Raw genomic sequence first — 288,358 nt, forward strand, 5'->3', positions numbered from 1 at the left:
GAAATAAACAGGCACCTGGTCTCTCTGCAAGAAAAACCACACACAGGAGCCGGGGTAATGTTTCTAAACAATTAATTGGATGATTATCGAGCTTTAATGGATTGGTTCAACATATTCACACGAAGTTATCAAGAGACTTGGACTAGCAGTTTCCTTGTAGCTGTCATCAGAATATATGACAGGATGCAGAAGTTCTAAATTATTATTACTTTTTACAGCATTCTGTGTGTATCGTTTACATTATAAATAGGGCCTATTTGAAAGCCACTGACTGGGTCTTTGGCTTTGTTTCAGACAGCAGATATGCTAGACATTGGGGCATACTCAGTTTCCTAAGGGAAATGATAGAGCAATTTAAATGATAAATGAAAACGTTAAAACTGCTCGATTAGTATATGCATGCAAAATGGTTATCATGCAAGGGTTTATGCCAGAGGTATGAGAAAGACCATATAATACACGTGTCAACCTAGCCACTGGGAAAATACAGATATTTTCTTCATGGGGAAGGAAGGAAGGAAGAGGAATATCATAATGTTTGACTTGCCCTCAGGAATGATCTGTCCTATATATGGACCAAAAAAAACATTTGCCAAGTGAAATTTTTCTTTTTACGGGAAGATGCAAACTGATGTAGAGGGAAGACTACAATTCAGTGGAAATTTATTGATTACTCAGTATGTACAGGTATTTCACACACATTGCCTCATTCATCCCCTTGAAGTGGGATATCCCATATGTAGGTTGAGGCAATAGTGTTTAAAGTTCATAGGGGCATACTTAAGGTCATATGACAGTTCACTGGGCAGTGGCATAATCAGAACTTGAGCCTTTTGATTTCAGTCTCTTTTCTTTCATAATCATTGTGTCTATTACTGTGAATCCAACTCATTGTTTGAAAGGGTGATGCAAACTAATGGAAGGAAGCTGTGAAAATAAGAAAATAGGAAACTCATTTTCTTTCAAGGTTAGAGTTTGGGATGTGGGCACTTTCCTTTGTAGTCCCCAAATCCAGGGCTCAAATATCTAAATGCACAGGTTAGCAGGAAGTTCTACTTATCCCCTTTCAAAGCCCCTGTCATCCTTTACATAGCTCCCTGCTCTTACTAGTGCCTTGGGCTGGTGCAGCACCGGCTCACCCTGCTGGTCTGGCATTTAGACACGGACTGCTTGGCCAGTGCTAGTACTATGGACTGGTTGAGGGAAGTACAAAGCAGCAGGATTCTTGGTTGCAAACCAACACCTGCTCTCAGCATTGGGCTAGGTCCAGAGAGAACCACACCCAGGACTTATATAAAATCCCAAGGGCACAGCCCTTTTAATCACCTTTCCTGGGTTTTCAGAGATGTGTTCTGAGTGGGATAGCTTGTCCTCAAGCACATCTCCATGGAGGGGTCCTTTGATGGAGATTGGTCACACTTCTTTTATGTTACACATTGATTTGAAGGTTGCAGCTCATTTAAATCATAGTCACAGGCACATTCCCAAGAAATGTAGGTCTGAACAGGTTCCAATGTCTGCTACATCATAGGGCCAGAATCACTATATCCTTTCTCAGCCTGATTGACTTAGTGAAGGGACCAGACCATTGATCTTTCAGCTCTCATGGTAGTAAGTAATTATGTTGATCTTTTAAGGAATCAAGATATATATTTTGGCATAAGAGAAAAGATATACAAGTAAACTGTAAATTAAATAAACATTCCCTGATATAAACCTTGAAGCAGAACTATCAGATGTTCTCCTGACTGTTTTGTCTTAATAATACCAATTTTTTTAGTCTGTCCCCTACTCTATCTAGATTTACAAAGTTCTAGGATCAATGACAGCAAAATAGTAGTGAACACCCCTAGGATGCAGATTGTGGCAGCTAAGCATTACATACCACTAAATGGAACCAGAACTCCCCAGACGTGGTTGATTTCAGGTCTAGACAGAAAATATACAAAGTAAAGCTTAGCATTTTGTTGTAATAGAAAGCGAAACTGTCAGCTAATCTTAGTTCTTACATTTGTCTGTAATTCTGAGTTAATTTTCACATGTGTCATGAAGTAGGGGAATGACTTTAATTTTTTTGCATAAGGATATCTAGTTGTTGTAGCACCATTTGTTAAAAAGACTATTCTTGCTTCATTGAATTATCTTTGCACCCTTGTTGAAAATCAATTATTATTAATGTAAGGGTCTATTTCTGGATGCTTAGTTCTTTTTTTAAAATTTAATTATTTTTTTGTGTGTGTGTTAGTTTCTGCTTTATACCAAAGTGAATTAGCTATACATATGCATACATCCCCACGTCTCCCCCCTCTTGCGTCTCCCTGGACTCTTAGTTCTATTCAATTGACCTTTATGTCTATTCTTATGTCAGTACCACACTGTCTTGATTACTGCTGCTTTGTGATAAGTTTTGAAATCAGAAAGTGTGAGTCCTACAACTTATTCTTCTTTATCAAGATTGTTTTGTTATTCTGCTTTTCCATATGAAATTTCCATATGCACTGTTTGAACCAGTTTATTACATTATTGAAAATATTATAAATTACATTAGACACACACTTACTGACCATGAATTCATCTAAATGTACTTTTAAATTAAAAAAAGAGGAAGAAGAGAGATTCCCACCAATCTGTTTAGTACCACTGTGTGCTGAGATGAGAGACATGGATTTGAGAACCTAGCAGTTGTTCTGAGTTCCCATGTACTTCTCAAAGTTTGAGCATTTTACCAAGATAGGTGCCTCTAATGTTTAAGGTTGTATGGTATATTTTCAGGATTAATTCTGAAGGTATAAAATTCGCAGCATGTGTTCTTACTTTAGAACCTAACTCCTGCTGTCTAGTAACTCTTACATAAACTTCTTGAGGGCAAAGATTGTATCATCAATGCCATGTATAGCTTCTCATATTACATTAGAGAGTTGTGGGTGCCCAGTTAGTCTTCTGCTTCTACTCTACTGCTATTTATACAGTCTTAGCGCTCCAAGATTGGTCCAGGTTGGTGGCACCCATTGCTCCATAGAGATATCTTAACTGGCCAAGAAGAATCTCATTTGAAGTTCATGAAGTCAGTCAAAGAAATAATGAGAAAAAAATAGACTGATCAGTTATGCTGGTGGGACCCCTCAGGACAACACTGGGAACAAAGGAAGGGGTAGGCATTGGTTCTCTGATAGCCTGGGAGTTCGTTTCATATATAGCTGTTTTTTGGCGTATTCCAGGACACATAATTTTGCTCCAAGCCATGAAGGCACTTGGAATTATGTTATATCTTAGTAAAAACACAAAGTAGATTCAAACATAGATTTTTTGAACGTTTTTAATACTATAACTGATTTTTATCAGAAGATGGAAAGGAGTAGCCACCAAATACTTGCTGCCATATTGAATATTTTCCAAGGAATGTACCAGCAATATTGACATATTGCCAAAGGCAGGTGAAAATAGCAGCTCACTGTTGAACAGGGTTGCAACCTGAAATTTAGGTCTCTATAAAAAGCTAAAGGGTGAGTTTTTAAAAACTCTTTATTTTAACTGCTACATAATTCTCTATGTAAACTTATCATACAAAGAGAAACTTCATTTGCCTTGATCATTATAGGCGAAAAAGTCAATAGTTGAACATAGCCCAATCACAGTCATTAGATCATCTGTTCAGATTTGCCGGCATTCTCTGGTGTATCTGCCCCCTCTCAACAGTAACCTTAGGCTTGTTGCCCAAGCTTGGAATTGTAGACTGGCAACCTGAGAAAGATCTAGCACAAACCTCCTCAACATTAAAAATCTCTTGCAAGATGGCGTCAAGCCTATGCATGACTACTTTTGTTAATGAGGAATTTATTATTTACCCAAGCCATTCATTTCACTTTTGTAGGGCTCTAAACAATGAACAAAAATATACCTCAGTTCAACTTTAAATCATTGGATTATTTTTACACCCTAGACACATTCTTCTAGATATTCAAGATAGCCATCATCTTCCTCCAGGGTCTCGTTTCTATCCTAACTAAATGTCACTATTTTATTCAAGCGTTCGTTAAATTTTTAATTTTTTGAAGCAAAATTTAGCCCCTTTTAACTGAAACCCAAATCACATCTATTCTCATTAAAAATGTAAAAACACCCTAGTCACACAATGATGTTGCTAAAATTTTTATCTAGGAAGGAAGAGTCAGATCTTCCAGACAAGTCATTCTCATCCCTTGTTCATAGGTTGCAGTGCCTTGTTGATTTCATTTTCTGTTGTGATGAAGTATAATCTGCTCATTTTAACTGCACGGAGTGGAGAGAATTAACTGTGCTCCCAGATCTGCAGAACCATGAAGAGGGAATCCTGGCTTCTGGAACTTCATTCCTTACAGGGAGCAGAAAGCTATACTTTCACTTTAGCCATATTCCCAAATGTGGGGTTATTCCTCTAATCCCATTCCAACCTTGCACAGAAAAGTGATGGATCTCAGAGATATGCAATCCTGCATTTATCATCTAGGCAGGTTAGAAGAAAGGCTGGGCCCATAAACTCTATTCTTCATTAGCCACTTCTTTTGTTATGTTTCAGCCCATCTAACCATCTAGCACGTATGCACGTTGTAGTCAAATGATTACAAGAACTAAGGCAACATAACAATTATAGAGCTATACCACGGCAAAGCAACTCAAGAGCTCAGCAACTCCATTAAAATTTTAAAGGAGTTAATCCTCTGGGAAGTGTTCCTATTAATTAAACAGAGGTGAAAGAAAGTAGGTTTTACGTTTATTCTTTGCAAGAAGAAGGTAGGCCATGGCCTGAATGCAAAGGAGCTGTGTGATCACAGGTCAATTCATCACCTCCTCAAGCATGTGAAGAGTGATGATTTCAGGTCATTTATCTGTAAAGCAATGGGGACCAATTTTTGTTCAATCTTCCCAAGGAGTAGAGAGGTCTTTTGGTCAGAGAAGGTTTCCAGAAGTCCATAGGGGTTTAATCCCTACAGATCCACACTGTAGCTTAGGAAACAAAAGGCAAGCCTCATTTGGTATTGAGCTCAGTATCAATGGAATGGATTGGAGAGTGAAGGTTGTCTGGTGGAGCAGATCAACAGTCACAGCAAAATGAGAGACTTTGGGTCTCCTGCTCCCTGCCCCCACTACATCTATCCCATCTAAGAGTACGATGCTATGCATTCAACTTGTTCATTTATGGAGTAATTGAGGGTGTATACAGTGGAGGAATCTGGTTACCTGGTTTCCCATACATACCTGAAAACAGAACGCATTTGCCAAGATGTACCATACACAGATCAGGCCCTTTGTGGACCCCAGAGAGGCACAAAGCAGAGCCACCAGGTAAGAGTGTATCAGAGACTTGAGACCCTGGAGTCTGGGGATTATCTATGCTGGGAGGAGCAAAGATGACTGAGTCCTACAGCAGGCAGATTGTCCTTCCTCTAGTGCTCTCATGAGCAGGGAGCCTTGTGGGTGACCAGTATAAGGTTGATGAGTACAGATTTGAAAAGCAATTTTTGAACTTACATTAGTTATATCAACTATATTGATAGTTAAATTTTCTGTATCTGGATTTGCTGGTCAAGTAGAGATTAACTAGCTTTGTAAAACTGTTACATTTTAGAGGTGTCTAGAAATTGTAGAAATGTTTCAAGAGAGAAAGCTTCAAAAGAGGAACGATCTATTTTTCTGTTTACCACTGGTGTCTGGTGAGAGAAAATGTGTGTTTTACTAGTTTTAATATCAACGATAGAGGACCAAATGAACGGGAAAAGATAATGAGAGAGAAAAATTGATGGAAAGTGTTTCAGTTTAGGTTCCCTAAAAATAACCTGACGTGGGGATTCTTATAAAATTGATTTATTGAGGTAGTAATTTCAGATGAAACTTGTAAGGAAATGAGGGAAGCAGGATATGGCCATGAAGAAGCTAGGCAAAGATGCAGGTATGACTGAAATGTAGCCCAACCTGACCTATGATGAATACCATCAAAGAGGCAAGGATGCCAGCTTTTTGTTCCTCTGCATCAGCCAGCCATTGACTGGTAAGACAAAAACTCTGGGAGAAAGTTCAATACTTGCATGGTCACAAGGAGAGAAGGCAGAATGGCAGTTTGGAAAATAAATGTGTGTGCAATCCTGGAGGGAAGAGGATTCCAGACTGAACTAACATTTACAAAGAGACAGTTATCTGCCAGCTGCTGCTTTCTGCTGCCATCATCGCATTTTAGGGAAGGGAAAATTGAGGCTTGGAGAAGTTGCACAGTGTACTTAGGAAAGTGGTGGAGTACTGGACACTGTTACTCCTGGGAAGCATTATGCAGTAGGAGAGTGGTCTATAAAGTGGGAAGATTCAAGCGCAAAAGGCCAACTGCAAAAAATAAGTTATAGAAGTTCTATCTAAAATCCCTTGCTATCTAGAGTACATAAGAAATAACAAAAGTCTTTCTAATATGTATTTAATGTACAGATTGAGAAAGATGCCTTCATTCAGGCTGTATGTCAGATACCCAGGGCCCTGAGGGGAGCACAAGCCCCTGTGCATTCATTTGCTCTCAGTGTCCTGCAATACTAAGTGGATTCTTAGCTGCTATTTAGTTTAAACCAAACCAACACTCACAAAATAGACAACTGACTTTACAAGATTTCTGCAAAGAAAACTGTAGATTAAAGAGGATTCTCTTTTCAAAAAATTTTTTCTTTCATACCCCTGACCCATTTATTTTGGAACTGGAAATTTGTACTTCTTAATCTCCTTCACTGATTCATTTCCTCCCCAATCCTCCTCCCTTCTAGCAACCACCTGTTTGTTCTCTGGATCTATAACTCTGTTTCTGTTTTGTTATGTTTGTTCATTTGTTTTGTTTTTTAGATTCCACATATAAGTGTAATTATACAGTGTTTGTTTTTCTCTGCCTGACTTATTTCACTTAGCATAGTACCGTCTAGATCCAACTATGTTGTCATAAATGGAAATATTTCATTCCTTTTTTTATGACTGAGTAATATTGTATTGTATGCATATATCATTTCTTCTTTATCCATTCATCTGTTTATGGGCATTTAGTTTGCTTCCGTATCTTGGCTATTGTAAATAATGCTGCAATGAACATAGCAGTGTATATATATTTTCTAATTAGTGTTTTCGTTTTCTTTGGGTAAATACCCAGGAGTGGGATTGCTAGATCATATGGTAGTTCTATTTTTAATTTTTTGACGACTCTCCATACTATTTTCCATAGTGGATTCACCAATTTACATTCCCATCAACAGTGCGTGAGGGTTCCCTTTTTACCATATCCTTGCCAACATTTGTTATTTGTTGTCTTTCTGGTCATAGCTATTCTGATAAGTGTGAGGTGATACCTCATTGTGGTTTTGATTTAGGTCTCTCTGATGATTAGAGATGCTGACCATCTTTTTCATGTGTCTGATGATCATCTGTATGTCTTCCTTGGAAAAATGTCCATTCAGAACCTCTTCCCATTTTTTAAATCCATTGTTTGTTTTTTTGATATTGAGTTGTATAACTTCTTTTTGCATTTTGGGTATTAACCCCTTATCAGGTATATCATATGCAAATATTTTCTTTCATTCTGTAGGTGGCCTTTTCATTTTGTTGATGCTTTCCCTTGCTATGCAAAAGCTTTTCAGTTTGAGTTAGTCCAATTTGTTTATTTTTGCTTTTGTTTCCCTTGCCTGAGGAGATATATAAAAAAAATATTGCTAAGACCAATGTTAGTGTACTGCCTGTGTTTTCTTCTAGAAGCTTTATGGTTTCAGGTCTTACATTTAAGTCTTTAATCCATTTTGAATTTATTTTTGTGCATGGTGTGAGAGAGTAGTTAAGTTTGATTCTTTTGCATGTAGCTGTTCAATTTTCTCAACACCATTTATTGAAGAGGCTGTTTTTTCCCCATTTTGTATTCTTGCCTCCTTTGTCTGAGATTAATTGCCCTTGTATGTGTGGGTTTTTTTCTGGGCTCTCTATTTTGTTCCATTGATCTGTCTGGTTTTGTGCCAGTACCATGCTGCTTTGATTACTGTAGCTTTGTAGTATAATTTGAAATCAGGGAATGTGATACCTCCAGCTTCACTCTTCTTTCTCAAGAGTGTTTTTGCTATTTTGGGGTCTTTTGTGTTTCCATACACATTTTAGAATTATTTATTCTACTTGTGTGAAAAATGCTATTGATAGGGATTTTATTGAATCTGTAGCTTACATTGGGTAGTATGGTCATTTTAATAATATTAATTCTTCCAATCCATGAACATGGTATACATTTCAGTCTACTTTTGTTGTCTTTAATTTCTTTCATCAATATCTTATAATTTTCTGAGTACAGGTCTTTTACATCCTTAGATTTATTCTAAAGTATTTTATTTTTTTGGATGTGATGGTAAAGATTAGATTGTAAAGATTAGATTAAAGAGGATTCTAATCATGCAAAAAGAGTAAGTAAAGTGGCAAGATGATATGGCTTCTACTCCTACTCTGTCACCAATATTATGATATAAAAAATCTATTCATATTCTTAAAATGGCCTAAAATAATTGGAACTTCATATGTTGAGTGTGGAGATTAATTATTATGGGAGTTTTTGACCTAAAACAAATAGACTGCCAATTTTTCTCCAGCAAAAAAAAGGTTTACATGAGATAAGCCAAGAATTGCAGTTCAGGGTCTGCAACTAAGGCAAGCCACTTGGCAACTCCTCTGCAAAAATGAAAAGGAGAACTCTTTTACAGAGGGGAAAAGGAAGTTGGGCGGGCTATAGTAAACAGAATCTATGGTTTTTCACTGATTGATTTGTGAGAGCGTCTCATTGGCTGAGTGCTTGCTAGGAAAGAAGAGGACGTCTTTCTTCTTCCTGTTGGGCTCTTCATTGGTTTTAGGGCATGAGAGATCCCTCTTCTCGTCTCCCAACTCTTTTTAATTGAGGCTTCTGTTTATTAACTTTTTACAGGGTGAACACTCTGAAAAGTTTGGAAATTACTGGCAGATCAGAGAGATCATAGCATATGGAGTTAGATGTGTGTTTACACCAGGCTCTGTATCTTTATTAGATGGATGAGCTAGAACAAGTTAAAGACCTTTGGTGCAACTCAGTTTTCTCATCTGTAAAATAGGGGCAGTAACCTCAGGGGTAAAGGAGAGAGTTTTTAAGGCATCTAGCTTCATTTCTGGCATAATTGGTGTGCAAAAATATACAAGCTCCCTTAATTTTCCTCTTTTCTCAGTCCTATTTTGAACTTTATGAAATTTTGTTTCTCTAATACAGTATCAGGTAGGCAATGACAAATAAATCACAGAAGGATATTTATAATTTCCTTAGTTTAATTTTTTCTTATTTCACTTGAAACTAGAATGGAGGCTAACAGTCATTATGAAATGTATCTTTTGTATTGGACTTGGGCATAGAGAAAAGGGTTTATAAGCTTTTGTCCTTGAAGCTATTTGTAATTGCTAGTAAAGAGTTGCAATCCTTGCTGCATTTTTTTCTTAACATCTTTATTGGGGTATAATTGATTTACAATGGTGTGTTAGTTTTTGCTTTACAACAAGGTGAATCAGCTATACATATACATGTATCCCCATATCTCCTCCCTCTTGCGTCTCCCTCCCACCCTCCCTATCCCACCCGTCTAGGTGGTCACAAAGCACCGAGCTATCTCCCTGTGCTATACGGCTGCTTATGGGTGTTGAATTCTGTTGAAAGCTCTTTCTGCATCTATTGAGATGATCATATGGTTTTTATCCTTTAGTTTGTTAATATGGTGTCTCACATTGATTGATTTGCATATATTGAAGAATCCTTGCATTCCTGGAATAAACCCCATTTATCATGGTGTATGATCATTATAATGTGCTGTTGCATTCTGTTTGCTAGTATTTTGTTGAGGATTTTTGCATGTATGTTCATCAGTGATATTGGCCTGTAGTTTTCTTTCTTTGTGACATCTTTGTCTGGTTTGGGTATCAGGGTGATGGTTGCTTCATAGAATGAGTTTGGGAGTGTTCCTCCCTTGGCTATATTTTGGAAGAGTTTGAGAAGGATGGGTGTTAGCTCTTCTCTAAATATTTGATAGAGTTCGCGTGTGAAGCTATCTGTTCCTGGGCTGTTTGTTGGAAGATTTTTATTCTCAGTCTCAATTTCAGTGCTTGTGATAGGTCTGTTTATATTTTCTATTTCTTCCTGGTTCAGTCTCGGAAGGTTGTTCTTTTCTAAGAATTTGTCCATTTCTTCCAGGTTGTCCATTTTATTGGCATAGAGTTGCTTGTAGTAATCTCTCATGATCCTTTGTATTTCTGCAGTATCAGTTGTTACTTCTCCTTTTTCATTTCTACTTCTATTGAATTGAGTCCTCTCCCTTTTTTTCTTGATGAGTCTGCCTAATGGTTTATCAATTTTGCTTAACTTCTCAAAGAACCAGCTTTTAGTTTTATCGATCTTTGTTTTTTCCTTCATTTCTTTTTCATTTATTTCTGATCTGATCTTTATGATTTCTTTCCTTCTGCTAATTTTGAGGGTTTTTTGTTCTTCTTTCTCTAATTGCTATAGGTGTAAGGTTACGTGTTTTATTTGAGATGTTTCCTGTTTCTTGAGGTAGGATTGTATTGCTATAAAGTTTCCTCTTAGAACTGCTTTTTCTGCATCCCATAGGTTTTGGGTTGTTGTGTTTTCATTGTCATTTGTTTCTAGGTTTTTTTTGATTTCTTCAGTAACCTCAGTAAATGTAGTAATCACTACAGTTATTTAGTAGTGTATTGTTTAGCCTCCACGTGTTTGTATTTTTTACAGATTTTTTTCCTGTAATTGATGTCTACACTCATAGCTTTATGATTGGAAAAGATACTTGGTACGATTTCAGTTTTCTTAAATTTACCAAGGCTTGATCTGTGACCCAAGGTATGATGTATTCTGGAGAATATTCCATGAGCACTTGAGAAGAAAGTGTATTCTGTTGTTTTTGGATGGAATGTCCTATAAATATCAACTAAGTCCCTCTTGTTTAATATATCATTTAAAGCTTGTGTTTCCTTATTTATTTCCATTTTGGATGATCTGTCCTTTGGTGAAAATGGGGTGTTAAAAACTGCTACTATGATTGTGTTACTGTTGATTTCCCCTTTTATGGTGTTAGCATTTGCCTTATGTATTGAGGTGCTCCTATATTGGGTGCATAAATATGTACAATTGTTATATCTTGTTCTTGGATTGATCCCTTGATCATTACGTAGTGTCCTTCTTTGTCTCTTGTAATAGTCTTTATTTTAATGTGTATTTTATCTGATATGAGAATTGCTACCCCAGGTTTCTTTTGATTTCCGTTTGCATGGAATATCTTTTTCCATCTCCTCACTTTTCGTCTATATGTGTCGCTAGGTCTGAAGTGGGTCTCTTCTAGACAGTGTATATACAGGTCTTGTTTTTGTATCCATTCAGCCAGTCTTATGTCTTTTGATTGGAGCATTTTTTACATTTAAGGTAATTATCGATATGTATGTTCCTATTACCATTTTATTAATTGTTTTGGGTTTATTATTGTAGGTCTTTTCCTTCTCTTGTTTTTCCTGCCTAAATAAGTTCCTTTAGCATTTGTTGTAAAGCTAGTTTGGTGGTGCTGAATTCTTTTTGCTTTTGCTTGTTTGTAAAGGTTTTAATTTCTCCGTCAAATCTGCATGACATCCTTGCTGGGTAGAGTAATCTTTCTTGTAGGTTTTTCCCTTTCATCACTTTAAATATGTCCTGCCACTCCCTTCTGGCTTGCAGAGTTTCTGCTGAAAGATCAGCTGTTAACCTTATGGGGATCCCCTTGTATGTTATTTGTTGTATTTCTCTTGCTGCTTTTAATATTTTTTCTTTGTATTTAATTTTTGATAGTTTGATTAATATATGTCTTGGTGTGTTTCTTCTTAGATTTATCCTGGATGGGACTCTCTGCACTTCCTGGACTTGAATGACTATTTCCTTTCCCATGTTAGGGAAATTTTCAACTATAATCTCTTCAAATATTTTCTCAGTCCTTTTCTTTCTCTCTTCTTCTTCTGGGACCCCTATAATTTGAATATTCATGTGTTTAATGTTGTCCCAGAGATCTCTAAGACTGTCCTCAATTCTTTTCATTCTTTTTTCTGCTTTGCAGTTGTTACTTCCACTATTTTATCTTTCAAGTCACTTATCCGTTCTTCTGCCTCAGTTATTCTGCTATTGATTCCTTCTAGAGAATTTTTAATTTCATTTACTGTGTTGTTCATCATTGTTTGTTTGCTCTTTATTTCGTCTAGGTCCTTGTTAAAATGTTTCTTTTATTTTCTGCATTCTATTTCCAAGATTTTGGATTGACATTACCCTGAGTTCTTTTTCAGGAAGACTGCCTATTTCCTCTTCATTTGTTTGGTCTGGTGGGTTTTTACCTTGCTCCTTCATCTGCTGTGTGTTTCTCTGTCTTCTCATTTTGCTTCATTTACTGTGTTTGGGGTCTCCTTTTCACAGGATGCAGGTTTGTAGTTCCCACTGTATGTGGTATCTGCCCCCAGTGGCTAAGGTTGTTTCAGTGGGTTGTGTAGGCGTCCTGGTGGAGGGCATTGGTGCCTGTGTTCTGGTGGGTGAGGCTGGATCTTGTCTTTCTGGTGGGCAAGACCATGTCCAATAGTGTGTTTTCAGGTGTCTCTGACATTATTATGATTTTCGGCAGCCTCTCTGCTAATGGGTGTGTTTGTGTTCCTGTCTTGCTAGTTGTTTCTTGCCACATTTTTATTGGTACTAATACATGCATAACATTTGACCTGTTGAAAGAGATTGTTAAAAGTCTGGGTCTGTGATATTGTGATTTATATATTTCTGTTATATATTTGGTCTTCTTACTAAGTTCCTGGCTCACAGCTCCCTAGACCCTCGGAATTTCCTGTGATAAGATCAATAAAGGTTTCTTTTGTTATGTTAACTAGGTGACTTTGGGAAATCCTTTAGGTAACCAAAGGATGTAGCACTGGTTGTGAAAAGAATGAAGCAAGTGATGAGAGGGATGGAACTTTCAGTCCCCCCCCACTTCACCTCCGGGGAGGGGAGTGGTGCTGGAAGTTGAGTTCAGTTGCCAGTGGCCGGTGAGTTAATCAATTGTGCCTGTGTAAGGAAGCCTCCATTAAAAACCAAAAGAACAATGTTCAGAGAGCTTTTGGTCTGGTGAACATGTTGAGGTACTGAGAGAGTGGTACACCTGGAAAGGGCAGGGAAGTTCTGCACCCCTGCCCCATACCCTCCCTACTGCCCTATACATCTTTTCCAAAACTGACTTTTCCTGAGTTATATCCCTTTATAGTAAACAAGCAATGTGGTAAGTAAAATGTTTCTCTGAGTTCTGTGAGCTGCTCTAGCAAATTAATCAAACCTTAGGAGCTGGCCTTGGGAACTTCTGATTTATAGCCAGCGTATCAGAAGCACAGGTAACAACCTACTCTCCTGACTGGTTGGTGTCTGAAGTCGGGGGTGGGGGTAGTCTAGTGGGACTGAACCCTCAACCTGTGCAATCTAATGCCCTCTCCAGATAGGTAGTGTCAGAATTGAGTTGAATTATAGGACATCCAGCTTGTGTCCCGAGAATTGCTTGTTGGAACCCCCCTCCAGTGTTGGAATTGATATCAGAACCTATTTAGGGTCTCAGGTTGGGCTCTCTAGAAGCAGAGCCTGACACAAGGATTTAGGAGTCTCTGGTTTACTGAGAGTATCTTCACAAATAAACAAAGCAAAAGAAAACAAACCCCAAAGCACCCCCCCCTCAAACCAACCAAACAACTGGGAAAGCTCCCAAAGTAATAAGGAAGAAGGGAGCTGGGTAAGGCAAGGTAAGGGGCCAGGAACGTAGAGTATAACTTGGCTCACTCCAAGGGGGGGCTCTGGGTCATAAACAGCACCACAAACTTGTCTTCCCTCCTGGCAAACAGATCGGGCTTTTTACCACTAAATCCAGCACAGGTCATTGGCTGCTCCTATGTGGGTAGGGAGGTGGGGGAGAGTTGTAGCTTCACTGGCCAGGTGGCTCCTATCAGCCAGGGAGAATTTTCCAGAGAAGGGGACTGCTGTGACCCTACCTACCATGAGGTGGACAAATTCACTCTTACTGGAGAACGCTTTTACTGTCTTACGGCATGTGCCAGCAACAGAATGTCAGGTGTTTGTCTGCCAATAACAAGCATTCTCTTGATAGCCCAGAGCAGCACTGTCAAATAGAAATATGAAATGGACCATGTATGTGATGTAAAATTTTCTAATATCTCCATTAAAAAAGTAAAGCAAAACAGGTAAAATTAGGGTTAATATTATATTTCACTTTACCTCTATGTATCCAAACATTACCATGTTGACAGGCAAGTAATATAAAATTATTTATGATATTTTACATTCTTATTTTTGTAGTAGGTCTTTGAAATATGGGATGATTTTCCATGTGGATAATGGCAACATATTGGACAGCACTAGACCTCAGAGTCTAGATGGGTGGTTGACTTCAAAGGGGCCACCTTGTTGTCAGATCCCAATCAAACCATAAATTGTGTTTATATTTTCCTGTACAGCATACACTTGTGGAAGTAGCATGAAGATATGAGCATATCTTTTAGGAGAAGTGGGGAAATAATGGACTTTGTAGTGAGTAGGCTTGGATTTAAATTCTCATTCTGCCATTTACTGCTTTTGGCTAATGTATTTAACCCCAATTTATTTGAATCTGTTTCCTCAAGTGGGAAATGGGATAATGTTTACATGGTGGGGTTGAGGATTGGAGAGATGCCTGGCCTTGAAGAGGTGTCAGTATGCCAGTAGTTAGTGTAACCTCATTGTAGTAGTGGAGTGTGTGCCCCACGTGGAGAAGACACACAGATATCCATTTTCTCTATCTTCTCTCTGTCTTCTCCATCTCCCATTTTCTCTTCTCTCCTGGTTATTGCATATTCAACTTTTCCACTTTCTTTCCTACGGTGTATCTTTTCATTCACAAATTTGAGTGAAACATTCTTGAAAGTATTGTTTTGAGGCTAGTTTCCTTAAAAACAAAGATTTTCAAAGATTAAAGCTACCTTAGAGGTCCAGTTCAAGTGTCATGTGTGAAGACACTCGTTTGCATGTTTCTTTCCTTCCTTCCCTCCTTCCTTCCTTCATCTACTAGCTCCTCCCAGTAAGCTCACAGTCCTCACTCTGAAATTCTTAGGGTTTGGTGTTTGTTATTTTTGTATGTCAGAATGCTTAAATCCATAGGTTAGCCACAAAAAAGTTCAGCTCTGCTTATACTTTTTACCAAAACAAGCCTTATAAGCATCAGGAAAAAAATAAATAAAAAAGATCAGTCCTATGACTAATACAGTAGAAAGATTTTCTTTTTGCTATTTTTTTTTTCCTGCAGTGTGTCCCACATTGTCACTGCTTAACAGATGGCATTGTGATTGTGTAATTGCTGTAATGAATATAATTAATAATGCAACTGACTATGATCTCAGCCTTATTTCCTTTACTAACATTGAAAGGGTCCTGAAATGTTTCCAGTTGAGTTCACAGACTTCTTTTTAAATTAGCTCATCCACCACATGGCTAAACACCCTGGGGAAGAACAGCAGCCAAATCTCTGAGCGGTGTACAACCGGTAACCATTCTATATAAACAGAAGCCTTTATGTACTTCGCAAATGTGCCCACAGTTCACAGGTGATCTAAAATAATTATTCTCTCAATAGCCCAGAGAAGTACTCTCTCACAGAAATAGAACCTGAACCGCATATGTAATTAAACATTTTCTAGTAGCCACATTAAAAACTAAAAAGAAACGGGCAAAATTAATTTTAATAGTATATTTTACTTAGCCCAATAGAAAACAGCTTTTTTCAATACATCTCTTGCCATCTATAACCATCCTGTCTAAGTTTCCTCAAGAACAAAATGAAAATTGCATGCTAAATGGATTGCAGAAGCAAAGCCCCATGACAGTGAACAACACGTGATAGACAACTTCTCGGACTCTGAACATGAGATGGTCAAAGCCAGATTTGGCCTATGGTAATTAAGGTGATGAGGTTCAGATAAGTCTCACGTCTGGAGTTTGTGTAGGAGGGCAGGAAATCATGCTTGGACAAGGAAAGAGCTAGTTAATGATCATATTTAAAGGTCATTCATTTACTTTTCCAATAGCCTAGTGACACTTATCCTAAGTTACAGTAGACATGTTATAAAATGTCACAGATTTATGGACCATTGCCATATGGAGGGCTTAGATCCTAAGACTGGTTTGTACAGAACTGTGACTCCATATTGTTATTGATAACATAATTAGAGGAAACTGTTTTGGCTAGAACAGGAGGTTGGTATCAACAGTTTGACAGCTCAGCTTTATTCAGTGCTCTCATCTTCTGGAGAACCTATAGATTCCCACGCTGATTCATTAGTAGAATAGGAAAATATTGTTGTGGTCCATTAAAATATGGTGTAAGATAGGGGAGCACGGAGTGGTCCTCTAAGATCTTACAGTAGAGAATGACACAGGTACAAGGCAAAGGATGAATTTTTAGGGGGACAAATTATTGGTGTATTTGCCTTCTTAGTATTTGCCATGACTATAAAATAAAAAGGTGACTTTTCCAGTGTAGTAAATTAGTTATATTTACTTAATAGATAAACTTCCTTAATTACTAGTGATTCTGAAAAATGTTAAGGAAATTAAAGAAGGAGGTCAAACTTGAGAAAGAAAAAATTAATGACCACATGGCCAGTTGGAAAATACAGCTATTAAGATGGAACCAACAAAATATGAGAGATGAACAAAATGGCAGCCCAGTAAATGTGGTGGGCGTTTTTTTGGTGGCCCTTCATTATCCAATTTATCTTCTTTGGCAGTATCACTCTGATTTCCATAGGGGAAATATTTCTTCCTTCACTGCATGTGATCTGATGGGACTATCAGTCCAGGGTTGTTGCACTGCACTCCTCCAGAAAAAAGGAAGACCTATGGCCCAAGCCATGTTGATTGGTCTCTTCACCCTAGCTCTCTGAGTCTTGTGTAAAAAGATTCAGTGGTAGAAAAATAAGTTGGAACAGATTAATTCTGGGGGCATGCCCTGAACAGACCATCCATCATTTTCTTCTTCCTAAAGCTTCAGTTCTTGGACTTCTCAAATCCCAGATTTCTAAGTTTCCCATTGATTAAGAGTTGTGCAGTATCTTTCCAATTAATTCCATTTTGTGGAAGTTAGCTAGAGTTATCTTATTAACTTATCACAGGAGTAGGCTACTTTGGCCCATGGGCAAAATATTACCTACGATTTACTTTTTGTAAATGAAGTTTTATTAGAACACGTCAATGTTCATTCATTTAAGTATTGCCGACAATTGCTTTAATGAGGCAACAGCGGAGTTGAGTAGTTGTGACAGAAACCATATGACCCTTAAGCCTAAAATATTCCTTATCTGGCCTTTTAAGAAAAAGTTTGCTGACTTTAGGCTTATCGAATGTCTTAGATTGAGTCCTTTTGGGAGCAGTCTCTAAAATAAGGATTTTATTGCAAGTAGCTTATTTGTGAGGTGATTCTGAAAAAAGGAGTGGGGAAGTGAAATAGGAGAGGGAAGAAAGCAATAAAGGCTCCTGCTGTGGGTGATGATCTCAACTCCAGTGGCATATACGGGGAGACAGTGTAGAACATGCTGCAGAGTTTCCCCATCTGTAGGTTGACGAAACCAGAGTTGAAACCTGCTTGCGGGATCGGTTACTCTCCTGTACTTCTGGTCTACCTGGTACCTAGCAGGATGGGCTCCAACTGAAAGGGGAAAATCTCTGTGGGTTGCCATTTAATTTTGTTGATGGTTTCTTTTTCTGTTTAGGAGTTTTTTGGTTTGATGTACTCCTACTTATTAATTTTTGCTTCTGTTGCTTGAGCTTTGGGTGTCATACCCAAGAAATCGTTGCCATGACCAATGTTAAGGTTTCCCTATTTTTTCTTCTAGGAGTTTTATAGTTTCAGGTCTTATGTTTAAGTCTTTAATCCACTGTGAGTTAATTTTTGTGAGTGGGAGAAGATACGGTTCCAGTTTCATTCTTCTGCATGTGGCTGTCATGTTTTCCCATCACCATTTATTGGAGAGACTATTCTTTCCCCATTGACTATTTTTGGCTCTCTTGTCAAATATTAATTGAATTGTAGAGTTGAGGATTTATTTCTGGGCTTTCCATTCTGTTTTATTGGTCTATGTGTCTATTTTCATGCCAGTATCATACTGTTAGATCACTATAGCTTCATAGTATAGTTTGAAGTCAAGAAGTGTGATGCCTCCAGCTTTGTTCTGTCTCACAATTGCTTTGGTTATTTGAAACTTCACTTTGTGCTATGTGAAAACTATACTGAAGATGGAGATAAGACTGTAAGCAGAAGACAAGTTGAGAAGTTTCTGAAATGTTCCAAGTAGGGCATGGACTACCCAACGGGTTTTTTGAAATGGGTGGAGGGGAAGAGACAGATTCAACAGATGTCCAGTAGAAAGAATCCACCAGACTTGTGCATGTAGTGGCAGAGCTGGAGGACAGACAGCCATCTCAGGGCTCCTGGCTCAGAGATCATTTACCAAGCAGGGAGTATAAGAATGGGCTTTGTTTTGGTAATGCTCAGTGTGGCATGGGATCCTATGTATTCCGCAAACCTCTTTCTCTACTTGCGCACAGCAAGACCATCTCTCTCATTCTCTCCTGCATTGGGAAGGACTATGGTACTGAATTTAGGTCAGTGGAATTCTGTTAGAAGTGAAATGTGCCATTTCCAGACCCGATCCCCCAGGTACAATCTTCCATGCACTTTCTCCTCATCAGCTTACTAGATGCAATGGATGGAGCGGAAGACTGAGCCCAGGGAATAGTAAAGCTACCACATGGAAGGAATCTGTATCCTTGAATGAGTATAGAACAGAGACCTCTCTCCCCCAGCAGCCCTGCATTGGACTGTGACATGAGCAAGGGGATAAAAAAACCTCATAATCTTAAGCTATTGAGATTTGGAGGTTATTTGCTTTAGCAGTTAGCAGACCATGACTGATAAGCTTGGTTTGAGAGGTTCATGGGAGAACCAAACAGCTAGAAAGTGTGGTTCTGGAGCTAAGACTCAAAGGTCATGAGATAAGAATGGGGATCAACAGCTGTCTTTCTTCTCCACCCCCTACCTGTGGGTTGCATCTGCATCTCTGCTTGAATTACTTTTCTTGGTGAATTATGTAACGTTCTTCTTCATCACTCAGGTCAGAGGCCTGACTGTAGTTCTGTACTTCTCCATTGTCATCCACATTCATGGTGATGAACTGTGCCAGGTTTGCCTCCTTCACATCTCATGTATTTACTTGCCTGTCGTTTCATCCCCATGCTGCTTCACTCATCAATTCTTTGCTTGTCCTGTGTGTTCTAGGATGTTTAGCAGTATCATTTGCCTTGCTAGATGCCTGTAGTACAGCCTCACAAGTTGTAACAACCAGAAATGTCTCCAGATAGTGCCAAACATCTTCTGGGGGGCAAAACTGCTCCCTCAGTTAAGACTTCAAGGACTCAGAACACCTGAGGACTTAAGACTTGGAGGATGAGAATGGGAGATTTTCATTTCTGATGGTATTCAATAGAATTCTCAGGCTCTAGATGGAAACACATGTCAACAACGAAATAAAAGACAAAGTTAGCACAGTTAACAATGCAAACATCATTGGATTAAGTGTAATTTTTTAGTAAACTCTCATGGCAGTTATTTCCTTGGAGTAACACTCATTAGGATCCCTGGGTTCAGATATATCTGTCAAAAATATGTCTCCTTTATACACGTGCTCTCCACATACCCACTTGGGTTTGCTGGCCATCTCAGCTATGGGAAGCACAGAGTGACTCCAATACTGGAATAATTACCCAGTTCAACCTAGGACAGTGGTGGCTGAGGCCTGAAATTGTAATTGTGGTCTCACAAGGTTTGCCCACACGCCTAGTGCTAGATGCCCTATGTCTTTTATGCCTCTGAAAAATCTTGTTTTCTTGTGTTTCTGTTGACTAGTGGGGAGGAGATTACATTTGGATGAAGAAAGAAGCTGAAACTCTGTTGGAGTTAATTAACTGACTCTGAATTCGAAGCTCAGTCTAGAGAAATAATCCTACCCACCTTACATCACCTGGGCTGCCTTCTAATTGCCTTGCCTGTGCTTATAATTTCCTCATTTAATTGAAGCTTGAGTCAATTCTTTGAGGTGTTTCAGTAAGGAAATATTGCCAGGTGGAGCTGAAAGGGATCATCAGTTGAACCAGACGAAATAATTTCTGGAATAAAATCCCAGCAAGTTGGGGGCACTAACTTTCTCATATTTTTAAAATGAGAAATGTAGCTGTTGGTTGTCAAACTCAAGAGTTGAGCACATGGGAAGTGCCTTAAGTAATGCCCTCACTGGGTGCTGAAGGAGGGAACCTCAGCCTAGCCCCTCAGCAGCATCTCCTGGCATCACCCTGCAACTTAGCCATGCCAGATTCCTTACATACCTTGGAATACCCTGAACCTTTTTATCCTGTGCCTTTTCTCCTGCTGTGTTGTCATCCTCCTCCCTTGTCTGTCTGGTGAATTTCACACATCATTAAGAAACTTCCTGTGCTTCCTCCTCACTGAAGTACCACTGATGACCCTATGTGGTTACTTCCTTCTATAGTTCCCATGTCACACAATTTGGAAACTCGCTGTCTTGGAATTACTAATTATCTGTTTTTTCCAACACTGATCAAAACTCTGAAGATGGGTACTGTGCTTTGTTTCCCTTTATACTTCTGTCTAGCATTGTATCCTCAGGTGGTGTATTCATCAACGACAAACTGTATTTCTCCAGAGAAGGCAGGTTTAAGTGACCCAGTAGCAAAGAGCTGGCAAGAGGCTGTATGCCCAGCTTGAATTATCTTATAGAGAAGAATGCTGTTGCTGTTATGCCTCTATCAACCCAACCACCATGTAATGCAATTTTCGGCTGATTTAACTGGCAATTTCCACATATTGGTATCAAAACCAAACCAGTTATACTGTTGACCTAATCCAGCAGGTTGAGTCTACCGTTGAGGCTCTGTCAGTAACTTCAACTGTGCATACTTGCTGGGGAACATGGAAGCATGCAGGAAAAATGAGACATGGGCATATACCTACTTGAGAGGAATGTTGAAGGAGAGATTTTATCTTTTCACTCTTTCCTTTGCTATGAGAATTTTTACGAGGCTGGCTGGTGAAAAAGGCACGTCAGACTTATGGCTGTGCTTGCACGTGCATGAGCGTGACTTTGTACATACCCACCCAAAGTCCCCTTGAATCATTCTGGCGGCTGTTTTCCTCCCCCGGGTTCAGGAGGACTTCTGCCAGCTGTGAAGGAAAACTGCTACTAATAAATGCTACCCTGGACCAGTGACCTTTACCAGGAATTATCTGTTACTAGGACATGAACCAGCACGTGTGGAAAAGCCTGCACAGAAATCTGTTGGGGAGGATGGAACAGAGCAGGAAGAGGAGAGCTGACCAGTCAGGAACGCAGTTGTGGTGGAATGCTCCATGGATCTGGAGTGTTTTCAGTCATGGATTCCCTGGAGCAGGTGGAGGGGGAGGAAAGGATCAGAAGGACCACATACCCACTCCCCACTGCCTGCTCCATCACTGGCCAGCCCCAGTGTTCCCAGCATGCTCCGTGCTTTTTGCTGTAAACAGGCTCTGAATCCTCTGCTGCTGAAGGCAGGAGGAGCAAAAAAAAAAAACCTCAAATTAAAAACAATTCAGTTTGAACTGTTGATAAAAAGCTCACCCCTGAGAACTCCCTGGTGGTCCAGTGGTTAGGACACCACGCTTCCACTACAGGGGGCATGGGTTCCACCCCTGGTTGTGGAACTAAGATCCCACAAACCACATGATGCGGCCAAGAAAAACAAAAAACTCGCCCTTCTGAGCCCAGAGGTGGGTTTAGGTTTTGTAGGGCTGAACGCTTATATAAGTAGTGTGTATGCGTGCACATGTTTGTAGGTCTCTCAAAACAAATAACCTTTAAAATACAAAATTAGGTATAAAAATCATACAAACGATAACGTTAAAGTGCTGAAATACACCACATCACATAAAGCCCAGAAAATATAGATTTTATTGACTACCTGCCAACTTTTATCAGTTAATAATTTTAACTGCTATTATATATTTATTTATACATATCTTTAAGATATATATATTTAAATATGTGTGTAGATAATTCTATAAAATCTACAAAAATATTCTGAAATTAAGGTGTAAATAGTTACAAATAAATACATTAAAATTGTTGCCACATTGTACCGAGATCCATAATTATATAATCAAATAACTCATTATATATCTTGACTTAACAGATAATGTGTAGGTGGTTTGTCGTTGGAACACTTGTTTCTTCAGGTGGATTTGTGGAATCAGAGACCTTCTTGTGTACCTCTTGGCCTGGGATCACCAGACTTTGTCTGATGTATCAGATATGCTAAGATCTGATTTGATTCGTTGGGACACATGTGACGTGCAGCTTGACACAGTGCTGTATCCACTATCTGCTGTACTGCTTCAGGTTTGTACTTGCAAACCCAGGGATTTGGTTTGCTATATTCAATTTTGCATAAAGAATGCAATGAAGAAGGCATTTGTAACTATTTAAGATGCATCATCAAGTATATTCATGGCAGGAGAACAATTTGACTTGGGATTGATTAGAACAAAGTCTTCTGGTTACAAATTTACATGTATGTTAATTAGAACAAGTTTCCACAGACTAGCTTCTGACTCCACACATTTTAAAACATTTTTTTTCTTCATTGCCTGCATACGTCTGATGCCCAGAGCTTTGGGATGTGTTTGTATCACATTTCCACCTCGAGTCCCATGTCATGACGTTCAGCACAGCAAGAGTATTCCTGAAAGTTCTTCCCATCTTCTTACAGCAATAATTTTACATGGAAGGGGCTGAGAGCCACATAACTATGTCCTACTGTACCCAAACAAAATATATGCCTTTCCTTACTGGATTTAAAAGTAAAGATGGTCACCCTAATGTTACCCTGCCTGAGAGAGCAGAGACTGTTTTAAGCAATTGTGGTTTTTTAAAAAAATATTTATTTATATTTTTATTTAAAAATTTTTTATTGGAGTATAGTTGATTTATAATGCTGTGTTAGTTTCAGGTGTATGGCAAAGTGAATCAGTTATACATATACATATATCCACTCTTTTTTAGGTTATTTTCCCATATAGGTCACTACAGAGTGTTGAGTAGAGTTCCCTGTGCTATACAGTAGGTTCTTATTAGTTATCTATTTTATATATAGTAGTGTGTATATGTCAATCTCAATCTCCCAATTTATCCTTCCCCCCTACTATTCCCCCATGGTAACCATAAATTTGTTTTCTACATCTGTGACTCTATTTCTGTTTTGTAAATAAATTCATTTGTATCAATACCATGTTTTTAGATTCCACATATAAGCAATAGCATATGATATTTGTCTCTCTCCGTCTGACTTACCTCACTTAGTATGACAATCTCTAGGTCTATCCATGTTGCTGCAGATGGCATTATTTCATTCTTTTTTATGGCTGAGTAATATTCCATTGTATATATGTACCACATCATCTTTATCTAGCAATTGTGGTTTAAACGTCTTACTTTTGCAAATTTTGCAAAAGTTTAATATCTTGGGAACACATTACTATAGCTCCTCCCAGGGCCTTGGAAGAGCCCTGTGCTAGTGAAGATTTCTGAAGTTTAAGTTTCATTACTGTCATTATAGACCTTCCCTGGTTTTAGCTAGAAGTCTATGGATTATCTGACTTGCTGGTTATAGCTGGTTATAGCTTTGGGAGAGTTTTCATTCATTCATTCATGCATTAATTTTTTCCTTCATATTTCATTTGTTTGATTCTCTAGCATTTATATATTGTTATAGTATATTGCCCACTGTGTGATGGGACAGACAGACAGATAGACAAAAGCCTAACCCAAAGTCCAGAGTCTCAGTCTCCTTCTCCAGGTCCTATCCCCGTGGTTACTTTTGTAAGAAACAGAAACAGTATTTGTTGTTTTCTCTCTGGATTGACAGCTGATTTCAAAGGGGTCACAAGGTACAGGATCCCTTCCAACTCTCCTTGCTGTGTGGTCCAGAGAGCTTTCACTTCATCTTTTTCCCACTGTTAACTCCTGTTGGACCAACCCATCTCTCTCCTCCAACCACCAAGAGAATCAGAAATTCTGATGTGTTGGGCGGACACAGATACTTTGCTAGAAAGAGAAGTAGAACCTTGTGCTTTGAGGATCTCCAAGTAAGAATTCTTAATCCCAAATGGCACTTCTGTCCTACCACTTCATGTCATGGGTGTCTGAGTCTTCCCATGAGGGACTCATTCTATTCTTGAAGACCTGTCATCTCACGAACAGAAGTTTTTTCCTTTCTCTTATGATCTTGGGCCAGTTATTTATCTCAGTGAACCTCAGGCTCTGCATCTATAAACCCAGGTATAATGAGGGGAAAATGATAGAGCATTTGAGGGATGGTTGGTGAGCAGGAAGTTATGAACAAGGGTAATTTCCTTTCCATTAGGAACTGAGTGTTCAGGGCAGGTGCATTTTGAAAGAAGATGCAGAACAAGCTTTACAGTGCTGTGTCCTTGTGTGAGGACATAGAAGCTGCATGTAGAAACCCCCATCTGGCTGGATACTCAGCATGTGACAAACCTCTTAGTGAATGTGTTTATTTAAAACACATTGCTAGATTGCCCAAGGGTGTATTTTACAAAAATATATATATATATTGCTGGAAATTAAAAATTATTTGAAGAAAGTGAAAATTTGGGCAAATTTGTAAAATTTCTTTAGTCCATTTCCTTGCACCCAGCACCAATCCAGGCACATGGGATTGTCCAATCTCAGAAATATAGAAAGGGCATGCAGCTATGTCCCAATTTATATTTTTTATTGTATACCACGTTACCTATCATGTTGCTATTAGAGCAGATAATATTTGGTCCATAATGTACCAAAGGGAGGGATATTAATTTTCATTTGGGTCGGATCTGAAAACTGCTCTGCACACCCTGAGTGACATCTCATTTTTCCTGATAATGATGTTGATATGTCTCTGGAATACCCATATGCTCAGCATTTGCTGCTTCAAACTTGTTCATCATTAATTATGGCTATACAGAAGCTGCCAAAAATCAAGCTCTATGGAAGATTTAAGTTTGAGCTCAGAAGTGGGTGAAATTTGTATGTAGAGGGAGAAACAGACTCAAAGAGGTGAAGTTTGCACAACCAGGGAGTAGCAGAGCTAGGAAGTTAATCCTGTTGGTCTGATCCTAAAGTTTGTTTGGAATTCCCATGACACCCACATGGCTTCCAATCCCAGACGAATTCATGAGTAGGGACAGGTTTCCTGGGCTCTACATGGAGACAAACATAGATACGAATTTTGCAAGTTGCTGCTTCACAAGCAAAAGTGTGATTTCAGCTGCTCCACAGTTTCGTATGGGAGTGTAGAAGGGATTTGCTTTTTTAAAAAATGTGTAAATACCCCATATTTGCATTTCTGTCTGAAATTATGAGCTTTTACTTAGCTTGCCTAACATGTTGGAAAGTGGAAACAGGAAAGGTTTACATGTCCTACACTTTTAGGTATCATTCTTATACACATTATTTTGGTGGCTGATAAACATTTTTCATAAAGGGTCACAAAGTGAGTATTTTATATCAGAATTCTTTTGACAGTGCTCTGATGTAGATGAAAATCTCTTGAAATATATTAAGCACTCGAAATGTATAAGTTTGCCTCCTCCTTCATCTCTTCCTCTTCTTTCTTCTTTTTTTCTTTACTTATAGTGGTTAAGAGCAATGGCTTTAGAGTTAAAAGGCTGAGTTCAATTGGGTGACATTGGGTCCATTACTTAATGTGTCTAAGTCTCAGTGTTTTATCTGAAAAATGGAAATTGTAAACATAGCTCACTCAGAGGGTTGTTATGAGGGTTAAATAAGTTAATGCAGGAAAACCATTTATAGTCATGATTGGTCTTTAGCAGATGCTCAACAAATAGGTCCAGCTCCCTACTCCTCCTCTTTTTCCCCCCTCCCCACCCTCCTTCTCCTTTTTTTCTTCATTACATGAACAGTTCTTCAGGTACAGTTCTAGTTTTTTTTTTTTTTCCCCTAAACCAGAGGCCTTTGCATCCTCAGGGGATTTCTGTAGTGCTTTCCCAAAGGGCAAATTTTCTCAATATCAACTCTGACATAAGTGCTTATGGCCCATAGCATAATGTCATAAGGCTAAGTGCTTATTCAAGGGTAGATGCTCCTTAAGGCTACATCTCTTAGGGCCTTGACACAGTGATCTGGGCAGAGGCTCTCTTGGATGTTATCACTCAGACATCTTTTGATTTATGAGTCAGGCCTTCTGGTGATCCTCTGCTGGACCTATAGCATGCCTACTGTCACCCTGATTCAGTAAGGCTACACGAACAAACACACATAAGATTACTCTATCCCTTTAAGATTGAGAACAGAATTCCTTAGGAGTCCTGCTTTTCCCTTAGACAACACTGATGGTCGTGGTGTGTTAGTGGTACAGTGAACATGCAGTGACAGTCCCAGAAAACCTTGAGTGAGGGATGTCAATTCCTGATCATCAGAACCATTTGTGAAAGCTTCCCCAAGAACTTCCCAGGGGAAGACTTCAAGCTACTGGCCAACCATGCTACTCTCAAGACCAGCCGTGTCTCATCTCTGTCACTGACACATGAAGACAGAAGGGCAAGCAGACGGGAATGTTCACACAAAAATAAGGGCACTGGGGAAGTTGGCAAGCTCATCCTTCCCCTCCTGAAGCTCCTGTTTCTGTCTTTAACACATCGATTGGATCAAGCTCGATTCTTTCTTTGATTCTCCTGACACCCTGCTTACTATTGTTTATTTAGCTCATGATTCTTCTGCCCCCAAGACAAATCTTCATACTGCATGGATCAATAGGCTACAAGGGCCTTAATTAAAGCTGCAGGATAAAATTGATACTGGAAACTAAATTCCTTCAGTATCTGGAAGGAAAGGAAACGCTATTTCTCATAGAGGCTTTTTCATTGTCTAACTCTGTCACTTCTGAAATTTGTTGAAACTTGGATAACCTGTGGTAGATTTCTGAGACACAGATTAGATAGATGGATAGACATGTGAAGAAAGGTGAAGTCCTTTGACAAGGCTTTTGGATAGGTAAGTGTCTCTCTAGAGAATCAATATCTGGTGTATTGGTGGGTCATAATAAAAAGTCAATGCTTATTTGTACTGGAAAAGAAACCACAAATCTGGATTTTAGGTCCTGTGTCAGGGACATAAAGACAGAGTTGCAGATGCATTTGGAAACATAGAATAAAAGTGTTTTGATTTCACTAATTTAACTCTCTCTGGTAGTTTTAATATAAGCCCCTTGAAGGATCCCCTTTATCCTTTGTCTGAGTAATGGGAGCTGTCCCCAGTCATGGTACTGAAATAGACACCATGAAAAGCATTGAGCCATCAAGATCCTGAGAATCCTAGCTGATGATCAAAGATGTGAGGGCAGCTAGGGAAGCTATAAGAGCTACTGGCAGAAATTGCAGTTAGCAGTTGTCATTATTGAGTATAGTGGACTTAAATTCTGATTCTGCCTTTCAATAGCTCTGCAATGAACAAACTATTCAGTTTTTATGAACCATTATTTGCCCATTATTAAATTTGGTTAATATGGGTGTCAAATGAGATTTGTATGTGAGAATTCCTAGCATAGTATTTGTAATGTTTTCCCTTTTTATCAGTTGCTAGCTTCCTCCCCAGACCTTTGGCTATCCAAGCCTAATACTCCCAGGAGCTGTTGCTCTTGCTGATGTCCATGAGGAATCAACCTGATAAGGGTACCTTTTAGACTGCAGAAGAATATCCAGCTCTTTCTGCCATTTTCACATGCCTGTGGTATTCACCATCATTTAGGGGAAAGATACTGTTGATGGATGATCTTTAGACATAATACACAGAGTAGGGAGAGAATAACAGTATTACTCCATGGACCTGATGAAATTAGTATTCTAGAATCCAGAGATGGGGAGATAGAGGTATTAGAAGGGAAATGATAAAAACGGGGGGGACACATAAGCAGGAGAGTAAAAGTTTATGTATCAAAAGTTGAGGTTTTATGCACTTTGAAGTCTTTTTTTCTTTAGGTTTAGTTAAATATTTAAGTTTGCAATCAGGTTATTGGAGAAAAGAGAATATAAAAATGTATTATGGAGCACATTTTAAATCCAGATATACACGTGAGTTCTTGGGGATGTCAAGTAGGATCACAGTGAAACACGTTGACCTCTGTTCTCTGCTGTATAAGATGGTTGATATTCCGTTCTTAAAAGACAAAAATAAAAATATTTGGGAAAGAATGCATAGTCTCCTGGCATGAGTTTCAAATTTGGAAAAAGAGAAATGTCAAGTCCTAGCGGAATTAGTTAGGGTGTAAACATTTATTGCAGAATTTAAAGGCACTTAAGCACACATACAGATGTAAACATTTCTTTCCTTCTGCTAACTTTGGGGGTTTTTTGTTCTTCTTTCTCTAATTGCTTTAGTTGTAAGGTTAGGTTGTTTATTTGAGATGTTTCTTGTTTCTTAAGGTAGGATTGTATTGCTATAAACATTCCTCTTAGAACTGCTTTTGCTGCATCCCATAGGTTTTGGGTCATTGTGTTTTCTTTGTCATTTGTTTCTAGGTGTTTTTTGATTTCCTCTTTGATTTCTTCAGTGATCTCTTAGTTAATACGTAGGGTACTGTTTAGCCTCCATGTGTTTGTATTTTTTACAGACTTTTTTCTGTAATTGATATCTAGTCTCATGGCATTGTGGTCAGAAAGGACACTTGATACGACTTTAATTTTCTTAAATTTACCAAGGGTTGATTTGTGACCCAAGATATGATCTCTCCTGGAGAATGTTGCATGAGAACTTGAGAAAAATGTGTATTCTGTTGTTTTTGGATGGAATGTCCTGTAAATATCAATTAAGGTTGATATTTAAAGGTTGTGTTTTCTTATTTATTTTAATTTTGGATGATCTATCCATTGGTGAAAGTGTGGTGTTAAAGTCCCCTACTATGATTGTGTTACTATCGATTTCCCCTTTTATGGCTGTTAGCATTTGGCATATGTATTGAGGTGCTCCTATGTTGGATGCATAAATATGTACAATTGTTATATCTTCTTCTTGGATCGAACCCTTGATCATTATGTAGTTTCCTTCTTTGTCTCTTGTAACAGTCTTTGTCTTAAAGTATATTTTGTCTGATATGAGAATTGCTACTCCAGCTTTGTTTTGATTTCCGTTTGCATGGAATATCTTTTTCCATCACCTCACTTTCAGTCTGTATGTGTCTCTAGGTCTGATGTGGGTCTCCTGTACACAGCAAATATACAGGTCTGGTTTTTGTATCCATTCAGCCAGTCTATGTCTTTTAGTTGGAGCATTTAATCCATTTACATTTAAGGTAATTATCAATATGTATGTTCCTATTACAATTTCTTAATTGTTTTGGGTTTGTTATTGTAGGTCTTTTCCTTCTCTTGTGTTTCCTGCCTAGAGAAGTTCCTTTAGCATTTGGTGTAGAGCTGGTTTGGTGGTGTTGAATTCTCTTAGCTTTTCCTTGTCTTTAAAGGTTTCAGATTCTCCATTGAATCTGAATGAGATCACTGCTGGGTAGAGTAATCTTGGTTGTAGGTTTTTCCCTTTCATAACTTAACATATGTTTTGCCACTCCCTTCTAGCTTGTAGAGTTTCTGCTGAATGATCAGCTGTTAACCTTATGGTGATACCCTTGTATGGTATTTCTTGTTTTTCCCTTGCTGCTTTTAATATTTCTTCTTAGTATTTAATTTTTGATAGTTTGATTAACATATGTCTTGCTGTGTTTCTCCTTGGATTTATCCTGTATGGGTCTCTCAGTGCTTCCCGGACTTGATTGACTGTTTCCTTTCCCATACTGGGGAAGTTTTCAACTATAATCTCTTCAAATATTTTCTCAGTTCCTTTCTTTTTCTCTTCTTCTTTTGGGACCCCTATAATTCGAATGTTGGTGCATTTAATGTTGTCCCAGACGTCTCTGAGACTGTCCTCAATTCTTTTCATTCTTTTTTCTTTATTCTGCTCTCCAGCAGTTATTTCCACTATTTTATCTTCGAGGTCACTTACCTGCTCTTCTTCCTTAGTTATTCTGCTATTGATCCCTTGTAGAGAATTTTTAATTTCATTTATTTTGTTGTTCACCATTGTTTGTTTGCTCTTTAGTTCTTCTAGGTCCTTGTTAAATGTTTCTTGTATTTTTTCCATTCTATTTCCAAGTTTTCGGGTCACCTTTACTATCATTATTCTGAATCCTTTTCAGGTAGACTGCCTATTTCCTCTTCATTTGTTAGGTCTGGTGGGGTTTTGCCTTGCTGCTTAATGTGCTGTGTGTTTCTCTGTCTTCTCATTTGCTTAACTTACTGTGTTTGATGTCTCCTTTTCACAGGCTTCAGGTTCGCAGTTCCTGTTGTTTTTGGTGTCTGTCCCCAGTGGCTAAAGTTGGTTCAGTGGGTTGTGTAGGCTTCCTGGTGGAGGAGACTAGTGCCTGTGTTCTGGTGGATGAGGCTGGATCTTGTCTTTCTGGTGGGCAGGTCCATGTGTGGTGGTGTGTTTTGGAGTGTCTCTGGCCATATTATGATTTTAGGCAGCCTCTCTGCTAATGGGTGGGGTTGTGTTCCTGTCTTGCTAGCTGTTTGGCATAGTGTGTCCAACACTGTAGCTTGCTGGTCGTTTAGTGGAACTAGGTCTTGGTGTTGAGATAGAGATCTCTGGGAGATTTTCGCCATTTGATATTATGTGGAGCTGAGAGGAGTCTTGTGCACCAGTGTCTTGAACTTGGCTCTCCCACCTCAGAGGCACAGCCCTGATGCCTGACTGGAGCACCAAGAGCCTGTCATCCACACAGCTCAGAATAAAAGAAAGAAGTAAAGAAAGAAGAAGATAAAATAAAATAATATAATATACAATAAAGTAAAAGAAAATAAAATAAAGTTATTAAAATAAAAAATAATTATTTACAAAAATTTCTTTTTTTAATAGTCTCATTCTGCAACTTGTTTTATTTAAAAATTTTCTTTAAAAGTAATAAAAAATAAAGAAAGGAAGAAAGAAGAGAGCAACCAAACGAAAAATCAAATCCACCAATGATAACACGTGCTAAAAACGATACAAAAACAACAATAACAACAATAAAAATGGACAGACGCAACCCTAGGACAAATGGTAAAAGCAAAGCTACACAGACAAAATCACACACAGAATCATACACATACACACTCACAAAAAGAGAAAAAGGGGAAAAAATACATATATCGTTGCTCCAAAAGTCCACCTCCTCAATTTGGGATGATTCGTTGTCTCTTCAGGTATTCCACAGATGCAGGATACATCAAGTTCATTGTTGAGATTTAATCCGCTGCTCCTGAGGCTGCTGGGAGAGATTTCCCTTTCTCTTCTTTGTTCGCACAGCTGCTGGGGTTCAGCTTTGGATTTGGACACGCCTCTGCATGTAGGTTGCCTGAGGGCGTCTGTTCTTCACTCAGACAGGATGGGCTTAAAGGATCAGCTGATTAGGTGGCTCTGGCTCACTCAGACAGGGGGAGGGAGGGGTACGGAGTGAGGGGCGAGCCTGCGGGGGCAGAGGCCAGCGTGACTTTGCACCAGCCTGAGGTGTGCCGTGTGTTCTCCTGGGGAAGTTGTCCCTGGATCTCGGGACCCTGGCAGTCGCAGGCTGCACAGGCTCCCAGAAGGGGAGGTGTGGATAGTGACCAATGCTTGCACACAGGCTTCTTGGTGGCTGCAGCAGCAGCCTTAGCATCTCATGACTGTCTCTGGGGTCTGTGCAGATAGCCACGGCTCGTGCCCGTCTCTGGAGCTCCTTTAAGTGGCACTCTTAAACATCTCTCCTGGCGCACCAGGAAACAAAGAGGCAAGAAAACGTCTTTTGCCTCTTCGGCAGCTCCATACTTTTTCCTGCACTCCCTCTCAGCTAGCTGTGGAGCACTAGCTCCTTTCAGGCTGTGTTCATGCCGCCAACCCCAGTCCTCTCCCTGTGATCTGACTTCTGAAGCCCGAGCCTCTGCTCCCAGCTCCCACTCGCTCCGGTGGGTGTGCAGACAAGCCTCTCGGGCTGGGGAGTGCTGGTCGGCAGTGATCCTCTGTGTGGGAATCTCTCCGCCTTGCCTGCCACACCTCTGTTGCTGTGCTCTCCTTCATGGCTCCGACGATTCCCCCTCTGCCACCTGCAGTCTCCGCCTGCAAAGGGGCTTCTTAGCGTGTGGAAACGTTTCCTCCTTCACAACTCCCTCCCACTGGTGCAGGTCCCCTCCCTATTCTTTGTCTCTATTTTTTTTTTTTTCTTTTGCCCTACCCAGGTACATGTGGAGTTTCTTGCCTTCTGGGAGGTCTGAGGTCTTCTGCCAGCGTTCAGTAGGTGTTATGTAGGAGTTGTTCCACATGTAGCTGTATTTCTGATGTACTTGTGGGGAGGAAAGTGATCTCCACGTCTTACTCTTCCAGCATCTTCCATGTTATTTTAGTATAGGTTTTAGTGCTTCTTACCTTTGTTGGATTTATTTGTTTTTCAGTTTGGTTGCTCTCTTCTTTCTTTCTTTTTTTTCCCTTTTTTAAAATTATTATTACTTTTTAATTTTTTATTTTTTAATAATTTTTTATTTTAATGACTTTAATTAATTAATTTATTTATTTCTCCCTTTTATTCTGAGCCATGTGGCTGACAGGGTCTTCGTGCTCTGGCTGGGTGTCAGGCCTGTGCCTCTGAGGTGGGAGAGCCGAGTTCAGGAAATTGGTCCACCAGAGACCTCCTACCTCCACATAATATCAAACAGCGAAAGATCTCCCAGAGATCTCCATCTCAATGCTAAGCCCCAGCTTCACTCAGTGACCAGCAAGCTATAGTGCTGGACTGCCTATATGAAACAACTAGCAAGACAGGAACACAACCCCACCTGTTAGCAGAGTGGCTGCCTAAAATCATAATAGGTCACAGATACCAGAAAATACACCACCAGACACGGTCCTGTCCACCAGAAAGAAAAGATCCAGTCTCATCCACCAGAACACAGGCACCAGTCCCCTGCACCAGAAAGCCTACACAACCCACTGAACCAACCTTAGCCACTGGGGGAAGACACCAAAAACAACAGGAACTACAAATCTGCAGCCTGCAAAAAGGAGGCCCCATACACAGTAAGTTAAGCAAAATGAGAAGACAGAGAAACACACAGCAGATGAAGGAGCAAGGCAAAAACCCACCAGACCAAACAAATGAAGAGCAAATAGGCAGTTTACCTGAAAAAGAATTCAGATTAATGCTAGTAAAGATGATCCAAAATCTTGGAAATAGAATGGAGTAAATACAAGAAACATGTAACAAGGACCTAGAAGAACCAATGAGCAAGCAAACAATGATGAACAACACAGTAAATGAAATTAAAAATTCTCTGAAAGGAATCAATAGCAGAATAACTGAGGCAGAAGAACGGATAAGTGACCTGGAAAATAAAGTAGTGGAAATATCTACCGCAGAGCAAAATAAAGAAAAAAGAGTGAAAAGAATTGAGGACAGTCTCTGAGACCTCTGGGGCAACAGTAAATGCAGCAACATTTGAATTATAGGGGTCCCAGAAGAAGAAGAGGAAAAGAAAGGGACTGAGAAAGTATTTGAATAGATTTTAGTTGAAAATTTCCCTAATATGGGAAAGGAAATAGTCAAGTCCAGGAAGTGCAGAGAGTCCCATACAGGATAAATCCAAGGGGAAGCACACCAAGACACATATTAATCAAACTATGAAAACTAAGTACAAAGAAAAATATTCAAAGCAGCAAGGGAAAACAACAAATACCGTACAAGGGAATCCCCATAAGGTTAAAAGCTGATCGTTCAACAGGAACTATACAAGCCAGAAGGGAGTGGCAGGATATATTTAAAGTGATGAAAGGGAAAAACCTACTACCAAGATTACTCTACCCAGCAGTGATCTCATTCAGATTCGATGGGGAAATTGAAACGTTTACAGACAAGCAAAAGCTAAGAGAATTCAGCACCACCAGACCAGATTTACAACAAATGCTAAAGGAACTTCTCTAGGCAGGAATACAAGATAAGGAAAAGACCTACAATAAAAAACTCAAAAAAATTAAGAAAATGGTAATAGGAACATACATATCAATAATTCCCTTAAATGTAAATGGATTAAATGCTCCAACCAAAGGACATAGACTAGCTTAATGGATACAAAAACCAGACCTGTATATTTCCTGTGTACAAGAGACCCACATCAGGCCTAGAGGCACATACAGACTGAAAATGAGGGGATGGAAAAAGACATTCCATGAAAATGGAAATAAAAGAAAGCTGGAGTAGCAATTCTCATATCAGACAAAATATACTTTAAAATAAAGACTGTTACAAGAGACACAGAAGGACACTACATAATGATCAAGGGATCAATCCAAGAAGAAGATATAACAATTATACATATTTATGCACCCAACATAGCAGCACCTCAATACATAAGGCAAATGCTAACAACCATAAAAGGGGAAATGGACAGTAACACAATCATAGTAGGGGACTTTAACACCCCATTTTCACCAATGGACAGATCATCCAAAATGAAAATAAATAAGGAAACACAAACTTTAAATGATACATTAAACAAGATGGACTTAATTGATATTTATAGGACATTCTATCCAAAAACAACAGAATACACTTTCTTCACAAGTTCTCATGGAACATTCTCCAGGAGAGATAATATCTTGGGTCACAAATCAAGCCTTGGTAAATTTAGGAAAATTGAAATCGTATCAAGTATCTTTTCCGAACACAATGCTATGAGACTAGATATTAATTACAGGAAAAAATCTGTAAAAAATAGAAACACATGGAGGCTAAACAATACACTACTAAATAACCAAGAGATCACTGGAGAAATCAAAGAGGATATCAAAACATACCTAGAAACAAAGGACAATGAAAACACGATGGCCCAAAACCTATAGGATGCAGAAAAAGCAGTTCTAAGAGGGAAATTTATAGCAATACAATCCTACCTTAAGAAACAGGAAACATCTCAATAAACAACCTAACCTTGCACCTAACGCAATTAGAGAAAGAAGAACAAAAAACCCACAAAGTTAGCAGAAGGAAAGAAATGGTAAAGATCAGATCAGAAATAAATGAAAAAGAAATGAAGGAAACAATAGCAAAGGTCAATAAAACTAAAAGCTGGTTCTTTGAGAAGATAAACAAAATTAATAAACCATTATCCAGACTCATCAAGAAAAAAAGGGAGAAGACACAAATCAATAGAATTAAAAATGAAAAAGGAGAAGTAACAACTGAGACTGCAGAAATACAAAGGATCATGAGAGATTACAACAAGCAACTATGTGCCAGTAAAATGGACAACCTGGAAGAAATGGACAAATTCTTAGAAATGCACAACCTTCCGAGACTGAACCAGGAAGAAATAGAAAATATAAACAGACCAATCCCAAGCACTGAAATTTAGACTGTGTTTAAAAATCTTCAAACAAACAAAAGCCCAGAACCAGATGGCTTCACAGTTGAATTCTACCAAAAATTTGGAGAAGAGCTGACTCCGATCCTTCTCAAACTCTTCCAAAAACTTGCAGAGGGAGCTACATTCCCAAATTCAATCTAAAAAGCCATCATCACCATGATACCAAAACCAGACAAACATGTCACAAGGAAAGAAAAGTACAGGCCACTATCACTGATGTACACAGATGCAAAAATCCTCATCAAAATACTAGCAAACAGAATCCAACAGCACGTTAAAAGGATCATACACCACGATCAACTGGGGTTTATCCCAGGAATGCAAGGATTCTTCAATATACACAAATCCACCAATGTGATACACCATATTAACAAATTGAAGGAGAAAAACCATATGATCATCTCAACAGATGCAGATAAACCTTTTGACAAAATTCAACACACATTTATGGTAAAACCCCTTCAGAAAGTAGGCATAGAGGGAACTTACCTCAACATAATAAAGGCCACGTATGACAAACCCACAGCCAACATAGTTCTCAATGGTGAAAAATTGAAAGCATTTCCTCTAAGATCAGGAAGAAGACAAGGTTGTCCACTCTCACCACTATTATTCAACACAGTTTTGGAAGTTTTAACCGACAGCGATTAGAGTAGAAAAAGAAATAAAAGGAATCCAAATTGGAAAAGAAGTAAAGCTGTCACTGTTTGCAGATAACATGATACTATACACAGAGAATCCAAAGATTCTACCAGAAAACTAGTAGAGCTAATCAATGAATTTGTTAAAGTAGCAGAATACAAAATTAATGCACAGAAATCTCTTGCATTCCTATACACTAATGATAAAAAATCTGAAAGAGAAATTAAGGAAACACTCTCCTTTACCATTGCAGCAAAAAGTAAAATACCTAGGAATCAACCTACCTAAGGAGACAAAAGACCTGTATGCAGAAAACTATGAGACACTGATAAAAGAAATTAAAGATGATACAAACAGATGGAGAGATATACCATGTTCTTAGATTGGAAGAATCAACATTGTGAAAATGATTATACTACCCAAAGCAATCTACAGATTCAATGCAATCCCCTATCAAACTACGAATCGCATCTTTCACAGAAGTAGAACAAAGTATTTCACAATTTGTATGGAAACACAAAAGAACCCGGATAGCCAAAGGAATCTTGAGAAAGAAAAACAGAGCTGGAGGAATCAGGCTCCCTCACTTCCAACTCTATTACAGAGCTACAGTAATCAAGACAGTATGGTACTTGCACAAAACCAGAAATACAGATCAATGGAACAGGATAGAAAGCCCAGAGATAAACCCATGCACATATGGTCACCTTATTTTTGATAATGGAGGCAAGAATATGCAGTGGAGAAAAGACAGCCTCTTCAATAAGTGGTGTGGGAAAACTGGACAGATACATGTAAAAGAATGAAATTAGAACACTCCCTAACACCATACGCAAAAGTAAGCTCAAAATGGATTAAAGACCTAAATGTACGGCCAGACACTATAAAACTCTTAGAGGAAGCATAGTCAGAACACTCTATGACATAAATCACAGAAGATCCTTTTTGACCCACCTCCTAGAGAAATGGAAATAAAAACAAAAATAAATGCGACCTAATGGAATTTAAAAGCTTTTGTACAGCAAAGGAAAGCATAAAGAAGATGAAATGACAGCCCTCAGAATGAGAGAATTTATTTGCAAATGAAGCAACTGACAAAGGATTAATCTCCCAAATTTCCAAGCAGCTCATGCAGCTCAATATGAAAAAAACAAACCAATCCAAAGATGGGCAGAGGACCTAAACAGACATTTCTCCAAAGAAGATATGTAGATTGCCAACAAACCCATGAAAGTATGCTCAACATCACTAATCATTAGAGAAATGCAAACCAAAACTACAATGAGGTGTCACCTCACACCAGGCAGAATGGCCATCATCAAAACACAAACAATAAATGCTGGAGAGGGTGTGGAGAAAAGGGAACTCTCTTGCACTGTTGGCGGGAATGTAAATTGATACAGCCACTGTGGAGAACAGTACGGAGGTTCCTTAAAACACGAAAAGTAGAACTACCATACAACCCAGCAGTCCCAATTCTGGGCATATACCCTGAGAAAACCATAATTTAAAAAGAGTCATGTACCGCAATGTTCATTGCAGTTCTGTTTACAATAGCCAGAACATGGAAGCAATGTAAGTGTCCATCGACAGATGAATAGATAAAGAAGATGTGGCACATATATACAATGGGATATTACTGAGGCATAAAAAGAAACGAAACAGTTTTTTGTAGTGAGGTAGATGGACCTAGAGTCTGTCATACAAAGTGAAGTAAGTCAGAAAGAGAAAAAGAAATACCATATGCTAACACCTATGTATGGAATCTAAAAAAAAAAAAAAAGGTTCTGAAGAACCTAGGGGCAAGACAGGAATAAAGATGCAGACATAGAGAATGGAGTTTTGGACCCTGGGAGGCGGAAGGGTAAGCTGGGACGAAGTTAGAGAGTGGCATGGATATATATACGCTACCAAATATAATGTAGATAGCTAGTGTGAAGCAGCCGCATAGCACAGGGAGGTCAGCTCAGTGCTTTTTGACCGTCTAGAAGGGTGGGATAAGGAGGATGCAACAGGGAGGAGATATGGGGATATATATATATATGTATAGCTGATTCACTTTGTTATAAAGCAGAAACTAAGACAATATTGTAAAGCAATTATATTCCAATAAAAGCGTTAAAAAATGAAATACTCAAAGGTAAAATATTAAAAAATAAATAAATAAAAAATATAAATAAACTGGGGGCAAATAAATGAATCACACATAAGAAAAAAACATTGAGGTATGACCTTATTTGCTGACTTCCTAATTAAAATGAGAAAATGGTGCTTCTTTTTGTTAAGGAAAAAATATGATTACCAGTTAATTAGAATACAGGAGAATATAATAAATGTATAATGAATAGAAGATCTTGCCCATTTGGAGGCATAAATCTTCATTTATGCATTCTTAAACCTCAGTTTCCTCACCTATAAACAGGGATATAAATTCCTGCCACAAAGTAGATGCTCAACAGTTTTTTTGTTATTTAGATAGTAGGCTTCATGTCTGGATGACTAATCAGAAATATCTTTTGCCCTCTGTTTCATGTCCCTAAAAAGCAAGTGTTAAACATGGAAATTTCTAAGGTTTCTTCAAGCTTTAGCTTTAGCTTTATAGAATTGTGCCAGGTCTCACAGCTTACCAGGTCCAGCATCCTCCCTTGACAGATGAGGGGCAATTTGTGAGTGCATCCCCTGACTACTTTTCCATCTTTGTCACTTTAATATGCTTCCTGCAGTAGGGAGGAGAGTGTGGTCAATGAGAAGCAGAAGAGTTTGCTGGGATCCAAGGAATATGGCCTCACTCTTTGGGGAAACAACGATTAGCAGCTACTCTTGGATCATGTGAATTGTTTGAATATTCAGCGTGTGCATTTTGTGCAGTGCTGCAGGAGGGGGCTCACAGGATTCCGGCCCCACTGGCTGAGAGGAAGCAGAACCAGATTGGGAATTGATTCGAAAGTAATGAACTTCTTGTCTCATCAGTCACTTTCGAAAGAGTTTGCAAAGTCAATAGGTGATGGGGACTTTAATTAAAAATAAAAGAGAAATTGAAGCTTGACTATAGCATCTGAAAGGAAAGATGACTGTAGAGATCAGGAGAAATATTGTCAGAATCCCAGGACAGAAAGAGCTGTTTCTATGGAAGTCAAGCAATTTAAACATATAACGTACAACAATACCTGGGAGAAAAGCTGATATATATGCTCACATACCCCCATCCAACCATTCTCTTCCTTCCACCTAGAAGACACGGCCTGGTATGTAAAGACACACTGAGTGGGGATAAAGGTGAGGTTCCACAGGCTTTTATCACTGGTAGTTTGATCACAGTGTGCTGTGTGCATGCCCAGGCTCGGGATTGCTGCTTCTTGAGATGACTTAATTCAAGTCTGGTGTGAGCCCTCCTTGTGAACCAGGGTGAACTTGGGATGAGATGCCTGGGTCTGTTCTGAAGAATAAGAACATGACCGCTTCTCTGTTTACATTCTTTCATTCATTGATTCATTTCACATTTAGTTGGTGCCAGTGATGGAAAGTTTCCTGCTCTGGAAATGCTGGGCTGACGTAGAAATGAACAAAGCAGGGTCTCTTTCCTCTAGGAGGTTATCCTATAGTGGAGGAGAAAGACAGCAAATGACTAATTATGATGTAGGATGGAAGGAAATAAGCAGAGGCATACACAGTATGCTGTGGAAATAGAGAGAAAGGTTATGGAGAAATAAATGATACCCTTTGAGCATTTGCTCTGTGCCTTGAACCCTCTCAGACACTTTCTTTATAGCTTTCACAGTCGTGAACGATTCTGAAAGGGAGATATAATAGTTCTTATTTTACTGTTGAGTTCATCAAGGCTCAGGAGTTTAAGGAAGTTGCTCAAGGTCACACAGTGAAATTTAAAGCTGGAGTTGGAAGCTTTAAAGCTTATATAGCCACGTGTTCTCCACAGCAGCCGTTCTCCAGGGACCACGGTGAAGCAAGGGTTGATCTGAGAGTTGATTTCAGTGAAGAGTGTTATGAAAAGGGTTTATTGATTTCAGTTACAGTAGCTTAGTAGCCTTGAGTGCCTTGATTTGAATCCCAAACTCCTTGAGATCCTAACTATATACACCACCCAATCTTTTGCTATCTTCCACACGATCCTGGAGGTACTCTGAAGTAGAAAGGAGGTGTGGCTGGTAAAAGACGATTGGTTTTCTGGCTTTAGATTCCTGGTCCTCCTAAAGTAGCCTGTCATTTGCACTTGTCAGATTGTATGAAAGTCTGGGAGGACAGGAACCAAGTTCACACTTATTTTTTAAGATGATCTGGACTCACTGATCTAGATAGCAGCCCTCTTCTCAGTCAGTTTTCAGCATCTACATTGACATTCTTCCCTTATTCTCTGTTTGGTGCAAACACTGAATATGCATCAAGGAGAATCTTTAGCTTCTGTTTTCACAGCAATTTAGAAATACATCTCTTTGGCTGCTTTTTTTTTTTAACATCTTTATTGGAGTATAATTGCTTTACAATGATGTGTTAGTTTCTGCTTTATAACAAAGTGAATCAGCCATACATATACATATATCCCCATATCTTTTCCCCCTTGCTGCTTTTTTATTCGTATTACGTCCTCCCTGACACCTCTCTCTGGTTAAACACACGTATTTGTTTTCAACCTTGAGTTTCCATTTTCTGATGCTCTTGACAATAATAATTGTCTTAAAGATCATTTCAAAATTGAAATTATCAGTTTAAAGTCTTCAAGGAAACGTTTATTTCCCAGAATGTGTTTTTAAACTAGTGAGAAAGGGTGGAGAGTGAGGGCTTGGAAAGGGGGTGGTGATGACCTCTTTATTCATTTTTCTACAGTAGGATCTGGAGTTTTGTCCTGCCTAAAGCTGCCTGATATAAACATTCAAGTCCTATTTTACATTTTCCCCGTACTCAGAAGAGTTATTCATTCAAAATCTGTTACTGTTTATTAGGTGTATCTAGTCCTAACCTCTCCCACTCACACTCTGAACTCTAGACTTGTACATCTAAATATTTCCTCACTCAGGTAAAAAATCTAGGGGTCAAACTAGACCCCCTTTTTCCCCCTCACACCCCACATTTGATCTATCAGAAAATTATGTCAACTTTACCTTCAAAATATATCCCTGGTTCTACCCTTCTCACCGTGTCCATCACGTTCCGTCTTAATTCAAAACACCATCATCTCTCACCAGTATTAATTACTATAGCCTCTGCTGAAACTGTGCCCCCTTCATCTCTGGCACACTTAAATTCGTTATCCGGCTGCTAAAGAGATCTCTTATATTTCTCATCATTATTAGGAAAGGACTAAACGTCTTTAACATAACAAAACCCTACTCGATCTGGATTCTGGTTTCTTGAACATCATGTCCTTTGACCTTTTCCTTTTTATGCAACCTTTTAGCCACACTGGCTCTTCTTCTGAATTTCTAACACGTTGAGCTCATTCTTGACCAGAGGTCTTTGTGTTCCCTGTTCCTTTTGCATGGAAAGCTCCTCCTCCATTTTACAATGGCTGACATTCAGTCTTTTTCTAAAGTGCTTCATCTGGAAGTTCTTCCTCGACCATCCAAACAAGAGTGTCACCTTCCTGCCCTCATCACATCCCTGTTTCCCTGCAGCCTGAAATTATCTTATGTATTTATTTGCATGCTTATGTTCTATTTCTTCTGTTAGAATGTAGATTTCTTGAGGGAAGACACAGTGTCATACTAGGTTATCACTGAATTCCCATACCTAGATCCAGTTTGTATGTAATTGGTGGTCAACAAATAGTCTCCTGGTAAGCTGTATGACTTTTATGCATTATATCATTTAAATATAACAGAAATTACTTTGATTAAGCATTTTGAATATGTGAAGCACTGTGCTAAGATCTTCATGTCATCATCCTATTTAATTCTCAAAAAATATACAAGACAGTTTTTATTATTTACACTCTAGGGTTATGGTGCTAAGAGAGTGTTTGCATAACTAGTTCAAGGTGTAATCTAAATACTGAAAAGGTCTAGGGTATGACCAGAGCGGGTACGTGCAGAGGTAGGATGAAGAATAAGTTCACTGGGGGCTTCCCTGGTGGCGCAGTGGTTAAGAATCCGCCTGCCAGTGCAGGGGACATGGGTTCGAGCCCTGGTCCGGGAGGATCCCATATGCCACGGAGCAACTAAGCCCGTGTGCCACAGCTACTGAGCCTGTGTTCTAGAGCCCGTGTGCCACAACTACTGAAGCCCACATGCCTAGAGCCCGTGCTTCACAAGAGAAGCCACCGCAATGAGAAGCCCGTGCACCGCAACCAAGAGTAGCCCCTGCTCGCCACAACTAGAGAAAGCCCGCGCACAGCAACGAAGACCCAACGCAGCCAAAAATAGATAAATAAATAAATAAATTTATTAAGAAAAAGAATAAGTTCATTGGGAGACAGAAGGTCAAGGAACTGAATTTATCTCTGAGAAATAAATGGCTCACCAAGAATTATGACATGAGCTGTGATGGAGCTAAGAGCTAAAATTATCAAGGAATGAGGTATTTGGCATGAGAATCTGTAGGTGACTGTAACAAAGAAGAGTAGTTGGTTATAGTATGATAGCATGAACAGCTCTTTTCATAACTGAATGTAGACTTAACTCCTGTCTCTGGACTTGGTTGTCTCATAGACAACACTGTTTGGAATGCTTTAGGTCTGGCAACTTACAACAAAACTTTACTTTGCTTTGTCCACCTAATATGTCTCCCTAAAGAAAACATAGTAGTTGCAACAAAACCTCCCATTTTGAGAAAAAAGAGGATGGAGAACAAAATCAGTGGGTAGTGGTAAGCAGCAAACACGTCACACTGGCTGGAATAGCCAGGACTCATTGCCTTGGCTATGGAATGAGATCCCTGGTCTTCCTTTCCTTGTTCCCACTTCTGTTCTCTTGGAGATCTTCCTCATCTTTTGTTTTCTATGGCCACATCTGGGAGGGGAATTAGAAGGATTCCCCTTCTGCAGGTAGTATGTCTTTGAAGTTTAGGTGTCTAGGGATTCCTTCCCATTTTGAGCAATACAAACTGTAAAAAAATCTTTGGAAATGAAAAACTCTGAAAATAATGGTTGAATTCCCATTTAATTCTACTCGCTTAGCTTCAAGAGCTGGTAACCAGAGGTAGAGATCCCATTGAACTACCATCTTTAAGTCTAGAATGGGGCTGTGCTCTGCCCACTCCTCTTGCCTTCAGCTCAGTGCTGCATCTTGGCCACTATTTTGGCAAAATTCAAAACAAAAAGATGGGTTGGGAAGGCACTTGAATGTTCTCCTGCTCCCAGGCTGTAGTGATTACCTGTTTTCTACAGTGGGGTTATAGTTTCCTTTTCTCAGACTACACCTGCGTACAGGATATACATGGGAGGGCTCTGGGTGTTTGGCTTCTCTGAGGCTCAATGCTGTTCTTGTTTTCACCTCCTGTAAGCAACCCTAGGCTTAGGTAGAGAATTCATCTTTTCCAAATTTACTGGACTCCAAAGTACTAAACTCACAGCTATGTTGACTTGCATTCACCTAGCCTGAAGGTTCTCTCATAGTAAAGCAGTATCCACCCTCCCCCGGGCACCCCACCGGCCCTTATTCTTTCAGATAGGTCAGTTTCAACTCAAAACCTCTTGATGTGGAGCCAACTTTTCAGGCTAGATTGTGTTGTCTCACTGCCCTCATTTCCTCTGAGACTTCAGCTCAGGTCTCATCCACTCTCCCTCTCACGTTAGTGAGTCTGAACCCCAGCTTAAAAGTTCAGGACCTACAATCCCATAATAGCCTTCTCAGCAATTGAAAGCCCATCAGGATCTTGCCAGTTTTGAGGGTCTTTTTTGCTCCTCTCTGCTTCTCTGTCTGGACAGCTCCATTGAGCAGAGATAAACTCTTGTCCTCCACAGGCACAAGTCTCGACATCACCTCCAGACACTGCTTCTTCCTGCTGCAGTTCACAGTCTGTCTCCACAAGAGATTTCCTTTCCCTGAAGTCATACTTGGACACTTGCCCTGACTTGGCTGCTTTAGAGCATGACAGAAGTCCTCAAGTACCGTTCCCTCCAGCGTTCCCCTTAGGTCCATTCTGGACCTGCCCTCCACAGCCAAGTTCATTTTTTAAAAGCAAAGATTATTTTATGATCCTCGCTGTTCAAGCATTGACACTTGTTTCCCAGCATCTAATTTGATCTGGCTCCATCTATCTCTGTATATTAGGCACGAATATGTTTGGTCCAATCTCATTCCCCACAATTCTGTTTTTCATGGGATGGATTCTTCTTTTCCTCTGTAACCATGAAAGTTTCCATGTGTTTGTGGTTTCTTATGCTGCTCCATCTAATGCCCCCATTCTCTGCCTGCCAAAATTATACTTACCCAGACCTTTCCCAAAGTTTCTTATCTTAACAGGGGCTATTATAAGCACTTCTCCTTTAGGGATATTCCCATATATGCAAGTTCCTTTCTCCTTTAACTGGATTCCTTCCCCTTTTCACATCTGGTCTCAATGATAAAGAATATCATTTCAAGTAGAATTGGATTAAAAAGTCTATATTTAAAAAAATTCTTCATGGATCCAAGAGTTACAATTCTGTTGGTGCCTCTGTCTCCTTGCCAGATAAAAAAGAGCTTAATCTTTATATCATTCCTGTAAATAGTATTCAGAACCAGTGAAATCTGATCCTCAGTTTTTATGCATGTTATCAAATATGCATTAATCTCATGCCCTGGTGTCTAAGTGTTTTGTTTCCCTTGGTAGCTCCCCAATAAAACATCCTAACCAAATATTTAGCTGGAAAAATGAAATTATGGAATAAACCTGGACTCGGCAATTTGGCTCCATCATTACTTAAAATATCTCATAAGACCTAGCTTACTCACAGATAGAAAGAGGGCCCTTTCTTTGCCACAAATGCAGAGAATACACACTGACAGTGCTTCAGTTACTTCCCCCTTATTTCTGTTTTATATATCTCAGCAGAATTCCAAAAGTCACACATAGGAAGCAGCCCCCAGTGTGGAGTTTTATTTTAGCAAACCCTCATGAAGACCTTACTGGTTCCAAATCAATACAGTAGTAAAATACCAGCAGGAAGTATATTAGTGGTATATTTAGAAGCATTACCTGAAGCTGGATAATGAGTTCCTGAACTTACACCTGCCCCCTTAGTTTCACTAGGAAAGCAACACCTCAGCCTTGCTTGTAATTAGGTGTAATTGTTTCCTTGTAAAACACAGAGTAATTTAACCAGTGATCTGTTTTTGTTTTTCATAATTCAGTCGGCTGCCATGCTCACGTAGTGAGTCTGGCCAGGGTAGGGCTGAACAGTTGATGCTATTAGTTTCTTGAAGCTCCTAACTTCGAGTTTCTAGGGATCTCATGCTTTTTTGCTCTTTTAGTTATATAACAATGCCTGCACTGCAATTACTGACAGTGTAAGCACAAAGAAATTGCAAGGAAGTTTTTCTTCTTCAGGAAAAAAAACTATCTGGCTGTGTCTTAGTGGTTCAGCATAGATGAGTGAGTCTAGCAGAGTCTAAACAATCAATTCCTTGACTGGGTGAACTCAACCTAGCATGGCAGTAAAAGATGCTGATGCCGAAGAAGTGGCAGAACATTCTCAGAATGGGCTGCATGCAAAACTAAGCTAATTACCATGTTTGAAATTGCCGTGTATTTAGGTAACAACTAATGCATGAATACTGTAGGTCATGGGAGCAGATTCCAGGATTAGGAGCAAAGAGACCTTGGTTTCTGACTGAGCTCTGACCCTTCTGAGTTGTGTGATCCTCAAGGAAGTTCTTAACCTCTCTGAGCCTTAGATTTCTCACTACTAATAAAGGGATGTGTAATTCTTAATGGAATTAAATAATTTGCTGGCTATGCAGTTAGATCTGCAAATGCAAGTAAGCATTATTAATCAATGAACTCCTTCACCCAGTGGACTTATGCCAGGGCAGACAGTGTAAAGGAGAGCTTTCTCTTAGGGTAACCCAGTTCATCTAGGTGAATTTAGGAATATTTGTCAAATTCTGCTCCCAGAAACATAGCTCCAAAAGGACGTTCCAACGTTTTATAAAATAGATCCCATAACTGTCATTAATCAACTGAGATGTGCTGAAGGGGAATTCAAGTACGGAAGGGAAAAATAAGCTCATATTTACTGATAAGAGTTCTAGGCACCGAGACAGGTGTTTTATATATTTTATATAATACTTATAGCTACTCAGCGAGTTATGTTAAAAATCTCCTTTTAATCTCCTTGTGGATCAGAGCGATAAATCACTTTGCCCAGAGCCACACAGCTAAAACAGAACATAGGCATACATTTACCCAGTTCTGTCTGACTTAAAACATTTTCTTTTCTTTTCACTAAACTACACGGCCATTACCTTCAAGAAATTTAGTATCTTACAAATCGTCAAGTACATATCATAAATAGTTAGTCAATAATAATGGGCAAGAATAATTATATCTTAAGTGATAAATTGTCTCTAATATATACTGTCAGTATCAGAAATAAGAGAAAAAGAGAATCAAAGCTTATATCAACAAGGTGAAGGGGAAATTTAAGTATGGGCTAACTGTAGCTCACTGATTGTTCTGGAAACATGTAGGTATAGAAACCATTTTTTAAACAGGTTGTTGCCAGACATAGCCGAGTTACCAGACAATGCCAAGAAAGCAAAAAGTATTCAGTCTACATTTTGAGTGTTTCCAATATGAAAATCTGATTTAGCATAATAAGTGACTCAGCAATTACACAGACCAAATTGAGTGCTTTGAAACAAATCTCAATCTAAGAACAAGTTATATGTTGATTCTTGCAAATGAGGATCATCCTCCTCTATCCATGACCAGGGATGTTTCTCTACTGCTAACATGTCCTAGTGTTGCTTTCTTTTAATCAAAGTATACAATGGGAGAAGTGATTGGGCTGTGAATTGACATAGTGATGTAACCTGTTGTTTGTTTTTCCATCACGATAGGACAAAATCATGAGAAAGAGAAACAGCATTCACAGCATCATACGGCAGCTGGATGATAAATTAGGGGGAGAGTGAGTATGTATAAATGATCTTCTGTCTCCTTTATGGCAAAACTAATTCAAATCAGTCAAGCACAGAGTTAAGTCTAAAAATAATGGTTTCAAACAGAGTATTCAGTCTGTACGCCAATGTCAAAAATAATGATACTTGGAAGAGATAATGCATAATGTAAACATAATTACATAATAATAATCTATATTCCCAAATTAAATAATAAAACTCCGGAAGCTAGGAGAAGCAGTTAGGAAAGAAACTGTGCGTTAAATTCTTCTTTTTGAATGGGTGAATTCAGTAAATACAAGTTGATTTTTTTATATAGTTATTAGAGAATTATATTCAATTACATTTTATAAACCTTAAAGGTAGTGAGGTGCTGAAACTTGCACTGGCTTTTCAGAGCCAATTGTGTGTATCTCTTCACACTTTGAGTTCAGTGACATTATACTGGTAGCTTAAAATTGGCCACAGTGTTAATATTTATACTATTAAATTGACAAATGCTACAAATCAGGGAGCCTGTTTTAATTCCCAAGAGCCTATTGTTAATGCACTGTTGCTTAAAGGTTACCATTTGGAGAAGCATACCTTCCTAATCGCTAAACAAAATAATTAAAACAGCAAAAGCCTCTGGCAAAAGGCACAAACCAAAGAAAAAGTGAGGACACGTGAGAACGGAGAATAACAGGATAATAGTAGCAAAGCAAATCATATTAATATAATGTGAGTAGAAAAGCAGAAGGAGGGGCAAGTGTTCCAGGCAAAGGAGGTGGCATCCAGAAAGATCTGGAGGCAGAGACTTAGGTGGATTTAAGATACTGAAAGCAGCCTGGCGTTGGGAGGGACAAGAGTTCAGAGAGAGACAGACTGAGTAAGCAACCAGGTTAAGGATGGTCTTTTCTGTCGCACTGAGGAATTCAGGTTACTTCTTAAGAGCAAGTGGAGGTCCCTGAATGCTTTCGGTAGGAGAGAGAAATGATCAGTTTTGCATCAATTGAAGGTTTTCTTGCCCAGTGGATGGAAAACAGAATGAGGGCCGATGTGGAAGAGTGGAGGGAAGGAGACCCCACATAGGAGGCTGATGTGTACTCCCCGAAGAGGTATGGTGAGACAGGCTGGGACCTGGGACCCTCTACCAGAGTGCTTGCACCTGGATGAAGGTCTTCTCAAGCAAGAGAGTATAAGAAACTCTAAGGGAATAAAAATAGCTACACACAGGTACAGTTGGGGCAATAATGAACAATAAGATACAAAGAGGCCACAGACCGACTGCCACTTTTGGAGTGCTGGGAGCAGAAGCAGGGTCCTGCACATGATTCCTGCCCACAACAGCACCAAGGGGGTGGGCAGACCACTTAAGCTATACCTCTTGCCCCATCCAGAGACTGGCCCCAGTTGTTACCCCCTTTTAAAAAACAAATTTTTATTTATTTATTTATTTATTTTTAGTGGTTTTTTTTGGCGGCATTGGGTCTTTTTTTTTTTTTAAACATCTTTCTTGGAGTATAATTGCTTTACAATGGTGTGTCAGTTTCTGCTTTATAACAAAGTGAATCAGTTATACATATACCTGTGTCCCCATATCTCTTCCCTCTTGCATCTCCCTCCCTCTCACCCTCCCTATCCCACCCCTCTGGGTGGTCACAAAGCACCGAGCTGATCTCTCTGTGCTATGTGGTTGCTTCCCACTAGCTATCTATTTTACACTTGATAGTGTGTATATGGCCATGCCACTCTCTCTCTTTGTCCCAGCTTACCCTTCCCCCTCCCCGTATCCTCAAGTCCATTCTCTAGTAGGTCTGCATCTTTATTCCCATCTTGCCCCAGCGTGCTGCAGCTAAGACCCAATGCATATGGGAATATGCATTGGGTCTTAGTTGCGGCATGTGGGATCTTTCCTTGTGGCGCTGGCTTCTCTTTAGTTGTGGCGCGCGGGTTTTTTCTCTTCTCTAGTTGTGGCGTGTAGGCTCCAGAATGCATGGGCTCTGTAGTTTGTGGCACGTGGGTTCTCTAGTTGAGGCCTACGAGCTCAGCTGTGGCGCTCGGGCTTAGCTGCCCCGCGGCATGTGGGAACCTAGCTCCCCGACCCGGTATCGAACCCGTGCCCCCTGCATTGCAAGGTGGATTCTTTACCACTGGCCCCCCAGGGAAGTCCCCTGTTACCCCTTTTAAAGACCCAAGAAGCTCCTCTTGGGGAGCGATCAAGGGCACCTATTTCTTATTTCGCTTCCTTGGGCTGCAGCACAAGCCCCAGTAAAGCCTTGCCTGACATTCTTGTCTGGCCTCTTATCACTTTCTATTGATTAGAGAGAGACCAAGAGCCTGGGTCAGTAACCATGGTGGTTGACTGAAGAGGAGGGTACATTTTGCACCTGACTTGGTGACCGTATGTGGGCAATCCATGGCACAGGGGTAGTTTGGGATGATGCCAAAGTTTATGGTTTGGCAACTGTGTGATGATGATGGTGTTTAAAATAAAGAGGAGTGGATTGCAGCAGGCTTTGGATATGATGAATATGACCTGTCTGCGAGAGCCCAGTGGATATGTCCAGAGAAGAGTAGAATATATGTGTATGGGTCTCAAACTCATTGGGAGAATTTGGATGGAATATAGAAGTTTGAGAATCATTAGCAGAGAGAGTATACAGATTTGGACTGGAGACAAAGATTTGGAAGTCATCAGTATAGAGTTTATAGATAGTTTTAGAACTGTCTATAAATTTGGATGAAATTTCTTAAAAAACTGTGGAGCAAGGATAGAAACAGGTGTAGGACAGAATCCTGAAAAACACTAACATTTAACTGTTAGGTAGAGGAAAGGACTTCTACAAAAAGGTCTCAGTACACTTAACACCTAACAAAGTGCTCTGCTCAAGGTAGGCATGCCATTAAGTATCCGGTAAATGAATGGCTAAAAAAGGAAGAATGGGTGAAAGAAATTCGAAGACAGAAAAATGAGGTTCGGAATATATACACAAGCATAAGCTGAAGTTTCAGGGCCCCTCACTTCACAGGCCTCTTCCAAGGCTCTGTAGCTAAACTTGTATTCAAAATTGAGTACATTAAAGAATGTATATATATGTATAACTGAATCTCTTTGCTGTACAGCAGAAATGAACACAACATTGTAAATCAACTATACTTCAGTGAAAAAATAAACAAAATCATTACTTAAGTTAAAAGAACAAAAATTGAGTATTTTTAAATTTTTCCTAAAAAGGGTTCAATAAATAGCAAAAGCCTCAGGTCCTTCTAAACCTGATTCCAACTCTGTGTAGAATTCAGGAAAAAAAATATCAAATGAGGTAATGATAGGCATTTTCAGAATATAAGCTCATAAATCTTCATGCACTGAGTTACTAAACTTGGAAAACCTGAAATACAATCTCTAGGGAATAGAGAGGAAACTGACAAAAACACCATGGTGGGAGGAGAGTTCAGCTCTTAGACCAGGACTAATGAAATACAGAGAAACAAAAGTAGAAAAGCTATAGATGATCTGAATAACATAATTAGTAAGGTTGATCTAATAGAAATATAGTTAACATATATCCAGTAAACACCATAACTGGGAATAGTTCAAACTCTTCTCTTTGGCCACAAGGCAATACAACTTGAAATTCGTTCAGAAACAAAAATATAAGTGAAACTATTACTTCAGAAATTTTTAAATTCCTTCAAAAAATTTTCACTTCAAAGGTAATGAAAGTGGGTATTTTAGTACATGTAACCATAATAATAAAAATATAACAATAGGTGTAATAGTCATGATACTATGCATTAAAAGCCATGTAAAACGGGCTTACATTAGGAAACAAGAATAAACGAAAATGAATGCACAGCGTCTATATCAAGAAGTTAGCAAAAAGAAGATCAAGTAACTTTGAGAAAAGCATGAGTAAGGAAATAATCAAATTAACACAGAAATGGTTTTCTTAGAAAATAGGACAACAACAGAATTAGTAAGTAAACCCTAGAGCTTATTTGGAAAACCGAGTGAAACAAAACAGGTAACCCCAAGCTTGCCTAATCAAGTAAATAAAGAAAGAAGTGTACATACACAGACTTAGAAATGAGAAATGACCATCAGTACAGAGATCATGAAAACTCCATAGGAATATTTTAGAAAACTCTCTTCAAATAAATTTGAATAGTTAGATGAAATGGATAATTTTCTAGGAAAATACAACTTACTAAAATTAAACCTGGAAGATACAGAAGACTCTGCATGGGCCAACATACAAGATGTTCAGAAAGTTTTAAAGACTTCTTTCTCCCTCAGAACAGTGCCAGGCACAGATGGTTTTCTGGGTGAATTCTTTCAACCTTCAAGGAACAGAAACTTCAATACTATTTAAATTGTTCCCAAGCAGAGAGAGAAAAGGAAAGCTTCCAAATTATCTTTCAAAAGCCAACAGAACATTGATTCCAAGACCTTAGAATGGGAGCACAGAAAAAAAAAAGCTTGAGACAAATTTCTGTTATGAACAGAAGAATTGAAGTTCCACAGACATGGAAGGGTCCTGAGTCATTTCAGTTCAATTTCTTCCAAAAGTTGGAGGAATTGTGCATATACAGTCATTATTCACATGAAAGATTATATGTATAGTGTTCCTATATCCAAGTATAGATATAAATATTCATTTTAATTATTTGTTTTATTATGAAATATAATTTAATTTTTAAAGCCTTTCCATTATAGCAACAGCAACAATAATAAAGTTCATTTAGTATTCATTTGTTGCTGGACCCTATGTTAAGCTCTTTTCCAAGAGTCATTTCATTTAAATAATGCCATTTGCAGCAACATGGATGGACCTAGAGATGACCATACTAAGTGAAGTAAGTCAGACAGAGAAAGACAAATACCGTATGATATCACTTGTATGTGGAACCTAAAAAATGATATAAATGAGCTTATTTACAAAATAGAAATAGAATCACAGACATAGAAAACAAACCTGTGGTTACCAAAGGGGAAAGGTGGGAGAGGGATAAACATATACACACTAATATATATAAAATAGATAATCAAGGACCTCCTGTATAGCACAGGGAACTCTACTCAATATTTTGTCATAACCTATAAGGGAAAAGAATTTGAAAAAATAATAGGTACATGTATATATGTATAACTGAATCACTGTGCTGTACACCTGAAACTAACACAACATTGTAAATCAACAATACTTAAGTTTTTCTTAAAAAAAAAAGTAATTTGATTTAATCACAAAAACACCAGGTGAGAGCTATTACTTTTATATATATATTTAAATACATTTATATATACAGTATATCTAGATTCCCCCTCAAATATGAGGAATCTGAGCCACGGCAAGCATACTTCACAGCTAGAGGCTGGTACAGCAAGATTTTAGACAGAGGCAGGCTGTCTCTAGAGACTCTTCTTATGTTTGAAATGAATTTCAGTTTGTAAAATCAGCATCATTTGGTACCCTGAAGGAAGCCTTACGCCGCGCAGATGCCAAGTGCTGGAGAAAGCCCTTTTCCATAGGATCTAGGGGTGACATTTACGCTCCTGTTGCCGAAACTCAGCCTGTGTTCACCGGTGCTGAATAGAAACATGGAGACAGAGTTTTGGGTGAAGCAGAAAAGAATAGCTTTTACTGCTTTGCCAGGCAAGGGGGGCCACAGCAGGCTAATGCCCTCAAGACTGTGTGACCCACCGTGGAGGGGGTGATTAGCTCATGGACAGTTCTTGGATGGGTTGGCATCAAGGCAAGGTTTCAGAGTTCATCAGACTCTGGTTTCAACCAGCCTAGGGTCTATTCTATGTTCTTGTGGTCCAGTTTTCATCTGGAGAGGATCTGCTTCCTGTAAAAACAACTCGAGAGTGTGTGTCAGACCTTTATATCTTTCAGGGAACTGAGGGTTTGGTGATTCTGCTAGGTGGCAGAATTATGGTCTAATTGTTACCAGTTCCCCAGCCCAACAGCTATTCTCTGTTTCTACATCTTCACATTTCCCAATCATTAACTCTTGAGTCAGCATTTTATTTCAAAAGACAAGGACACAGGGGCTTGTACATGGTTTCACTCCCACGTAACATGTGAATTTGTTGTAATTGAGTAGTGGAAAATCCAGGCTGGTTAGGGGCAGAGCTGGGAACCAAAGCCAAGAGAGTAGAGACCTAAAGAGGGTGAGTTGAGTTTGGTGGGCATTGAGGGAAGGAGGCGATGACATCCATGCCATTCGTAGAATGACAACTGTGTGTTGATCTTGGGTCAGAGGATGCTTTCTTGTGCCAGTGATTCATGGGAAAACTGAAGTAGTAGAGAGAATGTTGGCTGTGTGTACATATAGCAGCGTCTTCCGTGCCTTTCAAAAGAGTCTCAAAAAGGGTCACACGTACACAAGGGGTTGCGATCCCTACTGCAGATGGGAAGGAGGTGCTGGAAGAGTACAGTGGGTCCAGGAAACAAAGGAAGCAGCTTGGACAGATGTCTGTTCCCAGGATGTGATCACCTAGGAAAAGGATGCCTCATGCTCTGTGCTCTCCTCTTCCCTCCCGAGCAGGGCCCCTACTTTGGGTCTTTGCCTTCCTGCTCTCTCCTGTCCATTCTATGGATGTGGCAGGGAAAGTACCCTTTCCTATGAGTATTTCAACCTTTATGCCTGTGCTGGGGTGTGTGTGTGTGTGTGTGTGTGTGTGTGTGTGTGTGTGTGTGTGTGTGTGTGTGTGTGTGTGTGTGTGTGTGTGTGTGTGTGATGTTTGCCAAGGACCTGGATTACAGAAGTGTTCTGGTGGCTCTCATTCTGGTCCTGAGTCCCCATGAGTTAGATTAAGAACAAGTAATAGAAGCAGGAGACAGATGCAGGGGTAGAATCGGGATAAAAGATTAGTATGCATTTCTTCTTTCTACAGATTTAAAATCACTGAGCTTTTCATATTGATCTGTGTTTTGCCAGGACTAATCATTCACTTACTGCTTCCATGCTCTGACTCGGTGCTTTCATATGGGACTAAAAAAATAAATTGGAAAACTCATATTTCCAATCCTAGTTCCAGAAAACAAAAACAAAAACGAAGGGTATGGCTGGATGCTCACAAGTCTGCCATGTAAGGTGGGTTATCAGGTAGAAACTTATCTCTTACTGAGGAAATTTTCTTTGCAAACATCCTCAGTTTGAACCCTAATAGGCACAGCCAGAAAAGGAGTGCCATGTTGCTAATATAGCTTGAATGAACTCTCGGAGGTGGGGAGTGTAGTGTCTTTATTTTAACCAATACCATATTCTACTTGGAAATAACGGAGCTGAGAGCAGGAGAGCAGGTGGTGCCAAAGCAACAGGAGGAAAGAATCCAGGAGAAAATACTAAATTGCCTACAGCAAGAGAATAAATAAAAACTGCAGGAATTACTGATTGCTGGAGTCTCAAAGACCTCATAAAAAGTAACTCTTTGATTTACCTTCCGTTTCCTGTTGTGGCTGCCAGACAAAATTAAAAATCGGCCCTTGATACTAGGGAGACTGAGACAGACATAAAGTATGCTTCAGAGGCTCAGCTCTTAAGTGCCTTTCCCCTTAATTGTCTTTGGTTGCCAGCTCCGGAGGGGTGGAGAGAGAGAAGAGGCAGTGCTGGCTTGAAACATCTGCAGAAGATCTCAAGACAGCATCGTGCCCCGTACATGCCGATGGCTGCCGTCCTGCATGTTTGCTGTGCCCCAGCGCTGCATCCTCCTAGTCGGGCGTAGGCCAACTCTCAGATATCATGGATTGCTAGAGCAGGGGACATTTGGGGGAAGGCTATTAGTGTAACTCTTTCCAGAAATATCACTCAGTATTTCCCTGCTTTTCTGTTGAGGCTTTGGTTGGATATAGTTTTGGGGGTGGCAAGGGGAAATAAAAATCTCTCCTCTCTGCCTCCGTCCAGCTCTTCCATGATGGTGCAGCTCTCTGCCCCTTTGATGACATAACATACTGCTCCATATGCAATGAATGTTTATTGCACTCTTACTGTAACAGCTCTTAATACAGTGATGTGTGAAATAAGCACAAATCACAGTAGTATACCAGAATAAGTGATTGTTGTGTCTAGAATCAGCTGGAGGACAGTTAAGTGATTGCTGATCTTGGCTGGTCTCACTTATGAGTCTGAAAATTAGTTGGCTGACTGTTGGCTAATCTATAATGACCCCAGTTGGGACAGCTGGGATGACTTGGCTCTCCTCCATGTGTCCTTCATCCTCCATTGGACTAGCCTGGGTATGTTTGTTCTTCATGATGGTAGAGCTCAAGAGGGCAGGCAGAAACACATAGAGCCTCTTGAGATGTAGGTCTAGAACTGGGATGCTGGTAGCTTCTGCCACATTTTCTTGGCCAATGCGAGACACAGACTAGTCCAAATTCAAAGGCTAGGATAGGAAAGTAGACTTTTTCTCTTTAGTGAGAAGAGCTGCAAAGTCACGTGGAACCTAACAAGGACACAGGAAAGGAGTAAAAAATTAGGATCATCATTGCAATCTATCACACATTACCATAAGCCAAGTCTGCACTACATGTTTGTAGAAATCAAAGTTCCTTTGACCTCAAGCCTCTTTCCCTTTCTACCATGTGATATACATGAAGCTCACCTTTGCTAGGAAGGAAGGGCAATCGATGCTGGCCATGTCACTGTGTATGCCATTCTCAAGTGTTTCTTGGCCCCATAGCTCTTTGCAGAAAGCAGCAGTGGTGTAAATGTATATAGGAAATATAAGTTCTTTCATTAAACCTTGTAACGTGGCTACAAGAAGAACGGCACCGAAACACACAGGATGCTGTTGGTGTCCCACTCAGATCCCAAACCCCACCTACTGTGAGCATGGGCTGCTAATGGTTCATAGCAGTCCTCTTCTCCAGAAGGGCTTAGCCACGCCAAGGCTGCCTTGCTTCAGGAGTTATGTGCATACCCACACCTCCTACCACAGCAGACTTTGGCCAAGGATTGGATGAAATGAGAATATAAAAGACTGCCCCCTTTCCTGGAGGGGAAGCCAACTCTGTGGTGTAACTTGAGCTCCAGAACTCCCCAAGGCCTGAAGTTAGACTTTAGCTGAAACTACATCCTTGGTTCACATCTTCTCCTGCTTACCTCACTCCCATCCTCCTGAGAGTACACCATCAATAAATCGTGTGCAACTAAACTCCTGTCTCAGGCTCTGCTTCTAGGAGCCCAAACTAAGGTAGCCATATAACATAAACATAGAGTGGGGAAGGTATTCTCCTCTTCTTCATCGAAGACCCTGGCTCTAGGGTAGCTTCAGTGTAACAGAGGGATTTTCTAGCTAAGGGGCAGCAGTGCCCAGCAGGCCATGGAAGGATGGCTGGCTGGGCAGTGGTGATGCCGGAAATGTTTAGAATCATCAGCCTTCCCTGTGAGGCGCCCCAAAGGCTCTCAGACATAACTGGCTGAGACTTGGAGAAAGGAGAGGGGAATGAGGTCTTGTGTAAGTAATAGAGGAAAGAAACCAGTAACATTGGGATTATCACTGTTGCTGTGAGTCCATCTATACTAATGATCCAATCCGGTGAGACCCAGTAAGGCTTGGGTTATGTTTGCATCCTAAGTAAGTCCAGGAATTTTTTTCTTTTTTTTTTTTGTACCACTGCTGGACCAAATAGGTTTCTCTGTGTGAGATCTAAGGATGAAGACACGTTGTAGTACCTATTATTTCAAAAGAACTACTGCCTATTTCCACATCTCCACTGGAGCCCCAGCACCCTGTGATATTGAGTATTAGGCCTGCTGTTAATGAGCACTTAAGCTTTCATATTCCCCATCAGCCTCCTAACTAGCATCCCGCCTCAGTGTTTATCCTCTAATTCATTCTCCAAATGATGGTCAGATTGATTCTGTAAAAGTTGATTCTTATCTTTTTATAACTCTGATTAAACTCTTCCCTCCCCTTTGATGACAAGTTAAAATTCAAACTACCTAGTATGATGTAAAAGGCATCTTTTGGCGTGGTCCCCAGTGCCTTTCCATCCTTGCTCTTTCTTTACTCTTTGCTGGATCTTGACTGTGCTCTAGGCTGTTTGCTGAGCAGGCCAGGGGTCTTTCCCCGATGGTCCTGCGTGCATGATTTTCCTCGACTTGGTGTGTCCTATTTTATATTCTATGACTGGTAGACTTCTCATCATCTTTCTTGATTCACCTTCATCCTCACCTCTTTGTGGAGCGTATCTTGATCATATTAATATCATTTCTACCTCAGGATATATTATATACTCATTATATTCATTCTGAGCACCCAGGATACTTTGAACCTACATGTATCATAGAACTTATTTGATGTATGAATAAATTAGAATGCATAACTCTTTCTAGAAAACCTGCCTAAACTCTGAAAGCAAGTACAGCAAACAAAAAAATACACAAAATGGTTCAAATGTAGTGAGCAAAACAGAATTTCTATGAGCTTTAGGTCGCATTCACTTTTTTATTCAAGCCTACCTAGTATGACTCCTTGATGTTACTTATAAAGTCTGAATTACAGAATTTGGGAACGTTTTCTTGTCTTGTGCTAGTAAGAATGCCATATGGGTAGACAATGTGTCATATCAAATCCAGCACAAAGGAATAAACCAGGCCCTTTTTCTTTGTTAATTTATATATATTTTTCTGTTCTCTTCCAAATTTAGGTCAAACATGTCTCTATAACAACTCATATTCATTAAAGAGAAAAGTTAAAAATTTTTTTAGCAAGAGATAAGATGTGGGAAGATTTAGTGGTTTTTCTTTAGGTTCTAGAATGGTTTGTGGTGGAGGAAGGGGATGGGAGAGGGGAAAGCTCTTGTGAGATACAGCCCACATCCATCAATGCTGGACTGTAGTCCTCAAATGGATCTGGAGCTTGGGCATCTTAAAGCAAAGGTTACTGCCCATATATGCCCTCCTTTTTTCTAAAAAAAAATTATTTATTTATTATTGTTTTTTTATTTTTATTTTTAGGCTGCATTGGGTCTTCATTGCTGCGTGCGGGCTTTCTCTAGTTGCAGCAAGCGGGGGCTACTCTTTGTTGCCGTGCATGGGCTTCTCATTTTGGTGGCTTCTCTTGTTGCAGAGCACGGGCTCTAGGTGCGTGGGCTTCAGTAGTTGTGGCATATGGGCTCAGTAGTTGTGGCTCGAGGGATGTAGAGCACAGGCTCAGTAGTTGTGGCGCACGGGCTTAGTTGCTCCGCGGTATGTGTGATCTTCCCGGACCAGGGATTGAACCTGTGTCCCCTGCATTGACAGATGGATTCTTAACCACTGTGCCACCAGGGAAGTCCCCTACCCTCCTTGATATCCAGCATCAAATCACCAAAGTTGGATCATCACCAGAGAAACACAATACCTCACTAATACGTAGAGGAAGGTGAAGGATCACATAAGAATCATGCGGGGAACTTGATACAAATGCCTAAGCTTAACCACTCAGAAAACTCTGATTAAGTGAGATTGAGTGTGGTCAAGGAATCTGCTTTTTTACATAAATGCACCAGATGATTCTCCTACAGGAGTAATGTTTACCACATGCTGAGCGCTCACGGCTCTAACTATTCACTAATTGCAAAAGCTATAAAAACCCTGAGGAAAAAAATAATATAAAATATCATTCTTCCTTAAGAGCAGGTCAATTGCATGGTCGATAATTTTGGTCTCTCTCTTGCATAGATCTTCACCTCATTTGCCTGTCTCTGACTTTGTTATACTCAACTCACTTAGGAAAACCACAGCCTTGGTCAAACTGAACTCTCTGGTCACTTCACAACTGCATTCATGCAACAGAAAGTGACTGAGAAAGACTCAAACTCACAGCCATGCTGATTGACCTCCCTTCTGGCTCTGACAATGACTGGGGATTTTATCGAGCTAAGATTCCCATTGAAAACAATTCAGGAAGATGGACAACATGAATGAAAGGTATAATTTGAAGGCGTTTGATTGTAACGAACCCAGGCAGGACTTGGGGGACTACAATCACTGAGAGAAAGGAAGCAAATGAGATGAGGCTCTCACTCACTCCAGCTTTTTTACTGGACAGTTTTCAATTTGTTGTGTGGAGAAACAGAGCCCAGGAAGAAAGAGGCAGCCATGTTGGGCTGATGAAGCGTATGCTGGAGCTCAGAGCTTTTAAGACTGTGGGAACTTGAAGGGTGAAATCCCAGGAGAATTTTGTTACCTTTTCTTCTCAGAAAATCCCTTTTACTTAATTGAAGTGGCAGCCATGAAGGTGCACTTCTTGGAACTTCCTTCAATAAAGAACTTGCTGAGGAGTTCGTTTAGTTTACAACCTTTGGGTGCATCACCTTTGGGATCTTCCTCAGCTTTTGAGCCAAAGCTCTGCTCTTCCCATGCACACCCCAGGCAGTGACGCAGCATGGTGGGCTACTAAGGCCTGGCTATTTCTGCACAGTGCAGGATTCCTGGATAGGCAGTCATTTCACCAGAGCTCCGTGATGGGCTAGCTTTGACTTTCTAAGAGCTGCACCATCGTCTGAGACTCTTACTACCCATACCTCCTTTCTTCCCCGATCTCCTTTCATAGATCACAGACTTGCACATGGACTGAAAGTTCTCTTCTGCTATATTCCTCCTTTATATTTCATAGTTTCACTTTTAATTCTATCTTGTATTTGTTTTTCCTGGGGGCCCAATTGGCATGTTCCATCAGCTACCAACTCAGTTCTTTGCTCCTTTTTAGCAAAACTTCCCCCAAATAGTTGTTAATTCACTGCCTATAATTCCTCTCTTCCCATTGGCTTTTAACTCACTTCAATTACATCTTAACACGCCCCCCCACTCCTCCCCCCACACATGTATTCACATACTCCTTGGAAAGTGCTCTTATTAGTATCACTAATGACCATTTCCACATCCCTAAACACCAGGCTTAATTCTCAGCCATCACTGATTTACTAAAGTGAATCACTCCCTCTCCATGTTTTTTTTTAATTTTTAAATTTTATTTATTTTTTTATACAGCAGGTTCTTATTAGTCATCAGTTTTATACACATCAGTGTATACATGTCAATCCCAATCGCCCAATTCATCACACCACCACCACCACCCTCTGCCGCTTTCCCTGTTTGGTACCAGTCCATATGTTTGGTCTCTACATTTGTGTCTCAATTTCTGCCCTGCAAACCGGTTGATCTGTACCATTTTTCTAGGTTCCACATATATGCGTTAATATACAATATTTGTTTTTCTCTTTCTTACTTACTTCACTTTGTATGACAGTCTCTAGATCCATCCACGTCTCAACAAATGACCCAATTTCGTTCCATTTTATGGCTGAGTAACATTCCATTGTATATATGTACCACATCTTCTTTATCCATTCGTCTGTCGATGGGCATTTAGGTTGATCTCATGACCTGGCTATTGTAAATAATGCTGCAATGAACACTGAGGTGCATGTGTCTTTTTGAATTATGGTTTTCTCTGGGTATATGCCCAGTAGTCGGATTGCTGGGTCATATGGTAATTGTATTTTTAGGTTTTTAAGGAATCTTCATACTGTTCTCCATAGTGGCTGTATCAATTTACATTCCCACCAACAGTGCAAGACGCTTCCCTTTTCTCCACACCCTCTCCAGCATTTGTTGTTTGTAGATTTTCTGATGATGCCCATTCTAACTGGTGTGAGGTGATACCTCATTGTAGTTTTGATTTGCATTTCCCTAATAATTAGTGATGTTCAGCATCTTTTCATGTGCTTCTTGGCCATCTGTATGTCTTCTTTGGAGAAATGTCTATTTAGGTCTTCTGCCCATTTTTGGATTGGGTTGTTTGTTTTTACCATATTGAGCTGCATGAGCTGTTTATATATTTTGGAGATTAATCCTTTGTCCGTTGATTCGTTTGCAAATATTTTCTCCCATTCTGAGGGTTGTCTTTTTGTCTTGTTTATGGTTTCCTTTGCTGTGCAAAAGCTTTGAAGTGTCATTAGGTCCCATTTGTTTATTTTTATTTCCATTACTCTAGGAGGTGGATCAAAAAAGATCTAGCTGTGATTTATGTCAAAGAGTGTTCTTCCTATGTTTTCCTCTAAGAGGTTTATAGTGTCCCATCTTACATTTAGGTGTCTAATCCAGTTTGAGTTTATTTTTGTGTATGGTGTTAGAGAGGGTTCTAATTTCATTCTTTTACGTGTAGCTGTCCAGTTTTCCCAGCACCACTAATTGAGAGACTGTCTTTTCTCCATTGTATATCCTTGCCTCCTTTGTCATAGATTAGTTGACCATAGGTGCATGGGTTTATCTCTGGGCTTTCTATCTTGTTCCATTGATCTATGTTTCTGTTTTTATGCCAGTGCCATATTGTCTTGATTACTGTAGCTTTGGTCTGTTCATATTTTCTATTTCTTCCTGATTCAGTCTTGGAAGGTTATACCTTTCTAAGGATTTGTCCATTTCTTCCAGGTTGTCCATTTTATTGGCATAGAGTTGCTTGTAGTAGTCTCTTAGGATGCTTTGTATTTCTGCGGTGTCTGTTGTAACTTCTCCCTTTTCATTTCTAATTTTATTGATTTGAGTCCTCTCCCTCTTTTTCTTGATGAGTCTGGCTAATGGTTTATCAATTTTGTTTATCTTCTCAAAGAACCAGCTTTTAGTTTTATTGATCCTTGCTATTGCTTTCTTTGTTTCTATTTCATTTATTTCTGCTCTGATCTTTATGATTTCTTTCCTTCTGCTAACTTTGGGCTCTGTTTGTTCTTCTTTCTCTAGTTCTTTTAGGTGTAAGGTTAGATTGTTTATTTGAGATATTTCTTGTTTCTTGAGGTAGGCTTGTATAGCTATAAACTTCCCTCTTAGAATTGCTTTTGCTGCATCCCGTAGGTTTTGGGTTGTCGTGTTTCCATTGTCATTTGTTTCCAGGTATTTTTTGATTTCCTCATTGATTTCTTCAGTGATCTCTTGGTTATTTAGTAATGTATTGTTTAGCCTCCATGTGTTTGTGTTTTCATGTTTTTTTTACCTGTAATTGATTTCTAATCTCATAGTATTGTGGTCAGAGAAGATTCTTGATATGATTTCAATTTTCTTAAATTTACTGAGGCTTGATTTGTGATCCACGATTTGATCTATCCTGGAGAATGTTCTGTGCACACTTGAGAAGAAAGTTTAATCTGCTGTTTTTGGATGGAATGTCCTATAAATATGAATTAAATCTATCTGGTCTGTTGTGTCATTTAAAGCTTCTGTTTCCTTATTTATTTTCATTTTGGATGATCTGTCCATTGGTGTAAGTGAGGTGTTAAAGTCTCCCACTATTATTGTGTTACTGTCGATTTCCTCTTTTATAGCTGTTAGCAGTTGCCTTATTTATTGAGGTGTTCCTATGTTGGGTGCATATATATGTATAATTGTTGTATCTTTTTCTTGGATTGACCCCTTGATCATTATGTAGTGTCCTTCCTTGTCTCTTGTAACATTCTTTATTTTAAAGTCTATTTTATCTAATATGAATATTGCTACTCCAGCTTTCTATTGATTTCCATTTGCATGGAATATTTTTTTCCATCCCCTCACTTTCAGTCTGTATGTGTCCCTAGGTCTGAAATGGGTCTGTTTTTGACAGCATATATATGGGTCTTGTTTTTGTATCCATTCAGCAAGCCTGTGTCTTTTGGTTGGAGCATTTAATTCATTTACGTTTAAGTTAATTATCGATATGTATGTTCCTATGACTATTTTCTTAATTGTTTTGGGTTTGTTTTTGTAGGTCCTTTTCTTCTCTTGTGTTTCCCACTTATAGGACTTCCTTTAGCACTTGTTGTAGAGCTGGTTTGGTGGTGCTGAATACTCTTAGATTTTGATTGTTTGTAAAGCTTTTGATTTCTCCATTGAATCTGAATGAGATCCTTGCCAGGTAGAGTAATCTTGGTTGTAGGTTCTTCCCTTTCATCACTTTAAGTATATCATGCCATTCCCTTCTGGCTTGTAGAGTTTCTGCTGAGAAATCAGCTTTTAACCTTATGGGAGTTCCCTTGTATGTTATTTGTCGTTTTTCCCTTGCTGCTTTCAATAATTTTTCTTTGTCTTTAATTTTTGCCAATTTGGTTACTGTGTGTCTCAGCGTGTTTCTCCTTGAGTTTATCCTGTATGGGACTCTCTGTGCTTCCTGGACTTGGGTGGCTATTTCCTTTCCCATGTTAGGGAAGTTTTCAACTATAATCTCTTCAAATATTTTCTCGGGTCTTTCTCTCTCTCTTCTCCTTCTGGGACCCCTATAATGCAAATGTTGCGTTTAATGTTGTCGCAGATGTCTCTTAGGCTCTCTTCATTTCTTTTCATTCTTTTTTCTTTATTCTGTTCCGTGGCAGTGAATTCCACCATTCTGTCTTCCAGGTCACTTATCCGTTCTGCCTCAGTTATTCTGCTATTGATTCCTTCTAGTGTAGTTTTCATTTCAGTTATTGTATTGTTCATCTCTGTTTGTTCTTTAATTTTTCTAGGTCTTTGTTAAACATTTCTTGCATCTTCTCGATCTTTGCCTCCATTCTTTTTCCAAGGTCCTGGATCATCTTCACTATCATTATTCTGAATTCTTTTTCTGGAAGGTTGCCTATCCCCACTTCATTTAGTTGTTTTTCTAGGGTTTTATCTTGTTCCTTCATCTGGTACATAGCCCTCTGCCTTTTCATCTTGTCTCTCTGTCAACGTGGTTTTTTTTCCACAGGCTGCAGGATTGTAGTTCTTCTTGATTCTCACTCAGTCCTTCTTAATAAGGCCTGCCCTCAGGGGAAACTAGTTAACCAGAGCCTAACTGACCTGGATGATGGGAAATAGCTAACTCCAGCCAGTTCTAGCCATCCTGTCTCACCTTTCAGGCAAATGATTTACAAGGAACCAGGGCAGTGTGGAGGTGAGGGGCTCGTGCAGGGGAAACACCTCATGATCTTCTCCAAACTGTAAATCACCACCCCACTCCCAAGGTTCTGATATACAGCAGCAATTCTAGAGTCTGGGAAGTCCAAGATCAAGGTGCCAGCAATATAGGTTTCATTCTGAGGTCTCTTCTCTTGGATATAGGCAGCTGCCTATCTGTGTGCTTACACAACCTCTTTCTTGTGTTAGGGCAGAGACGAGCTCCCTCTCCTTGATGGTGTGTGTTTTTCACTTGATTTTCAAGACACCATTCCCCACTCCACCCCCCCTCCTGCTTTTTTTATTCACACATCTTAGTGGCAACCCTTTCTAAGTCTTCACTGTGATTCTTCCTCTTATGTTCAGGTTGCCCCAGAGCTAAACCTTGGACATCTTTTGTTCTCTACCTATTGACATTTCCTAGGTGATCTCACCAAGTCCAATACATTTAAACACTGTTAAAATGCTTACAACCCCCAAACAATATATAAGACAACCAGCCTTCTCTCTCCTCACCTTCTGCCCTCGACGTGATATGTCTGATCTTCATTCTATTCCCCAGCTCTCCTCCCCACAGTTTTTTATGATTCCAATCCTTCCATCTGCTCAGGTCCCAAATCCTTGAAGCCACTTTCTGTCATGCTCTGCATCCAATCCTGTTGGCACTAATTTCAGAATCTCCAGAATATATCTAGAATTGGTCCATACTTTCCCTTTCCCACTAACACTTTGCTGTCTGTTTCCTCCCTGGATGATCACAGTAACGGAGCTCCTAAGTCCTCCTCTTGCCCCCGTCTGTAGTCTAGTCTCAGTGCAGTAAACAGTGAGAACTTTTTAAGTATAAATTAAATTATGTTCCTTCTCTACTCAGATTTTCCAGTGGTTCCCAGTTTCACTCAGAGTTAAAGCCGGAGACCCTGCAAAGGCCTCCTTCTTTCTCTCACCTCCTGACCCTTCCCTGACCTTCTCTCCTGTTAGTCTCTCTGACTCACACTGGCTTCCTTAGCATTTTCCTGGTGCACCAGGCACACTCGATTGCTTTCCGCTGAGAGCAGTCCTCAACACCCTCCTCAATCTTGCTACCAGAGCATGGCTCCCTAATTCTCCCCCTCCCCATCCTCCTCAGCAACTTTGTCTTGTAACAGTTATAGCTGTTTAACCTGCTATAAAATTATCTTACTCATTGTGTTTACTATCTATTATCTATGTTGTTTATTGGTGCATTATGAATCAGATTGAATGACTTTTCTAGATATTCTGTCTAAATTCTGAAAGCAAGTCCCTTACATGAAATAATGCACGAAGTGGTTCAGGTGCAGGGAGGAGTAAGTTGTATAATGGCAAGGGCATCTGCCCCTTTTGTTCCCTTGTGTGTTCAGTGTCTGTTATATAGCAGGTGTTCCATGAATACTAAGGTGGCCAAAGCGCAGATCAACATCCGAGGGAGTCTGACCAAAGATTCTGCCGTGATGTGAAGGTCCTGATCTTGTTTATTCTATTTAGCTTCCAAGCACCCTGTTGAATCTCCTCCACAGGCTGCATCTGTTTTTTTCCAAAGCCTTTTCAAATATGGTTTCTGGGCATATTCCCATCTGGCACTAAACCTACCTGAAGCTTCTCAATTAAGTAATATGAGATTTTTAGCTGTGAGTATGCAAGAAATAATAACTTTTCCACATTACTGCCAGATACATGAAGGTTGCCAAGAGTACAAAATGTCATAAAGGACAGAGTAGTAGATGCCTTTGTTCCATGTTGAAATTGCACGTCTTTTGAAATTCAGGGGGCTGTAACACAGTTTTGAAGCAATGATGATGACGGTGATACTTTTCTTTTTAAATTTATTTTATTGAAGTATAGTTGATATACAATGTTGTGTTAATTTCTGCCGTACAGCAAAGTGATTCAGTTATACCTATATATGCATTCTTTTCCATAATGGTTTATCACAGGATATTGAATATAGTTCCCTAAGCTATAAAGTAGGACCCTGTTTTTTTTATCCATTCTATATATGATTTTGCATCTGCTAATCCCAAACTCCCAATCCATCCCTGCCCACCTGCCTTGGCAAGCACAAGTCTGTTCTCTATGTCTGTAAGTGTGTTTCTGTTTTGTAGATAAGTTCGTTTGTCTTATATTTTAGATTCCACATATAGGTGATATCATATGGTATTTGTCTTTCTCTGTCTGGCTTACTTCACTTAGTATAATCATCTCTAGGTCCATCCATGTTGCTGCAAATGGCATTATTTCATTCTTATGTCTGAGTAATATTCCATTGTATATATGTACCGCATCTTCTTTATCCATTCAACTGTTGATGGACATTTAGGTTGTTTCTGTCTTGGCTATTGTGAACAGTACTGCTATGAACATAAAGGTGCATGTATCTTTCTGAATTATCTACTATGTGTTTTAATTGTGACCCTCCTCTGTGTCTGACTCTGTGCTAACCTTTGGGATAAAAGATGCAAAGACATGGTTCATGTCTTGTAGGACTTTCTAGTCTAGGGGAGAAAAAATGACCTGCTAACAGATATATGAACCATTAAAAACATAACAGAATTTCAAAATGCAATAAGATTGCAGAGGATTTAAAAACGAAAAACCAAATCCCAATTCTATCTAGGGCAGTCATGGAGTATTCACAGAGAAAGCTTGATCTGAACCACAACTTGAAGGATGAATAGTAATTTGGCACAGTGTTTAAGGATGAGAGTGTAAGAGAGGAGAGAGAAAAATGAGGGCAAAAGTATGTTGGGATAAACAACCTGGTACTTAGGAAAACTGCAAGTAGGTCAATGTGGCAATAATTTAGGGAACACGCAGGATATCAGGGACCAGTCACAAAGGCTCTGGAATGCCAGCTAGCATTTTGGCTTTTACCTCTTGGGCACTCATTCTTGATTACATCTATATGAAGGTCTATTTTATCTTTCAAAACATGTTTTAAAAATATAAGTATCTCCTTGTGGTATATAGTAAGGACAATGGCCAAACGTTCATAAAGACAGGGAGGGAAAAGCAGAGGAATAATAAACCTGTTGAAAGTAACATGAGCATAGGCTGTACTCTGGGTTTCCCAGAGGCACAGAGAAAGGGGACAATTCACAACTGGATGAGTTACTTCTTTCTAACAAAGAACAATTGTCTCGACTTCATGGAAGATGCATGCTTTCTCAGGTTTGGACTTAGAAATATCACTCTCTTATGGGTCTCTGCATAAAGAGTCATTGAGTCATGGTGAGAGGTGTTGTCTTTGAACATGTAATGCAGAGGTTTGTACTTAGACCTGCTTGTTTCATGTTCAGCCTCTCGATGAAAGATGAAGACCATTAGCCTGACACTTGATGAAGAAGCTCGGAGCTGTAAGACATGTTGAGAAGACAGGGTTATGTGCCTTCTGCCTGTGGTGTTTCTCATGGAGCCCAGCACAGAATTAGGGACATGATAGGTGCTTCAGGACAGATGTTCTCATATGATTTTACTGTGACTAAACTAACGTTGAATTTGGCTTTGGTTTTCAGAGTGATTTTCATGGTAAAACCGTTCTTTGGTCAGCTCTCCGAGCATGCTCTGAGATGAGAATTATAAACTAAAGGAGAAAATAATGACAACCAAATAATTGCCCAGGCTCCTATGGAGACCTCTTAATAGAGGTGGATTTGGCAACTTGGTGAGTTGTTTGTCACTGGCAAATTCAGGATTCACGTGCCAAACATAGAATATGGCAGACAGTCACGAAGTCAGAGTAGGACCACGGACAGAAAGTTTATGGGGGGCAGTAACTTTTTAAATGATTAAAAAATTAATTCTTTGATTTCTGTGGATTTATATTGCAAAGATGAAGTATGGTGGGAGAAAAACAGGAGCCCTCTTCTTTAACTAGCATTGGCAAAGCATAGTTCACAAAGGGTAAATAAGTTCCTTTAACATGTATGACCCCCTAATGCAGAGGCATTATTATTTCTCCTTCACACGTGAGGGAGCTGAGGTGCAGAGAGGTGAAGTGAGAGTATCCCATTTCATAGACCCCAAGACTTCTGAATCCCAGTGCTTTGTACATTTTATCAGGCCATAGATGTTTCTTTTAAGATGCTTCCCTGCATGAAGATCTCTGATAGGTATCTTAGAAATCGGGATCGTGGCTTTTTGGAATGAGATTGTGTGCAGGTCAGAAGGCAGGAGATTGACTATATGATTTCTTTTTTCTTTTTTTTTTTTTTAAATTATTTTAGGCTGTGTTGGGTCTTCGTTGCTGTGCGCAGGCTTCTCATTGCGGTGGCTTCTCTTGTTGCGGAGCACGGGCTCTAGGCACGTGGGCTTCAGTAGTTATGGCACGTGGGCTCAGTAGTTGTGACTCAAGGGCTCCAGAGCGCAGGCTCAGTAGTTGTGGTGCACCGGCTTAGTTGCCCCGCAGCATGTGGGATCTTCCCAGACCAGGGCTTGAACCTGTGTCCCCTGCATTGGCAGGCGGATTCTTAACTACTGCGCCACCAGGGAAGCCCTGACTCTGTGATTTCTTAATGTGTTTTTCTTCCCTGAAGTCATGTGGCTCTTCATTCTGACTTATGGGTGGAATTAGGTTAACTTTGGCCGTTTCGGAGGTGGTGGATGGGTGGGGGGTGCATGCAACTTTGTTGCACATGGTGGCTGTCTCCAGTAGCTGCCAGACTGCCTACCTTTTTCTTGTGTTTCCCAGGAGGAGGTAAATATTTCATTTTTGAGAAACTGGACTCTAACCCAAAGTGACCCTGAAGTCTGAGCTGCATATTAATCTCTATCAATGAGAGAAAAGCACTTTGTTCTTAAAAATTCACTTGCTCCTTCTTCTTGCCCTTGAAGACTTCATATTTGAAGCAGCAGGGAACAGAGGAAAGCCTACAGTTTGTTCTTTGGATTTCTACCAGTCCAATTTTCTAACTGTTACTTGCCTAAAATAAGTGTTACCATAAAGGACCACAAAAGACCTCTGATTTTGTCACTCTATCAAAAGCCTTAAAATGCAGGAAGAGTACATGTCTGTAAGGGCTGAACCACTTAAGGTGTACTGACCACAAGTCTCTCTGTTTGCTATCATTTGAATGTCACTGCAATCAGCAGCCACAAATCTTTAGTAAATGACACTGATTAGGAATTTTTCTCAACAGTTTGGGGCTATGAATCCTTTTTTTTCCTTTCTGGTTTCCCTCTTGGGGCCTGTCTCTTCCTTTGTGTTTGATCTCTCCCTTTTTCTAATGCATAGCACATATCTTTTTTCCATCTCTGTACCTTAATCTTCTGTTAGTCTTCCACAAGTGTATTTGCTTGACTGAAAGGACAAACAGGTGTTGACTTCCTTATTGTGAAACACACACACAAAAAGGACAATTAATTTATACCTATGACAATCTGCTCCAACAGTGACAGCCCTTGAAAATGTATATTCCATTGGAGACCCAAGCCATATTTTGTTTTCATGCAGCTACTCAATAGAATTTAACTTCAAGTTAGGTTTGTATTCCCCAAGTGAGAGTCTTTAATTGTTCTCAGGAATAAAACCAGTGAATATTTCCATTTTAAATATTTGAAAGGTCTTTTTTTCAAATGTGCTTATATTTTTTGCTTGCATTTAAAAAATTAACTCTTATCATCATTTTGCTTCATCAGAGGCAAAATACAGTTACAGATAGTTTCTGATTATAGTTATTAAAAATAATTCTTAATCTAGGAGTTAGGCAGATATATATACAGGAGACAAACATGTTTTAGGGTGTTCCTGCTGGATAAAGTCGCCATTTAGTGAGAAACAGATTTCTTGACTTATTTGCTCTTGGAACTGTCTGAGGATGGACAGATAAATACAACACACACACACACACACACACACACACACACCCCTCACATGTCTGCTTCCCCTTCACAACTTTCTAGCTCAACCTGTCCATGTCTTGAGCTTATCCTGACATAGCAGAGGGGCTTAGCCATCTTCTAGTAGTCAGGCCTGAATTACTTGTGCAGGTCTGGTACCTGGTAGATGTAAGGTTAGCATCTGGAAATAGTCACCTGGTAGGTCCAAAGGAACAGTTATGCTGGTTGAGCAACAGATAATCAGAAAGCTGATTAGGTGCTGCTCCGGCTTCCTTAGTAGAACTTCTCTGTTTATGCCCTTGGCCCTTTCTATTTCTTCTAGTTCCTGTCACTTGTAACTCTGTCTCTGTTCACATATTTTAAACATAGCTTTCAATGCTTTTCCTTCACCTAAGACTTAAACCTCTTTCCCTGGTTTGTGTTTCCATTATTCTTTGCCCAAGCATGAGATTGCCCAAGAAACATACCTCCTATCGCCCAAGAAACATACCTCCTATCAATGTCCCCTATTCCAGGAATTTGACTTGTTGGGCCTAAAAAAAAGTTTGGAGATAATACTGAGAGCTCTTTCTAACACTGTGGATCTGGGGATACCTGATGGGTCAAAAACATCTTATACATATTCATTCACAAGTGGGCACTTTGCACACCTCTGCTAACCATGTAGCAATGTGCTTGTTAGGGTTTACTATTAATAATAAAGTGACGAATGAATAAAGAAGATGTGGCATGTATATGCAATGGAATATTACTCACCCATAAAAAGGAATGAAATTGGGTCATGTGGATAGACCTAGAGACTGTCATACAGAGTGAAGTTAAGTCAGAAAGAGAAAAACAAATACCGTATATTAACACATATATGTGGAATCTAGAAAAATGTAACAGATGAACTGGTTTGCAAGGCAGAAATAGAGACACAGATGTAGAGAACAAACGTATGGACACCAAGGGGTAAAAGCGGGGGCGGGTGAGGGTGGTGGTGGGATGAATTGGGGGATTGGGATTGACATATATACACTAATATGTATAAAATAGATAAGTAATAAGAACCTGCTGTATAAAAATAAATAAAATTTAAAAAACAAAAACCAAACAAACAAAAAATAATAATAAAGTGTCTGAGAGCTACATAGAAGATCGAAAAAAAGTAATAATAAATTTTCATATAATAGAATCTGCTCAAGATAGCGCATTGAGATTAGCTGGCAGACACAGAGACAAAGAGATCTGCCAAGAAAGTCATTTAGTAGATAATACATCTAACCCAAAAGAGGCCCCTGGGTCCCACCTCAATGCATCAGATACCCTAATTTCAGAAATGCAAATGTTATAGGATTAAAGCAAAATGAAATATTGAGAGAAGATTAAGCATAACCTGATACACTATTAATCTCAGCCTTCCTCTGAGAGTCGTGTTTCAGAAAGAGGTGGGAAAGAACTCCCCAGAGGAAGCATTTATATCTGGGAGCCTATTCAACAGGAGCAAACAAGCCCTGCTTAATGTGTAGACATTACGGAAGGGAGACTTCTGTATCCCCTCTGTCTGGCTTTCTAGAAGAAGCACTGACCTGTGCCGTCGTCAGAATATATCAACGTTGTTTGTAATCACGGCTCTTACCACGCTACTGACACTGCACCACCAATAAATTGAACTTAGAAACACAAGACAAATTATACAATTTGTAAGTGCCCAGAAAACAACTACTGTGGACGTTACCATTAATAACAACCTCATTGAAAGTTTAGCTTATTCTAAGCTACACAGAATCTTGAATTCCTTACCAGTGTATTCTATCTTCTATTCTGAAGATTATTTTAAATTATTAGAAAAATGGGCTTTTTCAGTAGCAGAAGCATCAAATCAAAAAGCAAAAAGAATGGTACTTTATAGGATCCCATGATTTGTACAAATGCTTCATGTCAATAAAGAATCATCAATACTTGTCAAATCTGCACTGAAATTTCCGATGACTGAAAATACAAATTCCAGCTGTCCAGTTTCAAGTCAATACCACTTGTATAAATTCAACCCTTTGACATAAAAACAACTTGAAATTTATTGAACGTCTTTAAGCTGGCGGTTTAGACTTGTCAGATACCCGGGGAACACAATTGGGCTGAGACAATCCAACTTCCGTCACGTACAAGGATTACACTCAACCAGATTTTCCTTTTTAGGCCTTCCAATCAGCCTCCTATTCAATGCACTGTTTGATCCCGACATTACTAAGGTCCACAGGGCTCCATTTTCTTGCCACAGGGGGATCTTTTTTTTTTTTCTAGCACAACCTAGAATAGACTTTATTTTAGAGCTTAATAAGGCCCCCTTAGAGTCAGAAAATAAGATTGTCTCAATCATTATTTGCCTCTTTGAGTATGAAAATATTCTATGCAGGTTAAATGAGTTATTAAAAGAAATATGAATTTTCATTTGTTGATCTGAAGTTCAAGACTTGCTGTGTGTCACAGTTCTGTCCTTACTCTCTAATTGTTTTGACCTTATTGGTTCCTGGATCCCTCCTGACTTCTGTGTCATCATCCTCTGGAATAGGAATCTTTGGAAACAGCGGCTTTATATTTTGATCAGTTCGACAAACATATTCTAACCACCTACTCTGGATCAGACCTTGAGTTAGGCCTTGACATTACAGAAATGGAGCAATCCCTACTGTCATGAACCTCAAAGTTTGGCAAACAGCTGGAATAATAGAGTCTAGGAACGTGGAGTTCCTAGGAGAGAGAAGAGAAGCTGCTAGAGAGGGGAGCTGCGCCTCTAGGCATGACATTGCCTGAACCCCTTTACTTATTTTGGGCATGAAAACACCAGTCTTTCCTGGGGGATTTGAGGTGGGTGGGAGGGAGAAGGGCTCCATCTACTACAGATGAGTAAATATTCCCAAATATCCTGCTTGATAAAGTCCTCCTTTCTTCCATCTGCTTTGTTCAAGCCCCTGACATGTACAAATATGGCATGCAGTGCCTGTTAGATCTCGTCAGTGATCTTCAATGGCCATAATTATTCACTGAATGTGAACCATGAGCTGTACTTTGTGTATCATGGGCCGAGTACAGCCATGGTGCTTGTTCTCTAAAGCCAGCCCTGTGGTAATGAAGACAGAAAATGAACGAGTATAGGAAGGACAAAATAGATAATTAAACCTTTTTAGTGGTGCCATGAAGAAAAGGGTCAAGGCACAGCAATAGAAAATAAGTGTATGAGTCCTGTTCCTTAGGGTGGTAATGTATGGCCTCTCTGAGACGGTGACGTTTAATGAGAGACTTGACAGACAAGGAACAAGCCACATGAAACTATGGAGGGGAGCGAGAGTGTTTCTGTCAGTGCGAAGGAAGCCAGAGTAGGTCGAGGGGGGAAATGTGGAAGAGAGTGGTGAGAAATGAGGTTTAGTATTAACTTAGGATATGGGCAGGTTTTAGAAGACATCATCACAAGGAGTTAGGATCTTATTCAAGTCCAGTGTGAAGGCATGAAATGTTTTTAAGCTTATCATATGTCCTACTGTATGATTTGCATCTTACAGCTGCTCTGTGGAGAATATATGCGTGCCAGTGGAATGGCAGAAGCCATTGCACCATCCCTGGCTGTGGCGGCAATCCAGGCAAAGGATGTTTGTAACTTGGTGTACAACAGGGGTCATCGAAATGCCAACCCTAGGAAGTGAGGATTTGGAAGCTTGCTACCTACAGTCTGTTTGTTTTTCACATGTCATACTATATCCCGGCTTTTCCAACAAAACTCATCTCCACGAACCCATTTGCTCATTTAGACAAATGGGAATGTGTGCTTGGCACTTTACTAGATATGGTGGCATAGAAACCAAAAAGTCTCAGTCCTTGTCCTATGAAAACTCACACTCAAATGGGGGAACAGAGAGACCTGCAAGTGATAGTTCACTAACAAGTGCAGCCATGGAAGCTCATGTAAAGTTAACAACTTGCATGAAGAAGGGGGTGGTCTGCCTCCAAGAAATCATACATCTACATCGTGTGTGTCATCTCAGTGTTTACCATATACCTAGTACAAGGCTGTGTCTACTGGAAGCTATTTATTAATGGAAATCCAAGGATCACTTAAGGTGGGCTTTTCTATTTTTTAATTTTTTTTTTGCGGTACGTGGGCCCCTCACCGCTGCGGCCTCTCCCGCCGCGGAGCACAGGCTCCGGACGCGCAGGCTCAGCGGCCACGGCTCACGGGCCCAGCGGCTCCGCGGCACGTGGGATCCTCCCGGACCGGGGCACGAACCCACGCCCCCTGCATCGGCAGGCAGACCTCCAACCACTGCGCCACCAGGGAAGCCCTGGGCTTTTCTATTGATGAGACAACCTCAGAAGTCTCAAAATGTTTACATTCCAAGCATATTGGGAGCTGTTGGTATGTGAATGACCTCAACCATCATCTCCTTAACTTCCTGTGTTTAAAAGTTGACATACATGCTGATGAGAAGTAAGATTGTGCCTTATTATAGTTATAGAAAATAGGCAATGTATAAAAGGTATTGATGGTGGAGGTTCAATGAGAATGTTTAGAATTTAGGAGATTCTTGGCCAAATTATCTCATTAAAAAGTTTACCTTAAGAACAAATGGAAGGCCTTTAATCCATTTTGAATTTATTTTTGTGTATGGTGTTAGGGAGTGTTCTAATTTCATTCTTTTACATATAGCTGTCCAGTTTTCCCAGCACCACTTACTGAAGAGGCTGTCTTTGCTCCATTGTATATTCTGGCCTCCTTTGTCATAGATTAGGTGACCATAGGTGTGTGGGTTTATCTCTGGTCTTTCTATCCTGTTCCATTGATCTATATTTCTCTTTTTGCTCCAGTACCATACTGTCTTTTTTGTTTTTTTTAACATCTTTATTGGAGTATAACTGCTTTACAATGGTGTGTTAGTTTATGCTTTATAATAAAGTGAATCAAGTATACATATACATATATCCCCATATCTCTTCCCTCTTGCGTCTCCCTCCCACCCTCCCTGTCCCAACCCTCTAGGTGGTCACAAAGCACTGAACTGATCTCCCTGTGCTATGTGGCTGCTTCCCACTAGCTATCCATTTTACGTTTGGTAGTGTATATATTGTCCATGCCACTCTCTTACTTCGTCCCAGCTTACCCTTCCTCCTCCCCGTGTCCCCAAGTCCATTCTCTACGTCTGCATCTTTATTCCTGTCCTGCCCCTAGGTTCTTCATAACCTTTTTTTTTTTTTTTTTTTAGATTCCATATATAGGTGTTAGCATAAGGTATTTGTTTTTCTCTTTCTGACTTCACTCTGTATGACAGTCTCTAGGTCCATCCACCTCACTACAAATAACTCAGTTTCGTTTCTTTTTATGGCTGAGTAATATTGCATTGTATATATGTGCCACATCTTCTTTATCCATTCATCTGTCAATGGACACTTAGGTTGCTTCCATGTCCTGGCTGTTGTAAATAGAGCTGCAATGAACACTGTGGTACATGACTGTTTTTGAATTACGGTTTTCTCAAGGTATATGCCCAGTAGTGGGATTGCTGTGTCGTATGGTAGTTCTGTTTTTGGTTCTTTAAGGAACCACCATAGTGTTCTCCATAGTAGCTATATCAATTTACATTGCCACCAACAGTGCAAGAGGATTCCCTTTTCTCCACACCCTCTCCAGCATTTATTGTTTGTAGATTTTTTTTTATTTTTTTATTTTTATTTTTTTTTAATTTTTTAAACATCTTTATTGGAGTATAATTGCTTTACCATGGTGTGTTAGTTTCTGCTCTACAACAAAGTGAATCAGCTATACATACACATATGTTCCCATATCTCTTCCCTCTTGCGTCTCCCTCTCTCCCACCCTCCCCATCCCACCCCTCCAGGTGGTCACAAAGCACCGAGCTGATCTCCCTGTGCCATGTGGCTGCTTCCCACTAGCTATCCACCTTATGTTTGGTAGTGTATATATGTCCATGCCACCCTCTCACTCTATCACAGCTCACTCCTCCCCCTCCCCATATCCCCAAGTTCACTCTCTAGTAGGTCTGTGTCTTTATTCCTGTCTTACCCCCAGGCTCCCCATGACATTTCTTTTTTCCTAGATTCCATATATATGTGTTAGCATATGGTATTTTTCTTTCTCTTTCTGACTTACTTTGCTCTGTATGACAGACTCTAGGTCCATCCACCTCACTACAAATAACTCAGTTTCGTTTCTTTTTATGGCTGAGTAATATTCCATTGTATATATGTGCCACATCTTCTTTATCCATTCATCCGATGATGGACACTTAGGTTGCTTCCCTCTCCTGGCTATTGTAAATAGAGCTGCAATGAACATTATGGTACATGACTCTTTTTGAATTATGGTTTTCTCAGGGTATATGCTCAGTAATGGGATTGCTGGGTCATATGGTAGTTCTATTTATAGTTTTCTAAGGAACCTCCATACTGTTCTCCATAGTGGCTGCACCAATTCACATTCTCACCAGCAGTGCAAGAGTGTTCCCTTTTCTCCACACCCTCTCCAACGTTTATTGTTTCTAGATTTTTTGATGATGGCCATCCTGACTGATGTGAGATAATATTCCATTGTAGTTTTGATTTGCATTTCTCTAATGATTAATGATGTTGAGCATTCCTTCATGTGTTTCTTGGCAATCTGTATATCTTCTTTGGAGAAATGTCTATTTAGATCTTCTGCCCATTTTTGGATTGGGTTTTTTGTTTTTTTGATGATGAGCTTCATGAGCTGCTTGTAAATTTTGGAGATCAATCCTTTGTCAGTTGCTTCATTTGCAAATATTTTCTCCCATTCTGAGGGTTGCCTTTTCATCTTGTTTATGTTTCCCTTTGCTGTGCAAAAGCTTGTAAGATTCATTAGGTCCCATTTGTTTATTTTTGTTTTTATTTCCATGTCTCTAGGAGGTGGGTCAAAAAGGATCTTGCTGTGATTTATGTCATAGAGTGTTCTGCCTATGTTGTGCTGTAAGAGATTTTTAGTGTCTGGCCGTACGTTTAGGTCTTTAATCCATTTTGAGTTTATATTTGTGTATGGTGTTAGGGAGTGTTCTAATTTCATTCTTTTACATGTAGCTGTCCAGTTTTCCCAGCACCACTTATTGAAGAGGCTGTCTTTTCTCCATTGTATATTCTTGCCTCCTTTATCAAAAATAAGGTGACCATATGTGTGTAGGTTTATCTTTGGGCTTTCTATCCTGTTCCATTGATCTATATTTGTGTTTTTGTGCCAGTACCATATTGTCTTGATTACTGTAGCTTTGTAGTATAGTCTTAAGTCCAGGAGCCTGATTCCTCCAGCTCCGATTTTCTTTCTCAAGATTGCTTTTGCTCTTCGAGGTCTTTTGTGTTTCCATACAAATCGTAAAATTTTTTGTTCTAGTACTGTGGAAACTGCCATTGTTAATTTGATAAGGATTGCATTGAATCTGTAGATTGCTTTGGGTAAAATAGTCATTTTCACAATATTGATTCTTCCAGTCCAAGAGCATGGTATATCTCTCCATCTATTTGTGTCATCTAGACCTAAATGTAAGGCCAGACACTGTAAAACTCCTAGAGGAAAACATAGGCAGAACACTCTTTGACATAAATCACAACAAGATCTTTTATGACACACCTGCTAGTGTAGTGAGAATAAAAACAAAACTAAACAAATGGGACCTAATTAAACTTAAAAACTTTTGCACAGCAAAGGAAACCATAAACAAGTCAAAAAGACAACCCTCAGAATGGGAGAAAATATTTGCAAGTGAAGCAACTGACAAAGGATTAATCTCTAAAATATACATACAGTTCATGCAGCTCATGCAGCTCAATATCAAAAAACAAAGAACCCAATCGAAAAATGGACAGAAGACCTAAATAGACATTTCTCCAAAGAAGAGGCACATGAAAAGATGCTCAGCATCACTAATTATTAGAAAAATGCAAATCAAAACTACAATGAGGTACCATCTCACATCAGTCAGAATGGCCATCATCAAAAAATCTACAACCAATAAATGCTGGAGACGGTGTGGAGAAAAGGGAACCCTCTTACGTTATTGGTGGGAATGTAAATTGATACAGCCACTATGGAAAACAGTATGGAGATTCCTTAAAAAAACTAAAGAACTACCATATGACCTAGCAATCTTTTTAATACCATCTAGGTTCAACAATTAACCAGTATTTTGCCATATTTGCTCTAATTCTCTATATTTATACCTTTTTAAAATCTAAGCATTTAAAAATTGCAGACACCATGAGACCTCTCCCTAAATATTTCATTTGGCATGCACTTTGTAAAAACAAGGACTCTTTCCTTCATAACCCTAAGGACATTATCACTTCTGAGGATATTAACATTAATGCCACATCCTCACTTAATATCCAGTCCATAATGAACATTTCTCAATTGTTCTAAAATGTCTTTTATAACTATGTTTCTTTAGTCTTTGAAGCAGCATCCAATCAAGGTATAAATATTACATTCAGTTATGTCTTTTTAAATTTCTTTACTATAAAACAGTTGTCCCAATTTTCCCATGACATTGATTTTTTTAAAGAGTGCAAACCACTTTTTTCTGTAGAATAATTCAACTCCCGGATCTGTCTGATTAAAACCCATTCTTCGGATCTAGCCCCACATCTTTTACTCACTGGCCCTGTGGTCTTTGAAGTGGCCACCTTGCTGATAGATTAGCTGCTAAGACGCTGAATCCTTCTTCCAGCCTGCAGGAAAATCTGACTGAGTCTTTAATGTTGATATTTTGATATCACTTTGGAAGAATGTCCAGAGGAGGAAAGTCAACATTGGAACTGACACTGAGGAGCTCTGTGTTCCTTCCACCAAGAGTACTGAAACCCAGGAGAGAGTCCCACCTGCCAAGCATAATGGAAGTGTCATCCAGGAAAAGGGGAGATGGTCACAGTGACCTCTGGAGATTCCCTTGCAGATTAAAGAGTCAGTGAAGGATGTCCTTTGCCAATGGCTCCCGAGTCATTTATCTGGCAGCCCAGAGCCCTCCTTTGTGGTGTCTTGACTAAGGGTTGCAGAGTTTTTCACAAGTCAGGAGAATCTCATTTGCCAAGAATTCTAATTGAATCCTTTGTAGGCTTCTCATAGTTCCCAGACCACACGAGAATGAAGATTCTTGCAGAAGAAGTCAAGAAAATTTTTCTGGCTAGATATATTTAATAGAGTTTCTTTTTGTCTCTTTCCTATAGGTCAGCAGAGACCAATAAAATTTTATGCAATGACAAAAATGTTACTTTTCTTTTGCTGTGCTGTCCAACATAGTAGCCACTAGCTGCACGTAGCCACTGGATATTTGAAATGGGCTAGTATAACTGAGGAATGAATTTTCAAATTTAATTTAACATTAAGAAATTTAAATGCAAATGTACATAGCCACATTGGCTAGTGGCTACTGTGTTGAAAAGCAGAACTACAGACAGTGTTATCACTTGAATCTAATTTCCAGATTTGGAGACCAGGGTCTACTCTTACTAATTCCATTCTCCTCTCCTCCCCTTCTCTTCAGTACGGTAGAGGAACATACGTTATTTTCAACTCTCCAGGCCCTCATTTCCCCTTTCTTAGACCAGTCACAGGATGTGTAGAAGCCAGCAAAGGAGTCAGCCACACAGCAGCTGATGCTAAGAAAGGAAGCCTGCCACCCTGAGTGGTACCCACTCTTGCTTTTCCATCTAAGCCTTTCATCTTCCCATCTGACAACTTGCTCTGAATCTTCACCCCCTTTGTTGGTAAGCTGACTCCTGGGAAGTCAGCTCATAGGAACTCTGCTTCAGAGTTGACAGAGACTTGATTTTCAGGATCTACTTGATTTTCAGGATCTAAGTTCTTTGAGAGGAGCTGACCAACACTTTGGCTTTGTCTAAGAGGCTGTACTTCGTGATTCGGTTGCCAGATAGACAAGAAGGAAATGGCAATGACAGTTGCCACAAAATGGCAATGACAGCAGTGATTACATTTCATTGTATATGAAGACCTTGGCACTTGTATTAACATGTATTTCATCTTTATAATAACTCATATAATACATATTATGAGTTCTTATTTTACAGATGAGGAAACATGAGAAGGGTGTATGTATGTATTACACCATCAGAAGGGTGTAAGACTTGCCCAAGAGCATACAACTAGGCAGGGAGGGGCTAGGAATTAAAATGTAATCTGCCTAATTCCACCGCTCTTTCTAGGGCTTCTGATTATGACAGTAGTTTTCTGCCTTGAATCTATCCTGTTTCTGTCTCTGTTTTTCACTCTCTTTCTTTGTACACACACACACACACACACACACACACACACGGACACACACACATTTGTGAATTTTCCAGGCATCTGAATTGTACACCTTTAATTTACAAACTCTTAAATGAAAAATAATTTAACTTGACAAAATTGCTGATATATTGTACTTGTCCTGCCCTACTAAACAATTAAGCCTTTCTGGATACACATACATTATAAAACTGCACTGTGATATAGTCGAGTTCTAGTGAGGCAAGTAGAAAAGTTTGCCTGCATGAACCAGCTTCAAGTCACCAAGCTTTGTTGTTGTCCTTGTGATAAACTACACATAACACAAAATTTTCATTTTAACCGCTTTTAAGTTTACAGTTTTGTGGTATTAAGTATATTCACATTGTTCTGTGTGGTTGGTTGGTTTGTTTTTTACTTAGGATAAGTCTTTTTTTTTAATTTTATTGAGGTATAATCGACAAATAAAATTTTAAGACATTTATAGTCATTCACACTCTTGTACAACCATCACTACTACCCATCTCCAGAAATTTTTCATCATCCCAAACTGAAATTCTGTACCCATTAAATAATAATTCCCCAACCTTCCCTTCCCCTCAGCCCCTGGTAAGCACTACTCTACTTTCTGTGTGTATGGATGTGACTGTTCCAGGCACAAGAGCTTGGAGCTTCCTGGTTGCTATTTTGCTGACATCACTTTTCAAGTCACTGAGCTTTTCAGGCCAATGCCCTTCTTGCGCACAAGGGGTGGGGGTGGGAGATTGGTGTGGGGAGGGAACAAGGCATGGGAAGTACAGGGTTAAGGACAGGGTGACACTGAAGAGCCTTCATGCATTTAGTTCCCATTTTTCCAAGAACAAAGTGGGGAATAGTTGCCAGCTATATATTCAACACCTTTCCTTTCCTTTAAAGATACATTTATTCCTAAATCTGGTAGCCTCACAGAAAAAATACATTTATTCTTAAATTCTGGTAGCCTCAAGGAGTAAAAGCTCAGATAATTCAAGAGCCAGATGATTTTTATTAACGGAGGAAATAAATATTTGACCACGACATTCATCAAATTCTTTTCTACTTTAGTGCCAGTGGGGAACTAGATTTGGGAGACGTCTGAGCACACTCAAAACCAACTAGTAGAACCAACTGGGTTCTGTTTCAGCCAGAGACTCGCCAATTCATTTCAATATCGTCTGCATTCTGTGTCTTCCTCTTCTCCCAAGAGATATAGAAGGTTAAAAACAGGGTCTCCTCCCTGAAGTAAGAAGCTGAATTCATATATTTTTGATTTGGTACATTACTGAATATTTTAGGATCTGGTGTACTTTCAGTGAAAACAAGCCTTTCTTAAAGTAATTGAGAGATATATGAAATTCTCATTATCAGAAGAGAAATGTTGATCCCTTTGAATTATGCAGGGAAGAATAAATATCTAATTATTTTAGCCTAATCATCATTATTCCTTTTCATCTCCCAACACCCTAGTCATTTCTCATTGTTTTTTTTTTCTCCCTACCCCATCAGCTCTTTTAAAAGGCCATCCTTTTGAGTTCAGCTGAGATAAAAGAGGCTTAAAGATAAGAAACAACAGAAATCCCTGCACTTCATGGGGATTACAAGTGGAGTTAACATGGCTATATAGAATGAAGCCGCAGCTTGGGGCCTGGAAATGACAAGGTTATTTATTCTCTGAAATCCTAGGCACTGGTTAGGCTGTTATTAATCACAGGGACTACAGGGCTGGGGTGGGCAAACTTCATTTGCAGATGGAAAGCTACTGGGCTGTGAGTCTCTATAGCGGTACTCTTAAAAACAATGTCTGCATTTGGAAAATTTAATTTTTTGAAAACTGTCGAAAATTAAGTATAATTGAATTAATCTCTCATTGCTCCTTCCCCACCCCCACACTCTAATGGTACATATCTTTTAACCATTTTCCTTTTTAGTTCATTTGGTGGTTCCCATTAGAATTTTAAATGCTTTTTCTGCTTCTGTTTCTTGACATATCAACTTTAGACAGCACCAGTCTACTCTCTACAACAAAATCGAGAGTTTTGGAACATTTGTACCTCATCTTCTTGAGCCATACCTAAATTTTGTCATTTATATTATTACTTCAGTTCTTCTGGTAATTCCCTTTATAACTGTAAATGATAAATATTCACATTCACACTTCTTGATTTATCAGCTTTAGAGAATACTTTTGAAGGGAGAATAAGTTAGTACACTTATAATTGCTTCCATTCCTTCTCTTCCCTTCACCTACTAACTTTTGCTGTTGTTGTTGGTTATTTAACTTCTATACTGTTAAGGTTCGTAGCACTTACATTTTCCTCCAATACCTGTTATATTACTTTCTGCTTTTGTCTATAGGTTAATTTTCACAATTAAGATTTCCCCCAAATAGGGGATTAAATGGATTAAAGACTTAAATGTAAGACCTGAAACCATAAAACTTCTAGGAGAAAACATTGGCAGTACACTCTTTGACATTAATTAGTCTTAGCAATATTTTTTTGGATATATCTCCTCAGGCAAGGGAAAAGAAAAGCAAAAATAAACATACAGGACTACATCAAATTGAAATGCTTTTGCAGAGTGAAGAAAAATATCAACAAAATGAAAAGGCCACCTACTGAATGGCAGAAGATATTTGCAAATGACATATCTGATAAGCAGTTAATATCCAATATATACAAAGAACTCATACAACTCAACATCAAAAAAAAACAACCCAAACAACCTGATTAAAAAATGGGCAGAGCTCCTGAACAGACATTTTTATAAAGAAGACGTATGGATAACTAATAGGCACATGAAAAGATGCTCAACATCACTACTCATCAGGGAAATGCAAATCAAGGCCACAGAGCGATCGTCTCATGCCTGTTAGAATGGCCATCATCAAAAAGACAACAAATAGCAAGTGTTGGCGAGGATGTGGAATAAAGGGAACCCTTGTTGGTGGGAATGTAAATTGGTGCAGACACTATGGAAAACAGTATGGAAATTCCTCAAAAAATTAAAAATGTAACAGTCATATAATCTAGCAATTTCACTCCGGGTATTTATTCAAAGAACATGAAACGCTAATTAGAAATGATATATGCACCACTATGTTCACTGCAGCATTATTTACAATGGCCAAGATATGGAAGCAACTGACGTGCCTATCAATAGATGAATGGATAAAGAAGATTTGGTATATATACACAGTGGAGTATTAGCCATCAGAAAGAATGAAATCCTTGTAGTGAGGTGGATGGACCTAGAGACTGTCATACAGAGTGAAGTAAGTCAGAAAGAGAAAAACAAATACCGTATGCTAACACATATATATGGAATGTAAAAAAAAAAGTGGTTCTGACAAACCTAGGGGAAGGAGAGAAATAAAGACGCAGACATAGAGAATGGGCTTGAGGACACGAGAGAGACACTTGAGGACACGAGTGAGAGAGTGGCACTGACATATATACACTACCAAATGTAAAATAGATAGCTAGTGGGAAGCAGTTGCATCGCACAGGGAGGTCAGCTCTGCGCTGTGTGACCACCTAGAGGGGTGCAGTAGGGAGGGTGGGAGGGAGACGCAAGAGGGAGGGGATATGGGGATATATGTATACGTATAGCTGATTCACTTTGCTATAAAGCAGAAACTAACACACCACTGTAAAGCAATTATACTCCAATAAAGATGTTAAAAAAAAAAAAAAGGATGAAATCTTGCCATTTGTGAAAACACAGATGGACCTAGAGGGTATCATCCTAAGTGAAATGAGTCAGACAAGAGAAAGGCAAATACTGTACACCTTCACTTATATGTGGAATCTAAACAAAAAAAATGAACAAACATAACTAAACATAAACAGAGTCATATATACAGAGAATAAACATGTGGTTGCCAGAGGGGAGGGTGTAGGAGGAAAGAAATAAGTGAGGGAGATTAGGAGGTATAAACTTTTAGTTACAAAATAAATGAGTCAAGGATATGAAATGTACAGTGTGGGGAATACAGTCAATAATTATGTAATCTCTTAGTATGGTAACAGATAGTAACTAGACTTATCATTACTACTTATCATGGTATGATTCCACTTAAAAGATAGATAAGTACTAGGGATATAATGTACAACGTAAGTGTAGTTTACACTGCAGTATGTTATACGTGAAAGTTGTTGAGGGTAAATCCTAAGATTTCTCATTGAATGGAAAGATTTTTTTTTCTATTTCTTTAATTTTGTGTCTATATGAGTTGATGGATGTTCACTAAACTTACTGTGATGATAATTTAATGATGTGTGTAAGTTAAATCAATGTTCTGTACACCACAAAAATTCCTAAAGTGTCAAGACCTATTAGATTCTGGTTTTTTTTCTTTTTGTTTTTTTTGAGTTTTCTCTGTTTTCTAGGTACCACACAGTGCTGCTACTTCTGTATCTCATGTTATCCTCTTCCTTTTACATTTTTTTTCCTGGAGTACCTCTTTGAGGAGTTTTCTTTTTAAAGATGAGTTATCTGATTCTTATGTTTTATGAGATCTGGAACGTTTGAAAAGCATTTTGTTCAATACTTGTTTAATGGTTTGGTTAGGTATATATGTCAGGGTTTAAAAATTAGAAATTTGAAAAAACAAAGTTGTGTTGTCTTTTGGCATCCAGTATTGCTAATGAGAAATTTGATGTTAGTTTGATTTTTTTTTTTCTCCAACTCTGGAAGCTTTTATAATTCCTCTTTGTTCTTGGACGTCTGAAATTCCCTGACTTGTTTCAATGTGCAGATTTTCCCTCCACTGATTTTGGTAGCCATTTGAATCCATTTGAAACTGCATTTTTTTTTTTCAGTTCAAGGAAACTTTCTTCTAGCTTCCTCTTGGTATTTAGACCTATCTATTCTATTACTCAGGACAATTACTGAACTTTTTTTTTTTTTTTCAGTAACGTGTTTACTTTTCTGAAATTATTTTTTTTCTTTGCTTTCTTTTCCCAGATTAGATGCCTATTTTTGTTTTTGGAAGAAACAGCTTTTGTTCTGTCTGAAGATACTTATTAGAATAATTTCAAAGTTCTCTTCCTTGGTCAGCTCTAATTTCTCTGTGGTCAAATATTCTTTTTTCCATTTTGGGCTTGCTTTTTTGCGCCGTAAAATTTCCCTAAATATCTCAGGATCCTGAGCTGCTGGTTCAGTTTCATAAATGAACAGATATTGTTTTGTGCCCCATACCATGTCTTTTGGCCCCCTTTGGATTTTAGCTGCTGTCCTGGGGGACAGGTCCCTTCCACTGCCAGTGGCCTGCCACTTCTCTCCAGAGTTCTGCCTTGGGGGTTTTGAAACCTGCTGGACAGCATGGAAATGTGGTTGGGAACTGTCTCCAGGGACATTCCTCACCCACTATCTCAATGCGGGAATCAGTTGATAAATGCTTCAGCCTCTTGTTCTTCAGGGGGACAATTCTGTGACACATTCTACATGGTTCCTAGGAGGGTCCTGGCAGGATGGATTCCTAGTTTCCTACAATAGCAACCCTCAAATTGTACATTCTTTATTGAATTTCCTCATCCCTGTCTCACTCCAGCTTCCTGGAAGCACCTCCCATATACCTACCTGTATCCATGTTCTTGTGTCAAGTTCGATTTTGTGGGCATGTAAACAAAGACCGTGATTAGTATACCCAGGAGACTGGGCTTTTCTCTGGAGCTGTGTAAATCTCTCTCTCCAATAGCCCTCTTCCCTGGATGAGAGGACTGACTTTGAGTGCTGTTATGCCAGGGGGTGTTTTTGACAAGCAGTTTCCTTGGAGGGTTCCTAGATAGAGAACAGACAATTTGCTGGGGTACTGCAGTAACCTAATAATGAGGATTTTGCCCAGAAGTGGGGGGCACATTGGTGCATTTGACTCTGGGAGGAGCTATTTATTTATTTATTCATTTATTTATTTTTCTCTTCATTGTTTGAACTGTAAGCCCAGGGTTGTCTCTGTCTTGCCCTGCTTTTCTCACAGGCTCCAGGAGCCATGCAGATTGTCTCCTTTCTTTAGAAAGTAGACACCCCAGCATTGTAAACTACTGCTTGCTACAGGTGCTCTTTAAACATGGAGAGGAGGGGGTACAGGAAGAGTGTTGTTTTTCTGACCAAGCAGGTAATTAATTACCATGATGATTAGCCCAGGGCATGAGCCCTTCTTGGCATAAGTTGATAGTGTTTGAAGCTTCTCTGAAGCTCCATTTTGAAAGATATCTCTTACTCGTAATGCTGTGATGATGCTTTAAGTTGTGATTTTCTGTTTCATTTGTCCTGTCAATATCTTTTGTTTTCTATCTTCTATAACTTCCTCAAATTTTCTGGTCCGTTGATGGCCCCCTTCTTGTTACCAGCATGATTGTATGTACATTTTTCCCACTTAAATAGATCATGTAATGGGTGCACATGTACATGCTGGGTCCGTCTTCTTGAATAATAATCTCTCGTTTTAGATGATGCCACAGACATAGAGCCTCAGAATCTAGACTTGAGCTCACTTCTTGTTCTGTACCTTGTGCCCTTCTGTTTCATCATTATACTCAGAGCTCTGAGTGTGGTTAAGGCAGACTTCACATGGAAAGGTGGCCATATTTTGAAAGAAAGCACAGGGAATCAAAGGGGACTCAAAGAGGGGAAATTCTAGGGATAACAAAACAGGGTCTCTCGTATCATTGGCCTGATGGTAATGGAGAGCTTGCTTCCTATTCTTGCCACTTCTTTTAAATGAAGCCTTTATTTACAGGAGAAACACTCAATATATCTGACCTCATTGGCACTTGAAATTCAACGACCTTGGGTTGTGATAAAGTAACATTGTGGTACTGGAAGAGAATTATGAAATCAGAAATACTTCACCTTCTTCTAGTCTAATTGACTATGGAGATTCAGGCAAATCATTCTGTCTCTGAGCTGGCTTTAATTTCCTTATGTATAAAATGAGGATAGAACCAATGACTTTTAAAATTCTCTGGTTCAAAATCTAAGCAAACAGAGGGAGGCAAGTGCAACTTAGTTAATTGACAAGGTTACTGATAAAGAGCTATACGGGTATGATCCTTATAGGGTATGGCATTAAGATGTGCGTCTTGGTCCAGTAATTGTTACGGGTTATCCTGAGTGCCAGGCTAGATTCCAATTAAGGTTTAGTCTTCAACAGTGTTAACCTGTGAAAGGCACATGCACACACAGACAATTACTCCAGTGCAGACTCTCCCAGTTGAAGGCCACCAGACATTTTTTCCTGAGTAGAGATCCGTCCATTCTAGCAGTAGCTGGTTCGTTTCTCTTATGCTTATTTTCTATACTTCTACATAGTTGTGGCTTCTGAGAGAAGCTACTGCCATAATATACCTAAGCCCCAAGGGTTCATCCTTTATTATTTGCTGAAGACCCTGATCTAAGATCCTCAGGGCAGAGCCTAGTGTTTGGGGGTGGGGGGTGCAGGGGAACTTCAAGTTATTAAATCCCATCCTGATGGCTGGCTTAGATCTGGCTTCTGTCTCGATTTTCCTGCACAGAGATCCTGCTTCCTATTCATCTGGTGACTTCCCAGAAATTCTATTCTGAACGGCCTAGTGTTAGTTGTATGTTTGAAAGGGGGAGCTGTGGGTCTTACTTTGAAGTATATACATTCATATTATACAGCATATGTATACCGAGTACCCTGTTTCAATCTGTTAAAGCAGTTCAGCTACTTTGTCTTGTCCTTGTTGGCTTCGTCCTCAGGAGATTGGATATGCACCATCTCTGCTTCGGGTTCTTCTGAGATGGAGAGGCTTCCAGGACCGTCAAGGCACAGCATCATGTGTGCACTGACATGGGGCCTACCTCCAAGCCCGTTTGTGCCGATGTTTATCTCAGTCACGGGCCACAGCTGGCATGCCCAGCCCTTTGTTCCACTAATTTATGCCTTCTGTTCAGTCTGCCTGACTCTCCTGCAGAGCTTTGTACCTACCCATGTTCACCAGAGGGATCCTCACTTTTGCAGACTATTTCAGGGTGTACCACTTTGCACCCAGATAATGGATATCTCCTGACCGCTCGAAAGTGTCAGGGCCGTGGCTCTCTCAAAGCCATGCTCAAAAGAGCCTCATCAGTATCTATCTGCAGTCCCATTTGGTTCTCATGCAGGGACTGCCAACAGAGAAAGAAGTTGTCACTGCCTTTCACAAATCATTAAGAGAAGGAAAACAGGAGAGCTGAAAGATTGGCATCACAATGACAGTAGGCTATTACAAACAGGTTAAGAGCCTTCTTTTCTTAAGTTTCTTACCCCCAACTGCTGTTCAAATAATCAAAAAGTGATCCTCCCTGAAACTGATTTAATTCTCAGGAGCAATGAAAAGACATTTAAAGGGCAAGCCAACTTCATAAAATGACATTAAGAGCTTTTAAAATAGTGTTTTGTTCTAAAGGGTGTTTGCAAATGTCAGAGGTAACATATTGATTATAGCCCTAGCAGGTCTTGCTCAGGGATGCCTAGCTGCCTTTGGCTTAACTAATGCTATTGAATCCTCTTGGTATGAATGATCTCCACTACCTCACTTTGTTTGCCTAAACTTTCCCGACCCACTGGACTTTACCCACAGATGAACAAAAGGTGTATTAAATCTTTGATGTTTATAATTCTTGTGGCACTTAACTTCTCATGTAAATTGCATAGAGATAAAATCTCGAAACTGGTAGTGGAAGTTAGTTGCCCTATAAACTCCCGAGATGTCCCATAGGCTCCCGGAAAATGTTGAAATATGGTTGCTTCATCTGAGGACGTGATTGTGAGTGCCTAAACAAACGAAAAAGCCACCTTGAAAGGGGACACGTGATCCCCTTTAAATCAAGATGGGGGTCCAACCTCTTCCATATTTCCTGGGCTCTGGCCTCCATGATGAAAATATCTCTGATACTCTTTGTTTGCAGATACTTACCAGCTATTAGTGGGAGCCAAGAATATTGTGGCGAAAGTTGATATCATCATAACAAACACAATCTTGGATGAGTCCTTTAATCTCTCTGACCTGTTGTTCCCAGTTTCCAAACCATGGAGACCATAATAACTGCTTTGACTACAGGGTCATACTACGGCTCTAAGGAGATGAGAATGGTGCACTTGTGTGCTCTGGTTTACAGGGTATAAGGGCCTTGCAATAACTGGGGAGGCTGAAGCTGATAACTTCCCTTTTGATTTTTAGGAACATCCAGAATCTAGACATGAGATGTGTTCATGCCATTTAACCTAGCCAGGCGTTAGGTATGAGCACTAAATCGTGTGTGATCACTTATATCAGCGCATGCCAACTGTAGCTATAGCAGTGGGCTGAACTCACAGTTTGCCCAAAGACCAAAGACTGCCTAATTCATCAACAGAGTAAAACTCCTAGTAAGTAATAGATATGGTTTTGGTTTACTATTTTTAAGATTTTATACAGTGTAATAAGATCTTATTCTTTTTAGGGGAGAGGGGTTAGCTTATTTTTGTTATAAAGTGATAACATGCTCATGGTAAACAAATTAAAATAGTGATGAAGTGAGTAATGTGAAAATTAAAAATCTTTTCCCTGACTCCTGTCTCCTTCTTCAGGGGAAATCGCTGTTAATGTGTTCTTGTATATCTCGCTAGATATTTATTGTAACAGGAATGAACATCTATTCACACTCTTCGGCACCTTTCCTTTTCCCCCCTTAAATATATATAAACATATATATATTTCATATGTGTGTGATTGATCTACTTCATATATATATATATATATATATATATATATATATTTTTTTTTTTTTTTTGCGGTACGCGGGCCTCTCACTGTTGTGGCCTCTCCCTTTGCGGAGCACAGACTCCGGATGCGTAGGCTCAGCGGCCATGGCTCACGGGCCCAGCCGCTCCGCGGCATGTGGGATCTTCCCAGACTGGGGCACGAACCCGTGTCCCCTGCATCGGCAGGCGGACTCTCAACCACTGCGCCACCAGGGAAGCCCCTATCTACTTCATATTTTAGTGGTTACATATCACACGGATATGACATAATGTATTCAACTACTTCCCTGTTGATGTACAGTAGGTTTCTTTAAATTTTATTTGTTACTAAAAACTGTGCTGTAAATACCCTAGAACACGTAATTTACATTATTTTGTAAGTTGAGTAAAAGCCATACTTCCTTTTGCTGCCAATTTTTTATTTAGAAATTTTCAAACCTACAGTAAAGTTGAAAGAAAAGCATGAAGAACCCCCAGATTTCCTTTATCTAGAGTCACTAATGGTAAACACTTTACCACTTTTGCTTTCTCTCTAAATATATATTGATATTTATACATCTTGCAGAACTATTTGAATGTAAGTTGAACACATTATGACATGTCGCCCCTAAATACTTCACCATGTATCTCCTAAGAACTAGGCCACTCTCCTATAAAGCCATAATGCCATAGACATACCCATGAAATTCAAAATAAAATCACCAATATTATATATTACCTAGTGTATAGCCCATATTCAAATTTCTACAAATTTCCTCATTTTTTTCTAAAATGTTCTTTATAGAGATTATTATTGCTGTTTATATCAGATCCAGGCAATGCATTTGATTGGCATGTTTCTTAGTCTCATTTAATCTAGGACCGTTCTCTGGATATTTCATGTTGTTGCTGTTGTGAAAATGAGTTGTTTAAGATATTTAGGCCAGTTATTTTATAGAATGTCGCACAGTCAGGACTTGTCTCTTTGTTCCCACAAGATTAGATTCAGGTTAAACGTTTGTTGTAGGAATACTGCATAGAGGACGTGGTGTATGTCTCATTGTATCCCATTAGGAGGCAGTGGGATTTCAGGTTCTTGGATTACTGGTGATGATCACTTAAGACTGTTTTCTCCAGCTCACTCCATAATAGTTTGTGTCCTTTGTAACTGAGGAATCTGCGTGATCAGTTTGAGACTGTATGACTCTCTTACTCCTCCACAGCCTTTACCCACTTGTTTTGTTTTCTGTTGATGATCGCTGCCTGAATTAATTATCATGTTCTAGCTGAAAATGATGATTTTATAATTCTATCATATCTTCTTTGGTGCTGCTCATAGATTCTTGATTTTTTTCTCCCCAGGGTGTTATAATTCATCCACATGCTTAAATTGTACTCAATTTGCCAGTGGAGCCCTGTCTCTTGGCTCATTAGTCCTGGCTATTTTTCCTTGCTTTCTAGCACAAGCTGTCCCAAGATTACTTTGCACTTCCTTGGGTCTAAACCTGGAGCCACTTGCTCCTCCACAGGGCCCTGGATCTCTTTACCTGGGAGTCATTTTTTGGAACCAAGATCTGAGTGCTAGGTATGCTCATTGTCACAGTAGTATTATTGTTTCTAGGCCCAGGGTTCAGCATTCTGCATATGGCCTACTTTTGTACAGTCTGTGAACTAAGAATTATTCTAACATTTTTAAACGGTTGCAAAAGCAGAGCAAAACAAAACAAAAACAAGCAAACATACAGACAAATTTTTTTTTAAAAAAAGAGTATGAAACAGAGATCATACATTGTCCTTGAAGCCTAAAGAATTCATTATGTGTCCTTTACAGGAAAAAAAATGTTTCCCAATCACTCTTCTAGGCTTTTTCAGCATATAGAGCTAGGAAAATATATTTTGAAAATAATACTGTGTTTATACTATTACCTCCAATTCAATTCCAGCACCACAAGTTTTTCATGACTTTCTCCCATTATGGATTTGTAACTCCCTTTTTTGCAAAGAAAACCAGGTTTCCAACAAAAATTATATATTTACTTATTTGCTGTTTCCTGTGATACATCCCAAGCAGTTTCAGAAATACTACATCAATACCACAGGCAGGGTACTGTGTTCAAAAGTTATTCAATTAATTCCTTTCCTCCTGTAGTTATTTGATCAGCATGATATATACTAGATTCCTTTGTTTTTGTTTGTATTTAATATCTCAGTAAAGCAAGTCACACAGATTTTTTGGTTTCCCAGTACATATAAGTTTTTCACACTGTACTTTAGTCTGTTAAGTGTGAAATAACATTATGTCTAAAAAAACAATGATCTTATCTTCATTTAAAAAATACCTTATCGCTAAAAAATGCTAACCATCCTATGAGCCTTCAGTGAGTCGTAATCTTTTTGCTGGTGGAGGGTCCTGCCTGGTTGTTGATGCTGCTGACTGATCAGGGCAGTGGTTGCCAAAGTTTGGGGGGGCTGTCTTATTCTTAAAATAGGACAACAGTGAAGTTTGCTGCATTGATTGACTCTTCCTTCCATGAATAATTTCTCTAGAGCATGCAATGCTGTTTGGTAACATTTTACTCACAGTAGAACTTCTTTCAAATTGGAGTCAGCTTTCTCAAACCCTGGCACTGCTTTATCAGCTAAGTTTACGTAATATTCTAAATCCTTTGTTGTCATTTCAACAAGCTTCACAGCATCTTCACCATGAGAAATTCCATCTCAAGAAATGACTTTCTTAGCTCATCCATAAGAAGCAACTCCTCATCTGTTCAAGTTTTATCATGAGATTGCAACAATTCAGTCCCATCTTCAGGCTCCACGTCTAATTCTAGTTCTCTTGCTATTTCCACCACATCCGCAGCTACTTCCCCCACTCACATCTTAAAACCCCTCAAAGTCATCTCCGAGGGTTGGAATCAACTTCTTCTAAACTTGTGTTAATGTTGATATTTTGACCTCTGCCCATGAATCACAAATGTTCTTAATGGCATCTAGAATGATGAATCCTTTCCAGAAGGTTTTCAGTTGACTTTGCCCAGATCCGTCAGAGTAATCACTATCTATGACAGCTATAGCTTCACGAAATATATTCTTAAATAATAACTCTTGAAAGTCAAAATGACTCCTTGATCCATGGGCTGCAGAAGGGATGTTGTATTAGCAGGCATGAAAACAACATTAATCTCTTTGTACATCTCCATCAGAACTCTTGAGTGACCAGATACATTGTCAATAAGCAGTCATATTTTGAAAGGCTAGAGGAGAAGGAGAGAGATGGGAGGAATGGCTGGTCAGTAGAGCAGTCGGAACACATACAGTTTATGGATTAAGTTCACTGTTTTACATGAGCATGGTTCAGGTAGCCCCCAAACAGCTATAATAGTATCATCAAAAATCACTGATCACAGATCACCGTAACAAATATAATAATAATGAACAAGCTTGAAATACTGCAAGAATTACCAAAATGTGACACAGAGACAACAAGTAGGAAAATGCTGTTGGAAAATAGCACAGATAGACTTACTGGACACAGGGTTGCTACAAATCTTCATTTGTAAAAAATGCAATACCTGCAAGGTACAATAAAGCAAAGTGTGATAAAACGAGGTATGCCCGTATTATTTCTTATTGTGGAGGTGAAACTTTAAGGTAAATTTCCAGAAGTGGAATAACTGTGTCAAAGAGTAAATAATGAATATGCAATTTTGGCAAACGTTGTCAGTTTCCCCTCCATGAGGTTTTTTTCCATTTCTTACTGCATCAGTAATGTATGAATATGCCTTTCCCAAGATTCTCATCAACAGAGTTGTGCTTGTCAATCTTTTGAATTTTTGCCAATTTTGTGGGTGAAAAATTTTATCCCAGTTTAGTTTTGATTTGCATTCCTTTTAATTATAAGTTGCACAAATTTTCGTATGTTAAAGGACAATTTATCTCTTTCTTATGTAATAACTATTTCTGTGTTGTACTCATTTCTTTTGTTTTTTGTACTCATTTTTTAAAATCAGATTTTAGGTAGTTCTTAATTAGACCTAAATTCTTAATTAATGGCAATAAGAGGAATTCCACATCTTTAACTTTGTCACATGAGCTTATTAAGTAATAACAACATTTTGGCTAATGGTTTCCTTACTAACATGTGGATAAAACAATTTCTTTTCAAGATTAATGTGAGTTTTAAAATAATATTATATCTTAACATTCCTGGCCATGACCCCATCTATACCTTAGAAATAATGGTGTGGTTTGGGATGGTGAGAAGGGACGAGGATTATTATTTGTCTTTTAAAGGCAAGCTGCCAATTCCTGGTTGTCTTTTTGTGTGTGTGCCTTTTCACCACCCCAATTAGTATTTATAATCCAAATGAAGGTGCGTTCTCATGGCCCGAGGGGGAAGTCCCAACTAGATCACTGCCTTCCTCCAGTTTTCCACTCTTTGATTAAACTTTATGTGGAGGAGGACATCATCTCACATTTGGTGAACGTTTAGGAGGTTAACCATCACACTTATTTATGATACTTTATTCACTCTAGTTCAAATTCTGCTAATAACTTGTGTGTACAAACTTACCAGTAACCCAGTTATAATCCAATCATTTGTTCATCTAATTCAACCCATATGCCTACAAAACCAGGCACTGTGTTGGGCACTTACATTTCTACCACCAACTCCAGAACTTCATCAGCAGTTTTAAGGTAAAAACAGACAAACAAATTTTAAAAACCCAAAACAGTAATAAGCCAAAGATTAGTGATCAATTTGAGAATGATCAAGGTGGCCTTCAAGTTCCCCTCAGCTCCAATAAGCTTTACTGAGGTTTCTTCTTCACTATAAGCCCTTTACCTCTGTTTTAGGTCCTTTGAGATGTAAACTTTCTCCCAGTCTCTTCCAGTTTTACAGCCAGGTCTGTCTTTCTCAAAGACCTGGGAGGCATCTCTTTGAAAGGTAATCAAGAAGACAGGGTCCCTGTTTCCTGGTATCCATGGGAAGGTAGGAGCCTAACTAGATAAGCATCAATTAACAAACACATATATCTGGAGAAAACCATAATTCGAAGAGATACATGCACCCCAGTGTTTACTGCAGCACTATTTGCAATAGCCAGGACATGGAGGCAACCTAAATGTCCATCAATGGAGGAATGGATAAAGAAGGTGTGGTACCTATATGCCATAGAATATTACTCAGCCATAAAAAAGAATAAAATAATGCCATTTGCAGCAACCTGGATGGACCTAGAGATTATCATACTGAGTGAAGTAAGTCAGACAAAGACAAATATCATATGATATCGCTTATATGTGGAATCTAAAAAAATGGTACAAATGGACCTGTTTATAAAACAGAAGTAGAGTCACAGCTGTAGAAAACAAACTTATGGTTAACAAGGGGGAAAGGGGTGGAGAGGGATAAATTGGGAGATTGGGAATGACATAAAATAGATAACTAAGAAGGACCTACTATATAGCACAGGGAACTCTTCTCAATACTCTGTAATGACCTATATGGGAAAAGAATCTAAAAAAACGAGTGAATATATGTATATTTACAACTGATTCACTTTGCTGTACAGCAGAAACTAATATGACATTGTAAATCAACTATACTCCAATAAAAATTAATAATAAAAAAAACACACAAAAGCATATGGCCTAATCACATTGACCAACCTCCCTTCTCAAGTCCTCCAGCACTTTTCCATTGCTTGCTCCACTGCTTAGAAACTCTGCTGCCTTTTGTTTCAGCAGAGTTGAGTCCAATCTCTCTCCTCTTATTACGATTGTCTTGACCTCTATTACAATAGTCTTGCATAAAACCTTCCTTGCCTGTTTCACTCCCGTTGGTGCAATTTTTCTTCGACATGGCTAAAGAGGGTGAGCACTTTTACTTGAACACTTAGATACTCTTTTATTTGTGAAGTGTCTGCTTAAGACTTTCCCCCATTTTTTTAATTGTAGTTTTTGCCTTTTTTTGGTTATGATCCTTAGGTGTTACTATTACCTGGATTTGCAACCTTTTTTGATATGTGTTATTTCTCTCACTGCATTGCAGAATCACTTTCACATAAATCAAGCGACCATATGTATATGGCCCAAGTCTGCACTCTATTTTGTTCTTTTCAGCTTGTTGCTTAACCATATATATGCCAAAGCCATTTAATCTTTTTTTATTTTAATTGAAGTATAGTTGATTTACGATGTTGTGTTAGTATCAATCTTAATTGTTGGAACTGTTGGGGAGGAAGAAATTTTCCTCTACCCTTCTAGATTCTTCTGGCTGGTCTAAGAATTAAACTGACATGACACAGATTAACAGGAAAAAAATCAACGTTTAATCACATGTATGTATAAGAGAGACCCAGGAAAATTGTGTAACCAAAATTGACAGAAGCCCTCACCTTACATATCCTCAGCTAAATACAAAAGAGGATGTTGAGGGTGGGGAGAGTCGGTTCTGGGAGGTGATGGGGAAAGCACAGTAAACAAGGATAAGGTGGTTATGCAGATTTAAGTCAGTGCCTTCCCCATGTATGAGAGTTTCTAGGGATTTGGTCCTCCTCTTCTTACTGGTACTTGGGGGGAGACCCCCTTACAAATGGAGATTTCCCTTATAAATGTTAATGTTTCTTACAAAAGAATAATTCCTACTTGCTTTTCAGAGTTTTCCCCATGTCTACTCTTACTTAGAAAATAACCAGCTTGAAATATATTAATATGCCAAAAAGACATATTTTGAGTTGGTAAATTTTGCTTCCCAAACAGAACTTTATAGTAAGACATGATGCTTGGTAGTGTGGGTGTTCTGCATTTGTTCCTCCACTCCAAGATTGTCTTGGCTGCTCTTGGTCCTTTGCATTTCCATATAAATTTTAGAATCAGCTTGTAAATTTATGCAAACACATACATATGCTGGAATATTGATTGGGATTACATTGAATCTATAGGTTAATTTGGTGAGTTTTTACATCTTTAAATATTTTACCTTCTTATTCAAGAACATGGCATAACTCTATTTTTTTTTAAGATTTGATTTATCATATAAGTGTTTTAATTTTCTATGTAGAGATATTGCATGCATTTTTGCAGATTGTGTCCTAGGTATTTGATGTTTTCAGTGTCATTGAAAATAGTATTTTAAGATTTTCCTTTTTTAATTTACTGCTTTCAATTGAAGTATAGTTGATTTACAATGTAGTGTTAGTTTCAGGTGCACAACACAGTGATTCAGTTATACATACATGCTCACGCACACACACACACATATATATCCCTTCTGATTTATCTCTTTCCCCATCCCTTTCCCCTTTGGTAACCGTAAGTTTTCTATGTCTGTGAGTCTATTTTTTAAATAAGTTCACTTGTATATATTTAATTAATTAATTAATTAATTAATCCTTGGCCGCGTTGGGTCTTCATTGCTGTGCGCGGGCTTCCTCTAGTTGTGGCGAGCGGGGACCACTCTTTGCTCTGGCACACGGGCTTCTCATTGCGGTGGCCTCCTCTTTTGCAGAGCATGGGCTCTAGGCACGCGGGCTTCAGTAATTGTGGCTCACAAGCTCTAGAGCTCAGGCTCAGTAGTTGTGGCACTTGGGCTTAGTTGTTCCACGGCGTGTGGGGTTCTCCTGGATCAGGGCTCGAACCTGTGTCTCCTGCATTGGCAGGCAGACTCTTAACCACTGCACCACCAGGGAAGCCCTTTTTTTTTTTAGATTCCACATATAAGTGATATCATATGATATTTGTCTTTCTCTGGCTTACTTCACTTAAGATTTTCATTTTCTAATTGTCTATTACTGGTAGATAAAAATATACATTTTATGTTGACTTTGAAAACAATGACCTTGCTAAATGCACTTCCATATTTTCAAATTTATCTGTATATATTTAAACATGTGTTATGTATATAACCATGTTGTGTGAATGTGACAGTCTTATTTCTTCCTTTTCAATTCATTCACAAACACATGTATATATGTATATAATTATAATATATATATATACATATATATGTATATATTTTTTGTCTTTATTACTGTCTAGAACCTTCAGTATAATACTGAATAGGAGCAGAGAGGGCATTTTTGTCTCATTCTGGATCAGAAGGAAGACTCTAGATATTTTGCCATTAAGTGTGTTTGCTATATTTTGCAGTTTTTTTGTTGTTGTTTTTTGTTTTTTGGTAGATACCTTTTACCTTTTAACATATTAATGAAGTCCCTTCCCTTGCACTGCTGAAACCGTGCACCTCGGATTGGGACTTGAACCCATGTGCCAGGACTCGAACCCAGCCAAAACCCTGACTGGGACTCAAACCCACGTGGCTGGGACTCAAACCCGGCCAAAACTCAGATTGGGACTTGAACCCACTTGGCCGGTACTTGAACCCGGCCACAACCCACGGTCCTCAAACTGAGGTCACACAGCTGGTTTCAGGACTTAGTGAAGCTCAGGTTCTTGCTGTCTCATTGCAGAAAGAATTCAGTGAGAGGCAAAGTGATAGGTAAGAGGTGGATTTATTTAGAGAGAAACACACTCCACAGACAGAGTGTGGGCCATTTCAGAAAGCGAGAACAGCCCTGGGAGAAACACACTCCACAGACAGAGCACAGGCCATCTCAGAAGGTGAGAAAAGCACAAAGGTATGGGATTGTCAGTTTTTATAGGGGTGGGTAATTTCATAGACTAATGAGTGGTAGGAGTATTCCAGCTATTTCAGGAAGGGGCAGAGATTTCCAGGAATTGGGCCACCGCCCACTTTTTGATCCTTATGGTTGCCTTAGAACTGTCATGGCGCCTGTGGGTGTGTCATTTAGCTTGCTGATGTGTTACAGTGAGCATATACTGAGGCTCAAGGTCTGGTGGAAGTCAACTTGCCCGCCATCTTGGACCATTTGGTTCTAATCAGTTTATGTCGTGTCATTCTTTCAAAGGTTGTGCCCTGCCCCCTTCCCTCCTTTTTCATTACTAGTCTGCTGAGAGGTTTTAATAAGGACTAATCTAAGGTTTCATTCTTGGTAAGTGCTGGTCTCTTTTCAGCTTGCTTTACTCTGGTGGCATAGAACAATACTCTGACTAAAATTCTGGGTATACAGAAAGACTGTTCCTCTTTACCAGGCCTTGAACTCTACTATTTTTAAATAATGTTCTCAGTGTTTTGAGACCACTGAAAAATGTACACACTGTCTCATTTAGCTGCAACTCTCTTCTGGATGTTTTAGAATCATATTCTGTCATAAGGTAGAAATCACTGAAGGGAATTTCTAGGGGAAATGCTGAAAAGAATTTAAGATTCTTATCAACCTGGCATCTTGACTCCCTTAAATCTTAGATGCCTTGGTTATTCTCAGATCACTTCCAGAGTCTTTAAAATCCAGCTCCCCTGTTATCTGGATGTTGAGAAGTACATTCCACTGTTTTATTTAATTGATAATTATGTATGCTTCTACTATAAATATACCATTGTGTTATATACTGTGAATATTCAAAGAACAATGAATTATCCCATTCTCTAGAAAGAGAGAATCCATCTGATGGGGTGTCAGAGACATAGTAACCTACATTACATGCAAATAGTATTGCAAGCAGAGATTAGAGGAGTCAGTCACTGCACTGGGAACCCTTGTTGGGAAACATTATCGAAACATTTATACTTGTTTGCCTGCTGCACAGTAGTGGCTGCCTAGCCAGATGGATGTCATGGGTTAGCAACACAAATACCCAGAGTTCTAATCTGAATTCTCACAAAAATATATTTTGCCTTCATGAACAGACTGGCCTAGTAGAATCACCTGTTCAGAGTTGGAAGGGACCTAACAGATCACACTGTTCAGTCTCCTCCCTGAAGTCCAGAAAGGCTGACTATGGCTCCCAAGTTCACATAGCTAGCAGGATGGAACAGGTCTAGGATCCAAGGTTCAGCCTTCCTAGGTCATACTGTCTAAATATTTTAGGTGTGGAGGACAATGCTTTTGGAAGCATCAAAGGGGAAAAGCGTGTGGGCTGAAGCTTCATTGCTTAGGGAATATTGATTGATGTCGAATAGAACTGCGAATTCCAGCACTTTAACGCTGGTGCTGGACTGCAAAAGAAATCAAAGTAAAATGTTTCCTCTTACTTAATTTAAAAAAGAAAACCCAAGATACAACCACGTTTTCAGATTCCAATATGGTAAACACTGTCTCTCTCCAATCCATTCTCCTTTCCAGTCACTGTGATTGATCTACATTAATAGATACATCTTACATTTTAATGAACCACTAACTAGTACACACACGTACTTTTAATTTATATGCTGAAACAAAATTTCACAGAATGATACTTAAGCTTATAGTATATGACCCAGTCTCATATAATCTATTCCATTCATTTTATTTTATTAAAAAAAATATGTCAATCAGGATCTGCTACATTGATCCAGGTTCAGATTTACCATTTAGAAAACATTGCTCTACATACTGGCCAGTTATCCTTCTAAATCATCTTATACACTCTACAGTCAGAATCTTCTAGTACACAAAGCTTTCCATGATCTGGCCCCATCTCCCAGCAGTCCTTAGGTGCACATTCCTCCAGCCTGTGTGAACTCTTTCATACAGTTTCCCATACAGCCCTTTCTTCTCATCAATTTCCACATAGTTTTCAGTATTTGATTTATGCCACCTTCTTTGGGACACCTTCCAAACCATCCAATCTGATTTTAATTTCCCTCCATGGTGAGCTTATTATACTGTAGTGGAATATTTAATGATGAGCATTCATTGAGCACATGGTATATACCAGGAACTGTGTTACTGCATAACTCTGTGGTATAAATATTAATATAACCCCTCTGGATTAGATGAGGAAACTGTGGTTTGAAAAGGGATGTAACTTACTCAGGTAATGCTACTGGTGAGCTATAGATCAGTGGCTTGAACCCAAGCAATCTGATCCTAGAGTTCTTTCTTTTGTAAACATTAACCTGCTTGAGGAGGCAAAGGTAAAAAAAACAACATGTCATTCACTCAGTAATCTCACTCTAATCCCACAAGTTAAATTGATCTCAGTGGGTATCTTAGACTCTGGTTAGCTGTCTCAGGATTTTTTCTTCTTCCTTTTTTTTTTTTTTTTTTTTTTTGGTTGTATTTTATGAGTTCCACACCTTTTCTGTGTATTTCTTTAGTATGTTCTTTGCACGGATGTGGGATGCATGGCCAAATGACATTAAATCCACATGATGTTGCCTTTTCCTCCTGACTTTTGCCTTGAAGAGCCTAGTATAAGCTGCTCACTGGATTTGTGGCTTTTAAAGCAGGGCTGGTCCCATCCCTGGATGTTCTCTTGATATTTGTTGCTGAAGCCTTTGTCTGCTGTAACTCAGCTCAGTCAGGGATTGGTAGTTTCTTCAATAAACTCATCAGCACAGTAGTGTCAGGTGTTGCAAAGTCCTGTGATCTTCACCATATCTTGGCCGATCTTGCTCCGGGCTCACCTCTGTCATCTGGTAAATCTCACCCTTGCAATAGAGGGAACCGCTGACTTGCTGCCACGCTACTGTCTGCTCTGTCGAGGGTCACACAGGAACTTCTTGGGCTCCCAAACCACATGGAAGCCAAGGGAGGCTCGGAGACCTAACAAGGGCCCTTTCTGCATGACTACTTTATCAACTTCTCATTTTTTCTGTTTTAGTTAGTGCTGTATGAATTCTATCTTAGATATCTTTGCCTGTTCCAGGACTGAGAAAATAGTCTCCTGTTTCTCTGTAGAAAATGTATGATTTATATCTAAGTCTATGATCCAGTCCCTTCCTCCTGCACCCCACTCCATCCGCCAAATAATTTTTCAAGCCAGAAAGGCCAGGTTTCCTCCACCACACACCCTCCTCCTCCCTACCCCAGGCACAGAGTCAAACTCTATAATCTTATCCACCGAGATAGATATGTTTACAAGAGGGAGAGAAACTTAGAAATTCCTTCCTTCTTGAAGTAAAACCTAGCTCTGATCTACTCTTTTGCAATCAACTCTTATGTCTATTTTAGATAACAAAAATTATTTTTTAACTTTATCTTTTTTTCTCTACCTCTTACAGTCTGCCTCTTGCTTAGAGAAAAGACAATGTACACAAACATTTAAAATAAAAATAAACTCATTCATATATTTGAAAAAGCACTATGTCCATTACACAGTAGTTTCCAGCAATTGTATAATGAATGAATTCTTCAGAAATGAAGGTATCTGAAGGAATGTATGAAAACCTGGTTGCACAGGCCAGAGGACTTGGTGGAAAATAAAAATGGCACGGTGGACAGAAACATATGTTGGACATGGAGGCTACAGCTGGGAGAACTACAGCTGCATTGGAAGAAAGGAGCAAAGGAAATCAGTGCCAGGGGGATTGGAGTAGAAACAGCAAAATAATCGTTTAATACTGGAATGGAGAGATTAGCATGATTATAAGACAGAAAAAAACCCAGGGACAGGTTAGAAGAGGCCAGAAAACTTATCTCTTCTCTGAAATCAATCTAAATGAAGTTTTCATATTCTCTCCAATATCTCAAATGTTGATGATATTAAAGTTATGTTTGTGTATACCTCTAGAACAGGGGTCCCCAACCCCCAGGCGGTGGACTGGTACGGGTCCGCGGCCTGTTAGGAACTGGGCCGCACAGCAGGAGGTGAGCGGCGGGCAGCAAGTGAAGCTTCATCTGCCGCCCCCCGTTGCCCCCCATCGCTTGCCTTACCACCTGAACCATAGCTCGCATTACCGCCTGAACCATTCCACCATTCCCTTTCCCGCCCCCATCTGTGGAAAATTTGTCTTCCACGAAACCGGTCCCTGGTGCCAAAAAGGTTGGGGACCGCTGCTCTAGAAGACATTATAGTGCTCTAGAAGACATTATATACTATAGTGCTATTTACATAGAAACAGGCTAGAATGAGTAAGGTCATGAACAATATATTTTATTATTTTTACCAAGTGAAAATTCAGCTTCCTTAATTAATTGATTCCAGAAATAATGTCCATTTATATGTGCTACACTTGTGAGATACAAAGATCAATAAGAAACTTTTAACTCACTTCAAGAAGCTTACAGTTTAGTGAGTAGCCCTGGACAACAGTAAAATACTATGGCTGGAAGCCTCCACAGGCTGTTATAGCAGATTTCTAGAGGAGGATGTGGCTGAGTTCAGTATTAAATAACAAATGTGAGTTCATGGAGATTCTCCATGCATTTGGGATACGTGGCCCTCCTCTTCTTATTATCATTCAGCACTTTGAATTCAGAAGTAGCTGTTTGTGTGGGGTTCATCGTTGGTCAAAGGTAGGCTCCTTATAGCAGGGAAGAGGGTGATGAGAGGGGAACTTGTTTTGTTGGGGAAGCAAAGAGATACTGCATTTGGAAGTGGGTATTAGGTAACTAAATTTTTTCACCAAAATGGGTCAAGGCAGATGCTGGGAAGTATATCATATGATAATTCTTTGGGCCAGGAAATGTTATGTGGTCAGTTGGTCTATCTATCTATCTATCTATCTCTCCATACATAACAGGTGTCCCAGGTCTTTGGAAGATTTTGAGTCAGTGAGAGAGTGATGTCTATAATACAAGATGTTTTCCTCTATGTGTCGATTAAAATCAGATTGAGAATGAAATGTATTTCTGCTTCTCTAGAATCATGACAACAGTATTTCCCTGTGGTTCAGAAATATTTAAAAAGAACAATGAGAAAGAATGTAATTCCCAAGCGCTTGCCTAGCAGGCGCCATGCCAGTTAAGCACTGTTCTTGTGTCACCGTGCAGCTCCCCAGTTGGCCAGATGAGAAACTTCTTAATTAGATTTCAATAGTCCTTGTTTGCCAAGGTGCATTTTTCGGGGGTATCTGGTGACTGATTGGCTAAGCATTTGTTCCAGTTTTTGCCTCTTCTCTGTAGTATTCTGCTGAGATGTGACTATCTCGTAACTTTGCAGTTTCCTCTGACAACAGGTTAAGTTGCCCCTGTCATATGCAGAACCTGATGGATGTCAAGGGAGCAGACCAAATTAATTCAACAGGTGGTAGAGACCCCTGGGGGAGGAGCAGCCTGCTCCACGTGGATATGCTAATATAGATTTCAGTGCATGATTATCACGCTGCAGTTCAGGACTAATTGAATTTACATATCCCCAGTGTCTAAGAATTGATTTCCTAAATGAGGAAATCTGGGGCATAATGACCGCATGTCTGTGCATCACTGTGCATTATTTCAGGATTCAGAGGAATCTGCAGAGAGTAAATTACTTAGTCCCCTTGGATAGGTGGAATTTTCATGTTATCTTAGGAAGGCTATGCGTATTTTTTTCCCCTAATTGAATGCGATCATTCTGTGTTCTAAACATAGGATCAGAAGTGCTTTGGAGGCTGCTGGGAGGGTAAATAATTAGCTACCCTACTGCCTGGAGAAATAGCTGAGAGGTTTTTAGAGACTCACAAATGGACTGGGATATTATGCAAAATTAGTTTTGGTTAGACTCTAATTTATCTAATTTAATATAATTATTGAGAAAAGCAAAATGTGGACAGTTAGGAGCATGGAATCAAAAGCCTGGGCAAAGAAGATTGCACACAAAAGTTCTTCTAAAGAGATAATGACAATTAGGCAGGACTGGATTTATTGCTTCCTCTTAACACTGCACTTACAGAGTTTGCCCCATAATCTACCCCACTGGAACTTCAGTTGTGTCTTTATTATTCATAAAACTTTACCTTAATCAGAATCAAAGCCCTGTGAATAAAGGTAAATAATTGTGTAAAGTCATCATACTTATCTAGCTTTTCCAAATATGGCTAAATCTGATTCTGAATCTTATTTTTTTGTACCTCTGGCCGCAGGGAGAAAATAACAAAAGCAGAACTCTGAAGCAAGACGATTTTATGCTGCAGGTGACATACTAGAAGAGTATGGAAGTTTTAGAGGGAAATTCCTCACCAGCCCACTTCTCCCTCAAGTCTAGGTCAGCTGACTCAAACAGCAATGTAAAGAAATATGATCAGGCATCTTACAGGCTGCTGCAGGACCTTAGGTCTGTCCGAAGGTCTGTCCGAAGTCTCTCGTGACTTTCAGACTTGTTAGGGAAGTTGAGTCATAGGTCTATGTTGTAGGAACCATGAGAAGTAGGTTTTGAATGGGATTCGAGAGGATAAGGGCTGAAGTAGGAACGTTTGATTAAGTCATAAGTTAACAGAAAATGGCCCTTGAGACTAACTCACAGGAAAGCAGCTCGGGCTGGGTGGAAACCTAATGGAGTTCAGTAATTAATACTTCCATGGGGCTGCAGTCACATCAGCAATCAGCAATTGCCTCCTCTCTTATGAACCATAAAAAAAAAAATGTGTCAGAAGGGCCACATGAGCTATGTCATCTGGCTGAGAAGTTGATATTCAGTAGATCTTTGTGGCATATTTTTTATCAAGGAGTTCAAACTGCCAGTTGAAACCCACTCAAGTAGTCAGGCATAGGACCTACTGCAGAAGCTAGGATACTAGTATCAGGAAAGATGGGAAGAGGTAGAAATCCTGAATAAACACCCAGGGTCCCAGAACTCATTTTTCAAATGAGGAAATTAAACATCTTGGGGTTTTTAGCGTCTTGCAGAAGTCACATAAAAAGCTAGGTAAGATTTAGAGTTTGAATCCAGCTCCATGAGACTTTAAAGCCTGGCCTCTCCCATTTTCCTTTACTGCCTTTACTAAAATGGTGAGGGTCCATCCAGACTAAAGCTCCATCGTCACTGAGGGCTTTCAGAACTTGTGAGCCTCTTAAATTGGTGGCAAACTAGTTCTCCCGGAGTAGGCTACCTTCCTGTGAACCATCTTCCTCAGACCTGGATGTATCTAAAGGAGTATATTTTCATCACTCAACATCTGTAACTACCATGTGTTAATTACTTCTCAATATATATCTGCAAGTAGCAAAGTTGAAACTTCCCTATTTAAAGTGAGGAAACGGAAAGTCTAAGTGACCTGCCTAAAGTCAGCATAATGTCCTTGGTTTATAAGAGAGAGATATCAAGTATTACACCAGGTCTTAGCATTCTTTGTCCTGAAATTCTAGCAGAGTGCCTCACTGACAATTCTAACAGTAAAAATTATAATACTTATCACTTCTAGATGAGGAAAATAAGTCCCAGAGAGTATAAGCACTTGTCTAATGGTAAGAAGCCAATCAGCAATAGACACAGCATTCCAACCTAGACAGTCTAGCTCCAAAGTCAGTGCTCTAAACTCCCATATTTCCCTGCTGATGCTAATATTCAACCTGATGTTTACCAGATTTCAAGTACTTGCTCATAAGTTAACTCACTTTACCTTCCTAGTAATCATGGGAGTTAAACAGTATCATTAATCCCATTTAACTATGAGGATATAGAAGCTCTGGGAGGTTAAATAACTTGTCCAAGGTCAATCATCTGGTCTCACTGGAGTCTTCTTACTTTAAACTCTAGATCCTACCCATTAATTCACTAAGATGAGACCCTTTCTGTTGCTGGTCATCAATGGACCGTGGTGCTCTGTAAATCAGTCAGCTTCCTCTCTGAATTCTGGGGCAGTAGATTGCAAAAATAGGCAGTTTATCTCATGACTTTGCAGCTCCTCCCATCAAAGCCTGAAATGTATTTTTCCTCCTCTTCAGCCCGAACTGACTTTGTGACTTGTTTGACCAACAGAACGCAGAAAAATGATGTTGTGACCTAGGTCTCAAGAGGCTTTGCATGCTTGGTGATAGCTCTCTTGTTTCATTAGCCATGTGAACAAGTCTGAGGTAGTCTTCGGAAGGACTCCCAAGGCGTCCTGCTGAAGGCATCCTAGGGCAGCTAGTAAGCAGTCATTGTGGCAGGGGATTGCAGATGCACGACAGAGCCCAACAAAGGCTAGAGGAACCGTGCAGATACACCCAACCCATATCGCTGACCTGCAGAAGTGTGAGCTAAAAAAACGGTTATATTTTTAAGCTACTCAGTTTGGGGATGGCTTACTGTGCATCAACGGTTAAGTGACTCACCAGAGTGCTGAATATTGTCTCTCGACTTTTTTGGCACCCATGTGTTTGATTCCTCTTTCATCCTTCACTGTGTTTACCAAAGAATTTCTGTTCTTTCAGATGTATCCAGTAAAATTGGATCCTACTTCAAAGGTGTTCAGAGTGTCTTATTGAAACTAATTTTGGAGCAGGGGAATATCCAAGTTTTGAGTCTCTTTTTTTAAAATTTGGAATTCTGCTCAGCCAAAGGTGAGGTAGAGTCCACTTCCCCTATTTTGATTTGGCCATCATGTCAAGTTGCAGTGACACAGGGATTCTTTGAAGGCAGAGAGGCCATGATGGAAGGAAAGAGTGCCTTAAGTGTCACAGAAGAATGTGTTTGGAAGTGATATTATGAGATTATTGCCTGCTCACCCCCGTGCTGGTTGCTACCTAAAACGGACAGATAGACAGAAAGGTGATAGATAGATAGGGAAACAGTATAACTCCAGGTGTGGTACATTATACTCTAATTGCACTAGGTCATGTAGTTGTACAATCATTGGCATTCTGATTGTACTAAAATAATTTAGATTTTTATGCAACCGAATCACAGTGAAAAGGTCATGTGATGAAAACCTTCATGGTGCACTTCTATTTTTCATTTGTTTCTCTAAAAGTGGATAGTAAAAATCAATGAACACAAGTGACCTATCCTTGACTTAATAATGCCTCTGGCTTGGGTAAGAACATTCACAAATGAAGGCAAATCTCTTATGAGGTCATTTGAAAAAAATGGTAATATCTGATTTGGCTTTATCATTTACTGACTCAGCTGTTGTTTTTTTAATTCGTGCATTTATTAAATAAATATTTACTAAGTGCCTCCACTTTCCACTAAGTACTATGAAAACAAAGAGAAGTAAGATATCGTGCCTACAGAAAATCACTTATAGAACGGTATAGGATACATTATTCAATATGGTGAGTACAATAAGAAAGAACCAAATATAATATTATTTGAACAAGAGATTAATTTGGCTTGTGGAAAATAGAAATACGAAGATAAAATAATACTAGATGTAACATTTTGAATTGACATTTCTTTTTGAAATCTCTGATTCATGGACCTGTTTATTCTGGCTTTGTGAAAAAAAACATCACCGTATGTTTATCTTTAGTTCAGAATATATACCATTCCGTCTAGAGCACTGCCCTGAAATTGCAAGGGATCATTTCCCAGCTGGTGTTGCAACTGACTTTTCAGTAGGCCATATTCTCTGAGGCATGCTTTTTCTGGAAAATGGGGTGCATGCAATTAAATTCAATCCAATGGCATCAGGTGTTTTTCTGTTTATTTTGTTATGTTGTGGATTGGAAGCATCATTGTGTATAATACTGTGTTCATGTTATAAGGCTTTTGAATGATGTTGGCAGAAGCATATTTAGCAGGTAAAGAAACTGGAGTCCAATATAAGTGTTACTGAGAATGAGGACAAATTACCGGCTCTTCTGTGATTGAAGGGATCCAGTGTAATCCTTGCCACCAGGAGACTGGCTGATGTCAGAGTATGGTACCATGTTTGGAACTCCTAGTGGTCACTGCTGTGGATGAATTAAGAGTGACAGAGTGGCATGGACATATATACACTACCAAATGTAAAACCGATAGCTAGTGGGAAGCAGCCGCATAGCACAGGGAGATCAGCTTGGTGCTTTGTGACCACCTAGAGGGGTGGGATAGGGAGGGTGGGAGGGGGACACAAGAGGGAAGAGATATGGGGATATATGTATATGTATAACTGATTCACTTTGTTATACAGCAGAAACTAACGCACCATTGTAAAGCAGTTATACTCCAATAAAGATGTTAAAAAAAAAAAGAGTGAATCAGATACTCAACGAAAAGTGGTACACAGATCAGCACTGGGAAAAGATGACTTTTTTCTTTTTAAGCTGTCACTATGGCCACATTTTTAGAACCTCACTGGGAACCTGGGGCCAGTTGACAGCATTTGGTCAACTGAAAGACTCAGAGCAGATGTTCTTGTTAATTAAGGGCCTCTTCAGCAATGAGGTCTTGAGGCCCATTTACAAGTGGTACATTAACCTATATTTCTCCAAATCGCCTTACCAGCAGTCTTCCAAGCTTGCTTTCCAAGGAATGGACCCTGTGTTCAAAGATCTGTGTGGGTCATTACTTCAGCATACCTCCTTACATTGTAACCCTTACGTTTCTGCCTCCTAGGAATATTTCTCTTTCCTAAACTCTTTCACACCCAGTCCACCTCTGAGTGTGGTTATAATGCTATAGCTGTCCACTTTCACCTGGTACTAGCCTGTCATGTGAACTTCCCATAAATTAACTTATCCCTCTTAAGTCAAGTAGTTATAGATGAGTTTCTCAATCTCAGCATTATTGGTATTCTAGGTTGGCTAATTCTTTCCTGTGGGTGAGACGTTTCTGTGCATTTTAGGATGTCTAGCAGCATCCCTGAGTTTTACTCACTAGATGCTCACAGCACACCTTCCCTCAAGTTGTGACAACCAAAAATATCACCAGACATTGCTAGATGTTCTTGGGGGACAAGATTGAAAACCACTAAGGTAGGGTGATAATGCAAAATTATTTGACTAGAACAGTCCCGTTTTAGGCTTGTTGTCCTGGCCTACTTTTTAGCTCAAATGTGTCCCTGTTTTATGATAAATTATAGTTGCTCCAGTCATAAGAGTCTCCCCATGAGATCAAAAGTGTGGGTTGAGGGAGGGGTGGCTGTGTGTCAAGGGAAGGCACGCTGTGTGTGTGAGCCATCTGGGCACGCGACTTTCTCATGCTTTGGGAACTGCTTGGGTCCAGTCCCGCACACACCTTTTCCATTTGACAAAGGTGTGCTGGTGTGTGCATCTGACTTCATGGCTCAAAGTTTTTAGGTAACATACAGTCCAGGATGTCTACCTCAGTTTGCATGGGCACATGGATAGGCATCAACCAAAGTATAACGTGAGGCAAGAGTATTTTTCAAAATAATAATTACTTTGTAAAGAACGTAGAGAATTTTTATGCATAAATCCTAAGAAATGTGCTTTTCCCATCAGGGTTGTCACAGACTCCAGACTGCACCCCCATCTACCACAGATTTCAAGCGGCCTGGATTCAGCTGAGTTGGGAGCCAAGTGGCAGGGCTGTTTGCACTGCAACTTGGACCAGCTGGAAGCTTCCGCTTGCTCTTGAACTCACTCAAAGCAGAAAATGTTTTTAATAACCTGGTAAATAGATTGGAAAAGCACAACCAAATATGGTATATATTGCCTGTAAAATCCCCAAGGACTACTTTGCCTCCTTCTTAGTGATAACAGGGAATGCTGTTCAGGACTGTTTCTTCTAAGAACGTATATGCTGGCATGCTCCAGATCACTGGATCCCCAGGAATTAAAAGCATTCTGTGTCTGTGAGGAGTTTATCTTCTTGGAACTATTGTGCAAGTGTTTCCAAGGCATTTGCTGTAGTTGCTACTTTTATCTGCCTAGTCTCACTAACATGATGAACCAGAATGATATATTCTGGGATGGTACAAAGATCATGGTCCCTGAAAGTGAACTTGTAAAACATATACAGAATATTGAAATGATTTTAAGTCTGAAGGGTAAAGTTGCATAGCTCTTTCTGCTAGATAAATGCAATGGATCCTGTTGTCTCTTCTTTTGGGGATAAGAATGAATAATTGATTAGATTAATAGCAGCATACTGGCTGCTGTAGAATACTTCTTCCAGTAAGCAGACCATATCTAGCAAACAAGCTGTAAAAGGAGTTTAACCTAATTAAACATATGCCTATCACGTGTCACCCTTAAGGAACCATCCATCTTCCGTACTAGCCAAATTGGTGAGTCAAATGGCATGATGAGAAGAATCAACATTCTGAACCTCTCAAATCTTGATCAGTGGCACATGCTTCTGAGATTTCCCGAGGGATGTCATTATATTTTGAGTTCAGTGTTTTGGTACAGAAAGGGAGTTCTAGAACCTTTCATTCACCCTCCTACCAAAATAAACCTTCCTCCGTGGATCAGATTAAACTGTGATTATGCCAGTGGCTGAAGTTATCTTGTCTAAAATATACTTGGGAACCAAGGAAATACACATGATATAGAGGAAGACCCAGCTGGGGCTACTATGAGGTAGACTCAAGTCACGATCTATTTAATACTTGACCTCTGTAAAGTCCTCCTTATTTCCTGTGAATCACAATGACATTCTAGGTCCCTAAGGATAAGCTTTGATTTAAATTGAACTTCCCACAGCATCCATGTCTGGTTAAAGCTCTTTATTCAATACCCACGAAGCCTAGCTAATGGCTATAAGGCCCTTTGGGGAAGGCGAGGAGGAAGATTCATGGTAGGAACCCATTGTGTTATCGAAGAGTCCTCCCTCAAGGATATCCAGCTTTCTCTTAGTCCAAAGAGGTCTGAATCTGGCAAGTGACTCAAGTGTAAAGGGCTCCTATCATGATGGCTCAGGTATTGCTCCTGTTAGACATAGAATTCTGGAGGTTGTAAATCTGAAGCAGAACGTCAGCTGGCTGCCCATCCTTTCCTGCTGTACAGGACACCATTATCAATTAGCAATAGCCATATATTTCTGTGATTCAGACCACTGTCATCATCACTTTACTTCTCTTTATTTTAGCTGTGCACACTTTTTTCCTCAGGCAGGTACACCTTGCTAAATGGTCATCCCGTCCCAGCATCCTCCAGTCCTACTGAAAGTCAAGCAGTCAGTTTCAAACTCAGTGTCTTTTACCAACAACTCCAAGAATATTCCATAGCAGTGCTTGTTTTCTCTCCTCCAATTTCTTGAGTACTTGATGAAGGGAGTTTCTTCCAGTCCCTTCTTTAGGATTCTGTAGGATGCATTTAGGAGTGAGTGGAAGGTTTGTATAAAATAAACTTACTCCTGCATTTCTGTCTCCCACAGCCTTTTTGATGACAGAACGTTATTTTTGTTAAAGCTCTATGTATAAACATCTTAATACCCAAATAGTACAAAATGCTTATGACAAAAATTAGCTGTTCTTTTTTCTCACCTTCCCTACCCTTTATTCCTTCTCTTTACAGGATCAAATAATCTTTTCAGGCTGCTTAGCAAGCCACGCCAGGCCATTTGCCCCTGGAGCCACGTCACCACGGCTGAAAACACCACGGGAGTGATGGCCCCGGACTATGCGCACTGCTGAGATCTGCTGGAAAGGGTAATTACTGCTTTGCTATTTGACTTTCAACTGCATATTGGCAGTCTAGGTGACTCATCTCTAACTGACCCTGGGCTTTTACATCCTACCCTAGAGATTCAGGTTCACAGGTGAGAGCTTCAGACAGACCAGGTTTAGGATATGTGTCTGCACTTCCTGTGCTAGGGGGTGGTGAAGGGAGTGTCTGTGTTTTCTGGAACTTGTAGATGGAAGGACCCTGCCTTCGACTTATCTTGAGATACTGGCTGGGAAGTAATAATGATGTATATTCACAGTAAAAGGATAACTACATTCCTTTTTTTCCCAGTTTTCCCTCTGGCTAGGTGGAAATGTGAACAATAATTAATGAGATTTGAGGGTTCTAATCCCTCTTCCTTGTGCTGATGAATTAGTATGAGCCCTGAGAAGGTATGGAGTCTATACCCCTCCAGCCCAGGTCATGCTGCAGTCTTAGACTGAGAAGGGTGCGTTTCAGCTGGTGTTTGGCAACAATTAATATTTCTTGCCTGGAAGAATTTGATAGTGACTCCAAACTTACACCTCAAGAGGAAATGGTTTCCTTTCAGTTATACACACCCTGCAAAGAAAGGTGACTGGCCAGGGTAGGTCTGGATCCATGTCCATGAACCTCCTACACAGGGTTTGAACACATTATTGGCCGTCAGTCACCAAATAAACCCAGGAAGGCAAGTGGCATCTAAATTGGCTTCATCTCCTGGCTTCTATTACACTCACCACTGAGGCACATAGAGAAACAGAAACAGCCTTAGAGAGTCTAAGGGCTGTTTGGCTTTAAACATTTTTTATTTCCTAATTGAATTAGAGTAAAAACAGTAGTTAAAATAAACCCTTGGCTGTTGTCATGAAAATCACAATAACAAATTAGCCTAAAGTAGCCAATTTTCTGTGGTTTCCAAGGATACAACCACAATTAGAATTGTCGTCTGCCAATCAATTTTTTTTTTTTAATTTTCAGGGGACATTAAAACAAAACCATGAAAGGGGAAGGGCTAGAGGGAAAGTTTTTCTTGCTAAATACATGTTAGAGGAAAAGGGGGAAGGTTTCTAAGCAGCAAAAGAAAAGATTCTTTTCAGACCAGTTTAAGAAAAATGGCTAAACCGACTCTGGTCCCACACAGAAGTGGCTTAATTGAAAACAAAAGCTCACAGGTCATGTTGCTATTTTAAAGAATCAAGGTGGCTAAGTCCTCTAACTCACAGGACCACAAAATCCTGGTCCTCTCCTGTCTGATTTTAGCTTTCATTTATTGGATGCTTTGCCAAAAATCTCTTATTACCTCCTCATAACCACCTTATGAGGATATATGCTAGACACTTGTTATCTGGCCCACCAAACATCCATTCCACCTTTTCTGGGCAATAGTTCCTGACTTCCTTTTAGCAAATTACCTTTTCCTCACTTTCTACTATCCAGTTAGACAGTACGTTAAGATGCCCTAGCCATGGTAGGAATGTGAACCAAATCAGGCCGTTCATAGTTAACCCTGGGTAGATCAATCTTCAGCTGCGCTTTTAAATTACTGAAAATTGTTAGAATTTACTTGCTTTGTGGAAGTGCTCGATGAGACTGTAGTGTTCCTGCTAACTTGTCTACACTATCTTGTTTCCTGTGCTCCTTTGTTCATTTTGTAAATTATTAATATCCTTCTAACAACTGTCCATTTCTGCTTACATTAGTCAGAACCAAAAAGTAACGCCCAGTGTTGTTATTCTCATTTTAATTTGAGAAAACTGAGGTTCAATTAAATTAAATCCTTTGTCCAAGACTAGTCAGGTAATAATGGAGTCTGAATTCAAACTCACATCTGCTTCCCCTCCTCCCCCCACCATCTATTTCCTTTTATGTGAATTAATAAATTACATCCTTGGCTATACCCCCAGTCAAGGACTTTCCTTTTCAACAGCGGAATCAAGGGTGCCTCCTTGGGAGAAAACTTTCATTGTTCACACTTTTCCTTTTTTGATATGTTGAGTCTTTACACATAATTGATGATTTTTCTCTGCCTGTTCTTTTCATCTGTGTGAGGGGGAGTGACAATGATTGTCTCATGCACCGGGATCCGATACGGTTTCTTTCAGACTGTGAAAGTATCTCTGTTTCTCTTCCTTTCCCTCCCCTTCTCTTTTCGCCCCTTCTCTTTTCTTTCTTTCTCATAGAGTCCTTGGCTGTGAGTATCAGAATAGAAGAAGAAATAGGAATGTTTAAAATGAAGAATATTGGAAAGAGCGTGGGCTTAAGAACCAGGCAGAGCTAGGTTTAAATTCTAGCTCCGTGAATTTCTAGCTTGTTATTGGGGGAAATCATATAGTTAGGAGAAGTTTAAATTCATTATAATTTTTTGTTGCCAATTTAGAGATCCAGGATCATAGCTGCGTTTGGAGGGAGGCAGCTCAACTGTCTAACTGTTACATCTGGTCTGCCTTCACATCACCAAGCTTCCTAGAGCTGTCACTGCCTTTCTGAATGCCCTCTGTTGCTCGGAAGAAGCCAAATGCAAAGCATAGCCTCTTCCCGGCACATGTGCAATAGATCTGCCTGAGGCAGGCTGCAAGCATAAACTGTGAATACTCTTGATTTTTTGTGCCAGGTGAATCTTGGTACCCAGGCTAGAGACTCCAAGAACTCTGAGATTTGCCCCTCAGCCACTTGCCCTGTGGTACCTGGTATGCTGAGCCTGGAGTGTTAGCAAGGCCTCCTTGGCGTCCCTTCCTGCCCTCTCTATGTACTGTTCTCCTCCACAGTGGGTAAATGGCAGCTGGTAGGGATATTACCTTCTGCTTTTCTTGCTGAAGTTCATTTAAGTTTCAGGTGAGTGGCTAACACCCTTCACTGGTTCTACAGTAACATACCATAGATTGAATTTACTTCAGTGGGGTTTTGGCAGCTGTGAGTTAAAGATTTGGGTTTAGGTCACTTGCGTTGATGTTATGCCTCTTAATCCAGAGTTCTTTGTTATTGTTGAGGCTGCTTCTGGAATTAGAGAAATGAGTACAGTTACATGTGTGTGAAAAAACCTAAGACATTCCTTGCTGCTCAGTGAATCCTAATTTTCCTTCCTGCCCAATCCCATTCGCCTTATCCAGGATGTGAGCATCAGGATAGAAGGAAAAATACAAATACTTAAAATACTCAATGCTGAAGAGAGCATGAGTTTTGGTACCAGGCAGAGAAACGTTTAAAATCTAGCTCTACTTATTTCTAGCTTGTTTTGGGGGAAGATTACTTTCCCTTTATGAACAGCAGTATTCTACTTTATTCTACTCTAGATGATGATAATGCATATCTTCTGATACTGTTTTTAGTGATAAATGGTATTTATTAGTGTACGTTGCACAGAGTAAGCAACTATGTAAGTCAACAGTAGATATGTAAGTCAAGCCAAAATTTGCCAGAAACCTACCCCTCCTTTACAGCTGACATATTTTAAAAAATGTAAATATATTTTTGAATAAATGTTATGTTCGTGATTGCTAATTGCCCTTCTTGTAGGCTCTTTACTATATATTGCTATCATTTCTGTTTCCTTTTGCTGCTGTAACATAGTAACACAGACTTAGTGACTTAAAAACCACAAATTTATTTCTTACAGATCTGGAGGTCAACAGTCTGAAATAAACCTAATGGTGCTAAAATCAAAGTGCCAGTAGAGTTAGTTTCCTCTGGAAGCTCTGGTGAACATCCATGTCCTTGCCTTTCCCACCTTCTAGAAGCCACCTACGTTCTTTGGCTCATGGACCCTTTCTCCATGTTCAAAGCATCTCCCCTCTGACCTCTTGCTCCATCCTTACATCTTTTCTCTCTGAATATGTACCAACTGCCTCAATTCTATAAGGCCCCTTGTGATTACATTGGGCACACCCAGAGAATCCAGGATAATCTTCCCATCTCAAGATCCTTATCTGCAGAGTCTTTGAAATATTAAGGTAACATATTCACAGGTTCCTAGGATTAGGACATGGGCTTCTTTGGGGGAGGGGTGGGGGGGTATTATTCAACTTCCACAGTATGTTACCTTGTAGCAATGTGTAATCCCTCTCTTTGATAAATTTAATGTGTTTTTGCCCCAAATTTACCTTGTTTAATATTAAAGTCATGCCCCCTGCTTTCTTTTTTGGTTTGCAATTGCCCTTATACCTTGTCTACATTTTCATTTTTATCCTATCTGAATCATTTGGTTTAGGTGTCTCTTGTATATAGCACATAGAATTGTGGCTTATTCTGTAACTCCATCTAAAAATTTATTTTCTTTCATAGTCCATTAAGTCATTCTCAATATCATCTATTTTCTTTCTTGTTTTCTATAATTTAGAAATGTCCATTTGCATTTTATTTTGTAATCCTTTGGTTTATTCTTAAATCTCTATATGGATAAATGCATTCAATGTTCACCATCAGTCATCCTGTTGAAGATTTTCTAATCATCTAGCACATTCCTCAAAATAGCACATAGGTACAATATTTCCTGAGACTTTGCAAAGCCAAATTGCCTGTAGCAATTACTACTTGGCAGAATATAAAATTCTTGGCTCACTCTTTCCTTTAGCTGGAGGTGTTGCTCTAGTGTCTCTTTTATGTCTGATGGTTAACTCAGTTTTATTTCTCTAAGAATGATGTGATCTTTGTACCTCTGTGACCAAAGGATTCTTTCTTTATCTTTCATGTTTAGTACATTGAATTATTTTTGTTTTGACTTTTGGGGCATCAGTTTTCTTTAGAATATAGTATATTCTTGCAATATGTAGATTAGAATTTCCCTTTATTTTAGGAAAGTATCTTAATTTAAATTTTAAATATTTGCTCTGTACTCTTGATTTGTTTCCTTTAGGAATCTCAGGTCTGTGTGTTGCCTACTTTATATATCACTCTTCTGTCTCTTAACCATTATCCTCTTTCTTTGGTTCCTTCTCTGTTCCTGTTTCTATTCTTTTTTTTGTTGTTGCGGTATGCGGGCCTCTCACTGCTGTGGGCTCTCCCGTTGCAGAGCAACAGGCTCTGCGGCCATGGCTCATGGGCGCAGCCGCTCCGCGGCACGTGGGATCTTCCCGGACCGGGGCACAAACCCACGTCCCCTGCATCGGCAGGCGGACCCTCAACCACTGCGCCACCAGGGAAGCCCTTGTCTTTTAATATGCTTCTTTGGGGGGTAACTTTATTTTGTCCCTTGTTTTCTTTTTAATGAAGTTGTCATTCTTAAATCCTATTTCTTTTGTTTCCATTTCTTTCCTAAGTTATTATCAGCTTCCATTTCACCTCATACTTTTGACTGGCCATCACCTCTTTTTATCTGGTCATTACTTTCCAAAGTTTTTATACTGCTGCTTTGTGATCTCCTGCTTAGAGCTGAAATTGCTCATAAAGTTAATTGTCGTTATTGTTGTTTTTCATGTTGAAATGTTGGGTTACAATTTTTCTATACTTTATAATGAGAGGGGTTTTTTTTTGTCTTTTTCTGTGTGTGTGGTACACGGACCTCTCACTGTTGTGGCCTCTCCCGTTGCGGAGCACAGGCTCTGGACTCGCAGGCTCAGCGGCCATGGCTCACGGGCCCAGCCGCTCCGCGGCATGTGGGATCCTCCTGGACCGGGGCATGAACCCCTGTCCCCTGCATCGGCAGGCGGACTCCCAACCACTGCGCCACCAGGGAAGCCCTATAATGAGAGTTTTCTACAGAGAAGTTTTCCTGCTATTTTTCAGGTGGTTTCTCTTATGGTATCTTTAGATGCATGTTATAACTTAAAAAAACTTATATAGAATTATTAAATGTGTTGAATTTTCCTTGCCTAGCTATTATATTAGAGCATCTTACCTACGTGGTTTCTTAACCAAAATTGCCTCTTTTTTTCTTTTCTCTTATGTATGGCACCTTCTGCTTTAGATCCTAGCCAAGTTTGAGGGAAGTTCCACCACCTGTCCTGATTTTGTAGATTCCTTTTACCAGCTGCTACTGCCAAGGAGTACTCCCACTGCCTTCCAGAGTTTTCTCTCTTTTAGAAGGTGGTCATTGCTGAGAATCACCTCTGGGCCTCCTGGAAACTTTCTGTGTCTTCTTTCTCCCCATATGCTCATGCCCTCTTCATTCACAGCCCAGTTCACAGCAGTTCTGAGGCAGAGTTTGGTCCTCTCTTTCAGGAGATAAATGTGTGGGACCTTCCATGACTAGGGCCCACTGCCCTACCTGTTATTCCTTTCCACTCGTAATCTAACTTTATGGCTTCTTGTGCTGGTTCATTTGCATCCAGGAGCTTTTAAACTGCCCGACACCTAACTTGGAGGTTGCAGAAATTCTCTGACTCTTAACTTCCCCATCAATGTATTTTGGAGAAAACCTAGGAAACTGAAAATTCAGCTGCCACCACACTAAATTTGTAAATATCTGTTCTCCAAATAGCACCTTGAACTTTCATTCGAGTCAATCCATTGCTCAATATTAAAGTTTTTTTATGAAAGTTTAGAACATTTAAGGGAAACATTACTTGCTCTCAGAGACAGACCTTAAGGTCTTGATGGCTGAATATAGTAGAAGTTGATTTCTTGCCCATGTAAAGTTCGTTGGCATGAGGGAGTGCCAAGGCAGGGGAGCTTAGCATCAGTCATTCAGGGGCTGGACTGATAGAGCCTTTGCCATATTTATTTAACACCTGGATTCCAAGATCACGTGGAGTAGAGCGAAAAGCTGGAGGTTCTTGTAGGAGATTTTCATGGGTGAGATCTGATAGTACATATGTGGCTTCGACCCTTTCCTAGTGGCCACGTTCAGGCATACAGCCACGTCTAACTGAAAATGAGATTGAGAAATGGAATCTTGTTCTGTGCCCAGGGAGAAAAGGAAATAAATTTGGTGAAGAGCTAACTTATCTTTGCCATAAAATCTCTCTCTCTTCTCCCAGTTTACCAGCTTTGTCAGGGCAGGGCTAGAACTTTACTCGTGATTATTAAAACACAGTGGAAGGAGTTGAATTCTTGTGCTTGCTGTCTTGGGAAGTTGCCTAGATGTTCCGTGAACCATCTTGAGCTAGCCTCCTGGAGGATGAGGGACCACGTAGACCAGAAGCAAGCCATCTCAGCTGGGGCTGTCTTGAGTCTGGTCAGCTGGTCAGCCCTGGAGATGACCTTGCAGCTGAACACATATGCATGATTAATGCAGATGAGACTGGAGGAACCATCCAGCTGAACCCAACCCAAATGGCTAATCCACTGGATGTCAACTAAATAAATGGTTGTTGTTTTAAGTCACTATGAATTGAGATGGTTTGTACTCAGGAAAAAATTAACCGATATAAATAGATATACAAATGTTGGTCTGTTCCTACCCTAGATGATCCTGAAGGTTTTTCTTGACTCTTGGGCTGATGAAGTATCTTCCCTGATCCTGGGCTTTCTGAATTACTCCCTCTTTCTTTTCTTTCCCAGAGAACATTCAGTATCTTAAATCCCTCTGCTTCTTCAGTCTCCAACCCCAATTTAGCTTTCAGCTTGTGTTATCTACTGTGTTTCAAATTGTGGGTTGTTTTTTTTTCTCCCTGTACATTGTCATTGACGGTTTCCAATTTATTAGAATATAGAAAAGGGATAAATGAAAACTGACTATACTGGGCCAAATAAATGCAAGACTACCATTACTATTGCCAAGTATTTTATGCTAGAAAACAGAACAGAAAACCGAAGTAAAACGACAACAGTAACAAACTTCCCACTTCTTGGCTTTCGGTTGCATTGCAACTGTCATTCTGGCTGGATCTGTATATTTTGCCCCAGGAAGAGGTGATAGAATATGTCATATTCCAGGAAGGCAATGAGGTAAGAGATAAGAAAAAAAAATTTCTACTTGCCACATTGTACCCTTAGTATAAAATTTGGAGTCATTAGAAGAGAATGGTCTTCTTTTAATATGATTCCCCCTTCCTTGCCACCTCCAACCCCAACCAGTAGGCAGGAAGAGGTTGTGGTCAATCACTGAACTTTACACTCAACGCTGTGCTTTTTCAGTGTGGAAGTAACTTGGTATGTTTCAGGCCCTATGAATCCATTGAAAAGGAAAAATACATTGTGTCCATCCACAAATATTTTAAATTTTGATAGTGACAAATTGTCCTCCAAGAAGTATCAAGAAGTACCTTCCTGTGTATTAGTATTAATTTCCTCATCTTATAATAGCACTGTTTTTTTCCTCAAATTTTTATTATACTAAAATATATATAACATAAAATTTGCCATTTTTAACATTTTAAATGTACAGTTTAGTGACATTAGTTACATTTACAGTGTTATACAACTATTGCCATTATCTGTTTCCAAAACTTTTTCAACACCCCAAACAGAAACTCTATAACTATTAAACAATACTCCCCATTCTAATGTTACCCCAGCGTCCTGACAAACTGTAGCCTACTTTCTCTCTGTATGAATTTACCCATTCTAGATATTTAATATAAGTGAATCTTGCAATATTTGACCTGTGTCTGGCTTATTTAACTTAGCATAAATTTTCAGGATTCTGTGGTATTGTAGCATGTATCACAACTTCATTCCTGAATAATATTCTATTATATGCATGTACTGTCCATTCTGTTATCTATTCATCTGTTGATGAACACCTGGGTTGTTTCACTTTTTGCCTATAGTGATTAGTGCTGCAATGAGTATTACTATACTTTTTGAATCCCTGATTTCAATTCTTTTGTGTGTACTTAAGAGTGTAATTGCTGGTGATTCTATGTTTAGCTTTTCAAGGAACTGCCAAACTGTTTTCCACAGTAGCTACATTTTACATTCCTACCAGCAAAGGATGGGCTTCCAATGTGTCCACATCCTCACTAATATTTAATTTTTAAAATTGTAGTCATTCTGGTAGGCTTGAAGTGGTATCTCATTGTGTTTTCTTTGCATTTGTCAAATTATTGATTTTTTTTCAAAGAATTGGATTTTAGTTTTGTTAATTATCTCTTGTTTTTCTACTTTCTATTAATTTATTTCTAATTTTTAGTATTTCCTTCCTTCTGCTAATTTTGAGTTTAGTTTGCTCTTCTTTTTCTATAACATATGATCTATCCTGTACTATGTGCACTTGAGAATGTATATTCTGCTGTTGTTGAGGGGAATATTCTACATACGATCTGTTAGGTCTAGTGATTTATAGTATAGTGTCAGGTTTTCTATTTCTTTTTTGATTTTCAGTCTAGAACATGAACCCATTATTGAAAGTATGGTTGTTGAAGTCTCCAAATACTATTTTAGAAATGTTTATTTCTAAATTCTATTTTATTTCTGTCAATGTATGCTTCATATATTTTGGAGCTCAGTTGTTTGGTGCATATATATGTTTATAATTGTCATATCTTCTTTTTTTTTTTTTTTTAAACATCTTTATTGGAGCATAATTGCTTTACAATGGTATGTTAGTTTCAGCTTCACAACAAAATGAATCAGTTATATATATACATATGTTCCCATATCTCTTCCCGCTTGCGTCACCCTCCCTCCCACCCTCCCTATCCCACCCCTCCAGGCGGTCACACAGCACCGAGCTGATCTCCCTGTGCTATGCGGCTGCTTCCCACTAGCTATCTACCTTACGTTTGGTAGTGTATACATGTCCATGCCTCTTTATTGCTTTGTCACCGTTTACCCTTCCCCCTCCCCATAGCCTCAAGTCCATTCTCTAGTAAGTCTGTGTCTTTATTCCTGTTTCACCCCTAGGTTTTTCATGACATTTTTTTTTTTTCTTAAATTCCATATATATGTGTTAGCATACGGTATTTGTCTCTCTCTTTCTGACTTACTTCACTCTGTATGACAGACTCTAGGTCTATCCACCTCATTACAAATAGCTCAATTTCGTCTCTTTTTATGGCTGAGTAATATTCCATTGTATATATGTGCCACATCTTCTTTATCCATTCATCCGATGATGGACACTTAGGTTGTTTCCATCTCTGGGCTATTGTAAATAGAGCTGCAATGAACATTTTGGTACATGACTCTTTTTGAATTATGGTTTTCTCAGGGTATATGCCCAGTAGTGGGATTGCTGGATCATATGGTAGTTCTATTTGTAGCTTTTTAAGGAACCTCCATACTGTTCTCCATAGTGGCTGTATCAATTTACATTCCCACCAACAGTGTAAGAGGGTTCCCTTTTCTCCACACCCTCTCCAGCATTTATTGTTTCTAGATTTTTTGATGATGGCCATTCTGACTGGTGTGAGATGATATCTCATTGTAGTTTTGATTTGCATTTCTCTAATGATTAGTGATGTTGAGCATTCTTTCATGTGTTTGTTGGCACTCTGTATATCTTCTTTGGAGAAATGTCTATTTAGGTCTTCTGCCCATTTTTGGATTGGGTTGTTTGTTCTTTTGTTATTAAGCTGCATGAGCTGCTTATAAATTTTGGAGATTAATCCTTTGTCAGTTGCTTCATTTGCAAATATTTTCTCCCATTCTGAGGGTTGTCTTTTGGTCTTCTTTATGGTTTCCTTTGCTGTGCAAAAGCTTTTAAGTTTCATTAGGTCCCATTTGTTTACTTTTGTTTTTATTTCCATTTCTCTAGGAGGTGGGTCAAAAAGGATCTTGCTGTGATTTATGTCATAGAGTGTTCTGCCTATGTTTTCCTCTAAGAGTTTGATAGTTTCTGGCCTTACATTTAGGTCTTTAATCCATTTTGAGCTTATTTTTGTGTATGGTGTTAGGGAGTGATCTAATCTCATACTTTTACATGTAGCTGTCCAGTTTTCCCAGCACCACTTATTGAATAGGCTGTCCTTTCTCCACTGTACATTTCTGCCTCCTTTGTCAAAGATAAGGTGACCATATGTGCGTGGGTTTATCTCTGGGCTTTCTATCCTGTTCCATTGATCTATATTTCTGTTTTTGTGCCAGTACCATACTGTCTTGATTACTGTAGCTTTGTAGTATAGTCTGAAGTCAGGAAGCCTGATTCCTCCAGCTCCATTTTTCGTTCTCAAAATTGCTTTGGCTATTCGGGGTCTTTTGTGTTTCCATACAAATTGTGAGATTTTTTGTTCTAGTTCTGTGAAAAATGCCAGTGGTAGTTTCATAGGGATTGCATTGAATCTGTAGATTGCTTTGGGTAGTAGAGTCATTTTCACAATGTTGATTCTTCCAATCCAAGAACATGGTATATCTCTCCATCTATTTGTATCATTTTTAATTTCTTTCATCAGTGTCTTATAATTTTCTGCATACAGGTCTTTTGTCTCCTTAGGTAGGTTTATTCCTAGGTATTTTATTCTTTTTGTTGCAATGGTAAATGGGATTGTTTTCTTGATTTCACTTTCAGATTTTTCATCCTTAGTGTATAGGAATGCCAGAGATTTCTGTGCATTAATTTTGTATCCTGCTACTTTACCAAATTCATTGATTAGCTCTAGTAGTTTTCTGGTAGCATCTTTAGGATTCTCTATGTATAGGATCATGTCATCTGCAAACAGTGACAGCTTTACTTCTTCTTTTCCGATTTGGATTCCTTTTATTTCCTTTTCTTCTCTGATTGCTGTGGCTAAAACTTCCAAAACTATGTTGAATAAGAGTGGTGAGAGTGGGCAACCTTGTCTTGTTCCTGATCTTAGTGGAAATGCTTTCAGTTTTTCACCATTGAGGACGATGTTGGCTGTGGGTTTGTCATATATGGTCTTTATTATGTTGAGGAAAGTTCCCTCTATGCCTACTTTCTGCAGGGTTTTTATCATAAACGGGTGTTGAATTTTGTCAAAAGCTTTCTCTGCATCTATTGAGATGATCATATGGTTTTTCTCCTTCAATTTGTTAATATGGTGTATCACGTTGATTGATTTGCGTATATTGAAGAATCCTTGCATTCCTGGAATAAACCCCACTTGATCATGGTGTATGATCCGTTTAATGTGCTGTTGGATTCTGTTTGCTAGTATTTTGTTGAGGATCTTTGCATCTATGTTCATCAGTGATATTGGCCTGTAGTTTTCTTTCTTTGTGACATCCTTGTCTGGTTTTGGTATCAGGGTGATGGTGGCCTCGTAGAATGAGTTGGGGAGTGTTCCTCCCTCTGCTATATTTTGGAAGAGTCTGAGAAGGATAGGTGATAGCTCTTCTCTAAATGTTTGATAGAATTCGCCTGTGAAGCCATCTGGTCCTGGGCTTTTGCTTGTTGGAAGATTTTTAATCACAGTTTCAATTTCAGTGCTTGTGATTGGTCTGTTCATATTTTCTATTTCTTCCTGATTCAGTCTTGGCAGGTTGTGCCTTTCTAAGAATTTGTCCATTTCTTCCAGGTTGTCCATTTTATTGGCATAGAGTTGCTTGTAGTAATCTCTCATGATCTTTTGTATTTCTGCAGTGTCAGTCGTTACTTCTCCTTTTTCATTTCTAATTCTATTGATTTGAGTCTTCTCCCTTTTTTTCTTGATGAGTCTGGCTAATGGTTTATCAATTTTGTTTATCCTTTCAAAAAACCAGCTTTTAGTTTTATTGATCTTTGCTATCGTTTCCTTCATTTCTTTTTCATTTATTTCTGATCTGATTTTTATGATTTCTTTCCTCCTGCTAACTTTGGGGTTTTTTTGTTCTTCTTTCTCTAATTGCTTTAGGTGCAAGGTTAGGTTGTTTATTCGAGATGTTTCCTGTTTCTTAAGGTAAGATTGTATTGCTATAAACTTCCCTCTTAGAACTGCTTTTGCTGCATCCCATAGATTTTGAGTCGTCGTGTCTCCATTGTCATTTGTTTCTAGGTATTTTTTTATTTCGTCTTTGATTTCTTCAGTGATCACTTCGTTATTAAGTAGTGTATTGTTTAGCCTCCATGTGTTTGTATTTTTTACAGATCTTCTCCTGTGATTGATATCGAGTCTCATAGCGTTGTGGTCGGAAAAGATACTTGATACAATTTCAATTTTCTTAAATTTACCAAGGCTTGATTTGTGACCCAAGATATGATCTATCCTGGAGAATGTTCCATGAGCACTTGAGAAAAATGTGTATTCTGTTGTTTTTGGATGGAATGTCCTATAAATATCAATTAACTCCATCTCATTTAATGTATCATTTAAAGCTTGTGTTTCCTTATTTATTTTCATTTTGGATGATCTGTCCATTGGTGAAAGTGGGGTGTTAAAGTCCCCTACTATGAATGTGTTACTGTCGATTTCCCCTTTTATGGTTGTCAGTATTTGCCTTATGTATTGAGGTGCACCTATGTTGGGTGCATAAATATTTACAATTGTTATATCTTCCTCTTGGATCGCTCCCTTGATCATTATGTAGTGTCCTTCTTTGTCTCTTCTAATAGTCTTTGTTTTAAAGTCTATTTTGTCTGATATGAGAATTGCCACTCCAGCTTTCTTTTGGTTTCCATTTGCATGAAATACCTTTTTCCATCCCCTTACTTTCAGTCTGTATGTGTCTCTAGGTCTGAAGTGGGTCTCTTGTAGACAGCAAATATATGGGTCTTGTTTTTGTATCCATTCAGCCAATCTGTGTCTTTTGGTGGGAGCATTTAGTCCATTTACATTTAAGGTAATTATCGATATGTGTGTTCCCATTCCCATTTTCTTAACTGTTTTGGGTTTGTTATTGTAGGTCTTTTCCTTCTTTTGTGTTTCTTGCCTAGAGAAGTTCCTTTATCAGTTGTTGTAGAGCTGGTTTCGTGGTGCTGAACTCTCTCAGCTTTTGCTTGTCTCTAAAGGTTTTAATTTCTCCATCAAATCTGAATGAGATCCTTGCTGGGTAGAGTAATCTTGGTTGCAGGTTTTTCTCCTTCAACACTTTCAATATGTCCTGCCACTCCCTTCTGGCTTGCAGAGTTTCTGCTGAAAGATCAGCTGTTAACCTTATGGGGATTCCCTTGTGTGTTATTTGTTGTTTTTCCCTTGCTGCTTTTAATATGTTTTCTTTGTATTTAATTTTTGACAGTTTGATTAATATGTGTCTTGGCGTATTTCTCCTTGGATTTATCCTGTATGGGACTCTCTGTGCTTCCTGGACTTGATTCACTATTTCCTTTCCCATATTAGGGAAGTTTTCAACTATAATCTCTTCAAATATTTTCTCAGTCCCTTTCTTTTTCTCTTCTTCTTCTGGAACCCCTATAATTCGAATGTTGGTATGTTTAATGTTGTCCCAGAGGTCTCTGAGACTGTCCTCAGTTCTTTTCATTCTTTTTTCTTTATTCTGCTCTGCAGTAGTTATTTCCACTATTTTATCTTCCAGGTCACTTATCCGTTCTTCTGCCTCAGTTATTCTGCTATTGATCCCATCTAGAGTACTTTTAATTTCATTTATTGTGTTGTTCATCGTTGCTTGTTTCATCTTTAGTTCTTCTAGGTCCTTGTTAACTGATTCTTGCATTTTGTCCATTCTATTGTCCATTCTATCTCCAAGATTTCGGATCAACCTTACTATCATTATTCTGAATTCTTTTTCAGGTAGACTGCCTATTTCCTCTTCATTTGTTAGGTCTGATGGGTTTTTATCTTGCTCCTTCATCTGCGGTGTGTTTTTCTGTCTTTTCATTTTGCTTATCTTACTGTGTTTGGGGTCTCCTTTTTTGCAGGCTGAAGGTTCGTAGTTCCTGTTGTTTTTTGTGTCTGTCCCCAGTGGCTAAGGTTGGTTCAGTGGGTTGTGTAGGCTTCCTGGTGGAGGGTACTAGTGCCTGTGTTCTGGTGGATGAGGCTAGATCTTGTCTTTCTGGTGTGCAGGTCCACGTCTGGTGGTGTGTTTTGGGGTGTCTGTAGACTTATTATGATTTTGGGCCGCCTCTCTGCTAATGGGTGAGGTTGTGTTCCTGTCTTGCTAGTTGTTTGGCATAGGATGTCCAGCACTGTAGCTTGCTGGTCGTTGAGTGAAGCTGGGTGCTGGCGTTGAGATGGAGATCTCTCGGAAATTTTTTCTGTTTGATATTATGTGCAGCTGGGAGGTCTCTTGTGGATCAGTGTCCTGAAGTTGGCTCTCCCACCTCAGAGGCACAGCACTGACTCCTGGCTGCAGCCCCAAGAGCCTTTCATCCACAGGGCTCCTTAATTTGGGATGATTGGTTGTCTATTCAGGTATTCCACAGATGCAGGGTATATCAAGTTGATTGTGGAGCTTTATTCCGCTGCTTCTGAGGCTGCTGGGAGAGATTTCCCTTTCTCTTCTTTGTTCTCACAGCTCCCAGGGGCTCAGCTTTGGATTTAGCCCCGCCTGTGCGTGTAGGTCGCCGGAGGGCGTCTGTTCTTTGCTCAGACAGGACGGGGTTAAAGGAGCCGCTGATTCGGAGGCTCTGGCTCACTCAGGCCCGGGGGTAGGGAGGGGCACGGAGTGTGGGGCGGGCCTGCGGCGGCAGAGGCCGGCGAGACGTTGCAGCCTGAGGCGCGCCTGTGCGTTCTCCCGGGGGAGTTGTCCCTGGATCCCGGGACCCCGGCAGTGGCGGGCTGCACAGGCTCCCCGGAAGGGCGCGTGGCCAGTGACCTGTGTTCGCACACAGGCCTCCCGGTGGCGGCAGCAGCGGCCCTAGCCGCTCTGGGCGGCCCTAGCCACGTCCGTCTCTGGGCTCCGCACCCCTAGCCGCGGCTCGCGCCCGTCCCTGGAGCTCTCTCAAGCAGCGTTCTTAATCCCCTCTCCTCGTGCACCAGGAAACAAAGAGGGACGTAAAAGTCTCTTGCCTCTTCGGCAGTTCCAGACTTCTCCCCGGACTCTCTCCCGGCCAGCCGCGGTGCACCAACGCCCCGCAGGCTGTGTTCACGCCGCCAACCTCAGTCCTCTCCTGGCGCTCCGACAAAAGCCGGAGCCTCAGCTCGCAGCCCCGCCCGCCCCGGCGGGCGAGCAGACAAGCCTCTCGGCTGGCAAGTTCCGGTCCGCCCGATCCTCTGCTCTGGAATCTGTCCGCTTTGCCTTCCGCACCCCTGTTGCTGTGCTCGCCTCCGCGGCTCCCAAGCTCCCCCACTCCGCCTCCCGAAGTCTCCACCCGCGAAGGGGCTTCCTAGTGTGTGGACACTTTTCCTCCTTCACAGCTCTCTCCCGCTGGTGCAGGACCCGTCCCTATCCTTTTGTCTCTGTTTAGTTTTTTCTTTTGCCCTACCCAGGTACGTGGGGGGTTTCTTGCCTTTTGGGAGGTCTGAGGTCTTCTGCCAGCGTTCAGTAGATGCTCTGTAGGAGTTGTTCCACGCGTAGATGTATTTCTGGTGTATCTGTGGGGAGGAACGTGATCTCCGCGTCTTACTCTTCCGCCATCTTCCCGGAAGTCCTCCATATCTTCTTGAAGAATAGATTGTTGAAGGCTGCAGTGATCCATTTATTAACTGACTTTACCAAACTATTTTTTGCAAAAATTGTATTCCTTGTCATTTGAGGTCACTGACGTCTCTTTACTTGCTCGTGTTTAGATAGTGTTTTGACAGAAATTTCCTTGAATATCAGGAGCTAAACAAAGAAAGAAACAAATTTCTAGTAGTCCTTATTGCCAATCTAGAGGGTGAAAAATATTATCTCATTGTTTGCATTTTATTTCCCTGGTAATTTGTGAGGTTGTATCTTCTTAAGTTTCTTAAGACACTTTGCTAGGGATTTAGATTTCTTACTTTTACTCATTTATAGAATTTCTTCAGATGGCCTTCATATGAATTCTTTGTGACATATGTTGCAATTATTTTCTCAGACCTGCCAATTTTATCTTAATATTGTTTATGATGTCTGTATTGGAAAGAATTTTATGACTTTCATAAAATTAAACTTAAGAATATTTTCTCCTAAGACATTGCTTAATAAGGCCTTTCCTATAAATATTTTCTATAATAAATCTAATTTCTTATGCATTAGCTTATTAAATAAATATTACTTAAATAAATAAAATTTTATTAAATTATTTAATAAAATAAATATTATTTACTTACATTTTTATTCCCTTATGTCATACTCTTGATTTTATTCAAAATATGACACTTTTTAATATTTTTTCATCATTTTTTTCTGGAATTCCACTTCTATTTATACTACAGCCTGCTTATAGTGATCATGGGAATGTTATGGGTTAAGCTTATCTGTGTGATTCACCAGTGGCTTGTATTTGGAAAGAGCATGTTCTGTGTTCTTTCAGGATGTCACCACCCATCTTGGCACTTTTTTGGCCTCTCTCACACAAGTATCTACATCACTGCCCAAAAGTTTCTGTCATGAAAGTAGGAAAGATCAACTGGTATAAATTTTGTTCCACAAAAAATCACCTTGATAGTTGTTCTCAGCATACCTTCCTGCTTCTTACATCTTTTAAATCTGACTTAGAGAACCCCTAGAAATGCTCCTTTTTACAGCTGTCCTTTCCTTTGTGTTCTTTGATCTGTGGTCTTTGTCAAGCTGATTCTTCCTGCATTTTACTTTCAAGGATTCTTCAACAAGTTTGATTCACTGAAGAGACTGTTTTTTACTGCTAATGTTATAATTTTGTTTTCTCTAATACAAGTTTTTTATGTCTCCTCTAGGGAAGTAAGTGATATAGGCATGCGTTCTCAGACTAATATCCTAATCTAATTTCCTATGTATATTTTTATTCTTACCATATATTTTTGTAATAAAATTTGAGGTTATTTGAAAGATTGCATTTAGTAGAAGATGGTAAAAAAAATACTTAAAGGAATGGAAATAGGGGCATGAGTAAGAAAAAGAAAAATCAAGAAATCAGTTTGATATCTGTAGGAATTCAGACCTTTGGCAGGCTTGGGGAACTGAATTTTTACTTACCCAGAAGTAAGTTTTCCAGGTTTGGTTTTTCGTAATCATTAGAACCTAGTGGGTAGAAAAATACTTAACCAGATTTTCCAGAAGATTCTAAATCTCCCTTGAGAATGGGAAAGTGATGGTTCTCACTGTGGTCAGAACTTCATTCTACAAGGATGGAATCACTGGCAACCGGGCATGTCAGAGAGGACTTTAGGAATCACTTCTACCTGGGTATGTACAGCAAGGTCTCCTCATTACAACCTTAACTGTGTCTGTGGGCATCTTTTGGTGTTTCCGTAACTGTCCCATGATAAGACTACCTAAACCACTTGATGTAAAACACTCTCTTCTTTACAACAGAGGATATGAAAATATGAATCTTACGTCCCTATTATTCAGAAAATTCAATTTCATGATAGAAATATAAGCTAGAAATAAACTGATAATTCAGAGTTTGACTCTTACTGGAAAAAAAAAAAACACTTGATGTTTTAGAGACAAATCCCAACCTTACAGATATTCTTTGTAACTACTATGGTAGACACCTTGACATCTTCTCCTGTTTTAGCTCTGAATCACACTCTGGCATTTATAACATGTTTATACTCTTATTAGTCTGTGTTGATAGTTCTCTCACTATATTCTCTGGGTACCATTTGTCTCCACACTGGATTAGAAGTTCTGTAAGAGAAGGCCACGTACCAAACTTTCTTTCAAGTATTCTGGACAAGATTGTACATATGTCAGGACTGGTGAAGTGATCAATAAGTAACCCATGAATTTTCTTGCCAGTAAATGAGCAATTGATTATGTCACCTTTTGTAAATATCAAGGTAAGGTTCTCCAGCTGCTTATCTGTATTCTAGGGCTTTTGACTTGACCTATTGTGAAGGTAACTAAACTCTGATGAGCAGCAGCTGCAGAGACTGGATGATATAGAAAGAACAAGGAAAACGGCCGTGATGAACCTCAGACTTCCAGTACCCTCTTAATAAGGCATGATAAAATACAACCCTCGACCAATGAGTTAAAGACCCTTTGATCAGGAATTTTCCATTCTAATTAAAGGCCTTTAGTTATCCCCTGAATAACTCCTGGAAATTCAATTATCCTTTTATTAATTCATCTATAAAAGAGAGTGAAAGGACACGCTAATGTTTCCTTTAATAGGGTTAAAAAGAGTTAAGAGAAAAATTAGAGGCTAAATAAAACTTCTGAAATGGGAAGTAACCCAGATATAGTTCTTCACATACTCATGTTCATTTAACAATAGCTCACCAGTGCAAATCTCTGTCTGCTTTCAGGTATGGCTCATTGCTTTCAGGACTCAGTGGCTTTATGATTTATTATTTTTCCTACGTTCTAATCCACATCATATCCCTGAGTCACTTCTGAGCAAATGTCTTTTCTGTTCTGTGATTCAGTAAATCCTACCACAGAATTGGGTTTACAACAGAAACTGCTTGAAAGAAGAAATGAGTCCAAAACTTGAATTAAGTTTCCTCGGGTAAAACAAGGTTTTTTTCCTCCCTAAAGAACCTTGTTGAGCATGGGCCCGCTCTTAAGGCGAGTAAGCTTGGACTTGAAAATAATTGACCAAGCTAGAAAATGAGGAACTGCCAAGAACCCAGAGGGAAATCGATCAAGGGCTATTGTGAGGTTGTGATGTGCTTACTTCTCCTGGGGGCATGGAGGGTATTTTCTGAATCATAGAGGGAGATCAGTTTTTTTTGTTCATCGCTTTCCATGCCGATCTTTAGCAGAGGCATTACTTCTTCACTCTCCCTAAGCAGAATTGATCTCTTCTTGGTCCACATTTAACCAGAACTTTGAACATCCCTTGTTTCAGCCTTCTTGAGTTGCAAGGACATGTAGCAGGAAGACTGTGGGCCTTGGAGAGAAAGACACGTGTCTTCAAGTTCTGCTTCTGCTACTAATTAACCATATAACAAAGACAAGTTATTTTCTAGACTTCATTAGTAGATTGGGGATAATAACAATGATTTCTTAGGCTTGTTGTGATTGTTAAATGTGCCAGCGAAGTGTCTGACACCTGATAAGCATACAGTCAATAACAGGATGGCATTTCTGCCAGAGGATGAATGAGAAAGACCTTGGGTCACAGTCTCCATCCATGTAGCCTAAAATACCTAACAGAAATGGATACCCCACTGCTGCTTGGGCCACAGTCAAACACAGGGAATGACACAGCTTCACACAACAGTCTTTGAAAAGTGTAAGCCAGAGAAAGAAGAGTGCAAAATGCCCAAGGCTTGGAGATGTTCCTAGTAATGTTTCCACCCCATGAGCACTGCAAAGGGAAAAGTAGGTGCGTGGAACAAATTCTGAAAAACCTTGCCCATATGCTCAAAGTAAAAAGTAAATTAAAGTCAGGTGGTTGTCAGTAGGTCAATATAATGACTATCATAGCTCTGAAAGTGTTAGCTAGTGCAGTTATATGGCAGGAAAAGAACTATAAAAGTGAGAATGGTGGACATTAAGTTATTGTTATTTGCAGATGATATGATTGTATACTATTAAAACTCATGAGAATTGTCTGGAAAACTGTTAGAAATAAAAAAAGAGTTCAGAAAATTCGTTGCAAAATTTATATCAAAATTATTAGTTTTCTTATATACTAACTGTAAACAGATAATTTAATGAAGGAAATATCCCCTTTACAATACCAAGAAAAGCAGATTTTAAAAACCTAGGAACAAGAAATATTCAGGGTTTATGTGAAGGAAACTTTAAAAGTCTTTTGAGGGGCTTCCCTGTTGGCGCAGTGGTTGAGAGTCCACCTGCTGATGCAGGGGACACGGGTTCATGCCCCAGTCTGGGAGGATCCCACATGCCTCAGAGTGGCTGGGCCCATGAGCCATGGCTGCTGAACCTGCGCGTCCAGAGCCTGTGCTCCGCAACGGGAGAGGCCACCACAGTGAGAGGCCCATGTACCGCAAAAAAAAAAAAAAAAGTCTTTTGAGGATTATAAAAAAACACTTAGAAAAATAGTCATAACTTATCCTTAGATAAATAGTCTCAATATTGTAAAGATATTACCTTTGAAAAGTAATCTATGGAGCCTATGCCAACCAAATTAGAATACCAATGAAATGTTTTGTGGAAAACTTTGCAAAATGAAGTTTTTTGAGCAATACATGTAAAAATTGCTATGCTGATTCTGAAAAAAGAAAGAAAAGAAAAAAATAGTTTCAGTGGAACAAAATCAGGGAATCTAGAAAATATTCATCCATATATACATGAATATGATGTATATACTAAAGATGATACTTTATTCAGTGGGAAAAGATGGCTTAGCTAAAAAATGGTTTTGTAAAAATGGAATTGACATTTGTGGAAAAAATAAACCTGGGTGGCTGCTTCAGTGCTAATATGAATACGAAGTGTTTTAATTGTATAAATGTAAAAATTAAAACCTTACAAATATTATGGTGGTAAAAATATAATATTAAAAAATTTTAAGAGCAGACATGGGTGGTAAAAAAAAGTCACTGAAATTATAAAGGGAATATTGATAAAAATGGTTACTTAAAATTAAAAGCTAGGAGAGGGTTGGTTCAAGATGGCAGAGGAGAAGGACGTGTGCTCACTCTCTCTTGCAAGAATCACTAGAATCACAGCTAACTGCTGAACAATCATTGACAGGAAGACACTGGAACTCACAAAAAAAGATACCCCACATCCAAAGACAAAGGAGAAGCCGCAATGAGATGGTAGGAGAGGTGCAATCACAATAAAATCAAATCCCATAGCTGCTGGGTGGGTGACTCACAAACTGAAGAACAATTATACCACATAAGTCCACCCACTGGAGTGAAGGTTCTGGGTCAGGCTTCCCAACCTGGGGTCTGGCAACGGGAGGAGGAATTCCCAGAGAATCAGACTTTGAAGGCTAGCGGGATTTGACTGCAGGACGTTGACAGAACTGGGGGATAGAGAGACCCCATCCTTGGAGGGCACACACAAAGTAGTGTGTGCATCAGGACCCGGGGGAAGGAGCAGTGACCCCCATAGGAGACTGAACCAGACCTACCTGCTAGTGTTGGAGGGTCTCCTGCAGAGACAGGGGGTGGCTGTGGCTTACCATGGGGACAAGGACACTGGCAGTAGAAGTTCAGGGAAGTACTCCTTGGCATGAGCCCTCCCAGAGTCCACCATTAGCCCCACCAAAGAGCATGTAGGCTCCAGTGCTGGGTCACCTCAGGCCAAACAACCAACAGGGAGGGAACTCAGTCCCAACCATCAGCAGACAAGTGGATTAAAGTTTTACTGAGCTCTGTCCACCAGAGCACACCCAGCTCTACCCGCCACCAGTCCCTTCCCATTAGGAAGCTTGCACAAGCCTCTTAGATAAACCTCATCCACCAGTGGGCAGACAGCAGAAGCAAGAAGAACTACAGTCCTGCAGGCTGTGGAATGAAAACCACATTCACAGGAAGATAGACAAAATGAAAAGGCAGAGGACTATGTGCCAGATGAAGGAACAAGATAAAACCCCAGAAAATCAACTAAATAAAGTGGAGATAGGCAACCTTCCAGAAAAAGAATTCAGAATAATGATAGTGAACATGATCCAGGACCTCAGAAAAAGAATGGAGGCAAAGATTGACAAGATGCAAGAAATGTTTAATAAAGACCTAGAAGAATTAAAGAGCAAACACCTAGAAGAATTAAAGAACAAACAAACAGAGATGAACAATACAATAACTGAAATGAAAAATACAGCAGAAAGAATCAATAGCAGAATAACTGAGGCAGAAGAATGGATAAGTGGCCTGGAAGACAGAATGGTGGAATTCACTGCCACAAAACAAAATAAAGTAAAAAAGAATGAAGAGAAATGAAGACAGCCTAAGAGACCTCTGGGACAACATTAAATGCACCAACGTTCGCATTATAGGGGTCCCAAGAGGAGAAGAGAGAGAGAAAGAACCCAAGAAAATATTTGAAGAGATTATAGTTGAAAACTTCCCTAACATGGGGAAGGAAATAGCCACCCAAGTCCAGGAAGCACAGAGAATCCCAGGCAGGATAAACCCAAGGAGAAACACGCCAAGACACATAGTAATCAAATGGACAAGAATTAAACACAAAGAAAAATTATTAAAAGCAGCAAGGGAGAAATGACAAATAACATACAAGGGCACTCGCATAATGATTTCTCAGCAGAAACTCTACAAGTCAGAAGGGAGTGGCACGATATATTTAAAGTGATTAAAGGGAAGAACCTACAACCAAGGTTACTCTACCTGGCAAGGACCTCATTCAGATTTGACGGAGAAAACAAAAGCTTTACAGACAAGCAAAAGCTAAGAGAATTCAGCACCACCAAACCAGCTCTACAATAAATGCTAAAGGAACTTCTCTAAGTGGGAAACACAAGAGAAGAAAAGGACCTACAAAAACAAACCCAAAACAATTAAGGAAATGGTAATAGGAACATACATATCTATAATTACCTTAAACGTGAATGGATTAAATGCTCCAACCAAAAGACAAGGGCTTGCTGAATGGATAAAAAAAAAAAGACCCATTTATATGCTGTCTAAAAGAGACCTACTTAAGACCTAGGGACACATACAGACTGAAAGTGAGGGAATGGAAAAAGATATTCCATGCAAATGGAAATCAAAAGAAAGCTGGAGTAGCAATACTCATATCACATAAAATAGACTTTAAAATAAAGACTGTTACAAGAGACAAGGAAGGACACGATATAATGATCAAGGGATCAATCTAAGAAGAAGATATAAGAATTATACATATTTATGTACCCAACAGAGGAGCACCTCAATACATAAGACAAATACTAACAACTATAAAAGGGGAAATTGACAGTAACACAATAATAGTGGGGAACTTTAACACCTCACTTACAACAATGGACATATCATCAAGACAGAAAATTAATAAGGAAACACAAGCTTTAAGTGACACAATAAACCAGATAGATTTAATTGATATTTATAGGACATTCCATCTGAAAACAGCAGATTACACTTTCTTCTCAAGTGCACACGGGACATTCTCCAGGATAGAACACATCTTGGGTCACAAATCAAGCCTCAGTAAATTTAGGAAAATTGAAATCATATCAAGCATCTTTTCCAACCACAACCCTATGAGATTAGAAATCAATTACAAGGAAAAAGTAAAAAACACAAAACATGGAGGCTAAACAATACATTACTAAATAACCAAGAGATCCCTGAAGACATCAAAGAGGAAATTAAAAAATACCTAGAGACAAATGAAAATGAAAACATGAAGATCCAAAACCTGTGGGATGCAGCAAAAGCAGTTATAAGAGGAAAGTTTATAGCAATACAGTCCTACCTCAGGAAATAAGAAAAGTCTCAAATAAACAATCGAACCTTACACCTAAAGGAACTAGAGAAAGAAGAACAAACAAAACCCACAGTTAATAGAAGGAAAGATATCATGAATATCAGAGCAGAAATAAATGAAATAGAAAAAAGGAAAACAGTAGCAAAGATCAATAAAACTAAAAGCTGGTAATCTGAGAAGATAAACAAAATTGATAAACCTTTAGCCAGACTCATCAAGTAAAAGAGGGAGAGGACTCAAATCAATAAAATTAGGAATGAAAAAGGAGACATTACAATGGATACCACAGAAATACAAAGCATCACAAGAGACTACTACAAGCAATGCTATGCCAATAAAACAGACGACCTGGATGAAATGAACAAATTCTTAGAAAGGTATTACCTTCCAAGACTGAACCAGGAAGAAATAGATAATATGAACAGACCAGTCACAAGTAATGAAACTGAAACTGTGATTTAAAATCTTCCAACAGACAAAAGTCCAGAACCAGATGGCTTCACAGGTAAATTCTATCAAACGTTTAGAGAAAAGTTAACAGCCATCCTTCTCAAACTCTTCCAAAAAATTGCAGAGGAAGGAACACTACTAAGCTCATTCTATGAGGCCACCATCACCCTGATACCAAAACCACACAAAGATACTAAAAGAAAAAGAGACCAGTATCACTAATGAATATAGATGCAACAATCCTCAACAAAATAGTAGCAAACAGAATCCAACAACACATTAAAAGTATCATACACCATGATCAAGTGGGATTTATCCCAGTGAGGCAAGGATTCTTCAATATATGCAAATCAATCAATGTGATACACCATATTAACAAACTGAAGAATAACAACCATATGATCATCTCAATAGATGCAGAAAAAGCTTTTGACACAATTCAATACCAATTTATGATAAAAATTTTCCAGCAAGTGGGCATAGAGGGAACCTACCTCAACATAATAAAGGCCATATACGACAAGCCCACAGCAAACATCATTCTCAATGGTGAAAAACTGAAAGAACTTCCTCTAAGATCAGGAACAAGACAAGGATGTCCACTCTCACCACTATTATTCAACATAGTTTTGGAAGTCCTAGCCACATCAATCAGAGAAGGAAAAGAAATAAAAGGAATACAAATGGGAAAAGAAGAAGTAAAACTGTCACTGTTTGCAGATGACATGATACTATATAGAGAGAGTCCTAAAGATGTTACCAGAAAACTACTAGAGCTAATCAATGAATTTGGTAAAGTAGCAGGATACAAATTTAATGCACAGAAATCTCTTGCATTCCTATACACTAAGGATGAAAAATCAGAAAGAGAAATTAAGGAAACAATCCCATTCACCATTGCAACAAAAAGAATAAAATACCTAAGAATAAACCTACCTAAGGAGACAAAAGACCTGTACTCAAAAAACTATAAGACACTGATGAAAGAAATCAAAGATGTCACAAACAGATGGAGAGATATACGATGTTCTTGGATTGGAAGAATCAATATTGTCAAAATGACTATACTACCCAAAGCAATCTACAGATTCAATGCAATCCCTATCAAATTACCTGTGGCATTTTTTACAGAACTAGAACAAAATATCTTAAAATTTGTATGGAGACACAAAGACCCCAAATAGCGAAAGCAGTCTTGAGGGAAAAAAAACAGAGCTGTAGGAATCAGGCTCCCTGACTTCAGACTATACTACAAAGCTACAGTAAACAAGACAATATGGTAGTGGCACAAAAACAGAAATATAGATCAATGGAACAGGATAGAAAGCCCAGAGATAAACCCATGCACCTATGGTCAAATAATCTATGACAAAGGAGGCAAGGATATACAATGGAGAAAAAGACAGTCTCTTCAATAAGTGGTGCTGGGAAAACTGGACATCTACATGTAAAAGAATGAAATTAGAACACTCCATAACACCATGCACAAAAATAAACTTAAAATGGACCAAAGACCTAAATATAAGACCAGACATTATAAAACTCTTAGAGGAAAACATAGGAAGAACACTCCTTGACATAAATCACAGCAAGATCTTTTTTGACCCGCCTCCTAGAATAATGGAAATAAAAACAAAAATAAATAATTGGGACCTAATGAAACTTAAAAGCTTTTGCACAGCAAAGGAAACCATAAACAAGACAAAGAGACAACCCTCAGAATGGGAGAAAATATTTGCAAACAAATCAACGGACAAAGGATTATCTCCAAAATATATAAACAGCTCATGCAGCTCAATATAAAAAAAACAGACAACCCAATCCAAAAATGGGCAGAAGACCTAAATAGACATTTCTCCAAAGAAGACATACAGGTGGCAAGAGGCACATGAAAAGCTGCTCAACATCACTACTAGAGAAATGCAAATCAAAACTACAATGAGGGGCTTCCCTGGTGGCGCAGTAGTTGAGAGTCTGCCTGTCGATGCAGGGGACACGGATTCATGCCCCGGTCCGGGAAGATCCCACATGCCGCGGAGTGGCTGGGCCCGCGAGCCATGGCCGCTGAGCCTGCGCGTCCGGAGCCTGTGCAGCGCAACGGGAGAGGCCACAACAGTGAGAGGCCCACGTACCACCAAAAAAAAAAAAAAAAAAAAAAAATCAGCATAAATATAATCTATGGATTATTCGTTAAATAAAATATAATACATCCAAACAACAAAATTCTATACAGATTTCAAAAGTGTGCTACATTTGTATCTAGTATTATTAATACATTTTCAAAATATATTAATAAATGATTAAAGCAGGGTGCAGATCAGTTGCCTTGACTGATCTCATTTGTGTAGATAAACTTTGTGTGGGTGTGTGTATTTTGTGCTTGCATATTTAATTGGAAGAAGATTCAAGAAAATTTTGTAAATCCTTTTTTAATGTTTCAAATGTTAGTGGGGATTGGAGGAACAAGAAACTGACTTTCAAAAAATATTTAGACTTTATTTTTTACAGCAGTTTTAGGTTAACAGCAAAACTGAATGAAAAGTATAGAGATGTCCCATTTACCCTCTTACCCCAAGTACACACAATCTCCCCCACCATCATGATTTCACATCAGAGTGATACATTTGTTACAACTCATGAACCAACACTGACACATTATTATCAACCAAAGTCCATAGTTTACATTAGGGTTCACGCTCAGTGTTGGATGTTATATGGATTTTATACAAGTATATAATGACATGTATCCATAATTACAGTGTCATAGAGCATAGTTTCACTGCCATAAAGCCCCCCGTACTCCACCTATTCATCCCCCCCTGTCCCCAAACCCCTGGCAATCACAGATCGTTTTACTGTCTCCAAAGTTTTACCTTTTCCAGCTGTCTTAATGGTTAGAATCCTACAATATGTACTCTCCTGAGGTGGTTTTCTCTCTGTTTAAATCGTTTGTTCATTGTAAAATCATGTACTTCATTTTCTTATTTTTGAGTTTTAAGAGTTCTTTGAATATTTTGGATCACAGTCCTTTATCAGTATGTCTTTTGCAAATATTTTCTCTCAGTCTGTGGCTGGTCTTCTTATTCTTTTGACAGTATCTTTCACAGAGCTTAAGTTTTAAGTTTTAATGAAGTTCAGCTTATCAATTCTTTTTTCATAGCTCAAGCCTTTGGTGCTATATCTAAAAAGTCATCACCAAACCCAAGGTCATCTAGATTCTCTCTTACATAATCTAGGAGTTTCGTAGTTTTGCACTTCACACTTAAGTTCATTTTGAGTTAATTTTTATGAAGTCTAAGGTCTGTGACAAATTCCTTCCTTTTCTTTTTTTTATTGCATATGGATATCAAGTTGTTCCAGTACCATTTGTTGGAGAGACTATCTTTTCTCCAGTTAATTGCCTTTGCTCTTTTGTCAAAGATCAGTTTACTATATCCGTGTTTATTGATTTTGGGGCTCTCTGTTTTGTTCCATTGATATATTTGTCCATTCTTTCACCAATACCACACTGTCTTTATTGCTATTACTTTAGAGTATGTCTTGAAGTCAGGTAGTCAGTCCTCTGATTTTTTTATTCTCTTAATTTTTAAATTTTTTTTAGTACTTTTTAAAAATGTTATTTATTTATTTTGTTGTTGAGGTATAATTGTTTTACAATGTTGTGTTAGTTTCTACTGTACAGTGGAGTTCCCTGTGCTGTACAGCAGGTTATTACCTATTTATTTTATACATATTAGTGTATATATGTCAATCCCAATCTCCCAAATCATCCCACCACCACCACCAGCCCACCGCTTTCCCCACCTTGGTGTCTATACGTTTGTTCTCTATATCTGTGTCTCCATTTCTGCCTTGCAAACCGGTTCATCTGTACCATTTTTCTAGATTCCACATATATGCGTTAATATACAATATTTGTTTTTCTCTTTCTGACTTACTTCATTCTGTATGATGGTCTCTAAATCCATCCACGTCTCTACAAATGACCCAGGTTTGTTCCTTTTTATGGCTAATATTCCGTTCTATATATGTACCACATCTTTATCCATTTGTCTATCGATGGGCATTTAGGTTGCTTCCATGACCTGCCTTTTGTAAATAGTGCCGCAGTGCAGTCCTCTGACTTCGTTTTACTTCTTCAATATTGTGTTGGCTATTTTGTTACTTTACTAGGGCTGCCATAGCAAAATACCACAGACTGGGTGGCTGAGAATACAGATATTTATTATCTCATAGTTCTGGACCCTGGAAATCCAAGATCAAGGCGCCAGCAGGGTTGCTTTCCTTTGAGACCTCTTGCCTTGGCTTGCAAATGGCTGCCATTTTGTTGCGTCTTCTTGTGGTCTTTCATCTGTAAATGCACAGCCCTAGTGTCTCTCCAGATGCCATAATCTCCTCTTGTGAGGACACCAGTCAGATTGGTTTAGGGCCAACTCTAAAGACTTCATTTTCACTTAATTACCTCTTTAATGGTGCTTAGAAGAAATTTGGACCCACTGAGAGACTCCAAGGATGTGTGTGCACAGAGGAGAGACCATATGAGGATGCAGCAAACATGTGGCCCCATGTAAGTTAAAGAGTGCAGTCTCAGAATAAACCAATCCTGCCAGCACCTTGATCTTGGACTTTCAGCCTCCTGAACTGTAGAAAATAAATATCTGTTGTTTAAGCCACCCAGTCTGTAGTATTTTGTTATGGCAGCCAGAGCAAACTAATATACCTTATATCCTGCAAACTTGCTATAATTGCTTATTAGTTCTGGAGGATTTTTTTTCTTTTGGTCAATTCTTTTGAATTTTCTACTTTTGTTTTGAATGTTTTATGATTTACACAAATTAAAATATATATATGTATTTTTTTAAAGTAAATAATAATAGACATCATTTTTCTTCCCTGAATGGGATGTGGATCTCCTCCATAGTACGTGCATGTTAAGGGTAGCATATAGTTAGATCCTAGTACAGTTCATGGAATGACACATAACATGCTCCCAATATGTGTTTAATGAAAACATTAGAGTTCAGATAGACTGCTTGCTCCCAGTGTTCTGAGAAGTTTTTTGGAAAATGACCCTTAAGGAGATAAGAAAGAATTGCTGAAATATGCAGAAAACAAATGGTGAGAGAATGGAAGCTATTGCATAAAGGGCTGTCTTTTGCCAGCTGATCCTGGAGAGGAAACCCTCCCATGAGCTCTGTTCCACAGATGAAGACTACATTTTACAGAGCATAAAAAATGGAGATTGCACGTTATGACCTTTTCAAGTGTACTGTTCTAACCCTCTGCTTCTCCAGTCTTCCATTGTGTTCTTGACAAGGAGACATAAGCTGAGGAGAGCCTGTGCTTAAGAGGTTTCCCTTGCTGTTAAAGATAAAAGGAAACACATCTGGCACATAGAGAGGGAAGGTAATGGTAGAGGTTTGACTCACTGTATGCATTTTCTTTTTCCTATCTCGGTAAATTGTTTCTTCTAGAGCTAGATTGTTTGTATCCTTGTGCTCTCAAAGGTTAATGGTTAATTGGGAAGTAGTCCAGAGTTTGACACACAGTTGGTGCTTAAAATTATGAATCGGTGTGTGAATGAATCACCTAATACAGGAACAATGCCTATTACGTTTGGGCTATTTTTTTTTTAAGCTTTATTCTTTTAAAGACATCTATCTAGATTTGTCACCTCTAGGGCTGATGAAGCAGAGATCTCATAGTTTGTCACAGATGACTAAAATAAATGTCTGCCTTAATAAAATGAGAAATTATTTATATGACTAAAAATAATCTGGAAGCCACAAAATCATTTCCTGGTGAAGAAAGATCTTATGAATTATTGTCAATGTGAAGCATTTTTACTGTATAATCCCTTCCCTGCTTTTTGAGAGAGTAAGAGAGTGAAAAGAATATGGCAGATTTAATGGCCTTTTTAATCTACTAGACTGAAAAATGGTGTTTTCTGAAATATAATTCCATGGATTTTGAAGTTAAAGCACATTAAAAAGGAACTGTGGTTGAAAGTTTTCTCGGGAAAGCAAATTGTACCTACAGAAAGGCAATACACACTGCAGTGCTCTGAAAATAAAACCATTCACTCACCCAGCCTCAGGCACCTAAGTATGTCTTCTGTGTAAAAACCCAGCTCCAACCAAATACTTGAAGACTTTAAGACCTTTTCTTTACAATCCATCCTCTTTTCCATTAATGCAAAGTAAGTCTATATGTGAAATCTCTTCTCAGCAGAACTGAGTACCAATGAGGCACAAGCATCTGTGCTAGATATTTTTTGTGGAGATGCAGAGAAAAATCAAGATACGATGAGGCTTCATCACTCCAAGAAACTTACAATGTAGTTGGAGAGTCAATGCTTCTAACTTCTTTCTAATAAAAGGTACCAGGGGAAGAACCTCCTCCCCAGGGGTCTGTGAGATTCTCTGGTAGAATGCAGTGAGAAAATGTTACATTTCTGTTGGTATTTATTTTTATCTAATTTTTAACATTTCTATTTTTGTGTTTATTTAAAAATTCATGTGTTATATTAACATACTAGCAAATGTTGGTAATTTGTAATAGGCATGAATTGGGGTATGGACTTATTTTGTGGGGCTTTTGTCTTACTGATAGAGACACATGTTAAGGTCATTCTGGAGACCACTGGACATAACTGGCACTGTGCCTTATGAACTATTCTTCTACAAAATCATCAGTCCATAGCAAAGGGCCTGGGACAGTGTAGCATTCTAGAAGGTGTATAGATAGAGGGCCCATATTTAGGGAAAGAGGTTGTCCACGTTTGTTTCCAGGTGTCAGATAAACCATGACAAAATGTGGTGCTAATAGAGTACTTGCAATCAAAATTCCATCTGGTAACAGCAGAATTACATGCAAAGCAAAACAGAGACATTATCTTTCTTGTTATATAACCTGGCAACCAGAAGTTTCTTTTCCCTTCTTATTTATTCAGTTTTTTTTTCAAAATTATAGAAAGCTACTGGTGGGTAAATGGTATTTTGCTTTGGACTTTTGTGACCTTAATGCCAATTATATGATTCTGAACGCAAAAGTTAATGAGATATATGCTTGCAAAAAAGAGTGGGAATTTTAGATACCAACATAAGTGCTCCACTGCTCATCCATGAAATATTGTCAAAGAAATAGCTTTAGCAGCAGCTTTTTTGCTGGGAATACCATACAACATTTACAAATCTGTTATCAGCAATGCAAAGGGAATAAAAAAGCAAAAATCACCTTGATCTAATTTAAAATAATTTATGAAAGTGTATTTTTCTACTTCTCCATGTGGCTTAATTCCCGCACCTCTTATTTATTCTCTCTGGGTATTAGTGTCCTCTTCTGTAAAACACAATTTGGTTGAGCCGAACTCTAAGTTCCTTTGCTCTGAAGTGCTATGGTTTACGACAACATGTTTAAATATTTGTTTCAGATATGTAGGGAATATTCTTGGCAGTATTTCAGCTTATATCTACTAAATATTTCATTAAACATATCTCTTTACCAAGTTTTTAATATCTCCAAATATTTGTAGGGTTACACCATCATCCTCCAGCTCCTGGCACCATTTGGCTAACATTTTTACTTCCTTTCATATTTTTCATAAGTCAGTTATGCCTCAATAAATCTTTTTATTCATTCAACCAAAGCTTAATCAATTTATATCTCAATAAATATATGTTGACAACCAACACTGAGGCTGATCCATGCCTTCTGCAACTTACATACACACAGAGAAGGCTCAGTCGTTCCCTTCTTCAGGCTCTCTTACTGTTTTCTTCATATAACTTATATAGCAAATGCTTATCACTTAATTTTATTGTTAAATGTATAGGTGTTTCTCTCCTTAAAAGGGAAGGTCTGCTTCATTTATCTTGTGGCAGTGGCTAGCATAGTGTCATAGCAGGTACTAGATGGATACTTGTTAAATTGAATCTTCGTCTTCCATAACTACACAACAATGATGACATAACTCTGATTGACTCATAACATTGCTGTTAATTCTCAGAGCTCAATGCAATTATCTTCAGAATACAAACCTGACAAATGCAGGGAAATGAGATAACTTTACAGTTACTTTCAGTGGTAAATATTAGACATACTCTCTAATCCCCCCCAAGTTATTGCTATTTTTCAAGGGTTAAATTTAAATTAATAAAGACAACCACAAATAATCCACCTCTGATGATTATAGTTCACTAAGTTTTATTATTTGGAAAGGTTACCACTTGGAAATTGATCATTTGACATTTCTCAGGGACTAAGTCAGCTGCTGACTATGTCTTAGAAGGAGTCCCTTAAATAGAGTAACAAAAACTGAAGTGGGGAAAAACCACATTTATGTTAATGAATCAACACTGTCAATTCTTACTGAGGATCTCCAACTTTAACCTTAAATGAGGTAAAGAAAGTTGAGAAGAAAAAGAAAGATAGGGGACTTCCTTGGTGGTCCAGTGGGTAGGACTCTGCGCTCCCAATGCAGGGGGCCCAGGTTCGATCTCTGGTTGGGGAACTAGATCCCACATGCATGCCACAACGGATACCCGGCACAGCCAAACAAACAAATAAATAAATAAATATTTTTTTTAAAAGAAGAAAAAGAAGAAAAGTGACGATAGGGAAGGAAAAGTGGTGGTAGGAAGAAGCCAGGACTGTGAAAGTTCATAAAGTTATAAAAAAGAGAACTTGGGGAACATCTGGTCTACCCCCACAATTTATACATATTAAAGATGGCCAGTCCTGTTTCAGTTCCCCTTCTCCCAATCCCAAGCTCGGGGTCCATCAATGTGTACTGTCCATCTGCAGAGTTCAGAGCTCAAGTCTCCATCCAGAACAGCCAAGAGAACTGGCAAAAGGCCGTTCTGAAATTTGGAATGAATGAGGCTCCCTGTCAGAGGGTGGCCCAGGTGACCAGCCAAAGGGGTGGTGGAACACAGATAAGAGATTGGCCAAGGCAGGCTGCACCTGGATGATGCTGGCTGCATCTTCTATTCCAGGAGCTGGAATAAAACTCAGCACCCATTCTGGCAGCAGACATTTTTTTCCCACAGGCTGGTTCCATCTAACCTAGAGACAGGGTGGTGGTGGGTTTTAGCATTATTCCTTTCTAGAAGCAAAATCAAGCCTGGCTTCCTTTCTTCCAAGTTTCCCCTTTGAGGTCCTGTCACCTCTGCTTTTAAGTCCTTTGACCTGGTAATGGTCAAAAACATTTTCTTTCTCAGAAAAGAAAGAAAAATGCAAACAAAATTACCTTTTAAAGGACTCAATATTCATGACACACAAAGTCTGAAGGAGGAAGATTGTTTGGAAGCTCACTTTGCATCTTCTTATTTTCTCAGCTTAACATAAAAGGCAAATTATTCCCCATTCTCTCTCCCATGGAACTCAGCTGCTTTAAAGGAGTTTTGGACTAATGAAATACCAAAGATATTTTTAAAAGATTTAAGATAGAGCATATATGGAGAAAAATGCATAACATGTAAACAAACAGATTAATGATTTATTATGTCTCAAACACCCATGTATCATGACAGGTCAAGACATGGGACATATTTGTAGCCCAGAAGCCCTCTCAATGCCCTTTATAATCATCCATTTATTCTCTAAATTGCCTCTTTCAAAATTGGCAAATGCCCCCAGAAGAAAGGCAGACTCCACAACTGAAACTGTAATTCCCCACTAGCATATGAAAGTATTTTTATGTTGATGTTTTTGGTCCAGGTCTTAAGTTGTCTGCAATAGGAAAGTCATTCCAAGTGATCTATCTAACGTTCCACTATTGAAATGGAGCCTGTACGAGTCTCTCCTTTTGGTATTTATTCTTTTTGTGTCTCACAGTGATTCTTCCTCTCAAAGATAATCAAGGTGTCTCTCTGACAGCTTTTCTGCTCAATCAGTATCAATAACGCACATTTTTATTTACGATAGGGCTTTCTGTTACCTGGAGAAAAGAAAATTAATGTCCAAAGAGATGGGGTAAAATGTCTATTTTTAGAGGAACTCGTATTTCGTGATTACTGTGGACCTCCTGACACTGTAAAATTCAATCAGAATTTGAAAAATTAGATTAAAGTTACTGAGATAATTTAACGGTTATTTTCCTTCTAGCCCCAACTCCAGCTCTGTGGAAACGTCTGAAAGTATAGTTAGTTAGGCATATCCAGATTTTTTTGTATTCCAATTCCTATTTGAGATAGAAATTCACAGAGGGGTTAGGGCAGGATGAAAGATAAAAGGATTTAGGTTATGTGGGGTTCTCCTGAATAAGGCTCTAATGAGTGACTCTGTTTATTTCATGAAAGAGATAAAAATGAATGCTTCTTATTGGAATTGCCTCCATTACTAAACACAGGCAGTTTGCAAAACTGGAAATTTTTTCTGAGAAGGCTGCTGAAGCTCTGTGGAGCTTCTATAGGAAAAGCTTCCCTAAAAATTTAATAATGAGCCTCAGATAATTGTTGATACCCCTCTAGCTTCTTCCTGAAATCTTCCTGAAAGGAGAAGAGAAAATGAGTTCCAGTCCTACTAAGGAATTTTCCTTTGCAATTTTGAGGAGAAGAGACATGGACAAGAGAAGGTATTAAAAAGAGCCTTTACAATTTCAGTACACACAGTATTTGTCCATTTTGGCATCGGGCATCTTTTTTTGTGTGTGAGGTGGGGCATTTCCACCTGACCTAGAGGCAGGGTGGTGATGGACTCCAGCATCACCCCTTTGTAGATGCACAATCAAGCCTCACTTTCTTTTTTCCAAATTTCTCCCTTAGCGTCCCACCACCTCTGCTTTTAGGTCTTTGACCCTAAAAGAGAATGTCACCTTCTTTCTCACAATAAAAATGTGAGTAAAATTACCTTTTAAGGGTAATATATACAATATAAGAAGTCTGGAGAAAGAGGGGTGGTAGAGGGGACTACAACATGGAGATTCAGTGACTGGTTCACTCCCAACGGCCCAAGACACTGTGGTGACGGGGGACAACCAGAGACTGGGTTGAGGAAGGGCATGGAAGAGGGTCTGGGGATGGACATGGCCACCAGTCCAGAAAAGCATGTGCCCACAAACCAGCTGAATCACATGCACAACTTAAAGCTAAAAGACCCTGGGACCTCCCTGGTGGTCCAGTGGTTAAGACTCTGAGTTTTCACTGCAGGGGGCCCGGGTTCAGTCCCTGGTCAGGGAACTAAGATCCCACATGCCGTGAAGCAACAGTCCATGAGAGTCCATTACTATTTTCTTCACCAACAGTGTCTACTTTTAAACATTTACCTTTTACCAACCTAACCTTGATGAAAGTCATAAATATTTGAAAAGCATTTTTAGGATTGGACGGGATATAATCAGGGACATGTACATAAATCACTACCTGATTAGAGGGAAGAACTGTTTAATGGCCACTCTCTTCATGCTTATGATATTTTGTTCACTACAACCTAAAAATTGAATTAGAGGAGAGGGCTATTGGATTGATCCAAGATGAGGTCCCTTTGAGTATATGTAAGAAAAGAAAAAGAGAGGGAGAGGTTGAGAGAGAAAGAAATAGTGAGGGAGAACAGGGATGTCAGTAATAATACCGTAGATTAAAAGATTTATTCTGAAGTACATGCTGCAGAGAAAACAAAACTGCTCTGACCCCAGTTTAACTTACTCTCTCCCCGGGGAAAGCTGATGTGACTACAATATAAAATGGGATGTGATAATTGTTGCAAGAGGTACATACGTGGTATTTTGGGAACACGATAGAGGGAGAATTAATGTTGTGCTTATGAGGTAACAAGAGAGGGGCAGGCAATAGTGGATAGAATTTAAAGTGATCTTTGGGTTTTTTGTTTTGTTTTGTTTTGTTTTTTGCGGTACGCGGGCCTCTCACCGTTGTGGCCTCTCCCACTGCGGAGCACAGGCTCTGGACGCGCAGGCTCAGAGGCCATGGCTCACGGGCCCAGCCGCTCCGCGGCATGTGGGATCTTCCCGGACTGGGGCATGAACCTGTGTCCCCTGCACGGCAGGCGGACTCTCAACCACTGCGCCACCAGGGAAGCCCACCTTTGGGGTTTTGATGGTAGTCCCAGGACCACTCTCAAGTTGAAGTCAGCCACAAATGTGTTCACTTAATCATTCCTTCTCCAAATACTTACTGAGCATCTACTGAGCCAGATGCTATTCTAGATCTCTGGGCAGATTATAATAGACAAAAAAGCCCATTTCCATGGAGCTTACATTATAGTAGGGAAAAACAGACAATAAACAAGGCAAAAAAATTAAAATATATTGGTGGTGTGAAGTGCTAAGGAGAAAAAAGGATAAAGCCAGGAAAGAGGATTGGGTGTTGGTGGTGGGTGATGTGGGTATGTCACTGAATAGATCATTGTGGGTCCTCATGTGTCAGGTGAACAGAGCCTGCACCTCAGAAACATTGGTTCTCAGACCAGAGCAGTTGCCTGGTCTTGATCACAGCACCAACCTGAAGGAGAGTCGTTTAATCATAGAGAATGCCACCAGGTGCTCTATGAGTTAACAGACACTATTTTGAAAGGTTGTCAAATATTCTCTGAATCTCTAACCAATTGAAATGGGGGACCCCTAAGTGCAGCCGTGAGATTCTTATAACAGAGCTATAGACTATTAAAGATGAAAGAAGTGCTACCCATGACCTGACGCAACCTTCTCATTTCAGAGTAGTGTGTGAGGTTAAGCAGCTTGTTCAAGGGCACACAGAGACTTGGTGGCAGGCCTGATGCTGGAGTCTAGATTGGCTGCTCCTGGTCCCCTTCTGCTTCCATTTAACCAACTTTTCACTTTGCTTCAGGCAGACCACAGGCCTCAGAGAGAGGGAGCGTGACCTTGAAGAAATAGGACTGGATGGAAAGTCAGACGAAGAACATTTAGTAAAGGGCCACTTTGTATTGGGTGCAATTCCAGGATTTCCACTTTTATTGTCTTACTTACAACCACTTAAGCAAGGTTTTATGACTCTATGCCTTCTGATTTTTTTTTTAAGAATGAAAATATGACATATATTAATTGCAAACTCCTGGGTACTCATCCTTAATTCCATATCCCTCTTATTTTTCTGGAAAAATCCACCATCTTGTACCTGATATTTTTTTAGCCCTTGCATGACTTCATATTATTACACTTCATAAGTATACTTTAAAGCAATAATGTTATTTCTGAATTTTCAAAATTTTATAATAATTTTACTAAATGTAGGGTTCTGCAATATATTTTGCACTCGCAAAACATTTTGGACATTTATCCAAATAAATACATGAATTCTATTTCATTCATTTTTCCCTTTTAAATAGACCTTTATTTTTTAAAGCCCTCTCAGGTTCACAGAAAAATTGAGCAGAAAGTACAGAGGGTTCCTCTACACCCGCTGCCCCCACACGTGCACAGCCTCCCAGAATATCAATTCCAGTACCAGGGTGGTACATTTCTTACAACTGATGAACCAATATAAGTATATTATTGTTATACGAAGTCCATAGTTTACTTTAGATTCTCCCTTTGTGTTGTTGGTTCTGTGGGTTTTGACAAATGCATAATGTCATGTATCTACCATGACAATATCATACAGATAGTTTCACTGCCATAAAAATCCTATTCATCCCTCCTTCTCTCCCCACCAAACTCCTAGCAACCACTGATCTTTTCACTGTCTCCATAGTTTTGCCTTTTCCAGAATGTCATCTAGTTGGAATCAGACAGTATGTAGCTTTTTCAGATTGGCTTCTTTCACTTAGTAATATGAATTTAAGGTGTCTCTGTGTCTTTTCATGGCTTGACAGCTCATTTCTTTTTAGCACTGAATAATATTCCATTGTCTGGATGTACTACAGTTTATTTATCCATTCACTTACTGAAGGACATCTTGGTTGTTTCCAAGTTTTGGCAATTATGAATAAAGCTGAGATAAACATCCATGTGCAGATTTTTGTGTAGACATACGTTTTCCACATCTTTGGGTAAATACCAAGGAGCATGATTGCTGGATTGTATTGTAAGAGTATGTTTAGTTTCATAAGAAACTGCCGAATTGTCTTCCAAAGTGGCTGCACTATATTTCATTTATTTTAATCATGGTTTGAAATTCTATTATTTGAATATTTCAAAATCTATTTAACTGTTCTCCCAGTGATAGACAATTAGGTGGTCTCTAGGCTAATTTTGTATTCTTGTATATATTTTCTTCAGCACATTGTGAAATTTTCTATGTTATGAACCTAGATGTGGAATTTCTGGGTTACAAATAATATACATCTCCAACTACTTAACTGTGTATTTTCAAAGACATTTTGTCAATTTACGTGTCCTCTATCAATATATATCTCTATCATAATATACTGGGCCAGCACTTGGTATTGTCAGACCTAAGAAGTTTTTCATTCAACCTGAGAGCTATGAACTAGAAATTCAGTGTTCTTTCAACTTGTATTTGTCTGATTATGGAGGCTTGAGGATATTCTTATGTATATTGGCCCTTTGATTTTTGTCTTCTGTGAATTGCATATTCATATGCTTTGACCATGTTAAGGCTGAGATTGTTTATATTTTTCTTACTCATCTGTAGGAGTTCTTTATATATTCTGGATAATAACAATAATGACTAACCTCTATTGAGCTTTGTTTCTGGTTTTTCTGAGTATTTTGGATATATTAATACAGTAATTGTCTCAATAACCTTATGAGGTAGGTAGTATCTCCGTTTTGCAGATGAGGAAATTCAGGTATTGAAGAATTAAGTTACTTGCTTAAGATCACACAGCTCTCAGTTATAAATCTGTAATTTTTAACCAGTTTGGCTGGCTCCAGAAAAGCTTATGCTAGAATACACCTTTGTCTTTTATGTGGCTAGCCAGAGTGGATGACTTTCCATTTCACTTGCTTACTGGTGTTTTATATAATTAAAATATTTTTATTGAGATTAATTGCAATACCCTATAAAATTTACGATTATTTTCTATGTTTTGTGAAATGAATCTTACAGGATGTCAAGATCATAAAGATATTGTCCTATATTGCCTTCTAAAATAAGTTTTAAATTTCAAATTATGGAATTTGGTGTCCCTGGAATTTGCTGCTATGTAACATGTGAAGTAGCTATTTTATTTTACTTTTTTTTCCATGTGGATATGGAAATATGTTAGCAAAATATACCAAGGAGTTTATTCTTTCTCCACATTTTTTAAAGTCAGCTCTCGTTTATCTAGTCACCTCGGGTCTGCTTCTGGACTTCCTTTTTTATATATAAATTTATTTATTTTATTTATTTTTATTTTTGGCTGTGTTGGATCTTCATTGCTGTGCATGGGCTTTCTCTAGTTGCAGTGAGCGGGGGCTACTCTTCATTGCAGTGCGTGGGCTCCTCACTGCGGGGCTCTAGGCGCGCGGGCTTCAATAGATGTGGCACGCGGGCTCAGTAGTTGTGGCTTGCGGGCTGTAGAGTACAGGCTCAGTAGTTCTGGTGCATGGGCTTAGTTGCTCCGCAGCATCTTCCCGGACCAGGGCTCGAAGCTGTGTCCCCTGCATTGGCAGGTGGATTCTTAACCACTGTGCCACCAGGGAAGCCCTTCTTCTGAACTTTCTATCCTATTTACTGATCAGTTCATTTATTCTTGTGCTTTTCTCTTTCTTGCTGAGATAATAAATTGTCTCCCCTCCCCCGTTATCCTTCTTCTAAAATATCTTTGTTATTCTTGGTCCTTTTTTCTGTATGAACTTTAGGTTGAGCTTATTAAATTTCATGAAAACCCCTGTGTGATTCTGAATGGAGTTATACTGGGATTATATCAATATATTAAGGTTTGAAATTTTTATGTTTTCAGCCTATTATGTCTTTCCATCCATGAGAATAGTACATTTACTCTTTTATTCAGGTTTGCTCTTACGATATGTAATTATCTCTGAATTTCTATGTGTTCACACAAAGAAATATATTCAACCTTTGATTTTATCTTCTCTAATTTTTAAAAAATTTTTCAGAAAGATCTGCTCTTTATTAATATTCTCTTCTATAGAAGCACCTCATTTCTTTTCAAAGCTTTTGAATTAAAATATTAACTCATTTGTTTTCACTGTCTTTTGTTTTTGAGTAAATGCATTAAAAGCTAAATACCTACCCCAGTATAAGCAACCCTGTTATACATCCTACAGATTTTGTTATGTAATAACTTCAGCGCTATATAGTTCTAAATATTTTGTAGTTTTTATTATTATTTCCTGTTTAACACAGGGTTTACTTAGATGGGTTATTTTTAAATTTCCAACATATTATTTCCTAATTTTTGTCAGCTATTTTTGGTTATTTTTTCTCTTTTAGCTTTATTGTGGTTAGAAAATGTGGCCAGCATGCTGTCAGTTTTTCACAAATTTTTGACACTCCTTTTGTGGCTTAGTACATGGTTAATATTTATAAATGTTGCTTATATACTTGAAAACTATGTGTGTGTTACTTCCTGGGGGGAGAAGGAAGGCTGATATTGAAAAATGTTACTTTTGTTTGAATTCCCTATATTTTTCCTAATATTTGGTTTGTTTAAGCTATCAGTTTCTCAGAGATGTATGTTAAAATATCCTAATATGATTGTTGAATAGTGCATTGATCATTATAAACCTCTCAGTTTATGCTTTCTATGCTTTTTGAAGCCTGAAGCGGTTAGGAATCCATGACTCATTTTCTCCATGGGTTGTTTCTGTATTACGTAGTGTCTTTCTTCTTGTACGCTAGCCTTTGTGCTTAATACTGATATTTCAGAAGGTTTACTTAGTATGATGTATCTTCTCTATTATTGTACTTGAACTCTTGTCTGTGGATTTCTTATAAATGTTTCTCCAGAACCTAGTGTATCCCTTGCTTTAGTACTCCCCCGTCTATTGGTTTATTGTTTCTAAAGTTTATTTGGTTTTATTTGTTTTGCAATTTGAGAATCTCTGACTTATTAGATGATTGTGATTCATCTATATTGATTATAATCACAGATATATTGGGGCTTATATTATTATACCAGATGTTTGCTTCTTTAATTCTCTAGCTCCAGATTCTTTTGTATTAATTTTTTTTGTTTGTTTAAATTTTTCTCCATCAATGTGGAATATATATATGTGTGTGTGTATGTGTGTGCATTTTTAGTTGTTAACTTTAACTTACAAATTTTAAATACATAACTTCTTTTTTTCTAACAAGTATTAGTTCTTTTTTTGAACCTCAGAGGACTTTAACATGCTTTAATTATCTATTATAACACCACCCTCATGTTTTTAAAGCTATAGAATTTTTTTAAATTGTAGTATAGTTGATTTACAGTGTTGTGTTAATTTCTTCTATCCAGCAAAGTTATACATATATATTCTTTTTCATATTCTTTTCCATATGGTTTATCACAGGATATTGAATATAGTTCCCTGTTAAAGCTATAGGATTTTTAATTTACATTCTCTTAAGCACAAAACCTTATTAATTTTAAGCAGTCAATATTTAGTGACTATACCTATTTTATCAGTTGTGGGGATATTTTTAATAACATATTTATTGAGATATAATTCACAAAACATATATTTACTCAAAGTGCACACACAACTCGATGGTTTTCATACATTCACAGAGTTGTGCAATCATCATCACAATCAATTTTAGAATACTTTCATCAATTATCCCAAATAAATTTTACACCAGTTAGCAGTCACTCCTCATTTCTCTTGTCCTTCGGCCACCAGTAATCTCTGTGTGTTGTAGTTCTATAGATTTGCCTTTTCTGACATTTCCTATAAATGGAATCATACAATATTTGGTCCTTTGTGACTGACTTCTTTCACTTAGCATAATGTTTTCAGGGATCATTCATGCTGTCATGGTATCGGTACTTTATTCCTTTTTATTACCAGATAATATTCCATTGTATGGGTATACCATATTTAATGTATAGGTTTATCAGCTGATGGACATTTGGGTTGTTTCCACTTTTAGGCCATTATAAACAATGCTGCTGTGAATGTTCATCTAGAAGTTTTTGTGTGAACATGTTTTATTTCTCTTAGGTATATACTTAGGAGTGGAATTGACGGATCATATGGTGGCTGTGTTTAACATTTTGAGGAATTGCCACTGTTTTGGAAAGCACCTGCAACATGTTACATTCACACAAGCAATGTATCAGTGTTCCAATTTCTCCACATCCTTGCCAGCATTCATTATTATCTGTATGCTTGTCAGGTGAAGTGGTATTTTATAGCAGTCATGATTTGCATTTCCTGATGGTTATTGATGTTGATCATCTTTTCATGTGCCTATTGGCCATTTTTGTATCTTCCTTGTAGAAATGTCTGTTTAGCTCCTTTCTCATTTTTTAATTTGTCTTTTTATTTTGCGGTTGTAATTTTTCTTTATATATTCTAGTTATAAATCTTGTATCACATGTAATTTGAAAATATTTTCCGCCATTCTATAGTCTTTTCACTTTTTTGATGGTATCCTTTGAAACAAAAATATTAACTTTGATGAAATCCAGTTTATCCATTTTTTCCTTTTTTGCTTGAGTTTTTGGTTTCATATATCATATGCCTTTGCATTGTTGCCTTCCAACAATGACCCCAGTTGTTTACTTCGTATATCCATGCCATTTGCAATGACTTGCTGTTCCTACCTTCAAGAGGTAAAGCTTCTTTCATCATGTCACGAATCTGATCTTGCACTGTAACTTGCATTGAACACAAGAATGGAGTAGAAGCGATGATGTGCCATTCCCAGCCTAGGCTTGACTCTCTTGGGGCCCTTGCAATCACCATATGAGTAATCCTAGGCTATCTTGCTGGAAGAGGACAGACTGGTGACCCTTCACCTGACCAACAGCCAGCCACTCACTAGGCATGTGAGCGAGGCCACTCTAGACCAACTGCCCCCTGATAAGCACAGACACATGAGTGAGCCCAGCCGAGATCAACTCAATTTGGCCCAGACCAAAAGAACCACCCAGCTTACCCAGAGATTCATGAGCTAAAAATGTCCCTATTGTTTTAAATCACTAAGCTTGGAGTGGTTTATTACGCAGAAACAGCTAAATGCCACAGAATTTAAACTACTGTGTTATGAGAAAGGATAGTTAAAACACTTGCTCTGAGTAGTAGCCCATGTAGGTCACATTTTCAAAGAAAAATACAGCATTGTTGTTATACAATTCGAGGTAAATGTGCTGGCCTGAATTTTCATTCCCTTTTGCTCTAAAGGAACTGCAGTCTGCGTTTCAAGGTCATCGTGGTCAAATTATCAAAGCCAAGAATGCCTTAATAATATTTGCAAGTACTAATATAGTTTTATTTAATTATATGAATTCATATCAGGAACAATGAAACACTTGCAAATGTCACCATTCTTAAGCTAATTATTTGCACTTTAAAATAAGTAACTTCCTGGTTTTAAAAATATTACTTGTATTAAAAAAGAAGATGCAAAAAAAAAAAAAAAGTGTAAAGAAGAAACTTTAACAAAAGAGCCTATAATCCCATCAATCCAGAAAGAATTGTATGACATTTAAGCTAACTTAGAGTTTCCCTAAATAGTTTTCCAAATTCAGACAGGGTCCAACTGGCCTCCTGCAGATAGAAATATACTCTATATGTAAATGAGAAAACTTCTGAATATGGTCTGAAAATATAGATATGTGTTACACACACACACAATTACCTTATCACAGGGGTTTCTTGCACACTATTTTTTTCTTTTTGAGGGAGAGGGGTGTTTGTATAGGAAATCAGAATGGAAAGCATCGGCAGTAAAAATAAGAGTTATATTGTCTTCTGATTGTCTGTGATTTGAATGCCAAATATAATTTTCTAAATTATTCTTAGAGAAATCAGAATGTTCGGAATTTTTGTCAAAAGCAGATCCACACATGCTAGAATCAAATAATACCAAAACCAATGTTATTTTTTGAGTGCTTAGTATATGTTAGTTCTCTACATTTGTTATTTCCTGTTTCTTTCTAAATAACACTCTTGAGATGGCTATTATTATTACCTTTATCTTAAAGGAAATAGAGCTTTGGGAGGTTGAAACACCTGTCAAAGTCCTATCATTGGTTAATATTGGAGTTGGGATTTGATCCATCACTAGCCTTTTTCTGGCAGGTGCTCTGCTACAGAGAGCATCCAAGGTTCTAAGATTCTGCAGGGGTGTCATTGTTGAACTTTGTGTGACACCTTTATAACAAAGAATATGGGGCTGGTGCATAATATTCCTTATCAATCTTAGTATGGAAGGACTTCTGCTTCTGTGCCTAATACATCTATTAAATACATTTAATCATAACCATAGACCTAAAATTTGGTATTCCTGTAAAATATGTTTTGATGCCTCCTTTTAATAATAGTAGGAGAATCATATTTCTATAGCCTAAGACACAGGCTGTGGTAGTGAAAATAATACTGAATATGCAGTTTCCCAAACCTAGTTTTAACTAATTCCTAGCAGTGCCGTGAGATATGGGCACACATGTTTATCAGCTTTCATGGCGGTTAGATCAAACGTATAGATGTACCTCTTAGAAGCCCAAAAGTCGATTTTCAGGCATGGTGTCATCTAAACCAGAAGTCAAACCAGTTGACCAAAACTTACAAAATTGCTTGGTTTAGCATTTAACATGGAACCATTTGATGTTAAACCAAAAAAAAAGGAAGGAAGGATGAAAGAAAGAAATAAAAGAACAGAAATTAATTGAGTTACTTGAACACACTTGAAATTCCAGGCAATTTTATTTATATATCTGTATGTCCAGGTTCTCTTGAAAAGCAGAATATCAAGCAACACAGAAGCCCACAATCCACTTGGCAGAAATAGGCTTGGAAAGAGGCCGGTCCCCTAGACTGGACATATGATCTCTATTTGGCCACGTCTTCTCTATCATTTCCTTTTATCTCCCAGGCCCTAAGACTAAGTGTGGAATGTCATGTATTGCCATATGTGTGTGTCTGTGTGTGTGCATGCATGTGTAACACCTCTCTTTTCATTGCACACCTCATGATTTGAGGCCTAAATCCTCAAGTATTCATAATGAAGAAGGAAGGAGCTATTTCACTGTCTCAGAGTTCGTACTTTCTCCTTTCCTTGGAATTATTAATTCCCATTATTATTCAGAGAGGTGATTAGTCTTTTTTTCTGCCCACCACCAACCCAGACCTGCTAGAATAAGAATTACAAATGTTGCTTTCAGGACTAGTTCTAGGCTTCATAAGAGAAGCACTGTGCTTTCTAATAAAAATCCTCATTCAAAAAAAAAAAAAATCCTCATTCAATTAAAAAAAAATCCAATTTTTTCTCCTAATTGATCTGATCTGTGTTACAAGCCCACATCCCACTGGAGCATAGGGAGTACTCTATTTTTACTCTAATCCAGTGAGTTTAATCTGATGCAATGGTTTAAATATGTGAATGTTCGTACTTTCAGAATTAAAATCCTTTCCACCTCTCTGCTCTAAGGGGCGGCCTTTGGGCAGGTAGGTGAGGGATATGGACGAAAAAGATCTGCACTTTTTATTCTAGCTCTTCTGATCTCATCAGCAGTGTTCCTTGTCTTCCTGCTCCTCTAGGTTTTGGTCCCACTAAGTACCTTCCCAGTTTAGGTTTCCAGATGGTGTTGTGCTTGAACCAGTTTGTACCAGCTTATGAGAGCCGATTGTGTACATCTCTTCCCAACTCCATGTTTTGTCATTTTGGTTTATCACTTTGGTAGCTTTCATGGGCCATAGTAGGAGTATTTATACCCTAGAAATTGGAAAATGTTACAAGTCAGAGCTGTTTCTCTCAGAGAGCTGGTTGTTAAATACTTACCAACATACGGCTATCTCCAGATGAGTCCCCCTTCCATCTTGTATGGTCCCTTCCCACCTTGACTGGGTTGTGTAACTTGGTTACACTGACTGGTTGTATAACTTGATTCATGCAATTTAACATTAGCAAGTGTGATGCTAGCAAATTCTTAATAAGCCCTGCACCATGGGGCTAGTCCTCTTGATATACTTCTTTTTAGAATCTTGTGAGCACCATGAAGTAAAAAAGTCCAAATTGTATGGAGAAGCCACTTGGAAGAGAACTGAGGAACAAGCTGGGCTAGAATGAGCCTCAGACACATATGACCCCATTCAGTAATCCCAGCCAGCTCCCATCTATTTAGGCCACTTCTGCAGAGGTCCTAGACACCACACCTTAGAGATGAGATGTCTCCAGGGCACCCTTCCTGAATTCCTAACCCACAGAAATTGTGAGCAAATAAGCCATTAAGTTTTGGTGTGGTTTCTTATATAGCAATACAGCCCTTGAAATAGTTATTTTCTTCTAGTTTCTCAGCTTGTTGCCTTGTATCTCTTCCTAGCTGATTCAGTCTCGACACCTGTTTTACTCATACTACCATACATAACGTCTCTGAGAGTCTTCCATGACTTTCATTCGGTAGCCTTTGTAGGTAGTTTACCCCATTTCTCCTTATCTGGCTTACTGGCACTCAATTTTGGGGTCAACCCATGTTTAACAAAACCAAGAGCATCTCAGAGAAGCTAACCTCTGAGATTTTGAGATCTGATCACTCTTACCTCCAGGTTTCCTTGGTTGCCTACATCCAGGTTGATGTGGGACAGACTATCAGATAACCTCCTTCTAAGATCCCCAAAGTGATTTGGATCAAAGTTTCCTGTCTGTACTTCCCTTAACTTTCCCAGGGCACTATTTAATTTCTGGGCTGAGGTTTGAAGAATACCATTTAATGACAAAATGTGTGGGAAAAGATTAGGAAAGCTATTCTTTTCCAAATTAAAATGTTATCACAGCACCTTCCCCCCTTTTTATGAATCTAACTGAGGCTGATCATCTAAATTGTCAGGCTAGTTATACTAAGGGGTGTGTTCTACAGTATCTTGCCTTTGACATGTAGCTGACCTTCTGCTGACTTGATGAATAACTTAGTAACCAGACATTTGGATCCATTAACTCACTTTGATGTTAAGAAGAAGATTTTAACTAATTCCATGGATAAAAATCAGTTTAGACATGGATTTTATGGCACTATATTAAATGTAACATTATGAATTTAAAATGTTGGACATAATTCCTTTGTTGTGAATATTCAAATATAACCAATCTTTTCCCATTCTTTGGGTTCATAATTTATAAGTATACTAAGAAGAGAAAAGTTTGAAAAGAAATACAAGGAAGTCAATTTTTAACAAAACTTGAGAGTCTTAGAAACCTTTGAAACAAATTTTTAAAAAAAATTTTAGCCTTTTAGGTGGAGTTTTAGTGATATCTCACTGTGGTTTTCATAATAAAGTGAGTATTTTCATATGTTTACTGGCAATTTAGATATCCTTCTTTGTGAAGTTTCTATTTACATCTTTGGCTCATTTTTTTCTACTTAACTGCCTTTTTGAACTGATTTATAAAATTCTTTATACATTTTAGATGAGTCTTTTGTGAGACAGATGCACTCAAATATTTTCTCTCCATCTGCAGCCTACCTTTTTCCTCTCTTAATGGTACCTGGTGATGAAATTGAACTACATTAATCTTAATAAAATCTGATGTATCAATTTTTATAATTTGCAGATCTTTGCTTTCTTTAAAAACTCTTTGCCTATTCCAAAGGCACAAAGATATTCTCCTATGGTTTCTCCTAAAATTATTTTATTTCTTGACCTTTCAAATTTAAATCTGCAATCCATCTGGAGTAACCTTTGTTTGTGGAATGAAGTAAGGATGAAAACACATTTTTTTTTTCAACAAGAATATCCAGGTCATGCAATACCATTTATTGGAAAAGACCATACTTATCCCACTTCATCTCAGTGTCACCTTTGTCATAAATCAGTTGATGGTAGAAGTATGGTTTTCTGGATTCTGTTCTTTTCCAGAGCCCATTTATACACCCTTAAGCTGATACCACATTGTCATAATTACTATAACTATATAATGGGTCTGGATAGTGTGCTTCATTATTTTTGAAATTTATATATTTTTTAACTAACAGAGCTGAACAGTATTTCAGATATGGGCAATTGACTGTTTCCTTAATGAATTGCTTATTTATTTCTTTTAAAAATTTTCTATTATGGTATTTATATTTCTTACTAGTTTGTAAAAGCTTTTGATTTAATAACCATATTATTCTTTTGGTTACCAAATATGTTACAGATTATGCAGAGTTTGTGGTTTTTCTTTTACTGTGGCTTGTGTTTTTGACATATGATGGTCTCCAATTTTTATGTTGTAAGATCAATATATATTTTCCTTTTGTCTTATGTGTAGAAACATATTTTATATTTGGAAAAGCCTTTTCTTCTATGAAATAAGGTAACATCTTGTCTAGTTTTTATGGCTTTTTTGTTCACATTTAACTTTTAATCTATCTGGAAATTGTTTTATATACCATGTAAGGTGGAGAGAGAAATTCAGTATCTTTTTTCCAAATAAGGAAATATTTAATCTCATAGCTATTAATAAATAATAATTTCCCTCACTTATCATTTAACCAAAGTTAGATGCCAAATTCAGAAATATACATCTGTGTGTTTTAAGTTTTCAATAAGAATTTTAATATACTTTTTAAGAGAAGAAGGAAAATGTCTCATTAAAGAGTTAAGGTAGAGAAGACCTTCAAGATGGCAGAGGAGTAAGACATGGAGATCACCTTCCTCCCCACAAATACATCAGAAATATATCTACATGTGGAAGAACACCTACTGAACTCTGACAGAAGACCTCAGACTTCCCAAAAGGCAAGAAACTGCCCACGTACATGGGTAGGGCAAAAGAAAAAACAGAGACAAAAGAATAGGGACGGGACCTGCACCACTGGGAGGGAGCTGTGAAGGAGGAAATGTTTCCACACACTAGGAAGCCCCTTCACTGGCAGAGACAGGGGTAGCGGGGGGAAGCTTCGGAGCCGCGGAGGAGAGCGCAGCAACAGGGATGCAGAGGGCAAAGCGGAGAGATTCCCACACAGAGGATTGGTGCCGACTAGCACTCACCAGCCCCAGAGCCTTGTCGGCTCACCCGCCGGGACGGATGGGGCTGGGAGCTAAGGCTTGGGCTTCAGAGGTCCAATCCCAGGGAAAGGACTGGGGTTGGCTGCATGAACACAGCCTGAAGAGGGCTAGTGCACCACAGCTAGCTGGGACGGAGTCTGGGAAAAAGTCTGGAACTGCCTAAGAGGCAAGAGACCATTGTTTCGGGGTGTGCGAGGAGAGGGGATTCAGAGCACCACGTAAAGGAGCTCCAGAGACAGGGCGCGAGCCGCTGCTATCAGCGCAGACACGAGGGACGGGCATGAAACTCTAAGTCTGCTGCTCCAGCCATCAAGAAGCCTGTGTGCAAGCACAGGTCACTAAACACATCTCCCCTCCCAGGAGGTTGTGCAGCCCGCCACTGCCAGGGTCCCGTGATCCAGGGACAGCTTCCCCAGGAGAACGCACGGCGCCTCAGGCTGGTGCAACGTCACGGCGGCCTCTGCCGCTGCAGGGTTGCCCCGCATTCCACACCCCTCCCTCCTCCCGGCCTGAGTGAGCCAGAGCCCCCTAATCAGCTGCTCCTTTAACCCCGTCCTGTCTGGGTGGGAACAGATGCCCTCAGGCGACCTACATGCAGAGGTGGGGCCAAAGCCAAAGCTGAACTACAGGAGATGTGTGAACAAAGAATAGAAAGGGAAATCTCTCCCAGCAGCCTAAGGAGCAGTGTATTAAATCTCCACAATCAACTTGATGGACCCTGCATCTGTGGAATACCTGAACAGACAACGAATCATCCAAAATTAAGGTGGTGGACTTTGCGAGCAACTGTAGACTTGGGGTTTGCTTTCTTCATCTAATTTGTTTCTGGTTTTATGTTTATCTTAGTTCAGTATTTAGAGTTTATTATCATTAGTGGATTTGTTTATTGATTTGGTTGCTCTTTTCCTTCTTTTATTTTATATATAGATATATATATTTTTTTCCCTTTTTCTCTTTTGTGAGTGTGTATGTGTATGCTTCCTTGTGTGATTCTGTCTGTATAGCTTTGCTTTTACGGTTTGTCCTAGGGTTCTGTCTCTCCGTTTTTTGGTTGTTTTTTTTTTTTAGTATAGTTTTTAGCGCTTGTTATTATTGGTAGATCTGTTTATTGGTTTGGTTGCTCTCATCTTTCTTTCTTTTTTTAATGACTTTTAATTTTTTTATTTTTAATTAATTTTTTTTATTTTAATAACTTTTATTATTTTTTTCTTTATTTATTTTATTTTTCCTAACTTTTCTTCTGAGCCGTGTGGTGGACAGGGTCTTGGTGCTCCTGCCGGGTGTCAGGCTTGTGCCTCTGAGGTTGGAGAGTCAAGTTCAGGAAATTGGTCCACCAGATATCTCCGAGCTCCATGTAATATCAAATGGTAAGAGCTCTTGCAGAGATCTCCATCTCAATGCTAAGACACAGCTCCACTCAATGACCAGCAAGCTACTGTGTTGGACACCCTATGCCAAACAACTAGCAAGACAGGAACACAACCCCACCCACTAGCAGAGAGGCTGCCTAAAATCATAAGTTCACAGACATCCCAAAACCCACCATCGGATGTGGTCCTGCCCACCAGAAGGACAAGATCCAGCTTCATCCACCTTAACACAGGCACCAGTCCCCACAACCAGGAAGCCTACACTACCCACTGAACCAACCATACCTACTGAGAGCAGACACCAAAACCAATGGGAACTACGAAACTTCAGCCTGAGAAAAGGAGACCCCAAGCACAGTAAGTGAACCAAAATGAGAAGGCAGAGAAACACACAGAAGATGAAGGAGCAAGGTAAAAACCCACCAGACCAAACAACTGAAGAGGAAATAGGCAGTCTACCTGAAAAAGAATTAAGAGTAATGATAATAAAGGTGATGCAAAATCTTGGAAATAAAATGGAGAAAATACAAGAAACGTTTAACAAGGACCAAGATGAACTAAAGAGCAAACAAACAATGATGAACAACAAAATAAATGAAATTAAAAATTCTCTAGAAGGAATCCATAGCAGAATAACTGAGGTAGAAGAACAGTAAGTGACTTGGAAGATAAATTAGTGGAAATAACTACCACAGAGCAGAATATAGATAAAAGAATGAAAAGAATTGAGGACAGTCTCAGAGACCTCTGGGACAACATTAAATGCACCAACATTCAAATTATAGGAGTTGCAAAAGAAGAAGAGAAAAAGAAAGGAACTAAGAAAATATTTGAAGAGATTATAGTTGAAAACTTCCCTAATATGGGAAAGGAAATAGTTAATCAAGTCCAGGAAGCACAGAGAGTCCCATACAGGAAATATCCAACGAGAAACACACCAAGACACATATTAATCAAACTATCAAAAATTAAATACAAAGAAAAAATATTAAAAGCAGCAAGGGAAAAACAACAAATAACATACAAGGGGATCCCCATAAGGTTAACAGCTGATCTTTCAGCAGAAACTCTGCAAGCCAGATGGAAGTGGCAGGACATATTTAAAGTGATGAAAGGGAAAAACCTACAACCAAGATTACTCTACCCAGCAGTGATCTCATTCAGATTGGATGGGGAAATTGAAACCTTTACAGACAAGAAAAAGCTAAGAGAATTCAGCAACACCAAACCAGCTCTACAACAAATGCTAAGGGAACTTCTCTAGGCAGGAAACACAAGAGAAGGAAAAGACCTACAATAACAAACCCAAAACAATTCAGAAAATGGTAATAGGAACATACATATCGATAATTACCTTAAATGTAATGGATTAAATGCTCCAACCAAAAGAAATAGACTGGCTGAGTGGATACAAAAACAAGACCCATATATATGCTGTCTACAAGAGACTCGCTTCAGACCTAGGGACACATACAGACTGAAAGTGAGGGGATGGAAAAAGATATTCCATGCAAATGGAAATCAAAAGAAAGCTGCAGTAGCAATTCTCATATCAGAAAAAATAGACTTTAAAATAAAGACTATTACAAGAGACAAAGAAGGACACTACATAATGATCAAGGGATCAATCCAAAAAGAAGATATAACAACTGTAAATCTTTATGCACCCACAAAGGAGCACCTCAATACATAAGGCAAATGCTAACAGCCATAAAGGCGAAATCGACAGTAACACAATCATAGTAGGGGACGTTAAGCACCCCACATTCACCAATGGACAGATCATCCAAAATGAAAATAAATAAGGAAAAACAAGTTTTAAATGATACATTAAAAAAGATGGACTTAATTGATATTTATAGGACATTCCATACAAAAACAACAGAATACACTTTCTTCTCAACTGCTCATGGAACATTCTGCAGGATAGATAATATCTTGGGTCACAATTCAAGCACTGGTAAATTTAAGAAAATTGAAATCATATCAAGTATCTTTTCCGACCACAATGCTATGAGTCTAGATATCAATTACAGGAAAAAAATCTGTAAAAAATACAAACACGTGGAGGTTAAACAATACACTACTAAATAACCAAGAGATCACTGAAGAAATCAAAGAGGAAACAAATTAATAGCTAGACACAAATGACAGTGAAAACATGACGACCCAAAACCCATGGGATGCAGGAAAAGCAGTTCTAAGAGGGAACTTTATAGCAATACAATCCTACCTCAAGAAAGAAGAAACATCTCAAATAACCTAACCTTCCACCGAAAGCAATTTGAGAAAGAAGAACAAATAAACCGCAAAGTTACCAGGAGGAAAGATATCATAAAGATCAGATCAGAAATAAGTGAAAAGGAAATGAAGGAAACAGTAGATCAATTAAAGTAAAAGCTGGTTCGTTGAGAAGATGAAATTCATAAACACTTAGCCAGAGTCATCAAGAAAAATGGGAGAAGACTCAAATCAACAGAATTAGAAATGAAAAAGGAGAAGTAACAACTGACACTGCAGAAATACAAAGGTCCATGAGAAATTACTACAAGCAACTATATACCAATAAAATGGACAATCTGGAAGAAATGAACAAATTCTTAGAAAGGCACAAACTTCTGAGACTGAACCAGGAAGAAATAGAAAATAAAAACAGACCAATCACAAGCACTGAAATGGAGTAAAACTCTTTCAACAAACAAAAGCCCAGGACCAGATGGCTTCACAGACGAATTCTATCAAACATTTAGAGAGGGGCTAACACCTATCCTTCTCAAACTCTTCCAAAATATAGCAGAGGGAAGAACACTCCCAAACTCATTCTACGAGGCCACAATCAGCCTGATACCAAAACCAGACAAAGATGTCACAAAAAAAGAAAACTACCGGCCAATATCACTGGTGAACATAGATACAAAAATCCTCAACAAAATACTAGCAAACACAATCCAACAGCACATTTAAAGCATGATACACCATAATCAAGTGGTGTTTTTCCCAGAATGCAAGGATTGTTCAGTGTATGCAAATCAATCAATGTGATAAACCATATTAACAAATTGATGGAGAAAAAACATATGATCATCTCAATAGATGCAGAAGAAGCTTTCAACAAAATTCAGCACCCATTTATGGTAATAACCCTCCAGAAAGTAGGCATAGAGGGAACTTAACCTCAAAATAATAAAGGTTGTATATGACAAACCCACAGCAAACATCATTCTCAGTGGTGAAAAACTGAAACCATTTCCTGTACGATCAGGCGCAAGACAAGGTTGTCCACTCTCACCACTGTTATTCAACACAGATTTGGAAGTTTTAACCACAGCAATCAGAGATAAAAAAGAAATAAAAGAATACAAATCAGAAAAGGAAAAGTAAAGCTGTCACTGTTTGTAGATGACATGATACGATACATAGAGAATCCTAAAGAGGCTACCAGAAAACTACTAGAGCTAATCAATGAATTTGGTAAAGTAGCTGGATACAAAATTAATGCACAGAAATCTCTTACATTCCTATACACTAATGATGAAAAATCTGAAAGAGAAATTAAGGAAACACTCCCATTTACCTTTGCAACAAAATACCTAGGAATAAACGTACCTAAGGAGACAAAAGACCTGTACGCAGAAAACTATAAGACACTGATGAAACAGATGGAGAGATCTACCATGTTCTTTGATTGGAAGAATCAACATTGTGAAAATGACTATACTACCCTAAGCAATGTACAGATTTAATGCAATCCCTATCAAATGGCATTTTTCACATAACTGGGACAAAAAAATTCACACTTTGTATGGGAACAAAAAGACCCTGAATAGCCAAAGCAATCTTGAGAAAGAAAAACGGATCTGGAGGAATCAGGCTCCTGGACTTCAGACTATACTACAAAGCTACAGTAGTCAAGACAGTATGGTACTGGCACAAAAACAGAAATATAGATTAATGGAACAGGATAGAAAGCCCAGAGATAAACCCACACACATATGGTCACCTTATTTAGAAAAAGGAGGCAAGAATATACAATGGAGAAAAGACAGTCTCTTCATCAAGTGGTGCTGGGAAAACTGGACAGCTACATGTAAAAGAATGAAATTAGGACCCTCCCTAACACCATACACAAAAATAAACTCAAAATGGATTAAAGACCTAAAAGTAACGCCAGACACTATAAAACTCTTAGAGGAAAACATAGGGAGAACACTCTATGACATAAATCACAGCAAGATCCTTTTTGACCCACGTCCTAGAGAAATGGAAATAAAAACAAAAATAAAGAAATGGGACCTAATGAATCTTACAAGCTTTTGCACAGTAAAGGAAAACGTAAACAAGACAAATAGACAACCCTCAGAATGGGAGAAAATATTTGCAAATGAAGCAACTGACAAAGGATTAATCTCCAAAATATACAAGCAGCTCATGCAGCTCAGTATTCAAAAAACAAACAACCCAATCCAAAAATGGGCAGAAGACCTAAATAGACATTTCTCCAAAGGAGATATACAGATTTCCAAGAAACACGTGAAAGGATGCTCATCACTAATCATTAGAGAAATGCAAATTCAAACTACAGTGAGGTATCACTTTACACCAGTCAGAATGGCCATCATCAAAAATTCTGTAAACAATAAATGTTGGAGGGGGTGTGGAGAAAAGGGAACTCTCTTGCACTGTTGGTGGGAATGTAAATTGATACAGTCACTGTGGAGAGCAATATGGAGGTTCCTTAAAAAACTAAAAATAGGACTACCATATGACCCAGCAATCCCTCTACTGGGCATATACCCTGAGAAGACCATAATTCAAAAAGAGTTGTGGGGGCTTCCCTGGTGGCGCAGTGGTTGAGAGTCTGCCTGCCAATACAGGGGACACGGGTTTGTGCCCCGGTCTGGGAGGATCCCACATGCCGCGGAGTGGCTAGGCCCGTGAGCCATGGCCGCTGAGCCTGTGCGTTCGGAGCCTGTGCCCCGCAGCGGGAGAGGCCATAACAGTGAGAGGCCCGCGTACTGCAAAAAAAAAAAAAAAAGAAAAAAAAGAAAAAGAGTTGTGTACCACAATGTTCATTGCAGCACTATTTACAATAGGCAGGACATGGAAGCAACCTAAATGTCCATTGACAGATGAATGGATACAGAAGATGTGGGACATATATACAATGGAATATTACTCAACCATAAAAGGAAACGAAATTGAGTTATTTTTAGCAAGGTGGATGGACCTACTGTCTGTCATACAGAGTGAAGTAAGTCAGAAAGAAAAACAAGTACCATATGCTAACACATATATATGGAATGTGAAGAAAGAAAAATTGTTCTGAAGAAACTACGGGCAGGACAGGAATAAAGACGCGGAAGTTGAGAATGGACTTGAGGACACAGGGAGGGGGAAGGGTAAGATGGGACAAAGTGAGAGAGTGGCATGGACATATACACACCACCAAATGTAAAATAGGTAGCTAGTGGGAAGCAGCCACATAGCACAGGGAGATCAGCTTGATGCTTTGTGATCACCTAGAGGGGTGGGATAGGGAGGATGGGAGGGAGATTCAAGAGGGAGGAAATATGGGGATATATGTATATGTATAGCTGATTCACTTTTTTTTTTTTTTTACGGTATGTGGGCCTCTCACTGTTGTGGCGTCTCCCATTGCAGGGCACAGGCTCCGGCCGCACAGGCTCAGCGGCCATGGCTCACGGGCCTAGCTGTTCTGCGGCATGTGAGATCTTCCCAGACTGGGGCCCGAACCCGTGTCCCCTGCATCAGCAGGCAGACTCTCAACCACTGCGCCACCAGGGAAGCCCTGATTCACTTTTTTGTAAAGCAAAAACTAACACATCATTGTAAAGCAATTGTACTTCAATAAAGATGTTAAAAAGAATAAGAGTATAGGTGAAAAAAAAATAGTTTTGGGAGAGTAGACAAAAGACTGTGTGTCCAAGGTCATGAATACTGTAATAGCAGAGAGCAGAAGCAGCTTCTTAAAAGCCTGGATAGGAACCAAACAACTAGAGAAGTGCTTCTTAAACCTTCAGGTGCATATGCATCTTTGGGGGACTTGGTTAAATGTAGATTCTGATTCAGTAGTTGTTTAGAGGGGCCGTCGTTTCTGCATCTCGAACATGTCCCAGGTGAGAAGGAATCTGTAGACTGACTTTTTGTTTTTTTTAACATTTTTATTGGAGTATAATTGCTTTACAATTGTATGTTAGTTTCTGCTGTATAACAAAGTGAATCAGCTATACAGATACATATATCCCCATATCCCCTCCCTCATGTGTCTCTCTCCCACCCTCCCTATCCCACCCTTCTAGTTGGACACAGAGCACCCTGCTGATCTCCCTGTGCTATGCAGCTGCTTCCCACTAGCTATTTATTTTACATTTGTTAGTGTATATATGTCCATGCCACTCTCTCACTTCATCCCAGCTTACCCTTCCCTCTCCCCGTGTCCTCAAGTCCATTCTCTACATCTGCATCTCTATTCCTGTGTAGACTGACTTTTGAGTTGTATGAGAGACTACATATCTGGGTCTTCCTGCTTTCTCCCACTTCCTTCTGTTCTGTGGTGAGATCTGTTTCTGGAACCTGGCTTATGCTCATGAATTCAATTCATTACATCCTCCTGGTAGACTTTCCCTGTTTACCTGTAATTACTCTGCATTTGCCCTCATCTTATTTGCTTTGCCCATAAATGATAGACACTTGGGTCTTTCCTGACCCAGGTGAAACTATTTTGTCCTCCTGAGCAGGTTTTGTACCATACCCTGGCCCTTTCACCTGCTCCATTCCATGTTGCCAGTACTTTTCAGTGAAACCAGACATCACTTACTTACTGTTTCCAATAACATTGCGTTGCACTTAGTGGAAAGCCTGACATCTAATTCTGCGTTTTTAAAAAGTTATGGGTTTTTTCCCTTTCAGTGAAAACCTGTATATTATGTTGAATTAGAGAATACCAAGTTTCTTGGAAATTTTTTAAAAAGTTAGATACTCTCGTAGAAGTAAACAACATCACTGCTTCTTTGGAAACTAGCTTCCTAGCCTTCATAATATAGTTAAGGTTGTTACTGTACAAGCTTTTCCTAACAGTTTAGTAATCTGTCAGTAAAACTTACTTTAAAAAAATCCATTGTGTTAATATGCTGTTTAGCAAAGAAATATGGATTTCATTGCATTTGAATGTCTTTTGAAATTAATAGAGGTATTGATATGCATCATCAACTCTTTTGACATTTGTGTTTTGTTCTTTATTGAAAAACAAAATGAAAATAATAACTGTCTGATATTTTAACTCACTAGTAATTATTGTTTTTATTTTTTGCATGAAACAGAGAACTAGTTTTGGCACCAAATTGCTTTCTCAGAGAGAATATTTGACTGTTAAACAATTCAGGCTAGATACCCAGCCATTTAGCCAAAAATAAAATATCTGGTTCAATCTGGTAACCTTCGTTTCCACTGGGCAAGGATAGATTTTGTTTAGGAGACCCAGTGAGGGAGTGGCTGAATAGAATAAACCAGATATTTTTTTCCTAATTCCAATCACTACCTCTGATTGGAATTGGAGTTGAGACCTGAAGAATGAAATGCCACCAGCCTACTGATACGAGTTGGAAGATGCAGGGTAATCACTGTTAGGACCAGTTAAAAAGTAACTAACGAAAGGACATGGCAATTGTCCCAGTTAGTCTCTTCTGAATCATTTCATGAACATGATGAATTACATAGATATTGAATACATAAGCAAGGTTGAATGAATGAGCATTTTTTTTCTGACTATGAAGTCCTGCCTGAGCTAGAGTCAGAAGTCCAGCTGAATGCACCCTTTGGGTAGTGTTGGAGTTGCTGATAAATGGTTTCATATTAAATGCAAGTCTACCACTGCTGTCATCTAGCCCACTTCCTCAGCAGAAGTTCTGCTGGGTAGTCAGTTCCTCCTTTATCAGTAAGCCAGCTACATAACTTTGTGGGGGCCAGTGCAAAATGAAATCACAGGGCTCCTCCTTTAAAAATCATTAAGAATAACAAGACAGGGATAGCAGAGCATTAAACCATTAAACCACTAATTATTAGAGAAATACAAATCAAAACTATAATGAGGTTCCACCTCACACTGGTCAGAATGGCCATGATTAAAATGTCTACAGTTAACAAATGCTGGAGAGGGTGTGGCGAAAAGGGAACCCTCCTACACAGTTGGTGGGAATATAAGTTGGTACAAGAGTTATGGAGAACAGTATGGAGGTTCCTCAGAAAGCTAAAAATAGAATTACCATATGATTCAGCAATCCCACTTCTGGGAATATCCCCGGACAAAACTATATTTCAAAAAGATACGGGTACCCCTATGTTCATAGCCGCACTGTTCACAATAGCCAAAACATGGAAACAACCTAAATGTCCATCAACAGATGAATAGATAAAGAAGATGTGGTACATATATATATAATGGAATACTACTCAGCCATAAAAAAGACTGAAATAATGCTATTTGCAGCAACATGGAGGCAACTAGAAATTATCATAGTAAGTGAAGAGTCACAAAGAGAAAGACAGATACCATATGATATCACTTATATGTGGAATCTAAAATATGGCACAAATGAACAGATTTACAAAACAGAAACTGACTCAACCACATAGACTTGTAGTTGCCTAGGGGGAGGGGGGAGGGAGAGGGTGGGACTGGGAGTTTGGGGTTGGTAGATGCAAACTATTACATTTAGAATGGATAAACAACAAGGTTCTAATGTATAGCACAGGGAACTATATTCAATGTCTTATGATAAACCATAGTGGAAAAGAATATAAAAAATATATATACATGTGTATAACTGAGTCACTTTGCGGTACAGCAGAGGTGGGCACAACATTGTAAATCAACTATACTTCAGTTAAAAAATTATTGCCTAAAAGAACCAAAACAAAATAAAACAAGACAGTGATAACAGAGCATTAAACCATGTGTGGGGCTCTTCTGACCAGGGCACAGGTTGCAAGTCCATGAAGCCATCAGTCCTATTATGGATCCTGTTTTTAGTATAAACTATATGAAACTGATTTCAATTTTCTAATAATCAGCAAAGGAGCCTCAAGATGGATGGCTTAATTTATACAGCTTTTTTTTTTTTTTTTTTTGGGTTGAGATTTGATAATTCCTGGTTTCTCTAATGGGACTGGAGATGACTTTTCTCAGGACTGTACTTGAATCTCTAATTAGGTACTTCTTTTGAAGCAAACACTTTCCAAATAATTGCAAAACTTCAAGCCTTTTTGCTTCTATCTGTGAGGATATTTTGGCCTTTTCATAACACTTTTTACATAATTTTTTGCATTTTTCTGGGTCCTGAGATACCTTGGGGGCTCTGAGATAGCTTGACCTTGGGAATCTCATAAATACACACTGATTAGAAAAGATTTCCAGTAATTCTTCTCTTCCTACTTTCAAGGAGAATTCCTCCTCTTTGACATAGAGACTAAAGTTTCTCCAGTCTTTTTCTGAAATACACACATTGAGCTCAGTGCGATATTTGCTTCTAACTGGTACCATTCAGTGTTACATGGCAGTACCCCTCCAATTATTACTGTACATTAATTTTGATTAGACAGGAGGTTGCTCTGTGAGTCTTGACTTTCTGCCAGTGCAATCAAATGTGAGCTGTGGGAATGGTAAACAAATGTTACTTTCAAAACCCTAGTGAGGAATGTATTACTTATAACTTATTTTAAAAGTGAGTTGTTTCAGTTAAGTGATTACAAATGTCTTTAGTGGAAATAGGTTCTGAAATGGGCATCTAGTTAAGATTCTGCTCCTTCCTGGTCCATGAACAATGCGATTTCAAAATCTCATCTTTCGACAGCTCCATTGTTATGAACTGAATTATGTTCCCCTCAAAATTCCTGTGTTGAAGCCTAACCCTCAATGTGACTGTATTTGGAGACAGGGCCTTTAAGGAGGTAATTAAGGTAAGTGAGGTCATGAGGCTGAGACCCTAATTCAGTAGCCCACAGGACCAGTGTCCTTATAAGAAGAGGAAGATAGACCAGAGATCGCTGTCTCTCCTCAGGCACACCCAGAGGAAAGGGCAAGTGAGTACACAGTGAGAAGGCAACTGTCCTCAAGCCAGGAAGAGAGCCCTCACCAGAAACCAACCCTGAGGGCACCTTGATCTTGGACTTCTCCCCTGTAGAACTGTGAAAAAATTAATTTATGTTGTTTAAGTCACCTAGTCTGTGGAATTTCATTGTGGCAGTCCTAGCAGATGAGTACTCATTTTCCACATTTTATTAATTTTACAATGATTCCTCTTTTTAGAATCAACTGTTATAAAAACTTAGGTGCAAGAGCAAATGCAAATGGAAAAAAAAAAGACTGAGTGTATTGGTTTGTTCTTAAGATTCAGCTTGCACTAACGTACAGCATGCTGGATTGAGGATTGCCACCCACCATGTATACTGAGTTAGCTGTGATTTATAGTCAGGATGTATATAGTATAGTCAGGCTGAATTCCCCTAATATTTACTAATACCATTCTTTAACTGATTTTCAAACTGGAATGATAGTTTTTTGACTTATTTGTTCATATAACCAGCCGTCCTCTCAAGAGGAAACATACCTGAATACACTTAAAGCCCTTTTAAAACCAGAAGTATATATTCTGTTTGTTTTAGTATCTGCAATACTTTTTCTAACACCTGGCATACAGGAGCTTTCTAATATATATTTGAATAATGAAGTGAGTAAATGAATAAATGATTCTCCAATTAAATCTTCTGGAGACATTTCAATGTTACCTCTTTGAAACAGATTGCAACAGTGCAATGAGGTATGTTGAGTTTCAATAATTTGGTGAAACCACTGTGACATACATTATAGCTCTTGCTATGGGTCCTACTATACTCAATGCCTATGCTGAAACAGCCATGACTATAAAAGCCCTGAAAATTAGCTTTCCAAAAACTGGGTAATTTATATATTTCATTCATGTTCAAATAATACATTTTTTATTATTTGATTAATACCGACCTCATGTCAAACAATTCACTCTACCAAGCAAAGTCCCTCTCAGTCAAGTTCCCCTGTTCCCCCCAAAAGATTTATAGGATTCTTGCGGTTCCTGACATAAATGTCAATTCTAAGGTCTTCTCTCTCTGTCTTTCTCTCTGTCTCTGTCTTTCTGTCTCTCCCTTCATTTTACACAGAAAACTCTCAAGATGTTGTCAAAGGGAACAGTTAAGTTTCATGTAGCCAGAGCAGTATTGCTATTTAACTGCAAATTATTTTAGTACTACTGCTAAATCAGTAGTACTAAAATAATACTCCCTTTATTATTAAAGAGAATCAGACTCCCTTCTCTTTTTATTATGTTATTGTAATGTACAGTTAAACTTTTCATTTCTTCTTTGCTCCAGTGGAATAAATGCTTAGGCTTCTGTAGGGCTTCCCTCCATACTATTAAGATGTACTCTCTTTAGTTTTATTTCAAAATGAGAGATATGGTCTTCAGTCCTTGACAAGGGAGAAGTTGACTGTAGGATTGGAGGGTGTTAAATGTTTTCGTCTACCTGGAATCTCTTTCTCTGAATACTGAACATTACAGATGTAGAATACTTCTATCATCATTGAAAGTTTCATTGGGCAGCACTGTTTTAGAGCTTTGATTTCCTAGAGAAGATATCCTTTAATGAATGTTATTGTAGATAATATTAATTTTCATGGTATTCCTTGCCCCTCCGTTGTGTGTCTCGTGATGGAGTACCTTGCATATAGTCATACTCCTTACAAGAGGATTATATATACCTTTGCTCCATAGCCAGCAAGTTTGGCCATATGACTTGCTTTGCCCAGTGAACTATGAACATAAGCAGTGTGTGTAACGTCTAACAGGAAACTTTAATAGCCAGTGTTTACTTCACCATGAGGTCTTTTCCTTCAGTCATTAGCCAAGCAGTGTTTGAAAATGGGGCTGCTTCTGGGTCCTTGAGTGAAGGTTACATGGAGCAGAGCTGAACACATTCATAATCGATATTTAATGTGGAGGAAAAATAACCTTTTAATGTCTCAACTCACTATTTTTAGTATCATTTATTATTATACCCACTTGACTTAAGCTGACTGATAGAAATATGGACTCTTCTTTCAACACTTTAAAGATGAAACTAGGGACACCAAGTGATTTTCATCAGCGATATTCTGTGTAGGACAGGGCTGGAAGCCAATGTAACAGGGACAGACCGTACAGACGATGCTGTTGACAACAGGTTCACATATTATACAAAGAACAAAAGTTTTGCCCCTGGGTGAATTGGTTAAGCCATGTGACAGGACAAGAGCTGACATTTTTGGAGTTTATTCTATTATCAAGTGCCCAAAACCTAAGTGATTTTTATCCCTAGGGTGTGAATAGCCCTCAGATGAAGAGCCCTCTGTGTCAAAAGACGTGCTTTCTGCAGTCAAGTGACTCTTTTCATTTACTGTAATAGCCTCTCTGGTGTCTGCATGAGGGAGGTTTTCCTTTTATTCTAGAGTATTTTTTTTCCATTTCAATACTATCTTTACACTTGGCAGTTAGATCAGTGGAGTAATAATAAATATGAGTCACAGTTAGGAGTTGAGGAGTTGGAGATAAAATAGGCAATAAGTTAACAACTTGCCCAGCCTAAGGAAGAGATGTAGGAGGAAAAGGAAGCTTAGGTTCTCAACTTGATAATTTATTTTACTATTTTACTTTTATCCTTGGATTCTTTTTTTAGCCTTCTGTAAATTTTATTTTTTTTAATTTTTAAATTAATTTTTATTGGAATTAGTTGATTTAAAATGTGGTGTTACTTTTCAGGTGTACAGCAAAGTGAATCAGTTATACATATACATATCTCCACTCTCTTTTACATTCTGTTCCCATATAGGTCATTACAGAGTATTGAGTAGAGTTCCCTGTGCTATACAGTAGGTTCTTATTACTTATCGATTTTATGTATAGTAGTGTGAATATGTCAGTCCCAATCTTACAATTTATTCCTCCCCCTCTTTCCCCCTTGGTAACCATAAGTTTGTTTTCTACATCTGTGACTCTATTTCTCTTTTGTAAATAGGTTTATTTGTACCATTTTTTTAGATTCCACATATAAGTGATATATGATATTTGTCTTTCTCTGTCTGACTTACTTCACTCAGTATGACAATCTCTAGGTCCATCCATGTCACTGCAAACACCATTATTTTGTTCTTTTTTATGGCTGAGAAATATTTCATTGTATATATGTAACACGTCTTCTTTATCCATTCATCTGTCGATGGACATTTAGGTTGCTTCCACGTCCTGGCTATTGTAAGTAGTGTTGCAATGAACATTGGGGTGCATGTATCTTTTCAAATTATGGTTTTCTCCAGATATATGCCCAGGAGTGGGATTGCTGGGTCATATGGTAGCTCTATTTTTCGTTTTCTAAGGAACCTCAATACTGTTCTCCATATATGCACCTAAAAACAGAGCCCCAAGTACATGAAGCAAACCCTGACAGAACTGAAGAAAGAAAAAGTGAATTCAACAATAGTAGTTGGAGATTTCAGCACTCCACTTTCAATAATAGAACATCTAGGCAGAAGAGCAACAGGGAAATAGAAGACTTGAACAACACTATAAACAAACTAGACCTAACAGACCTCTGTACAACACTCCACACAGCAACAGTAGAATACACATGCTTCTGTGTAAGAGAACATGAAGTCAGTGGCTCATTCATTCTAATGCATATGAAACTTTATGCAGGCTAGTCCGTATCCTAGGCCATAAAAGAAAAAGAAGCCTAAAGAAACTTAAAACATTGTTAAGTAAAAGAATTATATAAAGTATTGTCTCTGACCACAATGAAATTAAATTAGAAATCAATAATAGGCACATTTGAGATTTGAACCCAGATGACCTAGTGAGAAAAACACTGCATGTGTTATTTTTACGGTCAACAGGCCTAATTCATGTCTAGTATTGTGCTCTGGGGCCGAACAATATTGATGGAAGAGAAATACCCACTGACATTTGAATACCTCTTCAAGTGTATATATACATATATTACAGTTTTTAATTGGCTTGACTGATCAGCTCAGATCGTCATAAGGTGTGCATTTAAGACATGGAGAAGAATTTCCTCAGTTCTGGGTTTTCACTAGTTTTAAACGGATTCTGACTACTTCTACTTAATGTAGATCACTAGCTGTAAGAACTGGATGCCAGATACTCTTCTAATAGAGGCAGAAGGTACAAAACTCATTCAAGACAGCTGGTTAGAGTTAGCAAAGTTGTAAGCTAAGGGAAAGAGAGAGAGAGGAGAGAGAAAGAGAAATAAAGCTCTTATCATGATTAAAACAGTATTAGAGTAATCATGACTGAAGTAAATTATTTTGGATTAGGGTCATAAATATAATGGGGTTGAACACCTTTGGAGGTGGGGATTTCCTTTTTTCCCAAAGGAAAGTAATGAGACCCAGTGACTGTCATATTGTGCAGCAGATTTGTTTTATCTACATGAGTGGTAACTGAACTGGATTCATCAGTTTACAGCACTTTTCAGTACACTTTTCTCATTATCATTAATGAGAGAGCACACAGACTTTGAGGGAAGATTTGTTCGTCAGCTTGTTCTTGTGGTCTCATCCTCTTGATCCTCTTAATATTACCTTGTACAGTTAAAAGAATTCAAATTAGAAGTAAAGGAAATTGAATTTCTTGAGTGACCTTTTAAATGATGAAGTGTCCCTAAGTTTTGTGGCTCAATCTTTTTAGTCTAAGAAAAATCCCACATCCTCTCTTAGTGTTCTTTCATCTGTGATGTTTCCCCAGAATATCGTTAGAGAAGATTTTCACTGGTTTCTCCAAACTAAAGAATCCAGTTCCACCTTGTCGTATTTCTTGGCACACTGAAGCCAAGGAATTAAGTAATGTCCTTCAAGTTTGTGAAGTAAACATTTCTCCTTCCTCTCCTACACTCTTGATGCTATTAAAAATTATATAAAGTAAAATTTCACTTTAAGATAGAAATGGGAAATATAGCTACTAAAGAATAATAGATCTTGAGGCAGTTTATTCATATATTTTTATTGTTTTATTTATAGCACATGGAATCTGATCCGGCTAACTTTGTCTCTTCATCATTCCCTGGATTTTCCCCGTGTTTTTCATTCCCACTCCGTAAATAATTATGATAGTTAATACTAACTGAATGGCAGTCATGTGTCTGTCATATTTTTACATATATTTCGAATCATTTCTAGATCCTGCCATTTGTGGAAGATTTGGTTATAGAGGAATCAGAAAGAACTTTGAATCAAAAGTACTAAGCTAACACTAAAAAGATTATTTTATCTATTTTATCACTCAGTGATTTAATTTAATTATTAAAAAGTTCACTGGGGCTTCCCTGGTGGCGCAGTGGTTGAGAGTCCGCCTGCCGATGCAGGGGACACGGGTTCGTGCCCCGGTCCAGGAGGATCCCACATGCCGCGGAGCGGCTGGGCCCGTGAGCCATGGCCGCTGAGCCTGCGCGTCCGGAGCCTGTGCTCCACAACGGGAGAGGCCACAACAGTGAGAGGCCTGCATACCAAAAAAAAAAAAAAAAAAGTTCACTGGTTCTTTGTGTTCTCTTCTTATAGATAATCTAGATCCTGCATTTGGTAATTTGTCTGTTTTCTGGTTATTGGATTTTAGTGGGGGCAGAGAAGAGTTGAATCACAATCTATTGAGATAGAATGGTCAAAGGTTCAGCTGTTCTTTCTTAATGATTAATTCATTCATCCAACTCTTACATAGTGTTTCTTTTACACTCTGTATTCTAGATCAGGAACAAATAAACAATTATGAACAACTATAAATGTATGAGATAGCATAATTTATAGAGAAGCATGAATTTGTGTAGAAAGAGTGGCATCTGGGGAAGTCTAACCCAGGAGTTAATGGGGAGAAATCGGATGCCTTCCTTCAGAAGGTGACTTTGGACACAGAATGGATGAATGGTGACTAAACATTTCAAGAGATGGGGAAAGATTAAGATGTTCAAATTCACAGAGTTAAGGTCTTACAGGAATTTTGAACTGGCTTGAGTACTTTTGTGTAACACGTTATGAGATATATGATGAGATACATAAAGATAGTTTTACCCCAAGCTGAGGAGTTGGAGTTTTATTGTGAGACTCAGGATTCCAACCAGGATAATGATAGGGTCAATTCAAACTTTGAAAAATAAGCATTGTACCAGTGAAGAGCAAAGCGTGGGCAACTGCAGAATCATGGTAAGAATTTTGAGGATCTTAACTAAAGAATTGGCAATGTAGGGCCTCCCTGGTGGCGCAGTGGTTGGGAGTCCGCCTGCCGATGCAGGGGACGCGGGTTCGTGCCCCGGTCCGGGAAGATCCCACATGCCGTGGAGTGGCTGGGCCCGTGAGCCGTGGCCGCTGGGCCTGCGCGTCCGGAGCCTGTGCTCCGCGACGGGAGAGGCCATGACAGTGAGAGGCCAGCGTACCGCAAAAAAAAAAAAAAAAAAGATTTGGCAATGTAGAATAGAAAATAGCAGTATCTCTAAGATGTTACAGAGGAATAATGCACAGGACCACATAAATGATTAGATATGAGGTGAAGGAGGGGGAGAGCAAGACAGTGTGGTAGACACTGGCTAGATGCTCGCCAAGCCTGTTCCTCTTCCTTTCCACAGAGTTAATTGATGTTTTTAATTATCTTGCAGCAGGATGGAGCCTCATGAAAAATTCTTGCCAGTGGACTATAAACCAAAGTGATGTGTGGGTAAGGGAGTTACAGAGGGCATGCTTTATCCATGCTGTCTTTGATTTCCCAGTTAGTGGGCTGGATGATGTCAGGATGACCTTGGAGCCACATTTAGAAACAGTAGACCCAATAGATCAAAGTAGCCTGCATTCCCAAACGAATGAATGGAGCAGAGACCCCACTGCTCTATATTGGCTCTAATATCAATGAGAAATGGCCTAGGAGGGTACATGTGTGTGTTTGTGTGTGTTGAACCTCAGAATTTTGACTTGTATTATTTTTATAGCAGCATAATGTAATTACCCTAATACAGCTGTCATTCAGATTTATGGGTTGAGAATATAAGTGATTCAATAATATCTTTCACCAAACTCTGGAACACAGTGGGATGAGTTTTTTGGGGTGGGAGATGACTTAAGATTTTTTAAAATTTTATTGACGTATAGTTGATTTGCAGTGTTATGTTAATTTCTGCTGTACAGCAAAGTGATTCAGTTATACATATATATATATTCTTTTCCATTATGGTTTATCACAGGATAGTGAATATAGTTCCCTGTGCTATACAGTAGGACCTTGTTGTTTGTCCATCCTATATATACTAGTATGCATCTGCTAATCCCAAACTCACCATTCTTCCCTCACCACACCCCTTCCCCTTGACAACCACAAGTCTGTTCTCTATGGAGATGACTTTAGATTTAATCAACTAATTTTGATATGACTGTGGTTCATTAAAAAGTAGATGCCAGTTGGGAATTTGGGTATGATTCTGGAACTCAGAGAAAAAGATAAACCTGGAAACAGTTATAGGAGTTACTGGCATACATTAAAATTAAAGCTATGAGAGTGAATGATAATACCCAAGAGTTCGTGTGCTAAGAGCTCGAGAAATTGTCCAGCACCAATACCTTAGGAACATGAACACTGAAGAAATGGAAAGAAGAAAAAGAACCTGTAACGACACTGGGGGGAGGCAACAAAATAGTTGGGGGAAAATCCAGGAGAATGGATTGTCTCATACGGTAAAGGAGGATAGAGCTGCTTACAGTCAATAAAATCAGTATTTGCAGAAAGGTCAAGGACTAATCAGTCCGTCAGATTTTACTTCTAGGAGGTCATGTGTGTGTGTTATGACCTTATGCCCTATTTGTTCAGGGCAGTCCAAGTTGATGATTAATTTTTAATAATTTCCTTTTTTATTCTCATCCTGGGTTGAATGATAAGATATAGTCACATTAGTCATAAACACAGTTGATAAGAATAGTTTCAGTGGTGATCAAATCTTTGCTGTAGGTTGAGAAGTTCATGGGTCAGAGAGTGAAGAGGAAAGGTTTCTTTTCATAAGTTTAACTGTGAAGGGAAAGACAGAACTGAGGTAGTTGGGTGAGGAATCAGTAGAGGGATTTTTGTTGTTTTGTTTTCAAGTTAGGAGAAGCCTGAGCATCTTTTGTGCTGAGGGGAAAGAAAACGGTAAATAGGGAGACATTTTAGCTTTCTTGGTAATAAAGGAGAGTTCCTAGAATAGGTTCTGAATGAGGCAAGATGGACTAAAATGTCAGTTCTTCATCTGCTTTATTAGCCATCGGTTCTTTCTTTTGTGACTCAGCATCACCACTTGCCTATTTTAGGCCTGCATCGTGAGTGACATCTCCTGAAAAATGGGGCCAGTATTTTAGCAAAGGCAGCTGCATTTGTGGTCCTGCAAGTAAGTCACATCTTCTTTAGCTTCAACATGTGTTCAAATGCTTTGTCAGTATTTTTACCTGATAATCCCTATAATCAAATCATGGATTATAAAGCTAACACATTTTATTTAATATCTGAGGTATAAACGGGAGCCTGCTTATTAACCAATACATCTTTTCTCTTCTCCCTTGGGAATCGTCATCACTATTCAGTCTTTCACTATATATTAATGCCCATTAGAAGTCTACCATCCACAATATAGAAGTAAATATTCATTTATCTGTGTTATGCTACTAAATAATCAGTGTTAACTATACACATATGAGGAAGATGTAAGATTTAAAACTGGTAAGATAAAGTCAGACTACCCATAATTAGGATTCTTATCCACTTAGGAGAATGAGGAAATGCAGCCTTCAGTATCATTGAATCATGCATTTCCAATAGGATATGTTGTTTAGCAGAGAACTTCATTGCAACAAGAACCATCTTTTTAAAAACAGAAATCCTTCTGTTATGGAAAAAAAATGAAACGACTTTAAAACAAATTAGATTTATTTTTAAGTTTAAAAAAGCAATGCTGCTTGCATTGGTGACAGGCTTAAAGGCCAGCAGGCACTAACTCAATGGTTCATGTATAATAGCAAGCCAGGAACCTTGGCTGGAATGTGGAAGTTGGAATCTCATTATAAGAAGGAACTTACTGCTGTTGAAGATCTGTTCCACTAGAGTTAATGTTTGGCCCAAGAGAAGCCATTTTTCAGAGGGATGTCAGTCATAATTGTGATTTTTCCCAAATATTAACATTGTATATAAATGACCATGTCTCATTCCCACTGTAAAACTACTGTATTAAAAATGTTTTCGTTTAAGAACAGTGTGACTCATCTACTTCAACAGTCAAACAATACTTGCATTAGACTTTGCTGAAATTTTTTCCCCCAGGTCTCTGGAAATTTAGACCTGTTGGAGAGTACTTATGTATTTCCTCATGAAGATGACTGAAACCTGGAGAAAGGAGAGATAACCTTAGCAAAACTAACGTTACATAGTGTCAATGAAAAAATCAGTCAATCTAAGAAAGAATTGGAAAGTTTTATTCAAGCCAAATTTGAGGATTATAACCTGGAAAGAGCATCTCAGAAAGCTCTGAGAACTCTTCTGCCGGTTAGAAATCAAGGCACAGTTATAAAAGTTTTTTGAGACACAGGGCTGTACATCAAATGATGTATTATTGACAGTTTACATAATCCAGATCTAAGCATCATCCTGGTGGGTCATGTGACCCCTTACAAGCTCTAGAAGGACTGTTATCTCTTAAGGAGTTGTCTTGTTGATGCTGGGAGAATGTTGTTCTTTATGGTTGAGCAGGTATTCCTGTTGATGGGGGAGGTTTGGTCCATGCATAATGCAGATACACAATGCACGGTTGGGGGAGAGGGGAGGCCAAAGGGGAGAGAAGAATTTTTATGTTTAAATTTGTCTTGTCTTGCCATAAAACATGAATTTTATTTCATAGTAGTATTGAATGGGGAGGAAAAGATTGACTTAAGTGGACAGAAATATGCAAGTTAATATATGGGGGGTGGGCAGTCCTGACTGCGCCGAAATGAGGGAAGTCTAGAGAAAGAAGACGAGAAGCATGCAGGTCAGCCTACACAGGAGGATGTGGGTGTGGAGTGCCATATGCAAGGAGAGGAGAGTGGGTCACTGTGTTTAGTATCAGGCTTTATTGTCGGTGGATTGGTGGGTAACAACCTTATGAATCCTTTGTTTCTATAATCTGCACTTAAGCTAGATTTGATATGTTTCTGCTCCTAAGAGCCAGATTACTATTCAAATTAAATTTGTCTTCTTCCAGTCTTGTCCATCTCATTGAATGAATCTACTGAATTCCAAGAGACCTGGAAATCATTCCTAATTTCTCTCTTCCATTTTCTTTTATAGCCAGTCAACACCCAAGTCAGGTAAATCCCATTTCCTAGAGGTATTTAAATCCATAAACTTCTTTTTTTTTTTTTAAGATATTTTCTTTTTTTACAAAAATTTATTTATTTATTATTTGTTTGTTTTGGGCTGTGTTGGGTCCTCATTGCTCCGTGTGGGTTTTCTCTAGTTGTGGCTCACGGGCTCTAGAGCATGGGCTCTAGAGCGCAGTCTCAGTAGTTGTGGCGCACGGGCTTAGTTGTTCCGTGGCATGTGAAATCTCCCTGGACCAGGGCTCAAACCTGTGTCTCCTGCATTGGCAGACCGATTCTTAATCACTACACCACCAGGGAAGTCCCAATCCATAAACTTCTTACCTTCTCCATTGCTACCGCTCTAATCTCTACGCTGTTATCTCTAAACTGGACTTCTGTAACTACCTCTTCACGTTTATTTTTTCTTCTACAAAACACTCTGTAGATAGCATTTACTCTCCGCACAACAGCCAGAGAATATTTGAACAATGCATATCTAATCATGTCAGCTCCCTTCTTATAGGCCTTTAATTGTTTCCCATTTTCTTTACAATGTTTTCTAACACTCTTAACTACGTGACCTTTTCCTTTCTGTCTGGTGTCTCTCTTTGGAACATTTCCCCCTTCTCTATGCAATCCTTTCAGCCAGCCAATTTATAATCCCCCTTTTGGCCTCAACTTAAATGCCTCTCTCATAAGGGAAGTTTTCCCTGATGTCACTCAAACTAGGTAAGAACCTGATCTTTTATATTCTTATAACACCCTTAACCACTGTGCCACCAGGGAAGCCCCTAAATAGCATATTCATTCTTGGTAAAACTGAGGGTTTATGTGTTAGTATTTGTGTGTGAATATTAAGAATGGTTTTGCTGACAGAAATACAGATCAATGGAACAGGAGAGAAAGCCCAGAGATAAACCCATGCCCCTATGGTCAACTAATCTATGACAAAGGAGGCAAGGATACACAATGGAGAAAAGACAGTCTCTTCAATAAGTGGTGCTGGGAAAACTGGACAGCTACATGTAAAAGAATGAAATTAGAACACTCCCTAACACCATACACAAAAATAAACTCAAAATGGATTAAAGACCTAAATGTAAGACTGAATGCTATAAAACTCTTAGAGGAAAACATAAGCAGAACACTCTATGACATAAGTCACAGCAGGATCTTTTTTGATCCACCTCCTAGAGAAATGGAAATAAAAACAAAAATAAACAGGACCTAATGAAACTTAAAAGCTTTTGCATAGGAAAGGAAACCATAAACAAGACAAAAAGACAACCCTCAGAATGGAAGAAAATATTTGCAAATGAATCAATGGACAAAGGATTAATCCCCAACATATACATACAGCTCATGCAGCTCAATATCAAAAAAACAAACAACCCAATCAAAAAATGGGTGAAGACCTAAATAGACATTTCTCCAAAGGAGACATACAGATGGCCAAGGGGCACATGAAAAGATGCTCAACATTACTAATTATTAGAGAAATACAAATCAAAACTACAATGAGGTATCATGTCACACTGGTCAGAATGGCCATCATCAAAAAATCTACAAACAATAAATGTTGGAGAGGGTGTGGAGAAAAAGAAACCCTCTTGCACTGTTGGTGGGAATGTAAATTGATACAGCCACTATGGAGAACAGTATGGAGGTTCCTTAAAAAGCTAAAAATATAATTACCATATGACCCAGCAATCCCACTACTGGGCATATACCCAGAGAAAACCATAATTCAAAAAGGCGCTTACACCCCAATGTTCATAGCGGCACCATTTACAATAGCCAGGACACGAAAGCAACCTAAGTGTCTATTGACAGATGAATGGATAAAGAAGATGTGGTACATATACACAATGGAATATTACTCAGCCATAAAAAGGAACAAAATTGGGTCATTTGAAGAGATGTGGGTCGACCTAGAGATGTCATACAGAGTAAGTCAGAAAGAGGAAAACAAATATACTAACATATATATATGGAATCCAGAAAAATGGTACAGATGAACCAGTATGTGTGGCAGAAATAGAGTCACAGATGTAGAGAACAAATGTATGGACACCAAGGGAGGAAAGGGGGAGTGGGATGAATTGGGAGATTGGGATTGACATATATACACTAATATGTATAAAATAGATAACTAATGAGAACCTGCTGTATAGCACAGGGAACTCCACTTTGCTGTACAGTAGAAACTAACACAGCATTGTAAAACAACCATACCTCAATTAAAAAGAAAAAAAGAAACATTTCCTGTAATTATCAATTCCATTAATAAATCCAGAAATAAAACATGAAAAAGAAAAAAAAGAATGGTTTCACTGGATTTTCCCAGGGTTTTGTCTCTGGATATAAAGATATTTTACAAGAGAAAGGCTGGGAGAGCACCTCTTTAAAGGCAGCAACTTTCTAGATGTTAGAAGACTTTCTCAATGCCATAAAAGACAGTTGGTTATAGGCAGGGCTTCCTACTCCTAGCTCAGTAATTTTTTTCTATGGCAGCATCCTGACTCTGTTGGTTCTGTCATATAAAATACGGCCTCACACAGATGCTGTAGATAAATGGGATACCAATTCTCTAAGCCAAACGGGTGACAGTTTTAAGAACCACGGTACAGTGTAAAGTATTTTAGCAAATTGGCCTGTTAAAACGGAAAAGATCATGGGCTTGAAGTCTACGACAAATTGGGCTCACATCTTGCATTGGCCGTGCTCCTTCCTGTTATATTTCTCTGTTTTGGGAACTGGGGTACAAGGGGTGTTTCTCATTCTTCTTAGTTCATAGCACATAATTATTATTTGCCTAGTCAAGTTTACTCTCTTATTTTATTTTATTTACTTTTTTCCCCTTCATTCCTGATCCCCAGTCTGACTATGAGCATCAACTCTTATGTGTCTGACACGTGTCTGTTAATATGCATTCATGTCTTGAGTAAGAAGAGTATTATTCTGTGTTTGTTTCAACAGTATGTATTGGTTTTTCTCTTTCTGGCTTACTTCACTCTGTATGGCAGACTCTAGGTCCATCCACCTCACTACAAATAACTCAATTTCGTTTCTTTTTATGGCTGAGTAATATTCCATTGTATATATGTGCCACATCTTCTTTATCCATTCATCTGTTGATGGACACTTAGGTTGCTTCCGTGTCCTGGCTATTGTAAACAGAGCTGCAGCACAGGGAGATCAGCTTGGTGCTGTGTGACCACCTAGAGGGGTGGGATATGGAGGGTGGGAGGGAGGAAGATGCAAGAGGGAGGAGATATGGGGACATATGTATATGTATAGCTGATTCACTTTGTTATAAAGCAGAAACTAACACACCGTTGTAAAGCAATTATACTCCAATAAAGACGTTAAAAAAATTATGTATCGGTATTGTGCTATAAATCACCTCTGTTTCTTTGTAAAAACTTCAACTATATTTAAGATCTATTCATCTTACTGTTTGTCTAGTCTTTATTTCCAACTACTGGTTTTCTGTAACATAAAATTACCACATTTTATTTTTCCATTCCTTAACTGATGGCAACTAGGGGGCTTCCAGTGTTCTGCTATGAAAAATTAAGACTATTATATTAAACATCCATCTAAATGCATTCTTACAAACTGAGTTATTTGTAGTGAGGTGGATGGACCTAGAGACTGTCATACAGAGTGAAGTAAGTAAGAAAGAGAAAGACAAATACCATATGCTAACACATATATATGGAATCTAAAAAACAATTGGTTCTGAAGAACCAGGGGCAGGACAGGAATAAAGACACAGATGTAGAGAATGGACTTGAGGACACGGGGAGGGGGAAGGGTAAGCTGGGACGAAGTGAGAGAGTGACATGGACATATATACACTACCAAATGTAAAATAGATAGCTAGTGGGAAGCAGCCACATAGCACAGGGAGATCAGCTCAGTGCTTTGTGACCACCTAGAGGGGTGGGATAGGGAGAGTCGGAGGGAGAGGCAAGAGGGAGGAGATATGGGGATAGATGTATACGTATAGCTGATTCACTTTGTTATACAGCAATAACTAACACAACATTGTAAAGCAATTATACTCCAGTAAAGATGTTAAAAAAAATGCATTCTTATAGATCTCTGAGAGTATTTATTTAGAATATATGTCCAGGTGAGAAATATCTGGGTTAGTACATATGCACACTTAAAGTCATTTGATTCTTCCAGAATTATTTTCAGAATAGCTATGCTTCTTCACATTACTGCCAATAAATAGTACACAAGAGTTCTGTTTACGCCTTTGCTATGTCTGAATATTAGCTAGCTTTTTCATCTTTCATAAACTCACAGGTCTAATATCATATCTGGGTTTTTTTTTCTCATTTTTTATCGAGGTATAACTTGCCGACAATATGAAGTGCAGATCTCAAACGTACATTCAAAGAGTTTGACAAATGAATTAATCTGTGTAACCACCAACCCAGTCAAGACATCCAGCATTTCCATCCTTGCAGAAGTTTTCTTGATTCTCTCTTACTTGTGTTTTTATGTGAATTTTCATTGTTTTTAATGAATTTCTGTATCTTTTCACACATTATTATAATATTTCTTGATGGTTACAGTTTCTATGTTAACTAATATTGTATTTTCTATCTTGTTTTCTAGTTGAGTTTTGTTGGAGTGGAGAATATTTATTCTATGTTGATTACATCTGGCAGTAGTAATGAATTCTTCTATTAGTTTAGATACTGTGTTTATTCTGTTGAGATTTTTATGTAGGAGATCAAATCATCAGCTAATAATGAGAGTTTTATCCCTTCCTTTCCAAATTTGACACTTCTGCCATGTTTTCAGATTTGTAGCACTGACTCAGACATCTAATATTATGGTAAACAACAGCAGTGTGTAAGGTCGCTTTTGTTTTGTTATGTTAAATGGGAACGTATCCAGAATTTCTCTACTAAGTATTTTGCTTGATGTAGGGTGGGGTTTTTAATCACTATTAAGTTAAAGGTGTTCATTTGTATTACTAGCTCTCTGATAGTTTGTTTATACGTGTTTAGATTGTTAGGTCCTGTAATTATCTCATTTGTTCTGGGTCTCGATTTTGGATACGAATGGGTGAACAAGGAATCGGTGTTATGAAAACTCACTGAATCATTGGAAGCATGTGGAATATGGGAAAGATGGGAATAGGGTAGCCCATTTTGGGTAAGGTTAAAGGAGTGACATCAGTTTCAGACAAAGAAGCCTCCAGTGGTACGTTCTGAAGAAGAGGCATGTGATTCTGGTCAGGAGCACAAGTGGGTTCAGGATTGGCTTGGATAAGGTGGGTAGAGTTAGGTGGTCTGTACATAGAGTACATTATTTTCTCTATCAGAACAACAGATTGAATTGATAGCAGAGGTGCCTTACTGTGTTATATAAGATGATAGGATGTTATATATAGTTGTTGGGTGTGCAAATAATAACATAAAGAACATGACTGATGACATAAATCACATTTGAAACAGAAAATGGAATAAGAGGTGATTTTTTTTTACCTAGTATAGAGTATGATCATACACCAAATTTAGAAGACATGAACTGATTGATTTCTCAAGTTTTGGGAGTCAACATCAGAGTGATATTCATGAAGTTAGGAGGACTTGCATCACGTATGTCATTGGTCCCAGGTAGTTACACAGGAGCAGGGGGAGGATGTAAGAATCAATTTAATAAAATATACTCACTTTTTACGATAATCTGCTAATATGTTCGCCTCCCCATAACAGCCTCAGTTTTGGCTGATCACGGGAAAAAGAACACATAACAACGGAGCGTTAGGGACTTGCTCCAAATTCCACGATGAGCACAAAATTCCTCCATCCCCTTAGCCTACACACAGTAGAGGAGACTTGTTGGTAAAGGTCAAGGCCACAGGTGAAGTCGATCCATGCTTCATGGGTGTGTGACCCGTGAACACTTGGTTTAATGCTCTGCTGTCGCCACCTTGACATTCTTAATTATTTTTGAACAAGGGGCTTTGCATTTTCACTTTGCACTGGGTGCTGAAAATTGTGTAGCTGGTCCTGGCTGTAGCATAACAGATGCACATCCCTTTGTGTCTAGGGGTGTTAGAAGCTCTGGGGACTTATTTGATCATTCTTTTTTGCATACTCTTCATTGAAGATCAGGCTTTTGGGTTCTTCCTATTCTCATGATTTGGGGTGATAATATTAGAGGCCAGGGACCCTCCCCCATGATAGAGAAATTTGATAGGAAGGGAAGAGAAGCTCAGGAAGAGGGATAGGGCAACCTAGGCTTACAATTTATCAGGAATTGAGAACCTATTGGAAATAATAAGGTGAGACCATATGGCCCAGCCAAGATAGTCTCTGAGCATTCATAAGAAAACAAAGAAATTCGTCCAAATGTTTACTATTACTCAGTCTTTAGACCCAAACTCCAGTATAGATCTGGCAGAGCACAAGTGGAAGCTCTTTTCAACCACTCCCCTCGCTAAATTCAGACACTTTGCAGAACCTACACATTTCTCAGCAACAAGAGAAAATTTGCAATATAGTTTTATTTATAACTCATTCAAGAAGGTAGCCCAATCAGCGTTTTGCAGTCTGAACAAAGAGAGGAACACTCCGGGAGGTAACTTAATTAGGCATCTTGAGGGAAGAAAGAAAGCATGTTCTTGAATCTTTCCTCCAGAGGAAGAAATATCCTATTCAAGTATACATAAATTTTAAAAGCTTCGGTTGTCATCAGTAATACAAGTTTGATAGGTGACTGCATTTCTTGCCTCTCCCCAGTCTAATAGCTATAGTCCAAAAGTTGGAGCAAGTTTCCCCAAGGGCTAAAACTGTTAGGATCGCCAAACAAGAATGTCCGCTGTGAAACCAGTGAACTCAGGCAGTTCACAGCTTTCATTCTCCCTTTCCATAAACGGCACTTCATTGCTCCTCCATAGGCTGGGGGGAAATGGGTTTATTGCATTCATTTCAAGAAATATTCCTGCACCTCTTTTGTGGGCCTCCCTACGATTTCAGTTATATTTCATCTTCTAAGAAGTTTGCTAAATGCAGCTTCAAGCAGCTCACTCAGGTAGGTGTGCTTGAACCATTATCATCCATTTTTCAATAAAGCTGTGGGTGAAAGTGTCATTGATTCTTTTTCATCAGGAGAGAATATTAGCTTTTTATCCTCATCATATTATCTCTCTGCTTGACTGATAAAACTGCCATGCTGAAGGAAAGGTCAGGAATTATCGAGTGGGTGTTCATTTCATTCATCTCTCACCCCCCTCTTTCAACAAATGTATTGGGAATGTAACAGAAAATTTGTGTTTATGAAATGAGACTAGAGGAGAGAGATAAATGGGTGAAGTTCTCATGGATTAATGACTTCATTTTGTTGCCTAGAAATATGTGAGCTTTAAAGGGTCTTCATTTATAACTTATACTCACCCCTTATTTCATTTTCTTATTTTGATAGAAAGAATTCTCAAATGACATTCTGCTGAGCAGTAAGGCTTCTTTGATGGGTTAACCATTCCTGGACATGGGGGTGGGGGGACAGGAGAGGACAGATGGTTCTCGTGGCAGGAAGAAGATGACAGCACTCTCATTATTCAATGTAGCCAAAGAAGTTATAATTAGCGTGAGTTACTTCTAATTATATTTCATTTTCCATGTCGCTGTGATGAGAGTCAAAGGATGAAGAGAATCAAAACAGAAAAGATTTGTGAGGCCACTGGTGTGTAATTCCAAGGAAACCAAACTGTAAACATAGGTAGTAAAATGAATGGGCCAGCTCAGGGGGCCTCTTCCCTTCCCATTCCACTTTTGGTGATTTTTTTCTGCCCTATATTCTTCAGATGCTCTGATGAGGTTGGTAGTTTAGGTTTTTTTCCTTCACTCTGTCGCTACTGGCTAACTCTAGAACAGCAATCTCACTGAACCCCTGGGGGAAAGCGTGATTTTAGTCAGTGAGATCTAGTTTGGGTTTTTTGTTTGTTTGTTTGTTTGTTTTTGTGGTACGCGGGCCTCTCACTGATGTGGCCTCTGCTGTTGCAGAGCACAGGCTCCGGACGCGCAGGCCTAGCGGCCATGGCTCACGGGCCTAACCGCTCCGCGGCATGTGGGATCTTCCCGGACCGGGGCGCGAACCCGTGTCCCTTGCATCGGCAGGCGGACTCTCAACCACTGCGCCACCAGGGAAGCCCTAGTTTGGGTTTTTTTGTTTTGTTTTTTTGGGTTTTTTGCCCGCATTGCGTGGCATGCAGAGCTTCCCCAGCCAGGAATTGAACCCTCACCCCCTGCAGTGGAAGCATGGAGTCTTAACCACTGGACCATGCCAGGGAAGTCCAGTGAGATCTAGTTTGAATCCCAAATTGGCCATTTAATAATTGCATGACATCAGGCAAACAATTCTCTTCATCTTGTTGTTCTTGAAAAACAAAAAAAAAGGAGTGGGGGTGAGAGGTGATTATACTATGAAGTTTCACTTTGTCTCTGTTTTCTATCCCTCCCACCCAATTGGTCAGTAAGACTTTTCCAGTTATATCCAGTCAATATCTTCTGAGTCTACGATCTGCTCATTTTTTCATGCCATTACTTTACACCAGACCCTCACTGTATATTACGTGGACTATTGAAATGGCCTTTGAGTTGGTTTCCCCTCCTCTAATCTCACACTCCTTTCCCACTTATTTTTCACCTGTTCAAGACTATATTCTTCCCAGCTGCATATTTGATTCAATTCCTAGCCCCTCAATATGCTGTCAACGTTATAGTAAAGTCTACATGGCTTTTCATGATATGTAAACTTTTTCACAATCTGGCTGTTGCCTACAACTCTAACTTTTCCACCCTGTCTCTCCATTTAATGAACCTTGTTGAGCTAACTATTTAATTTCTTTGTCCATGCATATCCCTAGGCCTAAAAAGTCTCTCCACATGCCATTTCCTTACTCCTCGTGGGGACTTGCTATTTATCTTTGAAACTCAGCTTAAATATATTCTTCCTCTCCCTCATTCTTTTGAATAATCTTTATACTTTAAACATATTTCTATTGTTATTTATGCCTATTATACTAAGTCACATTGGTTTTATATGTGCTAGGTTGTTAGGACATGAATTAATGTGTTAATGAAGTCACAAGCATTTATAATTACCTAAACTTTCAGGATCACAGTTCACGTTAGATGCCCAATAAATGTTAGCCTCTCTTGTACTTTCCCCTTTTCTTCTTTCTTAATGTCAGTGTTTTACTTACACACACACACACACACACACACACACACACACACACACACACACACGATGTTGTGGAAAAGCCTAAAAGACATCCTTGAGAAATGCTTGCTTTAGGGAAACCAAGTGAATAATAATTTCCGTAGGAAATAGCAGCACACCAGGTGCAAGAAAGCCCCCAAAGGTGCAGTGAATGATGTGGAGCAATTCGCTTAGATTACCTTCTCATTGGTATGAATCTTGGTAGGAAAAAAAATCTGTCTCCTATTTTCCAGCCCTGCGTTTTACTCAGCTCCTGGAGGTTCACTGAAAGTACCTTTCTGTAAGCTACTGTCTCTCTCTGGGAGTTTCTCCCTTTCTTCAGCCAACTGTCTCCAATTTGAGCCATAAATTAAGGCTCCCTTCCTCTGGGAAGCAGCCCTAACTTGCTGAGGCTGGTTTCATTACCTCTTCTCTGTGTTGTCCTATCCCCTGAGCTTTCTACCTTCCACTCTGTCTTGTAATCATCTGTAATCATACGTTATTCTTCCCCATCTGGTTGTGAGCTTCCTGAAGACAGGGTTAGTGGTTCATTGGTCCCTAAGTCCCCATGACCTGTACAATGCAGACATTCAGTAAATATTTGAATGAATTAGTGAGTCACAGAAGGAGGTCTTTGCCTGTCATTGTTTTTTCTATGTTCCCCTTTCCAGAGTGTATCCCTCTAGGTGGCAGTGACTGTTCTTTGTATTCTGTGTATGCAGCAGCGCTTTGCATGTTATGCAGACTGAGTGGAGGCAAAAGCCCTAAAAGCCAGGAGTACCTACCCTACCTCTTCCCATCCAAGAGAAGTGGGGGATGTAAAAAAATCAATTTGGAAAGACTCAGAGATACAAGCCTACACTTTTTTTTTTAATTTTTATTTATTTATTTATGGCTGCATTGGGCCTTCGTTGCTGTGCACAGGCTTTCTCTGGTTGCGGCGAGCGGGGGCTACTCGTGGGCTTCTCATTGCGGTGGCTTCTCTTGTTGCAGAGCACAGGCTCTAGGAACGCAGGCTCAGTAGCTGTGGCACACGGGCTTAGGTGCGCCGCGGCATGTAGGATCTTCTCGGACCAGGGCTCGAACCCGTGTCCCCTGCATCGGCAGGCGGATTCTTAACCACTGTGCCAGCAGGGAAGCCCCAAGCCTACTTGGGGCTTCTTGATCTTGACGTCCACTTGCAAACATTTGCGATGTCTTTCTCTTTTTGGCCTCTCATTAAACCTGCAGAAATTATGGGAAAGTTAAACAGCTCTTGGCTGGCACTTAACTTTTTCCTCTTTGAAATCTGCAAGTTCTCGTTATTTCTTGCCCTCACGTGGGTCAGAGTTCCCTTCTCTGCTGGAAACAGCCTGTCCACTGATGCCCCAGCACACCCCCACTCCTGCCTTTCTGCTTGCAGTTTTAGAATGCTGTAACACTTAGGGAAACTTCTTCTGATTAAAAAGGTTTAAAATGAGTCAAGATGGCAGGTTAAAAATAACGGAAATGCTCCTGCTGTCCCAGTTTATTAAACGATGTCCTGGCAGTTAAAACCTCCAGGCAGTGCCTCCGGCGAACTGAGTCCAGCACCTCATCATTATCCTCCAGAAATCCTTGGGTCGATTGAATCTGCAACCATTAGCTAGAATGGAAAGGTTTTGACCTGTCATTTAAACAAGAAGAGTCAACCAAGCCAAGTTCTTAATTACAGGGAAGATTTTTAGTGTTATAAGACTAAATGGCCTCTCTAATTTGTAAAGGAATAATAGGGGAGTATCTTACAGCTTCCTTGACTATCCACCTTTCATTTGCATCACTGACAGTCTGGATTAGGTGTCCTTCCCAAGCATTCTGAAAACACTTCCATGATCTCTGTATCACAGCTCTCACTGATGTGACATGTACCTCAGAGTGGTAGCTAGGAAGGCAGCACCTGGAGTTGAATTGCTCAAGAGTGGATGTCAGCCCTGCCCCTTATTAGCTGTGCCATCTTGGGCAAGTTACTTTACCACTCTGTGCTTCAGTTTAGTTGGAACAGGGGGATGTTTAGCTATTTTTGTGGTTGTAGAGTAACCTTGACTCTGCCTTGTTTTAGACATGGTCCCAGCATGGCCTTGTCTTATTACTCTTTATATGGCATGACCACAGTTTATGCCTGGCTGCGGAACTATGGCCCAGGGTTCTTTTGAACTGCTAATTCCATAGGAAGTTAAAAGTCCCCTCTCTCTGCTTCTCCAGTGACTTCATTCACATGGTCACCTCAGGGAGCCTCCAGTACTCTCATTCCTATCCACCCCAACCAACCAATAGCAACTCATGTGCCCCACCTTCTCATTCTGACCACTATTACGTCAGTTTAGAAATTTGACACTTCTTTTCTCTTTAATGAAAATATATTTGAAACAGTGTTTCTATATCTTCCTGTTTGTCGCTACAACATCCTTAATTTATCTGAACATTGATAACATAATAAAACTTCTAAATATAAATCTGATTATGACACCATCTTGTTTAACAATGTTCCCTCCAGCACTGAGGAAATTCAGCTATTCTTGGATTGGCTTATGAGACCTTCCTGATACAGTCCTTGCCAGTCTGCATTGGAAATACAACTCAACCCATGCCCTCAGGCAGCTCCCTTTTGTAGGATACAGAGATCAGTCCTCTTCCCATGTTTGAGCTTCTTCTAATTATATCCATTAGACCAGGAACATCTCATTGGCTGAAAGTGAAACTGAGCAGGACCCTGCAGGGCCTTCCCAGGGACAGAAGTCCCCCTGGTCCAAGCCCCCCACACCTTGTTTGTAAAAGAGCTTTAGCCTCCTAGGCCTTCCTTGAGTTCCAAAGAGCAAATTTAATCAGACAAATGAAAAAAAAATGCAGAAACAAAGGAAAACAGTCAAGCAAGACAAAATAGCCATGAAACAAAGTCAAAGACCTTTAGTTACTTATCAAGTGGTACAGATAGTATCCTGAGCCATTGAGTTGTTTGCAGATACTAAAACCCCTACCAGGTGGAAGAAGTTAACTACATGCTGACCACCAGCACGTTGACCCCAGACAGGTTGGAACCAGAAGGTTGATGATTGAGATTCCCCAAATATCACCCTGTTACATCACCACCAATCAATCAGAGAATTGTGCACGAGCTGATCACACACCCTGTGACCCTCTCCCTCACATTATCTTTAAAAACTCTTCCCTGAAAGCCATCAGGGAATTGGGTCTTTTGAGCATGAGCTTCCCGGTTTCCTTGCTTAGTGTCTTGCCATAAACTCTGTACTTTCCTTCACAACAACCAGGTGTCAGTAGATTGGCTTTGCTGCACATTGGGAGAGCAGACCCAAGTTTGGTTCTGTTACAAAAGAAAGCTTTGGGCTTCCCTGGTTGCGCAGTGGTTGAGAGTCTGCCTGCCGATGCAGGGGACACAGGTTTGTGCCCCGGTCCGGGAAGATCCCACATGCTGCGGAGCAGCTGGGCCCGTGAGCCATGGCCACTGGGCCTGCACGTCTAGAGCCTGTGCTCCGCAACGGGAGAGGCCACAACAGTGAGAGGCCCTCGTACCGCAAAAAAAAAAAAAAAAAAAAAAAGCTTTGATGAAAACATAGATGGATGGAAAGGTTAATGATGAAATTTACACTTGGGGACAGAGTATGAGGGGGGAAGGAAATAGGAAATGGGAAAATTCGGTGGAGAATTGGAAGATGGAGAAGAAAAACAAAAAAAGTGGATTTGCGAAAGGAAGAAAGATAAAAAGACCAGGAAAAGTAAGAAAAAATCAAATCAAATCCCTGTATTGTGTCCCAGGTGTGAGTTCTTTGACTCTGACTGTCCTGTTGTTGCAGGTGGGCATTTTTATATTCCCACCAGATGATGCGAAGACTTGGCAGCAGGCAGACTTTGGGAATGATGGCTGTGTCTGCTACAGGGTTTGGGACATGCTTTCTTGACAACCAAACTTTTTAATATAATTAGATTGATCTTTCCTATCACTTGCCATGTGAATTACTTGTAGTAATTTACACTGAAAAATTAAAAAGAAGGAAGTTTTGTACTATGCTGTGAAATTCAACCAGAGGGTATTCTCTGTTGGGTGGCTGGCTTACAAAAATTATCCCCAAATGATTCAAATGCAGTGTGGCACTGCAGGTCCAGAAGAGGCTTTGACAGAGCAATATTTTTCCTTACCGTCTCAAAAACCTTTTGGTACACTAAAAAAAAAGTGAAAGCAGAAACATAGATTGGGTCATAACTGCTAAACGTGTGTTAATCCCTTGACCATTTTGACACTCTATCAGATTCTATGAAACGTGTTCAAAACACACTTCTGGGAAAGAGGAACATAATACCATCCAGATTTCCAAACCTGTGATGTGTTACCAGATAGAGAAATAATTGAACTCTCTAAAAAACGTGTTTCTGATACTTAGTTTTGCATTCACACTGGAAATAACAAGTGTGATGTAACTAAACGTGTAGGATTTGATGCATGTTTCAGTTCTAATTACCATCAGTAATCCAATTAACATTGCGAACTAGAAAAATTCATTAAAATTCGTGCAGTACAATCTTCTCTCACTGAAAATTATACTTCTTGGGAAGATGCTTTTATCCTGATTATCAAATTTTGGTGAAATAAATAAAATTGGTGAATAGATGTTGCCATACCTGCAAGAGTCTGCTGTGGAAAAGTTCCATTCCATTAATTTCATCACTTATTGTCTGAACACTTGTTTGTGCAAGATGTAGTCAGGTTTTGAGGGGGGGGTACAGATCTCTTATGAGGAATTTATTAACTGTCACAGAGATAAGAAAACTTATAAATAGCCGTGGTTGGGTAAACAACAGGACACAAGAGACACACAGATGACACTGTGGAGCTTCAGAAGATGTAGATTAAGACAGTCTCTTCAATAAGTAGTGCTGGGAAAACTGGACAGCTACATGTAAAAGAATGAAATTAGAACACTCCCTAACACCATACACAAAAATAAACTCAAAATGGATTAAAGACCTAAATGTAAGACTGGGCACTATAAAACTCTTAGAGGAAAACATAGGAAGAACACTCTGACATAAATCACAGCAAGATCTTTTTTGACCCACCTCCTAGAGTAATGAAAATAAAAACAAAAATAAACAAATGGGACCTAATGAAATTTAAAAGCTTTTGCACAGCAAAGGAAACTATAAACGAGATGAAAAGACAACCCTCAAAATGGGAGAAAATGTTTGCAAATGAAGCAACGAACAAGGGATTAATCTCCAGAATATACAAATGGCTCATGCGGCTCTATATTAAAGAAACAAACAATCCAATCAAAAAATGGGTGAAGACCTAAATAGACATTTCTCCAAAGAAGACATACAGATGGCCGAGAGACACATGAAAAGATGCTCAACATCACTAATCATTAGAGAAATACAAATCAAAACTACAATGAGGTATCACCTAGCACCAGTCAGAATGGCCATCATCAAAAATCTACAAACAATAAATGCTGGAGAGGGTGTGGAGAAAAGGGAACCCTCCTACACTGTCGGTGGGAATGTAAATTGATACAGCCACTATGGAGAACAGTATAGAGGTTCCGTAAAAATCTAAAAATAGAATTACCATATGACCTAGCAATCCCACTACTGGGCATATACCCAAAGAAAACCATAATTCAAAAAGACACATGCACCCCAATGTTCATAGCAGCACTATTTACAATAGCCAGGTCATGGAAGCCACCTAGATGCCCATCGACAGACGAATGCATAAAGATGTGGTACAGGGACTTCCCTGGTAGTCCAGTGGTTGGGAATCTGCCTGCCAATGCAGGGGACATGAGTTTGAGCCCTGGTCTGGGAGGATCCCACATGCCGCAGAGCAACTAAGCCCATGCGCCACAACTGCTGAGCCTGTGCTCTGGAGCCTGGGAGCCACAACTGCTGAGCCCACATGCCACAACTGCTGAAGCCCGCGTGCCTAGAGCCCATACTCGACAACGAGAGAAGCCACTGCTATGAGAAGCCTGCGCACTGCAACAAAGAGTAGCCCCCACTCGCTGCAACTAGAGAAAGCCCATGCACAGTAATGAAGACCCAATGCAGCCAAAAAAAAAAGATAAATAAATTAATTAATTTAAAAAAAGATAAATTAATTAATTTAAAAAATTAATTTAAAAAATTAATAAATTAATTTAAAAAAAGATGTGGTACGTATATACAATGGAATACTACTCAGCCATAAAAAAATGAAATTGGGTCATTTGTAGAGATGTGGATGGGCCTAGAGACTGTCATACAGAGTGAAGTTAGTCAGAAAGAGAAAAACAAATATTGTATTAACATATATGTATAGAATCTATAAAATTGGTACAGATGAACCAGTTTGCAAGGCAGAAATAGAGACACAGACATAGAGAACAAACGTATGGACACCAAGGGGGGGAAGGGGGAGTGGGATGAATTGGGATATTGGGATTGACATATATACACTAATATGTATAAAACAGATAACTAATGAGAACCTGCTGTATAGCACAGGGGACTCTACTCAGTGCTCTGTGGTGACCTAAATGGGAAGGAAATCCAAAAAAGAGGGGATATATGTATACATAGAGCTGATTCACTTCTCTGTACAGCAGAAACTAGCACAATATTGTAAAGCAACTATACCCCAATTAAAAAATAGAAAGAAGAAGATGTAGATCCTGTTCCTTTGGTGTCAGAGATAGGAAGAGGCTGTGCAGAGGCAGTGGCACTGAGCTGAGACCTGAAAGAGAGTAGAGTATAGGATGTTTGAGGGGAAGGGTAGAGGGTGGACAAAACCACCACTTTGGAATCATTTCCAGGTATCTGCTCTTTGATGACTTTGCTCATCTTGACTGCTGGCAGGGAATCACTCTGACATTTAAAACTGCACTCCTTGAAAAAAAGCTCACAAATTAAGACAAAACTAACACTACACAACTCACAGCATGGCTGGTAAATTGAAAGTTTAGATACAACAGCATCGTAGAAGAAGGATTGGTAGAACATAGGGATAGTGTGAGTTGGAAATGGCTGGTTGGAGATAAAAGATGCCAGGTTGGTCCAAGGTAGTTCTAAGGATATGAGTAATAATACTTCACACCCTCAGCAAGTGTGAGAGAGTGCCCACCATGTATCATGGCAATTCTAAAAGCCTGGGAAATGAAAATGATGCGATATAGTTCTTATTATTGAGAAGGAAAGAAGCTTTGCCTCTTCTGAGCCACACTTGTCTGTTTACATACTAGATACTTCCTGTGAATTGATTTCCATTTACCAGCCATGCTGTGAGTTGAGTATAATGTTAGTTTTGTCCAACAGCGAGTACGCAGGTGCGGCCCACTGTTATAGTAACGTAGTAACTGTGGTAGGTTGGTTCATTCAAGATGCCATGTTACACATTCCCTTCGGGAAAGAGACAGACGTGACTAATAATTCCGATGTTAGCTAACAAGACCCACAATTATGACCACGGGGGTCTTTATCCAAATCTCAGCTTAAATGGTGATTTTTCTCAAGTCATCAGGAGTGGAGGCAGGGCTCTGATTCCAGGGCCCCTGCTAAGGTAATGTGATCCTGGAGCCAGCTGCTGGCTCAGAGGTTTCCTGTTTCTCCTGCTTCCTGGTATGGCTAAGGCAGCAGCTGCTTTGGAAGATCATCCCTGCACAATTGCTCTGGGAGGATCAAGAGGGTCAGCTCAGACCTGGTCTCCAGGTTTTGAATACTATCTGCTTAAAATCATGACATTGGTTTCTATTATCTGCAACTGTACTGTGATTGGTGAATACAGTAATAAATATAATTCACCATATGAATGTGTCATGAAAGAAAAGAGCATTAGTATTACCTACATAAATGCTAAAAAAGCATTTTCTCAAAAAATGTCTATGTGTGAGCAATAATCAGGTAGTGAAAATAAAATAAATACAAATTATACACTTAGTCAAGTATATAAACAGTGCTTTTGTATACACTTAACAAAAATGATTTATATGAAGAAATTTTAAAATTCTGCTAAACACACACACACATACACACTTGTACCTATAATAGTTAAATAGAGAACCATTGTATTTGCAGAAGACTTGTCATTATTTATTAATTTTAGTACTTAAAAGTTCTCCTGAATTTTCTAATTGTTTGTACTAGTATATTTTAAAGTTGGATTTCTACCTTGCTTCTTATACCAAAATAACTTTCAGTTTGACACATTTTAACCTCAAAACAAACCACAAAAATGCTAACATTAAGCATGACTGAATTGACATTATCTTGAAGTAGACGAAGTATTCTATGTAAGATTCAGATTTCATAAGATTTAAATTAAAATAATAATAAAAGTAACTCCATAAAATCTCTGAACTTTGCATGTTAAAAAATCACAAAATCAAAACATAAATGAGAAACTAGAGAATAAATATTTGCAACATTTATTTCACTGACTCTATAACAGTACTATAAAAATGTAGTACAATTAATAAATGAGAAAGTATCTTAAATGATTTTCAACTAAATAAATTTAAAAAATAAATAAATGAAAATATGCTAAAACATACTCCTAACTAAAGACATTGAAATGAAATTAAAATTGGGATAAACTTTCTAATTTATTCAACTGGGAAAATTTTTGAATTTGATAATATTGATACTGAAAAGATGAGGAATTATTACTTCTCTTCAGAGGAAATTAAAAAGCTTAGTGCTTAGATTCAGCAATTCCAATCTCTTTATTTATACCTGGAAAAGTTGGCCAAGTTACTGGAACTAGAATGTTCACCACAGCTTTGTTTATGATATAACAAATAACAGAAGAGAAGGAATGGTCAAATAAAATATAGTTTAAACCTAAATAAATATTATAATAGACTATTTTATAACCATTAAAAAGTATAGGAAGTCTAGGAAGAGGATATAGATAATATATGCTTTGTGGAAAGATCTCTAACATATATTATTAAGTGCAATAAACAAAGATGTACATTATTTTTTGCATAAATATGAACAATTATCTATATATTCACAAACAAGTATACATTGGTGCATGCACAAAAAAAATTGTCTTGAAGGAATTACATGAGCTTGTTATCATGGTGACTTTGGACTAGGGGACTTGTAATGTGCAGAAGGACACTTTGCTTCACTACTTGTATTTTTCTACATTATTTGAATTTTCCAAACTTGACCATGACATGTTTTAATTAGAAAATTTACCTACACAGATTATTTAAAACGTGAGATTGTAGGCATTTTTGCCTTTTTCATTTTATACACAGCTTAGAGTCTAGTTAGTGGGTATAGTGGATCAGATGTATCTAACCGTTCTTGAGGACTTATAGGTGACTATGAATTCTCTTCCTATTCTATACCACAGTGACGTGAATCACGGGAGACTGATGCCACCCCTCCATATGTGAAGCTTCAGAGACTCAGAAATGTCACCAGGACTTGGCTGATGTCACACACAAGGTAGGAAGTGGAGAAAGGATTTCAACACACATGTTGTCTCCTCATGTTGTGCACATTCCACACAGATTTCACTTCCTACTGACCATAACAAAAATATATTTCCTTCACACAATACATTTCTAATGTTAAAAGTTATTTTAATTTCAAGTATGAATGAATGCTTCATTTTTGCCCATGAATAAAAATGGAAGATAATATGCTGAGATGACACTGCATCAGTAAAAAATGATAATCTATTATCATAGCATGTGTAGGTGTGATATCTTCTCACTAATGACTTGCTATGCATAAGCACCAGGAGATGAACTTGACATTTGATACTGATACAACCTTAAAGAGAAGACCTTGTATTGTTCTTAAGGAACACTATTATACCTTCCTTAAAGTTTGAAGAGCTTTATTTTCCAAAAATGGAAGTATAGAATTGGTCCTAGTCAGAATGGAGCAGTCGACAGCCCTCTGACTTTATATTCTGTTCTTCCCTCTGCAAGACCCTTTCCTACCTCTTTATTTCTTAGGCCATGTGTCTCTTTTTCCATCAGTTCTCTCCACTTCTATAGCCTCAGAGTCTCTTAAAGGGGCAGTGGCCCGACACAGGGCTGTAGTGATTCGCAACTCCTGTCTGTGGGATTAAAGTGATGCTTTAATTTGAACCTATATCTGAATTCTGTCATAGACGTCATTGGTATTTTAAAACATTCTTTCATCTCCCATAAAAGAACTTCAGGAAAAGGGTGAGGGGTTCTTGTTTGGAACTGGAACCAAGGCATCTGAGCAGGCTGAGGGCTTGAGACACCAGAGGCTGCTTTGGTCTAGTGAGCAGTTGTTTCCATTTCGGTGTTCTTGTAGCCCCAGCAGGGATGCTGGAGGATTAAGCTGGGCTTGATTGAAAGGCTACAGAAGAGAATGGAGACTAGGTATTTCTTGCCCTACTTGTCTCTGTTCTCCTCAGTCTCATATTTATCTTCTTGCCACAGTATCATCTCAAATGTCACCTCTTCCAAGAGGCCCTTGCCTCACCTGGCAGAAGCAGAAGAGGAACGAGGAACCAGTCTCTGTAAATGCCATTTCAGTGACCTTCCTAACATAAGGCTTTTCCTATACTCTGTTGCTCAAAAGCCTCTTGCAGCACCTCCTATATCTGGGCTTGAATCCTCAGCCTGACAATTCAAACACTCTCCAGTTAGGCCTCCCTTGTCCTTTTAGTGCCTGTTCCTCTGGTACCTGCTCCCATCCTCGGCCCTCAAACACCGTGCTGGATCCCCTAACACCTGAGTGCGTGGAAAAGCCTCCTTCGCTCATGTAACTCACACATCCCTCAGGGCACCTTCCTTTTCCGTTCCTTAAATTAATTACATTAAAATGATTTTATAGGTTTATATTATGAGTCATCAGCCACCATTTAATGGTAATATATAATCTCTCCCCATGGGGTGCTCTAGTCCAACTTCTCTATGGTGGTTTACAGCGCATTCATCACTAGACCATGTCCTGTGGTTACCTGCATAAACATCATTTCTCCTCTAACTTACTGCAAGCTTCTGTTTATGTCTGAATCCCCGCTCCTGAGGGCCTCGCACATGGCTAAAGAAAACCTTTGTTCATCAGAAATGACTGAGGAGATATAGGAGCTCTTTGTGTTTACTGAGGACCGTACTGAGGGCTTCTGCATACAGAAGGCATTCATATAGGACCCAGATTTTCTGAGATTTTTCTCAATTTCAAAAAGGATGTCTCATTGTCACATCATATGTCTTGACTTCTGGGTGCAAAATATAGTGACATCAGTGTATTAACATTTCTCTTTATGTGAAACATGATGCTCAACGTGGGCGTATCATTTCTACTTTGAACTCATAACAACATTTACTCTATGTTTTCCTAAATTGTTCTTGATCTGTAGTTGCTCCAACTCACATGCAAGTAAACACACAAATACACAAAAACACAGTTTTGATGTCAGTGTTGTAGTATCTGTGCAAGAGGCTGAAATTAGTCCAGCCTTTCCCATGACTATCTCAAAGGGCCTTTTCTGCCATCACTCCTCAAGAGCAGATCTGCAGTTCTTTCTTTAATACATGCCTCATGTACCTGGGACATACCTTTCCAACCACTGGCATACAACTCTCAGAACCAGGACAAGAAAGAAGGCCAAGGTGACTAGAGTTAATAATAACAGTTTCATTTAAAGGTTTTCTAAAGTCAAACATCTGAGCATCCTCCAGAACCCAAGATGTGATGGAGAGAATTTTTTTTCCCTCCCAAATATCAAAACTGTGAACTTGATCGAGGTTAACACATCCCACAAATCAATGCCTTAAAACCAGATATCTTCTGCTAAGTATGAAAGTGGGTGCATTTCAGTGTTCATCTTTCCCTCTTCCAAATCCCCTTCCCTTCATCCTTCCTGTCATACAGTCCCTGCTGTTCCCCTGATCCCCCACTGCAAGCTCGCTCTTTACAGGACTGCAGCACTGAAGCAGCACAGTTTTAAAGCAGAATTTAGGACCTGGTACAGAGGAAGGGATCCAGCAAACTCTGCAGAGAGAATCTAATTAGGTAGATGGGATTTGAGGAGCTGGAGTTTTTCTAGGACACCTGGCTCACCCTTCTGTGTAATGGAAGTTGTCAGTGGCCCTTTGCTGGCAGCTGAGGCATCAGGACGTGGGTGTCACTTCTCATCTGAATTAAATGCTGCCTCCAGCATGACATTTCAGGCAAACAGGAACTGCTCAGTGCTCAGGCACTGGGACCTTTACCTGAGGTTCTTTTTAACTAAGAGCCACTGTGATTTTTGCAGAGGGAGAGAGCTGTCAGCTCAGGATAAGGGAGAACTTCCTAAAACTCAGAACTGCCTCAGACAGACAGACCGTTTGGTTGAGTAGTGGGATATCCACTACTGGCCAAATTCAGCAGAGAGGTGGCTTGCTGGATAGATGAAAGGAGGGTCCACCTCAGAGCCATAGGACTTACTAAGTTACAGCTTTCAGCCTCAGTCTCACACCCATAAAATGGTGGATATTATATTCATTCATTCACATATTCAAAAAATATTTATTTATTGGAAATCCACTGTATGCCAGGCATTCTTCTAGGGATGGGAATAGAATGATTAACAAAAGAGGCGAAGCGCTTCTCCTCATGGAGTGTGCGTATTAATGAAGAAAGGCAGAAAGCCAGCCTAACTGGCCGTCGTGTGGTACTATTGGTATAAGGGGAGAGAGAATGATGGTGGGAATGCTGCCAAACCCACAGAATTAAATAAAATTGAATGATTTTTTAAATTTTCATTTTATATTGGAGTATGGTTGATTAACAGTGTTGTGTTAGTTTCAGGTGTACAGCAGAGTGATTCCGTCATGCATATACATGTATCTATTCTTTTTCAAATTCTTTTCCCATTTAGGTTATTACAGAATATTGAACAGTGTTCCCTATGGTATACAGTAGGTCCTTGTTGGTTAAAAACTGAATGATATTAATGAAAATAAATGAGATAATAATGACTAATATTTATTAAGCATGTCTGGGTTCCTGGCACTATGCAAAGCACCATACCTTAAATAAACCACCTATTGATAAGAACTAATAGTCTCACTTTACAGGCACTGCAGCTGAGACTTTGAATAGCTGTGTAACTTGTCAAGTAAACCTAGATAGTTAGTGGTGAAGCTGGTAATGGAATTCAGGTATGAGCACCGGGCTTATAGGAGGTACCTACTTAATTACGTTTCTGTTGATGAAATGTTGTTAATATTCATATGCTATTGAGCTATTATGAAGGTTATATGAAGTTAAAATTTTATATGTTTAACAAATATTGCCTGTGGTGTAAAGCTAGAGGCTATGGTGCTTGCAAGGAAACATAGGACACTGTCTTTGCCTTGCTCTAGCTTTCTGTCTAGTTTGGGGAGTTCTGCCTCAGGAAAAAATAGCTTAAAGCAGCACGTGACTCCGGCATATAATAGTTCTAGACAGCAGAAGTCTATTGGCAGTAGGAGATAAAAGGAGGAAGGTAGCGATGGGGTTTCTTGTGGTCAGGAAAGATATCTGGGTTTGGGTGAGGTCTTGAGAATGATACATATGCAAAGGAGTGGTGGGAAGGAGAGATTAAAACAGATGGGATGGCTCCTTTGAAAAAATTAATGAAGCTTTAGAAGAAAAAAAAACAAACTGGAAACAGCCCAAATGTCCATCAACAGGACAATGGCTAAACAAATGGTAGTATATTTGCCCAGTGGGATATTATTCAGTGATAAAAATGAATAAACTACTGACACGCAACAACATTGATGAATCTCCAGTGCATTATGATGAGTAAAAGAAGCCAGACACAAAGGGTATGAACTGTATGAGTCCATCTGCATGAAATTCAAAATGAGGCAAGCTAATCTATGGGGACACAAGTTAGCAAAGTGATTCACTCTTGAGCTGTGGAGGGGATTAATTGGAAATGGGAATTAAAGAACGTTTTGGGATAATGGAAGTGCTCTACATCTTGAACTGGGTGATAGCGACATAGGTGTATGCATGTATAAATGTCATTGAGTTTCACATCTCAGATGGTGCATTTTACTGTACATAAGTTAAATCTTAATAAATCAAACACAATAGAGGAAAAACAAAAGATGAGAGTGGGAATACTCTAGAGAGCAGAGATTGGCTCATTCCACCAAGACAGAGATCTACAAAAAGCATTTTGGAAAAAAAAAAATGTTTGGAGTCAGTTTCCAGAAGGCTATGAGTAAAAAAAGTACAGGAATTATGATTTATTCTATGAACAATAAATATCCTCTGGAGGTTTTGAGTAGGAAGCTAATAAATGATTTTGTTAAAAACGTAAATTTCTAGGTCACACCTAGAAACACCCAACAAAGGTGTTGGTTGGGGCCTGGAAATTTTCATCTCTTAGCAGTTCCTAGGTGATGCTGATACTTCAGATCTGGAGACCACATGTTAAGGACTCTAACTTTAGTCTGCTTCTCAGTCACCTATGGGGTGCAGGTTGAAAGAAAGCCTAAGAGAGAGCAAGTTGTTGAGGATTTGTAAATGGTGGAGTTAGAGGCTCCGGAGACAATGAGCCTGGAGCCAAGTTGTGTTTTGAAAGAAGCCATATGGAGGCTACAAGAGAGGAGGGCTGGGCCAGAGGGAAGCCATCCAAGGAGTAGACTTCCGTTGTAATTTAGGAGAGGGATGAGCAGAGTCTAAACCAGAGTGATATCCAAGGGGAAGGATAGGAAGAGATTAATTCACAGTGATTCAGGAGTTAGAATTAGACGATCTGGGATTGCGTATTAGGAATAAAGGTGAGAGGGGAGTCTTAGATGTCTCAGAATTTCTAATTTGGTAATAAGGTGAGTGATAGTGTCATTTGGATCGTGAAACAGGGTAAGGGAATTATAAGAAGCTTAGTCAGGATGTGTGTGAGTACCACAAAGGGGTGGTGTCATGGGCAGCTCCAAGTTCCTGCACAAGGACCAGAGATCCACCGGAACTGATAGCAATGATACCTGGAGGCTTATGACCTCAAGCTGAGAATGATTCCGCCAGAACTGAGACCAAATAGGAAGGTCAGGGAGGAAGGTTTTAAAAGTGGGGTTGATTTTATTTTCAAAGTACATAGTTTTCTGTAAGGATTTTTAGAAAATTTTGGAAGTTAAGTAAATAAATAATAGCAAGGTCTGGGGCAGCTAGAAAAAAGTGATAAATAGGCAACTGTGTCAGCGGCAGCTAAAAATTCACAAGGATAAAATAACAGAGTCATGAATAAGTCAGAAGCACACACACGTACGTACATATGAGATAAAAACAGAGAAGAAAGAAAGCCTGGGTTCTTTAAATAGTCTTAGCTTATATCTCAGATAAATAGTAGCAGGTTTAAATATAAATATGAATACATGTATGTGTAAATAGATTAAAAACCTGAAAAGAAATATGTTAATACATGAACAGTGAATCTGGGTGTTAGGTTTATGGGCTATAGTTATTTTTTCATATAAACCTGGATTTTCTCAATTTTCTATGATCAACATGCTATACTTTTAAAATGTGAGAAAAAGTTATTTAATTTTTTTTTTAATTTGTATTTGAATAATGGAAGAGGAAAAGCATGATAGAATTCTCTAGAGAAAGGATTAGAGTTTGGCTTTCTGGTTCTCTTCTCTCTGCATCCCAAGACAGATCTTGGCAGTCCCACAAAGAAACGTCTGGATCTCTCATCGCTCAGTGATTGGCAGGCCGTAACCCCCTGAATGCTGCAACCTCACAGGCAATTTGATCCATTCTCCCTGGGAAGCCTCGGGCTAGGAGGCAATATTTAGAGTAACACAACATTGAAATCAATCTGAAATACCAAGAAAAATGGTTAGTGATGCATAACCGCCTCAGCCACTGCTCAACCCACCTGCAGCCGCTGGGAGACCAGGACAGAGAGTGGGTCTCTGGCAGATTCCCTCGGGAGCTGTGGGCCTGCCTCACCAGCCTCCCTGACCCTCACCCCAGGACTCCTGGCAACAAATGGCCCAGGGCAACACTCATGGAAGCCGTTAATAAACATAGAAAATTTAAACAAGAAGCAAAACATATACCATTGCTCCTTACTAAGAAGTAAAACAGGTCTGACTTTAAGATCCACTCCTTATATGAGACAGAACATTCATGGGAAAAGGAAAGAAAATATAGATTTTGCTCCATTTCCCACTGATCTTGTGTTTTTCTTTTCATCCATCCCTTTGCTTGTCAGTTTGTTCTCATTCTGTGGCTCTGTGATCTCAGAAATGCAAACATTGGGGTTCAAAGTTATAGGGAATGCCTTCCCTTAGTGATTCATGTTTTCTGCCTTCCTTCTCTTTGGAAAGACTCAAGTTAGCCTGACTCTTGGGAACCACAGGTCAATTGCTACCTACAAATATGCACATACTAATCCTCTCCTTTCCTCTCTGTCTTCCATAATCTCTCAAAAATGACCCACAGAACATTTCTAAACCTTTACTCATCTGCATTGAATAATTCTCACTAAGGTCAACACAGAAATCACTTTCAGCCTCTATTTAAACTCTTGTTTCTTTTCTTTTTTTTTTGCGGTAGGCGGGCCTCTCACTGTTGTGGCCTCTCCCATTGCAGAGCACAGGCTCCGGACGCGCAGGCCCAGTGGCCATGGCCTACCGGCCCAGCCGCTCTGCGGCATGTGGGATCCTCCCGGACCGGGGCACGAACCCGTGTCCCCTGCATCGGCAGGCGGACTCTCAACCACTGCGCCACCAGGGAAGCCCTAAACTCTTGTTTCTTTATATTGCACATTTCATAGAGAGCATGCAGTGGCCCACTTCTATCTTTCCTTCAACACTATCATCATAGCTGTGAAGTGGCTGTGATCACACAACAATGGGAAATTGATGAGGGAAGTTTCTTGTCTGTTGCTCTACAAATATAACATCTTTCTAAATCTCTTTGGGGCTCAAGATTGGTTTTTTTATCATAACAGGTTCTCTGTCATTGGGTAACCTTGAAGGGGAGGGTGTTATTACCAGAAGGAAAAGAGAGCTATTATATGTAGCCTTTGGTAGTGGAGGAACACTGCTCTTCCAAATCACAGAGCAACAGGAAGGGAGCCCAGGGAATAAACGTTACTTAACCTCTCCTTCGTCCTCCATCTAATCTCTAAGTAGTACTGCCCACTGGCCTAAACCAGGATCTGGATGGATTGCACTGCATGTTTGTACTCACACACATGAAAGTGTAGATCTATCTATATAATTTTATTTTTGTAAATATGATTATATTATATATTTTTCTGCAACTTGCTTTCTCCTCTTAATAGTATATATAAGCAAAATATCCAAGATCTCCACTGAAACGAAATGGGACTGGAGCAGTAAATACTGATAATCAGTTTGTGAGCAAAGGTTTATTTCTATAATATTACAAGAGTCAACCATTAGATCATTCCCTCTGTTAGGGCTATGCTTTGTCCAGTGTTATAAAATCAGATACATAAATGAAGGTTTTAAAGTATCTTAAATCACAAGAAAGTTGCAAAATATAGTTATTCTGCAACAAACACCATTTTCCCAGGTGAAATAAAGAAAGGGGAACTTTTCTGTCTAAAAAGGTCATTAGTTAATTCCATAAGCACTTTACTGAAAACAAGGAAAAATATGTATTTCTGAGCTGACTTACATAACTAAGCAATTTCTGAAGAGGCTGTTGGAGGAGATCATGGAGAGGAGAAGACCGCTGGTTGACCCAAGAGGGGACTTGGGTCATCAGAGTGTCCTCACCCCTCCCTCCATCCTTGGAAGGTATATTCGGCCCACCCCAGTTCTTGTGGTTTTTTGAGGACACAGCCTTGAGAGAGTTACTTGTTGTTGACTGAACCCCATACTCCTCTTGGGGCTGCCCAAGCCCAGCCTCCTAAGTGAGTTCCTATGCTTGTTAAAAATGCCGCCTACTTAGCTGGAGTGGCCTCTTTCTTAGGTCCCTCCCTACCCTCTGTGTATGGGGCTGGTTTCAGATTCCACCCTGGGAATTCCTGAGTTTTCGAACCAGTGAGGCTACTTGAGGTGGTCAAGGAAGTTACCTTTATTTAACCAAGAGTAATTTGAAAACGGGTCATGATTTTAAATGTTTTGCGGGGAGAGTGAGGAATCACATTCTAAATATTTTATATCTTTTCTTATGTTCCACCTCAATATCTTATCTTAATATCACAGTGTTTTTTTTTTTGTTTCTGTTTTTTGTTTTTCTGGGGTTTTTTTGGCGATGCCATCTTAGTTCCCCTACCAAGGATTGAACCTGGGCCCTTGGCAATGAAACAGCTGAGTCCTAACCACTGGACTGCCAGGGAATTTCCAGTATCACCATAGTTTAAATGACTGGAGATTATTCCATATCAGCTCTACACCATAAATTGATTCATCACTAACATACAGAAGGGGATTTACACTAGTTCCAGTTTCTAAACTGTATCAAACATCCTTTTAAAAATTACACTGTATCAATATAGAAATATACAGAGAAAAATGCATAAAAATGTATATGAAGTTCAGTATATTATTATTAACTAAATAGTCCAAGGAATAGAATATGGAGAATCGGAAAGCTGTCCTCACATTCCCTCCCAAACATTCCTCTCTCTCTTCTCCAAAGTTTACAAGTACCATGGTTTCTAATACTGCATATTAGTTTTTCTATTTTTAAATTCCCATAAGTAGAATGATCCTGTAAGTAATCTTTTAAGTTTGTGTTATGTGGCTCATAACGTTGGATTCATGTATCTTTTAACATGTACTTGTGGTTTTAACATTTTTATTGTTGTATAGTGTTCCATTGATTTATCGTTTAGAATGAGTGTATATTTGGTTACTAGTTTGTGGCTATTATAATTAATAACACTATAAGTATTCTTACATGCACTAGTGTATTTCCGCTAGACATTGCCAGATTATACGTCATGTTCAAATTTAGTTGATAATGCCACCATGTTTTCCAAAATGTTTGAAGCAAATTCTCAGTATTGAAAAGGATGCTGTTGGTCCACGTTCTCATCAAACTTAAATTATCAAAACTTTTATTTTTAGACATTTTGGTGAAAGTGAAGTGATATCTCATTATTGATTTATTTTCCACTTTACTGATACTAATATAAGTTCATATAGTTACTGCCCATTTGGTGAAGTACCTTTTTAAATTTCTTGTAAATTTTTATTAGATTGTCTTATTGATTGTAATTGATTTTAAGTTAAGCTTTTTTACTGACTTGAAAGTATTCCTTATATATCTTGAAAGGAGCCCTTTTTTGTGTATGTATACTGCAAATATATTTTTTCACTTTGTGGCTTACTTTTTTTTTTTTTGGCCGTGCCACGCAGCTTGTGGGATCTTAGTTCTCTAACCAGGGCTTGAACCCAGGCCACAGCAGTTAAAGCACTAAGCCCTAACCGCTGGACCCCCAGGGAATTCCTGTGGCTTATTTTTTAATTGTTTTACTGGAATAACATGATGAACAAAAGTTGACAGATAAAGGTAGTCCAATTTTTCTCTGTGGTTGGACTTTTTTAGGTTCATTTAAAACTCTGTTCACATACAAGGTTATGAATATATTGTTCTGTATTATATTCCCCCAAATTTAGTTTTTACTTTTTACATTTAGAGCTAAAATCCACTGGAAATTTATTATTTGTGAGTTATGAAATAGGGACCAAGACTTTTTCTAGCCACATGGATTTTCCAAGCACCATTATTGAAAACTGTCCTTTCCTCCATTGTTCTTGAATACTGCCACTGTCAAAAATCAAGTGGTCATATACTGGGCATATACCCTGAGAAAACCATAATTCAAAAAGATGCATGTACCCCAATGTTCATTGCAGCACTATTTACAATGGCCAGGACATGGAAGCAACCTAAATGTCCATTGACAGATGAATGGATAAAGAAGATGTGGTACATAAATACAATGGAATATTACTCAGCCATAAAAAAGGAATGAAATCGAGTCATTTGTAGTGATGTGGATGGACCTAGAGTCTGTAATACAGGGTGAAGTAAGTCAGAAAGAGAAAAACAAATACCATATATTAACACATATACATGGAATCTAGAAAAATGGTACTGATGAACCTAGTGGCAGGGCAGGAATAGAGACCAGATGTAGAGAATGGAACTGTGGACACAGGGGTGGGAAGGGGAGGCTGGGATGAATTGAGAGAGTCGTATTGACATATATACACTACCATGTATAAAATAGATAGCTAGTGGGAAGCTGCTGTATAGCACAGGGAGCTCAGCTCGGTGCTTTATGATGACCTAGAGGGGTGGGATGGGGAGGGTGGGAGGGAGGCTCAAGAGAGAGGGGATATGTATATACATATAGCTGATTCACTTTGTTGTACAGCAGAAACTAACACAACATTGTAAAGCAATTATAATCCAATAAAGATGTAAAAAAAAAAATCAAATGGTCATATACATGTAAGTCTATTTCTGTACTGTCATTCTGTTCACAGGGTCTATTTTCCTACCTGCTGCTAATAATACAATGTCTTTAATTACTGTAAGTGTATAAGACATCTTGCATATACTTTCACTTTCTTTTTTGTTCACTTGTCCAATAGACCAAAAATGAATAAAAATGGTGTGGGTGGGTATGGAAACCTTTTTTTTCTCTGATATTAAAAGAAATATTTTATACAATGTCCATTACATCTAAAGTTTCTCTTCATAATTGTCATTTTTTAAATATACTTTATCAGTTTCCTTCTATTTCTAGCTTCCTAAGAGCTTTCTATCATAAATGGATGTTGACTTTTGTAACACTTTTTCTGCATCTCTTGAGTAGTCATATAATATTTTTCATTTATTTTGCTAATATAGAAACTTACCTTGACATATTTTTGGATGCTAAACCAAACTTTCATCCCTGAAATATTTTTAAAGTGGTCATGATGTATCCCCAGATAAGATATAAATATGGATAAGGATATAGATATAAGTTAATATACAATTTTTTTGGCTACCAGTAGCTAATGTTTTTAGTATTCTTTGAATCTGTGTTTACAAAAGAAAATTTTCCTTTTCATTAATGCCTTTGAAAGCTTTGGTAATCAAGTTCATGAAGACCTCATACAAATATCTGAAAAATATTTCTTACTTGTCTCTCTACTGGAAGTGCATCCATTAGATTGGTTTTTGCTTCTTCCTTATATATTTAGTAAAATTAACTAGTGAAATCACCAGTACCAGGCATATTTTGTGGGAAGCTTTTTTTTTTAATCACAGATTAATTTTCTTTACTAATCAGAAGACTATTATATTTTTCATCAGCTTTTATATTCACTTTAATAAATTGCACTTTTCCATGAATTAGTTCATTTCATCTAATCTTTACTCATTATTTTGTGCTCTTCTTATCTTCTTGAACATATCATGCTGATCTGTAATAGTTGTTTTATTAGTACTTATATTCTGCTTCTATACTCTCAGTCATTTCTGGGTCTGTTTCTACTGACTGAAGTTTTGCCCTAGGTATGGGCATATATTGCTGCTTTTTTGTGCCCAGTAGTTTGTTACTGAGTTCTGGCCATTCTAAATTTCATATTTTTGGGGGTGTTGGAATTCACTGTATTCCTTTAAATACTGTTGAACTTTGTTCTGGGGCAGTATATTCATTTCCAGACTTCTTTCAAGCTTTGTTATGGTGAGTCCAGCCTTTATCCTAGGGCTAATTTAAGCCCACTATTAATCAGTTATCTTCTGAAGACACTACCCAATGCCATGTATCGTGATATTTTTCCACTCATAGTATATTTGTCACAACTAAGGAATCAAAGTTGGTATATTACTGTTAAGTAAACTCCACACTTCATTTGAGTTTCGCAAGTTTTCTACTCAGTATCCATCTGCTGTTCCAGGATCCCATTCAGGAGACCACACTGTACTTAGTCATTATATTTCCTTGGGCTCCTCTAGACTAGTGACAGCTTTTGATCACTATGACAGTTTTGAAGACTACTAGTTATTTTATATTTATATTTTTAGAATATTCCTTATTTTGGGTTTGTCTGATGGTTTTCTCAAGGTGGAATAGGGGTTCTGGGCTTTGGGGAGGGGGATAACTGAGTTAGAGAGCCATTCTCATCACATCACATCAAGAGTACATCCTACTGACCTGACTTACCAATGATGATGTTAACTTTGATCAAATGACCAAGGAGATGCTTGCCATGTTTCTCCACTGTAAAGTTACTTTTCCACCCCTTTCCACCCTGTGCTTTTTTGAAGCAAGTCACAAAGCCCAGCCCACAGTTAAGGACAAAAGGAGTACATTAAGATGGAGGGGGTAGTACATACATAAAGTATTTGGAAGTTTGATTTTAGGATTGTTTCTCTTCCTTTCACCATATATAGTGATTTTTAAAAATTTTATTTTATTGAAGTATAGTTGATTTACAATGTTGTGTTAACTTCTGCTGTACAGTAAAGTGATTCAGTTATAGGTATATCTATATTCTTTTTCATATTATTTTCCATTATGGTTTGTTATAGGATATTGAATATAGTTCCCTGTGCTATACAGTAGGACTGTGTTGTTTATCCATCCTTTATATACTATTTTGCATCTGCTAATTCCATACTCCCAATCCATCCCTCCCCCACTCCCCCTCCCGCTTGCCAGCCACAAGTCTGTTCTCTATGTCTGTGAGTCTATTTCTGTTTTGTAGATATGTCCATTGGGGTCATATTTTAGATTCCACATATAAGCAATATCATATGGTATTTGTCTTTCTCTGTCTAACTTACTGCACTTAGTATGATCATCTCCAGCTCCATCCATGTTGCTGCAAATGGCATTATTTCATTCTTTTTTATGGCTGCATAGTATTCCATTGTATATATATATAGATATATAGATATGTAGTGATTTTAGACATGCCTCTGATTATTTGCCATATAAATTTCCTTGGGTTTTATTCTGCTTTGATTATGATGTTTTGCTTCATTGTGTGTTTTGTAATTTTGTATTGCAAGTGCATTGTCAAAGGGATTTCATCTGTGGTGATTATGCATAGCCTGGCATATAAGACACTACTTAGGCTCCACTTCAGAGTCTCTCAGCCTAAACCGCCTGTTATTCTCACTGTTACTATGGTCATCATCTCTCCCTGGGCTCCTACTGACCTCGTGTAGACACAACCCACATCACTTTGCCTCATGATCACACCCGTTGCCTTTTGCCTCTTGCCCAGGGCTTCCCTTTTGATGTCAGGGTTTGGAACCTTAAAAACCTGGCTCAGCAAGCGCTGGGACGTTGGGATCGTTAATGCCTCATGGGGCACATGTTTGACAAATGAAATATCGAAACCAGGAAATGGAGCCATCCCCTTGCTTCTTCTGGAAAGATTGGCGAGATGTAGTTATCTCGTTACTTACAGGACAGTCCCCGAGGCATCAAGAAAGCAGTCACACTTCTCAGGGGCTGACCCCACAGCCCATCCTCAGATTGGCAGCTTTGCTTTGCTCCCAGCCTGACTCCCTTTTCTCTCACTGACCCTAAAACAATAGTAGCCTATAGGTCCTTTGCCACACGCTCTGCTTTCTAAGGAATCCAGGCTAAGGTAACTGCCTTTGCCTGACCCTCCTGAAGTATTACCAACCTAGAACCACCTTTTGTCTAAATGTATTACCTTGGGTTTCTTGGACTATGCAGACATTGCAAATTTCAAACTTAAACCCTTATGAGCAGAGAATTATGTTTATAAATTCTTAGAGTATTTTTTCTTTTCCCTTTTTCAGAATTCACAGCAAAATAGATTTTTTTCCTTTCCTTTATGTCTGAGGTGCCATTAAAAAAATCCTAGTCTATCATATACCACAGGACGATGAGGCATTTTTAGCATCCCAGGCTTATATGGGGATATTAGTATTTGCCTGTCCTTTTCTCCTAACCATATCTGGATGTTAAAACTCTAATTCTCAGTTATTAGGATTTCAGTTACCCCCAAAATAGCGGAAACCTCAGTGCCTACTCTTGTCTGATTTCAGATTCTTCTTCACTTTAGGTCCCTCGATATTTCCCTTATAGAGTCCTGCTATGCATTCTTTAGAGTTCATCCAATTTTTTCTAGGTGTTTTTATTGGTAGTACTTATATGATATAGTGTCTTCCCTATTCCCAAGAACAGAAACCCTGAATATTTGCAATTCTGCCAAGCTTGGAGATCTGTTTTATAAATGCATATCAGCTTGGAAGCAGAAATTCAAGAGGAGAGTTTGCTATAAGCAAACACATGCCTGAGAAATAACATGGAAATAGAGAAGACAGGAAACATAGATACAGACCAAAATAGTATGCATTGCAGTCCAACAACAGTTAGTGTAGGACAGTCATCTCTACATATTTCAGTAAGCCTGAGGGTCATACCAGACCTAAATTGTAACTCATGTTAATAATGTTGACATCAAGGAAATGCAGCGTTTAAAAAAAATATTCACTGTACTGAGGATGGTAACACTATGTAAGGTATATTTAAAAGAATTTCTTCCTGAAATAATTTTAAATGTTACGTTACTTAAAAGAGTGGATAATAATAAGATTAAATTATAATCATTCCCAATTATTGAGCTTCTAATAGGTGTCTGGTACTGGGCGCTGTTTTTTTACCTAATTCTTAACGCATTATCTTAATTCTCACAATAAACCTGCAAGATAACTATTATAAAGGCTTGCTTTGTCATAAGTACGTTAAAGTTACACAATTAGTGAATGGCCAAGACAGAATTACAATTTCTCTGCTATTTCTGTTTTACTGTATTCTTATTCTTTCCCATTCAGGAAAACCTCTTATTCTATAGACATGTTCTAAGAATGTCCCAGATGGCTGAGTCATTATCTATCACGCTTCCTTGCCCAGGAGACCCCCTGACAATTCAGGAAGAGGCAGCCTATACTCAGTGTATCTCTTGACCTCTGTTTATGACTGGTCTCAAGCAGCTTCCCAGGATGGTCAGAGCCTCTACCTGGAGAGGCAGTGATGGAAGTATTTTGCACACATGCCAAATTTGTGGCATTGAAACCAGTGGGGAGACGAATAAGGGGGCCTGGGTAGTGAGTCAAAAATGACAAAAATAGCAACAAACAGGAGGGACAAGTTTTCAAAGATGATAATTCTGTCTGGACAGTTGACAAAGAACAAATGCTCCCTTGCTCCCTGTGGAAATTATCATTTTAAAAAACAGACTGGGGAGCTTTAGATAATTATTTAGTTCTTTTAAATATTTATGAGTTCCAGTGTGCTACATACACTTTAAAAGACAGTTGACAACTGCAGCATATATCATCCTGTTCCCTCTGCGAGCTAAAAATAGTTTTACTTTTTCATGTAAAAACAATACTTTCAGTTTTGGTGTCCACGAAATAAAAGACCATAAAAATACTAATTTACAGGCATGACAGCAAAGAATTTTCTAAGAAATTCTACTTGTAAACTTTCAGGTGAGTCATCTGGTCTGTCTCTTCTGCCTGGGAGAAAGAATGCAGAGGGATCCCATGATTAGTAGCCGGGACAGGGGATGAGGTTTTGAGGGCCTGAGGTTGAGGCAGCCAGTCTCTACCCATGGGGCCCTGGAAGCTTGAGGAACCAGCCCGGCCATTGCCTGGAGGAGTAAACTTAGATTTGCTTCAGAAATGAGAACCAAGCTTGGGATCAAAAAGGCAAAACATTGGCAGGAACAGGAGAAAAAGAATAGAAAGAAAATAGACTGCCAAGATGCAAGTTTTTTTGTTTTTTTTTTGCTGTATGCGGGCCTCTCACTGTTGTGGCCTCTCCCGTTGCGGAGCACAGGCTCCGGACGCGCAGGCTCAGCGGCCATGGCTCATGGGCCCAGCCCCTCCGCGGCACGCAGGATCCTCCCGGACCAGGGCACGAACCCGTGTCCCCTGCATCAGCAGGCGGACTCCCAACCACTGCGCCACCAGGGAAGCCCAAGATGCAAGTTTTGACCATTGTTTCCAATTGGGCTAATGTTTCCACTCCTTTCCTAGGGGGCAGATGCAGGTGTGTAGATGAGTGAGTCTGGCTGATTTAATGGGGCAACTGGACACCTCCCACTCTTTTCTGTGTCTTCCTGGGGTAGAAAGTGTTCATGAATGCTGTCAGTGCCCCATCCACATCCGCTTCGCCAGCAGGAACCCCCTTTCTATAGCTACTGAGACCGCCAACTGTTAGCATCCCACGAGCGCTCCTTTCTCTAAAGTATTACCTTTGCTCTAAAAGGTGCTACCTTACTTTATAAGATACTTCCTCCTTGAGTCAGAACTTGATCAGTGATTGACTGACGTAGGGTGCAAAATGCCAGCCCCTTTGCCTCCATGTGAGCCTGACTCTGCAGTAGTTTGTACTCCAGCGCGCCCAACGGGATCAGGCTGAAGTGCATCTTCCATGGAGACCACATCCTACCCCTGCCCCATTGTGCTACCTTTACTTCTTCACATATTTTACCTAAGTGCACCCTCTCCATAAGTCTTTTGATGAGAGTCACCGTCTCAGGCCCTTCTAGGGCATCCCACTAAGCCAGAAGGATAAGGAGGGCAGTTGTTCTGCCAGCCAAATGGGGAAACCGAATCTGTAACAAGGGGAGTGACACTCCTCACACCATACTGTACAAAGTGCAATCTATTATTTGACTTTTTGCGCAGGAATTATTGGGTGACCCGGAATACAGCAGGAGCTTAGTAAACTGTACCACCCTCCGTGTGTAAAATGCCCTTCTCCTCCTGAACACTCTACTCAGGCTTTAGGACTCAGTTCTCATGTCACTGTCTTGGCAGGTGCTTCCTGCTGGTCCTGACTCCCTCCCGAGCCTGCACTGATCCAGTTTCTTCTCCACTTGAGCTTCCATGGTGGTTTGCATTGCTCTCTGTCATTGACATATCATCATGTACCATGAGGTGAGCGCTAATGTTTGTTGAATGCCCCGTAAATGCCCTAGCTTGCTTCAGACAAAGGGGATGAGGCAAGGCAATGTTCTATACCTGAGGTCGTGTTTCTGAGGGTGGCTGTTTCTTTGCACTTTCTCCTCCCTAGTGAGGGCACCAAACTCCCCATCCACCCTTATTTCACACTGTCTGAGGATGGCAGGAATGCCCAGGGTCAACAGCCATTGCATTAGGTCTGTTTGGAAGTGACGTCTCCAAAGGTCTGTCTCATAGGTGGGTGCAGTGATAGAAGGACACTGGCATTATCCTGGGAATCAGTGTCTCCTTGAACAAGACTAAAGAGGAAGGTAGTTCATCTTCATGAACATCAGGCATCTTTGCTGAATTATGTGCTGAGTCACACCAGCACACAAGCAAGGATGTTATCCCATCGTGGAGCTGGCTGTAAAATTGCTAGGGTGCCATGTTGTCTTGGTAACACACCACAGAGAAGCTTCCAGGCCTAAGAAGGCCTGAGTCAGGGGTAGGTCTGCTACAGCGGGGCTAGACGAGCACACTGCAGAGGTAGAGCCAGCTCCTGCAGATTCCAGGGCAGGGAGCTCTGAAGCCGAACGCACAATAACCAGCACACTCCCTTGAGTCCCACTGTGCCCAGGGAGGTCTACACATATTGCAAGACACATGCGAAAGCACATGCAGTGGTGTGTACACATGCAAGAGCGGGAAGCCCTGCCTGCAAGTCCGAGTTGAGACCTGGGGACTACTCAGTACAGCCCCTAGGGGAAGGGACACCATAAAGCTGGCTTTAGGGAGCTTCCTTGACCCATAGGCTGGAGGCCCTGAACCTGTAGCTGCTTCTCCTCCTCACACCAAGGCCTGGAGTCTCAAGCTAAGAAGCCCTCATCCCAAGGTATCTTGAGTTTTAGGTACACGCCCAAAGTCTAGTGGATGGACCAAAAGTGATGAGGAGGCCCATGGTCACCCCAAAAACACCTCCTCAGACAAAGAATAGGGCTTGTTTGTGGGATGGTGCAGACAAACCTGTGAGAAGCCCAAACACACAGAGAGAGGTCAGCCCAAGCCTGAGGAAGTGTTCATCCTCAGCCTCAGTCAGCCGGTGGCTGTCACAGTCCTCCTGCAACTGGCCAAAACCCAGGGACAAGAAGAAGAGTTTGATGAGTGTATGAAAAGCATCTATTATCTGCTAAATTCTTCATTAAGCGAAGTAGTGGTGATACAAAGATGAATGAGACAAAATCTCTTCCTTCCGATGGCCGCACCACAGCTGCAGGTGATCAGATCACAGGCAGATTAGGATGTATTGCATGATATTTAAGTCCCTGCAAGAGGAATCTCAAATATGTCTGGAGCACAGAGGCCTGACTCTATTTCTCAGGTTTATAGAGTTAGAACTAAAGTCAGTCCGAAGCTGGTCCTCGCCCTCCTGTGGAGATGTGTGTGTGGCTTCCTTAGTGCTGAGGCTGCAACAGGATTCAGACTTTCTGACTCCCAGCACAGAGGTGTTTTCTCTACATCACACTTTTTTGTTTTTCCATCAACAGTAAAGGCAGTAATTTTGGTTTCAGAGTCTAAATGAAAGCACTGGGGTTGACCTTTTGGGAAGCTACTATAGACCAAATACTTTTTCCCCAAAGCATCATTTTTCACAACCCTAATTAGAGTTATTTTATAGCAGCCTAATGCCAAAGCACAGATTCCTAATACACTTTTCCTTTATGATCTAGTAATAAACATCTGATGCTTAGTTAAGTTGACAATCTAGTTCCTTCTCTCAAGAGAGAAAACAATAACATTGCATCTGAAAAGCCGTCTCTCTGGTTTGAGAAAAGTTGATTTTTCATATTAGGCGGATGAAAAGCTGAATAACGGAATAAAACCCCAGCTCCTTTTTTTGGAAGCTGGGGGGCTGCCCAATGGAAATGTGCTGTGGTGTTATCTTCTGCCCCAAATCGCTCTTGGAGAAAGAAAGGTTACAGATTTAAAGCAAATCATAGGGACTTCCCTGGAGGTCCAGTGGTTAAGACTTCACCTTCCACTGCAGTGGCTGCGGGTTTGATCCCTGGCCGGGAACTAAGATCCCACATGCCTCGCGACCAAAAAAAAAAAAAAAACCAAAACATAGAACAGAAGTAATATCGTAACAAATTCAAAATTCAAATGGTCCACATAAAAAAAAAAAACACCTTTAAAATAAAAAAAGCAAATCATAGTTATGGCTGACTTCACTTGGAGAGTTGCCCAGGTCAGTGTTTTTTACCCAAAACAAGAAATTATCTGCTGTATCCTTGATGCACTGACCTATTCCTGAGAGAGAGCTCAGGACTAGAAAAGGAGTCACATTATGACTAAAGCAAGAATAAGAACAATATTTAAAACTGATAAGAACAATTCAGCCAAATGGAAGCTGCCTAACACTTTGACACTCACTATCATCATTCAAAGGGTATCCTTTACTTATGTTAATTTAGAAAAATAAACACCGCTTCACGTTGCCCCATATTGTCAAAGCAAATACACAGTAGGAAGCATAATCCATTTACCTCCCTGCATGTTCTTACTACTGAACCAAGCCATTTGAAGAAATTGTTTAGCTCAGCTCAGGGTGACTTTATCAATTGCTGATTCTAACCCTAATACCAACATTTATTAAGCTTCTACACTGGGCCAAGAACTGTGAATGCGAGGAAAGGGGTAACACTCCATTTCTCGGGGTCTTGCAATGTAACCAGAAATTTTTATGATATTTTATATTTATAGAGAGTATTTTATGTTTATCCATCCACTCAACAAATATTTATTAAGCACCTAATTTCTAAAAGCTGGGGATCAATACTGAAACTGAAAGAGACAGTTACTGCCCTATTTCTAATGCAGGAAGTCTGATAAACAAAATAGTTAAATATGTGGTGTGCTAGAAGCTAATAAGTAATAGGAAGAAGGATAAAGGAGTCAAAGAAGGATCCAGAGTACTAAGGATGTGGCTGGGAGTTTTATTCCATATTGAGTGGTCTTAGGAAGACCTCTTTGTTAAAAGACATACGAGAAATCAGAAGAAAAAGAGAAAGTCATGTGACTGTGAGGGAAAAGGTATTGTAGGCAGAGAAAACAAGTGAACAGAAAATGAGGGGAGAGTGTTCTTGATCCAAGAGTCTTGGACCAGCAAGGAAGTGGGTGTGGCTAGAGGGGGATGATGGGAAAAAGGGTGGGCAAGAGTTTATAGAGGCAAAGCTGCCAGATCAAGCCGGGCCTTGCAGCATCATTAAGATCTAGAAAAAGGGTACAGATGAACCAGTTTGCAAGGCAGAAATGGAGACACAGATGTAGAGAACAAACGTATGGACACCAAGGGGTAAAATGGAGGGGGGGAGTTGGGATGAATTGGGAGATTGGGATTGACATATATACACTAATGTGTATAAAATAAATAACTAATAAGAACCTGCTGTATAAATAATAAATAAAATTAAATTTAGAAAAAAGATCTTGGCCATGACTCTGAAGGCTCTGGGAATTATAGGAGGGGGTTCAGCAGAAGAGTGACATGATCTGGCTTAAATCTGAGAAAGAATGCTCTGGATACTTTTGAAGAATAAATGGTAGGGTGACAGATAAGCAGAGAAACCAGATTAAAAACAAACAAACAAACAAAGAAACAAAAAAACAAACTATTGCAGTAATCCAGGCAAGAGACGCTGGTGGCTAGGACCAGCGTGATAACAAGGGGAGAGGCTAGATTTTGGATGTATTTTTAAGATGGAGACAAGAGGATTTATTGATGGATTTGCTATAGGGATTGGCTTCTAGGTGTGGGTATAAATACCATAACTCCCTCGCGTCCTGGCCACAATAATTATACAATGTTTTTGAAGTGATTAAGCTTCCCTTGCTCACTGTAGTAGCTGATGGCACCCTTTATGGGTTTCCTTTCCCTTCATTTCCTCATCTCCCTACCAGTGTTACCTTCACGTCCTAAGTAAATTTTTGCACAATAGTGGTCTCAGTAATTGTTTCTAGAAGAACCTAAAACTAAGACAGCAAATACAATTTAAATGGAGATTAGACCGTCTCTGTTGCCCTTTTATATTAATAGAAGTTCTGTTTTTCGCTGGTGATTGCAGCGTTGACCTGTGTGGTGGTGGAGAATGTGCCAGCTCTAATTTTTAATTTGCACTTCCTGTCACCCAGAAGATGAACGCAGGTCTTGCCTTTCCTGCACACCTTCAGGAAAAGTCACTGATTTGTGTCCCTTTTGTCATCTCATTTCAACAGCAAGGGCTCAGGTCACTGGGCCTGATGGGGGCACAGCTACTGCTAGCAAGGGGCAGTGATAGGCAGTGATACAACTTCACTTTCCTCTTTATTCAGTAGGGAGTACACTAGAGTAAGCAAGGCAACTCTTACCAATTTTTTTTTTTTTTTTTTTTTTAGCTGTATGCGGGCCTCTCACCGCTGTCCAATTTTAATTTAAATTAAAGAGCATTTGTGTCTCTGGCCAAGCTCTTGTAGCCATTCTCTCCGAGTTAATAATGGTGGGTTGGGCAAAAGGGGCTCTGATGTTCTGTGCTCCCCTCTTCTCTGGGTAAAGACCTTCCGTGGTCATTACTGATAATCTCATCTCTCGTAGATGGATCCTATCACTATGAAATGCCTCCATAAGAGAAACACCCTCACAGAGAATGCAGTGAGAGGGTTTCCAAGACCTTAACTACTTAAAGAGGTTTTAAGTAGTTCCATCTTCGGTGGTTAAATAGGCACATGACTGAGAAATAAAGTTTTGAGGAAGGGAATTCACGTTTCTTAAGCACCTACCATAAATCATGTGAAGATTCAGATTCTTTCTTATATTTTGTATTACACAATTGCCCTTAAAATTTACAGATGAACAAATAGATCTCAAAGAGATTAAGTGACTTGCCCAGCACAACAAGTGGTGGGGCCAATATCTGAACAGAACCTGCTCTGATTTCAAAGCCATGATTTCGTAACAACATCATCCTGCTCAAAAGTAGATGGTAAAGAGAAGCAATATCTCAACATGAATTTGTTTCTACTTTCCCAAAAGTGAAGAGATGCTGAGACAAGGTCACAGGGGACTTTGAGCCACATGAGAAGGGATGGAGAGTTTTTGTTTTTCTCAGACTCAGAATGCATTCAGGGAAAGGAACGAGTGTCCTAAAAACTCCAATTAAAGGAGACAACAGAGACCGTCCCTCTGGCAGGGAGCTAAGAGTGACACAGGCAGAAGACATGTGTGACCAGAATCCAAGGAGGATGATGCTATCAGACCTGTTGTCCCCAGACAGCAAGAGGTTTCACAGTTTTCTGGACACAGGAACCATTCCCTGTAGTCCTGGGCATGCAGCCCAGAGGGAGGCTGGTTGGAAAAGACTGTGGCAAACCAGGGAATCTGCTTAACCTCTATACTAGATACTTTACGTAGCATAAAAAACTATTGCAAAATTTTGGAGCCTCAAACAACCAGCGTTTATTTAGCTCAGTATTCTGTGGATCAGCTGGGTGGTTTTCCAGGACTAGGTTGGCTTGACTGATCTTTACTGGGATCCCTCAGGCATTTGTCATCACCCGGCAGGTGAGCTAGTGGTTGCATAGGATAGCTTCACTCATATATCTGGCAGTTGGTCAGCTTCTGTCCAAGTTGACAGAGGTGACTGCAGCCTATGTCATTCTTTATTCAGCAGGTTAGTCCAGGATACTTCCCCTGATGAGAGAACTAAGGTACCAGGAGCAGCAAGAGAGGGCAAGTCTCAATGGACAAGTTCCCCCCCCCCCCGCAAAGATAACATCTTGAAAAACTATAATACAATATCACAACCAGGATAACAACTTTGACACGATCAAGACAGGACTTCATTACCACAAGGATCACTCTTATTGCCCTTTTGGAGCCACATCTTACTGCTCTCCTGCCACCACTTCTTCCTTAACTCGTGACAATCATTGGTTTGTTTTCCATTTCTATCATTTTGTCATTTCAAGAATGTTATATAAATGGAATCACAGAGTTTAAAACTGTGCTTGAGATTCATCCAGGTTGTTGCATGTAGCAATAGATAGTTCCTTTTTACTGTTGGGTAGTATTCGTGATATTGCATTTTAACTATTTACCTGCTGAAAGACCTCTAGGTTGCTTCCAGATTTGGCGTATTTTGAATAATGCTGCTGTAAACTTTTGTGCACAGGTTTTATGTGGACATAGTTTTCATCTCTCTGGGATATTTGCTAACATAGTTCTCATTTCTCTGGGATATTTGCTAAGGAGTGTAATTGCCAAGTCATATGATATTTGCATGTTTAATTTTTAAAGAATATTTCAAAATGTCTTCCAGCATCAGTGTACCATTTTACATTCCACCCAACAATGGATAAGTGATCCAGTTTCCCCACATCCTCAACAGCATTTAGTGTTGTCTGAGAGGTCTGTAGTGATATGTTATTTTGGTATTAATTTGCATTTTCCTAATGGTTAATGGTGCTGAACGTCCTTTCATGGGCTTATTTTCCATTTGCATATCTTCTTTGGTGAAATGTCTCTTTATGTCTTTTTATATATATATATATATATATATATATATTTATTTATTTATTTATTTATTTATTTTTACTTATTTATTTTTGGCTGCGTAGGGTCTTCATTGCTGAGCACGGGCTTTCTCTAGTTGCCACGAGTGGGGGCTACTTTTCGTTGCAGTTCGTGGACTTTTCGTTGTGGTGGCTCTCTTGTTGCGGAGCATGGGCTCTAGGCACGTGGGCTTCAGTAGTTGTGGCATGTGGGCTCAGTAGTTGTGGCGTGGCATGTGGGATCTTCCCGGACCAGGGCTTGAACCCGTGTCCCCTGCATTGGCAGGCAGATTCTTAACCACTGAGCCACCACGGAAGTCCCTCTCTTCATGTCTTTTGTCAATATTCTATTTGGATTTTTTTAAACCTGTTGAGTTTTGAGAGTTCTTTATGTAGTCTATATACTAGTCATTGTCAGTTACATGGTTTGCAAATGTATTCTCCCAGTATGAAGCTTATCTTTTCATCTTCTTCACGGGGTCTTTTATAGAGCAAAAGTTTTTAATTTTGATGATGTCAAGTTTATCAACTTAAAAGAATACCTAGATGGGTGGGATTGGGGGGGTAGGGTGGGAGGGAGGTCCAAGAGGGAGGGCATATACGTATACATATAGTTGTTTCACTTCACTGTACAGCAGAAACTAACACAACGTTGTAAAACAATTACGCTCCAATAAAAAGTTTTTTAAAATATCATTCTTTTGGTATAATGTATAAGAACTCTTTACCAAGGGCTAAGTTTTGAAGATTCTATTTTATGTTTCTTTCTGGATTGTTTCCTACTAAAAGTGTGGTTTTATGTTTACATGTATGATATATTTTGAGTTAATTTTTGTATCAGTTGTGGGATTTGGGTCAAGGTTTTATTTTTGGTCTGTGGATATCCAGTTGCATCATTTGTTGAAGAGATTATCCTTCCTACACTGAATTAATTTTGCACCTCTTTTTTAGAAAAGCTGTTGGCTGTACTTGTGTTGGGCTATTTCTGAGTTCCCTATTTTATTGCATTGATATATGTGTCTATCTCTCTGCCAATACCACAGTCTTTATTACTGTAGCTATGTTATATAATAAGTCTGGAAGCCAGGTAGATTTATTCCTCTATTTTTATTATTCTTTTCAGAATTGTTTTAATTATTCTGTTTCTTTTGCCTTTCCATATATATTTAAAAACAATATTTATTTTTCTATAAAAAAATCTTGCTGCAATTTTTATTGTAATTTTGTTGACTATAAGAATTTGTAGAAAATTAACATCTTTGTTGAGTCTTTGAATCTATAAACACTGTATGATTCTTCATTTGTTTAGAACTTCTTTGATCAGCATTTTATAGTTTTAAGCATACAAGTACATGTTTTGTTAGATTTACACTGAAGTAATTCATTTTCTGAGCAATTATAAATTGTATTGTGTTTTTAATTTGAGTCCAGTTGTTCATTGCTAATATATAGAAATATAATTTATTTCTGAATATTTATCTTCTACCCTGTGACCTTGCTGAACTCACTGAACTCACTTATTAGTTCTAGAAGACTTTTTTGTGGGTAGATTTTTGGGAGTTTTCTACGTAGATAATCATGTTATATGCAGATAAGTACAGTTTTATTCCTTTCTTTCTCCTTTGCCTTTCGTTTCCTTTTCTTGCGTTATTACACTGGCTAAAACGTCTAAAACTAGGTTGTATAAATGTGGTGAGAGCAGACATTCTTGTCTTGTTCCCAGTTTTAAAGGGAAAACAATCAGTCTTTCACCATTAAACATATTATATTATTCATACATGTTCCTTATCAAGTTGAGAACATTCTCCTCTATTCCTCATTTTCTGAGAGTTTTTATTATGAATTAGTGTTAATCTTTCATCAGGTAGATGCTTTTTCTATATCAACTTACAGGATCATGTGATTTTTCTTCTTTAGTGTATTAATACGGTGATTACATTGAATGAATTTTGAAACAGTCTTATCGCCAAAATTCACCTCACACAGTAATGGTGTGCAATCCTTTTTATGTATTTCTGAATTCTGCTTGCTAATATTTGGTTAAAGATTTCTGTCTACATTTCTGAGGGGAACTGGTCTATAGATTCTTTTTTATAAACTTTTGTTTGATTTTGGAGGCAGAGTAATACTAGTTTTCCGGTAAACAGTAGTCACAGAAGCACTTTTAAAATCTCTGCTTATATCAGGTTTCTACTGTCTCAGGAGTCACAGTCACAAGACCAGTCCTAAATGGTGGAGAACTGACTCCACTACGTGACGGCAGAAGTATGTAGATGCAGGAAGGGGAGGAATTAGAGGAATTAGCAGCCACTTTTATAACCTCTCTTATCTATCCAAACCTCTCTGATAGATAAGAGAGGAGGAGATGAGAAGAGAGTTGTGCAGCAGAAGAGAAAGAGAGAGAGGTAGAGAGAGGGAAAGAGTGGGAGAGAGGAGGAGGGAGAGAGAAAAGAGGTATCAACAAAGTTGTTAGGAAGAACAAAAGAAAAACTATCATCGATAACACAATTGTCAAGAAAAAATAATTCCAGTCAGTTAAAGCTGCATATTGCACAAGTGGGTAACAAGAAAGTGCGTAACCAGCCATTAAAGATGTGGAATACAGAATTTTGTGTAGGGGGTAAGAAGAACATGGGCATAGGGATACGGCATGGCCAAGGCACCCCTTATGGTCTTTCCCAGTTTCTTATCCCCTAGTATGATGAAAATGTTTCACTGTTTCTAATGTTGCAGAATGAATGGAACAGTAGCTAATTTTGTGTACTTCTAGAATGGATTATGATGTTTTTTAAGTTTCTGAGATCTAATTTTTTTTTCCACTTACAGAACGTCCAAGTTCTCCCACGTTATGTCTGTCAGTGACTGGGAGTAATTAGAGATAAAGTTTGAGATTCCTTGTAACTTTCTTCCTAAAAGCAAACCTAAAACTGTTCTGTTTCCTGTTGATTCATCCATTTTCCAAAGCAGTATTTTCTCAGTTCAGTGGGCAGCATGAACATTTCCACAGAAGCTGGGAAGGTTCACTTCAAATGAGAAGTGACCAACCTCACCACCATGATATAGCCCAGATTGTCATGTCCAGGGGCATCTTGACACCAGAAACCTCCAGCAAGTGATTATAAAGTGCTTCATTCTGCTTCTGGGTTTCAAAATACCATGTGTTAAGTGACATCTTTGTGTTAAATAGTATGCTATGTACTCTAGATAAAATGTCTCACCTACTTTGATGTAAGTATTCTAATCACCATTTCACAGGGAAGGGAACATATTTAGAGGAGTTAATGGCTATCAGAAGGCACATTAACACTGACATAATTAGGAATAAACCTGAGTTCTCTCTGGTTCAAAGGTCAAGCCACTTCAGCACAATGTCATATTGTCTCCCCCTATGAATCTCAAATGGCAACAACAGAAAGTCCAGGATTCTAGGGCTGAGGGACTTGATTACACAGTTTTGAAACTTTAAGCCTTAAAGTAAAATTTATGATAGTGAAGTTGAACATCAAAAATATAAAGAGGGGCTTCCCTGGTGTCACAGTGGTTAAGAGTCCGCCTGCTGATGCAGGGGACACGGGTTCGTGCCCTGGCCCGGGAAGATCCCACATGCCGTGGAGCAGCTAGGCCCATGAGCCATGGCTTCTGAGCCTGTGCTCCGGAGCCTATGCTCCTCAACGGGAGAGGCCACAACAGTGAGAGGCCCGCGTACCACAAAAAAAAAAAAAAAAATATATATATATATATATATATATATATATATATATATATATATGAAGAGGTTAGAAAGGCTGCATACGTCCAAGGATGCTCAAACATAGCATTTTAGTGATAGAAGTTTGAGAAACTTTATCAGAGTTTTCAGCAGTCTTAGACACCTCTAAATGCTGCAATGCATTCTTATTCTGAGCTTAAATTAATTAATACTGACATACTGCTCCAAGATACAAGAGTCAGAGTAACTTTACAAATAAAAATCCTCATCTTGTTTCTCTTGACGACTTACTTGTCCTGTTCAGGCCAGTATTAGAGCAAATACATCTTTCTGTAGCATCTCGAGTAATGGCAAATCTTTCATCCAACCAATAAACGCTAACATATTTGAAATTAATAACTACAGAATGTCTGAAGCTTAGCTCTTTCTGAAAATAGATATTACAACTCTTAACAATTCTCCTGTAGTTATGAGGACATCAAAATTGTGAGAAAGGAATCATTAAATCAACAAATCATAAATTACTGCAGACCAATTGCGATTATCTGCATATATGTGGGATTTGAGAACTGTCCCTTCTTTCAAAGACCCATTGACAGTGGGGTTCCTATGGCAGGGGTGCTTTGGAAAGAGACAGAAAAGAAAATGAACTCCCAAGATTGGGAGATGAAAAGGACCCTAGAGATTATGTTTATCCATTGATTGCTTCATTTATTGGCATGCTCAGTCATGGTAGGCATCATAGCACAGTGGATTCCTGCAGACAGTTTTCATATCTAACTCTTCCACTTCCTGTTTATATTGCTCATCCTTTCTGAGCTTGAGTTTTCTCATCTGCAAAATGAATTTTCTTATAGAATGATTCTCTTATCATTATGAGATAATCTTCTTTATCCCTGGTTGTATTCCTTGTCTTAAAGTCTACTTTGTTTGATATCAATATAGCTACATCTGCTTCCTTTTATGCTTAAAGTTTGCATGTATATCAGTTTCCATGCTTTTATTTTCAGTCAGTCTATGCCTTTATATTTGAAGTGTGTCTTGTAAACAGCATATAGTTGAGTCTTTTTATTCATTCTGAAAATGTTTGTATTGAATTGAATGTTCAGACTATTTATATTTAATGTAATTATTGTATGGTTGGAGTTAAATCTACCATCATGTCCTTTGCGTTCTATTAGCCGTTCTTTTTTTTTCTTTTCTTTTTTCTGCTCCATTGTTGTCTTCCTTTGGGTTAACTAAGTATTTATTTGCTTACTTACTTTTTTAGAAATTATTCTATCTCCTTTACTTTTTTTTAGGCCAAATAGGGTTTTTAAAAATTTTTGTTTTTATTTTTTTGAGATGTTTATCTCAGTGGTTAGGATGTAACTTATGATAGCCATTTCTTAATCATAAAATTTTCACACAACATAATGAATAATCTACTATTGCTGACATCATGTTCAATCCAAATGGATGGAACATTGTTTTTGCCCGAAAAGGCACTGAGAATTTAATGGGGGAGTATAATATATAGCCTACCTAAAATGACATATGTCAAAATGGAAATATATACGAGTATGTTCAAGAAAGCATTGAAACACAGGGTATGTCGGGTTTGGAGAGGAAAGATGAGAAAGAGATTTTTCCGGTGACATATTGAGAAGGATGGTTTATTTGCAAGTGTTCACATACAGAGAGGGAAAAGTCACGTTAGCAAACTCTGATTATTATAACTGGATTAAAATATGACATATATGTGCATGTGTGAAGAAGATGGGGCATGAAAATGGCACATTACAGATCACGTGGTATTCTAAGATCAATCTAGGGAATCTGTACTTCATTTTAGTGGTGATGAGGGAGGAGTTCCTGGAGGATTTTAAATCGTTTGGGTGAGATGACCTGATGTATATTTACAAAAATCACACTGGTGATTGTGTAATGGATGTTGACTGGAGGGAGAGAAGCAGAAAAGCCACACTCTCTTTTGTACATAAAGAAAATGAGACTCAGAGAACTGATATAATTCACTTAAGTCACACATTACTAAAAGGTGAGCATGGCATAGACAATCCTGATAAGCAAAACATTTTTAACATGGTTGTATTCACCTGGTAATTTTTAAAATTACATATTGCATATTCACATAATAAATACTTTTGATGTTAAAAGTGTTAATATAATATGGTTGCTTCACAATACAGATACACTGATATTTGCAGTCAAAACTACACAGACCTGAGTGGGAGAGATGTCTTAGTGTATGTTTACATAAGTCCTAAAGGGCAGAAGGAAAAATGGTGGAGTCATTGAAGTCATCCAGTGGCTGGTTTAAGAGGACAAACTTTCTGTTCCAAACCTAATCAAGTTAATGAATACATTTTTAACCTGTTCCCTGAATAGATTTCATATACATTGTGTCAGCCAAGTCATTTTAACTGCTTTTTGCCCTTCTTCCATCTTAAGCTAGATATATGATTGACTGGAGACTACATTTGATTGACAGATATAACCATTTAAATGTAAACACTTTATTAACCTGCAAAAGCATCTTAATAAAAAAACCTGATGGGGATAGACATAAAAGGTAGATGAGTTGATTTTGAAGCCAATAGCATTGTAGCTTAATGTGGCAGAAGCAATGAATCAATTGGAATGCTGTGAAAATAGCTCCAAAGATATTTTCTCCACACTCTTTAAATCAGCAGCTCCCTGCAAGTAAGCAGTGCTAAAGGATTATGCAAAAGCTTAATGTTTTCTTGCCCTTTATCGGATTTTAACCTGAGTCATTATATCTAGATGAGTTGATGGGCAAAAAGAAGCAGTTTTGGTAATAAGGCCAAATGCACCTGGTGTCAGCAGAGACCATGTGTAAGACAGGAACTCCCACCCCAGCCCTGGATAGTGTTTGAGATTCTTCTAACGCCAGGAGAGCTCTTCCTGGTCTCTTGCCCTGTTTCTCACTGACAAACTAGCTGGCCTACAGTTCAGCCTACATCACCAGTGAATCTATACATCTTCTCCCAGTTGTCTTTCAACATAAATTCCACTGTTTTAAAGACCATTTTTAGGCTTGACCTTCTCCATGCTCTGTTGCAAATGAACTCAGCTTCTTCGGGGAGGTATATAGAATTCTGGTCTATGGCCTGCTTCTTCCTTCAGGAAATATCTGTGACCCAGAGCTCTCCTGCTGGGGTGGGAAAAGTGGTACATTAATGTGTAGGTGACAGCCCTGCTGTAGGAGCTAAGACTCCATGGATGGGGTATCAGCAGCCCCGGTCTCCTCAGCTTGTCTCTTTTGGGGTGGCTCCTCTAACCTGTGAGATGGAGAAGGGGCAGTCAGGGCCCTGGGTATTCCCAGCTATGCCAGACCTAAGACGGAGCTCCATCTCCTGACGGGGCCTTGGGGAGAAGAAGGATGCCCCTACCTCTGGGCTGTACTCACCTAGAACTTAACCTCAACAGGTAGCTGGGGCAGGCTGAGAACTGCTAGCATTCTACCCTTCCCAAGGAGGTAGCCCTCTGACTGGGGGCTGGGGGGAAGGGTCCTTGCACTTTTGGCCATACCAGTCTGTGTGATCAGGTCACCCAAGATGGCTCTTCTCCTGCTCTCTGTACATCCCCTGCTGGACCAGTCCCTACTCACCTGACTGATCTTCCCTCTTAGTCTTAAAGCCTAGTCAGTAAATGCCTAGGTACTTGCCCCGTCCCAGCTAGTGATTGTTCTCATCTTAAAATCAAAACTGTCTCCACCATGGTAGTTTATCAAAGGGACAGTCAGAGGCATGCCCCTCTGCTGGTTTCCCTGGTAGTGGATGAGCCAACCTGATGTCAGTTCCCTCCTGTAAGTGGTAATCTTCCTCTTGCCCTGGGAGCCAAGACTACTGCCATGTCCTGCCCACTGTCTGCCACACCGTGTGGGGTGTTGCTCCAGGACCTTGCTTCAGATGTGTAAGATCCCCCATCCATTAAACAATTGATGTCTCTGTTGCTGCCTCAGGGCTCTTTCTTTACTTTTGAGGGTGGGCAAGTACGGGGCTTGCAGGCCTGTGGCGTGCAGCCCTGCACAGCCCTAAGTGGAGTTTCTGTCCTACTGAGTTGGGAAGAGGAAAGGAGGGAGCAGGTTTTGTTTCCAATACCACAGACTCACACAGTTCTTACAGAGTTTGAGCAGATTTTCTTGATTGTTTATTTGCTGTATACCCATAGGACCATTTCAGAAGACTTAATTTCTTTTTTTTTAATATTTGTCATCAGTTTCACTGGGGAGAGGGCATGAGGAGCTCTTCATGCTGTCCTGCAAACTCCTCTCTGTATTATTTCTTACAACTGCAGTCTACTGTTGACTGGAAAAAAAACGTACGAGCTGAAAGTTGAGAATTTTGTTTTATTTGGGACATTACTAAGGACTGTAGCCTGGGATGGCAGCCTCTCAGATAGCTCTGAGTGTTCCCATAGAGGTAAGGGAGAAGCCAGGATATATAGGAGTTTGTAAAAAAAACAAAAACAAACAAACAAAAAAAACAACACATAGTCAAATATCAAAAGATTACGGCAAATCACAAAAAAACCCCACGTATCTCAAGTTCATGATTTCAGTGCTTTTCTCTGTATGGGAAGATGCATGAGTCTGGGCTTATTGAAATCATCCCTTTGATATTCATCTTAATTATCTAGGGCCAGTATCCTATGTTTCTCCATTCTGAATTCCCCTCAGGGTACAAGGTCTTGGGACGGTGGTGCTGGCCACAACATCCTTTGTTTACTGAAATGGCAGGCAACATTCTTTGTCTACGCTACAGTTATTCAAAAACTGTTTTAAAAGTTTAATAAAAAGAAAAAAAAAACCAGCATGGAAATGGTGTCTTAGATTAGTTCCAGAGCAGATTTTTTTTTTTTTTTTTTTTTGCGGTACGTGGACCTCTCACTGTTGTGGCCTCTCCCGTAGTGGAGCACAGGCTCCGGACGCACAGGCTCAGCGGCCATAGCTCACGGGCCCAGCCGCTCCACGGCATGTGAGATCTTCCTGGACCAGGGCACGAACCCGTGTCCCCTGCATCGGCAGGTGGACTCGCAACCACTGTGCCACCAGGGAAGCCCCAGGGCAGATATTTTTGTGCAAGTGATTCTTTGGGTGGGTCTTTCAGGATTAGGGGAGTAAAGAAAGGAGAAGGGGCAGGGGGAGACCTCAGCAAGGATGTGATCTCAGCTGGAAACCAGCTTCCAGTTGATCCCATTGGAGTTCCAGAAGGTGATTTACACTGTAGATTTGTCCCCATTTTGAGACAGGTCAGTCATTCATTAAATTCAGGTTATCCCTGAGAGATGACTGCCTCTTTGGCAGGGTGGCTCATAGATGCCAAGCACATGCATCTGGAGAAAAGGCCAGCTGTGGGCGATTCGTAGGTATCGAAGGTGGGGGGCAGGTACACTCACCAAGTAAAGGGGATGTGAGTGGCACATCAAGAGCATCTATTTCTTCTAGACATTCATTTATTCTGTTATTCATTTATCAAGTTGAACACTTTCAGGGGCTGGAGATACCGAGATCAATGAGAATCAATCTGTGCCTTCTGTATGTCAAGAAAGTGATGGAAATAGCAAGTTGTTATGAGAATGGGGCAAGCCAGGTGAATAGAACAGTCCCTTTTGCCCTATGGCATATAAAACATATTGTTGACTGAAAAAACATGTACAACCTAAAAGTTGAGAATTATGTTTTATTTGGTTGACAAAACTGAAGACTTAAGCCCAGAAGACAGCCTCTCAGATAGCTCTGAGGGACTCCTCCGAAGAAGTAAGAGAGGAGCCAGGATATATGGGGAATTTTTGCAACAAAAACCAAGTAGTTGGAACATCAAAAGTTTACTATTCATTAAAGAAAACCAGACATCTCAAGTTAAGGAATTTAGCGCTTTTCTATGTATGGGAAGATGCAAGAGTCTGGGCTCTTTGAAATCCTTTGATATGCACCTTAGGTATCTGGGGCCAATATCCTGTGCTTTCCCAGCCTGGGTCCCCTCAGGAGGCACCACTGGGGGCAGCGGTAGTGGCTGATGGCTTGATGGCCACAACATCCTTTGTTTGCTGATATGGCAGGCAACATTTTTTCATCCACAATATATAAACATATATAAAGCAATACAGCTGAATTGGCAGCTCTAAGGTGCTCCTTTCCCATTGAGGAAACAAGTCATGGCGTTGTTCAATAATCTCACGTTTCGTTTTCTCACTCACTCGTTTAACAGAGAGCTAATGAGCACCTTGCTAGGCACCATTGCCACGAAAAAATAAACCAAGCTCTGAGCTTAAGGCGCTAATTGCAGTGGGAACACTGAGGAAGAAGTGGGTGAATGCAGAACAATCCAGGAAGCGCCGTGAGGAAGGTCAGTTTCAGGAACAATAGATGCTCAGGGGAGGCACTGCTTCCTGGCTGAGAACTTGCCCAAATCCTTTGATTTCTAATTCAGCGCAATTTTCCTAAACTACAAACAGAAACACTGGAGGGGAGAGGGTTCTTGAGGAATTCCCCAGGGTTTACATTGAATCATAATCGTGCTAAGTACCTCAGCCATCACATTATGCACTGCTAGAGTAAACTCACTATTAAAATTTACCGTGGTTATAAATAAAAAATCGTGTTGTTTTTACTTCCATAAATTTAACCCTGCCTTCTGAAATAAATATAATTACATTTATTGGCACACTTAGAATGGGTAACCTTGTGAAAATTATGCCTAAGTGTTAAGAGAGACAGCAGGGGAAAGAAGCTGAGGGGAAGAACACACAGGATATTATAACAATTAGAAAATGATTTTTATATTTACTAGCAAAACATTATGAAAGCATGTTCTAAAAATCGTTCTTCACAGCATTTTGATCAAATTACCTGTGTAGCTGAACCCCTCCTAAGTGTTATTTTCCTATCAATTTAAATCAGAGAAATATTATAAAAATGAAAACACATTCAATACAAAACAAGGAAAATGTTTATGCTATTCTATAAAATTTTTTTCTATTTTATAAAATTTTATAAAGTATTCTATAAAATTTCTTATTTCTACTATATATCAATTAGTCTTACTTGGCTTTTCTCTTTTGAAGTATATATATATATATATATTTAATAATATATTTATTAATTCTATGACATTTGAATTAATGCTTATAGCCATTTTAATTTTATTGTGAATTAGGAGTAAAAAATATTATATCCTTAATGAGTACTCTTTTAAAGAAGATGAGAATGTATTTTTTGTCACATTTTCTTTTCCATTTATAAGAAATTGCCTATGGAGAAGAAAGTACAGGCACACTGACTTTCAACTATATGTAAGGATATGTTCTAAAATCAATTGAAATAAAACTGTAGTTTATTTTCCTGCTAACTGGTATAAGTAGATGGAATGTGGGCATTTCCTAGGGCTGCCGTTGAAAAGTACCACAAACTATGTGCCTTGAAACGGCAGAAATGGACTGTCTCAAAATTCTGGAAGCTAGAACTTCTAAATTATACTTTAATGGCAGTTAATATTTGAAGTTCTCTAATCACTTATGTATTCTCTAAGGATGGGGTATTAAAAATGCTTCACCTATAGCTATAGCATCCTCAATAGAATATTTTCTAGTTACTATAAATAATTAGAAATATATTTTCATTGGGGAAATATATGGCAGCCTATATATGTGGATTAGTTAGGAAGATTCTACAGGCATCTCTGCCCTTATAAGAATCGCATGAGGTGATTTTAGCAGCCTGTGATCTCAGACTGTCCTTCTTGGTTTAAGGCTCAGATTTGGCCCTGTGTCTCTGTAACTAGGAGATGATTTTGTTGTTTAATCAGACCATTAAATTAGCCTAGCTAACCATGAAATATTGCATCTTCCTCAAGAGAATCGTCTCTGCAAGATACTTTTCAGATCACTTAGTTTCACAACTGAAACTTTATCAAGGTTACAATAAATGTTTTATAACAACAACAAAAATCAAAGTGTCAGTAGGGTTGCTTTTTTTTCTGAGAGATCTCAGGAAGATACTACTCCACGCCTTTCTCCTGTCTTTTGTTGATGTCTCCCAATCCTTGGTCTTCCTTCTCTTATAGGTGCGTCATTCCAATCTCTGCCTCCTTCAAATGGCATTCAGAAAACAAGATGTCCGCTTCCAAGACATAATGGTGGACTTGTGTAGGACAGACAATCCCATTCCAAAAGGGAGAAATTCAAAGGAAAAAAGGCATCACAGGTCTAAAGCAAGTTTGCAGCTCAGCAGGGCAAATTCCATTAGGTTCCAAGACCTGAGAATACTTCTCTGTGACTTGATGCTCTGTCCTCTGGCTTTGCTGGAGGGGCCCCATCCCCATTGGTTCTGGGTTGCCCTGCCCTCTGGAGACTAGGAGGTCCCCTTGGTCCAGATTTCTGAATCTGTGGCTCTGTCCTAAAAGTCATTCTTCCTTCATTTCATCTCATCTTCGTCCTTCTCAGTCTAGGCGTGCAGTATTTCTGCTAGTATAAAATTCTCAAAACCTTCTTGGTCTTCTTTGGATATTGAGGGGATTACAAAATAAGAAAAGGGGTCCCTACAGATCCTTCTCGGAGAACCACATCTTTATTCCTAGTTACTGCTGAGATGGTTGATTGGAGATTGATTGGATCAATGAGTCACATACCTAATATCTCTAGGAAATGGTTGTCCAGCCACAATTTTGACCCTGTTCCCAGAGCATGCTATCTGGGTATTCCAAATCATTAAGCACTTGTTCCTTTCTGCTTAGCAGTTCTTCTTTGATTTATCTCTTTTCTTTCACTTATTATAAGCAGCAAGGAGAAACCAGCCCACTTCTTCCACTCTTTGCTTGGAAATCTCTTCGGCTAAGTTTCTAAGTTCATCACTTGTTTTTCATAAAACAGCAGAGCAAAATTCAGTCACGTTCTCTGTCACCAGAAAGACAAGAAGGATTCTCTGTCCTCCAGCATCCAATAACATTTTCCTAATTTCCATCTGAGACCTCACCAAGACCATATTTAATGCCCATATATCTATCAACAATCTCTTCGAGGCACTGTAGGCTTTTCCTATCATGCCCCTCAAAATTCCTCCAGCCTCTACCTATTACTGTATTTCAAAGTCACTTCCACATTTTTAGGTATTTGTTACAGCACCACCCTACTTCTTGGCACCAAAATCTGTATTCGTTTCTTAAGCCTGTCATAACAAGTTACTACAAATTGGATGGCTTATAATAACAGAAATGTATCACCTCACAGTTCTGGATGCTAGAAGTATGAAATTAAGATATTGGGCAAGGTTGGTTCCTTCTGAGAGCTCTGAGGTGAAACTGGATCCATGCCTCTTTCCTTGCTTCTGATGATGCCTGGCAATCCTTGGTATCCCTTGACTTGTAGCTGCACCATTCCAATCCCTGACTTCATCTTCACAGCATTCTTCTGTATCTCTGTCTTCACATGGCCATCTTCTTATAAAGTCACAGTCCTATTACATTAGGGACTTACCTTATTCCAACACAACCTCATTTCATCTAGTTACATATGTAACAACACTATTTCCTAATAAGGTCACATCCTGAATTACTAGGGGTTTGGACTTCAACATACCTTTTGGGGGTACAAAATCAACAGTTTTAGAGAAGAGAATATATTTTTCATCACCGCCTTTTCTTTTTTCACTAATAAAAACTCTATGGCAAAGGAGGTACAGGCAAATCAACCTTGTACTATATCAAGAATGTGTTGTAAAATCTGTTAATAAAACAGAACAAAGCAACAACTGTAATTCTTTTTCTTGCTAAATGGTAGAAGTGGATTGAAATGAGTATTTATTTTGATACCTTTCTGAAATCTTACAGAATGATAGGAAAGGGATAAAATAAAATAGAAATAATTTATGATAAAGAATAAGGGAGAGGAAATGAGAGCCATAAAATTCAGGAATCTGGAGAGGAGATAGAGGAGCAATCATGGACTTAACAGACCTGGGGAAGCTGAACCCTAACTTGACAGTGTAGAAGCCTAGAGGCCAGTCTATCCATAGTACAGAGCCTCCCCTACTGCATACAGACACAGATCCTTGTGATTGGAGTTTTCAAGAACATCCAAAAGTTGGGGAGCAGGTGGACTAACAGCAGGACGACTGAATGAAAGTCTTTATAAAACCAGTTAGGCACCCAGATCCCTTCCCTGACTGTGCTCACCTGGGCATCCACTTCCCTATCTCAGCAGAAGGCTGGAGGCTTATTGGCTGGAAAGTTGGAGGCAGAGGGACTTTGATCTTGGGGAATCCAACACTCACTTGAGTGTAAAAGCATAGAATGAAATCAGGGAGTTGAAATGATAGTCAAAAAATGCTGGAAACCAACTTATACTCCCTGTCAAGAGAGGATTTCCCTCTGGAGAAACTAATAAGTCCAAGAAAACAGAGTTATAGAAAGTTGTGGAGTCCCCCCCAAATCGGGGGAGCCAAACTACCACCCAGTAAATCTACACATGGAAAGCCATATCCTCACACACGGGTGGCCAAGCAAGTTCTTGCAATGTAAACACTAAAGCAAGGACCACCACACAGTTGAGGAAAGCCCAGAATCACAGTCAGAGGCCAAAACAAACAATGAAAAGAAGAAAGAAGAATTAGAGATAATGCAGAAGGCAGAAGGAAACTTTAAAAATACTTTTGTATACTGTTGGTGGGAATGTAAATTGGTATAGTCATTATTCAAAACAGTATGAAGGATCCTCAAAAAATAAAAACTAGAACTACCATATGATCCAGCAATTCCACTTCTGAGCATATATCCAAAAGGAAATGAAAACGCTAACTCAGAAAGATATCTGTGCCCCCTCATATTCGTAGTAGCATTATTTATGAGGGCCAAGACATGGAAACAACCTAAATGTTCATCGGTGGATAAGAAGTTGTAATATATACATATGCAAAATAGAATATTATTCAGCCATGAAAAATAAGACAATCATGGTATTTGAGACAACCTGGATGGACCTTTAAGGCATTATGCTAATTGAAATAAGTCAGACATAGAAAAACAAATATTGTATGATTTCATATGTGGAATCTAAAACAAAAACAAAACAAACTCATAGAAAAAGAAATCAGACTTTTGGTTACCAGAGATTGAGGGTAGGGGGACGAAGAATTGGAGGAAGGTGGTCCAAAGGTACGATCTTCTAGTTATAAGATAAATAAGTACTAGGAATGTACAGACACACCTTGGAGATATTGTGGGTTCAGTTCTAGACCACCACAATAAAGCAAATACCTCAGTAAATCGAGTCACACAATTTTTTGATTTCCCAGTACATATATAAATGTTTACACTATGCTATATTCTAAGTATGCCATAGCATTATGTCTAAAAGAAATGTGCATACCTTACTTAAAAATACTTTATTGCTAAAAAACGCTAACCATCACCTGAGCCTTTAGCACACGACAGTAGTAAAATAAAGATCACTGATCACAGATCACCGTAACAAATATAATAATAATATTGGAAAATTTGAAATACTGTAAGAATTACCAAAATGTGACACAGAGACATGAAGTGAGCAAATGCTATTGGAAAAATAGCATTGATAGACTTGATCAATGCAGGGTTGCCTCAAACATTCAGTTTGTAAAAAACACAATTATCTGCGACGTGCAATAAAGTGAAGCACAATAAACAAAGTATGTCTGTAACATACAACATGACTATAGTTAATACTGATGTATGATATTTACGAAAGTTGTTGAGAGTAAATCCTAAGAGTTTTCATCACAAGGAGAACATTGTTTTTCTTTTTGTTGTATCTGTATGAGATGATAGATATTAGCCAAACTTATTGTGGTAATATTTTCACAATATTTGTAAATCAAAGCATCATGTTACACACCTTAAACTTATACAATGATGTATGTCAATTATTTCTCAATAAAATTGGAAATAAATAAAAATAGTAAGTATCCTCTGAAAATGCAGAGGTCATTATATCCTGAAACAAAAATAAAATCCAAAGAAAAATGAACATTTAAAGAAAACAAATTGCCTAACAAGTGGAAGTCACATATTCTAAGTAACATCATCCTGATAGATATTTGCTCTCCAGAACACCAGAGACAAATTAAAAATCTTGAAATCCCGAAGAAAGAATGAAATAGTAATACATGTAGAAGTGGGACTCTAATGACCTGAAAATTCTCACCAGCAGCACTGGAAGCAATGGCCTCCAAATTTTTAGTGATAAATAAAGTGTTCAACAGACTTGTAAAACCATCCAAACTATGAATGAAGTAAAAAAAAAAAAAAAAAAAGATATTTTCACACAAGCAAGTTCTCAAAACGTGTATCTCCCCTGTATCTTTTTCAGGACATTACTGAACTCTGTGTTCCATCAAGGAAATAAATTAAGTTAAAGGAAGATATGGGGTATGAGAAAAAGGGACACAACGTAGGACAAAAGAGAAAGATATTGTTGGGATGATGGAAAAGTGAGGTCCAAGGTCAATAGTTATAGAGGAGGTTGAGAGAGATCAAGAAATGTGGAGCTCCACTGGAGGGAGTGGGGCTGTTCCATGGTCATTCTGGGGAACAATCCACTGGTACTTACCCATATCCATGGAAGCATAAATGTACAACCTGATCCAGCTCTTTTTGCTCCTATGAAAATGGACCTAGGTGTCCGTTTCTGTGATGTTTGTTAAAGAAAATGGGAGGAATCCACAGCAGTTAGAGTAAGATATTAGCTGCACACACAGCAACGTAGTTTGATTTTAAAAGAGGATGATGAGAGAACAAAACAAAAAAGATGAGAAATATATATAGGCCAATGCCATTGATTGAACTAAGAACATACACAAAAATATATTACCCAAAGCAATCTACAGATTCAATACAATCCCTATCAAATTACCAATGGCATTTTTGACAAAATTAGAACAAGAAATTTTACACGCAAAAGACCCCGAATAGCCAAAGCAATCTTGAGAAAGAAAAATGGAGCTGGAGGAATTAGGCTCCCTGACTTCAGACTATACTACAAAGCTACAGTAATCAAGACAGTATGGTACTGGCACAAAAACAGAAATACAGATCAATTGAACAGGATAGAAAGCCCAGAGATAAACCCACACACATATGGTCACCTTATTTTTGATAAAGGAGGCAAGAATATACAATGGAGAAAAGACAGCCTCTTCAATAAGTAGGGCTGGGAAAACTGGACAGCAACATGTAAAAGAATGAAATTAGAACACTCCCTAACACCATACAAAACAATAAACTGAAAATGGATTAAAGACTTAAATGTAAGGCCAAACACTATAAAGCTCTTAGAGGAAACATAGGCAGAACACCCTATGACATACATCACAGCAAGATCCTTTTTGACACACCTCCTAGAGTAATGGAAATAAAAACAAAAACAAATGGGACCTAATGAAACTTAAAAGCTTTTGCACAGCAAAGGAAACCATAAACAAGACAAAAAGACAACCCTCAGAATGGGAGAAAATATTTGCAAATGAAGCAACTGACAAAAGATTAATCTCCAAAATATACAAGCAGCTCATACATCTCAATACCAAAAAAACCAAACAATCCATTCAAAAAATGGGCAGAAGACCTAAATAGACATTTCTCCAAAGAAGACATAGAGATGGCCAAGAGGCACATGAAAAGATGCTCAACATCACTAATCATTAGAGAAATGCAAATCAAAACCTCACATCAGTTAGAATGGCTATCATCAAAAAATCTACAAACAGGGCTTCCCTGGTGGCGCAGTGGTTGAGAGTCCGCCTGCCGATGCAGGGGACACGGGTTCGTGCCCCGGTCCGGGAAGATCCCACATGCCGCGGAGCGGCTGGGCCCGTGAGCCATGGCCGCTGAGCCTGTGCATCCGGAGCCTGTGCTCCGCAACGGGAGAGGCCACAACAGTGAGAGGCCCGCGTACCACAAAAAAAAAAAAAAAACTACAAAAAGTAAGTGCTGGAGAGGGTGTGGAGAAAAGGGAACCCTCCTGCACTATTGGTGGGAATGTAAATTGATACAGCCACTATGGAGAACAGTATGGAGGTGCCTTAAAAAACTAAAAATCGAACTACCATATGACTCAGCAATCCCACTACTGGGCATACACCCTGAGAAGACCATAATTCAAAAAGATTCATGTACCAAAATGTTCATTGCAGCTCTGTTTACAATAGCCAGGAGATGGAAACAACCTAAGTGTCCATCATCAGATGAATGGATAAAGAAGATGTGGCACATATATACAACGGAATATTACTCAGCCATAAAAAGAAACGAAATTGAGCTTTTTGTAATGAGGTGGATGGACCTAGAGTCTGTCATACAGAGTGAATTTGAAGTAAGTCAGAAAAAGAAAGACAACTACCGTATGCTAACACATATATATGGAATTTAAGAAAAAAAAATGTCATGAAGAACCTAGGGGTAAGACAGGAATAAAGACACAGACCTACTAGAGAATGGACTTGAGGATATGGGGAGGGGGAAGGGTAAGCTGTGACAAAGTGAGAGAGTGGCATGGACATATATACACTACCAAATGTAAAATAGATAGCTAGGGGGAAGCAGCCGCGTAGCACAGGGAGATCAGCTCGGTGCTTTGTGACCACCTAGAGGGGTGGGATAGGGAGGGTGGGAGGGAGGGAGACGCAAGAGGGAAGAGATATGGGAACATATGTATATGTATAACTGATTCACTTTGTTATAAAGCAGAAACTAACACACCATTGTAAAGCAATTATACTTCAATAAACATGTAAAAAAATAATAAATAAAAATAGAACTACCATATGACCCAGCAATCCCACTACTGGGCATATACCCTGAGAAAACCATAATTAAAAAAAGAATCATGTACCACAATGTTCATTCATCACTATTTACAATAGCCAGGACGTGGAAGCAACCTAAGTGTCCATCGACAGATGAATGGATAAAGAAGTTGTGGCCCATATATACAATGGACTATTACTCAGCCGTAAGAAGGAACGAAATTGAGTTATTTGTAGTGAGGTGGATGGATCTAGAGTCTGTCATACAGAATGAAGTAAGTCAGAAAGAGAAAAACAAATACCATATGCTAACGCATATATATGGAATCTAAAAAAATGGTACTGATGAACCTAGTGGCAGGGCAGGAATAAAGACGCAGACCTGGAGAACGGACTTGAGGACACGGGGGTGATGAGGAAGCTGGGATGAAGTGAGAGAGTAGCACTGACATATATACACTACCAAATGTAAAATGGATGGCTAGTGGGAAACTGCTGCATAGCACAGGGAGATCAGATCGATGCTTTGTGATGACCTAGAGGGATGTGATAGGGAGGGCGGGAGGGAGGCTCAAGAGGGAGGGGATATATGTATACATATAGCTGATTCACTTTGTTGTACAGCAGAAACTAACACAACATTGTAAAACAATTATACTCCAATAAAGATGAAAAAAAAAAAGAACATACACAAATAAAAGGATACATGTTGAACACATTAGAACACACCAGGGTGGGGTGGAGAAAAGAAGAATTGTGGCTATAAAGGGAATATATAAATGAGTAAATAAAACCAGAGGAGGACCTTCCCAGGATCAATGCACCTGGTCTAACTGCCACCTCCTAAGCTCCAGGTAAAACCTCTGTAGCATCTGCCCAGTGTCTGGGCTTGAACTTCCTCCTGGGTCTTCCATCATCTCCGAAAAGGGAAGAGCGCAGAAACGGCTTCTTCCCATTCTATAGACTCTCCACGACGCTATTTCACTGATAGCTAACGGAATTTCAATGAACTTAATCACTGGCAGAATTGAGTCCAATTTTCATCTTTGTAATACAATTACATAATCCAAGAGCTTAAAAAATGTAAATGGAAAATGACACCTCTAGGCACATATGTAAAAATTTTTGTTGCCTAACATATGAAAGGACAATAGTAATTTCTGCTTTTAGGGTTATTTGAAATTCAAATGACATATATGTAAAATGCTTACCATAATACCTGGTGCAGGGTAAAGCACTCAATATGTAGTAGCTGCATTAAGTGAAATTGCGGGAGAGAAGTTGTTTTGAAGATGGTTAGTTGGAATTGTAAACATATTTTTGCCTAAGAAACAATATTAAAATTGGAGATGGCTGTAAATCCAGTTAGATCCAAACGACAATTTAGAATGTTAAATGATTTGAAATATTACAGTCCTGACTAAACCACTGCTAATCAAATAACATTTATTAAGAGCCTACTATGTACTATATAGTAGGTGACTAATTTCCAATACGAGACAAAGTGTTTGGACCTCCACAGGTTTCCCTGACTATCCCACATGTAAGTTACTCTCAAAGTGTGGTCTGAGGACAGGGGCCTCTGCAATCCATTTGTTAGTGGTCTGTGATTAGAAAAGAACAGTCATTGAGAATAAACATTCAGAAAATGTTATGGCAATTTGATGGAGTAATTTTATGTCTATTGAATCTAATAATTACAAAAATTGGATTTAATTTTTGGTAAGTTACTTATATTGTATTTTACAAAAATTTTGGCCCATAATGGGTTAGGCAGTGGGTGTAAGAATAACATACCTCAACACAGACCACAGACAATTGGAGAAGCACAGATGCAAAGTACCTCCATACTCCAGTCACTCCATCAGATCACCCTATTTATTTTCTTTGTAGAAATTACCAGTATCTGAAATTAACATGTTTTTTGAATTTTTTTGTTTGTTGAATTTTGATCTTGTCTCCTTCCTTCTACTAGAGGGTAATTTTGGGGAGGGGCAGTCTTCTCTGTCTTAGTACTAACAGTCTGAACACTGTCCGATGTACACTAGACACTAAGCAAATATTAGTTGACCCAACAAGTGGGTTCAGTTTTAACTGCTGCTGTTAATACAACAAGAGTTGTCATTCAAGAGGCAGAGACCCTCAAAGCCCCATCCAGGTGTGGCTTCCAGCTGTCCTGAGGCTGTGAGAGGGGCCAGCGGCTCCCTCCTCCAAAACACAGGATTCAAATTTGTGACTCCCGAAAACCTCTAGAATTTAATGAGTAGTTAACTGCGTTGAATGACAAAGCTCTGCTCTCTGACCAATTAGCCTGCTAATTATAAACCTTTTTTAAGCTATAGATTAGACTATAGTGTTAAGGTATTTGAGCTAAACACCCTATGTGCCTGTGGTAATGAACTCTATTTTTTAAAAGAGTTTCCACGTATTTGCAGACCATTTTCTAATCCAGACTGACCTCCCTTGCCCTATTAGTGTGAATTACAGATCCTTCACTGTCATGGTTAAAGAGAGTAAGTTAATTTAGACCCCTGGATAACTAAAGCTGGGAGGATATTCTTAGTGGTTCTAATGACTGAATCTTGTGGTTTGCTGCGAGGACAGCATTAGGAGCTTCTATCAAAGTTAGAAAGGGGTGATGAAGAGATGTGTGTTCCAAGGGTTTAAGGGGATGTGGGGGGAGAGACAGGAAATAGGAAAAAAAGAAAAACTGTTTTCCAATTACTTAACAGCAAATGCCGTGGCTATCTTTATGAAAGGTCAGAAACACAGCAACTGAAGCTGTCACATACTAGACAATTTGATGATAGTAACTAAGAAAACACAAAAGGCAGCTAAACCTCCCCCCTACTGCTAAAGCTGGCTGAGGTAGATCAATTTTGTCATGGTTGTTGTGAAGAAATTGCACTTGTTTGATGTTTCACCAGCTGATCATGTAGTTTCCTAGGAAACATCCTTTTTCACTTAAATCTAATTCTCCCACGTTGTGGGATCTGATGAGTCACTCAGCCTGGCTTTCTTCTCACTTCCCTCTACCCATTAAAGGGGACCAACTGGCTGGAAATCTACCAAATGAAATGAATTTATTAGTTCTTTTCACCTTTGTTCTTCACTAAACTCTTTCGCTTCTTCCTCATAAGTCTAACTGCTTCCCTGATGTGAAGGGCCAGGGATAATGAAGAAGCCAGCCGGGCGTGTGATGTGAGCCAGTGCTGGACAGCGAATTCCATCAATTTCTCAGTTATTAAACTGTATCTCAGCTTCTACCTTTAAATGGAAAGCATTACGTGCATAGAAACGTTTTTGCCTTGTAACCTGTAGTGGAATTTGATGTCAGCTTAATTTTAGATTCCCAGTCACACTTTAATGGATGGTTATGAGAGAGAGAGAGACAGAAAGGGAGGGAACATACAAGTAAGAGAGCTTATGCAGATGTTTTTTATTCTTATTTGAAACAATTCATAGATTCATTGCCACAAAAAATCTAGAACTTCAAGATAATCAAAATATAATTTTAACTTGTGAAGTGCAGATATATGATATATAATATTTAATATAAATGTCATTTAATATAAATATAAAAATTAAATACACAATATATAAACATATTTAATATATTATCTATATCTAATAAAGATAAATATATAATTATATATAATATATAAATATATTTAATTTATATACGTGTAAATTAAAGTAGCTTGCTCACCCCTCCTAATACGCTGAGCCACAGTTAGTTGAGGTCACACATTCTAAGCAGAGTTGTCTCTTTGGGGAAGTGGCATAGACATGAGTGACAGAGAGAGGTCTGTTGAGATTCAGCATGAATAAAGAATTCTCAGAGCAAAACCTCACTGACTTTTTGCTCTAATGGCAGCTCATGGAAGAGCCTAGGCTGCAGACTGTGGGTACACCCTCACTGGCCTATGCTGAGTTAGCTCTATTGTTTTCTTCCCTTTTTGCTACACTCACTGGGCCTTTACTCTGTGTTCATTACTTTCCTCATGTTATCTCATGTGAGATAAGGTACGGTATTTTTACCTCCATTTTACTGATGAGAATAATCAAGGTCTAGAATTGGTAAATGCTTTGCCCAAAGTCACACAGCTTGGGGCAGTTTTAGGGCTCATTCTCAGCTCTGATGTCCATGATCTTTATAATTCTACTGAATACATTCTTTCTCTCATGGGCAAATGTATTGGTTTTCTTTAAGATGAGAGATTGTAGAAGCTATGAAAATGCCTTCATCTGAGCCACCAAGCTACTAAATTCACAAAAGCAATTGTAAATATATCCCAAGCCTAGATGGGTCTCACCAATATGGCTCAAAAAAAGCAGGATCAACATGGTAGGAAATTGAACTTTTGCAGTAAAGTTACCTGGGGCAGAGTGCCTGTCAGAGACTTGCTAACATAGCGTCAGATAATCCTGAGAATGAGCTTTCACTCCTAGGATATGAGCAAAAAATGATACATTCTCAGTCACCTCCTGTGCTGAGGGTTCCTCATGCCGTTCGTTGTATCCACGTGGATGGAAGGACCTAGGTTAGAGCACATTTCATGGGTGGCTAGGAATAAAGCCACCTTTGTGAAAATCATAACAATCTGCTCACTTGTATCTGCTTCCTACTTCAGGCTTCTTTTTTTTTTTTAAATATATATTTATTTGGCTGCGCTGGGTCTTAGTCGTGGCATGCAGGATCTTCATTGCCATGTGTGGGATCTTTGTTGTGGCACACGGGGATCTTTAGTGGCAGCATGAGGGATCTAATTCCCTGACCAGGGCTCGAACTTGGGCCCCCTGCATTGAGAGTGCAGGGTCTTAGCCACTGGACAGCCGGCGAAGTCCCACACTTTAGGCTTCTTAGTAAACCTTGACCTGATTAATGGGCTTCATTGATAAACTCTTGAAAACCAGTAGTCTAACTCCAAAACAATGCATAAGTTAGCTCTTTGTCCATTGTGAACTGCCATAAACTTCAGTGACATGCAACGATAAATCTGACTGTGGAGTAAAACTGCTCTAGGCTTGTATGATCTTGGATAGACTCACATGTCTGTGGCCGTCTAGACATCTAGGCTGGACTTGGTTAGGGAGCCTCTGTCTGCTCACATGTCTCTCATCCTTCTTCTGGGTCCAGTGGGCAGCCCAGGCCTGTTCTTTTCTTCATGGTGACAGAGGCTTCAGAGCACAAGTATAAAGACATAAGGCCCGGTTGAGGTCAGAGTCAGAACTGACAGATCATTACTTTAAGAGTTCTATTGGCCACACAGAGCTGTATAGTAGAACCCAAAAGACGCGTGCCCTGCTCTCCACAGAGCACTGCAGCGGTCAATGGCAAAAGATGTGGCTCCAGAGAGGATGCAGAATTGAGGTTGATCATGTAATCTACCAGAGACAATGGACCACATTTTAAACTCTACGTCTACCACTAATGGTGTGAAATTGGGCAATTTATTTATAATCTGAGTCTTAATTTCTTTCTTTCTTTTTTTTTCTTGTTAAACTGCATTATTCCTAGCACATGCAGTCCTTGTGAGAATTGAATGAGGAAAAGCACATGAAATTCCCCAACATGAAAATGGAACAGTAGCTGCACTAGGGCTCCACAAAGCGCCATCCTCCTTCTTATTCTGACCAATGCGCTCACTCACTCACTCATTTCCTTTCAGTGTTCCCATTTCAGAAATGTTCCCATATGATGTTCGAGGAGACTCCCTCCTGAGGTCAGGAGACTGCATTCCAAGAGTCTATATTCTCTGCTTTGTCTCATTTTAGGCCCTTATATGCTACCATATGACAACTAAGACTATACAAGCAGTTATTTTCCAGGAGGCACAGATGTTGTCTGTTTCATTTGAGAAGCCAAGTCCTTATTGGTCCTACTTTCAAGGTCCATTTCCCAGGAAACATTTTATCCACAGAACAATAAACAGCAGCAAATGACATTATTAGTATCTAAAGAGTCATTAAATTCTACTCAGTATTAAAATGTCCCAAACTCTCTAGAGAGTTCTGAATATAGATGTTCATTTAACCTTCCTTTAAACTGCAGTATTTGAATGGGAGACGGAATCAGATTTTGGTCAGCAAATGTTAACATAACAGCTGCTTGCAGAGGGCTCTTGTCTGTTCCCATTTCTTTTGGATGTTTGCATTTGCAACTGTAAGAAGAAATCTTTTCTTGGATGTAAGTTTGCCTTTACCTTCAGGCTCAAACAGCTTCTCTCACTGCTTTTTGGGGACAGTCATTGGATAGACCTCTGTGTCTTAAATTCCAGTAAAAATATCACAAACCCGTCTGGAATCCATCAATGACAGCTTCTGTCATGGCAGATGTAAAAAAAGATTAAATCAGAAAGAATAAGAAGCTTCGTGCATCTTTTGGGAGACCAGTCAGGACACCTTGTGACCTGGTTGAATCTGGAGGAGTTGTTTTTCTAAAGTTTACGTGTGTGAGTAGGCACAGATGTACTTTGCGGTGTGAGGATGACCCTGGATGTTTTGGAAGAAGGCCAGTAGCAGACAGCTCAGCAACCAGCCAGGACCCTAGGGAAGTGGCAGTCGGAGGTATCCTTGGCCTCAAATATTGGGTGGATTGAGCATTGTAATGGGAAGTAGCAGCAGGGTATCTGCAGGTTCACAGAGGTATGCAGAGAAAGGGTGGCCTTATCCTGTGGAGCAAGATTGGGACCCGGCTCAAAAACCAGGTCAAAAAAATTTACTAGACGGGGATTCAAGGTTAAACCAAGGTTTAACCAAGGTTAAAACCACGTCATTACACTGATGCTCTCTGTTTTGATGCTGAATTGAACTGCTCTGACCCCCGACCCTATTACACACTCAAGGTAGAAACACCTCTGCATACATGTGACTTCTCTTCCTTCCATCTCCACCTCTGGTAGAGAATATTTTTCACCATTCACTCTGAGCCCTGAGAACAAACAAAAGTGGGCTGTGGACCTCTTTACATCCTGAGCCCTTCAAAAATCCCACAGGGCCTTAGAATAAAACAGAAAGTTGGAATTTCAAAGAGAACATAATTAAGTGACTACAGAGATGAGGTTGGGTTGTACAAGTGATGCTGAAGCTCCCAGGGATTAGTGAAAGTAGAAAACCATTTACCACTCAGAGGCCTGAAAGGGCAAGGAGAGGAAACAGAGGCTGGTGAGAGCTGAAGCTGAAAACTTGAGACCCCCTGACGTAAGGCCATTCTAGAGGTACTGGGTTCCTAATACAACTGAGACACTGAGGTGAGGAGACAGCTAGGGGATAAGTACCTTGACTTCTCTCTGTCCCAGACTCCTGCTAGGACAGCCCATTGGGGAACCCAATCAGAACCCAGAGGGTAAGGGAACCTTGGTGATGTAAGGGCTCAGACCTCGAAGGACCAGGGCCTGGCAGAGAAGGTAGGGTTTGGATATGAGGAAGGACAAGTGGAAAATGATGTAAAATGTATAACATGGTTAAGGCCCTTGAACATCATTTAGTCTATCAGTCTGACTTCTCTTTTTCAAATAAATTACCCTCACTGCCTTTAACCATCTTCCACTTATCAAGGCTGAGGCCTTGGAGATGAAATATTTCATAAATACATTCATATGATTTTAATAATTTCTTAGTATAGGATCTCAGAGATTTGTGTGCATTGCTAAAAAAAAAAAGCAAAACCAAAAAGCAAATCTGTGGTGCTGACATGTAATATGATCTTCATTTCACTGAGAAGGAAGCTCGAAGACCCTGCAGGAGCTGAGACCTGTACGTATCCTTAGAGTGACATCACAGTGAGGTCTGATGCTAAGGTTACAGAACTCCCCAATTGCCAGAACGCTTCCGTGCTGCCATGAAACTCTGTGAATGCCATAGGACCAATGCAATGGTACCAACTCCATTCCTCATTTACCGACCACTTAATATGTCCCAGGCACTGTGCTAGGTGCATAGGAGGGATAGAGTGGCAGTAAGACATCACAGAAGCAGAAACTTTAATCCTTTTAAAGACCCACTTAAGAGTGTCTGCCATCTGCATACTGCTGGTGTGCCAATGATATTCTGCCTATTTTTACAATAGTGGAAAAGCTAGCATTTACTCATTTGCTTCAATAATCTTCTCCCTTCTCTATTTTAGGTCCTTCTATGATATCATTTTAACTCCTTCTCTTTCTCCATCTCTTCCTTCCTACCCACAGCCCCAGCCCCATCTGCCTTCCCACAGTACTGAAAGCCAGTAGTTCCCAGGGGAAGCACTGCACCAGGATGAGGTTGCCTTTCGACACAAGGGATTCGAGATATCCTTTTTGCTCTGAGACATTGGTCCTCTGGTTATAACACTACATAGCTAATTACCAAGCATCTCCAGGTACTTGGCACGGAAACAGGCAAATTACACACATGATCTCCTTTAATTTGTTCCTATGAGTAAAATTTATTTGCACACATCAGTTCTTTGCTTACAGTGCTGCTGCCACCAAAATGATTAGTGTCATGAAACTGACAAGAAGCAAATCATCCTCATTTCTAACTTTGATGGCACTAAGTCTCAGTCTTCTCAGTTCTACGTGGTTCTCATTTGTTTTAACGGACACAAGTCTGAATATAAAATCAAGTAAAAATGGCTAAGTGGGGAGGAAAGGCTTGAAAAGGGAAAATGAGCCATCACATGGCATATGCTAGACTAACCTTGAACGAGTTTCATGAACACACATAACAGTGATAGAAAGGCAGCATGTAATCTAAGCCTGAATACTTGGTAAATCCCCCACTCTGTTATTCTGAAGCAGATCTCTGATGGGATTATATTCCTTTCCTTCTGTCTTCAGCCTTCTTTCCCTCTGTCTTGAGCCCTCTCTCCCTGAAACACCTCTTTATTTTCCCTGCCACTTTTTTCTGCACTTTTTAAAAACCAATCTTGGCTTTGGGGAGGGTTTCCCCAACAACTCTGGAAAAAGTTGCATTCAGTTACAGAACCGTGGAAATTTAGAGTCTGGAAGCAGTTTGGAAATCATCTAGTTGATCTTCCTCACCTCACCTATTGAGAACCCATAGTCTAGCAATGCAGAAATAGAGATTTCCATGATGATGGAAAATTTCCATATATGCACTGTCTGAAGTGGTAGCCACTAGCCACATTGTACATTGTACAATACATCACAGCTATTGTACACCTGAAATATGGTTAGTGTGACTGAATTCTTAATTTTATTTGCCTTTAATTTTAGTTTAAATTCAGAGAGCCACGTAGGGATAGAGGCTACCATATGGCATAGTGGAGGTCTAGAAATTCTTGGACTGTACCCAGTGTCACATAGCTTTAAAGTAGAAGAATTCACCTGATTGTACAGGCCTATGACGCAGTGCAGGGGTCTTTAATGGTTTTCAAATACTGGAGTAAATCAACCAACTAAGCCCAGCATGCATAATTAAGGTACAGGTGAGAAGTGTCAGCTGCCTTGGCAATGACAAAGTAACACGGGAGCTGTCAGAATCTGGTAGGGCAAGAGGAAGAGGGGTCCACCAATAGCATCATCTTATAATATGTTGTACCAGATATGATGCTCACACTGATGAAAAGAAAAATAAGTTTGGATGTATTTTAAAATTTTTATAAAGACAGCTGAAATGGAAGCTAAAATATTTATAGAACCATAAAAATTAGGAGATGGGGGAACAAGAAAGACAAGATTGAATGGTTATAAGAATGTTGAATTTAACTATTGAGCAGGAAGTTAATATATAGTGTCCTAAAATGGACAAATTAAAGAATAAATAAGCATGAATGGTCACAACATCTCTGAGCAGAAGAGGTGAAAGCTGTCTCTGCGGATGGGGCAATGAGTAGGGAGGGATGCAGAGACACACAGTGAGTTAATACTTATCTGCATTTTATTATTTTGGGCTATGTTCATGCTTTTTATTTCTTAAATAAATAAAAGCTATTTTTATGAGCTTCATGGGTTTGAAATTAGGGCAGAAAATATATTTATCAGAATTTTTTTTTTTTTTTAATGGAGGGATGCTCGGAAACAACACTGCACTCAGTGCACGGGTCTTTAATGCATAACACTGCACTGAAGGCATAATAAAGTAGGTCACTGCTTTTCCTCATGCATTTAGCCAGACGTACAAAAATATTTACCCACAGAATCATTTGTATTTGTCTAATATATAAAGCCAGTGATTTTTGTCTGGCAGTCTCAGTCTCAGGCTGCAGTAAGTTAGATCTTCTAAACAATTATTCAGTGCAGTCAGAATAAGATGAATCAGGCTGAATATCACACAAATTCAAACACAGCTCTTAACACACTCCAGTCAAAGAACAGCAAACATAAAGGCAGATGTGATCTTACCTATTAGAATATCTCAGGAAAAAGTACTCCCAGCCTGTCTATTTGACACACATGCTGATACTGAATGGGGGTAGAACAAGAAGGCACTCACTTATGAGAGTTACGGGAAAGGAGGCAGAGATGCCGAGGTTGTGGCAATTAGAGCCCTTTTTTTTTTTTTTTTTTTTGGGCGGCGTGGGGGGAGGGGTTTGGGGCTATCAGGCAGCAGGTTTTTTTGGGTGAGAACTCAGCTCAGGAGCTGGGTGTTGCAGAGCCTGCTGGGTCCTGGGCTGCCGAAGCGGCGACTGCGGCAGCTCGTGCCTATGTTTCTCCTCCTTGAGGCTCTTGCGATGCTACATGTCCCAGTCCTGCGGCAGCTTCCGGAGGCGGGCATTGCTCGGGTCCACGTGGTACTTCTCCTTCCGCTCTTGCTGCCGCCGCTGCCGGTTCTCACCGCTCTGGGGCACTTTGGCCATGCGCTCTTCCATGAACTGCTTCCCGGTTGACGCTTCTGCTTCTCGCCCAGCTGCCGCACCCGCAGTGCCTCCCGCTTGGCCCCCAGGCTCAGGTACCATTCGCACCCCTCAGCCTGCGGCTTCTGCGGCTGTTCCCGCGGTGGCCGTAAAGACGCCACCCTGGAGGCGGGCGCCAGGAGCCGCGTAGCGCGGCCCCAGCTGCCAGCGAAGGGTCAGCGGGTCATCTAGGTCTGGCCGCCAGGCTCGTGGAGTCCAGGCCCAGGGTGGTCACCAGGCCCAGCTGGCTGTGCGCCTCCGCACGGGCACCGGCCATCTTGCCCATTAGAATCCACTTTTGAGCTGGGTGTTGAAAATTGTGGACACCTGGCTGTAGCTAAGAGCTGAGGATGAGCAGCTGACCTTCTGCAGAGCTGTTGTACACAGACTGAGGGGCCAGAGTGTGGCGAGTCCACGGATCCTAACAAGGCGTGGACATCTGGGTAAATGATACAGTTCATGGGCTGGGGAGCAGACCTCTAAGACCAAATGGAAGACTAGACCCCAGCCAGCCAGCGGGCGTGTGGAAGAAATGCCTTTCCCAGCACCGTCGGACTGGTCAATCCATCCCTCCTCTGCAGGAGCTCACTCTGCAAGTTTACACCTGAGAAGAGGTAAGTGGGGTACAAATGGGGTGTACCATAGTGTGACCCCCTGGGCAATAACCCCTGACCTTCTGACCATGGTCTGGTAAGACTCTAAGTGTCATGATGAATTTATTCTTATATGATCCTCGTACTTCACTTTAGCATTTCTATTTTCAAGGCTCATTTCCTGAAATTTCATTTTGAGTCATTTCACATTCTTGAATATGATCCGTACAGTAAACCTCCTGAAAAGTCATTGTACCTCTGTGGTCTAAGATGGTGCAGGATTCTCTCCATCTAGGCCTTATCAGGGCAAAGGAAACAAAATAAAAACAATGTTAGTTGCTCTTATTCTGTAGCATAAATGAATTCTGGACACAGACTAGTCCATGGTTTTTCTATGCCTGACAGGCCTAGAAAGAGAAACATTCATCTCAAGGATTTCATCCTCCTTCCTACGTTGACTGCACACTGCCTGTCTCACTAACCCAATGGACATACTTCTTAGGCTCCAACATCAGATTTTTCCAAAAATTCCCAAGGAAACTGTAAGCTAGACCTATACAGGATCTAGACCTCCTTGACCTCATCCAGTTTCTTTTTTTTTTTTTTACATCTTTATTGGAGTATAATTGCTTTAAAATGATGTGTTAGTTTCTGCTTTATAACAAAGTGATACACATACATATATCGCCATATCTCTTCCCTCTTGCATCTCCCTCCCACCCTCCCTATCCCACCCCTCTAGGTGGTCACAAAGCACTGAGCTGATCTCCCTGTGCTATGTGGCTGCTTCCCACTAGCTATTTCTTTTACGTTTGGTAGTGTATATATGTCCATGCCACTCTCTCACTTCGTCCCAGCTTACCCTTCCCCCTCTCCGTGTCCTCAAGTCCATTCTCTGTGTCTGCGTCTTTATTCCTGTCCTGCCCCTAGGTTCTTTTTTTTTTTTTAGATTCCGTATATATGTGTTAGGATACGGTATTTGTTTTTCTCTTTCTGACTTATTTCACTCTTTATGACAGGTTCTAGGTCCATCCATCTCAATACAAATGACTCAATTTCATTTCTTTTTATGGCTGAGTAATATTCCATTGTATATATGTGGCGCATCTTCTTCTTCTTTTTTTTTTTTTTTTGTGGTATGCGGACCTCTCACTGTTGTGGCCTCTCCCGTTGCGGAGCACAGGCTCTGGGCGCGCAGGCTCAGCAGCCACGGCTCACGGGCCCAGCTGCTCCGCAGCATGTGGGATCCTCCCGGACCGGGGCACAAACCCGTGTCCCCTGCATCGGCAGGCGGACTCTCAACCACTGCGCCACCAGGGAAGCCCCTGGCACATCTTCTTTATCCATTCATCTGTCAATGGACACAGGTTGCTTCCATGTCCTGGCTATTGTAAATAGTGCTGCAGTTAACATTGTGGTACATGTCTCTTTTTGAATTATGGTTTTCTCAGGGTATATGCTGAGTAGTGGAATTGCTGGGTCGTATGGTAGTTCTATTTTTAGATTTTTAAGGAACCTCCATACTGTTCTCCATAGTGCCTGTATCAATTTATATTCCCACCGACAGTGCAAGAGGGTTCCTTTTTCTCTACACCCTCTCCAGCATTTATTGTTTGTAGATTTTTTGATGATGACCATTCTGACCAGTGTGAGATGATACCTCATTGTAGCTTTGATTTGCATTTCTCTAATGATTAGTGATGTTGAGCATTCTTTCATGTGTTTGTTGGCAATCTGTATATCTTCTTTGGAGAAATGTCTATTTAGGTCTTCTGCCTATTTTGGGATTGGGTTGTTTGTGTTTTTGATATTGAGCTGCATGAGCTGCTTGTAAATTTTGGAGATTAATCCTTTGTCAGTTGCTTCATTTGCAAATATTTTCTCCCATTCTAAGGGTTGTCTTTTAGTCTTGTTTAAGTTTTCCTTTGCTGTGCAAAAGCTTTTAAGTTCCATTAGGTTCCATTTGTTTATTTTTGTTTTTATTTCCATTTCTCTAGGAGGTGTGTCAAAAAGCATCTTGCTGTGATATATGTTTTACAGTGTTCTGCCTGTGTTTTCCTCTAAGAGTTTTATAGTGTCTGGCCTTATGTTTTGGTCTTTAATCCATTTGGAGTTTATTTTTGTGTATGGTGTTTGGGAGCATTCTAATTTCATTCTTTTACATGTAGCTGTCTAGTTTTCAAAGCACCACTTATTGAAGATGCTGTCTATTCTCCGTTGTATATTCTTGCCTCCTTTATCAAAAATAAGGTGACCTTATGTGTATGGGTTTATCTCTGGCCTATTTATCCTGTGCTATTGATCTATATTTCTGTTTTTGTGCCAGTACCGTACTGTAGCTTTGTAGTATAGTCTGAAGTCAGGGAGCCTGATTCCTCCAGCTCCGCTTTTCTTTCTTAAGATTACTTTGGCTATTCTAGTTCTGTGAAAAATGCCATTGGTAGTTTGATAGGGATTGCATTGAATCTGTAGATTGCTTTTAGTAGTATAGTCATTTTCACAATGTTGATACTTCCAATCCAAGAACGTGGTATATCTCTCCTTCTGTTTTTATCATCTTTAATTTCTTTCATCAGTGTCTTGTAGTTTTTTGCATACAGGTTTTTTCTCCTTAGGTAGGTTTATTCCTAGGTAGTTTATTCTTTTTGTTGCAGTGGTAAATGAGAGTGTTTCCTTAATTTCTCTTTCAGATTTTTCATCATTAGTGTATAGGAATGCAAGAGATTTCTGTGCATTAATTTTGTATCCTGCTACTTTACCAAATTCATTGGTTAACTCTAGTAGTTTTCTGGTAGCATCTTTTGGATTCTGTATGTATAATATCATGTCATCTGCAAACAGTGACAGCTTTACTTTTTCTTTTCTGATTTGGATTCCTTTTATTTCTTTTTCTTCTCTGATTGCTGTGGCTAAAACTTCAAAAACTATGTTGAATAATAGTGGTGAAAGTGGACAGCCATGTCTTGTTCCTGATTTTAGAGGAAATGGTTTCAGGTTTTCACCATTGAGAATGATGTTGGCTGTGGGTTTGTCATATATGGCCTTTATTAGGTTGAGGTAAGTTCCCTGTGTGCCTACGTTCTGCACGGTTTTTATCATAAATGGGTGTTGAATTCTGTAGAAAGATTTTCTGCATCTACTGAGATGATCATATGGATTTTCTCCTTCAATTTGTTAATATGGTGTATCACATTGTTTGATTTGCGTATATTGAAGAATCCTTGCATTCCTGGGATAAACCCCACTTGATCATGGTGTATGATCCTTTTAATGTGCTGTTGGATTCTATTTGCTAGTACTTTGTTGAGGAGTTTTGCATCTATGTTTATCAGTGATATTGGTCTGTAGTTTTCTTTTTTTGTGACATCTTTGTCTGGTTATAGTATCAGAGTGATGGTGTCCTCGTAGAATGAGTTTGGGAGTGTTCCTCCCTCTGCTATATTTTGGAAGAGTTTTAGAAGGATAGGTGTTAGCTCTTCTCTAAATGTTTGATAGAATTCGCCTGTGAAGCCATCTGGTCCTGGGCTTTTGTTTGTTTGAAGATTTTTAATCACAGTTTCAATTTCAGTGCTTGTGATTGTTCTGTTTATATTTTCTGTTTTCTCTTGGTTCAGTCTTAGAAGGTTGTGCTTTTCTAAGAATTTGTCCATTTCTTCCAGGTTGTCCATTTTATTGGCATAGAGTTGCTTGTAGTAATCTCTCATGATCCTTTGTATTTCTGCAGTGTCAGTTGTTACTTCTTTTTCTTTTCTAATTCTATTGATTTGAGGCTTCTCCCTTTTTTTCTTGATGAGTCTGCCTAATGGTTTATCAATTTTGTTTATCTTCTCAAAGAACCAGCTTTTAGTTGTATTGATCTTTGCTATTGTTTCCTTCATTTCTTTTTCATTTATTTCTGATCTGATCTTTATAATTTCTTTCCTTCTGCTAATTTGGGGTTTTTTTGTTCTCCTCTAATTGCTTTATGTGTAAGGTTAGTTGTTTATTTGAGATGTTTCTTGTTTCTTGAGGTAGGATTGTATTGCTATGAACATCCCTCTTAGAACTGCTTTTGCTGCATCCCATAGGTTTTGGGTCGTCGTGTTTTCATTGTCATTTGTGTCTAGGTATTTTTTGATTTCCTCAGTGATCTCTTGGTTTTTTAGTAGTGTATTGTTTAGCTTCCATGTGTTTGTATATTTTACAGATTTTTTTTCCTGAAATTGATATCTACTCTCATAGCATAGTGGTTGGAAAAGATACTTGACACGATTTCAATTTTCTTAAATTTATCAAGGCTTAATTCGTGACCCAAGATATGATCTATCCTGGAGAATGTTCCAGGAGCACTTGAGAAGAAAGTGTATTCTGTTGTTTTTGGATGGAATGTCCTGTAAATATCAATTAAGTCCCTCTTGTTTAATGTATATTTAAAGTTTGTTTTCTGTATTTATTTTCATTTTGGATGATCTGTCCATTGGTGAAAGTGGGATGGTAAAGTCCCCTACTATGATTGTGTTACTGTCGATTTACCCTTTTATGGCTGTTAGCATTTGCCTTATGTGCTTAGGTGCTCCTATGTTAGATGCATAAATATTTACACTTGTTATATCTTCTTGTTGGATTGATGCCTTGATCATTATGTAGTGTCCATCTTTGTCTCTTGTAATAGTCTTTATTTTAAAGTCTATTTTGTCTGATATGAAAATTGGTACTCCAGCTTTCTTTTGATTTCCATTTGCATGGAATGTCTTTTTCCATCTCCTCACTTTCATTCTGTGTGTGTCTCTAGGTCTGAAGTGGGTCTCTTATAGACAGCATATATGTGGGTCTTGTTTTTGTATCCATTCAGCTTTTCAATGTCTTTTGGTTGGAGCATTTAATCCATTTACATTTAAGGTAGCTATTGATATGTGTGTTCCTTTTACCATTTTCTTAATTGTTTTGGGTTTGTTTTTTAGGTCTCTTCCTTCTCTTGTGTTTCCTGCCTAGAAAAGTGCCTTAAGGATTTGTTGTAAAGCTGGTTTGGTGGTGCTGAATTCTCTTAGCTTTTGCTTGCCTACAAAGGTTTTAATTTCTCCATCAAATCTTAATGAGATACTTGATTGATAGAGTACTGTTGGTTGTAGGTTTTTCCCTTTCATCACTTTAAATATGTCCTGCTACTCCCTTCTGGCTTGCAGAGTTTCTGCTGAAAGATCAGCTGTTAACCTTATGGGGATTCCCTTGTGTGTTATTTGTTGTTTTTCCCTTGCTGCTTTTAATATTTTTTCTTTGCTTTTAATTTTTGATAGTTTGATTAATATGTGTCTTGGCATGTTTCTCCTTGGATTTATCCTGTATGGGACTCTTTGCACTTCTTGGACTTGATTGACTATTTCCTTTCCTATATTAGGGAAGTTTTCAGCTATAATCTCTTCAAATATTTTCTCAGTCCCTTTCTTTTTCTCTTCTTCTTCTGAAGCCCCTATAATTCGAATGTTGGTGCATTTAATGATGTCCCAGGGGTCTCTGAGACTGTCCTCAGTTCTTTTCATTCTTTTTTGTTTATTCTGCTCTGCGGTAGTTATTTCCAGTATTTTATCTTCCAGGTCACTTATCCGTTCTTCTGCCTCAGTTATTCTGCTATTGATTCCTTGTTAGAGAATTTTTATTATTTATTGTGTTGTTCATCGTTGTTTGTTTGCTCTTCAGTTCTTCTAGGTCCTTGTTAAACATTTCTTGTATTGTCTCCATTCTATTTCCAAGATTTTGGATCACCTCTGAATTCTTATTCAGGTATACTGCCTATTTCCTCTTCATTTTTTTCTTCTGGTGGGTTTTTACCTTGCTCTTTCATCTGCTGTGTGTTTCTCTGTCTTCTCATTTTGCTTAACTTCCTCTGTTTGGGGTTTCCTTTTCACAGGCTGCGGGTTTGTAGTTACTGTTGTTTTTGGTGTCTGCACCAAGTGGCTAAGGTTCGTTTAGTGGGTTGTGTAGGCATCCAGGAGGAGGGAACTAGTGCCTATGTTCTAGTGGATGAGGTTGGATCTTGTCTTTCTCGTGGGCAGGACCATGTCCGGTGGTTTATTTTGGGGTGTCTGTGACCTTATTATGATTTTAGGCAGCCTCTCTGCTTTAGAGAGGGGTTGTGTTCCTGTCTTGCTAGTTGTTTGGCATAGGGTGTCCGGCACTGTAGCTTGCTCGTCTTTGAGTGGAGCTTGGTCTTAGCGTTGAGATGGAGATCTCTGGGAGAGCTTTCACTGTTTGATATTACATGGAGCTGGGAGGTCTCTGGTGGACCAATGTCCTGAACTTGGCTCTCCCACCTCAGAGGCACAGGCCTGAAACCTGGCTGGAGCACCAAGACCCTGCCAGCCACACAGCTCTGAAGAAAAGGGAGAAGGAAGGAAAGGAAGAAAGAGAGAGAGACAGAAAGAAAGAAAGAAAGAGGAAAAAAAAATTATTAAAAAATAAAATAATTATTAAAAATAAAAAATGTATAAAGTAATTTTAAAAAAAGAAAGAATGAAAGAAGAGAACAACCAAACCAAAAAAAAAAAAAAATCCACCAGTGATAACAAGCACTAAAAACTATACTAAAAAAAAAAAAAAGGGCAGACAGAACCCTAGGACAAATGGTCAAAGCAAAGCTATACAGACAAAATCACACAAACTCCACCGCCTCAATTTTGGGATGATTTGTTGTCTATTCAGGTATTCCACAGATGCAGAGTACATCAAGGTGATTGTGGACATATAATCCGCTGCTCCTCAGGCTGCTGGGAGAGATTTCCCTTTCTCTTCTTTGTTCGCACAGCTCCTGGGGTTCAGCTTTTGGATTTGGCCCCGTCTTGCGTGTAGGTCGCCTGAAGGCGTCTGTTCTTCGCTCAGACAGGATGGGGTTAAAGGAGCAGCTGATTAGGGGGCTCTGGCTCACTTAGGCCGGGGGGAGGGAGGGGTGCAGAATGCGGGAGAGCCTGCAGCGGCAGAGGCCGGCATGACGTTGCACTAGCTTGAGGCACGCCATGTGTTCTCCCGGGGAAGTTGTCCCTGGATCACGGGACCCTGGCAGTGGCGGGTTGCATGGGCTCCCTGGAAGGGGAGTGTGGATAGTGACCTGTACTTCCACACAGGCTTCTTGGTGGCTGCAATAGCAGCCTTAGCATTTCATGCCTGTCTCTGGCGTCCTCTGGCTATCAAGCCGAGGCTCGCGCCTGTCTCTGCAGCTTGTTTAGGCGGTGCTCTGAATCCCCTCTCCTCATGCACCCGGAAACAACTATCTCTTGCCTCTTAGGCAGTTCCATACTTTTCCCCGGACTCCCTCCCAGCTAGCTGTGATGCACTATCCCCCTTCAGGCTGTGTTCACGCAGCCAACCCCAGTTCTCTCCCTGCGATCCAACCGAAGCCCGAGCCTCAGCTCCCAGCCCCCGCCCGCCCTAGCAGGTGAGCAGACAAGCCTCTCGGGCTGGTGAGTGCTGGTCGGCACCAATCCTCTGTGAGGGAATCTCTCCACTTTGCTCTCTGCACCTCTGTTGCTGCGCTCTCCTCCGTGGCTCCGAAGCTTCCCCTCAGCCACCCCCGCCCCCCGTCTGTCAGTGAAGGGGCTTCCTAGTGTGTGGAAACTTTCCCTCCTTCACAGCTCCCTCCCACTGGTGCAGGTCCCGTTCCTATTCTTTTGTCTCTGTTTATTCTTTTTTCTTTTGCCCTACCCGTGTACGTGGGGAGTTTCTTGCCTTTTGGGAAGTCTGAGGTCTTCTCCCAGTGCTCAGTAGGTATTCTGTAGGAGTTATTCCACATGTAGGTGTATTTCTGATGTATTTGTGGTGAGGAAGGTGATCTCCATGTTTTACTCCTCTGCCATCTTGAAGGTCTCCCCTCCCTCATCCAGTTTCTATAGATCCTTTCTATCAAGTGTAGATCTTCCTTCCAGAAACCCCCTTGCTTCCATTTTGGCCTCATTGCTCTTGCAGGATGCCAAGAATTATCATGGGTGTCCTCCTTTCTTCAAAGCTGAGTTCACAAAAAGTCATGCCTACTGTCTTAGTCTTCTCAGGCTGTCATGCCAAAATACCACAGACTGGGTACCTTAAACAACAGATTTTAATTCTTTTACAGTTCTGGAGGCTGGAAAGTCCAAGATCAAGGTGTCAACTAATAGATTTTGGGTTTAGCTCTCTTCCTGGCTTGCATATGGTTGCCTTCTCGCTATGTCCTCACATGGCCTTTCCTCTCTGCAGGCACATGGAGGGAGAGAGAAATAGTTCTCTCTCTCTCCTCCCCTTATAAGGCCACTAATGACATCATAAGTCCCACCCTCATGACTAATCAAACCCTAATTTCCACCCAAAGGCTGCATATCCAAATACCATCACACTGGAGATTAGACTTCAATATATGAACCTGTGGGGGAGAACAAACATTCAGTCCAAAACATTCCACCCCTAGCCCCCTTCTCCAAATTTATGGCTTTCTCTCATGCAAAATACATTAATTCCACCTCAGCAGTCCCCAAAGTTTTCACTCTTTCCAGCATCAACTCTAAAGTCTGAAGTCCAAAATCTTATCTAAATATAATCTAAATTAGACATAAGTGAGACTGAAGGTATAATTCATCCTGAGGCAGAATTCCCCTCCAGCTGTGAATCTGTCAAAGAAGACAAGTCATGCGCTTCCAAAATACAATAATGGTACAGGAATAGGTTAGACGTTCCCATCCCATGGGAGAAATAGGAAAGAAGTAAAGGGTGACAGGTCCCAAGAAGATCCAAAACCTAGCAAGGCAGATTCCACCTTATCGTAAGGCTCCAGAATAATCCTCATTGGTTCAATGCTCTGACCCACCGGGGTGGCAGTTCCATCTTCTAGACCCATGGTCCCATCTTCAGATCCACTGGGGTTGATAGTCCATTCCTCAAGGCTCTGCCAGGTGGCAGTAAGCTCCCAAGGATGGAGCACCCCTGTCCCCAGGGCTCTGGACAGCACACAGTACAGTGGAGGCAGTCCTGGTCATCTCTGAATCCCCTTCAGGATCATTCTTTTCTTTTCTCAAAGCATGGCACACAGTCACAGCTGAGTAGCTGTATGGTTCAGTCCTGTAGGATCAATTAATTTTGACAATTTCTTTTTTTTTTCTGTCCCCTTTATTACCAGGTGCTAGTGTTTCACTTGTATAATCCCATCTCTATTCTTGGCTTCTGCTGAGATGGTGGCTTAAGTTCATGAATGGTACCCATGATCTCTTTTTCAAACGGTTGTTCAGTCATCCTCTTAGTGTTCTCTTCAGAACAGACTTTCTCATTTTTTTGCAGTATGGATAAACTAATAATTTTGCAATATCTGCACATTCTGGTTCATTTTCCCTTAACTACTCTATCTTCATCCCTCTCCTTTTGCATTTTACTATAAGCAGTAAGGGAGACCCAGGCCACACCTTCAGTACTTTGCCTAGAAAGCTCCTCTGCTAAATATCTGATTTCATCACTCACAAATTCTATCTTCCACAAAACACTAGAACACATTTTAGCCACGTCCTTTACTACTTTATAACAAGGATCTCCTTTCTTCCAGTTTCCAATAACATGTTCCCCATTTCCATCTAAGCTTTCACAAGAATTGCCTTTAGCTTCCATATTTCTAGCACAGACCTCAAAACACTGCCAGCCTCTACCCATTACCAGTTCCTAAGTCACTTCCACACTTTTAGCTATTTGTTACAACAGTATCCACTTCTTGATACCAAAATCTGTATTAGTCTGCTCAGGCTGCCATAGCAAAATATCACATATGGGGTGACTTAAACAATAGAAATTTATTTTCTTGCAGTTCTGGAGGCTTGGAAGTCCAAGATCAAGGTGCTAGATGATTCCATTTCTGGTAAGGGCTCTCTTCCTGGCTTGCAGGTGGCTGCCTTCTTGCTACATCCTCAACCCAGTTACCTCCCAAAGGCTCCATTTCCAAATAGCATCACATTGGGATTTAGGGTTTCAGTATGTGAATTTTGTGGGAGACACAGACATTCAGCTCAAACAACTACTTAGCATGAATGTATGTTCATTGCTCACAGACCTAGCTGCTAAGGGTGGATGGAGATCATATTTCCTTGCTTTATGATCCAGCCCTCTGATTATCCCTCTTGATCTGTTTTCCTCCAGCCCCTCTTAGTATGACTGTTTGAACTTGGATCACACCATCCACAGGAGAAGTTTGCGTGCATTTTGGTCCACATAACATAATTTATGAATTTATGTAATCACTGTTGTCCCTTCCCCAGAGTATCTTCCACCTCAAAACCCAGCACTTATATTTTTTCCTCCGCTTCAGTTACATCTTCTGGCCAGTGTAGATGTTTCCTTCGTTCACTAAGAAATAGTACAGGACCAGAACTCAAACATACTTGACAGGTGTGTGGTGCTGCTGAGAATTACCCTGATGACTGAGTGATGTGAAGACAGCCGGCCACAAATTTCACATTAACTCTCAATCTCAGGCCTTGTGTTAGCTCTCAATCTGTTTATTATAGTTTCCAGTGCTCTGTGTTGTTTGCTTAACTTTTGGCATTCTGTCTTTAGTGATTTGACCATTTGGAGGTCAGCTTGACCCAGGCAGACAGCAATCTGACAGTCTAATTTCTTTCATGCCATCTGAGGGGTCCTCTGAGTTGCAGCTGGGAGAGATTCAATGCTAATTGTTGATGTGTTGAAAGCTTGTGGTGTCCATCTTCAAAATCAGGCGAGAGATGTTTCCAGCTGGCTAGGACTTCAACAGAGTAATTCAACGCTTAAGTCGTGGACCCATGACAAATAGATCCTATAGGTCTCTGCTAGTTAAAGGGAAATATCAGAAAGAGATCGGGTGGCTTCTTAAAAAATTTAGATACAAAGAGGGAAGGAGGAAAAGATGGGAAAAGAAAGAAAAGGATAACAAATGGTTTTTATACATGAACATTTTCTCATCTTAATATAAGAAATAGGGAGACTTTTTTTTCTTTTACTGTTGAATCTGCTTCTGATCTTAATCATGATTTAAAATTCGCTGTTGGCTACAGAGTATGGGTATTTCATCTTTGTCTTTAACATTGGTGAAGTTGTGGTAAGGTGTCCATGGACTTGAAAGAACACAACTAGTTCAGAGGTTTTATGGGAAGGTTTTCAAGCATGGGACAATTTGCAGTCAAGAAATCTTCATTAAATTCTAAACTCTTCAATTAAAGATGGTATATCAATTATTTAAGCTCCCGGGACCTTAATATCCACATTTGCCAGTTGAAAGGGTTGATGAAATGACACCTAAGACTTTCAGAATTTCTAATAGAAGTATTCTGTGCTCTGCTATGCTCTGCTATGCTATGCTATTCTGTTCTTCGGTGTTCTTGAAATCATTCATAGATGGGAAAATCATTTAATTTATCATCCAAACCAGGACAGTTTTGATACCCCTCAAAGTCAAAATGAAATATTGCTTTGTAAAAGAATTAACCTTTTAAAAAGTTTGAAAGATCACAGAGGGAGATGGGGGGTAATTTAATTAAATTTTTTATGGATTTTGGAAATAAAAATTCCACTGCTAATAAAGAACACTTTCTTTACATGTGTGTTGGCACTTCTGCACCCCCAGCTTTAACGGTGTTGGGAGCCATGCCTGGAGTTGCCATTCAAAGGGCTCCTTCGCTAAGAACCCTACCTTAGTGTGCTGCTCCCTCCCACCCACCTATGGGTCAGGAGTCCCTCCTTGGGGTTCCCACAGCACCAGTGCAAATCCCTAGCACAGGAGCCAGTACACTGTTTTATAATAGTTAGTTTCCTTGCTTGTCTTCTTGAGAAGATGGAGGGCAAAATCTGGCTCTTTCATCTCTGTCACCCTAGGACATGGGCATCAGGGCTGAGACTAAAGGAAGACAAGTCATCCCCTCTCAGGGTCGTGTCATGTCGTGTTGTGTCATGCAGGGTGAGCACTTGTGTGGACCTGAGTGTGATGCCTCCTGACGTTTGGTCCCCTAGGTGCCTTGCTTGCCTCACTCTGGTCCAGGCCCTGATGGGTAGAGTGCTTTAGCACATAATAATCCTGTAGAAAAACCAGTGACATGAGCAAATACTGAACTTTAGAGTCAGGGTTCGTTTTTATTATTATTATTATTTTTTTTTTTTTTTGCGGTAAGCGGGCCTCTCACTGTTATGGCCTCTCCCATTGCGGAGCACAGTCTCCAGACGCGCAGGCTCAGCGGCCATGGCTCACGGGCCCAGCCGCTCCGCAGCATGTGGGATCTTCCCGGACCGGGGCACGAACCCGTGTCCCCTGCATTGGCAGGTGGACTCTCAACCACTGCGCCACCAGGGAAGCCCCAGGGTTCGTTTTTAAATGTAGGTTTTATTATTATTTCAGAATGGTGAGGCCAACAGATCAGAAGATGATTGCCATTGAAAAGACGGTTTGTTACTCACAGTTCCCAAGAGGAGGGGGCATGCCACGCTATGCAGGGGTCACATGGGGAAGCATCAGGGCTGGTAAGCCACTTGTAGGCCAGTCCTTTACTAGCTCTGGAAATTGTCTAGTCCTCAGAAGGCAGTCTCTCCAGCTCAGCAAGGCTCCAAGATATCAGATCATCAGAATGAAAAGACGTGTGTAATCCAGGCCTGACAGTTTGAATATGTGCTGCCATATATAAGCCTCTTGGCCTTAAGCATACCAGCCTGTCTCAGAAAACAGGAGTGTTAATAATGCAACAACCTTACTGGGTTGTCATGAGGATTAGAGCAAGAAGCCTGGTACACAGTAGATGCTCAAGAAATGACAAACATTAGTCAGTATGCACAGTAGAATATCTATAACATGGCATATGCATTTGTGCATATATACCACAGTTTGTGTGGGGAGAGAGCTTTGTTGTTGTTCTGAAAATGACCTCCACTTTTGGCCACTTCTTTGAATCATATTCTGAATAATTCTGCAAAATAGACTAACTGCTCCTGGAAACTTGAGTCTCTCTCTAGGGTCCTAAAACTTTTTGCTTTGAACAAGGCTAAAAATAACCCAAGTACCCTCCTTCCCTGTGGGATGATGGTGCTACAGACTTCACAGAGGAAGTCAGGAGATTCAGGGGACTGTGGACTTGTATTCCAAAGAAAGTTTCTGGAACTTTCCAAAGCTTCAAAAAGAAGTTAGTTCTGAATGCTTTATAAGTTTCAGAAGAAGCTCTCTCTAGGCTGGTACGGTGACAGCAGCAGTTTCTTCCGACATCAAGCAGGAATTTTTATTAGCACAAGGGCTTGTTAAAGAGAGGCCCTAAACGTGGCACATGGAAGCAGCAGTGGACAAAAGATCAGTTTTGTCATCAAGTATTAGCTTTCACTTGACAGCATTTAGGGATCGGGGGTTATATAGAACCATTAACTTCAGACCTTTGCCTCCCATATCAGGGTTAACATCAGTGGGTTGGAAGAGAAGAGAAATCACAAATGATGTGTTGTGTGAGCTGCAAAGAAGAGGTACTGTGTTTGTGGTAGAGATAAACATAGCACCGTTCTCCGGGGACCTGTGCTAGTCTCATGCTGTCATTCTGTGTAAAATGGGATCCTGATCAGGAATCCTATGACAGTGAGAAGCCTTCCCCTGGGCCTCCTTCAGGGGTTGGAGTGGGTCTTTGCCAGGCAGCGTTAGGAGGCTGACACTGCTTAAACTGAGCCTAAATATACACAAGGAGACTAGAGTGTGGGCAGCATAAACATGTTCTTAACTTCTCTCATTATAACAGTCTAAAGCATTTCCTTGGAATCTTCCGTTTCATTCCTTCCTGCACTAAGAAGCACCCATGTACTTTGGAACGAGGACAGTGAGTCCATATACTCTTGTGGCCTCCATACTCAAAAACAGCGTTATTAAGTGTTAAGTGGTCTCTTTAGTCTTTTTAGTCATTTTTGTGTATTTCTTTTAAGAAATAGATACTGTAGCATTTAATGTAACTTTTGTATTGCAGAATTTGTTGACAGAATATATGTTGCAGCACTGACCTTTGGAAAATTACTTTCCTTATGAGATAATTTATAACCTGTAGAAGATATTTGGTGTCTTAATGTTTTCTTTCAGTCTCTCACTCTGTCACTGTTTCTTTTTATTGCATTAAGTAGACCCAGTACACAGGGAAGCTTCCAGGATGAAAACAGTTATTTTCCAAACAGCTTCTGAGGGGTAGGCTGGGGTAAGGTCCAGGGCTACGCACCTGTAAGCCTGATTAACCTTGTGTTGTTCATTAAAGCTCTTAGTTCAGGTAAAAAAGAAGGAAGAGGAGGAAGGGGCGGGGGGTAAAATGTTGTTAAGTTGTTTTTGTTTGAGCATTTACAGAGTGCCAGGCCTCTTGCTATGCTTCTTACATATTTTCATAGACAACCTCCATCACAACTCTTTGAGGCAGGTGTTATTGTCATCTCCATTTCATAGATAAGAGCTTTGAACCACAGTGAAGTTAATTGTCCAAGATCCCAGTTACTGGGTCAGTCACAAATCAAACCTAATCCTGATGAAACAGTTCAATTATTTTTCTTTATCAGATTATATAAGTAGTTATTAATTAAGATCAAATGCCACTTAACTTGCAAAATCTTTCTCCACTCTTCAATCCTTCTCCACAGTGGAATACATTGTAAACTCTTCTTGATTTCTTTCCTGATCCATATCTCCATATTTCTAAAAACTGTGATTATATTGGGCTTTTTTATTTATCAAGCTCATCACCTTCCTGTGATGGTTCATGTGAATTTATTTTGCCTACATGGATCCTTGCTCTGATTCCTCCCCTCTCATTCTCCCCATCACAGTGTTCATTATTTCTATATAAATGATGTCTTCTGCCAATTGAGTGATTCTTTTTTCTTCTTTTTATAATTTAACATTTTTTCTTAGACTTAATATTTACCTAATTACTTCATTCACTGAATTAGCTACATTTTTCTTACAGATTTCTTCTCAAATGTTCGGTAGATCTGTCAACATTGACTCTTCAGATGAGCTCTGAGTCTTATCACATGTCCCCAGAGATCATCTTTTTCCTTTCCTTCCAGGAGAGACTGGTTTCCTTTCACCACAATCCTGTTGGATACCTTGCATCCATGTCTTTCTAAGCTTGCACACTCATTTCTGGTAGCCCATAGCCTCCAGTAATTTATTTTAAAAAGGATTGTTGTTGTTTGTTTGTTTGTTTGTTTTGAGTTTCCTTTCTCTTACATTGTTGAGCAGTTTGGCTGAGTAAGAATTCTAAGTTGAAAATCATAATTTAGACAATGATGCTTCATTCCTTTTTAGTTTTCTGTGGTGCTGTTGAAAAGTCCTATGCCATTCTGGATCCTGTTCTATTACATGTGATCTCTCTTTTCAGCTTTAAAAGCTTGTAGGAGGTTCTCTTTATGCTCACTGCTCTGACACATCCCTGTGATATGCACTGGTGGGTGTGTGTGTGTGTGTGTGTGTGTATTTTGTGCTTTTTTTTTTTTTTTTTTTGTCTTGGAATCTCAGTTCTTTCTTTTTCTGATGATTCCTGTCCTTCAATACTGGAAATTTTTCTTGCATTATTTCTTTAATAATGTAATAATACTTATTTCTTTTATAATTTCCTCCCTTCTGATTATTCTATTTCTATTCTCTTTATTTATCTTTTAATTTTCTTATCATATCTCTTCTTTTCAATCTCTCTCATTTTTTATTTTTGCTATTTGGAAGTGACCTTAAACTGTTGAGATTCAAAGCTTTCTATCTTTTAAAAAGGTTCCTGATGTAAGATTTTCAACATCTATGAGTTTTTAAAAAATTACTTATTTTAAAACATTCTGCTCTCATGATATCTTCTCTTATTTCTCCTGGGATATAATAGTCTTTCTTTTAAATCTGTTTTATTTTTATTTATCTAATTGTTGCTCTCTACATTTTCCCTGTGTCTTTTAGGTTTCTACTTTTTTGGTTGTTTTGGTTTCTGTTCTGTTTTTTATGTTGAAAATTTTATTTAGTTGTTGGTGTTCTTTGGCTACCCATTTTATTTTTAAAAAGGAGGCATGAAAATGCTCATTCAAAGCTCTGTGTCCAGGCACATGACATAAACTTTGTAGTTTCATTGTATGGTGATTTGTAGCAGAGAAAGCTTTTTACTGGAGAATTATCACTTAATATCATTGTCTGGAGATATTTTCTATAGAGCTATTTTATTCTTGTAGTGAGGAAGCGTCTCTTCACATGGGATGTGGGGTGGGTGAAAGAAAACCTCAGTGTTTACTTGGCAGATTTCAACTGTGTTCAGATGCATGCCTCACTCAGACCCTCCCTGTGACCTTGGTCCTCCATGTCCTACACCTTTCTCAGGACTAAAGGTCGTGCTGCCCTTTCCCAGTGGGTTCCCTTCTGCAGGCACTTTACGTACAGCTTCCTTTACTTTGTTAACTCTACTACCAATCGTCCATTTGCTTTCCAACTTCCTCACTTTGTCAAATCTTTTCTTTACCATTGCTGTTTCTCCTTTTTCCTTTGCCTTTGTTGGAAGGCCCTGTTAAATTCCTCTGCTATTATTTCATTAGAATTTATTGCAGAAAAAGTAGATAAACACGCATAGCTCATCTGCTCTGCTTAATAGCAATCCTTACTGTTCCTCATTGTTTTTTAATATATACTCTGCTTGCAACATGTCTTTACAGTTTGTGTGCTTTTCTCCTATGCATCATGTTTTACATCCTTGTGATGCTTTACAGTTTAAGAAGCACGTGTTGGGACTTCACTGGTGGTCCAGTGGTAAAGAATCTGCCTTCCAGTGCAGGGGACGTGGGCTCAATCCCTGGTCAGGAAAGTAAGATGCCACATGCTGAGGGGCAAATAAGCCCATGTGCCTCCAACTACTGAGTTCACGTGCCTCAACTAGAAAGCCCATTTGCTGCAAACTACAGAGCCCACGCACCACAACTAGAGAGACCACATGCCACAACGAAAGATCCCACATGCCACAACGAAGACCTGACACAGCCAAAAATAAAAAAATACATAAATAAATAAATAAATTTAAAATAAATAAACGCGCTTAGAAAAATAAAATAAAATACCAAATTTCAAATTTCTAAAAAAAAAGCAGCAGCACATGTTTAGAAGCACTATCTTATTTTTTTCCTAGAAAAATCCTTGGTCTAAGACACAGTATATTATTCTGTTTTTCATACTTGACAGATGGAGGGACTTCCACCCAGGGAGTTTAACTGACATGCCCAAGATCACTCAGTCAAGTTTTTCAAGCTTCCCCAATTACAGGATTTTGCCTCCCCTCCACTCTACCTCTCAGGCCTAATTTGTGGCAACTTTATAAAATAAATAAAGGGAAGAAGCAGATGAATTTCAAACACTTAGTTTGAAAAATCTTATTTCTAAACTAAACTGAATTTTCAAAACTAGGTTGGATTTTGGTGTATTTTGTGACGCACAATCATTATTGCAGTGAACAATTGAGATTTGACTGAAATAATAGATCTATACTGTTCTGGTGTCTGTAGAAACATTTAGAGAAGCAAACAATTTGTTGGGTTGGGGGGGAGTTAAAAAATGAGGGGCACAGTTTACCTATTAAAGTGCTTTTAACATCAACATTAGGTGGGTTCATTGTGTAGCATGAACAAAATTGACAGCCACATCTGTAGGGCTTTTTTTTTTTTTTTTTTTCAGTACGCGGGCCTCTCACTGTTGTGGCCTCTCCCGTTGCGGAGCACAGGCTCCGGACGTGCAGGCTCAGCGGCCATGGCTCATGGGCCCAGCCGCTCCGCGGCATGTGCGATCTTCCCGGACCTGGGCACGAACCCGTGTTCCCTGCATCGGCAGGCGGACTCTCAACCACTGCGCCACCAGGGAAGCCCTGTAGGGCTTTTTCCATCTCTGGCCATCATTTAATGGAGCTGATGCATGTTTATTACAGCATGGTTCCCATTAAACAACAACCTAGCTATTAGACAGAAAATTCCTGCAAGCAACATGATGCACTTTCTGCAAAGGAACTTCTTGACCACAGAGGCCCTGCTGTGATAATGCTGACAACTTCACGTTCTGTGGGCTGGAGGGATGCGAGGCAGGGGCCCTTGGCCTTCATAGCCCAGTCTGCTTGGAAGCCCTCTGGTGGAATTGAGGCAGGTCTGTGTTGCTTCCCTGGAGGCAGGGAGTGAGGATTGGCCAGGCTGACATCTTCCTCCCTCTCTAGTCAGATGCCTGGATCCTGAGGTCTGAGCTCTACCTGAGGATGCCAGCTTCCCCTTTTTCTGTGGAGAGAGCTTGCTGGGTTGGAGCACTGTCTGTGGAAAAGGCAGCCCTGAACAATCCCTGTGCAGTATTCCCCATCTCACTGGCTCTGAGACATTTGAATAATTCCTCAAGTCCTGAATCAAAGAACAGTCCTCATCTTGCTGAATCTCTAGCTAGCCACTCAGTCAAGTGTCTGCCCTCTTCCACACCCTGCTTGAATACCATCATGTCTATAAAATCTTCTCTAAGTCCAGAAATAATGAATCTCTCCAATTCTTACTGTCTTCATGTGCTGTTTATGCTCTGTCTGGTACTTATTTCGCTGTGCCCTGCATTGTGAGGACAACAGTGGGCTGATGCCAATGATGGTGCTGTTAGGACAACATATGCTCCAGAGGAAGCCTTCTGTTTGAGTCCTCTTTCTGCTTCCCACGTGGTCCAGTCTCCCTGTGTCTCGGTTTCCTCATCTGTAAAATGGAGACAGTAATACTCTCCTTTCCAAGTTGTAATAGAGATGTAGGATAAAAATGTACGTACATCGTCTGACACTAACATCATCTTTCTTTCTTTTCGCTTTTGTGTTAGTTACAAATGATTTATTAGTTTAGATTATACTTTTTCATTAAATGTAATGTTCTATTTTACATTTGAGAATCTGCCTTTTGAAAAACCTATGTTTGCACCTACAGACCCTACCTAAGTCTACCTGTGTCTCTCTTCATGAATTTACCCATCAGTAAGAAAATGCTGCTCCTTTACCATTAGGTTGGTTGCTTTCTGTCACGGGCCCAAGTTTGGGCTGACTCCTCTCCATTTCCCTCTGAGCTCCCTTTTTCCTCACTTGTGCACATCAGTGTGATGACCCCTTTGGGCTGTTGGATGTTCTGGATGGTGATCACAGAATCAAGATGGACCTCCTGAGCTCACGACCTGCGTCCTCACCCGGCAGGGGAAGCTTCCTAAGCATTAGAGCTTCATTCCCTGATGCCTGGATCTCAGTGCTTTGCCCTGGGAGAAGAGGACCAGGTTGCCATTGGCCACCACCAATATCAAAGAATAGTTCTGTGTATAGCCATCACGACTCCTTATCTCGTGCTTTACAGCTGTTTTAGTGTTTGGATAGGTACTCTCTACTGCAATTCATACTACTGACTTGGAGGGGGTCACATACCGCCTCTATGGGTGGGGACATTGAGACTCAGGGGCGTAGAAGATGACCCCCAAGTCAGCCAGCAGATGCAAGCCTGCATCTCACATCCTCTGATTCCAAGTTGGTGCCTGGTCTCCATCTTCTCCATGCTGCTGTAGAGGCTTCTGCTGCTGGTACCCACTCTCATCTTGTCATACCAATCCCACAGAGACAGACCCCCAGAAACTCACAACACACTTGCAGGATGTGATTCATTCTCCCTAGAACAGGGAGACCAGAAAGACATTTTGTTGCAGACCATCTGCTTGAAAGAACTCCTGCCTAACCTCACCCTGGGCCTATTGTAGAACTGTGAAGGAGGGTTACAGCTTGAAATGGCATCTTCTGTGATTGCTACACATCACTCTAGGGGGAGATCTCCCTCCACTCAATGCTTTTGGCCTTTTGGGAGAATGTTTCCCCATTTACTGAAGGCCAAGTCCTTTGAGAAAAATGTACTGCTGCACACACTGATTTATACTGATCCTTCCAGCGAGCTGTGTAGAAGATTCATTTATCAGTTGGATGGTTGGGAGTTTATGGGGATTCTTACATTAGACCCAACTGTGTCTTTTAACCACTGAGTTCTATTATTCTGTAATTTTTACTTCATCTCTTTAGGAAGGGAATTTCTTGTCAACTAGGACTATATGCCACTTTTTACAACATAAATATAGTCTCTTAATGACAAAAGGAAGTGCAGGGTCTAGAAAATATAGCTCAGTCTGAAATCATGCACAAGAAAATGCAAGTCTCACTGGGAGTAGGGGAGTTAGAAAGAATGACAAACCCAGACTTGCAACAGAGGCGTGGAGCCAGCACGGCAAGCTTGAGTCCCCTCAGGTAGTCGGGACCTGTGTGTATTGCTGTGTGTCTGTGTGTGAGGAGACATTCTGAGTCAGAGTCTAAAGGGACAGCTGGGGGACTTCCCTGGTGGCGCAGTGGTTGAGAGTCTGCCTGCCAATGCGGGGAACATGGGTTGGATCCCTGGTCCAGGAAGATCCCACATGCTGCGAAGCAGCTGAGCCCGTGCGCCACAACTACTGAGCCTGCGCTCTAGAGCCCGCGAGCCGGAACTGCTGAGCCCACACGCCACAACTACTGAAGCCTGCGTGCCTAGAGCTGGTGCTTCGCAACAAGAGAAGCCACCGCAATGAGAAGCCCGCGCACCGCGGTGAAGAGTAGCCCCCTCTCACCGCAACTAGAGAAAGCCCACGCGCAGCAACAGAGACCCAATGCAGCCAAAAATAAATAAATTAAAAAAAAAAAAGTTACAGCTGGTGTTTGAAGCCTGCATCCATGGACACAGCAAGGGTGTGGGGCGTGGGTGAGCTGCCCAGGAATGTTTAACAGCCTGGACCAGAGTCCCAGTTAACTCTGTCCTTATAAAGAAAGACTTTAGGTGTTCTGGATCTAGCTGATTTTCTGGGTGCTCCCAGGGCTAAATACAGGCTAAATAAACCCCAGCCTCCAAGCCCCATAGGCATTTGGCCAGTAGGTCTTTCAGAGAGGTTTTTATCCATTTTGCTCATGGAGAGTCTTGGTGAGATTATGTGGTGAGGAATCACAGGTCTGCATTCTAAACATGGTGACTTTTACATGACCAATAAATATGCCTGCTTGTCTGAGGCCAAAATTGGCCTCAGTGGATATAATTGAAATTGCTTTGTGTTTCTGATTTCTCATCACTTTTTTTTTTTTTCCCAGCACGACCAGCATGTATAGGAAATTTTGTTCTATACAGTTTAGTTGCATATAACTTTGGGCCCTTTAAGGGAGAAAAATGAGAAATAATTCAATTTACCTTCTGATGCATAAATGAGAGCTGGAGATTTGGGAATGTGTTAGGCAATAATAACAGGAATCACTTGTTTTCTAAAAAGGCATTGCCTGGAACAACAACAAAACTTTTTAATATATGCCTGGGATGACTTTAAAACCACGCATAGGGGTTTTAAAAGGGTTTTGCTACCTGTAGTTTGAACAAACAGTAAAAAGCAAAAACTTGCATTTACTAATTCCCTGAAATGTGCCTGTTCTGAACTGAGCTATTCACAGAGATGCATCTGTAGCTGAACTCGTGTCTTTGTGCTCAGCCCGTTAGTGCTAGGTTTATATGCATCCAGCTTCCAAGAAGCACGCTTCCATAACACTCTGCTGACATTTCCCAGAGAACCTCGTCTGGGCATAAAAAGAAGAGCTGAAATGTGCTTTTATTCATAAATCCTAGAACGCCTTGCTTTTGCGACCCATCCCTCAGGAATAACCCCTTCTGCTTTCACTGCCTCATTCGCTACCAATAATAGGACTGCTTAGAGATGCTAACGCATTGTCTTAGAACTACACCCAACACATGAAGGCTTTGACTGTCCTTTAGCAAAGGCCCCCTAAATACAGAGAAGTAGAGCTGTATCCTGCGAGTTTTGCTCAAGATAAAGAAGAAAGAAGTTGCCTGCAGATTCTCATCTTGTCCCTTTTAGGTCATCACTTCTTAGTCAACATGCTCTGGGGTCTGGCAGTACTGCTTTCTTTTTTCCTTCCTCCAAAAAGCTAGGAGCTGAGATAGCTTCTTTCACTTATTTTGATTAATTCATTCATTTTCACTATGCGATCTGTCCTTCCTGTAGGCAGCTGCATAACTGATTCCTTTTTTCATTGACCTTTCCAGAACTCTGCCTTATTCTTTCCTATCCAAGACCATCTCTTCCCAGGAACTTCTATGTTATGAATTTTTCTGTTCAAAAACACTTAGTACTCAATAGAATGGTTACGTTTTCATGTAATCTCGAGCAAATAGGTGGGAAGGAGGGGAGGCAGGTTGCATAGGTCAACATGTGGGAATTCAGGTGTTTTCAATTCCTAGGGATTCCTTAAACAGTTTGTGATTGTACCATTGTACCAGCTGGAATGCCACCCTTCCCTCTTCAATATTGCCACCTCCTCTGTGTCAGCATGGTCCCAGAGCTCAGACTAGAAGGGTTCAGCAGTCTTTGCCAGGCAGGAAGATAAGAAATGCTTTCCTTACATGGACTTCAGCACTTTCAAAGGCAGCGCATACAAATTACCTGGAGATTTTGTTAAAGTGCAGATTCTGATTCAGATCCTAGGTGATTCTGATGCTGCTGGTCCAGGGACTACACTTGAAATAGTAACATCTAAAGCTGCCCTGTCCAATATAGTAGCTGCGAGTCACATGGCCCTAGTACACTTGAAATGTGACTAGTCTGATTTCAGATGTTCTGAAAGTGTAAAATGCACACAGGATTTCAAAGGTTTATTACCAAAAACCCCGTGAATTTGAAGTTCCTCATTAACAATTTTATACTGGTTACGTGTTAATAATAGTTAGGCTATTTTGGGCTAAATAAACTATATTATTATAATTAATTACACTTTGTGTCTTTTTTTTTTTTTTTTTTTTTTTTTATGGTACGCGGGCCTCTCACTGCTGTGGCCTCTCCCGTTGCGGAGCACAGGCTCCGGACGCGCAGGCTCAGCGGCCATGGCCCACGGGCCCAGCCGCTCTGCGGCATGTGGGATCTTCCTGGACCGGGGCACGAACCCGTGTCCCCTGCATGGGCAGGCGGACTCTCAACCACTGCGCCACCAGGGAAGCCCACTTTGTGTCTTTTTAACATTTTAATGTGGTAATAGGAAATTTAAAGATACAAATGAACTTTTTTACAAAACAGAAATAGACCCACAGACATAGAAAACAAACTTATGGTTACCTAAGGGGAAAGGAGGAGGGATAAATTAGGTGTTTGAGATTAACATGTACGTACTACTATATATAGGATAGATAACCAAGAATATACTGTATAGCATGGGGAATCATACTCAATATCTTGTAATAATCTGTAAGGGAAAAGAATCTGAAAAATAATATATATATACACATATATATGCACAACTGAATCACTGTGCTGTACACCTGAAACTAACACAACATTGTAGACCAACTCTACTCCAATAAATAAATAAATAAAGTTACACATATGGCTCGTATTATATTTCTGTTGGTTAGAATTACTCTAATACTCTTTCACTTCCATTTCCTCGGTTATCAGTAACACTTAGCATATTTTATCCCAGTGGTTCTCAAACTTTACTGTGCATCACAGTCACCTAGATGACTCATTAAAACAGATTCCTGGCCTACCCTCAGACTGTGATTGAGTAGTTCTGGGGTGGGGTCCAAGAATTGCTATTCCTTACAAGTTCCCCAGTGATTGATACTGCTGATACATGGACTACATTTGGAGTAGCAAGACCCTGAAGTTCTTTCCCATCTTGCCTATCCAGTAGCGCTTACCACATGCTGCTCCTCTATTTTGCAGTATAGTCTGTGAGCATATCTTCTACCTGTCCTCCTATTCCCATCACCATCTCTTCACCTAGTGGTGTTGTAAAGCCCTTGAAATACATTGCGCCTGTTCTTCTTGGTATCTCCAAAGCTCCAAGTTAAATAATTGGTTTTTAAGTTGAAATGAATTGAATTTAATGGAATTAATTCTTGCTCTTTGTTTTAATTCCCTTACTGGAAGCTCTGACAAGCACAAAATACTAAATCAGGAATGAAATAAAACAGGGATAAGGATTGATCTGTTGGGCAATCTATTTTTTTTTTACTGAAGTATAGTTGATTTACAATGTTATGTTAATTTCTGTGCAGCAAAGTGATTCAGTTATACATATATATGCATTCTTTTTTTTATATTCTTTTCCATTATGGTTTATCATAGGATACTGAATATAGTTCTCTGTGATATACAGTAGGACCTTGTTGTTTACCCATTCTATATATAAAAGCTTACATCTGCTAACCCCAGCCTGCCACTCCATCCCTCCCCCAACCCTCTCCCCTTTGGCAACCACCAGTCTGTTCTCTATGTCTGTGATATACATTTTATATATAATTTATATTTATATTAATTCTTTCATAGTCTTTTAATTATTTTATTTAATTACTTTAATATTCCATTGTATATAGGTACCACATCTTCTTTATCCATTCATCTGTCAGTGGACATTTAGGTTGTTTCCATGCCTTGGCTATTGTGAATAGTGCCGCAGTGAACATAGAGGTGCATGTATGGTTTTTTTTTTGTTTTTTTTTAAGATGTTGGGGGTAGGAGTTTATTTATTTATTTTTGCTGTGTTGGGTCTTCGTTTCTGTGCGTGGGCTTTCTCTAGTTGCGGCAAGCGGTGGCCACTCTTCATCGCGGTGCGCGGGCCTCTCACTATCGCGGCCTCTCTTGTTGCGGAGCACAGGCTCCAGATGCGGAGGCTCAGTAGCTGTGGCTCACGGGCCTAGTTGCTCCACGGCATGTAGGATCCTCCCAGACCAGGGCTCGAACCCGTGTCCCCTGCATTAGCAGGCAGAGTCTCAACCACTGTGCCACCAGGGAAGCCCCGCATGTATGTTTTTGAATTAGAGTTTTGTCTGGGTATATGCCCAGGGGTGGGATTGCTGGATCATATGGTAATTCTATTTTTAATTTTTTAAGGAACCTCCGTACTGTTCTCCATAGTGGCTTTACCAACTTACATTCCCACCAACAGCGTAGAGAGGGTTCCCTTTTCTCTACATCCTCTCCAGGACTTGTTATTTGTAGAGTTTTTAATGATGGCCATTCTTTGTTGGTCAGTTTATTGATTTACTAATTGTTAAGTACATTGCATTGCATTTTGTTTCTGTGCCTCTTCGTCAGTTTAGCTCAATGTATATTTTTTAGCACTTAAGGTACAGATGCTTAGGGCAATGAGTTAGCCCAGTTTCAAGTGATACGTATAGCTAGTTGGAATTCCAGGAAAACACTACCAAGTCCACTGATGAAATTACAGCTAGGGTGTCTTGGGAGCCCAGAGATAGGAGACAAACTAGCCTAATGTGCTGATTAAAGCGTTGCTACTCAAAAGTGTCATCCTTAGACCAGCAGTATCAGCGTCACCCGGAAGCTTGTTCCAAATGCAGAATCTCAGGCCAGCATCTGAACTTATGAATTAGAATCTGCATTTTAACAAGAATCCCAGATTATTTGTAGACACATTAAAGTTTGATAATCACTGGATTGAAGGACAACTGTAGACTCAGGGGCCATATAAGACTGAGGTTAACTCTGGGCTTCTTTCCTGCTTTCCCTAAGGGAAGTCTGGGTGTTTGGTCTAAGACAAGACAGATGGCAGATGCCTCACACAGATGGAGATCCATTTCCCTGGGATAAGCATACCACAGCAGAGCTCCGCCAACTGCAACAGCCTTGTTCACAACAAGAGCAAATCCCTGAAAGATCTGTGGCTAGGGGAATTAAAAGGAGAGAGTTTCAATGTGACGGGGAGGCTGTGGCCTTCAACCAGCAGGATGCCGCTGCTCCTTGACAGCATGAAAGGAAGCCCGGCTCCACCAGCCTACCTGTCTGGGAGCCACCTGTCACATAGGAGTGGGAAGCAGATTTACTGCCAGGTAGTAGGCAAAATGGCATCACCTCTCTCCAAAATCGTGGGCATGAGATAAGTGAAATGTAGGACTGAGGTTGCAGGGATGATACCACCATGGGAACATTTCCCTCAATTCATCTTCTTTATAAGAAGAATGGGGCACGTAAGGCCACCAGGAAGGTCAGAACCAATTACAGACCAACTTTAGCAACTTACAAGGCTCTGAGACCGTGTCGAACATCTGTGTTGAATGTTATTTTCTCTCGTATATCTAGTGGAGGTTTTCATTTTTATTCACGTCTTAATACCACATTATGATTATTACATATTTAGTGGAATAAAGCAATTAAAATAAAAATATAAAAGTGGATATATCATTGTGACTGAATTTCTTTTACATTATGAAGTCTTCATCAAAGCTATTTAAATATAATGAACATCTATAATTTATAAGGTTAGAAACATGGAAAAATAGGTTAAGTAGGTAGCAGTGATAGGAAAGTAATTTAAAACAATAATAGGAAATATACTTTAACAATATACATAAAAGTTACTGAGGGACTTCCCTGGTGGCGCAGTGGTTGAGAGTCCGCCTGCCGATGCAGGAGACACGGGTTCGTGCCCCTGTCTGGGAGGATCCCACATGCCGCGGAGTGGCTGGGCCCGTGAGCCATGGCTGCTGAGCCTGCGCGTCCGGAGCCTGTGCTCCGCGGTGGGAGAGGCCACAGCAGTGAGAGGCCCGCGTACCACAAAAAAAAAAAAAAAGTTACTGAGGATTTCTAGGGAGCACTAGGGAGCATAAAAGTTATCCCTAATATAACTGATAAAAGTATTCGTTTTTATCTAGGTGCTTTTGGAACGTTTATTTATTAACACTTATTCCTCTAATCAGGTGTTCATTTATTCAACAACTATTCACTGAGCCCCGTCAATGTGCCAGTTCAGTCAGAAAGTGTTTTGGATGCATCAGAGAATAAGGCAAATAAAGCAACCATCCTCCATTGGCAAGGAAACAACCAATACATAAGTAAACAACAAACAAAACAATACTAACAGCCTGTGACAGATGATGGTAGAAGGAAATGAACGTGTACGTATTAGCCATTGTTGCTTACTGAGTCACCCCAAAGTGAGTTAAAACAACTAGCAATTATTGAGCTCACAATTCTGGAGTTTGCAGTTTGTGCCAGGATCAGCTAGGGCTGTTCTTATCTGAGTTAGGCCCACCCGATCTCAGCTGGGTGTCGCCTGTGCTTCCACAGATGGCTGCTAGATCAGTTTAAGGCTGGTGGGTCATCTCTGCTCCATCATTCTTATCCTCCAGGCTACGCTGAGCTTGTTCATTTGGTGATGGTGCAGGGATCTCAAAAAAGAGGATGGAAATACACAGTGCTTCTTGAGGCCTGGGCTTAAAACCCAGTAGATTCCAGCTCTTGACGGAACTACGAAGAATTGAGGCCACTTTTGCAATCTAACACATCAGAACAGAACGCCCAGGACTAAGTGCCAAAGCACTACAGTGTTTGGAGCCTGGTTAAGTAAACAGCCAGTAAGGAAACCAGCAGAGTGTGATGTTCTAGGAATCTCCAAAGGAGAGCGAGAGATAAAAGACTTGAAACTAATGAAACAGATACAAGGAGCACAGATAAGGAACCCCAAATAAATGATAACTTTTATGACCTATAAAAACATAAAATTATATAAATTATGAAATGGTAGAAAACTGTCCTAGGGTTTGGTAAAACTACCAAGAAGTAAAAACTCAGTGGTCTTTCTAGTCTTTTCATTTTTCACCAAATCACCTGTATGGAATCTGTGAATTAGTTACGCTGTTGTATTTTGTGCTACTTATCAAAAAGGAATCCCTGTGGGGACCCAAGGGAGGGGAGAGTGTTCAAGAGTGTCCAAGAGGGAAAAAAAAAGCACATTTAGTTTAATTGCTTATCTATGGATCTAACTCTAACATTTAAGAATAAAATATATTAGATTGCATCCAAAAGTTTCGATCTGTCATTTCCTTTAATATATGTAATATGTTTGTATATGTACATATATAATACCTATTTTATATCTGTATATATATATAATACGTATATTTATATATACACACATTTATCTTTTTCATTGTATATAATCCCTTTTGGAAAAATGCACCGTTACTTTAAAGGCTTTTGCTGGCCCCTTATTTTCCCACTCTTCATTGTGATCTGTCAGTGGCAATGTGACGTATTGCGGACTGCTCTCAGAAGTTTGATCATCAGGATTACTCAGGCGTTACTAATGAACCAAGAATGACGTGTCCTGTGGTATTGGACATCCGGTATTATGAGAAATAGCTCTACGCTCTAAAGAAGAAAGAAACACTGCTATCCAGCATAAATGGAAGGACCCTAACCTTGCTTGATTCCACAGATAAACAGAGGTTGCTTTCTAGCTCTGATGAGAAGGCACATTTTGAAATGGAATTAAGAAGCTGACATGCACACCTGAGTCAGATTCACCCACGCCTCAGGGATTTAACCGTGATGATGGAGCTTATACTGCCTCTTCGTGTGCAAGCTGGAGTTCTTTTGTTATAAACAGTTTGTGTCAGAAAGGATGAAACACATATTTAGGACTGAACTCAGTGGCTCTAAAAAGCTTCTCCTTGCTTCTAAATATAAAGATGGAGATTAGCTGTTTATATATAGTTCATCTCCTGACACAACTGAAACAGAAGAGGAGTTCCATTTCTCTAACGATTTATTTCTGTGATATTATGTCCAGAGTCCAAATTTCCCAGTTAAGCATAATATTATCCATGTTCATGAAGATTCTGATAACATGATTATTTGAATAAATAAATAATTGTATAATATAGCACTTCCCAAAGTTTATGGATAATAAGTAAAAGTTTATATTGTAGAAAACACCTAAGAAACCCAGTGTAGTATACATTAGCATAGTAAAACTTTTGGGAATTGTCTTATTAAAGAAATTGGTTAAATATTATATAATCCAGAATTTTTACATATACTTTATAAAACATGCAGCTGTGTTATTTTCATAAAATGTCAATTTGAAGTTCATATTACTTGGTGATCTGCAAAATACAATTTGGGAAACTCTGAGCTCTTTTTTTTTTCACTTCTAGAGCAAAACACCAACCCCTTTGGGAGAGGGCCAAGTCGTAAAAGAATTACCAGGAGTGGGTGCATGTGTCCATTTACTCAAGCAGATGTAGCTCTCAGATCCAGTCTTAAATCATTCTAGAAGAAAACTCCAGAAAACCAGGATGACAGGGATACAAGGTCTCATGCAAAGAGAGCTAGTAGGGAGCATGGTGACAGAGAGAGGCAAAATAATCCTGAGAAACAATACCATAGAGCGGCAGGGTGGCTCAGTGGCTCAGAGCAGTTAGAGACACATCTTTGACACTTTCTGGCTGTCTGACCTCTGCCAAAGTATTTAACTCCTTTGAGCCTCATTTCCTATCTTAAAAAAAAAAAAAGGGAGAGCCGTAATACTCAGTTCAAAGGATTGTTGTGAGAATTAAATCATGAGAATGATATCTGGCACATAACAAGCACTCAGTAAACATTATATTATTAGAGAAAAACAGGAAATGGCATGGTCAGAGTCAATGTTTCATCCCGGGTAGATACTTATATCTATAGCCATTGTCTCAGGCTTATTGACAGTGACACCTGGAAGGGAATTTAGGTTCATTGAGCCCATCCCCATGATCTTACCTCTACACAAACTGGAGCCTAGCAATGACGGGGCTGGAAGCACTTAGGTCTTGTATATTTAGTCTCTCACTCATGGGACTGTAGGAATTTAAAGACACAGAAGACGTTCTTGTGCATAAAATTAGCATGGTATTTTGGAGCACATATTGACCTTCTCCTTAATTCCCCAAACATTTTGAATAATCCGAAATATACTTTTGAAGTCAAACATTTCAGTGTTATTCCTGAGTAACTTGTAAGGCTTTCAGCATGCTGCCTTTTAACTTGAACTGGATGTCAATTTCAATAGAGTATTCCTCATTTTTGGAAGGGGAACTCTGTTCGCATTATCGAAGAGTTTTCATTGGAAATGGATGCTAAGGAATTTAACCTATCTGGACTGGATCATTTGGATCTGTCATCTGTCCTCCGTAACTGTTACCTCTTCTCTAATTCTCATTCTTTAGCTTTCTCCGTCAAATTTTAGGATTCTGCCTTGTTTGTCTTCAGTTCCAGTGATGAAGTTTTCTGCAGTATCAAGTCTACTGCCTCACTTTAAAGTCAGCTCTCAGATTTTTCTTTTCCTTGTACATATTTCTGACAACAGGTTATTTTCAACTATCTGCCTTGGCTTTGTAAATACATGAATCTTTTTAACTAACATTCTGAGAATAAAATTAAACGTCTTCAAAGTTGTCTCTCTTTTTTTCCTGTAACTTTTTGGTTAAAATTTTGCTGTTCATTCCTAGTCTTAACTGCTTTGTTACAGAGAAAATGGCCTTCACATTTTCTAGTTCTTGGAATGTACTGAGATGTTCCTGTGGTCTCTTATGCAATTAGTTTATGTCCACGTTCTAAGCAAATTACAAGGTAATTTTTTACTCTGCATGTAGAAAGCCTATTTAACCATTGAATGATTACTATTACTCACCTAATTATAAAAAGCTCTATATTTACTTCATTTTAAAATTTTTGCAAGATTGAGATTTTTGTTAAAAGCTACCATAATTATAAATTTGTCCATTTCTCCCATTTTTCAATTTTTTCCTTATAAACTGTTTTCAAACTGTTACATAATCACCGTGCATTCTACCTTTTATAAAAGTAAATAACTACTCTTGTTTCACATAATAAATTTATTCAAAGTTTACTCTGTCTGATACTAATATTGAAACTACATTTCATCTTTACATTTTCTAATTCTTTCTCATCTTTACATTTTCTAATTCTTTCAATTCATACTTCAAGTGTCAGGTGTGTCCTTTTTAAGCAATACATAGTGGAACTTTCGATGAAGTGAGGTCACATAGAGCTGAGGAAATTTTTGTCATAAACTCTGGGACACTTTCACCTTTAGTCTCACAAGCTCTCATAGACACCCTCTCATCACTTTATCTGATTTTCTTTTGCAAACTAGACCTGCTGTATATCATTTCTTAGTAAATTACACAGTAGTCTAATTAATTAGTGAGGAGAATTTTCCTTTCTGTTGTCTTAAGATAATAGACTTCTGAGGTTGATCTATTGAAAAAGTAGCTCGTAAGAAGGTATTGGTATAAATGTAATGAATTAATGTGTCAAATTTCTTATTAAGTGTACTAGGGACTGTTGGATACACAGGGAAAAGTACAAAGCACGTCTTTGAAAATTTCTCCCGTGTTGACCTTGGGCAAATGCTGTGAACCATCTGAGACTGTTACCTCATGTAGAAGATGAAGCCATTGGTCTGTCTTGACTGTAAAGTCTCCTTCCCACTCGGAGGTTTTATAACTCTGCAGCTCTAAAAATAAGACACATCCAAGTACTCAGTTAGGATACAAGCATTTGGGAGAAGATGCACAAACTCTTGGAAACATAGTTTAGACTTTAGTGTGGTTTATGGACAAAAGAGATGGTAGATGATTTGAATAAATGATGGCATGCTCTTGAACTGCTTTTTTTCCTGGCAATTGGTTGTTTTTTTAAACAGATACAAAAGTCCAGTGTGATGAGTCCTATAACTAAAGGCATTTCTCGCACAGAAAATATGTATTTCTAAGCTCTAGTCAGTGCTGAATGCATTTATTCGTGTAATCATTGAATATTAAGTGATCACTGACTCTAAGTAAAACTGCATGCTGAACACTGTGCAGTGATACAAAAATGAATGGGCTGTGAAACCCTGGAGGCCTCTTGATAATTGTCACTGTAGTTTGATGACTCTAAGAGCAAAGAAAGGGACTTTGATTTTGGCCCTAAAATGATATGTAGTGATAATGAACAGATGTTTCATTAAACACTAGTTCTATAGGGAATTATAGATGTTATGTAAAAATTTATTATGTGTATGTGTATTACACATTTTAATATGATAATGTTCCTATTAATCTCCAAGAGAAAGAGCATTCAACATATTTGCCCATTAAATTCTTTTATTTTTGTGTTTGTTCATTTGGCAGAACATCCTGATGGACACATGTTA

The 288,358-nt window shown here is 39.4% G+C and overlaps 1 long non-coding RNA gene and 1 pseudogene across 1 annotated transcript; one reads left to right on the forward strand and one right to left on the reverse strand.

Moving 5' to 3' along the window:
- The first annotated feature begins 112,177 nt into the window (after positions 1 to 112,177).
- Positions 112,178 to 219,833, forward strand: LOC137233079 (uncharacterized). Its single transcript, XR_010947284.1, has 3 exons — positions 112,178 to 112,327; positions 202,289 to 202,383; positions 219,709 to 219,833. It is a non-coding gene; the product is annotated as an uncharacterized lncRNA (long non-coding RNA).
- A 35,418-nt stretch (positions 219,834 to 255,251) lies between these two features.
- On the reverse strand, positions 255,252 to 265,185 carry LOC137232915 (large ribosomal subunit protein mL64-like; annotated as a pseudogene).
- Between the last annotated feature and the right edge of the window lie 23,173 nt (positions 265,186 to 288,358).

The sequence above is a fragment of the Pseudorca crassidens genome, chromosome 10 (assembly GCF_039906515.1).
Source record: "Pseudorca crassidens isolate mPseCra1 chromosome 10, mPseCra1.hap1, whole genome shotgun sequence".
Lineage (NCBI taxonomy): Eukaryota > Metazoa > Chordata > Mammalia > Artiodactyla > Delphinidae > Pseudorca > Pseudorca crassidens.